The 206691-nt window shown below is 51.0% G+C and overlaps 5 protein-coding genes across 10 annotated transcripts; 2 read left to right on the forward strand and 3 right to left on the reverse strand.

The window, feature by feature from the left end:
* Positions 1–16731: 16731 nt before the first annotated feature.
* IRAG2 (inositol 1,4,5-triphosphate receptor associated 2) lies at positions 16732–110440 on the forward strand. Its single transcript, XM_069762828.1, has 38 exons — positions 16732–17299; positions 17417–17527; positions 17604–17784; positions 17877–17938; positions 22293–22374; positions 23942–24100; positions 24632–24749; positions 24830–24880; positions 25516–25593; positions 25704–25760; positions 25965–26024; positions 26579–26643; positions 26717–26819; positions 40340–40480; positions 40872–40973; positions 41462–41625; positions 50302–50416; positions 51338–51485; positions 52306–52361; positions 53450–53558; positions 83884–84013; positions 85293–85371; positions 90992–91035; positions 91108–91172; positions 102275–102391; positions 102505–102554; positions 102726–102783; positions 106077–106128; positions 106214–106241; positions 106522–106662; positions 106778–106912; positions 107397–107541; positions 107617–107654; positions 107728–107787; positions 108391–108449; positions 108590–108691; positions 109867–109965; positions 110197–110440. Exons 1-38 carry the CDS (start codon positions 16732–16734, stop codon positions 110438–110440), a joined length of 4176 nt encoding a protein of 1391 aa, XP_069618929.1.
* Positions 110441–110607: 167 nt separating this feature from the next.
* Positions 110608–172837, reverse strand: DNAI7 (dynein axonemal intermediate chain 7). 2 transcript variants are annotated; one of them, XM_069762821.1, is made up of 15 exons: positions 172747–172837; positions 156723–156828; positions 156249–156340; positions 151044–151148; positions 124521–124658; positions 124147–124293; positions 123836–123939; positions 123469–123739; positions 123205–123292; positions 122765–122931; positions 118958–119144; positions 117887–118101; positions 113186–113350; positions 112896–113009; positions 110608–110877 (listed from the first exon to the last, which is right to left on the reverse strand). In XM_069762821.1, exons 1-15 carry the CDS (start codon positions 172747–172749, stop codon positions 110608–110610), a joined length of 2172 nt encoding a protein of 723 aa, XP_069618922.1. In that variant the 5' UTR covers positions 172750–172837. The 2 variants fall into 2 exon arrangements, with proteins under 2 accessions (XP_069618922.1, XP_069618923.1); XM_069762822.1 differs by lacking the exons at positions 151044–151148; positions 156249–156340; positions 156723–156828; positions 172747–172837 and adding an exon at positions 135553–135784.
* ETFRF1 (electron transfer flavoprotein regulatory factor 1) lies at positions 172816–177617 on the forward strand. 2 transcript variants are annotated; one of them, XM_069762826.1, is made up of 3 exons: positions 172816–172872; positions 176612–176707; positions 177005–177617. In XM_069762826.1, exons 2-3 carry the CDS (start codon positions 176663–176665, stop codon positions 177221–177223), a joined length of 264 nt encoding a protein of 87 aa, XP_069618927.1. In that variant the 5' UTR covers positions 172816–172872; positions 176612–176662; the 3' UTR covers positions 177224–177617. The 2 variants fall into 2 exon arrangements, with proteins under 2 accessions (XP_069618927.1, XP_069618928.1); XM_069762827.1 differs by having other exon boundaries at positions 172859–173152.
* LOC138673828 (pneumococcal serine-rich repeat protein-like) lies at positions 173169–175997 on the reverse strand. Its single transcript, XM_069761865.1, has 2 exons — positions 174678–175997; positions 173169–174344 (listed from the first exon to the last, which is right to left on the reverse strand). The coding sequence occupies exons 1-2, from the start codon at positions 175995–175997 to the stop codon at positions 173169–173171; spliced, it is 2496 nt and encodes an 831-aa protein (XP_069617966.1).
* Positions 177618–181974: 4357 nt separating the features above from the next.
* Positions 181975–201781, reverse strand: KRAS (KRAS proto-oncogene, GTPase). Of its 4 annotated transcripts, XR_011320621.1 has the most exons (7): positions 201626–201781; positions 193250–193371; positions 192941–193119; positions 192125–192284; positions 187162–187285; positions 185419–186748; positions 181975–184624 (listed from the first exon to the last, which is right to left on the reverse strand). XR_011320621.1 is itself a non-coding variant. In XM_069762824.1 (6 exons), the coding sequence occupies exons 2-5, from the start codon at positions 193358–193360 to the stop codon at positions 187166–187168; spliced, it is 570 nt and encodes a 189-aa protein (XP_069618925.1). In that variant the 5' UTR covers positions 193361–193371; positions 194733–194998; the 3' UTR covers positions 186690–186748; positions 187162–187165. The 4 variants fall into 4 exon arrangements, 2 of the variants coding, with proteins under 2 accessions (XP_069618926.1, XP_069618925.1); XR_011320622.1 differs by lacking the exon at positions 187162–187285; XM_069762824.1 differs by lacking the exons at positions 181975–184624; positions 201626–201781 and adding an exon at positions 194733–194998 and having other exon boundaries at positions 186690–186748.
* Between the last annotated feature and the right edge of the window lie 4910 nt (positions 201782–206691).

The following is a 206691-nucleotide window of genomic DNA, read 5'->3' on the forward strand; positions in this document are numbered from 1 at the left end:
CTGCACTGACTGACCACCACTGACAATACCACCCTGCACTGACTGACCGACACTGACTATACCACCCTGCACTGACTGACCACCACTGACAATACCACCCTGCACTCACTGACCACTGACTATACCACCCTGCACTGACTGACCGACACTGACTATACCACCCTGCACTGACTGACCACCACTGACTATACCACCCTGCACTCACTGACCACTGACTATACCACCCTGCACTGACTGACCACCACTGACTATACCACCCTGCACTGACTGACCAACACAGACTATACCACCCCGCACTGACTGACCGACGCTGACTATACCACCCTGCACTGACTGACCGACACAGACTATACCACCCCACACTGACTGACCGACACTAACTATACCACCCTGCACTGACTGACCAACACAGACTATACCACCCTGCACTGACTGACCACCACTGACAATACCACCCTGCACTCACTGACCACTGACTATACCACCCTGCACTGACTGACCACCACTGACTATACCACCCTGCACTGACTGACCACCACTGACTATACCACCCTGCACTGACTGACCACCACTGACAATACCACCCTGCACTCACTGACCACTGACTATACCACCCTGCACTAACTGACTGACCAACACTGACTATACCACCCTGCACTGGCTGACCGGCACTAATGATACCACCCTGCACTAACTGACCCGCACTGACTATACCACCCTGCACTAACTGACCCGCACTGACTATACCACCCTGCACTAACTGACCCGCACTGACTATACCACCCTGCACTGACTGACCCGCACTGACTATACCACCCTGCACTAACTGACCCGCACTGACTATACCACCCTGCACTAACTGACCCGCACTGACTATACCACCCTGCACTAACTGACCCGCACTGACTATACCACCCTGCACTGACTAACCGGCACTAACGATACCACCACTCACTGACTGACCTGAGATCTGATTGGTTACCGAGTGCTGTGATTGACACTTTGTATCATCTGCAGTGTCAGATATGAGACACTGTAGCAAAATAAAGTCCACACACGAGTGGCAGCCATTGCTCCCGGTACACGTTATCCTGAAGAACCAAAGGGTCAATAAAATTCAAATTCATCTCCAACATCATCTACCGGGGAGGCAGGAGCCCCCATAAGTCTGATGACCCAAAAAATGTACCCACTCATGGTAAAAAGCCACTAAAGTGGCTCTGGCTGGGTGTAGTAGTCAGTATACCCCCCATGTGCGTCTCTGGCTGGGTGTAGTAGTCAGTATCCCCCCTTGTGCGTCTCTGGCTGGGTGTAGTAGTCAGTGTTCCCCCATGTGCATCTCTGGCTGGGTGTAGTAGTCAGTATCCCCCCATGAGCGTCTCTGGCTGGGTGTAGTAGTCAGTATTCCCCCCATGTGCGTCTCTGGCTGGGTGTAGTAGTCAGTATTCCCCCATGTGCGTCTCTGGCTGGGTGTAGTAGTCAGTATTCCCCCCATGTGCGTCTCTGGCTGGGTGTAGTAGTCAGTATCCCCCCATGTGCGGCTCTGGCTGGGTGTAGTAGTCAGTATTCCCCCCCATGTGCGTCTCTGGCTGGGTGTAGTAGTCCGTATTCCCCCCATGTGCGTCTCTGCCTGGGTGTAGTAGTCAGTATCCCCCCCATGAGCGTCTCTGGCTGGGTGTAGTAGTCAGTATTCCCCCCATGTGCGTCTCTGGCTGGGTGTAGTAGTCAGTATCCCCCCTTGTGCGTCTCTGGCTGGGTGTAGTAGTCAGTATTCCCCCATGTGCGTCTCTGGCTGGGTGTAGTAGTCAGTATTCCCCCATGTGCGTCTCTGGCTGGGTGTAGTAGTCAGTATTCCCCCATGTGCGTCTCTGGCTGGGTGTAGTAGTCAGTATTCCCCCCATGTGCGTCTCTGGCTGGGTGTAGTAGTCAGTATTCCCCCATGTGCGTCTCTGGCTGGGTGTAGTAGTCAGTATCCCCCCCATGAGCGTCTCTGGCTGGGTGTAGTAGTCAGTATCCCCCCCATGAGCGTCTCTGGCTGGGTGTAGTAGTCAGTATTCCCCCCATGTGCGTCTCTGGCTGGGTGTAGTAGTCAGTATCCCCCCATGTGCGGCTCTGGCTGGGTGTAGTAGTCAGTATTCCCCCCCATGTGCGTCTCTGGCTGGGTGTAGTAGTCCGTATTCCCCCCATGTGCGTCTCTGCCTGGGTGTAGTAGTCAGTATCCCCCCATGTGGGGCTCTGGCTGGGTGTAGTAGTCAGTATCCCCCCCATGAGCGTCTCTGGCTGGGTGTAGTAGTCAGTATTCCCCCCATGTGCGTCTCTGGCTGGGTGTAGTAGTCAGTATCCCCCCTTGTGCGTCTCTGGCTGGGTGTAGTAGTCAGTATTCCCCCATGTGCGTCTCTGGCTGGGTGTAGTAGTCAGTATTCCCCCATGTGCGTCTCTGGCTGGGTGTAGTAGTCAGTATTCCCCCCATGTGCGTCTCTGGCTGGGTGTAGTAGTCAGTATTCCCCCATGTGCATCTCTGGCTGGGTGTAGTAGTCAGTATCCCCCCCATGAGCGTCTCTGGCTGGGTGTAGTAGTCAGTATCCCCCCCATGAGCGTCTCTGGCTGGGTGTAGTAGTCAGTATTCCCCCCATGTGCGTCTCTGGCTGGGTGTAGTAGTCAGTATTCCCCCATGTGCGTCTCTGGCTGGGTGTAGTAGTCCGTATTCCCCCCATGTGCGTCTCTGGCTGGGTGTAGTAGTCAGTATCCCCCCCATGAGCGTCTCTGGCTGGGTGTAGTAGTCAGTATCCCCCCCATGAGCGTCTCTGGCTGGGTGTAGTAGTCAGTATTCCCCCCATGTGCGTCTCTGGCTGGGTGTAGTAGTCAGTATCCCCCCCATGTGCGGCTCTGGCTGGGTGTAGTAGTCAGTATTCCCCCCCATGTGCGTCTCTGGCTGGGTGTAGTAGTCCGTATTCCCCCCATGTGCGTCTCTGGCTGGGTGTAGTAGTCCGTATTCCCCCCATGTGCGGCTCTGGCTGGGTGTAGTAGTCCGTATTCCCCCCATGTGCGGCTCTGGCTGGGTGTAGTAGTCCGTATTCCCCCCATGTGCGTCTCTGCCTGGGTGTAGTAGTCAGTATCCCCCCCATGTGCGCCTCTGCCTGGGTGTAGTAGTCAGTATCCCCCCCATGTGCGGCTCTGGCTGGGTGTAGTAGTCAGTATTCCCCCATGTGCGCCTCTGGCTGGGTGTAGTAGTCAGTATTCCCCCATGTGCGCCTCTGGCTGGGTGTAGTAGTCAGTATTCCCCCATGTGCGCCTCTGGCTGGGTGTAGTAGTCAGTATTCCCCCATGTGCGCCTCTGGCTGGGTGTAGTAGTCAGTATTCCCCCCATGTGCGTCTCTGCCTGGGTGTAGTAGTCCGTATTCCCCCCATGTGCGTCTCTGCCTGGGTGTAGTAGTCCGTATTCCCCCCATGTGCGCCTCTGGCTGGGTGTAGTAGTCTCTCCTCCCTACCCCTGGCTGCTGTGGCTGGGTGTAGTAGTCAGTATCCCCCCCATGTGCGCCTCTGGCTGGGTGTAGTAGTCTCTCCTCCCTACCCCTGGCTGCTGTGGCTGGGTGTAGTAGTCCTGCAGTGATTTCTCGGCTACATTGCGCCACACTCAGCATCTGCCTTACATAATCGCTATGGCCGCACCCTCCATTCTCAGGAAGCGCCTTGTGCCAGAAATGCCTGGCGTTCCACCGTCCTCCGCTGCCCTCAGATTCATAATCAAGAGGCAGAGCCAAGATAGTCAGTAATTATAGGACTCCATCACCGCAATTTGTGTCACCTGTGCATCCCCCAGGGCTGTATCACTGTCTGGCATGGATCCCAGGGAGGATACCTTTATCATCCCCACCGCTCACACTAATATGTCATGAACCGGGGTGGTTTGATTGCCCAGTCCTTCTCTATAGGGGATTTATCTATATCCCACTTCCGGTTTTGAACTTGCAGCTCTCTGGCGTCCCCCTTACCCTCAGGTCAGGCAGTGTACTGCACCTAGGATAATTAGTCACCAGAAAGGCTGCCTTACTTTGTACTGGCTAATGGGCACGCTGCAGCGAGGGCGCTATAACTACTCCCACTCAGGCGGGAACAATAATTATCAACGCCGCCGTCGCTACAAGGTCTCCCAAACACACAGGACAAATCCGCTGCCACCAGCTCAGATTTCTTAATAATGGGTCCGGAGCCAACCTAAATTAGTAGCGGAATTCACTTCAGAGGATGTGACAGTACATTATAGAGTAAAGAGAGACAAAGCTAGTAATTTTATATATTTTACTCCAAAAAATATAGGCAGTGTTTACAAAAGGATAAAAAGATATTATAAAAGGAGACAAGTATCGTATGTACAGTACAATTACAAATAAAAAGGGATTAACAGTGAAAATCGACTTACGGTTCTTTCATATCATTCAATGGTACGCCATGCGGGGGAGGGGACCTTCCCCACTTATCTTCAGGTCAGATTGCACAGCCTGTCCTAGCTTAATCCCCTGGCAAAAGACCCCCCCCCTTGTCTGGGCCTCTGAGTTTTTTGTACCTTTGCCTAAAACGAAGGATCTCCCAAACTCCCACCCTGGATGACCTCATGGGGTGGGCAGAGCTATGGAATGCACTCTTCTTTCTTCAGTATATGAAAAATCATCATCTCGCATCTCTCGGCGTAGGAGCCTTGTAGAAAGACAACACCAGTGTCGTTACGCTCAGCGTGACCTAGGGATTCGTTTAAGTATAGACATGGGGTAGCTGGGTGACCCAGTGACGTAGTAATGCGTTTCTTAACTGTGCTGGTTCTGGAACCTAGAAAACTCACTGGCTGATAGTTCTACCGAGGCACATGCCAAAAATGTATTTGTCCCACTTCTATGCTATGCTTCTATGCTATGATATTTACATTTGCAAAGACAAAGGAACCTTGTTTTTCTCCATGTGCTTCTACTTGTACTTTCACTTTAAGGCCATAAAACTCCCAGTGAAGGTTGCTGGCATGCTGGTCTCACATTACAGCTGTATAGCGGGGGGAGGGGGAAAGGCGAGATCGCACTCAGGCACATGCAGACAGAGGAAACTGCAGCTGAGAGCTCTGTATGTGTAACTGAAGTAATAAGAAATTCTTCCTATTTCCTGACTCCGTCCTAGAAGGCGCTACTGTGCAATATACCCAGAGTGGGCGGTCAATCTGTTTTACCCAGAACGCCCCTTTAATAACATTTAAAAGACTTCGCATTTCCCTTCCTCGCCGTGGTCAAAACTTCTGCTTACTGACAATGAATGAGAACAGTCTGAAAACCTAAACAGACCTAGTATTTCTTACAGCTGAGGAATTGTCACAATGTATCCAGTCCGACAGCCAACTGCAGGAATCTAAATATCCTGGACACCAGACTGATACATTGTAACAAACCACCAGGACAGGAGAGATCTGCGCTGATACATTGTAACAAACCCCCAGGACAGGGGAGATCTGCGCTGATACATTGTAGCAAACCCTCAGGACAGGAGAGATCTGTGCTGATACATTGTAACAAACCACCAGGACAGGAGAGATCTGCGCTGATACATTGTAACAAACCCCCAGGACAGGAGAGAACTGCGCTGATACATTGTAACAAACCCCCAGGACAGGGGAGATCTGCGCTGATACATTGTAACAAACCACCAGGACAGGAGAGATCTGCACTGATCACTGGTGATTGTCTGCGCTGATACATTGTAACAAACCCCCAGGACAGGAGAGAACTGCGCTGATACATTGTAACAAACCCCCAGGACAGGAGAGAACTGCGCTGATACATTGTAACAAACCCCCAGGACAGGGGAGATCTGCGCTGATACATTGTAACAAACCACCAGGACAGGAGAGATCTGCACTGATCACTGGTGATTGTCTGCGCTGATACATTGTAACAAACCCCCAGGACAGGAGAGAACTGCGCTGATACATTGTAACAAACCCCCAGGACAGGGGAGATCTGCGCTGATACATTGTAACAAACCACCAGGACAGGAGAGATCTGCGCTGATCACAGGTGATTGTCTGCGCTGATACATTGTAACAAACCACCAGGACAGGAGAGATCTGCACTGATCACAGGTGATTGTCTGCGCTGATACATTGTAACAAACCACCAGGACAAGAGAGATCTGCACTGATCACAGGTGATTGTCTGCGCTGATACATTGTAACAAACCACCAGGACAGGAGAGATCTGCGCTGATCACAGGTGATTGTCTGCGCTGATACATTGTAACAAACCACCAGGACAGGAGAGATCTGCACTGATCACAGGTGATTGTCTGCGCTGATACATTGTAACAAACCACCAGGACAAGAGAGATCTGCACTGATCACAGGTAATTGTCTGCGCTGATACATTGTAACAAACCACCAGGACAGGAGAGATCTGCGCTGATCACAGGTGATTGTCTGCGCTGATACATTGTAACAAACCACCAGGACAGGAGAGATCTGCACTGATCACAGGTGATTGTCTGCGCTGATACATTGTAACAAACCACCAGGACAAGTGAGATCTGCACTGATCACAGGTGATTGTCTGCGCTGATACATTGTAACAAACCACCAGGACAGGAGAGATCTGCGCTGATCACAGGTGATTGTCTGCGCTGATACATTGTAACAAACCACCAGGACAGGAGAGATCTGCCCTGATCACAGGTGATTATCGGAACTGATACATTGTAACAAACCACCAGGACAGGAGAGATCTGCGCTGATCACAGGTGATTGTCTGCACTGATACATTGTAACAAACCCCCAGGACAGGAGAGATCTGCGCTGATCACAGGTGATTGTCTGCACTGATACATTGTAACAAACCCCCGGGACAGGAGAGATCTGCGCTGATCACAGGTGATTGTCTGCGCTGATACATTGTAACAAACCCCCAGGACAGGAGAGATCTGCGCTGATACTTTGTAACAAACCACCAGGACAGGAGAGATCTGTGCTGATACATTGTAACAAACCCCCAGGAGAGATCTGCGCTGATCACAGGTGATTGTCTGCGCTGATACATTGTAACAAACCACCAGGACAGGAGAGATCTGCACTGATCACAGGTGATTGTCTGCACTGATACATTGTAACAAACCACCAGGACAGGAGAGATCTGCGCTGATCACAGGTGATTGTCTGCGCTGATACATTGTAACAAACCCCCAGGACAGGAGAGATCTGCGCTGATACATTGTAACAAACCCCCAGGACAGGAGAGATCTGCGCTGATACATTGTAACAAACCACCAGGACAGGAGAGATCTGCGCTGATACATTGTAACAAACCCCCAGGACAGGAGAGATCTGCGCTGATACATTGTAACAAACCCCCAGGACAGGAGAGATCTGCGCTGATACATTGTAACAAACCCCCAGGACAGGAGAGATCTGCGCTGATACATTGTAACAAACCACCAGGACAGGAGAGATCTGCGCTGATACATTGTAACAAACCCCCAGGACAGGAGAGATCTGCGCTGATACATTGTAACAAACCCCCAGGACAGGAGAGATCTGCGCTGATACATTGTAACAAACCACCAGGACAGGAGAGATCTGCGCTGATACATTGTAACAAACCCCCAGGACAGGAGAGATCTGCGCTGATACATTGTAACAAACCCCCAGGACAGGAGAGATCTGCGCTGATACATTGTAACAAACCCCCAGGACAGGAGAGATCTGCGCTGATACATTGTAACAAACCCCCAGGACAGGAGAGATCTGCGCTGATACATTGTAACAAACCACCAGGACAGGAGAGATCTGCGCTGATACATTGTAACAAACCCCCAGGACAGGAGAGATCTGCGCTGATACATTGTAACAAACCCCCAGGACAGGAAAGATCTGCGCTGATACATTGTAACAAACCCCCAGGACAGGAGAGATCTGCGCTGATACATTGTAACAAACCCCCAGGACAGGAGAGATCTGCGCTGATACATTGTAACAAACCCCCAGGACAGGAGAGATCTGCGCTGATACATTGTAACAAACCACCAGGACAGGAGAGATCTGCGCTGATACATTGTAACAAACCCCCAGGACAGGAGAGATCTGCGCTGATACATTGTAACAAACCCCCAGGACAGGAGAGATCTGCGCTGATACATTGTAACAAACCACCAGGACAGGAGAGATCTGCGCTGATACATTGTAACAAACCCCCAGGACAGGAGAGATCTGCGCTGATACATTGTAACAAACCCCCAGGACAGGAGAGATCTGCGCTGATACATTGTAACAAACCCCCAGGACAGGAGAGATCTGCGCTGATACATTGTAACAAACCCCCAGGACAGGAGAGATCTGCGCTGATACATTGTAACAAACCACCAGGACAGGAGAGATCTGCGCTGATACATTGTAACAAACCCCCAGGACAGGAGAGATCTGCGCTGATACATTGTAACAAACCCCCAGGACAGGAAAGATCTGCGCTGATACATTGTAACAAACCCCCAGGACAGGAGAGATCTGCGCTGATACATTGTAACAAACCCCCAGGACAGGAGAGATCTGCGCTGATACATTGTAACAAACCCCCAGGACACGAGAGATCTGCGCTGATACATTGTAACAAACCCCCAGGACAGGAGAGATCTGCGCTGATACATTGTAACAAACCACCAGGACAGGAGAGATCTGCGCTGATACATTGTAACAAACCCCCAGGACAGGAGAGATCTGCGCTGATACATTGTAACAAACCCCCAGGACAGGAGAGATCTGCGCTGATACATTGTAACAAATCACCAGGACAGGAGAGATCTGCGCTGATACATTGTAACAAACCCCCAGGACAGGAGAGATCTGCGCTGATACATTGTAACAAACCCCCAGGACAGGAGAGATCTGTGCTGATACATTGTAACAAACCCCCAGGACAGGAGAGATCTGCGCTGATACATTGTAACAAACCCCCAGGACAGGAGAGATCTGCGCTGATACATTGTAACAAACCCCCAGGACAGGAGAGATCTGCGCTGATACATTGTAACAAACCCCCAGGACAGGAGAGATCTGCGCTGATACATTGTAATATGATGAGTTGTCAGCCGCTCTCATATCCGGTGTCAGATCCGCTTAAAGTGACGGCGTCTCCGTTATTAGCGCAGTGCTGCCCCCTACTGCCATTATTCCTGGACGGGCGCCATCAATGAATGTAGGGATGATAAGATAAAGTGGGAAGATCATTAAACGCATGTGAAAACATAATGTATCCTGAAAACTAGAGAGAGGCGCCGGCATAAAGCATAGGGGCACCACAGGATTTACAGAATACAAAAGTTTTCTATTTCCAAACCAAAATCACCGCACAAAATGTAAAAACATCTAAAACTTTCCAAACGGAACACGTCCGATCCAATAATAAATAATAATCTTTATTTTTATATAGCGCTAACATATTCCACAGCGCTTTACAGTTTGCACACATTATCATCACTGTCCCCGATTGGGCTCACAATCTAAATTCCCTGTCAGTATGTCTTTGGAATGTGGGAGGAAACCGGAGTGCCCGGAGGAAACCCACGCAAACACGGAGAGAACATACAAACTCTTTGCAGATGTTGTCCTGGGTGGGATTAGAACCCAGGACCCCAGCGCTGCAAGGCTGCTGTGCTAATCACTGCGCCACCGTGCTGAATCCAGTATTCACAGGAGATATCCAGTATATAGCGGTATTACTCGTGTAGCCGGGGGGTACGGATGTTCCGTTTGGAAAGTTTTAGATGTTTTTACATTTTGTGCGGTGATTTTGGTTTGGAAATATAAACTTTTGTATTCTGTTAAATCCTGTGGCGCCCCTATGTTTTATGTAGGCGCCTCTCTCTAGTTTGGACGGTATTTTTCCGTGGCAGGACGGGTTCACGGTCAGCGCCAGGACGCCCACCCTGCGCCACCCGTCCGCCCTCCGCCGCCTCCTGTCTTTATGGGACTTGTTATTGTGGCGGTGCGATAACGTCAAGGTCCCGAGTGAAAACATTGGCAGCTGTCGGGGGGAGAGGCGGCACACAGCGCACCCACCCCACAGAGTCAACATGGAGGCCGGTCACTGCCATCATTATCTCCAGGAGGCAAAACATCGGAGAAATACGACCCACGGAGCAACAGAGCAGCGCCACCAGGGGGTGAGAGTGCGAAACGCGAGGCTGCGAAACACGAGGCTGCAAAACGCGAGGCTGCGAAACGCGAGGCTGCAAAACGCGAGGCTGCAAAACGCGAGGCTGCAAAACGCAAGGCTGCGAAACGCGAGGCTCCAAGAAACCCCAATACAAATCGCAAAAAGCGGAGTCTGCAAATAAGTAATAAATGAGGACGATGGCGGCTGCGTCATGTGATGAGGGAGAGCGGTGCAGAAATGGTTAACGCGCTCCCGCTGGGGGGCTGCCCCCCAGCACAGCTGTCTCCATTCACTGGAGATTTCAGAGTATAAATGTCAGATGACACCAAGGTTCAGGATATTATCAGCGGCAGCATGTGCTGCGTACCGGAAACGGTGCCAGCGGCTGTGGCAATCAGCACAATGAAGACCCCACAGAAAATAATAATAATCTCTATTTATATAGCGCCAACATATTCCGCAGCACTTTACAGTTTAACAGTATCAAACACAACAGACATAAGTAGCAATGTTAACAATACAATAATTAAAGCAAAATAAGAAAAGAAAAAAATAATATACGGTGAAGTCACAGAAGCGCCTATCCCACAACTATGGCTCCCTCACAAAGTAATGTTACCCCCACTCAGCGTCCCCACGCATTGTCACCCCTTTCATGGCCCCCAAAAAGTACGATACCAACAAAAGTGCCCCCCAAAAACAGTATAATACCTTCACGGTGAATTCCTAACCAGCACTCTCCAAACGCAGTGCGATAACCCGACATACCCTCACAAACAGCCTAATGGCCCCCACATAGCCCTGCATATAGTATAATGACCCCCATAGTCTAATGGCCCCTGCAAACAGTCTAATGAACCCCACATAGCCCTCCATATAGTATAATGACCCCCACATAGCCCAGCATATAGTATAATGACCCCCCTAAAGTCTAATGGCCCCCACATACCCCCGCAATCAGTCTATTGGCCCCCGCAAACAGTCTAATTGCCCCCACATAGCCCTGCATATAGTATAATGACCCCCACAGAGCCCTCCAGTCTAATGGCCCCCACAGTCTAATGGCCCCCACGTAGCCCCACAAACAGTCTAATGGCCCCCACATAGCCCTACATACAGTCTAATGGCCCCCACATAGCCCTGCATATAGTATAATGACCCCCACACAGCCCTACATACAGTCTAATGGTCCCCACATAGTCCCGCATATAGTATAATGACCCCCACATAGCCCTGCATAGTCTAATGGCCCCCACAGTCTAATTGCCCCCACATAACCCTGCTTATAGTATAATGACCCCCACATAGCCCTACATACAGTATAATGACCCCCACATAGCCCTGCATACAGTCTAATGGCCCCCACATAGCCCTGCATATAGTATAATGACCCCCACACAGCCCTACATACAGTATAATGGCCCCCACATAGCCCTACATACAGTATAATGGCCCCCACATAGCCCTACATACAGTCTAATGACCCCCACATAGCCTTACATACAGTCTAATGGCCCTCACACAGTCCTACATACAGTATAATGGCCCCCACATAGCCCTACATACAGTATAATGACCCACACATAGCCCTGCATGCAGTCTAATGGCCCCCACATAGCCCTGCATATAGTATAATGACCCCCACATAGCCCTACATACAGTATAATGACCCACACATAGCCCTGCATGCAGTCTAATGACTCCCACATAGCCCTGCATATAGTATAACTAGATTGTGGCCCGATTCTAACGCATCGGGTATTCTAGAATATGCATGTCCCCGTAGTATATGGACAATGATGATTCCAGAATTCGCGGCAGACTGTGCCCATCGCTGATTGGTTGAGGTAACCTTTATGACATCATCGTCACCATGGCAACCATTATGACATCTACGTCGATACTGTGCCTGTCGCTGATTGGTCGAGGCGAATTCGCGGCAGACTGTGCCCGTCGCTGATTGGTCGAGGCAACCTTTATGACATCATCGTCGCCATGCTGTGCCTGTCGCTGATTGGTCGAGGCCTGGCAGCCTCGACCAATCAGAGACGCGGGATTTCCAGGACAGACAGACAGAAAAACCCTTAGACAATTATATATATAGATGACCCCCACACAGCCCTACATACAGTCTAATAGTCCCCACATAGTCCTGCATATAGTATAATAGCCCCCACATAGCCCTGCATACAGTCTAATGGCCCCCACAGTCGAATTGCCCCCACATAGCCCTGCATATAGTATAATGACCCCCACACAGCCCTACATACAGTATAATGACCCCCACATAGCCCTGCATATAGTATAATGACCCCCACACAGCCCTACATACAGTATAATGACCCCCACATAGCCCTGCATATAGTATAATGACCCCACAACACCTTCCAATAGTACAATGGCCCCACATAGATCCACAGTCTCATTATTATTATATATTTTTATAGCGCCATTTATTCCATGAAGCTTTACACGTGAAAGGGGAAAATATAGACAAGTGCAATAAGCATGAGTAAAACAAGGCACTAAGGCCATGTGCACACGTTGCGGATTTCCTGCGGAAGCGTTTTTTTCCGCGAAGAAACGCTGCAGATCCGCAATTGATTTACAGTACAATGTAAATCAATGAGAAAAAAAAAAGCTGTGCTAAAAAACTCCGTGCGGAAACGCTGCGGATTAAAAGAAGTAGCATGTCACTTCTTTTTTTGTGAATCTGCAGCGTTTGTGTACCTATTCCATTATAGAAAACCGCAGGGGTAAAAACCGCAGCAAATCCGCAAGAAAACCGCTGCAAAAAAACGCTGCGGAACCGCACAAAAAACTCAACAAATCCACAGGTGCAGGTTCTGCCAAGACATGCAGAATTCGCACCAGAAATTCCTAAGGCTAATCCGCAACGTGTGCACAGAGCCTAACAGGTACAGGAGGAGAGAGGACCCTGCCCGCGAGGACTCCCAGTCATTGCCCCCACATAGCCCTCCAATCTGTCTAATGACCCCCACAATGGGCTCCAAACACTATACTGCCCCGTTATCAGCCACTCCTGGCTGAGAATGAAGACGTTATTCTGTAACCATGAGATGGATCCAGGTTGGGATGTATCAGCTGTTGATGATGGAGCCTCTGTTCTCTCTGGCGCTGCAGTACCTCATGGTGTCCACATGGTGGCAGCCTCTGAGCAGTGCTTTCATGGGGGGAGGGGATATCAGGAGTATTTTATGGTGCTGAGTGCAGACACCTGGTTTCTATCCTGCAGATGATGGGAGTCTGAATCCCCGCACATCAGAAGAGAATCTACAGCTCTGGTAAAAGTCCCAGTAACAAAAGAAATGACCTGTATAATCCTTCCAGCCGCCCCCATTATAAGTGTATAACGTCACAGTGCTGTTATCCCAGAATGTGTCCTGTGGGGGGCGCTGGTCTATAAGGGGGTGTAGTATGTGATGGTGTGGCCTTGTTGATGGGTGTAATCCCACTGCCCCGTGTATTATGGTGTAAGCCCCCATAATGTCTGACGTTCCCCCATAGTTTGTGGCTATTGTCGCTGTATGTGATATATCGGGGTCCGTCGGTTCCTCACATTCTTGTCAGTCTCATTGTTACCCCTGATACTGTGATCTGGAAAGAACTAAAGGAAGACATGGGGCTGAGGCCGTGCGGGTGGGTGATGGCGCCCCCTGTGCGGGTGGGTGATGGCGCCCCCTGTGCGGGTGGGTGATGGCACCCCCTGTGTGGGTGGGTGATGGCGTCCCCTGTGCGGGTGGGTGATGGCGTCCCCTGTGTGGGTGGGTGAGGGTGCTCCTGTGCGTTGGCCGAGGTGGCGCCCCTGTGCGTGTGGGTGAGGGCGCTGCTGTGCATCTGCCAGAGGGTGCTTCCTGTGTGGGTGGGTGATGGCACCCCCTGTGTGGGTGGGTGAGGGTGCTCGTGTTGGCCAAGGTGGCACCCCCTGTGCGGGTGGGTGATGGTGTCCCCTGTGCGGGTGGGTGATGGTGTCCCTTGTGCGGGTGGGTGATGGCGTCCCTTGTGCGGGTGGGTGATGGCGTCCCCTGTGTGGGTGGGTGAGGGTGCTCCTGTGCGTTGGCCGAGGTGGCGCCCCCTGTGCGTGTGGGTGAGGGTGCTGCTGTGCATCTGCCAGAGGGTGCCCCCTGTGCGGGTGGGTGAGGGTGCTCCTGTGAGTTGGCCGAGGTGGCACCTCCTGTGCGGGTGGGTGAGGGAACCCTTGTGAGGGTGCTCGTGGGTGGGTGAGGGTGCTCCTGTTTGTTTTGGACGAGGTGGCGCCCCTGTGCGGGTGGGTGAGGGAACCCTTGTGAGGGTGCTCGTGGGTGGGTGAGGGTGCTCCTGTTTGTTTTGGACGAGGTGGCGCCCCTGTGCGGGTGGGTGAGGGTGCTCCTGTGCGGGTGGGTGGGGATGCTCCTGTGTGTTGGCTGAGGTGGCGCCCCTTGTGCGGGCGGGTGAGGGTGCCCCTGTGCAGGTGGGTGACGGTGCTCCTGTGCATTGGCCGAGGTGGCGCCCCTGTGCGGGTGGGTGAGGGCGCTGCTGTGCATCTGCCAGAGGGTGCTTCCTGTGTGGGTGGGTGATGGCACCCACCTGTGTGGGTGGGTGAGGGCGCCCCTGTGTGGGTGGTCGAGGGTGCTTGTGTTGGCCAAGGTGGCACCCCCTGTGTGGGTGGGTGAGGGTGCTCCTGTGCATTGGCCGAGGTGGCGCCCCCTGTGCGTGTGGGTGAGGGCGCTGCTATGCATCTGCCAGAGGGTGCCCACTGTGCTGGTTGGTGATGGCACTCCCTGTGCGGGTGGGTGAGGGTGCTCCTGTGAGTTGGCTGAGGTGGCGCCCCCTGTGCGGGTGGGTGAGGGTGCTCCTGTGAGTTGGCTGAGGTGGCGCCCCCTGTGCGGGTGGGTGAGGGTGCTCCTGTGAGTTGGCCGAGGTGGCACCTCCTGTGTGGGTGGGTGAGGGCGCCCTTGTGAGGGTGCTCCTGTGTGGGTGGGTGAGGTTGCTCCTGTGCGTTGGCTGAGGTGGTGCCCCCTGTGCAGGTGGGTGAGGGTGCTCCTGTGCATTGGCCGAGGTGGCGCCCCCTGTGCAGGTGGGTGAGGGTGCTCCTGTGCATTGGCCGAGGTGGTGCCCCCTGTGCAGGTGGGTGAGGGTGCTCCTGTGCATTGGCCGAGGTGGCGCCCCCTGTGCAGGTGGGTGAGGGTGCTCCTGTGCGTTGGCCGAGGTGGCACCCCCTGTGTGGGTGGGTGAGGTTGCTCCTGTGCGTTGGCTGAGGTGGTGCCCCCTGTGCAGGTGGGTGAGGGTGCTCCTGTGCAGGTGGGTGAGGGTGCTCCTGTGCATTGGCCGAGGTGGCGCCCCCTGTGCAGGTGGGTGAGGGTGCTCCTGTGCATTGGCCGAGGTGGCGCCCCCTGTGTGTGTGGGTGAGGGTGCTCCTGTGCATTGGCCGAGGTGGTGCCCCCTGTGCAGGTGGGTGAGGGTGCTCCTGTGCATTGGCCGAGGTGGCGCCCCCTGTGCAGGTGGGTGAGGGTGCTCCTGTGCGTTGGCCGAGGTGGCACCCCCTGTGTGGGTGGGTGAGGGTGCTCCTGTGCAGGTGGGTGAGGGTGCTCCTGTGCGTTGGCCGAGGTGGCGCCCCCTGTGCGTGTGGGTGAGGGTGCTCCTGTGCATTGGCCGAGGTGGCGCCCCCTGTGTGTGTGGGTGAGGGTGCTCCTGTGCAGGTGGGTGAGGGTGCTCCTGTGCATTGGCCGAGGTGGCGCCCCCTGTGCAGGTGGGTGAGGGTGCTCCTGTGCGTTGGCCGAGGTGGCGCCCCCTGTGCGTGTGGGTGAGGGTGCTCCTGTGCGTTGGCCGAGGTGGCGCCCCCTGTGCGTGTGGGTGAGGGTGCTCCTGTGCATTGGCCGAGGTGGCGCCCCCTGTGCAGGTGGGTGAGGGTGCTCCTGTGCATTGGCCGAGGTGGCGCCCCCTGTGCGTGTGGGTGAGGGCGCCCTGCTGCCTCTGATCCTGGGGGACAACAAGCTTCTCATGCATTCCTGCACAATCTGTGGCTACTGGGATTTTCTGCACTTGTGGCTCCTCCCCCTTCCCCTCCATAGAATCTTACAAGCACCAACTGTCGTCTCCTCTCAGTAATGTCACAATCTGTCTTTACTGAATACAGGGAATTTTGGGAATTAACGATCCTCTTCCTGGAGGAGAAGCGAGTGACTTTCTGGAGTTATGAAATGACTAAACTGGCGGTCGCTCTGTAAGAGTGGACAAGTCCTTGAATTGCTGCTCACATCGGGGGTGGGGGTGACTTTATTCACTGCTCTCACATGAGAATTGATTTAGGGGATGCTTCCACCAGGTGATGTTAATGATCTGTATAAGCCGCACTATATGGGGCAATTGTCTTATAGGGCTCCCTGGATGCCTCATCCAGGGGCAGAAAGCTCTTAGCCCCGCCCCTAGGACTCTTCACACCAGACTTTTGATGGCGGAGATGATGCTAGGGGAGGAGCTTATGTAACAACTTATTATGGGCGCCCCTAGTGTCTTCATGGTTTGTCCTAACTTCATCTGTAGGTAATTAGGAGTAAAGATGACTGAGTCCGGCTCGGCCTCGAAGCGTCACAACCCGGTGGATAGTATCCGCCGCAAAATCAAAACCATCGAGATGCGAAATCAGGAGTCCAAGCAGTATCTGCAGATCCCCAAGTTCCAGTCCCGGAATTTCGACAGCCCTCAGTCCAGCACCAAGAAGAACCTGGAGGAGGTTCTGAAGAACCAGACCATGAAGAACACCAGCAAGAACCTGATCAGTTTCTCCAGCCCGGGGAACGGCACCACATTTTCACCCACGGTGCAGCAAGTGACGAGCTGCGACTCCCCGTTCAGCACCAAGCTCTACTCCACCTGCACGGCGGCCACGGAGCAGAACAAAAAGTTGTGGCCCACCTGCGGCTCACAGAGCTGCTCCACCCCCCTGGTCGGACCCCGCGATCCGCTCTTCAAGTTCCAGTCCATCCTCCCTGGTTCCGAGCACAAAAACGTCATCCTGGAAGACCGAGTCCTGCACCCCGAGCCCAACTTCTACTGCGGCCGGAGGTCCGATCCGTTCATGCTGAGATCTCCGGTGGTGAAGAGGCTGTCGATGAGCGAGAGCACAGGTAACCACCCGTGGTGTCGCCGCCAGGCTTGGCGCTGACCACTTCTCACCGAGTGTACAGGTAAGTTGTCAGCAGTGATACCTGCATGTGCTATAACATCCCACCGCTGTCCTCTAGGTCTCAGGCGGAGGACGGAGCAGAAGTCGGAGGCGGCCTTGGAGGTCAGCCTGATCTGCGAGGAGGACTTGTTGAATAGCATCTTCCATGCGTGTGACACAGAGCGCCGAGGTGGGGAATGGGTCACATGACTGAGCCGCCATATTGTCCTGGGAGTCGCACCAACCTTGCCCTTTCTCGGTGACAGGTAAAGTGGCAGTGTCCAAGATTGTGGATTACCTGAGACACACGACTAGTCGCGGCTCTGAAGATAGCGGCCTCAGCGAGCTGTGCCACATGCTGGACCCCGAGAGGAGGGACATATCCATGGACCTGGACACCTATCATGCCATCATGAAGGAGTGGGTGGAGGACTGCAGGAACAACGGGTGAGCGAACGATGCCATTGTCTGCCCATCGTCAGACCCGTGGCTGCTGGGGGCAGAACTTGCGTCTTCACCATTGTAGCTACTTTTTACAGAGCAGAAAACAAAACCAAGGAATCTGTGCTGGCGGAAGACTCCATGATGAAACTCCTGGCCGGTGAGACGGTGTCTTCATGGCGGTCATTTTATTATGTTCTGTACAACTCCCCATCGCTGCACCTGGTTGGCTCCTGGTAGTGCGCCACTCCCCATCACTGTGCCTAGTTGGCTCCTGGTAGTGTAGCACTCCCCATCACTTCACCTGGTTGGCTCCTGGTAGTGCACCGCTCCCCATCACTGCACCTGGTTGGCTCCTGGTAGTGCGCCGCTCCCCATCACTGCACCTGGTTGGCTCCTGGTAGTGCACCGCTCCCCATCACTGCACCTGGTTGGCTCCTGGTAGTGCACCGCTCCCCATCACTGCACCTGGTTGGCTCCTGGTAGTGCGCTGCTCCCCATCACTGCATCTGGTTGAGCCCTGGTAGTGCACCGCTCCAAATCACTGCACCTGGTTGGCTCCTGGTAGTGCACTGCTCCCCATTGCTGCTCCTGGTAGTGCACCGCTCCCCATCACTGCACCTGGTTGGCTCCTGGTAGTGCACCGCTCCCCATCGCTGCACCTGGTTGGCTCCTGGTAGTGCACCGCTCCCCATCACTGCATCTGGTTGACCCCTGGTAGTGCACCGCTCCCCATAACTGCACCTGGTTGGCTCCTGGTAGTGCGCTGCTCCCCATCACTGCATCTGGTTGACCCCTGGTAGTGCACCGCTCCCCATCACTGCACCTGGTTGGCTCCTGGTAGTGCACCGCTCCCCATCGCTGCACCTGGTTGGCTCCTGGTAGTGCACCGCTCCCCATCACTGCACCTGGTTGTCCCCTGGTAGTGCACCGCTCCCCATCACTGCACCTGGTTGGCTCCTGGTAGTGCACTGCTCCCCATCGCTGCACCTGGTTGGCCCCTGGTAGTGCATCGCTCCCCATCGCTGCACCTGGTTGGCTCCTGGTAGTGCACCGCTCCCCATCACTGCACCTGGTTGTCCCCTGGTAGTGCACCGCTCCCCATCACTGCACCTGGTTGGCTCCTGGTAGTGCACTGCTCCCCGTCGCTGCACCTGGTTGGCTCCTGGTAGTGCGCCGCTCCCCATCACTGCACCTGGTTGGCTCCTGGTAGTGCACAACTTTCCATCACTGCACCTGGTTGGCTCCTGGTAGTGCACCGCTCCCCATCACTGCACCTTGTTGTCCCCTGGTAGTGTGCTGCTCCCCATCACGCAAAGGAAGAGGGAAAGCTAGGGAGCACTACCAATGGGCGAGGGGCCAATTGCAACCTATAAGGTAAGTATAAGAGGTGCAGCTCAATGCATAGCAGCAGCATCACTGCACCTGGTTGACCCCTGGTAGTGCACCGCTCCCCATCACTGCACCTGGTTGGCGCCTGATAGTGCACCGCTCCCCATCACTGCACCTCGTTGGCTCCTGGTAGTGGATCGCTCCCAATAACTGCACCTGGTTGGCTCCTGGTAGTGTACCGCTCCCCATCACAGCACCTGGTTGTCCCCTGGTAGTGTACCGCTCCCCATCACTGCACCTCGTTGACTCCTGGTAGTGCACCACTCCCCATCACCTGGTTGGCGCCTGGTAGTGTACTGCTCCCCATCACTGCACCTGGTTGGCCCCTGGTAGTGTACCACTCCCCATCACTGCACCTGGCTGACTCCTGGTAGTGTACCACTCCCCATCACTGCACCTGGTTGGCTCCTGGTAGTGCATCGCTCCCCATCACTGCACCTGGTTGGCGCCTGATAGTGCACCGCTCCCCATCACTGCACCTGGTTGGCTCCTGGTAGTGTACCGCTCCCCGTCACAGCACCTGGTTGTCCCCTGGTAGTGTACCGCTTCCCATCACTGCACCTCGTTGACTCCTGGTAGTGCACCACTCCCCATCACCTGGTTGGCGCCTGGTAGTGTACTGCTCCCCATCACTGCACCTGGTTGGCCCCTGGTAGTGTACCACTCCCCATCACTGCACCTGGCTGACTCCTGGTAGTGTACCACTCCCCATCACTGCACCTGGTTGGCTCCTGGTAGTGCATCGCTCCCCATCACTGCACCTGTTGGCTCCTGGTAGTGCACCGCTCCCCATCACTGCACCTGTTGGCTCCTGGTAGTGCACCGCTCCCCATCACTGCACCTTGTTGGCCCCTCCAATACTGTGCATCCAGTCAGCTCACAGTACTACTCTGCACCCACACGGCCCCAATACTATGCCACTGCCCATCTGTCACTACGTCCATTCGGTCCCTGGTCCTGCTCTGCCCACTCTCCATCAATCTGTCTGCCCGAACCCTGGTGCTCCTCCACTGCCACACTCCATCACTGTCTGGTTGTCCCGTGGTGCTGCTCCACTGTCGCTCTCACTGCATGGCCCTTGAAGTTGCAATACTCCCACTCTGTCCTCTCTGCTTTTGGTGGTGCTCTAATTATGCTGCTCCGCTCTGCATCACTATCCACTCGTCTGTGTTCTGATCCCCTCTGTTACTGCGCCTGCTCAATGCTTGGTACTACTCCGAACCTGCTCCCAGTCACTCCATCCGCTTGGACTCCGGTGCAGCTCCACTCCTGCTTTCAGTTATCCTGTCTGGCTTGGCACTCGGGGCTGCTTTGCTCCCGCTCTGTCGCTGCACCCACTCTGCCCCCGGAGCGGTCCCATTCCCTGTGACTGTGCCCACTCTGCCCCCGAAGTGGTCCCGCTCTCTGTGACTGTGCCCACTCTGCCCCCGGAGTGGTCCCGCTCTCTGTGACTGCGCCCACTCTGCCCACGGAGCGGTCCCGCTCTCTGTGACTGCGCCCACTCTGCCCACGGAGCGGTCCCGCTGTCTGTGACTGCGCCCACTCTGCCCCCGGAGCGGTCCCATTGCCTGTGACTGCGCCCACTCTGCCCCCGGAGCGGTCCCATTGCCTGTGACTGCGCCCACTCTGCCCCCGGAGCGGTCCCGCTGCCTGTGACTGCGCCCACTCTGCCCCCGGAGCGGTCCCGCTGCCTGTGACTGCGCCCACTCTGCCCCCGGAGCGGTCCCGCTGCCTGTGACTGCGCCCACTCTGCCCCCGGAGCGGTCCCATTGCCTGTGACTGCGCCCACTCTGCCCCCGGAGCGGTCCCATTGCCTGTGACTGCGCCCACTCTGCCCCCGGAGCGGTCCCGCTGCCTGTGACTGCGCCCACTCTGCCCCCGGAGCGGTCCCGCTGCCTGTGACTGCGCCCACTCTGCCCCCGGAGCGGTCCCGCTGCCTGTGACTGCGCCCACTCTGCCCCCGGAGCGGTCCCGCTGCCTGTGACTGCGCCCACTCTGCCCCCGGAGCGGTCCCGCTGCCTGTGACTGCGCCCACTCTGCCCCCGGAGCGGTCCCGCTGCCTGTGACTGCGCCCACTCTGCCCCCGGAGCGGTCCCGCTGCCTGTGACTGCGCCCACTCTGCCCCCGGAGCGGTCCCGCTGCCTGTGACTGCGCCCACTCTGCCCCCGGAGCGGTCCCGCTGCCTGTGACTGCGCCCACTCTGCCCCCGGAGCGGTCCCGCTGCCTGTGACTGCGCCCACTCTGCCCCCGGAGCGGTCCCGCTGCCTGTGACTGCGCCCACTCTGCCCCCGGAGCGGTCCCGCTGCCTGTGACTGCGCCCACTCTGCCCCCGGAGCGGTCCCGCTGCCTGTGACTGCGCCCACTCTGCCCCCGGAGCGGTCCCGCTGCCTGTGACTGCGCCCACTCTGCCCCCGGAGCGGTCCCGCTGCCTGTGACTGCGCCCACTCTGCCCCCGGAGCGGTCCCGCTGCCTGTGACTGCGCCCACTCTGCCCCCGGAGCGGTCCCGCTGCCTGTGACTGCGCCCACTCTGCCCCCGGAGCGGTCCCGCTGCCTGTGACTGCGCCCACTCTGCCCCCGGAGCGGTCCCGCTGCCTGTGACTGCGCCCACTCTGCCCCCGGAGCGGTCCCGCTGCCTGTGACTGCGCCCACTCTGCCCCCGGAGCGGTCCCGCTGCCTGTGACTGCGCCCACTCTGCCCCCGGAGCGGTCCCGCTGCCTGTGACTGCGCCCACTCTGCCCCCGGAGCGGTCCCGCTGCCTGTGACTGCGCCCACTCTGCCCCCGGAGCGGTCCCGCTGCCTGTGACTGCGCCCACTCTGCCCCCGGAGCGGTCCCGCTGCCTGTGACTGCGCCCACTCTGCCCCCGGAGCGGTCCCGCTGCCTGTGACTGCGCCCACTCTGCCCCCGGAGCGGTCCCGCTGCCTGTGACTGCGCCCACTCTGCCCCCGGAGCGGTCCCGCTGCCTGTGACTGCGCCCACTCTGCCCCCGGAGCGGTCCCGCTGCCTGTGACTGCGCCCACTCTGCCCCCGGAGCGGTCCCGCTGGCTGTGACTGCGCCCACTCGGTGCTTTGCGATATTTCTACAATGAATGTTCAGATAAATGATTGATTTTCTGTGTTCAGGGCGCAGAGTCTCCAGCAGCACCATGAACGTGACGTATGGGAGTTTGGAGGCTTTCGGTGGCGACGTGTCCAGAGGTGACCTGTGAGTGGCCGCGTCACCTGTGCACAATGTTACGTGCGGTTCTCTTCCATGCAAACACAAAATATTCAGGAAAGGGCCCGTCACTTCTCACTGCACAATCCTGGCCCCCGCCCTGAAGAAATGTGGAGCAATCGCAGGGGTCTCAGCCCAGCATGTCCCCATTACTTCCAGCAGGACCCCGACTGTCAGATATCGCTGGGGTCTGGCTCCAGAGTGCAGCTCTGGAGTATAATACAGGATGTAACTCCGGATCAGTAATGTAATGTATGTACACAGTGACTGCACCAGCAGAATAGTGAGTGCAGCTCTGGAGTATAATACAGGATGTAACTCAGGATCAGTAATGTAATGTATGTACACAGTGACTGCACCAGCAGAATAGTGAGTGCAGCTCTGGAGTATAATACAGGATGTAACTCAGGATCAGTAATGTAATGTATGTACACAGTGACTGCACCAGCAGAATAGTGAGTGCAGCTCTGGAGTATAATACAGGATGTAACTCCGGATCAGTAATGTAATGTATGTACACAGTGACTGCACCAGCAGAATAGTGAGTGCAGCTCTGGAGTATAATACAGGATGTAACTCAGGATCAGTAATGTAATGTATGTACACAGTGACTGCACCAGCAGAATAGTGAGTGCAGCTCTGGAGGATAATACAGGATGTAACTCCGGATCAGTAATGTATGTACACAGTGACTGCACCAGCAGAATAGTGAGTGCAGCTCTGGAGTATAATACAGGATGTAACTCAGGATCAGTAATGTAATGTATGTACACAGTGACTGCACCAGCAGAATAGTGAGTGCAGCTCTGGGGTATAATACAGGATGTAACTCAGGATCAGTAATGTACTGTATGTACACAGTGACTGCACCAGCAGAACAGTGAGTGCAGCTCTGGAGTATAATACTGGATGTAACTCAGGATATGTATTGTAATGTATGTACACAGTGACTGCACCAGCACAATAGTGAGTGCAGCTCTGGAGTATAATACAGGATGTAACTCAGGATCAGTAATGTATGTACACAGTGACTGCACCAGCAGAATAGTGAGTGCAGCTCTGGGGCATAATACAGGAGGTAACTCAGGATCAGTAATGTAATGTATGTGCACAGTGACTGCACCAGCAGAATAGTGAGTGCAGCTCTGGAGTATAATACAGGAGGTAACTCAGGATCAGTAATGTAATGTATGTACACAGTGACTACACCAGCAGAATAGTGAGTGTAGCTCTGGAGTATAATACAGGAGGTAACTCAGGATCAGTAATGTAATGTATGTACACAGTGACTGCACCAGCAGAATAGTGAGTGCAGCTCTGGGGTATAATACAGGAAGTAACTCAGTAATGTAATGTATGTACACAGCGATTGCACCAGCGGAATAGTGAGTGCAGCTCTGGGGTATAATACAGGGTGTAACTCAGGATCAGTAATGTATGTACACAGTGAGTGCACCAGCAGAATAGTGAATGCACCAGCAGAATAGTGAGTGCAGCTCTGGAATATAAATGTCCAGTTTTGGGTGATCTCTCTTCCCGCGCCCTCTTTTCGCAGTGACACTTCGGACCTCATCACTTGCATTGCTGACCTCCAGTACAATAACCAGAAGCTGCAGGAGCTGCAGACTCAGCTGAAAGCTTCCAATGAAGCTCAGGAGGAGTCTAATCATCGGCTCCTGGAGGAGAACGCGGAGCTGCGGAGTCAGTTGCAGAGGTAATTTTCTGGCCACGTTAATGACGTTTCTGGTACCTGCAGGTGAAGGCGCTGACGAGGCTCCGCTGAGGTTTCCAGTCGCTCTACATTATTTCCAAATGATGTAAATCTAAACATTTGTCAGTGTTCTGGCTTCACAGCGGAAATCAAACTTCCTCCTGTTGCATTATCGCTGCTTCACTTTCTACTTAATTCCTTTATAACTTGATTTCTTGGTGATTATAATTCCAGTGCTTATATCTACTATGCTGCAACTTCTGTCTGCTGTACAGTAGACTGCCTCTCTGAGCTGTGCAGGCTTGTATTTGCTACTGTACAGTAGACTGCCTCTCCATGCTGCGGTGGCTTTTATTTGCTGCTGTACAGTAGACTACCTCTCCGTGCTGCGCAGGCTTGTATTTGCTACTGTACAGTAGACTGCCTCTCCATGCTGCGGTGGCTTTTATTTGCTGCTGTACAGTAGACTGCCTCTCTGTGCTGCGCAGGCTTGTTAAAGGGTTTAATGCTCTTCGCTTCCTCCCCGCCTTGCAGCGCTCAGCAGTCCATCACTGTAGTGCGGACCATGAAGGTTGAAATCGAGGAGTTAAAGTTGAACATGGCGGCCCTGGAGGAGTCGAAGTCCGCGCTGGTCGCCCACAACAAGCAGATGGTAATCGGTTCACAACTTTATATTGTGAATCGTCGCCAGCAAATTAGTTTTTGATTTATTTTTTTTCTTGTGTTTTGTAGGGAAAAGAGAATCTGTCACTAATTCAAAAGATCAGCTCCCTGCAGGACGAGGTGCGTGAGACGGGAGTGTGGCGCGCAGGTGTCGGGGGGACCAGAGAGCGTCGCGCAGGTGTAGGGGGAACCGGAGAGAGTCGCGCAGGTGTAGGGGGGACCTGAGAGAGTCGCGCAGGTGTCGGGGGGACCAGAGAGCGTCGCGCAGGTGTCGGGGGGGGGGAGGGGTTTGACCAGAGAGCGTTGCGCAGGTGTCCGGGGGACCGGAGAGCGTTGCGCAGGTGTTGGGGGGGACCAGAGAGCGTCGCGCAGGTGTCGGGGGGGGGGGGGGGGGCTTGGGAGTTGACCAGAGAGCGTGGCGCAGGTGTCGGGGGGGACCAGAGAGCGTCGCGCAGGTATCGCGGGGGGGTGGGGGTAGGGGAGTTGACCAGAGAGCGTCGCGCAGGTGTCGGGGGGGACCAGAGAGCGTGGCGCAGGTGTCGGGGGGGATCAGAGAGCGTCGCGCAGGTGTCGGGGGGGACTAGAGAGCGTCGCGCAGGTGTCGGGGGGGACAAGAGAGCGTTGCGCAGCTGTCAGGGGGGTTGGGGGGGTGTCCGGGAGAGCGTCGCGCAGGTGTCCGGGATCGGAGACCATTTTTAGCCCTATTATTTTTTTTTTACCTGCTTCTCTAATTTTTTTTCACACTTCGTTCACAGAATCAGCACTGCATCCTGGAGGTTGAAGAGGTCAGAAAAGCCTTGTCACAAGTCACAGATAAAGCTGCGGCGCTCCAGGTAACGTCCGGCTCTGCCGGCTGGGGGTCTCCTCGCACCCCTTATTTTGGGGGGGGGGGATCATAATTTGCAGACTTTTCTCATTCTTCTCTGCGATCCTTTCCCTCCAGTTACAGGTGACGGATTTTGAGAGCGCGCTGCAGAAGAAGGACGCTGAGCTGTTGGTGGTCAGTGAGCGGACTGTGGGGTCTTTATATGGGGGTGGGGGGCTCGCCAACATTCTGCAATGTCTTACGTACTTTGTATCCATTCCTTTTGCTTATCTTTCATTAAAAAGAAATATTCTAGTTTTTATCTAATGCTCAGCACAGCTGAGGGCCTGTTACAGTGTATCAGTCATAGTTTTCACCAGTGACGTCTCTTTATTACAGAAAGACCATTATAATGAGGAGATGAAGTCGACTCTGATGGAGTACAGCTCAGTCATTGAGGTATAAAGACGGGAAAGGGTTCTTAAAGGCAACCTCTACCTTCTCATGCTACGCTAGGGAGGGGACCGTTACTGCTGACCTACTTATTGGGGCAATAGTGGGGCTCCATTACCTCGTTATAGCAGCAATGGAGCAATTCTAACTAATGTTTCTAAGAAGGAAGAACTGCGGGGGTGTGCTCTGTGTGTGCACTTCTGATTGGTTCACAGATGGGATGGATTTGTAGGACACGCCCCCGCAGAGCGCTCAGTATGGATATTTAGGGGTACAGTTGCAGCAATCAGGCTGAAATAGACTCTGAATTTGAATGTTGCAAAACTTTAAGCCTCTTTTTGGTTCCTTTTAAATCCGATTCTTCTATCTTGGGGAGAATGAGCGCCATTTTGGTTTGTGGCGACTTCTGACTCACGGCTGGAACCAGAACTCGGGCTGGTGTCAGGAGCCGGAATAAACTGTTCTGCCGCCTCTGGAAGCTCCAGACGACCGTCAGGTCCTGGTTCTGCAGGTTATGATGGTAGGTGAAATTAATTCACTTTTCTCAATTTTATCCCCAGACTTTGCGAATTGAGAAGAATAAACTGGAGAGAGATCTGCAACAAATGGAGCAGGAGCTTCTGTCGTGAGTCCACAGCAAAGACCCCGGATCTGAGACCACGATCCCCCAACCTGCAATAATTCTGTATCTATTCCAGGAACGGGATCAACTCTCCGATCACCTACAAGCTGAGCCGCGTCATCGGTGGCGGCCTGAACTCGCTGCACACGGAGCTGGAGTACGCGCAACATTCCCTGGAGGTGATCGCCGCATATATGGAAGGGGACCGTGGGCACAGAATGACTGAGCAAACAAAGCACAGGCGCAGCCAACCAGTCCAGTGCCCCCTCCCATCCCTTCTCTGGTTCTATGAAGTCAGAACTGTCAATCAAAATAGAGGAGGTCACAGATGGTGGGAAAATAAGTAGGTGGCAAGGGGCACTGAGCTTCCTGGCTGCCATGAGGCACCGAGCGCCTGTACTTAGTTTCAACATTCATTCTGTGCTGACAGTCCTTTAAAATTAACTCTTTATCTTTTAACATGGCTTCTATTAGTTCTCAAAGTTCAGCGTTACAGACACGGCCTCAAATACCCTGCAGAGACATTGCCGCACTGTATAAAATTCTACTGTCCGCAGCACTAGGGGGAGCTCCCTGTATACAGAGATACATGATAAGATCCTGTCTGCAGCCACCACTAGGGGGAGCTCCCTGTATACAGAGATACGTGATAAAATCCTGTCTGCAGCCACCACTAGGGGGAGCTCCCTGTATACAGAGATACATGATAAGATCCTGTCTGCAGTCACCACTAGGGGGAGCTCCCTGTATACAGAGATACATGATAAGATCCTGTCTGCAGTCACCACTAGGGGGAGCTCCCTGTGTACAGAGATACATGATAAGATCCTGTCTGCAGCCACCACTAGGGGGAGCTCCCTGTATACAGAGATACATGATAAGATCCTGTCTGCAGCCACCACTAGGGGGAGCTCCCTGTATACAGAGATACGTGATAAGATCCTGTCTGCAGCCACCACTAGGGGGAGCTCCCTGTATACAGAGATACGTGATAAAATCCTGTCTGCAGCCACCACTAGGGGGAGCTCCCTGTATACAGAGATACATGATAAGATCCTGTCTGCAGCCACCACTAGGGGGAGCTCCCTGTATACAGAGATACATGATAAGATCCTGTCTGCAGTCACCACTAGGGGGAGCTCCCTGTACACAGAGATACATGATAAGATCCTGTCTGTAGTCACCACTAGGGGGAGCTCCCTGTATACAGAGATACATGATAAGATCCTGTCTGCAGCCACCACTAGGGGGAGCTCCCTGTATACAGAGATACATGATAAGATCCAGTCTGCAGCCACCACTAGGAGGAGCTCCCTGCATACAGAGATACATGATAAGATCCTGCCTGCAGTCACCACTAGGGGGAGCTCCCTGTATACAGAGATACATGATAATATCCTGTCTGCAGCCACCACTAGGGGGAGCTCCCTGTATACAGAGATACATGATAAGATCCTGTCTGCAGCCACCACTAGGGGGAGCTCCCTGTATACAGAGATACATGATAAGATCCTGTCTGCAGTCACCACTAGGGGGAGCTCCCTGTATACAGAGATACATGATAAGATCCTGTCTGCAGCCACCACTAGGGGGAGCTCCCTGTATACAGAGATACATGATAAGATCCTGACTGCAGCCACCACTAGGGGGAGCTCCCTGTATACAGAGATACATAAGATCCAGTCTGCAGCCACCACTAGGAGGAGCTCCCTGCATACAGAGATACATGATAAGATCCTGTCTGTAGTCACCACTAGGGGGAGCTCCCTGTATACAGAGATACATGATAAGATCCTGTCTGCAGCCACCACTAGGGGGAGCTCCCTGTATACAGAGATACATGATGAGATCCTGTCTGCAGTCACCACTAGGGGGAGCTCCCTGTATACAGAGATACATAAGATCCAGTCTGCAGCCACCACTAGGAGGAGCTCCCTGCATACAGAGATACATGATAAGATCCTGCCTGCAGTCACCACTAGGGGGAGCTCCCTGTATACAGAGATACATGATAATATCCTGTCTGCAGCCACCACTAGGGGGAGCTCCCTGTATACAGAGATACATGATAAGATCCTGTCTGCAGCCACCACTAGGGGGAGCTCCCTGTATACAGAGATACATGATAAGATCCTGTCTGTAGTCACCACTAGGGGGAGCTTCCTGTATACAGAGATACATGATAAGATCCTGTCTGCAGCCACCACTAGGGGGAGCTCCCTGTATACAGAGATACATGATAAGATCCTGTCTGTAGTCACCACTAGGGGGAGCTTCCTGTATACAGAGATACATGATAAGATCCTGTCTGCAGTCACCACTAGGGGGAGCTCCCTGTATACAGAGATACATGATAAGATCCTGTCTGTAGTCACCACTAGGGGGAGCTCCCTGTATACAGAGATACATAAGATCCAGTCTGCAGCCACCACTAGGAGGAGCTCCCTGCATACAGAGATACATGATAAGATCCTGTCTGTAGTCACCACTAGGGGGAGCTCCCTGTATACAGAGATACATAAGATCCAGTCTGCAGCCACCACTAGGAGGAGCTCCCTGCATACAGAGATACATGATAAGATCCTGTCTGTAGTCACCACTAGGGGGAGCTTCCTGTATACAGAGATACATGATAAGATCCTGTCTGCAGCCACCACTAGGGGGAGCTCCCTGTATACAGAGATACATGATAAGATCCTGTCTGCAGCCACCACTAGGGGGAGCTCCCTGTATACAGAGATACATGATAAGATTCTGTCTGCAGCCACCACTAGGGGGAGCTCCCTGTATACAGAGATACATGATAAGATCCTGTCTGCAGCCACCACTAGGGGGAGCTCCCTGTATACAGAGATACATGATAAGATCCTGTCTGCAGCCACCACTAGGGGGAGCTCCCTGTATACAGAGATACATGATAAGATCCTGTCTGCAGTCACCACTAGGAGGAGCTCCCTGTATACAGAGATACATGATAAGATCCTGTCTGCAGCCACCACTAGGGGGAGCTCCCTGTATACAGAGATACATGATAAGATCCTGTCTGCAGCCACCACTAGGGGGAGCTCCCTGTATACAGAGATACATGATAAGATTCTGTCTGCAGTCACCACTAGGGGGAGCTCCCTGTATACAGAGATACATGATAAGATCCTGTCTGCAGCCACCACTAGGGAGAGCTCCCTGTATATAGAGATACATGATAAGATCCTGTCTGTAGCCACCACTAGGGGGAGCTCCCTGTATACAGAGATACATGAGACGATCCTGTCTGGAGCCACCACTAGGGGGAGCTCCCTGTATACAGAGATACATGATAAGATCCAGTCTGCAGCAACCACTAGGGGGAGCTCCCTGTATACAGAGATACATGATAAGATCCTGTCTGCAGCCACCACTAGGGGGAGCTCCCTGTATACAGAGATACATAAGATCCTGTCTGCAGCCACCACTAGGGAGAGCTCCCTGTATATAGAGATACATGATAAGATCCTGTCTGTAGCCACCACTAGGGGGAGCTCCCTGTATACAGAGATACATGAGACGATCCTGTCTGCAGCCACCACTAGGGGGAGCTCCCTGTATACAGAGATACATGAGACGATCCTGTCTGGAGCCACCACTAGGGGGAGCTCCCTGTATACAGAGATACATGATAAGATCCAGTCTGCAGCAACCACTAGGGGGAGCTCCCTGTATACAGAGATACATGATAAGATCCTGTCTGCAGCCACCACTAGGGGGAGCTCCCTGTATACAGAGATACATAAGATCCTGTCTGCAGCCACCACTAGGGGGAGCTCCCTGTATACAGAGATACATGATAAGATCCTGTCTGCAGTCACCACTAGGGGGAGCTCCCTGTATACAGATACATAAGATCCTGTCTGCAGTCTCCACTAGGGGAGCTCCCTGTATACAGAGATACATGATAAGATCCTGTCTGCAGCCACCACTAGGGGGAGCTCCCTGTATACAGAGATACATGATAATATCCTGTCTGCAGCCACCACTAGGGGGAGCTCCCTGTATACAGAGATACATGATAAGATCCTGTCTGCAGCCACCACTAGGGGGAGCTCCCTGTATACAGAGATACATGATAAGATCCTGTCTGCAGCCACCACTAGGGGGAGCTCCCTGTATACAGAGATACATAAGATCCTGTCTGCAGCCACCACTAGGGAGAGCTCCCTGTATATAGAGATACATGATAAGATCCTGTCTGTAGCCACCACTAGGGGGAGCTCCCTGTATACAGAGATACATGAGACGATCCTGTCTGCAGCCACCACTAGGGGGAGCTCCCTGTATACAGAGATACATGAGACGATCCTGTCTGCAGTCACCACTAGGGGGAGCTCCCTGTATACAGAGATACATGATAAGATCCAGTCTGCAGCAACCACTAGGGGGAGCTCCCTGTATACAGAGATACATGATAAGATCCTGTCTGCAGCCACCACTAGGGGGAGCTCCCTGTATACAGAGATACATAAGATCCTGTCTGCAGCCACCACTAGGGGGAGCTCCCTGTATACAGAGATACATGATAAGATCCTGTCTGCAGTCACCACTAGGGGGAGCTCCCTGTATACAGATACATAAGATCCTGTCTGCAGTCTCCACTAGGGGAGCTCCCTGTATACAGAGATACATGATAAGATCCTGTCTGCAGCCACCACTAGGGGGAGCTCCCTGTATACAGAGATACATGATAATATCCTGTCTGCAGCCACCACTAGGGGGAGCTCCCTGTATACAGAGATACATAAGATCCTGTCTGCAGCCACCACTAGGGGGAGCTCCCTGTATACAGAGATACATGATAAGATCCTGTCTGCAGCCACCACTAGGGGGAGCTCCCTGTATACAGATACATGATAAGATCCTGTCTGCAGCCACCACTAGGGGGAGCTCCCTGTATACAGATACATGATAATATCCTGTCTGCAGCCACCACTAGGGGGAGCTCCCTGTATAGAGATACATAAGAACCTGTCTGCAGCCACCACTAGGGGGAGCTCCCTGTATACAGAGATACATAAGACCCTGTCTGCAGCCACCACTAGGGGGAGCTCCCTGTATACAGAGATACATGATAAGATCCTGTCTGCAGCCACCACTAGGGGGAGCTCCCTGTATACAGAGATACATGATAAGATCCTGTCTGCAGCCACCACTAGGGGGAGCTCCCTGTATATAGAAATACATAAGATCCTGTCTGCAGCCACCACTAGGGGGAGCTCCCTGTATACAGATACATGATAAGATCCTGTCTGCAGTCACCACTAGGGGGAGCTCCCTGTATACAGAGATACATGATAAGATCCTGTCTGCAGCCACCACTAGGGGGAGCTCCCTGTATATAGAAATACATAAGATCCTGTCTGCAGCCACCACTAGGGGGAGCTCCCTGTATACAGATACATGATAAGATCCTGTCTGCAGTCACCACTAGGGGGAGCTCCCTGTATACAGAGATACATGATAAGATCCTGTCTGCAGCCACCACTAGGGGGAGCTCCCTGTATACAGAGATACATGATAAGATCCTGTCTGCAGCCACCACTAGAGGGAGCTCCCTGTATACAGAGATACATAAGATTCTGTCTGCAGTCACCACTAGGGGGAGCTCCCTGTATACAGAGATACATGATAAGATCCTCTCTGCAGCCACCACTAGAGGGAGCTCCCTGTATACAGAGATAGATAAGATCCTGTCTGCAGCCACCACTAGGGGGCGCTCCCTGTATACAGAGATACATAAGATCCTGTCTGCAGCCACCACTAGGGGGAGCTCCCTGTATACAGAGATATATGATAAGATCCTGTCTGCAGCCACCACTAGGGGGAGCTCCCTGTATACAGAGATACATGATAAGATCCTGTCTGCAGCCACCACTAGGGGGAGCTCCCTGTATACAGAGATACATAAGAACCTGTCTGCAGCCACCACTAGGGGGAGCTCCCTGTATACAAAGTAATATAACTCTATAAGCTCCCCCTAAATTATACTAGCCATTCCTTTCATATTACACCATTCCTAATCCCATTGAAAACCATTTCTAAAAGCAAATTTTAAACTTCTTCCATGTATCTTTACTTTACTGACTCCCAACCCTCTTATTTGTCCCAATAATCCACTTTTCCAGGTCCTGAATCCTAACGGCACCATGGAGGACGCCCTTCTTATCCTTACTGGGACAGGAAACAATGAGAGGTTAAAAGGACCCTCCCATCTCCACCCCTCAGTGTTTTTCCTGTCCTAGTGAGGATAGGAATGACTGGAGAAGAGCTCCAGCGTATCCCTGGCTGTACCTGGCAGACCCTGCATGGATCGGAGGGTCCAGCCTCTCCCTTCCCGCTGTCAAGCGGTCTGTGGCCAACACCCCCCTGATGGGGGTCCCTCAGCCTACCTGGTGGGCCCTGCTTCTGAGTCTCCCTACCAGGGCAGCGGGGTACTCAGCACCAGGTCCGGTCGCTATTAAAGGGGATGTCACAGTGGCTGCGACCTGTTCCATGGCCCTGGGCGCCAAATTAAAGGGGAAAGGTCTTTTAAAGGGGTATTGTGAATAAAGTCTATTGTTCGTGACTCCACCTGTGGTTCTCTCAGTAGGGACTGACGTCGCTTAAAGGGATCCTCTGGGGTGATGGTATGGTGGCTGGATGGTGACGCGGCGTCCCCAGGGCTCCCAAGGTGTGTGGCAAGGATGTTATATGCCGACGAATAAGTGGAGGACACAAGGTGTAAATTCTTTACCTGGTTTACTGATGGTAGTAGTGCATCTCAGTCCAGAGTACCAGGTACAGGTGGTGATGTTGTTCGGCTGGCTTGGAGGCAATAGATGATCCCTTTTCCAGTAGAGGTCCGTGAGCCTTTCCTACTTGCGTTAAGATGGCGAGGTCCCTGCTGCTTGTAGCTTGCTGGCAAGGAATCCTCTCTCTCCTGTCCTGGGAAAGTTACTTGCATGACGGGCAGCTTGAGCCATTTTACAGGGACTCTATCATGCCCCAGGCTCTTCGGGTGCTGCTGCGTCTCGGGTGTGGTGTGGACCAATCACATAAAGATCTTAGCCCTCTGGTTCTGCTAAGTGTCCTAGAGTCCCACTAAAGCCTCGGGCTCCCGATGCCTGGTTACTGCGCTCTGGCTCTGAGTGTGTCCTGTCACAGTTCCCCTCTGAGCCCTTTTTCCACTCCTGTGCTCCTTTCCTCTGTAGCTCCACCACATACAACCGTTCAAGTTGTCTCTCTTCCCAGAGGCTGCAGCTCCTATGTGGCTGCTAGGCCTCTGTCTGTTCCAGACGTCCTTCCTCTATCTCTCACTCCTGGAAACTAACTAGCTCCTCCTCCAGGCCAGGATACATTAAAGTCTAAGGAAGCTCCCCTGAATCTGGGTCCTGAGCTTCCCCTCCATGCCTAGATTCAGATGTGTGGAATGTGAGTGCCTTACCTGATAGAATCTCCCTTGCCCCCAAGCGTGACATCACCCTCCTGGAGAGGAAGGCAACATCACTGCAACAGCCGGTTACCTGGGTGTTGTGAATTCCGCTCTTGGGCTCCCTCCGGTGGTTGTAGGTGGCATTTTTGTGAGTTCTGCTCTTGGGCTCCCTCCTGTGGTTTGTGTGGTATGGCTGCTTCTTGGATTTGGCTTCAGCAGCTGTTTTCTCTGATCGTCTTTCTGGCTCGGCTATATTAGTCTGGCCTTATTCCTCATTCAATACCAGTTGTCAATTGTTCCTGCCTGGAGTCATTTCTCTTAGGATTTTCCTGACACTCTGACCAGTTCAGCAAAAGCTAAGTCCTTGCTTGTCCTTTTGCAGTTCACTTGTTGTGGACTTTGTTGTTCAGCACTTTCTATGTTTTGTTCATTTGTCCAGCTTATCAGTATGGATCTATTCAGCTAGGCTGGAAGCTCTGGGCAGCAGAGTTTGCCCTCCACACCTTTAGTCAGGTGTGGAGATTTTTGCATTCCTCTGCGGTGGACTTTTTCAAGTTTTTATTACTGACCGCACAGCGTTCTGTCCTGTACTATTTCTATCTAGCTAGAAGTGGCCTCCTGTGCTTAGTCTTGTTTCATACTACGTATGTCATTTCCTTCTCCTCTCACAGTCATTACTTGTGGGGGGCTAATCTATCCTTTGGGGATTTTCTCTGAGGCAAGATAGTTTTCCTGCTCCTTTCTTTAGGGGTAGTTAGCTCTTAGGCTGTGACGAGATGCCTAGGCAGGGTTAGGAGCATTCCACGGCTACTTCTAGTGTTGTGTCGAGCTTAGGGACTGCGGTCAGTATAGTTACCACCTGCTCAGAACTAGTCGCATGTCGCTCCTTAATCACCAGACCATAACACCTGGGGTGTTGCACTTCGGGGCAGTGAGCCACTTCCTCCTGCCGGGAGGCTGTCAGCTCCGGCACACTGAATCTCCTGCGGTCATGCATCCCGGCAACATCCTCTCTGCAGGCCGGGCAGAGCACATCTGGGTTGTGGCCAGTGTGCGTTCCATGGTGGAACGCAGGAAGAAACACAGATATGGGTATCAAATAATGTCCTAGATGTCTGTAGGCTGTGCTACTGTATGCTTGGACATGGAGGAATCTGCTAAAGCTGAGGCTAGCTCTGAACAGAGCCACGGGCACGTGAGTAGATTAGTGAGAGATCCACTTAAACCCCTTACCCCACACAAACACATGACATGTACTCTGTATTCTAGGGGGAACACCTGCCTCAGCAACACCCAAAAGGATGGCAAGAAAGCAGGGAAGGGTAGAAGATGTGCTATCTGTAGCATCAAGCTACCGGATGCCTAGCAGAAGAATCTATGCGAACTCTGCACCTCAAAAGTCATCAGAGAGAAGTCATCTCTACTGTCGGATATAAGGTCCATAATTAGAGAGGAGGCCCACACCTCGATCTCAGGGCTAGTCCAAATGCATTCTTCGCAGCCCGAGTTCGAGTGGTCCCCGTGCCATGAGGCCAAAGGAGATAGTTGTCCTCTGAGGAAGACCAATTTTCAGGAGACTCTGACCAGGAAGAAGGGGAGATATCTGCTGAGCTGACCCGCCAGAGGGAGGGAAGAGATACCTTTTCTCCTGTGATGACACAGACTAACTCCTCCGAGCAGTAAGAAGCACTATGCAGGTGGAGGAAACCCAGAAGCCTCTCTCCGTACAGGATGAGATGTGTGGTGGTTTGAGGTCCCAGAGGAATAGTCTTCCCGGTCAACAGCCACATCCGTTCAATGATCAAGGAGTAGTGGGAAGACGACGAAAAAAGCTAGCTATTCCTAGAGACTTCAAGCTCCACCTGTCCTTTGAGCCGGAGGACATCAAAGCGTGGAAATACATCCCCAAGATCGATGTTTCCGTAGCCAAGGTGGCAAAGAGGACCTCGATCCCCTTCCATGAATCTACTAACCTAAAAGAGCTGATGGATCGGTAGGCGGATGGTCTCCTGAAGAGAACTTGAGAGACGTCGGCGGCCATAATTCGTGGCAACCTCGGTGGCTTGATCCATGCATCTACCTGGAAGAACACTTGGGGTCCAAAACCCCCGAGGCACACTATCCTGAAATCCCTTCCCCTCCTAAAACTAGCAACCGGATTCATGACTGACACATCCGCAGACTCTGTTAGATTCTCAGGCAGGAATGGGTCCTTATCTACACGTAATGCTGCCCGGAGAGCTATATGGCTAAAAATATGGATGATGGATGCACAGTCCGAAAACAAGCGGTGTTCCATTCCCTTCTCGGGCAATAGAGTGCTTGTAAAACCTACAAGCGATCAGCCAAACATATGATCACAAAGTGATCCCTTAAACTTTACAACACATCGGCTGATATATAGAGGCACCAAGGTAAAATACCTGCCACGTAATTACCCCATGAAAAAGTCACAAGGCCTAATAGGAGCTCATAATATACCTGTAGTCATGGTGTAAACCTGGATGGTGGACCCCAGCGCTGGTGCCTCTATATCAGCTGCAGTATGCACGCTTTAGTGTTTATAGACTATATCAAGCTAGTACTTTGCTGTGTGAATATTTGGGCGTGTATTTACACCCGCTATTTGGATGTGCATTTATGATTGGTAATCTATGATCCATATTTTGGATCTGGCCATCTGTGACATTTTTGTGATTAATTTCCATCAACCCTTCACAGCATATGCAAGCAATACCATATATATTTTTGTGGGATCATGGTGATTCTAGTGGTAATTTTCCCTATTTCTAGACACGGTGGTGTAGATCTGGATGGTTTTTGACCCGATCGGTCTTTCCTGGTACATGGTCAACCTTATTCCCCCCTTACTTTATAGGGTTACGCTACTGCTATATACTATTTGTCAATGGTGTATATTTATGTGATTGTTGTTATTTGAGACTTAAATTTATACTTTTTTAACATATTTGACCTTCGTTGTTCTCAATGGGCTATATAATAGAGTGCTTGTGTCTGTACTAGATTATATCCTAGAAAAGGCATCAGACAAAAAGAAAGGGTTCTCCGAGGAGAAAGTGTCAGTCCTTTCGTAGATCCCCAACCCAACCAGAGGTCAGGCAGATGGAGCTACCCCTATGGAGGTAGGGGTAAGGACTCTATCTCCGTTTCAGGAATAAAGTGATGCTGTGAGTTTGGGGACGGCTAAGGCAGTTCCTGGGAAGTTGGTAGGAGGTCTCAGAAAATCAGTGGGTGTTGGAGATAATCTCTTCGGGCTATAGAATAGTTGACCCAGACCCCGCATTCGAGGTTCATAATAAACTCCCGCCTCCAGTCGGCCGCTTCCCCATGTGGTCAGATGTCCAAGATCTCCTAAAGATCAGGGCAATAGTCCCGATGCCTGAGCAAGAAAAATGCGAGGGCCACTACTCCAGCCTCTTTTCGGTGAAGAAACCTTCGGGAGAAAGCAGGACAATAATAAACCTGAAACCCCTAAACTGCTGGATAAATTACAAAAGATTAAAGATGGAGTCAATCAGGTCTACAATCCCCCTGATAGACAAAAACGCGGTGGTGTGTACCCTAGACTTAAAAAATGTGGTCTCCTACCTAAGGAAACAGGATATCCTCATAGTACCTTACCTAGACTACTTCCTGATTATAGCCACCTCCAAGGAACAACTCATGGAGCACTTCTGGACCTCGGTCTCCATGGTACAGAAACTAGGATGGGTGATAAACTGGAAGAAGTCAGATCTCTCTCCAGAATCCAGGAAGAGGTTCCTGGGGGCTCTCCTAGACTTCCTCCTAAGAACATCTTTTTTGCCAGTAGAGAAGCAGACCGCTATAAAGGGACAGGATCCGCTAATTCACAGGAAGCCATTCCATCAGTAAGGCAATGAGGCTCCAGGGGGGTCATTCTATCTGCCTGGGACAAATGCCAAATGTCCCTAGATACCGTGATGCCCCTATCCATCTCGGTGAGGAAATCTCTACCTTGGTAGACCATTATGGAAAACCTCCAGGCGGGAGTTCCCTGGGTTCTCTCCCCCTGCACAGTAATCGCCACCGACGCAAGTTGGCTAGTCTGGGGTGGCGATACAGAAGGAAGATGCTTCCAGGGAATGTGGAACCCAGAAATCCGAGCCAGGTCCTCAAACGTCAGAGAACTGTATGCAGTATGGAAGGTACTACTCCAGGTCCAGTCGGTAGTCAGGGGCAGGCATGTAATACAGTCGGACAACACAACTGTGGCATTCTTATGCTATCAAGGGGGTCCAAGACATCCTGCCCTACAACATTTGGCAGGGAAGTTCTTTCGATGGGCAGAAAGGATGGTGCTATCCATTTCAGCAGTTCACCTAGATGGTTCCAGGAACCAGGTGACGGACTTCTTGAGCAGGCAAAAGTTATCTCTGACAGAGTGGGAGCTGAACGAAGATGTGTTCAGCATGTGGTGTCAGCGCTGGGGAGTTCCACAGGTAGATCTCTCCGCATCCGGAGAAAACGCAAAGGTCATGAAATTTTTTTTTCCTCTAAACCCCCTAGACAATCTGGCGGATGTTGATGTAATATCCCAATCATGGTGAGAGAAACTGTCCCATGCATTTCCCCCTCTTCCTTGGATTCCAAGAGTACTGAGGAAAGTACAGGAAGAGAGGGCAAAGATAATGTTGGTGGTGCCCTTCTGGCCGAGAAGGAGTTGGTTTCCTCTGCTGAGGAAGATGTCAGTGGAAGATCCCATCCTGCTTCCAAGGAGAAAAAAAATCCTTCCCTGCCACGGCTCAGTGCTCCACCACAATCCGGATAGTCTACAACTTTCGGCATGGATCCGGAGAGGCAGGTCCTGAGATTAAGGGGGTTGTCTGATGTGATCTCTACCCTTCAAGCAAGCAGGAAACGCGTAACCTCAGCAATATATAGCAAGATCTGGAAGAGTTTCTGCATGGACTGTGGGGAGTCGTCGGTGGATACAAGTCGCCCGGATATTATTTATTTATATAGCACCATTGATTCCATGGTGCTGTACATATTCCCAAGATCCTTGATTTCCTGCAGACGGGTTTCAATAAAGGCCTTAGACCAAGTACCCTTGGAGTACAAATTTCAGCGCCAAGTCTACTCTTTGACTCTCCCCTATCAGCCCACCCTTGGATAGCAAGGTTCTCCAAAGGCTGAGTACAAAGGCTGAGACCTTCGGTGAGGAGATCTCCCACCTTTGGGATCTGAACCTGGTGCTCAATGCACTATGTAAGCATCCATAAGGACCAGTGAACAATATGGACATTAGCAGACTCTCATTTAAAAGGCTATCCTAGTAGCGATTACATCAGCCAAAAGGGTAGGAGAATTTACAGGCCCTGTTCATCAAGGACCATTATCTTCAGATATGAGGACCAATTAGTCTTGAGGCTTGGCCTGGCTTTTCTCCGCAAAGTGGTGTCAACCCCGAATATGAACCTGGAAGTCGTACTTCCCTCCTTCTGCCAGCACCCTAGAAACCCCAAGGAACAGTCCTTTCACTCTCTAGACGTTAGGTAGACAGTTCTACACTACCTGGAAGCAGCCAGGGACTGGAGACAGGACGTAAACTTATTTGTGCAGTATGGAGGAACAAATAGGGGTAAATAGGCGGCAAAATCCACACTAGCAAGGTGGATCAGATCCACGATTGGTCTGGCATACGAGGCTGACGGAAAACCTCCTCCCAAGACCCTAAGATCCCATTCAACTAGATACATAGCCACCTCATGTACAGGAAGAGGGGGGCATCAGTAGATCAGATCTGTAGGGCCACAACATGGTCCAGTCTGAGTACCTTCTTGAGACATTACAAAGTAGACTTAGTCTCAGGGTAAGTGGCCTTCGGCAGGAAGGTTCTTCACGCAGTGGTCCCACCCTAGATCACCATACTTTGGTATTCTCCATGGTGCTGTCAGGATTGATGACCTGGAAAACGGTTATTGGACCTACCGGTAATTGTGTTCCAGGAATCCGTCCTGACATCACGGCAAGTTCCCTCCCTTCTGAGAAATTCCATACTTGTGACGTAATGTTTGTATAAAGAATCATCAATAAATTCTGTTGCATCCATCCTGGTGTGGTACTTAGAAAAGACACTGAGGGGTGGAGATGGGAGTATCCTTTTAACCTCTCGTTTCCTGTCCCAGTAAGAAGGACGTCCTCCATTGTGCTGTCAGGATGGATTCCTGTAAACACAATCACCGGTTGGTCTAATTACTGTTTTCTTATGCACAGATCTCTACGCCTGACTGGATGAACTCAACTGGACGAACCTCTTCTCTTGACATCACTTTGGATCGTGAGGTTTTGTTGTTGCCTCAAGAACCCAGTCATGAACAAATGTCCTCAGAGTTCAAGACCATCCTCCTTGGGCTGGTGAGTGGTGGGATGAGATGGGGCGAGTGGTGGCGGCTGGTGGATCTAGCATAGTGGTGGTGGCTGGTGGGATGGGTTGGAGAGGATGGTGGCGGCTTGTGGGAGAGGGTGGTGGCGGCTGGTGGGTTGGGTTGAAAAAGGTGGCGGCGACAGGTTGAGTCCCTTCTAAAAGTGCCCAGATAAAACACTCTCATGGAGTAACTCGACTTTCTTTTATCTTCAGCTGCTATCTTGGGATTTTTGTCAGTGTCCGTGGTCCTTGATCTCGCATGCATTACCGGTGTATGACTAAAGATTCTTCATATATAGCTTCTCCCTTTAATCTGACACCCCCAACCTCACACTCCATCACCCAATCTTTTTTTTTTTTTTTTTTTTATTTCCGTTCCAGCAAAAAGATGCCAATGTGATGGCTGACCAAGTGCTGTTCCCCCTGCAAAACCTGATTGAGTCAGATATTAACGTGGAGGATCTCTCTGGGAAGATGATGATGGTAAAGTATGTCTCCTGGTAGAACTTGAGATATTTGGCATTGGTGATCTGGAAAATGAAATGTACTAAGGAATGTCCCTGATACACAAAATACAAAAGAGAAGTTTCACTCGGACATCTTAGAAAGCGGCGACTACTGGAGGCCATGATGATCTGTTGTGTAATACTACATTTCGCCTGTAGTGGCCACTGCAGAGAACTTTCCGCTGATAATCACTGATCAGGGTGATCGACTGATCACAAGGGCAGCTGCTTCTCGATAAGGGCTCTCCTTAGAGGATGTTTATATGTAGTTTTTTCCCTATATAAAAATTGATACAAACTGAAAACTGGCAGGAGATTTGTTTTTTCCTAATCCAATTTAATCTCAAATGGTGGGGAACTGCAGATAAGAAATACTTAAAGAATTGACGTGTCTGCAGATGGCAGTGCCAGGACTCGACCCTTTACCTCTCGGGACATCCCCTTTACCATTCTGCTTCTCCTCAGATAATACAAGAAGATTTGAGGGAAAGGAGGAAAAACTGGGAAGAAAAACTCCAGCAGCTGCAGCAGCACCAGGAATCTCTGGACAAGGAGTTCGCAAAGTTGTCAGGAAATCTGCGGAGATTGAAGACTGAGCAACTGCACCTGAGGAAGGAGCTGAGCGCCAGGTGAGACGGGACTGATCATCTGCCCCTGTGCTATGACCCGACACCTCAAAGAGCAAAACATGGACCCGATAATCTACACGCGTCCTAGTATTATTACTGTACATAGGGGGCGGTATTATAGCAGCTAAAGTCTCAAACATTGTTTTAACGGCCTTCAGCTCTTTCGAGCCATGACGATGTAATAGATGAACGCTCTGTAGGAAGATCGATGTTGTGGAAGCCTTAGGTCACCAGGGTCTTCTCCGTATCAAGACATCGGGTTGCTGGTCTTCCTCCTCGCCTTTGTTCTTTCTATTCTTCCGCCCATGATGTCCTTCTCCAGTGATTGCTCTCTTCGTAGGATGTGTAGGCAAGTCGTAGCTTGGTGATCCTTGCTTCACGTGACATGTCTGGCTTGATTTGTTCTAAGATTGATTTGGTTGCTCTCCTTCCCATCCATGGTATTGAGAACATTCTTCTCCATCGAAGGCGTTAATTCTTCTTCTGTCTTGTTTCTTTATCGTCCAGGTTTGGCTTCCATATGTTGCCACAGAAAAGACCAGATGTGTCTTCACCGCCAGTGACATGTTTCTGGGTTTGGAGACCTTGTCCCGTGACTTCATTGTTGATTTTCCCATAGTTATTTTCCTGTTGACTTCTGGTGTCGTCACTGCGATTTATACTGATCTGAGTAGGCTGAAGTCCTTCACAACTTGCATTTCATCGCCGTCCATCTCAGATGTGTCCCGGTTGTACCTGGCAGCAGTCAATATCTTTGTCTTCCTTGTATTGAGTAGTAGGTCCCATCTTGTCACTCCTAAAAAAAAAAAGTCCTTCATTCCATCTAAGCTTGCTGCTATCAATGTTGTATCGTCATCGTATTTAAGGTTGTTGATGATTTGTCCAGCAATTTTGATTGCTTTCTATTTTGGCAAGTCCAGCCTTCCTGAACATATCTTCTGTGTATAAACTGAGGAGAGATGCTGACAGGTGTCACGATTCACACCGTGACCGTCACCCCTACGTCACGGATCGGGGTGACTTTAGGCCAACAGACAGCTATCACATGTGCAGGGGGCTTATCTTAGTTATCCCTCCACTGCTAACAATGTGGTGAAAACAAACACACACAAGGCTATTGACCTCTTAGTTTACAGCAGGGGCTTATTCTAGTTATCCCACTGCTTTCAATATACCACAAACTGCAGGGATTTATGTATATTCCGCTTACAGTACCACTTGCAAACTTGCATCTCTGGTGCCCCCCTTACCATCAGGTCAGATTAGGTACTGCACCCTGGGTAATTAGTCGCCAGAAAGGCTGCCTGCTATGTACTGGCTATTGGGCACGCTGCAGCGAGGCAAGATAACTACTCCCACTCAGGCAGGAACGATAATTATCAATGCCACAGTCGCTACCACGACTCCCAAAGGCACAGAACAAGGTATCCTGCCATCAGCTTCGATTAAACGGGTCCGAAGCTAACCCAAAACAGTAGCGTAATTCCCTTCAGAAGACTTAGGATACGTTTTAGAGCAGGAAGAACGAAACTAGTAATTTAGATATTTTACTCCGAAGAGAAGGCAGTGTTAATAAAAAAATATTACAAGGATGTTACAAAATGAGACAATTGAAAATATGTACAAGCAATTATAAAAATAACATGGATTAAAGAAGGGTAAAACTCACATGTTCTCAGATCATGTCAGGCAAAACCATGCTGGCAGGCAGAACCCAGATGTCCCAGTGCATAGAACAGCTCCTCAGGCAAAAAACTGAGACTAAAGGCTGGGCTAAGTGTAAAGACTTATAAACTCCAGCCTCGTGACATCACTAAAGGGCTGGTTAATGATATTCACTGAGGTCAGAGATATTTAAGTTCTCAGACCCTGGAGACAAAAGAAATTCCTGACTGAGAAGGGAGGGACCACAGGTGGCTTTGCAGGATTGGTCACCTGCAGTTTAAAGCCACACCCTGCTCACACACTACCTTCAAATTACCCAGTGTTTGGCATAGGGCTGGTTTGTTGTATTCAGGGGTGAGAGAGGGGTTTTTAGCTGCCATGTGCCTTCAGGACCACGGTCAGATGTGCAAAAATCCCTCAGCTCTGTTTTTTGCATTATCGTGACAACATGGTGCCTCCTTGTCTGATGCCTCACTCTACTTTGAACCATACAGTGTCCTGTTCAGACAGTTACTTTGTGGTTGATTGTAAAGATTCCCAGTGAGGCTGATCAGATGGTTCGGCACACCCATATCCTTCATGATATTCCAAAGTTTCCGGTGATCAACAGTGGAAGACTTTGCCGTAGTCGATGAAGCAGAAATCTTTCCCTGAATTCTTTGGTCTTTTCCATTATCCATCTGTTGACGATCACATCTCTTGTTCCTCGGCCTTCTCTAAATCCTGCTCCTTCCTCTGGCAGCTCTTTATCACTAAGGCTGTAGCCGTCTTTGTAGGATCTTCTGTAGTATTTGGCATGAGGTATGAGTTTCCACAGTGGGGAGCATCTCCCTTCTCCAGAATAAACACCGATCTTCTCCAATCCTTGGGCCATTTACCAGTTGACCATATCTGGTGACACCGGCGTGTGATGACGTTAACTGCAGCTTCAGAAGACAGAGCGCTATTGGAATATTGTCATCTCCCGGTGCTTTGTTGTTTGACAGAAGCTTTATCGCAGCCACGACTTTGTCTTTCAGCATGTTCGGCTCTCTATAATTTCTAGTCTCCGGTTCTACCCGTATCGGAGTCTTTCTTGTAGAGAAGCTCCGTGTCCTCTCTCCACCTTTCCTTGATCTGCTCTGGCTCAGTTTCTTCCCATCAGCTTCTTACAACATTCCCACTCTTGGCGGCAACTTTCCTGGTCTCTCTTTGATCTTTTGCGTTGCCTTCCTGGCCTTGCCCTAGAGATGTTTGCTTTCTGACTCTGTACACATCTTTTGGTAATAAAGTTCTTTGTCTCCTCGAATGGCTCTTTAGTCTTTTACTGATGTGGTCTGCATCCTGCTCGTTACCCATTTGTTTTTCTTTGATCTTTAGGGTCTCTTCTGTTAGCCATGGTCGCACCGGTATCTTCTGCCTCTTGTTTGTCCATCTGGCTTCTTCAGTAATCATAGTCTTTGTGTCCGTAAGTCCTCTGACTTTCATCCGTGTCCAGTGATCGAAATCTGTTGTGAAGACCGTTCCAAACATTTCCAGTATGTTGGTCAAAGTTGGAAACTGACTGTCTAGTCTGTGTGCACAGCTTGACTCTAATCTGATGTCAATAGTTCTTGGTCGGTTCCACAGTTTTCACTGGAATAATCGACATCTTACTTTGGTCTTTGGTGAACACATATGAAGTCAATCTGATTCTTAAATGCCCCATTCAGTGATGTCCATGGGTAGAGTCTCCATATGTGATTTTGGAAGGAGTTCATGATGGACAGCTGATTGGTCATCCAAAGTCAATGAATCTTCCTCCAGACTCTTTATATTAACCAAGTCCAAAGTTTTCAACAACGGTTCCATGTTTGCCATGGACCACTCTGGCAGTCAAGTTTCCCATGATGATGAGCAAGTCTTGTTTTGGCATCTTGTTGTTTTCTTCTTGATCGTAGAAAAGTTCAAGGTCCTCCTGATCGGCATGTGGTGTTGGTGAATAGACTTGTATAACTGTGACATGGATTGGCGCTCTTTATTGTATCGAGATCACGATCACTGACAGCCAGTAGCATAGCTACCAGGGGGCAGAGGGTGCGAGCGCCCCGTGCCCGGAGCTCTGAGGGGGTCACCTGGAGCTACGCTACTGCTTTCATTCTGCGGCACAGCAGGGAGAATCACTCTGCCGCTATGGGGCAGTATTATAGCAGTTATATTCTTGTACATAGGGACAGTATTATAGTAGTTATATTCTTATACATAGGGGCAGTATTATAGTAGTTAAATTCTTATACATAGGAGCAGTATTATAGTAGTTCTATTCTTGTACATAGGGACAGTATTATAGTAGTTATATTCTTGTACATAGGGGGCAGTATTATAGTAGTTATATTCTTGTACATAGGGGCAGTATTATAGTAGTTATATTCTTGTACATAGGAGCAGTATTATAGTAGTTCTATTCTTGTACATAGGGGCAGTATTATAGTAGTTCTATTCTTGTACATAGGGACAGTATTATAGTAGTTATATTCTTGTACATAGGGGCAGTATTATAGTAGTTATATTCTTGTACATAGGGGGCAGTATTATAGTAGTTATATTCTTGTACATAGGGGGCAGTATTATAGTAGTTATATTCTTGTACATAGGGGGCAGTATTATAGTAGTTATATTCTTGTACATAGGGGCAGTATTATAGTAGTTATATTCTTGTACATAGGGGCAGTATTATAGTAGTTATGTTCTTGTACATAGGGGCAGTATTATAGTAGTTATATTCTTGTACATAGGGGGCAGTATTATAGTAGTTATATTCTTGTACATAGGGGCAGTATTATAGTAGTTATATTCTTGTACATAGGGGCAGTATTATAGTAGTTATGTTCTTGTACATAGGGGCAGTATTATAGTAGTTATGTTCTTGTACATAGGGGCAGTATTATAGTAGTTGTATTCTTGTACATAGGGGCAGTATTATAATAGTTATATTCTTGTACATAGGGGGCAGTATTATAGTAGTTATATTCTTGTATATAGAGGGCAGTATTATAGTAGTTATATTCTTGTACATAGGAGCAGTATTATAGTAGTTGTATTCTTGTACATAGGGGGCAGTATTATAGTAGTTATATTCTTGTACATAGGAGCAGTATTATAGTAGTTATATTCTTGTACATAGCAGTATTATAGTAGTTATATTCTTGTATATAGAGGGCAGTATTATAGTAGTTATATTCTTGTACATAGGAGCAGTATTATAGTAGTTATATTCTTGTATATAGGGAGCAGTATTATAGTAGTTATATTCCTGTACATAGGGGCAGTATTATAGTAGTTATATTCTTGTACATAGGGGGCAGTATTATAGTAGTTATATTCTTGTACATAGGAGCAGTATTATAGTAGGTATATTCTTGTATATAGGGGCAGTATTATAGCAGTTATATTCTTGTACATAGGGGCAGTATTATAGTAGGTATATTCTTGTATATAGGGGCAGTATTATAGCAGTTATATTCTTGTACATAGGAGCAGTATTATAGTAGTTATATTCTTGTACATAGGAGCAGTATTATAGTAGGTATATTCTTGTATATAGGGGCAGTATTATAGCAGTTATATTCTTGTACATAGGGGCAGCTTTCCTCCTGTGTGATGTAGATAATACGGGCATATTTGGCAGTGAGACGTCGGCTGACTAATATTTCGCTGCCACCATGAGAGGCTTAGTGAGCGGCAGTCACTTTGGGATCTGGAGATCTGGCAGGTGTTGCGGCGCTCGGCCTTGTGGCGCCTGTGTACTGTATTCATGATGTGGATGTAAACACCATGTAATCGCTCTGAGGCTTCACACGGGGAGACGGATCCATCTCTCGTTGCGGTCTTGGACTTTCGTGACACCGGCGTTCTGTCCTGCGCCTCGTCTGACCTTTGCTCGGTTTACTGCGCGCTCTTCGGATTTTGCCAGGGATTTAGGCCTAGGCTTAAGTTGTCAGGATGATGTGAGTGCTGGTCTGTGGATGATGAAGTTGTTCTCTAAGTGCTGTATCCCAGGAGGAGGCGGAGTGGAGCGGCCTCACGGCTCTGGCGCCTCCGTCACTACAGTCTCCCGCTGACTGTTTCCTTACCGCATTTCTCCGGCCGTTCCATCTTTGTTTTTTTTCTCTATATTTTTTTCCTTACCGTCAAACTTCTCAAGCAGATTACAGCCGAGCTGCAGACTAACCACAGAGCCCTCGTCTCGACTTCCCACCTTTGTCCGAAAAGTCAGGTATGACATTGGAGATCCGGGCGAAGATGCTGCAGAAACGCTGCAACTTGTGCGTTTTTTTTTTTCCCAGAAGTCGGCACCAACTTTGCTCAACAGTATAAGAGCAGCGGCTTATCGGACATCTAAGCAGAGACGACCCCTGAGGAAGCCCCCTGCTGCGAAACGCTAATGAGCACAAATCGCAGTAACAGAAGCTGCGTGAGCACTGCAACCTCGTGTGTGCCGCAGACTGCTGTGCAGAGCTGAACTTCGTCACAGTCTCACCTTTTTCTATAAACCCTACTCTGATTTATATCAAACGTCTGCGCTCCGATCTTTGTAGTCAGATCCAGAGGCGTTCTGTACAATCTCCTCCGCATCTATAAAAGATGGATGAGAGAAAACCGCCAATCCCTGAACTGCAGCCCCGAAAGGAAACCAGCAAGATGAAACTATAAATGGTCACCTCCACAAGGGGGCAGTATTATAGTAGTTATATTCTTGTTCATAGGGGCAGTATTATAGTAGTTATATTCTTGTATATAGGAGCAGTATTATAGTAGTTATATTCTTGTACATAGGGGCAGTATTATAGTAGTTATATTCTTGTTCATAGGGGCAGTATTATAGTAGTTATATTCTTGTACATAGGGGCAGTATTATAGTAGTTATATTCTTGTACATAGGAGCAGTATTATAGTAGTTATATTCTTGTACATAGGGGCAGTATTTTAGTAGTTATATTCTTGTACATAGGGGCAGTATTATAGTAGTTATATTCTTGTACATAGGGGCAGTATTATAGTAGTTATATTCTTGTACATAGGGGCAGTATTATAGTAGTTATATTCTTGTACATAGGAGCAGTATTATAGTAGTTATATTCTTGTACATAGGAGCAGTATTATAGTAGTTATATTCTTGTTCATAGGGGCAGTATTATAGTAGTTATATTCTTGTACATAGGAGCAGTATTATAGTAGTTATATTCTTGTTCATAGGGGCAGTATTATAGTAGTTATATTCTTGTACATAGGGGGCAGTATTATAGTAGTTATATTCTTGTTCATAGGGGCAGTATTATAGTAGTTATATTCTTGTACATAGGAGCAGTATTATAGTAGTTATATTCTTGTTCATAGGGGCAGTATTATAGTAGTTATATTCTTGTACATAGGAGCAGTATTATAGTAGTTATATTCTTGTTCATAGGGGCAGTATTATAGTAGTTATATTCTGGTACATAGGAGCAGTATTATAGTAGTTATATTCTTGTACATAGGAGAAGTATTATAGTAGTTATATTCCTGTACATAGGGGGCAGTATTATAGTAGTTACCGTATATTCTTGTACATAGGAGCAGTATTATAGTAGTTATATTCTTGTACATAGGGGCAGTATTATAGTAGTTATATTCTTGTATATAGGGGGCAGTATTATAGTAGTTATATTCTTGTACATAGGAGAAGTATTATAGTAGTTATATTCCTGTACATAGGGGGCAGTATTATAGTAGTTACCGTATATTCTTGTACATAGGAGCAGTATTATAGTAGTTATATTCTTGTACATAGGGGCAGTATTATAGTAGTTATATTCTTGTATATAGGGGGCAGTATTATAGTAGTTATATTCTTGTACATAGGAGCAGTATTATAGTAGTTATATTCTTGTACATAGGGGCAGTATTATAGTAGTTATATTCCTGTACATAGGGGGCAGTATTATAGTAGTTATATTCTTGTATATAGGGGGCAGTATTATAGTAGTTATATTCTTGTACATAGGGGCAGTATTATAGTAGTTATATTCTTGTACATAGGGGCAGTATTATAGTAGTTATATTCTTGTACATAGGAGCAGTATTATAATAGTTATATTCTTGTACATAGGAGCAGTATTATAGTAGTTATATTCTTCTACATAGGAGCAGTATTATAATAGTTATATTCTTGTACATAGGGGCAGTATTATAGTAGTTATATTCGTGTACATAGGAGCAGTATTATAGTAGTTATATTCTTGTACATAGGAGCAGTATTATAGTAGTTATATTCCTGTACATATGGGCAGTATTATAGTAGTTATATTCTTGTACATAGGAGCAGTATTATAGTAGTTATATTCTTGTACATAGAGGCAGTATTATAGTAGTTATATTCCTGTACATAGGAGCAGTATTATAGTAGTTATATTCCTGTACATAGGAGCAGTATTATAGTAGTTATATTCTTGTACATAGGGGGCAGTATTATAGTAGTTATATTCTTGTACATAGAGGCAGTATTATAGCATTCATATTTTTGTGCATAGGAACAGTGTTATAGTAGTTATATTCCTGTATATCAGGGGCAGTATTATATTATAGTTGGGGGTGTTATTCCTTATGATAACTTTATTTTCTGTTGTGATCTGATGACATTTGTGATGTGGATTTCTGCACCCCGGATGATTTGATCCCTGGTGTTTGGGGCAGTTTTCTGTTGCCCCTGTCGGTGCGGATCCCGCTTTCTCTCCCTGGATTGTTTTTGGTGCTCGGTGCGATGCTCTGCAGTCATTTCAGGGACGTGTTTGTTTTGTTCAGTTTTTGCATGTGACATCATTTCGTGGTTTGAGGAACAAAGAACCGTGTAGACAGGTGCTCCCTCTTTCTCGCTCCCTCTTTCTCTCTCCCTCTTTCTCGCTCCCTCTTTCTCTCTCCCTCTTTCTCGCTCCTCTTCGCCGCCTCTTGTCATATATTATATATATATTGTTTTTGCGCTTTTTCATTGACTTGTGGTTTCCACTCCTTGAACAGAGCACAAGATCTGGAGGCCGCCAGGCGTCTGCAGGAGGAAGCCGAGGGGAGGGAGGCCGCTGTCCTCACCCAGCTCCATGATTCGGCTTACAAACAAGACGACTTGACCAGCCAGGTACTGCGTCTCCCCGTGTGCCGCCGGCACTGCCTCACTGGGTGGAATGGATGTTGCCGGGTGGAATGGATGTTGCGTTTTTTTGTGGTTGTGAAGTTTTGGGCGATTGGAGTTGGGACGGGAAGTTTTATGCGGAAGTCGTCATTGCCCAACTCGCTGCTCTTCCTGTAGAATTGTTCTGGCGCTTGTTGTGCTATAATCTGGTATCTGCCAAACCTGTGAGATCCACAATGAACCGACCACAATGCCGCCAGTTGTACGGATGCTGCCATTGATTGTGGTTAACGAGGGTGGATGAAAACAATATCTGGTGCAGTCCCCTGTATGGGGGATTTAAGTTGGAGGGCACCGTGCTCTGGTCCCCCCTCCTGGGCCGTAGGAGGGCACCATGCTCTGGTCCAACCTTCTTGGGCCGTAGGAGGTCACCGTACTCTGGTCCCCCCTCCTGGGCCGTAGGAGGGCACTGTTCTCTGGTTCCCCCTCTTGGGCCGTAGGAGGGCACCGTGCTCTGGTCCCCCTTCCTGGGCTGTAGGAGGTCACTCTGCTCTGGTCCCCCTTCCTGGGCCGTAGGAGGGCACCGTGCTCTGGTCCCCCTTCCTGGGCCGTAGGAGGGCACCGTGCTTTGGTCCCCCTTCCTGGGCCGTAGGAGGGCACCGTGCTCTGGTCCCCCTTCCTGGGCCGTAGGAGGGCACCGTGCTCTGGTCCCCCTTCCTGGGCCGTAGGAGGGCACCGTGCTCTGGCTTTCTTGGCCCTTAGAGGGGCGCCATGCTCTGGCCCTTTTCTCACTGGTGTATTGCAATCTTCTGTTCTGCATTTCTGTGCAGCCCTCTGCCCCTGATTAGCAGCAGACCAGGCACCGGCCCCGGCTTGTGGCTGCACACTTGCTTCCTCTTTGTTATTGCTGTCTCCTGTCGCCCACAGATCGATGATTTGGAAATCTCTCTCCGCGCCGTGCGGTCAGAGTCAGAGGAGCTGCAGAGAGAGTTAGAAGAAACCCGGAGGGAGCAGCAGGAGCTGCAGGCAGCAGTGCAGGGGTTAACCAGCGACCGCCGGAGCCGAGAGCTGGCGGGTGAGTGCGGGGCATCGGGGGGGTGTCGGGCGGGTGAGTGCGTGGGGTGGGTGAGTGCGGGGCGTGGGGTGGGTGAGTGCAGGGGGCGTCAGGCGGGTGAGTGCGAGGGGCTGGTGAGTGGGGGTGGCGGGGGGCGGGGCGCTGGGCGGGTGAGTGCGGGGCGTTGGGCTGGTGAGTGGGGGTGGCGGGGGGCGTTGGGCGGGTGAGTGCGGGGCGTTGGGCGGGTGAGTGCGGGGCGTTGGGCGGGTGAGTGCGAGGGGCTGGTGAGTGGGGGTGGCGGGGGGCTGGGCGGGTGAGTGCGGGGCGTTGGGCTGGTGAGTGGGGGTGGCGGGGGGCGTTGGGCGGGTGAGTGCGGGGCGTTGGGCGGGTGAGTGCGGGGCGTTGGGCGGGTGAGTGCGAGGGGCTGGTGAGTGGGGGGGGGGCGTTGGGCGGGTGAGTGCGAGGGGCTGGTGAGTGGGGGTGGCGGGGGGCGTTGGGCGGGTGAGTGCGGGGCGTTGGGCGGGTGAGTGCGGGGCGTCGGGGGGGGGGGCTTCGGGTGAGTGCGGGGGGTGTGGGGCGGGTGAGTGCGGGGCGTCGGGCGGGTGAGTGCGGGGGGCCCGGAGGAATGAGCCCGGAGAGCAGTTTACTTCTAGTCACCGACTGTCGTCTCCTCGGACGGCGAATCACAAATTGAAGCTCAAATTGTTGAACTTGTGCAGAATTTCCATCTAGAGACGTTTCTTGGTTCTTTCCCTCCGGTTCATCATTTATTTTTTCTGTCATTTTACTTTTCTCTATTTTCGGATCTGATTCCTTATTCTTCTCTTCTTGCTTCCTTCAGGTTCTGCTCGCTGTGAGACGATAAATCTGCTGCCGGGCCGGATACTGGATCATCAGGTAGATCTCGATCTGATCGCATTAATCTGCAGAATTTTTTAAAAATTACTTTTTTTTTTTTTTTGCATTTTTCTTTTCTACAAATTTGATTAAAGGATTTTAAAGTAGTGTTGTGAATGTGCGGTGGTCTCCGGTGTGGTCCGTGGTGGGCTGGCGTGCCTCCCGTGGTGATTTATGGTGGGCTGCGGTGGCTCCTGTGGTGGGCTGGCATGCCTCTTGCGGTGGGCTGGCTTGGCTCCTGTGGTGGTTTGTGGTGGGCTGCGGTGGCTCCCGTGGTGGGCTGCGGTGGCTCCTGTGGTGGGCTGTGGTGGCTCCTGTGCTAGGCTGGTGTGCCTCCCGTGGTGGTTTGTGGTGGGCTGCAGTGGCTCCTGTGGTGGGCTGGCATGCCTCTTGTGGTGGGCTGTGGTGCCTCTTGTGGTGGGCTGCGGTGGCTCCTGTGGTGGGCTGGCATGCCTCTTGTGGTGGGCTGTGGTGCCTCTTGTGGTGGGCTGCGGTGGCTCCTGTGGTGGGCTGCGGTGCCTCCCGTGGTGGTTTGTGGTGGGCTGCGGTGGCTTCTGTGGTGGGCTGCGGTGGCTCCTGTGAGGGGCTGTGGTGGCTCCCGTGGTGGGCTGCGGTGGCTTCTGTGGTGGTTTCTGGTGGGCTGCGGTGCCTCCCGTGGTGGGCTGCGGTGGCTCCTGTGGTGGGCTGCGGTGGCTTCTGTGGTGGTTTCTGGTGGGCTGCGGTGGCTCCTGTGGTGGGCTGCGGTGGCTCCTGTGAGGGGCTGTGGTTGGTTGCCACCCTGGTTTTCTCACACTTTGTACCAGTACCCTAGATGTCCTGATTCTTCACACTGGAGTCGGACCCCCGTGCGTGGCGTAGCGGTGGGTGTGGAGTTACGGGGTCTCACTATAAACAGTCGTCTCTCCCAGTAAACCAGTCTGTGCAGGATCCACCCCAATAAGGCTTCTCTGCACAGACTGGTGACTTGCACAGGCTGGAACAGCTGCGATAGGATCCTGGGGGCGCGGGGGTCCTCCCGCCCAGACCTGAGATTATGGGGGAGTCCGCAGAATAAATATTTGTGGATTATACAAACTCTTCTCCTCCAGACAAGTTCCATCCGAGAGGAGGTCGGTGGCCGAGGATCCAGCTGCATCTGCAGACGTCTCCAGACGGCACCCGGGGAGGAGGCGCAGCTCGGATACGCACCGTCATCAGGTAACCGGAGGCTGAGATGCATCTGGGTCACTATAAAAGCTTGTCCCCTTCTACCACCTCTGCCGGGTCCCCTCTCCTGGGATCTACTACTCCTTTAGCAGATGTGCGATTATTTAACAATGGACCGGATGATGGAGGGAGTAATCTTGTCTGCTGATCCCCCATCGGGGCAACAAATCCATGTCTGCCTGTGATTGGCTGTCAGGGAGGAGAGGAGCCTCTGGTGACGCCCCCCAAGGGCAAATAAGGCCGAGTGCAGCTACTTTCCCTCTAAAGACCCCAGACCGTGGCCCCCATAGCTGCATCTCCTAGACAATATATACTTTATATATCTATAGACCCCCTGTAGACCCCAGTCTGTGGCCCCTGTATCTACATCCCCCAGAGGGTATATACTTTATATATCTATATACGCCCTGTAGACCCCAGTCTGTGGCCCCTGTATCTACGTCCCCCTGAGGATATATACTTTATATATCTATATACGCCCTGTAGACCCCAGTCTGTGGCCCCTGTATCTACGTCCCCCAGAGGGTATATACTTTATATATCTATATACCCCCTGTAGACCCCAGTCTGGGCCCCTGTATCTACATCCCCCAGAGGATATATACTTTATATATCTATAGACCCCCTGTAGACCCCAGTCTGTGGCCCCTGTATCTACGTCCCCCAGAGGATATATACTTTATATATCTATATACGCCCTGTAGACCCCAGTCTGTGGCCCCTGTATCTACGTCCCCCAGAGGGTATATACTTTATATATCTATATACCCCCTGTAGACCCCAGTCTGGGCCCCTGTATCTACATCCCCCAGAGGATATATACTTTATATATCTATATACGCCCTGTAGACCCCAGTCTGTGGCCCCTGTATCTACGTCCCCCTGAGGGTATATACTTTATATATCTATATACGCCCTGTAGACCCCAGTCTGGGCCCCTGTATCTACGTCCCCCTGAGGGTATATACTTTATATATCTATATACGCCCTGTAGACCCCAGTCTGTGGCCCCTGTATCTACATCCCCCTGAGGGTATATACTTTATATATCTATATACGCCCTGTAGACCCCAGTCTGTGGCCCCTGTATCTACGTCCCCCAGAGAATATATACTTTACATATCTATATACGCCCTGTAGACCCCAGTCTGGGCCCCTGTATCTACGTCCCCCTGAGGATATATACTTTATATATCTATATACGCCCTGTAGACCCCAGTCTGGGCCCTGTATCTACGTCCCCCTGAGGGTATATACTTTATATATCTATATACGCCCTGTAGACCCCAGTCTGGGCCCTGTATCTACATCCCCCTGAGGGTATATACTTTATATATCTATATACGCCCTGTAGACCCCAGTCTGGGCCCCTGTATCTACGTCCCCCTGAGGGTATATACTTTATATATCTATATACGCCCTGTAGACCCCAGTCTGGGCCCCTGTATCTACGTCCCCCAGAGGGTATATACTTTATATATCTATATACGCCCTGTAGACCCCAGTCTGTGGCCCCTGTATCTACGTCCCCCAGAGGGTATATACTTTATATATCTATATACCCCCTGTAGACCCCAGTCTGGGCCCCTGTATCTACATCCCCCAGAGGATATATACTTTATATATCTATAGACCCCCTGTAGACCCCAGTCTGTGGCCCCTGTATCTACGTCCCCCAGAGGATATATACTTTATATATCTATATACGCCCTGTAGACCCCAGTCTGTGGCCCCTGTATCTACGTCCCCCAGAGGGTATATACTTTATATATCTATATACGCCCTGTAGACCCCAGTCTGTGGCCCCTGTATCTACGTCCCCCAGAGGGTATATACTTTATATATCTATATACGCCCTGTAGACCCCAGTCTGGGCCCCTGTATCTACGTCCCCCTGAGGATATATACTTTATATATCTATATACGCCCTGTAGACCCCAGTCTGTGGCCCCTGTATCTACGTCCCCCTGAGGGTATATACTTTATATATCTATATACGCCCTGTAGACCCCAGTCTGTGGCCCCTGTATCTACATCCCCCAGAGGATATATACTTTATATATCTATATACCCCCTGTAGACCCCAGTCTGGGCCCCTGTATCTACGTCCCCCTGAGGGTATATACTTTATATATCTATATACGCCCTGTAGACCCCAGTCTGTGGCCCCTGTATCTACATCCCCCTGAGGGTATATACTTTATATATCTATATACGCCCTATAGACCCCAGTCTGTGGCCCCTGTATCTACGTCCCCCAGAGGGTATATACTTTATATATCTATATACGCCCTGTAGACCCCAGTCTGTGGCCCCTGTATCTACGTCCCCCTGAGGGTATATACTTTATATATCTATAGACCCCCTGTAGACCCCAGTCTGTGGCCCCTGTATCTACGTCCCCCTGAGGGTATATACTTTATATATCTATATACGCCCTGTAGACCCCAGTCTGGGCCCCTGTATCTACGTCCCCCAGAGGGTATATACTTTATATATCTATATACCCCTGTAGACCCCAGTCTGTGGCCCCTGTATCTACGTCCCCCAGAGGGTATATACTTTATATATCTATATACGCCCTGTAGACCCCAGTCTGTGGCCCCTGTATCTACGTCCCCCAGAGGATATATACTTTATATATCTATATACGCCCTGTAGACCCCAGTCTGTGACCCCTGTATCTACGTCCCCCTGAGGATATATACTTTATATATCTATAGACCCCCTGTAGACCCCAGTCTGGGCCCCTGTATCTACGTCCCCCAGAGGGTATATACTTTATATATCTATATACGCCCTGTAGACCCCAGTCTGGGCCCCTGTATCTACGTCCCCCTGAGGATATATACTTTATATATCTATATACGCCCTGTAGACCCCAGTCTGTGGCCCCTGTATCTACGTCCCCCTGAGGATATATACTTTATATATCTATATACGCCCTGTAGACCCCAGTCTGTGGCCCCTGTATCTACGTCCCCCTGAGGATATATACTTTATATATCTATATACGCCCTGTAGACCCCAGTCTGGGCCCCTGTATCTACGTCCCCCAGAGGGTATATACTTTATATATCTATATACCCCTGTAGACCCCAGTCTGTGGCCCCTGTATCTACGTCCCCCTGAGGGTATATACTTTATATATCTATATACGCCCTGTAGACCCCAGTCTGGGCCCCTGTATCTACATCCCCCTGAGGGTATATACTTTATATATCTATATACGCCCTGTAGACCCCAGTCTGGGCCCCTGTATCTACGTCCCCCTGAGGATATATACTTTATATATCTATATACGCCCTGTAGACCCCAGTCTGTGGCCCCTGTATCTACGTCCCCCTGAGGATATATACTTTATATATCTATATACGCCCTGTAGACCCCAGTCTGTGGCCCCTGTATCTACGTCCCCCTGAGGGTATATACTTTATATATCTATATACGCCCTGTAGACCCCAGTCTGTGGCCCCTGTATCTACGTCCCCCTGAGGGTATATACTTTATATATCTATATACGCCCTGTAGACCCCAGTCTAGGCCCCTGTATCTACGTCCCCCTGAGGATATATACTTTATATTTCTATATACGCCCTGTAGACCCCAGTCTGGGCCCCTGTATCTACGTCCCCCTGAGGATATATACTTTATATATCTATATACGCCCTGTAGACCCCAGTCTGGGCCCCTGTATCTACGTCCCCCAGAGGATATATACTTTATATATCTATATACGCCCTGTAGACCCCAGTCTGGCCCCTGTATCTACGTCCCCCAGAGGGTATATACTTTATATATCTATATACGCCCTGTAAACCCCAGTCTGTGGCCCCTGTATCTACGTCCCCCTGAGGGTATATACTTTATATTTCTATATACGCCCTGTAGACCCCAGTCTGGGCCCCTGTATCTACGTCCCCCTGAGGATATATACTTTATATATCTATATACGCCCTGTAGACCCCAGTCTGGGCCCCTGTATCTACGTCCCCCAGAGGATATATACTTTATATATCTATATACGCCCTGTAGACCCCAGTCTGGCCCCTGTATCTACGTCCCCCTGAGGGTATATACTTTATATATCTATATACGCCCTGTAGACCCCAGTCTGTGGCCCCTGTATCTACGTCCCCCAGAGGATATATACTTTATATATCTATATACGCCCTGTAGACCCCAGTCTGTGGCCCCTGTATCTACGTCCCCCTGAGGATATATACTTTATATATCTATATACGCCCTGTAGACCCCAGTCTGGCCCCTGTAGCTGCATCCCACTGAGGGTATATACTTTATATATCTATATACGTCCTGTAGACCCCAGTCTGTGGTCCCTGTATCTACGTCCCCCTGAGGGTATATACTTTATATATCTATATACGCCCTGTAGACCCCAGTCTGTGGCCCCTGTATCTACATCCCCCTGAGGGTATATACTTTATATATCTATAGACCCCCTGTAGACCCCAGTCTGGGCCCCTGTATCTACGTCCCCCAAAGGATATATACTTTATATATCTATAGACCCCCTGTAGACCCCAGTCTGGGCCCCTGTATCTACGTCCCCCAAAGGATATATACTTTATATATCTATAGACCCCCTGTAGACCCCAGTCTGGGCCCCTGTATCTACGTCCCCCTGAGGGTATATACTTTATATATCTATATACGCCCTGTAGACCCCAGTCTGTGGCCCCTGTATCTACGTCCCCCAGAGGATATATACTTTATATATCTATAGACGCCCTGTAGACCCCAGTCTGGGCCCCTGTATCTACGTCCCCCTGAGGATATATACTTTATATATCTATATACGCCCTGTAGACCCCAGTCTGTGGCCCCTGTATCTACATCCCCCTGAGGGTATATACTTTATATATCTATAGACCCGCTGTAGACCCCAGTCTGTGGCCCCTGTATCTACGTCCCCCTGAGGGTATATACTTTATATATCTATATACGCCCTGTAGACCCCAGTCTGGGCCCCTGTATCTACGTCCCCCTGAGGGTATAAACTTTATATATCTATATACGCCCTGTAGACCCCAGTCTGTGGCCCCTGTATCTACGTCCCCCTGAGGATATATACTTTATATATCTATATACGCCCTGTAGACCCCAGTCTGTGGCCCCTGTATCTACGTCCCCCTGAGGGTATATACTTTATATATCTATATACGCCCTGTAGACCCCAGTCTGGGCCCCTGTATCTACATCCCCCAGAGGGTATATACTTTATATATCTATATACGCCCTGTAGACCCCAGTCTGGGCCCCTGTATCTACGTCCCCCTGAGGGTATATACTTTATATATCTATATACGCCCTGTAGACCCCAGTCTGGGCCCCTGTATCTACATCCCCCAGAGGGTATATACTTTATATATCTATATACGCCCTGTAGACCCCAGTCTGGGCCCCTGTATCTACGTCCCCCTGAGGGTATATACTTTATATATCTATATACGCCCTGTAGACCCCAGTCTGGGCCCCTGTATCTACATCCCCCAGAGGGTATATACTTTATATATCTATATACGCCCTGTAGACCCCAGTCTGGGCCCCTGTATCTACGTCCCCCAGAGGGTATATACTTTATATATCTATATACGCCCTGTAGACCCCAGTCTGGGCCCCTGTATCTACGTCCCCCAGAGGGTATATACTTTATATATCTATATACGCCCTGTAGACCCCAGTCTGGGCCCCTGTATCTACGTCCCCCTGAGGGTATATACTTTATATATCTATATACGCCCTGTAGACCCCAGTCTGTGGCCCCTGTATCTACGTCCCCCTGAGGATATATACTTTATATATCTATATACGCCCTGTAGACCCCAGTCTGTGGCCCCTGTATCTACGTCCCCCTGAGGATATATATTTTATATATCTATATACCCCCTGTAGACCCCAGTCTGGGCCCCTGTATCTACGTCCCCCTGAGGATATATACTTTATATATCTATATACGCCCTGTAGACCCCAGTCTGGGCCCCTGTATCTACATCCCCCTGAGGGTATATACTTTATATATCTATATACGCCCTGTAGACCCCAGTCTGTGGCCCCTGTATCTACGTCCCCCTGAGGATATATACTTTATATATCTATATACGCCCTGTAGACCCCAGTCTGGGCCCCTGTATCTACGTCCCCCAGAGGATATATACTTTATATATCTATATACGCCCTGTAGACCCCAGTCTGTGGCCCCTGTATCTACGTCCCCCAGAGGATATATACTTTATATATCTATATACGCCCTGTAGACCCCAGTCTGGGCCCCTGTATCTACGTCCCCCAGAGGATATATACTTTATATATCTATATACCCCCTGTAGACCCCAGTCTGTGGCCCCTGTATCTACATCCCCCTGAGGATATATACTTTATATATCTATATACCCCCTGTAGACCCCAGTCTGTGGCCCCTGTATCTACGTCCCCCAGAGGATATATGCTTTATATATCTATATACGCCCTGTAGACCCCAGTCTGTGGCCCCTGTATCTACGTCCCCCTGAGGGTATATACTTTATATATCTATATACGCCCTGTAAACCCCAGTCTGTGGCCCCTGTATCTACGTCCCCCTGAGGGTATATACTTTATATATCTATATACGCCCTGTAGACCCCAGTCTGTGGCCCCTGTATCTACGTCCCCCAGAGGGTATATACTTTATATTTCTATATACGCCCTGTAGACCCCAGTCTGTGGCCCCTGTATCTACGTCCCCCTGAGGATATATACTTTATATATCTATATACGCCCTGTAGACCCCAGTCTGGCCCCTGTATCTACGTCCGCCAGAGGATATATACTTTATATATCTATATACGCCCTGTAGACCCCAGTCTGTGGCCCCTGTATCTACGTCCCCCAGAGGGTATATACTTTATATTTCTATATACGCCCTGTAGACCCCAGTCTGTGGCCCCTGTATCTACGTCCCCCTGAGGGTATATACTTTATATATCTATATACGCCCTGTAGACCCCAGTCTGTGGCCCCTGTATCTACGTCCCCCAGAGGGTATATACTTTATATATCTATATACGCCCTGTAGACCCCAGTCTGTGGCCCCTGTATCTACGTCCCCCTGAGGGTATATACTTTATATATCTATAGACCCCCTGTAGACCCCAGTCTGTGGCCCCTGTATCTACGTCCCCCAGAGGGTATATACTTTATATATCTATATACGCCCTGTAGACCCCAGTCTGTGGCCCCTGTATCTACGTCCCCCTGAGGGTATATACTTTATATATCTATATACGCCCTGTAGACCCCAGTCTGGGCCCCTGTATCTACGTCCCCCTGAGGGTATATACTTTATATATCTATATACGCCCTGTAGACCCCAGTCTGTGGCCCCTGTATCTACGTCCCCCTGAGGGTATATACTTTATATATCTATAGACGCCCTGTAGACCCCAGTCTGTGGCCCCTGTATCTACGTCCCCCAGAGGATATATACTTTATATATCTATATACGCCCTGTAGACCCCAGTCTGTGGCCCCTGTATCTACATCCCCCAGAGGGTATATACTTTATATATCTATATACGCCCTGTAGACCCCAGTCTGGGCCCCTGTATCTACATCCCCCAGAGGATATATACTTTATATATCTATATACGCCCTGTAGACCCCAGTCTGTGGCCCCTGTATCTACGTCCCCCAGAGGGTATATACTTTATATATCTATATACGCCCTGTAGACCCCAGTCTGTGGCCCCTGTATCTACGTCCCCCAGAGGGTATATACTTTATATATCTATATACGCCCTGTAGACCCCAGTCTGTGGCCCCTGTATCTACGTCCCCCTGAGGATATATACTTTATATATCTATATACGCCCTGTAGACCCCAGTCTGTGGCCCCTGTATCTACGTCCCCCTGAGGGTATATACTTTATATATCTATATACCCCCTGTAGACCCCAGTCTGGGCCCCTGTATCTACGTCCCCCTGAGGGTATATACTTTATATATCTATATACGCCCTGTAGACCCCAGTCTGTGGCCCCTGTATCTACGTCCCCCAGAGGGTATATACTTTATATATCTATATACGCCCTGTAGACCCCAGTCTGTGGCCCCTGTATCTACGTCCCCCTGAGGGTATATACTTTATATATCTATAGACCCCCTGTAGACCCCAGTCTGGGCCCCTGTATCTATGTCCCCCTGAGGGTATATACTTTATATATCTATATACGCCCTGTAGACCCCAGTCTGTGGCCCCTGTATCTACGTCCCCCTGAGGGTATATACTTTATATATCTATATACGCCCTGTAGACCCCAGTCTGTGGCCCCTGTATCTACGTCCCCCAGAGGGTATATACTTTATATATCTATATACGCCCTGTAGACCCCAGTCTGTGGCCCCTGTATCTACGTCCCCCTGAGGGTATATACTTTATATATCTATATACGCCCTGTAGACCCCAGTCTGTGGCCCCTGTATCTACGTCCCCCAGAGGGTATATACTTTATATATCTATATACGCCCTGTAGACCCCAGTCTGTGGCCCCTGTATCTACGTCTCCCTGAGGGTATATACTTTATATATCTATATACGCCCTGTAGACCCCAGTCTGGGCCCCTGTATCTACGTCCCCCTGAGGGTATATACTTTATATATCTATAGACCCCCTGTAGACCCCAGTCTGGGCCCCTGTATCTACATCCCCCAGAGGGTATATACTTTATATATCTATATACGCCCTGTAGACCCCAGTCTGGGCCCCTGTATCTACGTCCCCCAGAGGGTATATACTTTATATATCTATATACGCCCTGTAGACCCCAGTCTGGGCCCTGTATCTACATCCCCCTGAGGGTATATACTTTATATATCTATATACGCCCTGTAGACCCCAGTCTGTGGCCCCTGTATCTACGTCCCCCAGAGGATATATACTTTATATATCTATATACGCCCTGTAGACCCCAGTCTGGGCCCCTGTATCTACATCCCCCAGAGGGTATATACTTTATATATCTATATACGCCCTGTAGACCCCAGTCTGTGGCCTTTGTATCTACGTCCCCCTGAGGGTATATACTTTATATATCTATATACGCCCTGTAGACCCCAGTCTGGGCCCCTGTATCTACGTCCCCCTGAGGGTATATACTTTATATATCTATATACGCCCTGTAGACCCCAGTCTGGGCCCCTGTATCTACGTCCCCCTGAGGATATATACTTTATATATCTATATACGCCCTGTAGACCCCAGTCTGGACCCCTGTATCTACATCCCCCAGAGGGTATATACTTTATATATCTATATACGCCCTGTAGACCCCAGTCTGTGGCCCCTGTATCTACGTCCCCCTGAGGGTATATACTTTATATATCTATATACGCCCTGTAGACCCCAGTCTGGGCCCCTGTATCTACGTCCCCCAGAGGGTATATACTTTATATATCTATATACGCCCTGTAGACCCCAGTCTGGGCCCCTGTATCTACATCCCCCAGAGGGTATATACTTTATATATCTATATACGCCCTGTAGACCCCAGTCTGTGGCCTTTGTATCTACGTCCCCCTGAGGGTATATACTTTATATATCTATATACGCCCTGTAGACCCCAGTCTGGGCCCCTGTATCTACATCCCCCAGAGGGTATATACTTTATATATCTATATACGCCCTGTAGACCCCAGTCTGTGGCCTTTGTATCTACGTCCCCCTGAGGGTATATACTTTATATATCTATATACGCCCTGTAGACCCCAGTCTGGGCCCCTGTATCTACGTCCCCCTGAGGGTATATACTTTATATATCTATATACGCCCTGTAGACCCCAGTCTGTGGCCCCTGTATCTACGTCCCCCAGAGGATATATACTTTATATATCTATATACGCCCTGTAGACCCCAGTCTGGACCCCTGTATCTACGTCCCCCAGAGGGTATATACTTTATATATCTATATACGCCCTGTAGACCCCAGTCTGGGCCCCTGTATCTACATCCCCCAGAGGGTATATACTTTATATATCTATATACGCCCTGTAGACCCCAGTCTGTGGCCCCTGTATCTACGTCCCCCTGAGGGTATATACTTTATATATCTATATACGCCCTGTAGACCCCAGTCTGTGGCCCCTGTATCTACGTCCCCCAGAGGGTATATACTTTATATATCTATATACGCCCTGTAGACCCCAGTCTGTGGCCCCTGTATCTACGTCCCCCTGAGGGTATATGCTTTATATATCTATATACGCCCTGTAGACCCCAGTCTGTGGCCCCTGTATCTACGTCCCCCAGAGGGTATATACTTTATATATCTATATACGCCCTGTAGACCCCAGTCTGTGGCCCCTGTATCTACGTCTCCCTGAGGGTATATACTTTATATATCTATATACGCCCTGTAGACCCCAGTCTGGGCCCCTGTATCTACGTCCCCCTGAGGGTATATACTTTATATATCTATAGACCCCCTGTAGACCCCAGTCTGGGCCCCTGTATCTACATCCCCCAGAGGGTATATACTTTATATATCTATATACGCCCTGTAGACCCCAGTCTGGGCCCCTGTATCTACGTCCCCCAGAGGGTATATACTTTATATATCTATATACGCCCTGTAGACCCCAGTCTGTGGCCCCTGTATCTACGTCCCCCAGAGGGTATATACTTTATATATCTATATACGCCCTGTAGACCCCAGTCTGTGGCCCCTGTATCTACGTCCCCCAGAGGGTATATACTTTATATATCTATATACGCCCTGTAGACCCCAGTCTGGGCCCCTGTATCTACGTCCCCCTGAGGATATATACTTTATATATCTATATACGCCCTGTAGACCCCAGTCTGGACCCCTGTATCTACGTCCCCCAGAGGGTATATACTTTATATATCTATATACGCCCTGTAGACCCCAGTCTGGGCCCCTGTATCTACATCCCCCAGAGGGTATATACTTTATATATCTATATACGCCCTGTAGACCCCAGTCTGTGGCCCCTGTATCTACGTCCCCCAGAGGATATATACTTTATATATCTATATACCCCCTGTAGACCCCAGTCTGTGGCCCCTGTATCTACGTCCCCCAGAGGGTATATACTTTATATATCTATATACGCCCTGTAGACCCCAGTCTGGGCCCCTGTATCTACATCCCCCAGAGGGTATATACTTTATATATCTATATACGCCCTGTAGACCCCAGTCTGTGGCCTTTGTATCTACGTCCCCCTGAGGGTATATACTTTATATATCTATATACGCCCTGTAGACCCCAGTCTGGGCCCCTGTATCTACGTCCCCCTGAGGGTATATACTTTATATATCTATAGACCCCCTGTAGACCCCAGTCTGGGCCCCTGTATCTACGTCCCCCTGAGGGTATATACTTTATATATCTATATACGCCCTGTAGACCCCAGTCTGGGCCCCTGTATCTACATCCCCCAGAGGATATATACTTTATATATCTATATACGCCCTGTAGACCCCAGTCTGGGCCCCTGTATCTACGTCCCCCTGAGGGTATATACTTTATATATCTATATACGCCCTGTAGACCCCAGTCTGTGGCCCCTGTATCTACGTCCCCCTGAGGATATATACTTTATATATCTATATACGCCCTGTAGACCCCAGTCTGGACCCCTGTATCTACGTCCCCCAGAGGGTATATACTTTATATATCTATATACGCCCTGTAGACCCCAGTCTGGGCCCCTGTATCTACATCCCCCAGAGGGTATATACTTTATATATCTATATACGCCCTGTAGACCCCAGTCTGGGCCCCTGTATCTACATCCCCCAGAGGGTATATACTTTATATATCTATATACGCCCTGTAGACCCCAGTCTGGGCCCCTGTATCTACATCCCCCAGAGGGTATATACTTTATATATCTATAGACCCCCTGTAGACCCCAGTCTGGGCCCCTGTATCTACATCCCCCAGAGGGTATATACTTTATATATCTATATACGCCCTGTAGACCCCAGTCTGTGGCCCCTGTATCTACGTCCCCCTGAGGGTATATACTTTATATATCTATATACGCCCTGTAGACCCCAGTCTGGGCCCCTGTATCTACATCCCCCAGAGGGTATATACTTTATATATCTATATACGCCCTGTAGACCCCAGTCTGGGCCCTGTATCTACATCCCCCTGAGGGTATATACTTTATATATCTATATACCCCCTGTAGACCCCAGTCTGGGCCCCTGTATCTACATCCCCCAGAGGGTATATACTTTATATATCTATATACGCCCTGTAGACCCCAGTCTAGGCCCCTGTATCTACGTCCCCCAGAGGATATATACTTTATATATCTATATACGCCCTGTAGACCCCAGTCTGGGCCCCTGTATCTACGTCCCCCTGAGGATATATACTTTATATATCTATATACGCCCTGTAGACCCCAGTCTGTGGCCCCTGTATCTACGTCCCCCAGAGGGTATATACTTTATATATCTATCTACGCCCTGTAGACCCCAGTCTGTGGCCCCTGTATCTACGTCCCCCTGAGGGTATATACTTTATATATCTATATACGCCCTGTAGACCCCAGTCTGTGGCCCCTGTATCTACATCCCCCTGAGGGTATATACTTTATATATCTATATACGCCCTATAGACCCCAGTCTGTGGCCCCTGTATCTACGTCCCCCTGAGGGTATATACTTTATATATCTATCTACGCCCTGTAGACCCCAGTCTGTGGCCCCTGTATCTACGTCCCCCTGAGGGTATATACTTTATATATCTATATACGCCCTGTAGACCCCAGTCTGTGGCCCCTGTATCTACATCCCCCTGAGGGTATATACTTTATATATCTATATACGCCCTGTAGACCCCAGTCTGTGGCCCCTGTATCTACGTCCCCCTGAGGGTATATACTTTATATATCTATATACGCCCTGTAGACCCCAGTCTGTGGCCCCTGTATCTACGTCCCCCTGAGGATATATACTTTATATATCTATAGACCCCCTGTAGACCCCAGTCTGTGGCCCCTGTATCTACGTCCCCCTGAGGGTATATACTTTATATATCTATATACGCCCTGTAGACCCCAGTCTGGGCCCCTGTATCTACATCCCCCTGAGGGTATATACTTTATATATCTATATACGCCCTGTAGACCCCAGTCTGGGCCCCTGTATCTACGTCCCCCAGAGGATATATACTTTATATATCTATATACGCCCTGTAGACCCCAGTCTGTGGCCCCTGTATCTACATCCACCAGAGGGTATATACTTTATATATCTATATACCCCCTGTAGACCCCAGTCTGGCCCCTGTATCTACGTCCCCCTGAGGGTATATACTTTATATATCTATATACGCCCTGTAGACCCCAGTCTGTGGCCCCTGTATCTACGTCCCCCAGAGGGTATATACTTTATATATCTATATACGCCCTGTAGACCCCAGTCTGTGGCCCCTGTATCTGCATCCCCCTGAGGATATATACTTTATATATCTATATACGCCCTGTAGACCCCAGTCTGGGCCCCTGTATCTACATCCACCAGAGGGTATATACTTTATATATCTATATACGCCCTGTAGACCCCAGTCTGTGGCCCCTGTATCTACGTCCCCCTGAGGGTATATACTTTATATATCTATATACGCCCTGTAGACCCCAGTCTGTGGCCCCTGTATCTACATCCCCCTGAGGATATATACTTTATATATCTATATACGCCCTGTAGACCCCAGTCTGTGGCCCCTGTATCTACGTCCCCCTGAGGATATATACTTTATATATCTATATACGCCCTGTAGACCCCAGTCTGTGGCCCCTGTATCTACGTCTCCCTGAGGATATATACTTTATATATCTATATACGCCCTGTAGACCCCAGTCTGGGCCCCTGTATCTACATCCACCAGAGGGTATATACTTTATATATCTATATACGCCCTGTAGACCCCAGTCTGTGGCCCCTGTATCTACGTCCCCCTGAGGGTATATACTTTATATATCTATATACGCCCTGTAGACCCCAGTCTGTGGCCCCTGTATCTACGTCCCCCTGAGGGTATATACTTTATATATCTATATACCCCCTGTAGACCCCAGTCTGTGGCCCCTGTATCTACATCCCCCTGAGGATATATACTTTATATTTCTATATACGGCCTGTAGACCCCAGTCTGTGGCCCCTGTATCTACGTCCCCCTGAGGATATATACTTTATATATCTATATACCCCCTGTAGACCCCAGTCTGGGCCCCTGTATCTACGTCCCCCTGAGGATATATACTTTATATATCTATAGACCCCCTGTAGACCCCAGTCTGTGGCCCCTGTATCTACGTCCCCCTGAGGGTATATACTTTATATATCTATATACGCCCTGTAGACCCCAGTCTGGGCCCCTGTATCTACGTCCCCCAGAGGGTATATACTTTATATATCTATATACCCCCTGTAGACCCCAGTCTGTGGCCCCTGTATCTACGTCCCCCTGAGGGTATATACTTTATATATCTATAGACCCCCTGTAGACCCCAGTCTGGGCCCCTGTATCTACGTCCCCCTGAGGGTATATACTTTATATATCTATATACGCCCTGTAGACCCCAGTCTGGGCCCCTGTATCTACGTCCCCCTGAGGGTATATACTTTATATATCTATATACGCCCTGTAGACCCCAGTCTGGGCCCCTGTATCTACGTCCCCCAGAGGATATATACTTTATATATCTATATACGCCCTGTAGACCCCAGTCTGTGGCCCCTGTATCTACGTCCCCCAGAGGATATATACTTTATATATCTATATACGCCCTGTAGACCCCAGTCTGTGGCCCCTGTATCTACATCCCCCAGAGGGTATATACTTTATATATCTATATACGCCCTGTAGACCCCAGTCTGGTCCCTGTATCTACGTCCCCCAGAGGATATATACTTTATATATCTATATACGCCCTGTAGACCCCAGTCTGTGGCCCCTGTATCTACGTCCCCCTGAGGATATATACTTTATATATCTATAGACCCCCTGTAGACCCCAGTCTGTGGCCCCTGTATCTACGTCCCCCTGAGGGTATATACTTTATATATCTATATACGCCCTGTAGACCCCAGTCTGGGCCCCTGTATCTACATCCCCCTGAGGGTATATACTTTATATATCTATATACGCCCTGTAGACCCCAGTCTGGGCCCCTGTATCTACGTCCCCCAGAGGATATATACTTTATATATCTATATACGCCCTGTAGACCCCAGTCTGGGCCCCTGTATCTACGTCCCCCTGAGGATATATGCTTTATATATCTATATACGCCCTGTAGACCCCAGTCTGTGGCCCCTGTATCTACGTCCCCCTGAGGATATATACTTTATATATCTATATACGCCCTGTAGACCCCAGTCTGTGGCCCCTGTATCTACATCCCCCTGAGGGTATATACTTTATATATCTATATACGCCCTGTAGACCCCAGTCTGGGCCCCTGTATCTACGTCCCCCAGAGGATATATACTTTATATATCTATATACGCCCTGTAGACCCCAGTCTGGGCCCCTGTATCTACATCCACCAGAGGGTATATACTTTATATATCTATATACGCCCTGTAGACCCCAGTCTGTGGCCCCTGTATCTACGTCCCCCAGAGGGTATATACTTTATATATCTATATACGCCCTGTAGACCCCAGTCTGTGGCCCCTGTATCTACGTCCCCCTGAGGGTATATACTTTATATATCTATATACGCCCTGTAGACCCCAGTCTGTGGCCCCTGTATCTACGTCCCCCTGAGGGTATATACTTTATATATCTATATACGCCCTGTAGACCCCAGTCTGTGGCCCCTGTATCTACATCCCCCTGAGGATATATACTTTATATATCTATATACGCCCTGTAGACCCCAGTCTGTGGCCCCTGTATCTACGTCCCCCTGAGGATATATACTTTATATATCTATATACGCCCTGTAGACCCCAGTCTGTGGCCCCTGTATCTACGTCCCCCTGAGGATATATACTTTATATATCTATATACCCCCTGTAGACCCCAGTCTGTGGCCCCTGTATCTACATCCCCCTGAGGATATATACTTTATATATCTATATACGCCCTGTAGACCCCAGTCTGTGGCCCCTGTATCTACGTCCCCCTGAGGATATATACTTTATATATCTATAGACCCCCTGTAGACCCCAGTCTGTGGCCCCTGTATCTACATCCCCCTGAGGATATATACTTTATATATCTATATACGCCCTGTAGACCCCAGTCTGTGGCCCCTGTATCTACGTCCCCCTGAGGGTATATACTTTATATATCTATATACGCCCTGTAGACCCCAGTCTGGGCCCCTGTATCTACGTCCCCCAGAGGGTATATACTTTATATATCTATATACGCCCTGTAGACCCCAGTCTGGGCCCCTGTATCTACATCCCCCAGAGGATATATACTTTATATATCTATATACGCCCTGTAGACCCCAGTCTGTGGCCCCTGTATCTACGTCCCCCTGAGGGTATATACTTTATATATCTATCTACGCCCTGTAGACCCCAGTCTGTGGCCCCTGTATCTACGTCCCCCTGAGGGTATATACTTTATATATCTATATACGCCCTGTAGACCCCAGTCTGTGGCCCCTGTATCTACGTCCCCCTGAGGGTATATACTTTATATATCTATATACGCCCTGTAGACCCCAGTCTGTGGCCCCTGTATCTACGTCCCCCAGAGGGTATATACTTTATATTTCTATATACGCCCTGTAGACCCCAGTCTGGGCCCTGTATCTACGTCCCCCAGAGGATATATACTTTATATATCTATAGACCCCCTGTAGACCCCAGTCTGTGGCCCCTGTATCTACGTCCCCCAGAGGGTATATACTTTATATATCTATAGACCCCCTGTAGACCCCAGTCTGGGCCCCTGTATCTACGTCCCCCAGAGGGTATATACTTTATATATCTATATACGCCCTGTAGACCCCAGTCTGTGGCCCCTGTATCTACGTCCCCCAGAGGATATATACTTTATATATCTATAGACCCCCTGTAGACCCCAGTCTGGTCCCTGTATCTACGTCCCCCTGAGGGTATATACTTTATATATCTATAGACCCCCTGTAGACCCCAGTCTGGGCCCCTGTATCTATGTCCCCCTGAGGGTATATACTTTATATATCTATATACGCCCTGTAGACCCCAGTCTGGGCCCCTGTATCTACGTCCCCCAGAGGATATATACTTTATATATCTATATACCCCCTGTAGACCCCAGTCTGTGGCCCCTGTATCTACATCCCCCTGAGGATATATACTTTATATATCTATATACGCCCTGTAGACCCCAGTCTGTGGCCCCTGTATCTACGTCCCCCAGAGGATATATACTTTATATATCTATATACGCCCTGTAGACCCCAGTCTGGGCCCCTGTATCTACGTCCCCCTGAGGGTATATACTTTATATATCTATATACGCCCTGTAAACCCCAGTCTGTGGCCCCTGTATCTACGTCCCCCAGAGGGTATATACTTTATATATCTATATACGCCCTGTAGACCCCAGTCTGTGGCCCCTGTATCTACATCCCCCTGAGGATATATACTTTATATATCTATATACGCCCTGTAGACCCCAGTCTGTGGCCCCTGTATCTACGTCCCCCTGAGGGTATATACTTTATATATCTATATACGCCCTGTAGACCCCAGTCTGTGGCCCCTGTATCTACGTCCCCCTGAGGGTATATACTTTATATATCTATATACGCCCTGTAGACCCCAGTCTGTGGCCCCTGTATCTACGTCCCCCTGAGGATATATACTTTATATATCTATATACGCCCTGTAGACCCCAGTCTGTGGCCCCTGTATCTACGTCCCCCTGAGGGTATATACTTTATATATCTATAGACCCCCTGTAGACCCCAGTCTGGGCCCCTGTATCTATGTCCCCCTGAGGGTATATACTTTATATATCTATATACGCCCTGTAGACCCCAGTCTGTGGCCCCTGTATCTACGTCCCCCAGAGGGTATATACTTTATATATCTATATACGCCCTGTAGACCCCAGTCTGTGGCCCCTGTATCTACATCCCCCTGAGGATATATACTTTATATATCTATATACGCCCTGTAGACCCCAGTCTGTGGCCCCTGTATCTACGTCCCCCTGAGGGTATATACTTTATATATCTATATACGCCCTGTAGACCCCAGTCTGTGGCCCCTGTATCTACGTCCCCCAGAGGATATATACTTTATATATCTATATACGCCCTGTAGACCCCAGTCTGGGCCCCTGTATCTACGTCCCCCTGAGGGTATATACTTTATATATCTATATACGCCCTGTAGACCCCAGTCTGGGCCCCTGTATCTACGTCCCCCAGAGGGTATATACTTTATATTTCTATATACGCCCTGTAGACCCCAGTCTGGGCCCCTGTATCTACATCCCCCAGAGGGTATATACTTTATATATCTATATACGCCCTGTAGACCCCAGTCTGGGCCCCTGTATCTACATCCCCCAGAGGGTATATACTTTATATATCTATATACGCCCTGTAGACCCCAGTCTGGGCCCCTGTATCTACGTCCCCCTGAGGGTATATACTTTATATATCTATATACGCCCTGTAGACCCCAGTCTGGGCCCCTGTATCTACATCCCCCTGAGGGTATATACTTTATATATCTATATACGCCCTGTAGACCCCAGTCTGTGGCCCCTGTATCTACGTCCCCCAGAGGGTATATACTTTATATATCTATCTACGCCCTGTAGACCCCAGTCTGTGGCCCCTGTATCTACATCCCCCTGAGGGTATATACTTTATATATCTATAGACCCCCTGTAGACCCCAGTCTGGGCCCCTGTATCTACGTCCCCCAGAGGGTATATACTTTATATATCTATATACGCCCTGTAGACCCCAGTCTGTGGCCCCTGTATCTACGTCCCCCTGAGGATATATACTTTATATATCTATATACGCCCTGTAGACCCCAGTCTGGGCCCCTGTATCTACGTCCCCCTGAGGGTATATACTTTATATATCTATATACGCCCTGTAGACCCCAGTCTGGGCCCCTGTATCTACGTCCCCCAGAGGGTATATACTTTATATATCTATATACGCCCTGTAGACCCCAGTCTGGGCCCCTGTATCTACGTCCCCCTGAGGGTATATACTTTATATATCTATATACGCCCTGTAGACCCCAGTCTGGGCCCCTGTATCTACGTCCCCCAGAGGGTATATACTTTATATATCTATATACCCCCTGTAGACCCCAGTCTGTGGCCCCTGTATCTACGTCCCCCTGAGGGTATATACTTTATATATCTATAGACCCCCTGTAGACCCCAGTCTGTGGCCCCTGTATCTACGTCCCCCAGAGGGTATATACTTTATATATCTATATACGCCCTGTAGACCCCAGTCTGGGCCCCTGTATCTACGTCCCCCTGAGGGTATATACTTTATATATCTATATACGCCCTGTAGACCCCAGTCTGTGGCCCCTGTATCTACATCCCCCAGAGGGTATATACTTTATATATCTATATACCCCCTGTAGACCCCAGTCTGGGCCCCTGTATCTACGTCCCCCTGAGGGTATATACTTTATATATCTATATACGCCCTGTAGACCCCAGTCTGGGCCCCTGTATCTACATCCCCCAGAGGATATATACTTTATATATCTATATACCCCCTGTAGACCCCAGTCTGGGCCCTGTATCTACGTCCCCCTGAGGGTATATACTTTATATATCTATAGACCCCCTGTAGACCCCAGTCTGTGGCCCCTGTATCTACGTCCCCCTGAGGGTATATACTTTATATATCTATATACGCCCTGTAGACCCCAGTCTGTGGCCCCTGTATCTACGTCCCCCAGAGGGTATATACTTTATATTTCTATATACGCCCTGTAGACCCCAGTCTGTGGCCCCTGTATCTACGTCCCCCTGAGGGTATATACTTTATATATCTATATACGCCCTGTAGACCCCAGTCTGTGGCCCCTGTATCTACGTCCCCCAGAGGGTATATACTTTATATTTCTATATACGCCCTGTAGACCCCAGTCTGTGGCCCCTGTATCTACGTCCCCCTGAGGGTATATACTTTATATATCTATATACGCCCTGTAGACCCCAGTCTGTGGTCCCTGTATCTACGTCCCCCAGAGGATATATACTTTATATATCTATATACGCCCTGTAGACCCCAGTCTGTGGCCCCTGTATCTACGTCCCCCTGAGGATATATACTTTATATATCTATAGACCCCCTGTAGACCCCAGTCTGTGGCCCCTGTATCTACGTCCCCCAGAGGGTATATACTTTATATATCTATATACGCCCTGTAGACCCCAGTCTGTGGCCCCTGTATCTACGTCCCCCTGAGGGTATATACTTTATATATCTATATACGCCCTGTAGACCCCAGTCTGTGGCCCCTGTATCTACGTCCCCCTGAGGGTATATACTTTATATATCTATATACGCCCTGTAGACCCCAGTCTGTGGCCCCTGTATCTACGTCCCCCAGAGGGTATATACTTTATATATCTATATACGCCCTGTAGACCCCAGTCTGTGGCCCCTGTATCTACATCCCCCTGAGGGTATATACTTTATATATCTATAGACCCCCTGTAGACCCCAGTCTGTGGCCCCTGTATCTACGTCCCCCTGAGGGTATATACTTTATATATCTATATACGCCCTGTAGACCCCAGTCTGTGGCCCCTGTATCTACGTCCCCCTGAGGGTATATACTTTATATATCTATATACGCCCTGTAAACCCCAGTCTGGGCCCCTGTATCTACATCCCCCAGAGGGTATATACTTTATATATCTATATACCCCCTGTAGACCCCAGTCTGTGGCCCCTGTATCTACGTCCCCCAGAGGGTATATACTTTATATATCTATATACGCCCTGTAGACCCCAGTCTGTGGCCCCTGTATCTACGTCCCCCTGAGGGTATATACTTTATATATCTATATACGCCCTGTAGACCCCAGTCTGTGGTCCCTGTATCTACGTCCCCCAGAGGGTATATACTTTATATATCTATATACGCCCTGTAGACCCCAGTCTGTGGCCCCTGTATCTACGTCCCCCTGAGGGTATATACTTTATATATCTATATACGCCCTGTAGACCCCAGTCTGTGGCCCCTGTATCTACGTCCCCCTGAGGGTATATACTTTATATATCTATATACGCCCTGTAAACCCCAGTCTGGGCCCCTGTATCTACATCCCCCAGAGGGTATATACTTTATATATCTATATACCCCCTGTAGACCCCAGTCTGTGGCCCCTGTATCTACGTCCCCCAGAGGGTATATACTTTATATATCTATATACGCCCTGTAGACCCCAGTCTGTGGCCCCTGTATCTACGTCCCCCTGAGGGTATATACTTTATATATCTATATACGCCCTGTAGACCCCAGTCTGTGGTCCCTGTATCTACGTCCCCCAGAGGGTATATACTTTATATATCTATATACGCCCTGTAGACCCCAGTCTGTGGCCCCTGTATCTACGTCCCCCAGAGGGTATATACTTTATATATCTATATACGCCCTGTAGACCCCAGTCTGGTCCCTGTATCTACGTCCCCCTGAGGGTATATACTTTATATATCTATATACGCCCTGTAGACCCCAGTCTGGGCCCCTGTATCTACGTCCCCCAGAGGGTATATACTTTATATATCTATATACGCCCTGTAGACCCCAGTCTGTGGCCCCTGTATCTACATCCCCCTGAGGATATATACTTTATATATCTATATACGCCCTGTAGACCCCAGTCTGTGGCCCCTGTATCTACGTCCCCCTGAGGATATATACTTTATATATCTATATACGCCCTGTAGACCCCAGTCTGGTCCCTGTATCTACGTCCCCCTGAGGGTATATACTTTATATATCTATATACGCCCTGTAGACCCCAGTCTGGGCCCCTGTATCTACGTCCCCCAGAGGGTATATACTTTATATATCTATATACGCCCTGTAGACCCCAGTCTGTGGCCCCTGTATCTACATCCCCCTGAGGATATATACTTTATATATCTATATACGCCCTGTAGACCCCAGTCTGTGGCCCCTGTATCTACATCCCCCTGAGGATATATACTTTATATATCTATATACGCCCTGTAGACCCCAGTCTGTGGCCCCTGTATCTACGTCCCCCAGAGGATATATACTTTATATATCTATATACGCCCTGTAGACCCCAGTCTGTGGCCCCTGTATCTACGTCCCCCAGAGGATATATACTTTATATATCTATATACCCCCTGTAGACCCCAGTCTGGTCCCTGTATCTACGTCCCCCAGAGGGTATATACTTTATATATCTATATACGCCCTGTAGACCCCAGTCTGTGGCCCCTGTATCTACGTCCCCCAGAGGGTATATACTTTATATATCTATAGACCCCCTGTAGACCCCAGTCTGGTCCCTGTATCTACGTCCCCCTGAGGGTATATACTTTATATATCTATATACGCCCTGTAGACCCCAGTCTGGGCCCCTGTATCTACGTCCCCCAGAGGGTATATACTTTATATATCTATATACGCCCTGTAGACCCCAGTCTGTGGCCCCTGTATCTACATCCCCCTGAGGATATATACTTTATATATCTATATACGCCCTGTAGACCCCAGTCTGTGGCCCCTGTATCTACGTCCCCCAGAGGATATATACTTTATATATCTATATACGCCCTGTAGACCCCAGTCTGTGGCCCCTGTATCTACGTCCCCCTGAGGATATATACTTTATATATCTATATACGCCCTGTAGACCCCAGTCTGGCCCCTATATCTACGTCCCCCTGAGGGTATATACTTTATATATCTATATACGCCCTGTAGATGTAGACCCCAGTCTGGGCCCCTGTATCTACATCCCCCAGAGGGTATATACTTTATATATCTATATACGCCCTGTAGACCCCAGTCTGTGGCCCCTGTATCTACATCCCCCTGAGGGTATATACTTTATATATCTATATACGCCCTGTAGACCCCAGTCTGGGCCCCTGTATCTACGTCCCCCTGAGGGTATATACTTTATATATCTATATACGCCCTGTAGACCCCAGTCTGTGGCCCCTGTATCTACGTCCCCCAGAGGGTATATACTTTATATATCTATATACGCCCTGTAGACCCCAGTCTGTGGCCCCTGTATCTACGTCCCCCTGAGGATATATACTTTATATATCTATAGACCCCCTGTAGACCCCAGTCTGTGGCCCCTGTATCTACGTCCCCCTGAGGGTATATACTTTATATATCTATATACGCCCTGTAGACCCCAGTCTGTGGCCCCTGTATCTACGTCCCCCTGAGGATATATACTTTATATATCTATAGACCCCCTGTAGACCCCAGTCTGTGGCCCCTGTATCTACGTCCCCCTGAGGGTATATACTTTATATATCTATATACGCCCTGTAGACCCCAGTCTGTGGTCCCTGTATCTACGTCCCCCTGAGGGTATATACTTTATATATCTATATACGCCCTGTAGACCCCAGTCTGGGCCCCTGTATCTACGTCCCCCTGAGGATATATACTTTATATATCTATATACGCCCTGTAGACCCCAGTCTGTGGCCCCTGCATCTACGTCCCCCTGAGGGTATATACTTTATATATCTATATACGCCCTGTAGACCCCAGTCTGTGGCCCCTGTATCTACGTCCCCCTGAGGATATATACTTTATATATCTATATACGCCCTGTAGACCCCAGTCTGTGGCCCCTGTATCTACGTCCCCCAGAGGGTATATACTTTATATATCTATATACGCCCTGTAGACCCCAGTCTGTGGCCCCTGTATCTACGTCCCCCAGAGGGTATATACTTTATATATCTATAGACCCCCTGTAGACCCCAGTCTGGGCCCCTGTATCTACGTCCCCCTGAGGGTATATACTTTATATATCTATATACGCCCTGTAGACCCCAGTCTGTGGCCCCTGTATCTACATCCCCCTGAGGGTATATACTTTATATATCTATATACGCCCTGTAGACCCCAGTCTGTGGCCCCTGTATCTACGTCCCCCTGAGGGTATATACTTTATATATCTATATACGCCCTGTAGACCCCAGTCTGGGCCCCTGTATCTACGTCCCCCTGAGGGTATATACTTTATATATCTATATACGCCCTGTAGACCCCAGTCTGGGCCCCTGTATCTACGTCCCCCTGAGGGTATATACTTTATATATCTATATACGCCCTGTAGACCCCAGTCTGTGGCCCCTGTATCTACGTCCCCCTGAGGGTATATACTTTATATATCTATATACGCCCTGTAGACCCCAGTCTGTGGCCCCTGTATCTACGTCTCCCTGAGGGTATATACTTTATATATCTATATACGCCCTGTAGACCCCAGTCTGTGGCCCCTGTATCTACGTCCCCCTGAGGGTATATACTTTATATATCTATATACGCCCTGTAGACCCCAGTCTGTGGCCCCTGTATCTACGTCCCCCTGAGGGTATATACTTTATATATCTATAGACCCCCTGTAGACCCCAGTCTGTGGCCCCTGTATCTACGTCCCCCTGAGGATATATACTTTATATATCTATATACGCCCTGTAGACCCCAGTCTGTGGCCCCTGTATCTACGTCCCCCTGAGGGTATATACTTTATATATCTATATACGCCCTGTAGACCCCAGTCTGGGCCCCTGTATCTACGTCCCCCTGAGGGTATATACTTTATATATCTATATACGCCCTGTAGACCCCAGTCTGTGGCCCCTGTATCTACGTCCCCCTGAGGGTATATACTTTATATATCTATAGACCCCCTGTAGACCCCAGTCTGTGGCCCCTGTATCTACGTCCCCCTGAGGGTATATACTTTATATATCTATATACGCCCTGTAGACCCCAGTCTGTGGCCCCTGTATCTACGTCCCCCAGAGGATATATACTTTATATATCTATATACGCCCTGTAGACCCCAGTCTGTGGCCCCTGTATCTACATCCCCCTGAGGGTATATACTTTATATATCTATATACGCCCTGTAGACCCCAGTCTGTGGCCCCTGTATCTACATCCCCCTGAGGGTATATACTTTATATATCTATATACGCCCTGTAGACCCCAGTCTGGGCCCCTGTATCTACGTCCCCCTGAGGGTATATACTTTATATATCTATATACGCCCTGTAGACCCCAGTCTGGGCCCCTGTATCTACATCCCCCTGAGGGTATATACTTTATATATCTATATACGCCCTGTAGACCCCAGTCTGGGCCCCTGTATCTACATCCCCCAGAGGATATATACTTTATATATCTATATACGCCCTGTAGACCCCAGTCTGTGGCCCCTGTATCTACGTCCCCCTGAGGGTATATACTTTATATATCTATATACGCCCTGTAGACCCCAGTCTGGGCCCCTGTATCTACGTCCCCCAGAGGATATATACTTTATATATCTATATACGCCCTGTAGACCCCAGTCTGGGCCCCTGTATCTACATCCCCCTGAGGGTATATACTTTATATATCTATATACGCCCTGTAGACCCCAGTCTGGGCCCCTGTATCTACGTCCCCCTGAGGGTATATACTTTATATATCTATATACGCCCTGTAGACCCCAGTCTGGGCCCCTGTATCTACGTCCCCCAGAGGATATATACTTTATATATCTATATACGCCCTGTAGACCCCAGTCTGGGCCCCTGTATCTACGTCCCCCTGAGGGTATATACTTTATATATCTATATACGCCCTGTAGACCCCAGTCTGGGCCCCTGTATCTACATCCCCCAGAGGATATATACTTTATATATCTATATACCCCCTGTAGACCCCAGTCTGGGCCCCTGTATCTACATCCCCCAGAGGATATATACTTTATATATCTATATACGCCCTGTAGACCCCAGTCTGGGCCCCTGTATCTACATCCCCCAGAGGATATATACTTTATATATCTATATACGCCCTGTAGACCCCAGTCTGGCCCCTGTAGCTGCATCCCACTGAGGGTATATACTTTATATATCTATATACGCCCTGTAGACCCCAGTCTGTGGCCCCTGTATCTACGTCCCCCTGAGGGTATATACTTTATATATCTATATACGCCCTGTAGACCCCAGTCTGGGCCCCTGTATCTACATCCCCCAGAGGATATATACTTTATATATCTATATACGCCCTGTAGACCCCAGTCTGGGCCCCTGTATCTACATCCCCCAGAGGGTATATACTTTATATATCTATATACGCCCTGTAGACCCCAGTCTGTGGTCCCTGTATCTACGTCCCCCTGAGGATATATACTTTATATATCTATATACGCCCTGTAGACCCCAGTCTGTGGCCCCTGTATCTACGTCCCCCAGAGGGTATATACTTTATATATCTATATACCCCCTGTAGACCCCAGTCTGGGCCCCTGTATCTACATCCCCCAGAGGATATATACTTTATATATCTATATACGCCCTGTAGACCCCAGTCTGGGCCCCTGTATCTACATCCCCCAGAGGGTATATACTTTATATATCTATATACGCCCTGTAGACCCCAGTCTGGGCCCCTGTATCTACATCCCCCTGAGGGTATATACTTTATATATCTATATACCCCCTGTAGACCCCAGTCTGTGGCCCCTGTATCTACGTCCCCCAGAGGGTATATACTTTATATATCTATATACGCCCTGTAGACCCCAGTCTGTGGCCCCTGTATCTACGTCCCCCTGAGGATATATACTTTATATATCTATATACGCCCTGTAGACCCCAGTCTGTGGCCCCTGTATCTACGTCCCCCTGAGGGTATATACTTTATATATCTATATACGCCCTGTAGACCCCAGTCTGTGGCCCCTGTATCTACGTCCCCCTGAGGGTATATACTTTATATATCTATATACGCCCTGTAGACCCCAGTCTGGGCCCCTGTATCTACGTCCCCCTGAGGGTATATACTTTATATATCTATATACGCCCTGTAGACCCCAGTCTGTGGCCCCTGTATCTACGTCCCCCTGAGGGTATATACTTTATATATCTATATACGCCCTGTAGACCCCAGTCTGGGCCCTGTATCTACATCCCCCTGAGGGTATATACTTTATATATCTATATACCCCCTGTAGACCCCAGTCTGTGGCCCCTGTATCTACGTCCCCCTGAGGGTATATACTTTATATATCTATATACGCCCTGTAGACCCCAGTCTGGGCCCCTGTATCTACGTCCCCCTGAGGGTATATACTTTATATATCTATAGACCCCCTGTAGACCCCAGTCTGTGGCCCCTGTATCTACGTCCCCCTGAGGGTATATACTTTATATATCTATATACGCCCTGTAGACCCCAGTCTGTGGCCCCTGTATCTACGTCCCCCTGAGGGTATATACTTTATATATCTATATACGCCCTGTAGACCCCAGTCTGGCCCCTGTATCTACGTCCCCCAGAGGGTATATACTTTATATATCTATATACGCCCTGTAGACCCCAGTCTGTGGCCCCTGTATCTACATCCCCCTGAGGGTATATACTTTATATATCTATATACGCCCTGTAGACCCCAGTCTGTGGCCCCTGTATCTACGTCCCCCTGAGGGTATATACTTTATATATCTATATACGCCCTGTAGACCCCAGTCTGTGGCCCCTGTATCTACGTCCCCCTGAGGGTATATACTTTATATATCTATATACGCCCTGTAGACCCCAGTCTGTGGCCCCTGTATCTACGTCCCCCTGAGGATATATACTTTATATATCTATATACGCCCTGTAGACCCCAGTCTGTGGCCCCTGTATCTACGTCCCCCTGAGGGTATATACTTTATATATCTATATACGCCCTGTAGACCCCAGTCTGTGGCCCCTGTATCTACGTCCCCCTGAGGGTATATACTTTATATATCTATATACGCCCTGTAGACCCCAGTCTGTGGCCCCTGTATCTACGTCCCCCTGAGGATATATACTTTATATATCTATATACGCCCTGTAGACCCCAGTCTGTGGCCCCTGTATCTACGTCCCCCTGAGGGTATATACTTTATATATCTATATACGCCCTGTAGACCCCAGTCTGTGGCCCCTGTATCTACGTCCCCCTGAGGGTATATACTTTATATATCTATATACGCCCTGTAGACCCCAGTCTGTGGCCCCTGTATCTACGTCCCCCTGAGGGTATATACTTTATATATCTATATACGCCCTGTAGACCCCAGTCTGTGGCCCCTGTATCTACGTCCCCCTGAGGATATATACTTTATATATCTATATACGCCCTGTAGACCCCAGTCTGTGGCCCCTGTATCTACGTCCCCCTGAGGGTATATACTTTATATATCTATAGACCCCCTGTAGACCCCAGTCTGTGGCCCCTGTATCTACGTCCCCCAGAGGGTATATACTTTATATATCTATATACGCCCTGTAGACCCCAGTCTGGGCCCCTGTATCTACGTCCCCCTGAGGATATATACTTTATATATCTATATACGCCCTGTAGACCCCAGTCTGTGGCCCCTGTATCTACGTCCCCCTGAGGGTATATACTTTATATATCTATATACGCCCTGTAGACCCCAGTCTGTGGCCCCTGTATCTACGTCCCCCTGAGGGTATATACTTTATATATCTATATACGCCCTGTAGACCCCAGTCTGTGGCCCCTGTATCTACGTCCCCCAGAGAATATATACTTTATATATCTATATACGCCCTGTAGACCCCAGTCTGTGGCCCCTGTATCTACGTCCCCCTGAGGGTATATACTTTATATATCTATATACGCCCTGTAGACCCCAGTCTGGGCCCTGTATCTACATCCCCCTGAGGGTATATACTTTATATATCTATATACCCCCTGTAGACCCCAGTCTGTGGCCCCTGTATCTACGTCCCCCTGAGGGTATATACTTTATATATCTATATACGCCCTGTAGACCCCAGTCTGGGCCCCTGTATCTACGTCCCCCTGAGGGTATATACTTTATATATCTATAGACCCCCTGTAGACCCCAGTCTGTGGCCCCTGTATCTACGTCCCCCTGAGGGTATATACTTTATATATCTATATACGCCCTGTAGACCCCAGTCTGTGGCCCCTGTATCTACGTCCCCCTGAGGGTATATACTTTATATATCTATATACGCCCTGTAGACCCCAGTCTGGCCCCTGTATCTACGTCCCCCAGAGGGTATATACTTTATATATCTATATACGCCCTGTAGACCCCAGTCTGTGGCCCCTGTATCTACATCCCCCTGAGGGTATATACTTTATATATCTATATACGCCCTGTAGACCCCAGTCTGTGGCCCCTGTATCTACGTCCCCCTGAGGGTATATACTTTATATATCTATATACGCCCTGTAGACCCCAGTCTGTGGCCCCTGTATCTACGTCCCCCTGAGGATATATACTTTATATATCTATAGACCCCCTGTAGACCCCAGTCTGGTCCCTGTATCTACGTCCCCCAGAGGGTATATACTTTATATATCTATATACGCCCTGTAGACCCCAGTCTGTGGCCCCTGTATCTACGTCCCCCAGAGGGTATATACTTTATATATCTATATACGCCCTGTAGACCCCAGTCTGTGGCCCCTGTATCTACGTCCCCCTGAGGATATATACTTTATATATCTATATACGCCCTGTAGACCCCAGTCTGTGGCCCCTGTATCTACGTCCCCCTGAGGGTATATACTTTATATATCTATATACGCCCTGTAGACCCCAGTCTGGCCCCTGTATCTACGTCCCCCAGAGGGTATATACTTTATATATCTATATACGCCCTGTAGACCCCAGTCTGTGGCCCCTGTATCTACGTCCCCCAGAGGGTATATACTTTATATATCTATATACGCCCTGTAGACCCCAGTCTGTGGCTCCTGTATCTACGTCCCCCTGAGGGTATATACTTTATATATCTATATACGCCCTGTAGACCCCAGTCTGGGCCCCTGTATCTACGTCCCCCTGAGGATATATACTTTATATATCTATATACGCCCTGCAGAGATTTTGGGGGCTTTGGGGGGCTGCAGGGAGATCCGTCGTCCTATACAGGGTCACTGCTTACTAGCAATTCCCTGGGAACGGTGCGGTGGATTTAGATCTTATTTTTGAGCCTTTTTAACCCTTCAGTCTCAGATTTATAGTTGTTAATCCGCTTTTCAGATGCGCCGGAGCGGGGGCCGCAAGCGCCAAATTACCTGGCAACCGCAGATCGTCAGAAACCCGACCCCGGAGCCGAGGACAAAGAGCCGAGCGACTCTGCAGCGTCAGAAGCGTCACTGATCCCTCGGCGGTGAGCGCGGCCTTGTCCCGGGGCGGGACGGTGGGGAGCGGCGGCCCCTGGTACACGTTGGCACTGGATGTTGTAAGACGTTACTGACCCCCGGCAGCGGCGCAGAAATGGGCGACGGCGTCTAAAATTCTGCAACGTCCGTTCCTGTCTGCCCGACTTGCTTTACCGCGGACCATTGGCCCCTGGGGGCCGCCATTATGTGCCATTAATACCAGCGGGTACAGAAGTGGCGCCAGTGATGATCTCGTCCCTTGCATGAATATTTGGGGGAAGAGCTGGAATCGGCGGTGTAAACAATGGCGCACCCTGTGGTTAATACCCCGCCGGACCCTGCAGTGACGGCCGAGGGGGGATTTGAATATCTCCGGTGCTGGACACATGCAAAGCTCGGCAGACGATCCCGCCGTGTGGAAAGAATGAGGAGATAAACAAATCGCGTGGAAACGTTCCCGGGACGGACGCGTGTGATGGCCGATGTGACCATATAGAGCGGAGCGCCGGGGGGTCGGCACGGAGGACACCGCAGAGGGGCAACAGCCGGGCACAAACTCCGCACAAGGGTCCCGAGCTTTAACCCCTTACTTAACCCGTCTCACTCTTTATTTTCACTTTTTACCGTTCTTAAAAATCTCCGCTTGCTGTCAGTGAACGGATTACTCCCAGATCTCACAGCGGATCGGTTGTCACAAATGTATCTAATCTAATAATGATACATTTCACCTGCACTGATACATTGTAGCAAACCCTCAGCTGTGAGACGGACAGCAAGCAGAGCTCTTAAAGATCCGGAATTAGATCTTCATCTTTGGAACGGTTACACAACTTTCCGCTATACAGAGAAGACGCTTCATGTGCTCCCGGGACCCCTGTACAAGCTTCTCTGGGGTCCGCTGGACGCGCTGGGGCTACACTTATATCTCGGAGCCGCTTTATTGCGTCCTCTTCAGCCGCAGTTTTATCTTCAGCTTCGCGGTCGCGTGATTGGAAAAAAACAAATATAAAGCCGAATCCGCGAGAGACGAAAAAGTGAGGAGCAAATAAGAGTTATAACGGAGTCGGAGCGTAATAAGACGAGCGGCTGAAGGTCACAAGGCGGCAAAATCAGGACTAAAGACGGGAAAAGTGTAAAAACCTCTAATTACTGCACGGTCACAGCGACAAACTGTGCAGCTACCAGTAATGGCTGATAACAGAGAGTAATAGATTGTAGGGCTGGTGACTGGGAGGATAAAACCCAATAAAATAATGTTATAACTTGTATATTTCTGTACGTGTTTAGGCCGATATTAACATCTACTGGAGTCCAGACGGATGAAGAGATTGTTAAAGGATCAGAGATGGAAAAAGCATTCTCAAAGGTAAGAAACGGATATTAACTACTATAACACCGCCCCTATGTACAAGAATATAACTACTATAATACTGCCCCTATGTACAAGAATATAACTACTATAATACTGCTCCTATGTACAAGAATATAACTACTATAATACTGCCCCTATGTACAAGAATATAACTACTATAATACTGCCCCTATGTACAAGAATATAACTACTATAATACTACCCCTATGTACAAGAATATAACTACTATAATACTGCCCCTATGTACAGGAATATAACTACTATAATACTGCCCCCTATGTACAAGAATATAACTACTATAATACTGCCCCCTATGTACAAGAATATAACTACTATAATACTGCTCCTATGTACAAGACTATAACTACTATAATACTGCCCCCTATGTACAAGAATATAACTACTATAATACTGCCCCCTATGTACAAGACTATAACTACTATAATACTGCTCCTATGTACAAGAATATAACTACTATAATACTGCTCCTATATACAAGAATATAACTACTATAATACTGCTCCTATGTACAAGAATATAACTACTATAATACTGCCCCTATGTACAAGAATATAACTACTATAATACTGCTCCTATGTACAAGAATATAACTACTATAATACTGCTCCTATATACAAGAATATAACTACTATAATACTGCTGCTATGTACAAGAATATAACTGCTATAATACTGCCCCTATGTACATGAATATAACTACTATAATACTGCTCCTATATACAAGAATATAACTACTATAATACTGCCCCTATGTACAAGAATATAACTACTATAATACTGCTCCTATGTACAAGAATATAACTACTATAATACTGCTCCTATGTACAAGAATATAACTAATATAATACTGCTCCTATGTACAAGAATATAACTACTATAATACTGCCCCCTATGTACAGGAATATAACTAATATAATACTGCCCCCTATGTACAGGAATATAACCAATATAATACTGCCCCTATGTACAAGAATATAACTACTATAATACTGCTCCTATGTACAAGAATATAACTACTATAATACTGCCCCTATGTACAAGAATATAACTACTATAATACTGCTCCTATGTACAAGAATATAACTAATATAATACTGCTCCTATGTACAAGAATATAACTACTATAATACTGCCCCCTATATACAAGAATATAACTACTATAATACTGCCCCTATGTACAAGAATATAACTACTATAATACTGCCCCTATATACAAGAATATAACTACTATAATACTGCTCCCTATATACAAGAATATAACTACTACAATACTGCCCCTATGTACAAGAATATAACTACTATAATACTGCTCCTATATACAAGAATATAACTACTATAATACTGCTTCTATGTACAAGAATATAACTACTATAATACTGCTCCCTATATACAAGAATATAACTACTATAATACTGCTCCTATGTACAAGAATATAACTACTATAATACTGCCCCCTATATACAAGAATATAACTACTATAACACTGCTCCTATGTACAGGAATATAACTACTACAATACTGCCCCTATGTACAAGAATATAACTACTATAATACTGCTCCTATGTACAAGAATATAACTACTATAATACTGCCCCTATGTACAAGAATATAACTACTATAATACTGCCCCTATGTACAAGAATATAACTACTATAATACTGCCCCTATGTACAAGAATATAACTACTATAATACTGCCCCTATGTACAAGAATATAACTACTATAATACTGCTCCCTATATACAAGAATATAACTACTACAATACTGCCCCTATGTACAAGAATATAACTACTATAATACTGCTCCTATATACAAGAATATAACTACTATAATACTGCTTCTATGTACAAGAATATAACTACTATAATACTGCCCCTATATACAAGAATATAACTACTATAATACTGCTCCCTATATACAAGAATATAACTACTACAATACTGCCCCTATGTACAAGAATATAACTACTATAATACTGCTCCTATATACAAGAATATAACTACTATAATACTGCTTCTATGTACAAGAATATAACTACTATAATACTGCTCCCTATATACAAGAATATAACTACTATAATACTGCTCCTATGTACAAGAATATAACTACTATAATACTGCCCCCTATATACAAGAATATAACTACTATAACACTGCTCCTATGTACAGGAATATAACTACTACAATACTGCCCCTATGTACAAGAATATAACTACTATAATACTGCTCCTATGTACAAGAATATAACTACTATAATACTGCCCCTATGTACAAGAATATAACTACTATAATACTGCCCCTATGTACAAGAATATAACTACTATAATACTGCCCCTATGTACAAGAATATAACTACTATAATACTGCCCCTATGTACAAGAATATAACTACTACAATACTGCCCCTATGTACAAGAATATAACTACTATAATACTGCCCCTATGTACAAGAATATAACTACTATAATACTGCCCCCTATGTACAAGAATATAACTACTATAATACTGCCCCTATGTACAAGAATATAACTACTATAACACTGCTCCTATATACAAGAATATAACTACTATAATACTGCCTCCTATGTACAAGAATATAACTACTATAATACTGTGATTTTAATGCACTTTAAGCCTGTGACTGTCACTGGTATGAATCACCCGTTTTTGTGTCTATGGATATGAAGATGGACTTTGGATTTATGTGCTTTTAACGAATATGGAATAAAAGGTATTTTTTATGGACATCACCCGCGCTGGACTTCTGCTTTTTCTTACTATAATACTGCTCCTATGTACAAGAATATAACTACTATAATACTGCCCCTATGTACAAGAATATAACTACTATAATACTGCTCCTATGTACAAGAATATAACTACTATAATACTGCTCCTATGTACAAGACTATAACTACTATAATACTGCCTCTATGTACAAGAATATAACTACTATAATACTGCTCCTATGTACAAGAATATAACTACTATAATACTGCTCCTATGTACAAGAATATAACTACTATAATACTGCTCCTATGTACAAGAATATAACTACTATAATACTGCCCCATATGTACAAGAATATAACTACTATAATACTGCTCCTATGTACAAGAATATAACTACTATAATACTGCCCCCTATGTACAAGAATATAACTACTATAATACTGCCCCTATGTACAAGAATATAACTACTATAATACTGCTCCTATGTACAAGAATATAACTACTATAACACTGCTCCTATGTACAAGAATATAACTACTATAATACTGCCCTCCATGTATAGTAACGGGTCACTGATCCCTGTGATATGTGATGACTTGTTGGCATTGATGTGTTTTGGCCGTTGATTCCCCCGTTCCCGTTTACAGTCCCAGAAGCCTCAGTGTATAGCGGTTTTATTTCCCAAACTGTATAATAAAGCCCCCCAGTACGCCATCTACTTCTCATGGAGACGGCTTTGTGGCAGGGGTTTTCTTCAGTGACCTCTAACGCTATGGGGTCGGAGGCGCTGGAGGAGGATCGGGCGGTCACCTCAGGCTCCACTGTCACCCATTCCTTGCGGTGCCCCTGGCAGCAGAGGGGTTAACGTGTCCGGGGCGATGATCACTGTTTAGTGTAATAATCTGAAGTGTTTCTCTAAGATTCGTCTCTTAAGAGCCGCGACTTCAGCTACTTGTGTCAGGAGCGTAAATCTTCCCGTCCTCGGCTGTGACGAGTCAGAAAGAGATGGAAATACACAAATTCCTCCAGCGCCGGGGAAGGAGCGCCGCGGCGAAACGCCATTAACGCTTTGTGGGAAAGGTGCAGAAAAAGTGACCGGATGAAGAGGTCTTGGAAATGATTCTTATAGAGCCTAAAATCCGACCTTCCCCAAATACTTCTCGCTCCTGAAGTTCGGGCCATCCTCAGCGAGCAGCTCGGGCGCTGACGTGTTTTTTTTGCGCTGACGCGTTTTTTTGCGCTGCCATATTTCTCTGCTCCTCGGAGCTCTGGCTACACGCAGCCGGTGATTCACCTTCTTACAATTGGTCATTTCCATGTTGGGCAGTTAAAGGGGCAGATGAGCTCCTCGCCTCCTGTTCTGCCGCTTTCCCCCCGGTGACGGACCCTGCACAATATTCTCGCCTGTGACTGCAGACATTCAAATCAAACGGCAAAAATAGCCAGAATTTGCATGAAGTGAATGATGAGCGCTGAACTCCGTCCTCGCATCATTACTGCTTCCTCTTTTTTTTTTTTTTTTTGAAGCTTCATTTACTAAATACAAACCACAAAGTGTCATTATTAAAGGGCCGGTAACCCTGAGGTCTGACCCTTCTAGTGCTCCGGCACGGATAAATCGCAGAAAGTACTTTACTACAGACTCTGATGTTAGAAGTCGGTGGATGTTGCTCTTTAGTCTCTCTGCTACTGAGCTTGTTCTAATACCCAACATCCAGTGTGAACAAGCGCAGCTGCAGTGTAAGGCTTGTCCCACACGTCCAGATAATTCTGGTACCGGAATTATCAGTGTCCGTGTGCTTACATTGAACATCAGTGTGACACATGTGCGGCAGCCGTGTGCCGACTGAGGACATCACGGACCGTGCAGGAGACAGCGCTACAGTTAAGCACTGTCCCCCCCGCATGCGGTGCTGAAGCCGGAATTCATCCCTTCTTCCCAGCAGCGTTCGCTGGTAAGAACGAATGAAAAATCTTTTTTTATTTATTTTTTAAAATAAAGTTGCCGGTAATCTGCCCCCTCCCACCCCCCGTGCACCCGCCCTCTGGCCTTAAAATACTTACCCAGCTCCCTCGGCGCTTCCAACCTCTCAGCGTCGCATCTCTTCCTGTATGAGCGGTCACGTGGTGCCGCTTATTACAGTAATGAATATGCGGCTACACCCCTATGGGAGGTGGAGCCGCATATTCATTACTGTAATAAGCGGCACCACATGACCGCTCATACAGGACAAGCAGCGACGCTGAGAGGATGGAGGCGCCGAGGGAGCTGGGTAAGTATTTTAATGCCAGCGGGCGGGTGCACGGGGGGTGGGAGGGGGCAGATTACCGGCAACTTTATTTTAAAAAATAAATAAATAAAAAAAGATTTTTCATTCGTTCTTACCAGCGAACGCTGCTGGGAAGAAGGGATGAATTCCGGCTTCAGCACCGCATGCGGGGGGGACAGTGCTTACAGTAGCGCTGTCTCCTGCACGGCACATGGACTGCACACGGACAACATCCGTGTGTGGAACGTGTTTTACACGGACCCATTGACTTTAATGGGTCCGTGTAATCCGTGCGCTCCCACAAACACTGACATGTCTCCGTGTTTTCCAAACGGACACACGGTCCGTGAAAAAGGTGGTGGGATCAACAGAGCACGAGTTCTGCAGCTGCCCCCTCCCCCCAATAAACCAGGAGCTCCAGCTTCAAAGTAAAGGCCAAGAAGTACCCAGCTTTCCCCAGTAGGGATGCATTCTCCAAGTATTGAATGGGGTCTGGGTAAGCAGAGTGACTTCTCCCAGGAACAGAACAGATACAGCTGTGACTGAGAAATATCATGGCGGAGATTAACCCTTCATTATGTTCTGATGTTGCAGGAGATATACAGGCCCGATCATCCGGAGTCTGCGGACACAGCCAGGTCAGAAAACTCAAATTTGGAACATATTCGTTTCTTTATTCTTTCTTCTAATTATTTCTTGTTCTCTTGCAGCATTTCTGTAATTTCTCAAATATCAACCATTGGGGCGGCCATTGATAACACCTTCGAGTCATCGGGTAGGTAGTGGATCCTTAGAGAGGAATATGCATTGTGGTCTGTCTGTTTTAGAAGGGTGTACATCTGTTTTTAGTGAGCTCCCTCTAGTGGTAGTTGTATAAATCTGTATGTAGTGGTGGCTGTATAAATCTGTATGTAGTGAGCTCCCCCTAGTGGTGGCTGTATAAATCTGTATGCAGTGAGCTCCCCCTAGTGGTGGCTGTATAAATCTGTATGTAGTGAGCTCCCTCTAGTGGTAGTTGTATAAATCTGTATGTAGTGAGCTCCCTCTAGTGGTGACTGTATAAATCTGTATGTAGTGAGCTCCCCCTAGTGGTGACTATAAATCTGTATGTAGTGAGCTCCCCCTAGTGGTGACTATAAATCTGTATGTAGTGAGCTCCCCCTAGTGGTGGCTGTATAAATCTGTATGTAGTGAGCTCCCCCTAGTGGTGACTATAAATCTGTATGTAGTGAGCTCCCCCTAGTGGTGACTATAAATCTGTATGTAGTGAGCTCCCTCTAGTGGTGACTGTATATAGCTGTATGTACTGGGCTCCTCCTAGTGGTGACTGTATAAATCTGTATGTAGTGAGCTCCCTCTAGTGGTGACTGTATATATCTGTATGTAGTGAGCTCCCTCTAGTGGTGACTGTATATAGCTGTATGTAGTGAGCTCCCTCTAGTGGTGACTGTATATAGCTGTATGTACTGGGCTCCTCCTAGTGGTGACTGTATAAATCTGTATGTAGTGAGCTCCCTCTAGTGGTGACTGTATATATCTGTATGTAGTGAGCTCCCTCTAGTGGTGACTGTATATATCTGTATGTAGTGAGCTCCCTCTAGTGGTGACTGTATAAATCTGTATGTAGTGAGCTCCCTCTAGTGGTGACTGTATATATCTGTATGTAGTGAGCTCCCTCTAGTGGTGACTGTATATATCTGTATGTAGTGAGCTCCCTCTAGTGGTGACTGTATATATCTGTATGTAGTGAGCTCCCTCTAGTGGTGACTGTATATAGCTGTATGTACTGGGCTCCTCCTAGTGGTGACTGTATAAATCTGTATGTAGTGAGCTCCTTCTAGTGGTGACTGTATAAATCTGTATGTAGTGAGCTCCCCCTAGTGGTGGCTGTATAAATCTGTATGTAGTGAGCTCCCCCTAGTGGTGGCTGTATAAATCTGTATGTAGTGAACTCTTTTATTATAAAAATACAAAACTTACAATAAACAGCAAAAATCAAAACCCCAGCAAAAGCAACTGTCCGAGTCCAACATTATCTGTATGTAGTGAACTCTTTTATTATAAAAATACAAAACTTACAATAAACAGCAAAAATCAAAACCCCAGCAAAAGCAAAGTCCGAGTCCAGCATAACTGCCCCCAGTCAAAGCAACCCCGCAAAAGAAAACAAACTGCCTTCTTCTTTCTCAGAGAAGCTTCCTCCATCTTTCTTTCTTGTTGTTTTCGGTCCTTTACTTGTCTTTTCACTTTGATTCTCCAGATCTCCTCCTTCCCAGGTTACATCACCCAAGGAGAGAAGAAACATTTTATTAATACCCATACACACTTCATAGCAAACCTAACAAAGAAAACTCTGGTCCATCGCCCAAAAAGAAACACTATAGCCACCTGGCTTAAACACATCTATCTAAAACACACAATTTTTTTTTTTTTTTTTTAATTTTATAATTTTTTTTTTTTTTTTTGTATTTTTTCCTTTTTTTTTTTTTTTCCCCCCTTTTTTTCCTTTTTACACAGCAAATACAACCATAAACAACCTACCACCAAACCCCTCCCTCCCACCACAAAAAAACACCCACACAATACAAAAATAACCTCACCAAGGAACTCATAACCTCTTGCTTACAAGACAGGTGCTTTAACCCTGAAAGCCACAGGATCATCACCTTACATTACAATACTACATAACTCTCTATATACAACACTTACCCAGAGCCAGGATTGGTGCCTGTAAGCCCTATATCAGTAATTCACTTCTGCAAAACAAAAATCTGATCGTGAAAAGCCCCAGCCCGCCACCGGGAAACCGGAGATGACAGGCTTCTACCCTAGCAATCCTTACTCTACCAGCCGACCCTACCTGTCTAGACATCTGCCCCTATTTATCTACCTACCTTTCCCTGTCTCTCCCTGCCTGACCCTACCTAACTCACTGCGTGCCTACCTAACTGTCCCTGGGCTGTCCCTGTCCTGTCCCTAACTATCTACCTGTCCCTACTGAGGCTATCTACCTGTCCCTATCACTTACCTGCTTATCTAAGCCCTAGGTACATTAAATGAGAACCCTCTCCAGAGAAGAGAGGCCCTCGCTGCACCTAGCCGGTCATACTCCAGAGAGCGCACCTTCACCAGGGCACCCAGAATGTTCCTAAGAACCTCGTCCCGGGGGAGGATTTTCTGCTGAGTTGACACTAAGCACCGTGCGTTCCACGTGTAAAACCTGACGACTAAACTGACTAGAAATAAAGTGCCCCGATCTCGGCCACCCAGGGATCCGAATGCCCCATACGCCCACTCCGCATAGGAAAGGTGTGCCAGCCGAGGCCAGCCTATGGAAGCACCTACCCTGTTGTAGACCCCTGTATTAAAAGGACACTGAAGGAGGAAGTGCTCCATGCTTTCCAGCGTGTCGCAACACCCCTCACGGGGACAACCCCGATCATCGGAGTTCCTACACTTCAGGTTGTCCCTTACGTACAGTTTCCCATGGAAGCAGCGCCAAGCCAAGTCCCAAAACTTCAAGGGAACCCGTGTAGAATTCAATAACCTCAGCCCACCCTCCAGATCCCGACTTGGGCAATCTTTGAGCACCAGAGGCTTCTGGAAATGGGTCAACAGAACCCTCCTGTCAAGGAATTTCCTCGACATGGTCCTGATCTCCCACATTCCCAGACCCCACCGGCGGATCACCTTCAGAACCGGGGTAGTGTAAGCCGGGAGATGCTAGTGCGGTGTGCGCAGGTCCTTCACTTGCCCTCCTGTCTCCCATTCCTGGAAGAAGGGCCGAAGCCATCCCCTGCAGGAGAATACCCACGGAGGAGCCCTCTCTGACCAGAGGTTGGCGATGTTAGTTTTGACAAAAGTGTTTATTAGAAACATCACTGGGTTGACAATACCCAACCCTCCTAGTCTCCTTGTGCGATATGTGACCTCCCGCTTGACTAGGTTCAGCCTATTTCCCCATAACATCTGGAAAAACAGGCTGTAGACCCGTGTCCAGAGCGGCTCTGGCAACATGCAGACGCTGCCCAGGTATATTAACAAGGGGAGCAAAAAACCCTTAACCAGGCTAACCCTTTCCCTCAGGGTCAAAGACCAACCCTTCCATTGGTCCACCTTCTGGGCGGCGATCTTAAGTCTGCCCTCCCAATTTTGCTGGGGGTAGTCCCCAGGGCCAAATTCGATGCCTAGGATTTTTGCCGATGCCTGGGGCTCTGGAAGAGTGTCCGGGAGACCAAAACTAGGGTCTCCCCCTCCCAGCCAGAGACTCTCACACTTTTCCTGATTAATTCTGGACCCAGAAGCCTCAGAGTAGCGATCAACCTCAGACATGACCCACTCCGCCTCCTCACCCGAGGACACGAAAAGGGAGACGTCATCGGCATACGCTACCACCCTCAGAGTGGCTTCCGGGGCCACCTGGTCCATCCTGACTCCCGCCAACAGCCCACGCTCAATCCTCCTTAAAAGGGGATCTATCTCGAACACGTATAACAGCGGGCTCAATGGACAGCCCTGGCGGACCCCAGACCCAACCTCAAAAGGGCGGCCAGACCAACCATTCACGAGCGGGAAAGTCTCTGCCCCCGCGTACAAGATCTTTAGCCAATTTACAAACCCCCCAGGCAGACCGTACCTCAGAAGGACGGACCAGAGGTACTCATGGTTAACCCGATCAAAAGCCTTCGCCTGGTCTAAGGACAGCAAGTACCCCTTCCAGTGACCTGCCCTGCCCTGCTCCACTGCCTCTCGGACACCGAGCACAGCACTAAACGTACTGCGGCCTGGAACAGAGCAGTGCTGGGCCCCCGAAAGGAGCCGGGGTGCAAACTTCACCAGCCGTTTGAACAGCACCTTTGCCAGAACCTTCCGGTCCGTATTGAGAAGCGCTATGGGACGCCAATTCTCAATACGGGACGGGTCCTTACCCTTTGACAGGATAATCAGGGCAGACTGCCTCATCGACTGGGAAAGAGCGCCCGAGGAGAGACACTCGTTAAACACCTCAGTCAAGAGAGGGACCAAGGAGTCCCTAAAGGTCTTATAAAACTCGGATGTTAAGCCATCCGGACCTGGCGATTTCTTAGGCCGAAGCCCATCAATGGCCAGTCGCACTTCCTCTTCCCTGATTGGTTCTGTCAAAACGTGAAGCGAGGGGTCATCCCCTGGCTCAGGGACGGCCTCGGCCAGGAAAGCCGACATCACGTTCCGATCCAGATCCCTCTTCCCCAAGAGGTGTGAGTAGAAAGATCTGATCACCTCCAGGATCCCTGATTTGGATCTTTTCAGGGAACCCGTATCGTCGACCAAACCTGTCACCACCTTACAACTCACTGACATCTTAGTTTCTGTAGGGGTCAGGCGAGCGGTACCTCCCGAAATCCCTCTCAAAAACCAAAGATGTGTGCCTATCGTACTGACACCTCTTGAGTAAAGACTTCACTCTGGAGATCTCCTCACGGTCACCTCCAGCCGAGACGAGATGTTCGAGTTTCCTCCTCAGTTCCTGACACAGGCGGTACCTGCACAGGCTCCTGAGGCTCGAGAGCTGGCGGAAGAAACTCGCAACCCGATCTTTGAACATCTCCCACCACTCTGACTTATCGCTACAGAGATCCAAAAGCGGTACCTGGCTCTGAAGAAAGTCCTCAAAGGATTGTCTTATCTCTGCTTCTTCCAAGAGGGACGAATTCAGCTTCCATAGTCCCCTTCCCATCCGAGGGGTTTCTGAAACATTCAGAGAAAAAGAAATCAGACAGTGATCGGAGAACTCCACCTCAACAACGGACACTGCTGAAGAAATGGCTTCCTCCTTTAAAAAAAACCTGTCTATCCTAGACCTACAATTACCTCTATGAAAGGTGAAACCACAGTGACCTGGGGTGTGCCGGATGTGGACATCCACCAGGCGAGCGTCACTAGCTATGCTATTAAGAGTATTACTATCATAAGCCAGCCGGTCAATGGAGCCTCCCCTATCACGAAGCCTTGTGACAGTGTTAGTCACCTCCAAAGACCACCTGCCGACTGGTAAAAAGATAGGGCTTAATCTTCAGGAAGAGACATTTACGGTCCCACTTTGACTGCGGACCATAGATGTTAATGAGCCGAAGCTCCTGTCCCCTCATGAAGACGTCTAAGACCAGGCACCTCCCCATTTCTACCTCGATAACCCTCCGGCATTCAACCGATGCAGTCTTAAAAAGGACTGCCACCCCGCTACACGGCTCGGCCGCAAGAGACCAGTACGAAGACCCGCACCTCCACTCGCTCTTCGCCTTGCGTATGGCCCCCATATCCGTAAGCCTGGTCTCCTGCAAAAACAAAATTTCAGCCTCAAATCGGGTGAGAAAATCAAAGGCCGCAAATCTAGCCGCATCAGACTTTATACTAGCGACATTAATGGTCGCTAGAGTCAACGGGGTGGGTGCCGCCATCATGAGTGATCGAGTTAGATGGCCTTTTTCTTCACCCCACCCTTTTTCTTAGCCCGCTCGTCTTCGGACGATGAAGCCCCCCCTCTTCTTTTCAGAGAGACAGAGGTATCCATCCCTCCCACCTCTTTCTCATCTCCGGACCCAGGGTCGTCCCCACCTCGCGAGGAAGACACACCCCCCCGGAGAAGGGACTCCCCCGCCTCCCAAAGGCCCTCCCGATGTTACCTCCGGAACCTCACCCCCGACTCCCGTCTCAGCAGGATCGTCAAGGGCTTGGAACCGGTTGGAGAGAGGGATCAGAGGGGAGTTGGTGGGACCTTCCTTAGGCACCTTGGTCAGGGAAGAAGATTTTCCACCTTTTTTCTTCTTTTTTTTACTTTTGGCACTCTTGGCACTCCTTTTGGTACCCTGGTCACCCATTTCTTTTGGCTGTTCCCCTCCATCCTCATCAAAACTTTCATATTGAGAGGCATCTGAGAGATCAGCCACTTCCTCATTGTCCATCCGTCTGATCTCCTCATTCACCGCTTCCTCCCCCGGGGCCTCAGTGACATGGGCCGTCGCCTTGGAGGAGGGGGCAGCCATTACCCCAGTTTCCCGAGGCTCCTCCTGCCCCCTGCCCTCCTGACGCCTTGCCTGCCTCCGCTGGTAAGAGGGGCCCCTAGCCCTGCCATTCCTCATCGGCCCCTCAGCTCCTCCCCCGCTACCACCTCCAACCTCTGCAGAAGTTGCACCGCCAGGAACTTCCTCACGGCTCCCCTCCGCCCGGCTGGCCATGGCATTAGAGAAGGAACGAGGGCAGCGGCTGAACGGGTGGCCTAGATCACCACACAGGTGACATCGAATGACACCACAGGATGCGGCGAGGTGACCCACCTCGCCACACAAGGCACATTTCTGCACCTTGCAGCCCGCGCTGAAGTGGCGAGGATCACCGCACCTGTGGCATACCTTCGGCTGCCCCTGGTAGAAGACCAGAATCCGATCCCTTCCCAGAAAAGCCGAGGAAGGGATGTGGGTGACAGTGCCCCTGAACGCTTCAACTTTACCATGAAGGTCCAGCCCCCTGACCAGATACCAAAATCGTCCCGGTTCTTCTTCGGGACCTCCACAACCTCGCCGTACCGACTCAACCAGGTCATTATGTCAACGCCAGAAAGAGACTCATTACATGTTAAAACGGTCACTTTCTTCGGCCCACTTTGGCGAGAAATTGCTTCCACAGCGAAACCTCGCCAGCCGGGCTCCTCTTTTACCAGCTCATAATTCGACCAAAAGAGCTCCAAGCCCTCCGGCCGAACAAAGCTGATATCAAAGGTGGAGGTCCCAAAAGGATGTATCAGAGCAAAGATGTCAATAGCCCTGAAGTCCATCTTCATGAGGAGCTTCACCACATTTGTCCTGGATGGACACGCTTCATCGCCCCTCCAGCGAAGACGAACCACATTTCTCCTGGAGACCCCCTGCCCGGCTGTCGGGAGGGACCACACGGTCTCCCCCCCCCCCTTTTCTCTTGGAAGGCAGCTAGACCAAACTTATCTAGCCAGTAGGACAACGCCACCTCTCTTCCCTCTACATTGATCGTCTGCTCCCCTTTTTTGAGGGCCTCCAGGAAACGGCGGTGAAAAGCTTCATTCCCTGGGTCCGGAGATGAGGAAGACCCCTGTGGAACCCCAGCGGCAGCAGCCGCATAACTAATGGCTGCTGCAGGTGATGGGGACGATGGACCAGCCCCTATATTCCCTGAACCCTCAACCTCACAGTCAACCATCTCCACCTCACTTACCTCAGCCTCACCATTTCCACTAGTAGAAATCACCGCACTGGCACCATTCACACCAACCATACCTCCAGCAGAAACTGCCCCTGACCCTTCACCATTATCACCATCACACACACTATTCACACCACTTGCACCACTTCCATTATTATTTACATTTTTTTTCCTGCTCTCTGCTGGGGTTGTTGCTGTTTGCAGTGCAGCTGCCCCTTTAAGATCGATACTGCAGGGTTTGATTACCACACCCTGCTTTTCAGCAGAGCATGTGCTGGCAGCTGCAGACTGTTGCTCCAGCCTCTCCTGCAGACCATCTCCACGCTCCTGTGTGCACTTCACCGCCGGGTCCCCCACAGATACAGGTGACACACATGCAGAGGACCCCGGCGGTGCGACTTTCTTCGGCGAGGATGCCGTCCGGACCTGCATTACTGCAGCCATTACAGCTGCACCCGAGATGATAACCGGTGCCGGGGTCCCGGATTTTGACCCAGCATCGGATCTGCATGTGGGGGACCCCGACACCACAGCACACACCGCCGATGATGCGGCCCCGGCTGACAGCGCACCGCCAACACTGCGGGGAGCGGTGACCACCGGCAAGGTACCCACAGCCCCTACCCCCCGAGCGTCAGCGGGTGCAGCAGGCGCCAGGCCGTCCCCCGTTTCCACAGAGGATCGGGCCTGGACACCTCCACAGGTTTTATTACTGCCCGCCTCAGGGCCACTCTCCAGACCATGCACACTGTCCGGCTTTGCAGCCGCATGCCCACTCTCGCCCCCTCTGCTACCGCCAGCAGAGACGGTGACCTGCGCCATATGACTTGTACTCTCCCCGCTCCCTCGCACCGGACCCACTGCAGGTCCCGGGCCGGGGTGGGTAGTGGGCTCCACACAGCGGGACTGGGGGGTCCCAGGAAGGGGGACAAACACCAACCTCTCCTCTGATGTTTTCTTCCTTTTTTTCCTTTTCTTTTTCCCCCTCCCGGTTGCCTCGTCCCCGCAGACCTCATCCCCAAACTTCAGGTGGGCATAATTTACTGGGGGCTCTAGCTGACAGATCTGCTGCAAGACGAGGCAACCCCCACTACTGCTGTTCTCGCTGCTGCTATCATCCGCATCACCCCCATCATCCTCTGAAATACTATGGTCTGATGGGAGTGGGACCTGCACTGGATCTATCCCGCTGTGTGTGGCCCGGAGATCACTTACCAAGCCCCCAGGTGGGTACGGTGCCTCCTCCATCTCCTCATGGTCCACCTCCTCCACCTGGGTCGGACGCCGAGACCCCTCTGGCTCCTTTGCAGCAGCCATGTTGTGGAATCGGTCGTCATTCTCCAGCTTTTCCCGGAAGGGCCCGCTGTTGTCCAATATCGCCGCTCTCCGGGCTTCCATGCCCTCAATGCAGATCCCCAGGCTGGATATCCTGGCTGTTAGGGCAGACTTCTCTGTGCGGGAGGCTCTGCTTGCAGCTTGCCTCACCTCCTTCATCTCCTCCCGGAGTCTCCTGAGGGTCTTCCCAGCCTCCTCATGCTCGCTGAGGTACGCATGGACGCGGGAGGCATAGCTGTCAACCGGCTCCCGTGCGGCCCTAGTGCCCCAATCCTTCGGCACCGCTGCACCTCTGCGAGTACTCCGCTCACCTCCGGGAGGAGACACCGCAGTGGCCCTCGCCTCAGCCTTAGGGGCTTTGCAGCCCTCCTGGGTCTTCCTGGGCTCCACCATGTTCTGGGCCTTGCCGGATCTGGTGACCCTCTTTGCCAGTAGCGATGAGCTCCCACCCCTCGCCGGCTTAGACCGAGGGGTGGGAGACGGGGACTCAGCCCCACAGTCCATCCAATACACCCCTCTCTTTCCTGGGTCAGAGAGGGGGGGGATTCCTGGGTGAAAAACTGGTGACTCTCCTGGAGCAAACAGAACAGCACCTTCCTCCACAGACTACAAGCTCCTAGTGGTGGCTGTGTAAATCTGTATGTAGTGAGCTCCTCCTAGTGGTGTCTGTATTAATCTGTATGTAGTGCGCTCCCCCTAGTGGTGACTGTATAAATCTGTATGTAGTGTGCTCCCCCTAGTGGTGACATCTGTATGTAGTGAGCTCCCCCTAGTGGTGACTTTATGAATCTGTATGTAGTGAGCTCTCCCTAGTTGTGACTGTATAAATCTGTATGTAGTGCGCTCCCCCTAGTGGTGACTGTATAGCTCTGTATGTAGTGTGCTCCCCCTAGTGGTGACATCTGTATGTAGTGAGCTCCCTCTAGTGGTGACTTTATGAATCTGTATGTAGTGAGCTCTCCCTAGTTGTGACTGTATAAATCTGTATGTAGTGAGCTCCCTCTAGTGGTGACTGTATAAATCTGTATGTAGTGAGCTCCCTCTAGTGGTGGCTGTATATATCTGTAGTGTGCTCCGGCTAGTGGTGACTGTATGAATCTGTATGTAGTGAGCTCCCTCTAGTGGTGGCTCTGCTGTGTGGTGGGATGATGTTCTGCAGGCATCACGTGGATGCACGGTCTCTGCTGTACGGATCCCCTAATAGCAGCCCCCTTTAGCAGGACACTGGTGGGTCACATTGGTCTGGGGATGGAGATCTCCGGATTCCTGGATCTCCATCTCTTGGAGAAACCAGTGGATCCTGGGGCTGCCCGGAGCTCAGGATCTCTACATATCGGGCAGAGACTTTCTTTGGGAGAGGCCTGACCTAGAATTGTGCGCGGCTCCTTTACAAGGTTCTTCCGGCTCTTAAATCTCTAAACCCGTCAATATTATTAGTGACAACACAAAGCTGATAATTAGCCGGCGATTATCCCGCGATTTGTTCTGTAAACAGGAGCGCTGCCCCGGGGCGTCAGGACACTTCCCCAACGCACGTCCTAATCCCCTGCGCGATGCCGCGGAGCCGCGCGTCCTAATCCCCGGCGCGATGCCGCGGAGCCGCGCGTCCTAATCCCCGGCGCAATGCCGCGGAGCCGCGCGTCCTAATCCCCGGCGCGATGCCGCGGAGCCGCGCGTCCTAATCCCCGGCGCGATGCCGCGGAGCCGCGCGTCCTAATCCCCGGCGCGATGCCGCGGAGCCGCGCGTCCTAATCCCCGGCGCGATGCCGCGGAGCCGCGCGTCCTAATCCCCGGCGCAATGCCGCGGAGCCGCGCGTCCTAATCCCCGGCGCGATGCCGCGGAGCCGCGCGTCCTAATCCCCGGCGCGATGCCGCGGAGCCGCGCGTCCTAATCCCCGGCGCGATGCCGCGGAGCCGCGCGTCCTAATCCCCGGCGCGATGCCGCGGAGCCGCGCGTCCTAATCCCCGGCGCGATGCCGCGGAGCCGCGCGTCCTAATCCCCGGCGCGATGCCGCGGAGCCGCGCGTCCTAATCCCCGGCGCGATGCCGCGGAGCCGCGCGTCCTAATCCCCGGCGCGATGCCGCGGAGCCGCGCGTCCTAATCCCCGGCGTGATGCCGCACAGTCTGTTCCCGGGGCAGCTCCTGCAGATATTTTTACTCCATTAGTCTCCTGCTTATGTCGCTCTGTATGGACTCTGTCATGGCGACCGATCTGCTGCCACCCAGCTTTCCCAGGAACAGAACGGGCTAAGCTCCCGGGCGACGTCTCGTGTCTCCGCGGCGGCAGCAGATTCTCCTCGACACATTGATCCTTCACATTCTCCTTGCAGCCGCCGCTGATTTGGTGCCGATTCTACAACGCGACTCTGATGCAGAAAGTAAAGACGGAGCCGAGAAGGAAAACGCGGCAGAACGGTCACAGGATTCCGGCTTCACGGAGAATGAAGGTAAATATCTGCGGAAGACCCCCGAATCTGCAGGGTGCACAATGGGGGGACGTCGGGATGTCACCAATGATGGCGGATTGTTGTGATTGACGCTGAATATTTCCGCCTCGCAGCCTCATCCGTGCGACACCGTGCCGAAGACTGGTCCAAAGATGGCGGCGCTGTGAGTACACCAATGCTGATCAACTTATGAACTGTGGCTAACACGTAGGACTACAACTCCCAGCAGAGCTGGAGGGAACATTGCCCCTTAGGATATGATTTAGGGGGGTCCCTTATATTTGGTTCCAGACGTTTCCACTTTACATCTTGGCGAATGTGATCTTCTCTTTAGGAATCGAACATTAATCCGGAGAGCGAGAAGGAGCGGCCGCCCCCAGCAGAAGGTGAGGGTGAGTATTGGCTCCTGGGATGGAGACCCCTGGAGAGAGGGATGAAGGGGTGCAGTCTAGGCACCGGCCCCTCGCCCCAAAAATCCGCAATGATTTTACTGTAGGCTGTAAACTGCCATCCTGGTCTGGACTGTAGTGCTGACCTCTGGTGGCCAATGAGCAGATTACACGAGAGTCACTACTGTGAGAAATTCTACCACAGCACTTCTGACAAGTAACGCCTCAAAGGTCTGATCAGCTAAGGGCGCTAGTCCGGCCTCCTCCTCCGGGCGGCGCATTTCGAGTTCTGGCAGCAGTGGGGGTGCGTTTTTGGGTTCCGGTAGCGGCGAAGCATGTTTTGTATTTCGGCAGCCGCGGTGGCGTTTCGGGTTCCAGCAGTCCCGGCGGCATGTTTTGAGGTCTGGCAGCCTCGGCATCGCAATTCAAGGTCCGGCAGTGCTTTTCGAGGTTCTGCAGCCCTGGTGGTGCGTTTCAGGTTCCGGCACCCCGCATTGTCGTGTTCTGGTTTTCGGCAGCCCCGGCAAACGTGTTTCGGGTTCTGGCAGCCACAGGGGCATATTTCAAGGTCCGGCAGCTCTAGCTTTTGGAGGTCTGACAAACTACTGATCTATTCCACCACGTGGCCCCCAGACTCCTCCAGACACTACTGATCTATTCCGCCACGTGGCCCCCAGACTCCTCCTCCAGACACTACTGATCTATTCCGCCACGTGGCCCCCAGACTCCTCCTCCAGACACTACTGATCTATTCCGCCACGTGGCCCCCAGACTCCTCCTCCAGACACTACTGATGTATTCCGCCACGTGGCCCCCAGACTCCTCCTCCAGACACTACTGATCTATTCTGCCACGTGGCCCCCAGACTCCTCCTCCAGACACTACTGATGTATTCCGCCACGTGGCCCCCCAGACTCCTCCTCCAGACACTACTGATCTATTCCGCCACGTGGCCCCCAGACTCCTCCTCCAGACACTACTGATCTATTCCGCCACGTGGCCCCCAGACTCCTCCTCCAGACACTACTGATCTATTCCGCCACGTGGCCCCCAGACTCCTCCTCCAGACACTACTGCTCTATTCCGCCACGTGGCCCCCAGACTCCTCCTCCAGACACTACTGATCTATTCTGCCACGTGGCCCCCAGACTCCTCCTCCAGACACTACTGATGTATTCCGCCACGTGGCCCCCAGACTCCTCCTCCAGACACTACTGATCTATTCCGCCACGTGGCCCCCCAGACTCCTCCTCCAGACACTACTGATCTATTCCGCCACGTGGCCCCCAGACTCCTCCTCCAGACACTACTGATCTATTCCGCCACGTGGCCCCCAGACTCCTCCTCCAGACACTACTGATCTATTCCGCCACGTGGCCCCCAGACTCCTCCTCCAGACACTTCTGCTCTATTCCGCCACGTGGCCCCCAGACTCCTCCTCCAGACACTACTGATCTATTCTGCCACGTGGCCCCCAGACTCCTCCTCCAGACACTACTGATGTATTCCGCCACGTGGCCCCCAGACTCCTCCTCCAGACACTACTGATCTATTCCGCCACGTGGCCCCCAGACTCCTCCTCCAGACACTACTGATCTATTCTGCCACGTGGCCCCCAGACTCCTCCTCCAGACACTACTGATCTATTCCGCCATGTGGCCCCTAGACTCCTCCTCCAGACACTACTGATGTATTCCGCCACGTGGCCCCCAGACTCCTCCTCCAGACACTACTGATCTATTCCGCCATGTGGCCCCCAGACTCCTCCTCCAGACACTACTGATCTATTCCGCCACGTGGCCCCCAGACTCCTCCTCCAGACACTACTGATCTATTCCGCCATGTGGCCCCCAGACTCCTCCTCCAGACACTACTGCTCTATTCCGCCATGTGGCCCCCAGACTCCTCCTCCAGACACTACTGATGTATTCCGCCACGTGGCCCCCAGACTCCTCCTCCAGACACTACTGATCTATTCCGCCACGTGGCCCCCAGACTCCTCCAGACACTACTGCTCTATTCCGCCACGTGGCCCCCAGACTCCTCTTCCAGACACTACTGATCTATTCCGCCATGTGGCCCCCAGACTCCTCCTCCAGACACTACTGATCTATTCCGCCACGTGGCCCCCAGACACTACGGATCTATTCCGCCATGTGGCCCCCAGACTCCTCCTCCAGACACTACTGATCTATTCCGCCATGTGGCCCCCAGACTCCTCCTCCAGACACTACTGATCTATTCTGCCACGTGGCCCCCAGACTCCTCCTCCAGACACTACTGATCTATTCCGCCATGTGGCCCCCAGACTCCTCCAGACACTACTGATCTATTCCGCCACGTGGCCCCCAGACTCCTCCTCCAGACACTACTGATCTATTCCACGTGGCCCCCAGACTCCTCCTCCAGACACTACTGATCTATTCCACGTGGCCCCCAGACTCCTCCTCCAGACACTACTGATCTATTCTGCCACGTGGCCCCCAGACTCCTCCTCCAGACACTACTGATCTGTTCCACGTGGCCCCCAGACTCCTCCTCCAGACACTACTGATCTATTCCATGTGGCCCCCAGACTCCTCCTCCAGACACTACTGATCTATTCTGCCACGTGGCCCCCAGACTCCTCCTCCAGACACTACTGATCTATTCCACGTGGCCCCCAGATTCCTCCTCCAGACACTACTGATCTATTCCACGTGGCCCCCAGATTCCTCCTCCAGACACTACTGATCTATTCCACGTGGCCCCCAGACTCCTCCTCCAGACACTACTGATCTATTCTGCCACGTGGCCCCCAGACTCCTCCTCCAGACACTACTGATCTGTTCCACGTGGCCCCCAGACTCCTCCTCCAGACACTACTGATCTATTCCACGTGGCCCCCAGACTCCTCCTCCAGACACTACTGATCTATTCTGCCACGTGGCCCCCAGACTCCTCCTCCAGACACTACTGATCTATTCCACGTGGCCCCCAGACTCCTCCTCCAGACACTACTGATCTATTCCATGTGGCCCCCAGACTCCTCCTCCAGACACTACTGATCTATTCTGCCACGTGGCCCCCAGACTCCTCCTCCAGACACTACTGATCTATTCCACGTGGCCCCCAGACTCCTCCTCCAGACACTACTGATCTATTCCACGTGGCCCCCAGACTCCTCCTCCAGACACTACTGATCTATTCCGCCATGTGGCCCCCAGACTCCTCCTCCAGACACTACTGATCTATTCCGCCATGTGGCCCCCAGACTCTGGGCCCCGTGTTCATCTATCCTTTCTCTTGCACATTAGGGCTTCCCGCTGGGTCTCCAGGGAGGAATCTCCAGTCGGCGGAGGAGAACCAGTAAGTGTCGCTGACTCCTCAGTTTTGCTCCTGAACATTCGTCTTTTTTTCCTAAATGTGAGATCTTCTTCTTCTTTTCTTGCAGTCTCTCAAATAACGAGAAGGAAATGGAGGTGAGTTGTGCGCGGCATCCGGAGACTGCATCGGTGCACGGTCTGAACAGTTTCCTCAGGCTCCAGTCGCACCGAGAGCTGCATCCACATAGTGCGGGTTGGCCGGGATCTTCAGCCGTTCAGGGTCTGTGTAGGTCGCTGTTCCCTGCACTGTAGAGCGGTTTGCTGCAGACACTGAATCAGCAGGAGGTGGTGGGGACATGTCTGGGGGAAGCCCAAACCCCAGAGCTGCACTCCTACTTCTGCTGAGCTCGTCGTACCCATTGTCTCTTCTTTTTAGACCGAGTTCTTGCGTCTTTCCCTCGGGTTCAAGTGCGACATCTTCACGTTGGATAAGAGGCTGCGACTTGAGGAAAGATCCCGAGATCTGGCGGAAGAGAATCTGAAGAAGGAACTGGCGAGCTGCAAGAAGCTGCTGGAGGTTTGTGCGTTAGTGACCGGTCTGGTGGTCCCAAGGCTCGGGGTGGGGGGTCGGTGGAACGTATTCTGGCTCTTTGCCTCCGAGCAGCTTAGATTTACTGATCTCTGGGTCGCAGGCGCTGACGCCGCTCTGCGAGGACGATAATCAGACACATGACATCGTGAAGAGGCTGGAGAAAAGCCTGGAGTTCCTCACCCAGCACACGACGCGCGTCGCCAGCCGATCGGAGATGTTGGGCGCCATTCACCAGGTGAGCGCAGGACGTCGTCTGACGGGAAACGATGAACTGTCATATTCCGAGACTGGACACAAAGTAACAAACAGTCAGCTGTGAGAAGTCTTTTGTCAGGACACGTTTTCAGTCATCTACAGATTGTATCAATGTAACGAACCCTTGATGAGTATTTCTTACACTGTATCAATCTGAGCTCCAGGATGCTTTCTCACAGCTGAGGGTTTGTTGCATCGTATCCAGTCTACTCAGTCCTCTGAGCTCGTCATAGATACAATGTCACGAACCCTCAGCTCAGGTTAGGTTTTCGGATGGTTTGTTACATAGTATCCATTCTCCTCGATCAGCTGCACAATGTTCTGATCGTTGGATACAATGTATCGGTGCAGCCTGGAGGTAAGACTGGATACACTGTAACAAACCCTCAGCTCTCTGGGTGTTTTGGTGTCACTGAGGGCAAGCAGAGGGTGCTTCCATGGAAGTGGCGGTGTCTGTTTTGCAGGAGAGCAGGGTCAGTAAGGCGGTGGAGGTGATGATCCAGCACGTGGAGAACCTGAAGCGCATGTACGCCAAGGAGCACGCGGAGCTGGAGGAGCTGCGGGAGGCGGTGCAGCAGAACGATCGCGCCAGCTGCCCCCCGGAGAGAGGTGACGTGCGGCGGTGGTGTAGGGTCACTGCGCCCCCTGATGGCAGGAGGTAACGTGCAATGTCTGCTCTTACAGAGGATGCCCTGAAGCTGGCGTCCGCCATAGCCAGTAAGGTGAGTGATGGGGCAGAGCGCTGCCGGGGTTCGGGGTGGTCGCGGTCTCCTCACCTCTCCTTCTCTGTGCCAGGTGTCGCCAGCCAGGAGGGTCAGCATGCCGGCGTACCCCAGAGGCACCGGATCACCCATGGTATCTATACCTTCTATACCGCAACTAATGCTGCTTCACCTCCGCACTGTTCTCAAGATCTTTGCTTGCTGTCAGTGAAGGAGGAGTCCAGAGTTTACATTCAGGGTCTAAGAAAACAACCATTCTGGTCTGAGGGTCTGTTACAATGTACCCAGATGCAGAGTGGGACTGTAGGCCCCCCAGTAACAGTGATTCTTGGGGCCGCTGTTCAGCTACGTGATACAATGTCCTGACCCCAGTGAACACATTCACTTCTATGTAATGGGACTCAGCGCTTCTTCACAGCGGCCTACCAGAGGATTCTGCGGTTCCCCGGTCGGCCAGTCCAAGCCTGCCCAGATGTGTTACCTGCGCTGACTCATTGTAACAAACAATCAGTTCAGGAGAGCGACGAGGCGCAATGTTACCTTCACTGACGGGAAGCCAAAATCAGCAGACACCATTGTCTGGACTCTGCCTGGCGGTTATGGGGTCAGCGTGGGGTGGTAGTTGGTCTGCGGATCCCATACAGGGGGCACACAGGGTATGGGGAACCTCCGCGTTATCCTGTGAGGGTCTCGATCAGTCATTGCTCACCTTCATTCTATACTTTTACCATCACAGGACTTATTTGGAGGAGACAGAATCGATGGAAAACTACAACATCGGAGGTCAAACAGCTGGTAAGGGGGTCTCTGATGGGGGGGATCACTGGGTAATGATGTGGGTCTGCCTCTGCGAGACTGCATGGACAGGAGTCTCTCCTGACGGGTCCCCTTTAAATGATCCCTTTAAGGAAACCATATTATTTGTGCCCCCTCAGGAAGCTGGTGGGTTCCAGGCCGAACGATAACCGCCCGACGCTGCAGCGCTTCATGGACACATACGCCCGGCCGGAGGCGAGCGAAGAGACCGCCATAAAGGAGTAAGTGACCGCTGCGGCCCATCATGTTCTGTCGGATTGCCACGTATATCATTGTGCGCCGCTCCCCCGATCACCGCTGTGCCCCATCATGTTGTCGGATTGCTGCGTGTATGATTGTGCGCCGCTCCCCCGATCGCCGCTGTGACCGCTGCGCCCCATCATGTTGTCGGAGTCGGATTGCTGCGTGTATGATTGTGCGCCGCTCCCCCGATCACCGCTGTGACCGCTGCGCCCCATCATGTTGTCGGAGTCGGATTGCTGCGTGTATGATTGTGCGCCGCTCCCCCGATCGCCGCTGTGACCGCTGCGCCCCATCGTGTTGTCGGAGTCGGATTGCTGCGTGTATGATTGTGCGCCGCTCCCCCGATCGCCTCTGTGACCGCTGCGCCCCATCATGTTGTCGGAGTCGGATTGCTGCGTGTTGTTGTCTGATTGCTGCGTGTAGAATTGTGCGCCGCTCCCCCGATCGCTGCTGTGACCGCTGCACCCCATCATGTTGTCGGAGTCGGATTGCTGCGTGTATGATTGTGCGCCGCTCCCCCGATCGCCGCTGTGACCGCTGCGCCCCATCATGTTGTCGGAGTCGGATTGCTGCGTGTTGTTGTCTGATTGCTGCGTGTAGAATTGTGCGCCGCTCCCCCGATCGCCGCTGTGACCGCTGCGCCCCATCATGTTGTCGGAGTCGGATTGCTGCGTGTATGATTGTGCGCCGCTCCCCCGATCGCCGCTGTGACCGCTGCGCCCCATCATGTTGTCGGAGTCGGATTGCTGCGTGTTGTTGTCTGATTGCTGCGTGTAGAATTGTGCGCCGCTCCCCCGATCGCTGCTGTGACCGCTGCACCCCATCATGTTGTCGGAGTCGGATTGCTGCATGTATGATTGTGCGCCGCTCCCCCGATCGCCGCTGTGACCGCTGCGCCCCATCATGTTGTCGGAGTCGGATTGCTGCGTGTTGTTGTCTGATTGCTGCGTGTATGATTGTGCGCCGCTCCCCCGATCGCCGCTGTGACCGCTGCGCCCCATCTTGTTGTCTGATTGCTGCGTGTATGATTGTGCGTCGCCCCCCCGATCGCCGCTGTGACCGCTGCGCCCCATCATGTTGTTGGATTGCTGCGTGTATGATTGTGCGCCGCTCCCCTGATCGCCGCTGTGACCGCGCTGTTTTACCTGCACAGGGACGAGCCGAATGCGGAGCTAATAGAAGAGGCCAAAGAGCGAGTCCGGAAACCCAGCTACGTCCAGAGAGCGCTGCCGCCCGCAGTCACAGAGACCACGTAAGTGGAGCGCCGCTTCAGATATGAGAAGCTTCGGATGTGACCGGAGTAGGAAATGGGGTCGGTAAAATAACCGGCTGTAACTTCTGCCATCTCTATGGATTAGTTTTCTTTTAAGTTTACATTTTTTTTTAAAGTTTTATAAACCTTTTGAGATTTTTTTCATATTTTTCCCTGTTTTATTTTTGTGTCCGTTTCTTTTTATATTACGTATTTGTGTTTTTTCTGCAGTTCCAGCAGAGTCCTGTCCTGTGTGAAGGGCCTGAGACGATCCATGGTGAACATCAATAAGCCCCTGGTGGTCCTGGTGGCGGCCGCCGTCCTCCTGATCACACTGCTCAGCTTCCTCACGGGCCTCTCCTTCCATAAACCAGTGGATGGCGCTCCGGTGGGCACCGGGGTGTCGTGGACTTCTGTCCAGCAGCTGCTGTGGCCGTATCTGGGCCTCCGGCACAACGCGCCCCCGCCGGTGTGAAGCACAAGGAACTTTCTCCAGCGCTGAGGTTTTGTACATTTGTATCAGGATAGAATCTAATTTAAGCCTATGTATATAGTATTTTATTGGGTGCGGGGGAGGGGAGGCCGCCGGGTTCTTTCCTGACTGGTTGGTTGTGGTATTTATTGAATAAAGTTGGCTTTATCTTAGGAGAAGCTCAGCAGTCTGGTGGTGCTCAGCAGCTCGTACACGCAGGCTATGAAGAGGGGGTGGGAGGGCGGCAGCTGCGCCGTGGTCTCGGGGCTGCAGTAGTCTCTGACCATGTGATACAGGGAGCTGTGGAACTCGCTGCCCTCGTACAGCTCCGCCGAGAAGCTCTCACTGGACTCGGACACCTTCAGGCGCTGCGTCCTCTGGGGGCTCAGCATGTACAGCGACCAGTCATCCTCACTGCGCGAGCCGGAGCCTTCCCTCACCTGGAATGGAACAGACCTCAGACAAAGCACATTCTTCTTCTTTTTTTTTTTCCCCTCTCACTTCTCTTCCTTCGGCACCTTGGCCTCTTGCCCCTCGCTTTTTCCCCTGGCACCTTGGCCTCTTCCCCAGCCCCTCGGAATCTTCCCCTTCCTTCCTGCTTCTCATCCTTTCCCCTCGCTCCTATTTCCTCTGGCCCCTCGCTCCTTCTCCAGTCCTTCACGCCTTCTCCTCTTGCCCCTCGGAATCTTCCCCTTCCTTCCTGCTTCTCATCCTTTCCCCTCGCTCCTATTTCCTCTGGCCCCTCGCTCCTTCTCCAGTCCTTCACGCCTTCTCCTCTTGCCCCTCGGGATCTTCCCCTTCCCTCCGGTCCCTCACTCTTGCCCCTCACTCCTGCTGCTTTTGTCCTCTTGCCCCCTGCTCCTTTTGTCCTCTTGCCTCTCGCTCCTGCTGCTTTTGTCCTCTTTCCCCTCGCTCCTGCTCTTTTTGTCCTCTTGCCCCTCGCTCGCTCCTCTTGTCCTCTGGCCCCTCGCTCCTTCTCCAGTCCTTCACGCCTTCTCCTCTTGCCCCTCGGAATCTTCCCCTTCCTTCCTGCTTCTCATCCTTTCCCCTCGCTCCTATTTCCTCTGGCCCCTCGCTCCTTCTCCAGTCCTTCACGCCTTCTCCTCTTGCCCCTCGGAATCTTCCCCTTCCTTCCTGCTTCTCATCCTTTCCCCTCGCTCCTATTTCCTCTGGCCCCTCGCTCCTTCTCCAGTCCTTCACGCCTTCTCCTCTTGCCCCTCAGGATCTTCCCCTTCCCTCTGGTCCCTCACTCTTGCCCCTCACTCCTGCTGCTTTTGTCCTCTTGCCCCCTGCTCCTGCTCCTTTTGTCCTCTTGCCTCTCGCTCCTGCTGCTTTTGTCCTCTTTCCCCTCGCTCCTGCTCTTTTTGTCCTCTTGCCCCTCGCTCGCTCCTCTTGTCCTCTTGCCCCTCGCTCCTGCTGCTTTTGTCCTCTTGCCCCTCGCTCCTGCTGCTTTTGTCCTCTTGCCCCTCGCTCCTGCTGCTTTTGTCCTCTTGCCCCTCGCTCCTGCTGCTTTTGTCCTCTTGCCCCTCGTTCCTGCTGCTTTTGTCCTCTTGCCCCCTGCTCCTGCTCCTTTTGTCCTCTTGCCCCTCGCTCCTCTTGTCCTCTTGCCCCTCGCTACTGCTGCTTTTGTCCTCTTGCCCCTCGCTCCTGCTGCTTTTGTCCTCTTGCCCCTCGCTCCTGCTGCTTTTGTCCTCTTGCCCCTCGCTCCTGCTGCTTTTGTCCTCTTGCCCCTCGCTCCTGCTGCTTTTGTCCTCTTGCCCCTCGCTCCTGCTGCTTTTGTCCTCTTGCCCCTCGCTCCTGCTGCTTTTGTCCTCTTGCCCCTCGCTCCTGCTGCTTTTGTCCTCTTGCCCCTCGCTCTTGCTCCTTTTGTCCTCTTGCCCCTCGCTCCTGCTGCTTTTGTCCTCTTGCCCCCTGCTCGTGCTGCTTTTGTCCTCTTGCCCCTCGCTCCTGCTGCTTTTGTCCTCTTGCCCCTCGCTCCTGCTGCTTTTGTCCTCTTGCCCCTCGCTCTTGCTCCTTTTGTCCTCTTGCCCCTCGCTCCTGCTCCTTTTGTCCTCTTGCCCCTCGCTCCTGCTGCTTTGGTCCTCTTGCCCCTCGCTCCTGCTGCTTTGGTCCTCTTGCCCCTCGCTCCTGCTGCTTTGGTCCTCTTGCCCCTCGCTCCTGCTGCTTTGGTCCTCTTGCCCCTCGCTCCTGCTGCTTTGGTCCTCTTGCCCCTCGCTCCTGCTCCTTGATCCATCAGTGTGTTTCCTATCTGCACTGACTCCTGCAGCATCTTGTCTTTGAATCCTTTCTTAGACCTTTTGCTATTCCTCCATTATTACACCTGGAATCTAGTAACTGGAGCGCTGGGTGACCCCACTACTTATAGGGGTGCTTCCCCAGTCTGACGCATGGATTACTGGGCAGGTCACAACCCCACGGGGCGCGTTCTCGCCCCCTTCACCCCGTGCTCGCCCCGAACCTTCACAACGATCTGCTCGTGCCCGCAGCTGTGGTTCCATTTGCTCCAGGCGAAGGTGAATGACGGCGACAGCAGCGCCATCTCCTTGTACGCCATTGTCTCCACCTGTTCACTCTGTCAGGGGAAAAAAACACATTTAGTTAAATCGTAAAATGCCACAACGCAGCGAGCGCCGGCGGCAAATATATCGATATTTGGCTGTAATGACAAGGGTGTGTTGTCAGGTGATGTCATCAAACATGGCGGCCCCTGATGTCACCACAGCCAGGTACAATGCGCTTGGCATTTACCTTTTTATTGACGCTGACGTATTTCCCAGAATCCTCTGCAGGGAAGACGTTCAGGCCGACTCTCCTCATCTCGGCCTTGAGGTGCAGCAGGGTCGTCCACCTCCCGGTGACGTGCGTCAGGTCCGCGTCCACGCCGGAGACGGCAGCCAACCGGCACTGCTCATCCTGCGCCGGACACACAGTATTAATAGGGGCCGGCTCACGAGTGTTTGGGGGTCTCAAGTTATGTTTTAAATTTCTCTTAATTAAAAAAATATATATATAATTTGTGTTTCCGCAACAAAAATTATATAACTCACATTTCTGCCTTTTTTTTTTTCCTGATCACATTATAGATTTTAATAGATTAAACTCTGACAGGAAGAAACCAAATTGTTTTTAATATTCGTGTTTTTATGGCGATGACTTCAAAATTCTATGTTTTTTCATAATTCATTGAATGGAGAAAGTCACGATCACTAAGTGTTAACGCCAGGCTGGTCCTCACAGAAGCACGGTCATGACCGACACGGGGGTCTTCAGCAGACCCCATGGAATCATGATGATAGACAGCAGCATCCAACTGGTTAATGGCAGCAAGCGATGTACAACTCCACTCACAGCTGTAAGTGTAGTTGTACATCGCCTGCTGCAGTTAACCAGTTGAGAACCGTGATGATGGCTGTACAATGTGGTGCCCAACCATCATCTGTCTGTTATCTCTTGTGCTCGGCTGCGTTATACAGCCATCACCTGCCTGTTATCTCCTGTGCTCAGCTGTGGTGCACAGCCATCATCTACCTGCTATCGCTTGTGCTCAGCGGTGTTATACAGCCATCATCTGCCTGTTATCGCTTGTACTCAGCTGCGTTATACAGCCATCACCTGCCTGTTATCGCTTGTACTCAGCTGCGTTATACAGCCATCACCTGCCTGTTATCTCCTGTGCTCAGCGGTGTTATACAGCCATCATCTGCCTGTTATCGCTTGTACTCAGCTGTGTTATACAGCCATCATCTGCCTGTTATCTCCAGTGCCTGCTCAATGTATGACACATCATTAAGGGTTAAACATCATTGATATTGGACATTGCTTTTTATTCTATTTTTTGCGTTTTCACTGGACAAACAAAATGTGGTATTAACCCCAAAATGGTGTAAATAAAAGTCAGATCGCCAAGCAAAAAACCAGCCCTCACACAGCTCCATGCACTCAGTTAAAATGTAACGGGATTCGGAAAATACTGTATTTTTTATATTGATGAAAAAAAAGCAATTTGTGACCTGTATGAAAATGCGGCAGGTTATTTTTGCCAAACCACCTTTTGCCGGTCTTCTAATGTCACATAATAAAATAGATGAGGTCAATCAAAAGTGATTTCCTCCCACAGAAAGCAGAACCTCGTTCGGCTCCGCTCCTTGAATGGCAGCACAAGGCTCATACTGATCCGCGAGGAGAACGGACAAGTGCAAACACACAAAATATCCCACCGCGCTCTGACCAATCTTATTCAGATCGGGCTGTGATTGGTCTCTTATATCGGAGGAGGGTCAGCAATGTAAGTCAATGGGTGCGACAAAAAAAAAAAAAAAATTGGGCAGCATTCTGACCATGTGAGTGAGAGACTGAGAGAGATATACATTATTATTTTTTTTTTTTTTTTTTTTACTACAAACCCATCTCAGGAAACCTGACATGTCATCTGCCCCGTACAGTAAAATCACAGCGTGACCCGACGGGATAGAATAGATATGTGACTGACACCTTACTATATGTGTATATATCTATTCTATCAATTAGTACAGTGCTTGTGCAGCTTACTGTACATGTATTTTAATACTAAATAAATTTCTAAAAAAAAACCTGGAGTGGGATCCCTGAAATTGTATTAACCAGCAGAGGGAACGCGGCCATCTGGGGGCAGATGTTTATAGTCTGCGAAGGGGGTAATACCCATGGAGCTTCCCAGGCTATTAATATCGGCTCACAGCTGTATAATTAGCCTTTACCTGTTATTAAAATGGGGGACTCAAAGAAAAAAAAAAAAAACACCACACAGGGCTCCCCTACAATTAATACCAAGACAGGGCGGGCTGATATTAATAGCCTAGGAAGGGGCTGTGGATATTGGCCCCCTCGCAGACTAAAAACATAGACTAGTTGCTAAAAAGAGAAGGGGGACCCTGTTATTTTTTTATTTTGGTGTGGTCCCCCATTTTAATAATCACTAAAGACTAAGTATACAGCTGTGAGCTGATATTAATGGCCTGGGAGGCTCCATGGGTTTTACCCCCTTCCCAGGCTATAAACATTGGCCCCCAGCTCTCTGCTTTCCCTCTGCTGGATAATAAAATGTTAGGGAACCCCAAGCCATTTGATTTTCCTAAAGGAATTTATTAACTAAAAAAAAATAAATAAAAATGTCCAATAAGCTATACAATCACTGCACTAATTTGATTTGTGTGAGGTTTTTTTTTTTGGATCTATCTAATCTCTCTCTAATCTTGAAAAATAATTCCTTGGAAAACTGTAAATTGCATAGAGCAATTCTCTAGATAAAAGTTCATGCTAAAATTGGATCGCAGATGCCAGGTGTTAAACAGATTATACTTGCAGAAAAATCGCACTTGTCCCACTTTTCTGGCCCACAATCGGACCGTTTACCGTATATACTCGAGTATAAGCCGACCCGAGTATAAGCCGACCCCCCTAATTTTGCCACAAAAAACTGGGAAAACTTATTGACTCGAGTATAAGCCTAGGGTGGAAATGCAGCATTTACCGGTGAATTTCAAAAATAAAAATAGATCATTATTTCCCCATAGCTGTGCCATATAGTGCTCTGCACCGTTCATATTTCCCCATAGGTGTGAACCATATAGTGCTCTGCACCGTTCATTGTGCCCCCTAGCTGTGCCATATACGGTGCTCTGCACCGTTCACTGTGCCCCATTGCTGTGCCATATACGGTGCTCTGCACCGTTCATTGTGCCCCATTGCTGTGCCATATACGGTGCTCTGCACCGTTCACTGTGCCCCATAGCTGTGCCATATACGGTGCTCTGCACCGTTCACTGTGCCCCATAGCTGTGCTGTGCCATCTACGGTGCTCTGCACCGTTCACTGTGCCCCATAGCTGTGCTGTGCCATATACGGTGCTCTGCACCGTTCACTGTGCCCCATAGCTGTGCTGTGCCATATACGGTGCTCTGCACCGTTCACTGTGCCCCATAGCTGTGCTGTGCCATCTACGGTGCTCTGCACCGTTCACTGTGCCCCATAGCTGTGCTGTGCCATCTACGGTGCTCTGCACCGTTCACTGTGCCCCATAGCTGTGCTGTGCCATATACGGTGCTCTGCACCGTTCATACTGCCCCATAGATGCTCCACATAAATTTGTGCCGCCGCTGCCGCAATAAAGAAAAAAAAACACATACTCACCTCCCTTGATTGCAGCTCCCGGCGTCTCGTTCCGGCGCCTCCATCTTCCCGGCGTCTCTGCTCTGACTGATCAGGCAGAGGGCGCCGCGCACACTGTATGCGTCATCGCGCCCTCTGCCTGAACAGTCAGAGAGCAGAGACGCCGGGAAGATGGAGGCGCCGGCCGGGAAGATGGATCGACGCCCGGCGGCTGGAACGAGGACAGGTGAATATGCTATACTTACCTAGTCCTGGCGATCCTCGCGCTGTCCCCTCCTGTCTTCGGTGCCGCAGCTTCTTTCTCTATCAGCGGTCACCGGCACCGCTGATAGAGAAATGAATAAGCGGCTCCGCCCCTATGGGAGGTGGAGCCGCTTATTCATTTCTGTAATGAGCGGTCCCACGTGACCGCTGAAGAGAGGAAGAAACTGCAGCGCCGAAGCCCGTGGGACGGCAGGGACAGCGCGAGGATCGCTGGGACTAGGTAAGTATACCCCAGCGCCCTCAGCCCCTCACCCGCCGACCCCACCGCTACCGTGACTCGAGTATAAGCCGAGGGGGGCACTTTCAGCCCAAAAATTTGGGCTGAAAATCTCGGCTTATACTCGAGTATATACGGGTAATTTCACAGTGATGGACATGAGCCTACAACATAATTCTATTAAAAGAAAAATCGGCCAGCCCTTCAGGGGTTAATGGAGACTTCAGGCTGCCCAATATTGTGGATATTTCTCACGGTTTTATAAACGCTGTATTTTGGGGTTTTTTTTTTGTCTGTGCAGTTTTTCCTAGGGGAGAAGCAAAGTTTAATCTCGGCAAAGTGACTGGGATTTCTGAGATCTCCGGCTGACGCTGATAAGTTTTTCCTTGCAGAATTTAATCATCAGTTTTTCTTTCCATATCACCAGTTTTCAGTTTAGTTTTTTTTTTTACCAATTCAAATTATGGGGGGGGAAAACTTTGTTAAAAAAACCTTTACTTTTTTTAATTTTCTCTATTTGATTATTTTTTTTTCATGGATACAATGTTACTAATTTTTAATTTTCCTTTTCTCTATCCAAAAAGAAATTAAGAAATTACAATTCTACAGGAAAAAAAAAAAAGTTTTAAAATAAAGTTTTTGGTTGAGAGTGGAGAATGTGCCCATCACATCACTTGTGAGATGAGCAGATAACCGTCATGGAGCGAAACGGCGTTCCATAAAGATGGATCGAATGTTACCATTCAGTGACGGGGAGCAGAGGTGGACACAACGTAAGGTAACATGCGCCGTCCATCAGAAAGATGCAGAATGGGACTGGCCTTGACTTCGATGCGGATGTCGGTGCAGGCGGAGGCGATGGTCAGCGAGGCCTCGTTGCGGCCGCGGGGGCTCAGCTCCCAGGACTCGTACGGCATGTGCAGGTGCGACTCCTGGACCAGGGTGAAGGTGGAGAAGGCGTCCATGCTGAACGTCAGCTCCCGCGCCTCCGCCTTGTATCTCACATTCATGACGCCGTCCGTCTTCCAGTTCAGGCCTGGAAAATATACAGATCGCGGTGTGATCAGGAGGAGCGCAACGGCCGGCGATATGGACACTGCTCGCAAGAAGAGGGAGATTTGGCTTTCAAGTGAAATTGATGAAAAACGTAAGACGTTCTCGCTCCAGTGATATTTTTGCGTGAAAGTCAGGGTGATGCACAGCGCTGTCCTTGACGCCATCATTCCTGCTCAGCCTGAGTCGCCTTTCATCAGTGGACAACGCTGAGGCCGCTGCTCCCTCATCTAGAGAGATGGAGTCTGGTGGTGATGGGGTCAGGAACCTTGCAGGGGGTCCCACACGCAGACGTGAAGAGTTTCCAATGGTCGGCTATGACTCTTCAGGCCTCTCGCCTCCCTTGTGCCCGGAGCTGTGTGACATTGATCACCCGATCCTGAAGGGCATCGATCACAATGAAGCGACTCTTCTCTGTGACTCTTCCAGTCTCTGTAGTCACCGGCTGATGACGCTCAGAGGCCTCTTCCACCTGAGAACTTCCTGCCTGAGGCCTCGAGATGGCGACGGACCGGGGATCATTGGTTAGTTGTCTTCATCGTCTCATACCGAGGAGGACGGTTAATCCGAATTCTATTTGACCCCCACATGTATCGGCCGCTCCATGGACCAAACACCATTCAGCTCCTTGTTAGAGAACAGCAAGTTCTGCAGAACGTCCGAGACATCGACCAGTTGGACGTGTAATCAGCGCTATGGACGGTCACATTAAGGTCTCCTGGAGAGGTCAGAGGGCATCATGGGGTCATCCTGACATTTTACCTAAAACCAAATATCTTGATCTTTTTGGGAGCAGTGTATGTAAGAGACAACGACACAGAGAATCGTCACTACGTTACTTTCTGGGTCCCATCGAGCCACCTGAGGGTCCTCAAAGAAGATGACGTTATGGGGAACTTTAATAGAAACGCAAACTGGGGGGGAGCGGAGACCCTCCATGTCCTTCTCCTGGAGCGACACCCCCAAACTGGAGGAAAGGAGCGACTCCTGAGGGTACGGGAATTTCTGCAACCCTCCGGCCAGAAGCTGCAGAGAACAGAGGAAATAAATCAGGGATCTGGGAAAAAAACATTACAAAGACTCCACCATATAATCATGTACATCAGGTTCATCCTGTATTATACTCCAGAGCTGCACTCACTATTCTGCTGGTGCAGTCACTATGTACATACATTACATTACTGATCCTGAGTTACCTCCTGTATTATACCCCAGAGCTGCACTCACTATTCTGCTGGTGCAGTCACTGTGTACATACATTACTGATCCTGAGTTACATCCTGTATTATACTCCAGAGCTGCACTCACTATTCTGCTGGTGCAGTCACTGTGTACATACATTACATTACTGATCCTGAGTTACATCCTGTATTATACTCCAGAGCTGCACTCACTATTCTGCTGGTGCAGTCACTGTATACATACATTACATTACTGATCCTGAGTTACATCCTGTATTATACCCCAGAGCTGCGCTCACTATTCTGCTGGTGCAGTCGCTGTGTACATACATTACTGATCCTGAGTTACATCCTGTATTATACTCCAGAACTGCACTCACTATTCTGCTGGTGCAGTCACTGTGTACATACATTACATTACTGATCCTGAGTTACATCCTGTATTATACTCCAGAGCTGCACTCACTATTCTGCTGGTGCAGTCACTGTGTACATACATTACTGATCCTGAGTTACATCCTGTATTATACCTCAGAGCTGCACTCACTATTCTGCTGGTGCAGTCACTGTGTACATACATTACATTACTGATCCTGAGTTACATCCTGTATTATACTCCAGAGCTGCACTCACTATTCTGCTGGTGCAGTCACTGTATACATACATTACATTACTGATCCTGAGTTACATCCTGTATTATACCCCAGAGCTGCACTCACTATTCAGCTGCTGAAGTCACTGTATACATACATTACATTACTGATCCTGAGTTACATCCTGTATTATACCCCAGAGCTGCGCTCACTATTCTGCTGGTGCAGTCGCTGTGTACATACATTACTGATCCTGAGTTACATCCTGTATTATACTCCAGAGCTGCACTCACTATTCTGCTGGTGCAGTCACTGTGTACATACATTACATTACTGATCCTGAGTTACATCCTGTATTATACCCCAGAGCTGCAATCACTATTCTACTGGTACAGTCACTGTGTACATACATTACATTACTGATCCTGAGTTACATCCTGTATTATACTCCAGAGCTGCACTCACTATTCTGCTGGTGCAGTCACTGTGTACATGCATTACATTACTGATCCTGAGTTACCTCCTGTATTATACCCCAGAGCTGCACTCACTATTCTGCTGGTGTAGTCACTGTGTACATACATTACATTACTGATCCTGAGTTACATCCTGTATTATACTCCAGAGCTGCACTCACTATTCTGCTGGTGCAGTCACTGTGTACATACATTACTGATCCTGAGTTACATCCTGTATTATACCCCAGAGCTGCACTCACTATTCTGCTGGTGCAGTCACTGTGTACATACATTACTGATCCTGAGTTACATCCTGTATTATACTCCAGAGCTGCACTCACTATTCTGCTGGTGCAGTCACTGTGTACATACATTACTGATCCTGAGTTACATCCTGTATTATACCCCAGAGCTGTACTCACTATTCTGCTGGTGCAGTCACTGTGTACATACATTACATTACTGATCCTGAGTTACATCCTGTATTATACCCCAGAGCTGCACTCACTATTCTGTTGGTGCAGTTACTGTGTACATACATTACATTACTGATCCTGAGTTACATCCTGTATTATACTCCAGAGCTGCACTCACTATTCTGCTGGTGCAGTCACTGTGTACATACATTACATTACTGATCCTGAGTTACATCCTGTATTATACTCCAGAGCTGCGCTCACTATTCTGCTGGTGCAGTCACTGTGTACATACAGGTCCTTCTCAAAAAATTAGCATATAGTGTTAAATTTCATTATTTACCATAATGTAATGATTACAATTAAACTTTCATATATTATAGATTCATTATCCACCAACTGAAATTTGTCAGGTCTTTTATTGTTTTAATACTGATGATTTTGGCATACAACTCCTGATAACCCAAAAAACCTGTCTCAATAAATTAGCATATTTCACCCATCCAATCAAATAAAAGTGTTTTTTAATAACAAACAAAAAAACCATCAAATAATAATGTTCAGTTATGCACTCAATACTTGGTCGGGAATCCTTTGGCAGAAATGACTGCTTCAATGCGGCGTGGCATGGAGGCAATCAGCCTGTGACACTGCTGAGATGTTATGGAGGCCCAGGATGCTTCAATAGCGGCCTTAAGCTCATCCAGAGTGTTGGGTCTTGCGTCTCTCAACTTTCTCTTCACAATATCCCACAGATTCTCTATGGGGTTCAGGTCAGGAGAGTTGGCAGGCCAATTGAGCACAGTAATACCATGGTCAGTAAACCATTTACCAGTGGTTTTGGCACTGTGAGCAGGTGCCAGGTCGTGCTGAAAAATGAAATCTTTATCTCCATAAAGCATTTCAGCCGATGGAAGCATGAAGTGCTCCAAAATCTCCTGATAGCTAGCTGCATTGACCCTGCCCTTGATGAAACACAGTGGACCAACACCAGCAGCTGACATGGCACCCCACACCATCACTGACTGTGGGTACTTGACACTGGACTTCAGGCATTTTGGCATTTCCTTCTCCCCAGTCTTCCTCCAGACTCTGGCACCTTGATTTCCGAATGACATGCAAAATTTGCTTTCATCAGAAAAAAGTACTTGGGACCACTTAGCAACAGTCCAGTGCTGCTTCTCTGTAGCCCAGGTCAGGCGCCTCTGCCGCTGTTTATGGTTCAAAAGTGGCTTTACCTGGGGAATGCGGCACCTGTAGCCCATTTCCTGCACACGCCTGTGCACGGTGGCTCTGGATGTTTCCACACCAGACTCAGTCCACTGCTTCCTCAGGTTCCCCAAGGTCTGGAATCGGTCCTTCTCCACAATCTTCCTCAGGGTCCGGTCTCCTCTTCTCGTTGTACAGCGTTTTCTGCCACATTGTTTCCTTCCAACAGACTTACCATTGAGGTGCCTTGATACAGCACTCTGGGAACAGCCTATTTGTTGAGAAATTTCTTTCTGGGTCTTACCCTCTTGCTTGAGGGTGTCAATGATGGCCTTCTTGACATCTGTCAGGTCGCTAGTCTTACCCATGATGGGGGTTTTGAGTAATGAACCAGGCAGGGAGTTTATAAAAGCCTCAGGTATCTTTTGCATGTGTTTAGAGTTAATTAGTTGATTCAGAAGATTAGGGTAATAGGTCGTTTAGAGAACCTTTTCTTGATATGCTAATTTATTGAGACAGGTTTTTTGGGTTATCAGGAGTTGTATGCCAAAATCATCAGTATTAAAACAATAAAAGACCTGACAAATTTCAGTTGGTGGATAATGAATCTATAATATATAAAAGTTTAATTGTAATCATTACATTATGGTAAATAATGACATTTAACACTATATGCTAATTTTTTGAGAAGGACCTGTATATTACATTACTGATCCTGACTTTCTCCTGTGTTACTCTCCAGAGCAGCGCTCAGTGTGAGGCGGTGTTTCGGGGGTACGTTCCTTTTACCTGCACCATGCTCCAGCCGTTCACTTGCTTGCGCTGCGGTGGGAGAACAAGGACATCGAAATAATAAACTCCCCCCAGACTTGAGAACTGGCGCAGATCCAGCACGCCGGCCTCCAGCGTCTCCTCCTCGTCTTCGGCCTCGTTCAGTGTCGGTGTCGGGGAGCGTCCTGAAGAATACACGGACATTCCTCATAATATCTCGGGGGTCGGATATCAATGTTGGATCTGTGCGAGCGCCTGGTCCTAGGACGTCATCCCAATAGGCCCTTCCAGAGCTGCGTTCACTATTCTGCAGTTTACCTGACCTCATATATCACCGATGCTGTACAGAAGGCAGAACTGTGAATGCAGCTCTGTAAAGGACTGGAGTGGTCTGATAAAGACCTGCTCTACTACAGGGGGCTGGGGAAACCGTCAGCAGGTTGGAGGGGTACACACACCTTCACTGGGGTCTCCCACAGGACTCTCCCTCTCCACCTCCTCTGGCTCGTTTCCGTCTTCTCTGCCCGTCGCTGCGCTCAGGACGCTCTGCGGGACAGAAAGCATTGCAGGGTTGTGTCACCTCCTCTGTGCTGCTGTGAGTGCAGGCGGAGAATCTGCAGCCAGTGCCTAAATCAGGTCTGTGTGCCGGATGCACCAGCAGGCTCAGGCTGAGCCCCGTCATAGGTCAGTTCCAGCATTGTCAGTGGTCTCGTCCTCCTCACCTTCCTCTCCTCGGACGTCACCTCCTCCATCGGCGCTGGGTCACTTTCTGCCGCAGGTTTCCCGTCGTCCTCCTCCTCCGCTGCCGGCCTCCGGTCTCCGGCCTCGCCTTCCGGGACCTCGGGCTCCTTCGCTGGCGGCAGGAACGTCGGGCTCAGACAGGACAGGTGGTCGTAGTCCGTGTGCAGGATGCGGACGGCGATGTTACTCAGCGCCAGAGGTTTGGGCAAATCGAACGCCATCGCCTCCTCCTGGAAGTGGTGACCCCGGAACCTGCGGGAGGGGAGCACGGTGGTAAGGGCTCCTGACACCACAGTCCCTGCGGGGGCCGCACCGCTCCGGGGGGCCGCACCGCTCCGGGGGTCTTACCTGGGGTTCTTGTTCAGATTCGCCCAGATGCAGAGGGAGACGGTTTCATTTCTGACAACTTTCTGCATGTTCCCCGTATCGATGTCTGACAATGCGGCCGCGCTCTGCGGGGCGGAGAGACGGACGGACATCAGCACAGTCTGCATATAGCTGACGCTCCAGTCACATCCAGAGCTGCGCTCACACATCTCCCTGTAGGCGACGTGTTTTGCTGCCATGTCTGTGTCTGCCAGCAGCGTCGCCTGCAGCTCTGGGGGTGACTAGAGTCGGAGCCAGACATGGACGACGGTAACACGTCAGTACAACGGTACCTTCAGGAGAAGCTCGGTGGCGTCATCGAATTTGCGCTGGAGAAGCGCCTGCAGCTGCCGTGTCGTCTGCGTGTACTCGGCGGCTCCGGCTTCTCCCAGCTCATCGTGGGGGGTGTCAGCGAGGAGGAACTCCAGCTCCGCAATCAGCTGCAAAGACACAAGACGTCAGATTACTGCGCAGACACCGCCGGGATCAGAGACCCCTCTCCAACCCTCTGGGCGAGACCCCCACATGCACAAGCAACAGCACCATCAGGTCCGTTCTGGCCGTGAGCTCTGATGAGTGACCCTGGCATCTGAAGGCCAAACCAAGGTCCTGAGATTGACCACCTCCTCGGAGGCGCCATTCACACCAGCCGCGGCTGTGGACTCACACTCAGCACCAGGCAGCTCCTCCTCAGCGTGGACTCCACATCCACCTCCGTCTCATCGCTCCACAGACTCATGAAGGTGTTGATCTCCTGGGGGACGGTGGGATCGGGGCTCCCATCGCACAGCATGTAACGATCCCACTGTGAACGTGACAGGCAGATCATTAGAGCCGGGAATGGAGACGAAGGCGAGCGCAAGCATGCAGATTATAGAGCACAAGCGTGCCGAGTGCTCCCAGTGTAGACAGCAGGGGGCAGAGAAGTAAGAATGCCGAGTGCTGACAGCGTAACATAAGCGTGCAGAGTGCTGAGAAGGTAAGCGTGCAGAGTGCTGAGAAGGTAAGCGTGCAGAGTGCTGAGAAGGTAAGCGTGCAGAGTGCTGAGAGCATAGAGAGCAGGGGCAGAGAAGTAAGAATGCAGAGTGCTGACAGCGTAAGTGTGCAGACTGCTGAGAAGGTAAGCGTGCAGAGTGCTGAGAGCATAGAGAGCAGGGGCAGAGAAGTAAGAATGCAGAATGCTGAGAACATAAGCGTGCAGAGTGCTGAGAGCGTAGAGAGCAGGGGCAGAGAAGTAAGAATGCAGAGTGCTGACAGCATAACGTAAGCGTGCAGACTGCTGAGAGCGTAGAGAGCAGGGGCAGAGAAGTAAGAATGCAGAGTGCTGACAGCGTAAGCGTGCAGAGTGCTGAGAACGTAGAGAGCAGGGGGCAGAGAAGTAAGAATGCAGAGTGCTGACAGCATAACGTAAGCGTGCAGAGTGCTGAGAGCGTAGAGAGCAGGGGCAGAGAAATAAGAATGCAGAGTGCTGACAGCATAACGTAAGCGTGCAGACTGCTGAGAACGTAGAGAGCAGGGGCAGAGAAGTAAGAATGCAGAGTGCTGACAGCGTAAGCGTGCAGAGTGCTGAGAACGTAGAGAGCAGGGGGCAGAGAAGTAAGAATGCAGAGTGCTGACAGCATAACGTAAGCGTGCAGACTGCTGAGAGCGTAGAGAGCAGGGGCAGAGAAGTAAGAATGCAGAGTGCTGACAGCGTAAGCGTGCAGACTGCTGAGAGCGTAGAGAGCAGGGGCAGAGAAGTAAGAATGCAGAGTGCTGACAGCGTAAGCGTGCAGAGTGCTGAGAACGTAGAGAGCAGGGGGCAGAGAAGTAAGAATGCAGAGTGCTGACAGCATAAGCGTGCAGAGTGCTGAGAGCGTAAACGTGCCGAGTGCTCAGAGTGAAGACAGCAGGGGGCAGAGAAGTAAGAATGCAGAGTGCTGACAGCGTAAGTGTGCAGACTGCTGAGAGCGTAGAGAGCAGGGGGCAGAGAAGTAAGAATGCAGAGTGCTGACAGCGTAAGCATGCAGAGTGCTGAGAACGTAGAGAGCAGGGGGCAGAGAAGTAAGAATGCAGAGTGCTGACAGCGTAAGCGTGCTGAGAGCGTAGAGAGCAGGGGGCAGAGAAGTAAGAATGCAGAGTGCTGACAGCGTAAGCGTGCAGAGTGCTGAGAACGTAGAGAGCAGGGGCAGAGAAGTAAGAATGCAGAGTGCTGACAGCGTAAGCGTGCAGAGTGCTGAGAACGTAGAGAGCAGGGGGCAGAGAAGTAAGAATGCAGAGTGCTGACAGCATAACGTAAGCGTGCATACTGCCGAGAGCGTAGAGAGCAGGGGCAGAGAAGTAAGAATGCAGAGTGCTGACAGCATCAGCGTGCAGAGTGCTGAGAGCGTAGAGAGCAGGGGCAGAGAAGTAAGAATGCAGAGTGCTGACAGCGTAAGCGTGCAGAGTGCTGAGAACGTAAGCGTGCAGAGTGCTGAGAGCGTAGAGAGCAGGGAACAGAGAATGTAAGAATGCAGAGTGCTGACAGTGTAAGCGTGCAGAGTGCTGAGAGCGTAGAGAGCAGGGAACAGTGAATGTAAGAATGCAGAGTGCTGACAGTGTAAGCGTGCAGAGTGCTGAGAGCGTAGAGAGCAGGGGGCAGAGAAGTAAGAATGCAGAGTGCTGACAGCATAAGCGTGCAGAGTGCTGAGAACGTAAGCGTGCAGAGTGCTGAGAGCGTAGACTGCATTCTTACTTCTCTGCCCCCTGCTGTCTACGCTCTCAGCACTCTGCACGCTTACGTTCTCAGCACTCTGCACGCATATGCTGTCAGCACTCTGCATTCTTACTTCTCTGCCCCCTGCTGAGTGCTGACAGCATCAGTGTGCTGAGAACGTAAGCGTGCAGAGTGCTGACAGTGTAAGCGTGCAGAGTGCTGAGAGTGTAGAGAGCAGGGGCAGAGAAATAAGAATGCAGAGTGCTGACAGCATAAGCTTGAAGAGTGCTGAGAGCGTAGAGAGCAGGGGCAGAGAAGTAAGAATGCAGAGTGCTGACAGCATCAGCGTGCAGAGTGCTGAGAGCGTAGAGAGCAGGGGCAGAGAAGTAAGAATGCAGAGTGCTGACAGCGTAAGCGTGCAGAGTGCTGAGAACGTAAGCGTGCAGAGTGCTGAGAGCGTAGAGAGCAGGGAACAGAGAATGTAAGAATGCAGAGTGCTGACAGTGTAAGCGTGCAGAGTTCTGAGAGCGTAGAGAGCAGGGAACAGAGAATGTAAGAATGCAGAGTGCTGACAGTGTAAGCGTGCAGAGTGCTGAGAGCGTAGAGAGCAGGGGGCAGAGAAGTAAGAATGCAGAGTGCTGACAGCATAAGCGTGCAGAGTGCTGAGAACGTAAGCGTGCAGAGTGCTGAGAGCGTAGACTGCATTCTTACTTCTCTGCCCCCTGCTGTCTACGCTCTCAGCACTCTGCACGCTTACGTTCTCAGCACTCTGCACGCTTATGCTGTCAGTACTCTGCATTCTTACTTCTCTGCCCCCTGCTGAGTGCTGACAGCATCAGTGTGCTGAGAACGTAAGCGTGCAGAGTGCTGACAGTGTAAGCGTGCAGAGTGCTGAGAGTGTAGAGAGCAGGGGCAGAGAAATAAGAATGCAGAGTGCTGACAGCATAAGCTTGAAGAGTGCTGAGAGCGTAGAGAGCAGGGGCAGAGAAGTAAGAATGCAGAGTGCTGACAGCGTAAGCGTGCAGAGTGCTGATAGCGTAAGCGTGCAGAGTGCTGAGAACGTAGAGAGCAGGGGGCAGAGAAGTAAGAATGCAGAGTGCTGACAGCATAAGCGTGCAGAGTGCTGAGAGCGTAAACGTGCCGAGTGCTCAGAGTGAAGACAGCAGGGGGCAGAGAAGTAAGAATGCAGAGTGCTGACAGCGTAAGTGTGCAGACTGCTGAGAAGGTAAGCGTGCAGAGTGCTGAGAGCGTAGAGACCAGGGGGCAGAGAAGTAAGAATGCAGAGTGCTGACAGCATAAGCGTGCAGAGTGCTGAGAACGTAAGCGTGCAGAGTGCTGAGAGCGTAGACAGCAGGGGGCAGAGAAGTAAGAATGCAGAGTGCTGACAGCGTAAGCATGCAGAGTGCTGAGAACGTAGAGAGCAGGGGGCAGAGAAGTAAGAATGCAGAGTGCTGACAGCGTAAGCGTGCAGAGTGCTGAGAGCGTAGAGAGCAGGGGGCAGAGAAGTAAGAATGCAGAGTGCTGACAGCGTAAGCGTGCAGAGTGCTGAGAACGTAGAGAGCAGGGGCAGAGAAGTAAGAATGCAGAGTGCTGACAGCGTAAGCGTGCAGAGTGCTGAGAACGTAGAGAGCAGGGGGCAGAGAAGTAAGAATGCAGAGTGCTGACAGCATAACGTAAGCGTGCATACTGCCGAGAGCGTAGAGAGCAGGGGCAGAGAAGTAAGAATGCAGAGTGCTGACAGCATCAGCGTGCAGAGTGCTGAGAGCGTAGAGAGCAGGGGCAGAGAAGTAAGAATGCAGAGTGCTGACAGTGTAAGCGTGCAGAGTGCTGAGAACGTAAGCGTGCAGAGTGCTGAGAGCGTAGAGAGCAGGGAACAGAGAATGTAAGAATGCAGAGTGCTGACAGTGTAAGCGTGCAGAGTGCTGAGAGCGTAGAGAGCAGGGGCAGAGAAGTAAGAATGCAGAGTGCTGACAGCATAAGCGTGCAGAGTGCTGAGAACGTAAGCGTGCAGAGTGCTGAGAGCGTAGACTGCATTCTTACTTCTCTGCCCCCTGCTGTCTACGCTCTCAGCACTCTGCACGCTTACGTTCTCAGCACTCTGCACGCTTATGCTGTCAGCACTCTGCATTCTTACTTCTCTGCCCCCTGCTGAGTGCTGACAGCATCAGTGTGCTGAGAACGTAAGCGTGCAGAGTGCTGACAGTGTAAGCGTGCAGAGTGCTGAGAGTGTAGAGAGCAGGGGCAGAGAAATAAGTATGCAGAGTGCTGACAGCATAAGCTTGAAGAGTGCTGAGAGCGTAGAGAGCAGGGGCAGAGAAGTAAGAATGCAGAGTGCTGACAGTGTAAGCGTGCAGAGTGCTGAGAGCGTAGAGAGCAGGGGGCAGAGAAGTAGGAATGCAGAGTGCTGACAGCGTAAGCATGCAGAGTGCTGAGAGCGTAGAGAGCAGGGGCAGAGAAGTAAGAATGCAGAGTGCTGACAGTGTAAGCGTGCAGAGTGCTGAGAGCGTAGAGAGCAGGGGGCAGAGAAGTAAGAATGCAGAGTGCTGACAGTGTAAGCGTGCAGAGTGCTGAGAGTGTAGAGAGCAGGGGACAGAAGAATGCAGGGTGCAGAGAGTGTAGAGAGCAGGGGACAGAGAAGAATGCAGGGTGCAGAGAGCAGGGGACAGAAGAATGCAGGGTGCAGAGAGCAGGGGACAGAAGAATGCAGGGTGTAGAGAGCAGGGGACAGAGAAGAATGCAGGGTGCAGAGGGTGCAGAGAGCAGGGGACAGAAGAATGCAGGGTGCAGAGAGTGTAGAGAGCAGGGGACAGAGAAGAATGCAGGGTGCAGAGGGTGTAGAGAGCAGGGGACAGAGAAGAATGCAGGGTGTAGAGAGCAGGGGACAGAAGAATGCAGGGTGCAGAGAGTGTAGAGAGCAGGGGACAGAGAAGAATGCAGGGTGCAGAGGGTGTAGAGAGCAGGGGACAGAGAAGAATGCAGGGTGCAGAGAGTGTAGAGAGCAGGGGACAGAGAAGAATGCAGGGTGCAGAGAGTGTAGAGAGCAGGGGACAGAGAAGAATGCAGGGTGCAGAGAGCAGGGGACAGAAGAATGCAGGGTGTAGAGAGCAGGGGACAGAAGAATGCAGGGTGCAGAGAGTGTAGAGAGCAGGGGACAGAGAAGAATGCAGGGTGCAGAGAGTGTAGAGAGCAGGGGACAGAGAAGAATGCAGGGTGCAGAGAGTGTAGAGAGCAGGGGACAGAGAAGAATGCAGGGTGCAGAGAGTGTAGAGAGCAGGGGACAGAGAAGAATGCAGGGTGCAGAGAGTGTAGAGAGCAGGGGACAGAAGAATGCAGGGTGCAGAGAGTGTAGAGAGCAGGGGACAGAGAAGAATGCAGGGTGCAGAGAGTGTAGAGAGCAGGGGACAGAGAAGAATGCAGGGTGCAGAGAGTGTAGAGAGCAGGGGACAGAGAAGAATGCAGGGTGCAGAGAGTGTAGAGAGCAGGGGACAGAGAAGAATGCAGGGTGCAGAGAGTGTAGAGAGCAGGGGACAGAGAAGAATGCAGGGTGCAGAGAGTGTAGAGAGCAGGGGACAGAGAAGAATGCAGGGTGCAGAGAGTGTAGAGAGCAGGGGACAGAGAAGAATGCAGGGTGCAGAGAGCAGGGGACAGAAGAATGCAGGGTGTAGAGAGCAGGGGACAGAAGAATGCAGGGTGCAGAGAGTGTAGAGAGCAGGGGACAGAGAAGAATGCAGGGTGCAGAGAGTGTAGAGAGCAGGGGACAGAGAAGAATGCAGGGTGCAGAGAGTGTAGAGAGCAGGGGACAGAAGAATGCAGGGTGCAGAGAGTGTAGAGAGCAGGGGACAGAGAAGAATGCAGGGTGCAGAGTGTAGAGAGCAGGGGACAGAGAAGAATGCAGGGTGCAGAGAGTGTAGAGAGCAGGGGACAGAGAAGAATGCAGGGTGCAGAGAGTGTAGAGAGCAGGGGACAGAGAAGAATGCAGGGTGTAGAGAGCAGGGGACAGAAGAATGCAGGGTGCAGAGAGTGTAGAGAGCAGGGGACAGAGAAGAATGCAGGGTGCAGAGGGTGTAGAGAGCAGGGGACAGAGAAGAATGCAGGGTGCAGAGAGTGTAGAGAGCAGGGGACAGAGAAGAATGCAGGGTGCAGAGAGCAGGGGACAGAAGAATGCAGGGTGCAGAGAGCAGGGGACAGAAGAATGCAGGGTGCAGAGAGTGTAGAGAGCAGGGGACAGAGAAGAATGCAGGGTGCAGAGGGTGTAGAGAGCAGGGGACAGAGAAGAATGCAGGGTGTAGAGAGCAGGGGACAGAAGAATGCAGGGTGCAGAGCGTGTAGAGAGCAGGGGACAGAGAAGAATGCAGGGTGCAGAGAGTGTAGAGAGCAGGGGACAGAGAAGAATGCAGGGTGCAGAGAGTGTAGAGAGCAGGGGACAGAGAAGAATGCAGGGTGCAGAGGGTGCAGAGAGCAGGGGACAGAGAAGAATGCAGGGTGCAGAGAGCAGGGGACAGAAGAATGCAGGGTGCAGAGAGTGTAGAGAGCAGGGGACAGAGAAGAATGCAGGGTGCAGAGAGCAGGGGACAGAGAAGAATGCAGGGTGCAGAGAGTGTAGAGAGCAGGGGACAGAGAAGAATGCAGGGTGCAGAGAGCAGGGGACAGAGAAGAATGCAGGGTGCAGAGAGCAGGGGACAGAGAAGAATGCAGGGTGCAGAGAGCAGGGGACAGAAGAATGCAGGGTGCAGAGAGTGTAGAGAGCAGGGGACAGAAGAATGCAGGGTGCAGAGGGTGTAGAGAGCAGGGGACAGAGAAGAATGCAGGGTGTAGAGAGCAGGGGACAGAAGAATGCAGGGTGCAGAGAGTGTAGAGAGCAGGGGACAGAGAAGAATGCAGGGTGCAGAGAGCAGGGGACAGAAGAATGCAGGGTGCAGAGAGCAGGGGACAGAAGAATGCAGGGTGTAGAGAGCAGGGGACAGAAGAATGCAGGGTGCAGAGAGTGTAGAGAGCAGGGGACAGAGAAGAATGCAGGGTGCAGAGAGTGTAGAGAGCAGGGGACAGAGAAGAATGCAGGGTGCAGAGAGTGTAGAGAGCAGGGGACAGAAGAATGCAGGGTGCAGAGAGTGTAGAGAGCAGGGGACAGAGAAGAATGCAGGGTGCAGAGAGTGTAGAGAGCAGGGGACAGAGAAGAATGCAGGGTGCAGAGAGTGTAGAGAGCAGGGGACAGAGAAGAATGCAGGGTGCAGAGAGTGTAGAGAGCAGGGGACAGAGAAGAATGCAGGGTGTAGAGAGCAGGGGACAGAAGAATGCAGGGTGCAGAGAGTGTAGAGAGCAGGGGACAGAGAAGAATGCAGGGTGCAGAGGGTGTAGAGAGCAGGGGACAGAGAAGAATGCAGGGTGCAGAGAGTGTAGAGAGCAGGGGACAGAGAAGAATGCAGGGTGCAGAGAGCAGGGGACAGAAGAATGCAGGGTGCAGAGAGCAGGGGACAGAAGAATGCAGGGTGCAGAGAGTGTAGAGAGCAGGGGACAGAGAAGAATGCAGGGTGCAGAGGGTGTAGAGAGCAGGGGACAGAGAAGAATGCAGGGTGTAGAGAGCAGGGGACAGAAGAATGCAGGGTGCAGAGAGTGTAGAGAGCAGGGGACAGAGAAGAATGCAGGGTGCAGAGAGTGTAGAGAGCAGGGGACAGAGAAGAATGCAGGGTGCAGAGAGTGTAGAGAGCAGGGGACAGAGAAGAATGCAGGGTGCAGAGGGTGCAGAGAGCAGGGGACAGAGAAGAATGCAGGGTGCAGAGAGTGTAGAGAGCAGGGGACAGAGAAGAATGCAGGGTGCAGAGAGTGTAGAGAGCAGGGGACAGAGAAGAATGCAGGGTGCAGAGGGTGCAGAGAGCAGGGGACAGAGAAGAATGCAGGGTGCAGAGAGTGTAGAGAGCAGGGGACAGAGAAGAATGCAGGGTGCAGAGAGCAGGGGACAGAGAAGAATGCAGGGTGCAGAGAGCAGGGGACAGAGAAGAATGCAGGGTGCAGAGAGCAGGGGACAGAAGAATGCAGGGTGCAGAGAGTGTAGAGAGCAGGGGACAGAAGAATGCAGGGTGCAGAGGGTGTAGAGAGCAGGGGACAGAGAAGAATGCAGGGTGTAGAGAGCAGGGGACAGAAGAATGCAGGGTGCAGAGAGTGTAGAGAGCAGGGGACAGAGAAGAATGCAGGGTGCAGAGAGTGTAGAGAGCAGGGGACAGAGAAGAATGCAGGGTGCAGAGAGTGTAGAGAGCAGGGGACAGAGAAGAATGCAGGGTGCAGAGAGTGTAGAGAGCAGGGGACAGAGAAGAATGCAGGGTGCAGAGAGTGTAGAGAGCAGGGGACAGAGAAGAATGCAGGGTGCAGAGAGTGTAGAGAGCAGGGGACAGAGAAGAATGCAGGGTGCAGAGGGTGCAGAGAGCAGGGGACAGAGAAGAATGCAGGGTGCAGAGAGCAGGGGACAGAAGAATGCAGGGTGCAGAGAGTGTAGAGAGCAGGGGACAGAGAAGAATGCAGGGTGTAGAGAGCAGGGGACAGAAGAATGCAGGGTGCAGAGAGTGTAGAGAGCAGGGGACAGAAGAATGCAGGGTGCAGAGAGTGTAGAGAGCAGGGGACAGAGAAGAATGCAGGGTGCAGAGAGTGTAGAGAGCAGGGGACAGAGAAGAATGCAGGGTGCAGAGAGTGTAGAGAGCAGGGGACAGAGAAGAATGCAGGGTGCAGAGGGTGTAGAGAGCAGGGGACAGAGAAGAATGCAGGGTGCAGAGGGTGTAGAGAGCAGGGGACAGAGAAGAATGCAGGGTGTAGAGAGCAGGGGACAGAAGAATGCAGGGTGCAGAGAGTGTAGAGAGCAGGGGACAGAAGAATGCAGGGTGCAGAGAGTGTAGAGAGCAGGGGACAGAGAAGAATGCAGGGTGCAGAGAGTGTAGAGAGCAGGGGACAGAGAAGAATGCAGGGTGCAGAGGGTGTAGAGAGCAGGGGACAGAGAAGAATGCAGGGTGCAGAGGGTGTAGAGAGCAGGGGACAGAGAAGAATGCAGGGTGTAGAGAGCAGGGGACAGAAGAATGCAGGGTGCAGAGAGTGTAGAGAGCAGGGGACAGAAGAATGCAGGGTGCAGAGAGTGTAGAGAGCAGGGGACAGAGAAGAATGCAGGGTGCAGAGAGTGTAGAGAGCAGGGGACAGTGAAGAATGCAGGGTGCAGAGGGTGTAGAGAGCAGGGGACAGAGAAGAATGCAGGGTGCAGAGGGTGTAGAGAGCAGGGGACAGAGAAGAATGCAGGGTGTAGAGAGCAGGGGACAGAAGAATGCAGGGTGCAGAGAGTGTAGAGAGCAGGGGACAGAGAAGAATGCAGGGTGCAGAGAGTGTAGAGAGCAGGGGACAGAGAAGAATGCAGGGTGCAGAGAGTGTAGAGAGCAGGGGACAGAGAAGAATGCAGGGTGCAGAGGGTGCAGAGAGCAGGGGACAGAAGAATGCAGGGTGCAGAGAGTGTAGAGAGCAGGGGACAGAGAAGAATGCAGGGTGCAGAGAGTGTAGAGAGCAGGGGACAGTGAAGAATGCAGGGTGCAGAGGGTGTAGAGAGCAGGGGACAGAGAAGAATGCAGGGTGTAGAGAGCAGGGGACAGAAGAATGCAGGGTGCAGAGAGTGTAGAGAGCAGGGGACAGAGAAGAATGCAGGGTGCAGAGTGTGGAGAGAGCAGGGGACAGAGAAGAATGCAGGGTGCAGAGAGTGTAGAGAGCAGGGGACAGTGAAGAATGCAGGGTGCAGAGAGTGTAGAGAGCAGGGGACAGTGAAGAATGCAGGGTGTAGAGAGCAGGGGACAGAAGAATGCAGGGAGCAGAGCGTGTAGAGAGCAGGGGACAGAGAAGAATGCAGGGTGCAGAGAGTGTAGAGAGCAGGGGACAGTGAAGAATGCAGGGTGCAGAGGGTGTAGAGAGCAGGGGACAGAGAAGAATGCAGGGTGCAGAGGGTGTAGAGAGCAGGGGACAGAGAAGAATGCAGGGTGCAGAGGGTGTAGAGAGCAGGGGACAGAGAAGAATGCAGGGTGCAGAGGGTGTAGAGAGCAGGGGACAGAGAAGAATGCAGGGTGCAGAGAGTGTAGAGAGCAGGGGACAGTGAAGAATGCAGGGTGCAGAGGGTGTAGAGAGCAGGGGACAGAGAAGAATGCAGGGTGCAGAGAGTGTAGAGAGCAGGGGACAGAAGAATGCAGGGTGCAGAGAGTGTAGAGAGCAGGGGACAGAAGAATGCAGGGTGCAGAGAGTGTAGAGAGCAGGGGACAGTGAAGAATGCAGGGTGTACAGAGCAGGGGACAGAGAAGAATGCAGGGTGCAGAGAGTGTAGAGAGCAGGGGACAGTGAAGAATGCAGGGTGTAGAGAGCAGGGGACAGAGAAGAATGCAGGGTGCAGAGAGTGTAGAGAGCAGGGGACAGTGAAGAATGCAGGGTGCAGAGGGTGTAGAGAGCAGGGGACAGAGAAGAATGCAGGGTGCAGAGAGTGTAGAGAGCAGGGGACAGAAAAGAATGCAGGGTGCAGAGGGTGTAGAGAGCAGGGGACAGAGAAGAATGCAGGGTGCAGAGGGTGTAGAGAGCAGGGGACAGAGAAGAATGCAGGGTGTAGAGAGCAGGGGACAGAGAAGAATGCAGGGTGCAGAGGGTGTAGAGAGCAGGGGACAGTGAAGAATGCAGGGTGCAGAGGGTGTAGAGAGCAGGGGACAGAGAAGAATGCAGGGTGCAGAGGGTGTAGAGAGCAGGGGACAGAGAAGAATGCAGGGTGCAGAGGGTGTAGAGAGCAGGGGACAGAGAAGAATGCAGGGTGCAGAGGGTGTAGAGAGCAGGGGACAGAGAAGAATGCAGGGTGCAGAGGGTGTAGAGAGCAGGGGACAGAGAAGAATGCAGGGTGCAGAGGGTGTAGAGAGCAGGGGACAGAGAAGAATGCAGGGTGCACTCCTCCCATTTGGCACAGGTATATTTAGTTAGCAGGTGAGTGCACAGTAAGGGGTCCAGCCCATTTCTGCTCTCACTGATTGCTCCTTACATTTTGGTGTTGGTGCTGTGTGGCGGCCATTCTTGCTGTGGTTTTGTACTGGTGGGGCGGCGCGGTCTGGAGTCTTGCAGCATGGGCGCTGTGGGGCACCAGGCCCTCTGCCCTGCCTGTGCATTGCCGCTGTGGCGGTGGTCGGCTCCGCTCCGTGGGGGCAATGGGGACTCCTTTTATTTGGTGTTTGCGCTGTGTGGCGGCCATCGTTGCTGTGGTTTTGTGCTGGTGGGGCGGCGCGGTCTGAAGACATGGGCCGTCTGCCCTGCCTGTGCATTGCCGCTGCGGCGGTGGTTATCGCGCGGCTCCGCTCTGTTAGGGCGGTAGGACCCACTACGAGGTTTGCCGTGACGTGGCAGTGGCCTTCATACAGACTGTTCAGAATGTTAAACTAAGAACTTCATGTTCAGTTATATATGTAGATTGTGAGCCCTCGCGGGCAGGGTCCTCTCTCCTCCTGTACCAGTTGTGACTTGTATTTTTCAAGATTATTGTACTTGTTTTATTATGTATACCCCTCCTCACATGTAAAGCGCCATGGAATAAATGGCGCTATAATAATAAATAATAATAATAATAATAATATATAATTTTTGCCTGGCGGCATTAGAGCAGCGACTGTGTTTCGGGGGTGCGGGTCATGCGCTTTTTCGGGTCATGTGCTCTTTTTGGTATATAAATAAGGATGATTATTATTATGGTGCTGATGACAGACTTGTGCTGTTATGTCTCCCCCTGGTGGTGAATACATAACACTACAAGCTGAAGAACTAGGGCACATGTACCATCTATATTACATACATTGTGTGCTGCTGCACTCAGGACACAGAGAGCATCTATATAACATACAGTGTGTGCTGCTGCACTCAGGACACATGTACCATCTATATTACATACAGTGTGTGCTACTGCACTCAGGACACATGTACCGTCTATATTACATACATTGTGTGCTGCTGCACTCAGGACACAGAGAGCATCTATATAACATACAGTGTGTGCTGCACTCAGGACACATGTACCATCTATATTACATACAGTGTGTGCTGCTGCACTCAGGACACATGTACCATCTATATAACATACAGTGTGTGCTGCTGCACTCAGGACACAGAGAGCATCTATATAACATACAGTGTGTGCTGCACTCAGGACACATGTACCATCTATATTACATACAGTGTGTGCTGCACTCAGGACACATGTACCGTCTATATAACATACAGTGTGTGCTACACTCAGGACACATGTACCATCTATATTACATACAGTGTGTGCTGCACTCAGGACACATGTACCATCTATATTACATACAGTGTGTGCTGCTGCACTCAGGACACATGTGCCATCTATATTACATACAGTGTGTGCTACTGCACTCAGGACACATGTACCGTCTATAACATACAGTGTGTGCTGCTGCACTCAGGACACATGTGCCATCTATATTACATACAGTGTGTGCTACTGCACTCAGGACACATGTACCGTCTATAACATACAGTGTGTGCTGCTGCACTCAGGACACATGTACCGTCTATATAACATACAGTGTGTGCTGCACTCAGGACACATGTACCATCTATATTACATACAGTGTGTGCTGCTGCACTCAGGACACATGTACCATCTATATTACATACAGTGTGTGCTACTGCACTCAGGACACATGTGCCATCTATATTACATACAGTGTGTGCTACTGCACTCAGGACACATGTACCGTCTATAACATACAGTGTGTGCTGCTGCACTCAGGACATATGTACCGTCTATAACATACAGTGTGTGCTGCTGCACTCAGGACACATGTACCGTCTATATAACACAGTGTGTGCTGCTGCACTCAGGACACATGTACCGTCTATATAACATACAGTGTGTGCTGCACTCAGGACACATGTACCATCTATATTACATACAGTGTGTGCTGCTGCACTCAGGACACATGTACCGTCTATATAACATACAGTGTGTGCTGCTGCACTCAGGACACATGTACCGTCTATATAACATACAGTGTGTGCTGCTGCACTCAGGACACATGTACCGTCTATAACATACAGTGTGTGCTGCTGCACTCAGGACACATGTACCGTCTATATTACATACAGTGTGTGCTGCTGCACTCAGGACACATGTACCATCAATATTACATACAGTGTGTGCTGCTGCACTCAGGACACATGTACCATCTATATAACATACAGTGTGTGCTGCTGCACTCAGGACACATGTACCGTCTATATAACATACAGTGTGTGCTGCTGCACTCAGGACACAGAGAGCATCTATATAACATACAGTGTGTGCTGCTGCACTCAGGACACATGTACCGTCTATATAACATATAGTGTGTGCTGCACTCAGGACACATGTACCATCTATATAACATACAGTGTGTGCTGCTGCACTCAGGACACATGTACCGTCTATAACATACAGTGTGTGCTGCTGCACTCAGGACACATGTACCGTCTATATTACATACAGTGTGTGCTGCTGCACTCAGGACACATGTACCATCAATATTACATACAGTGTGTGCTATTGCACTCAGGACACATGTACCGTCTATAACATACAGTGTGTGCTGCTGCACTCAGGACACATGTACCGTCTATAACATACAGTGTGTGCTGCTGCACTCAGGACACATGTACCATCTATATAACATACAGTGTGTGCTGCTGCACTCAGGACACACGTACCGTCTATATAACATACAGTGTGTGCTGCTGCACTCAGGACACATGTACCGTCTATATAACATACAGTGTGTGCTGCACTCAGGACACATGTACCATCTATATAACATACAGTGTGTGCTGCTGCACTCAGGACACATGTACCGTCTATAACATACAGTGTGTGCTGCACTCAGGACACATGTACCATCTATAACATACAGTGTGTGCTGCTGCACTCAGGACACATGTACCGTCTATATAACATACAGTGTGTGCTGCACTCAGGACACATGTACCGTCTATAACATACAGTGTGTGCTGCACTCAGGACACATGTACCATCTATATAACATACAGTGTGTGCTGCTGCACTCAGGACACATGTACCGTCTATAACATACAGTGTGTGCTGCACTCAGGACACATGTACCATCTATAACATACAGTGTGTGCTGCTGCACTCAGGACACATGTACCGTCTATATAACATACAGTGTGTGCTGCTGCACTCAGGACACATGTACCATCTATATAACATACAGTGTGTGCTGCTGCACTCAGGACACATGTACCGTCTATATTACATACAGTGTGTGCTGCTGCACTCAGGACACATGTACCATCAATATTACATACAGTGTGTGCTATTGCACTCAGGACACATGTACCGTCTATAACATACAGTGTGTGCTGCTGCACTCAGGACACATGTACCATCTATATAATATACAGTGTGTGCTGCTGCACTCAGGACACACGTACCGTCTATATAACATACAGTGTGTGCTACTGCACTCAGGACACATGTACCATCTATATTACATACAGTGTGTGCTGCTGCACTCAGGACACATGTACCATCTATATAACATACAGTGTGTGCTGCTGCACTCAGGACACATGTACCGTCTATATAACATACAGTGTGTGCTGCTGCACTCAGGACACATGTACCATCTATATAACATACAGTGTGTGCTGCTGCACTCAGGACACATGTACCATCTATATAACATACAGTGTGTGCTGCTGCACTCAGGACACATGTACCATCTATATAACATACAGTGTGTGCTGCTGCACTCAGGACACATGTACCATCCATATAACATACAGTGTGTGCTGCTGCACTCAGGACACATGTACCGTCTGTATAACATACAGTGTGTGCTGCTGCACTCAGGACACATGTACCGTCTATAACATACAGTGTGTGCTGCTGCACTCAGGACACATGTACCGTCTATATTACATACAGTGTGTGCTGCTGCACTCAGGACACATGTACCGTCTATAACATACAGTGTGTGCTGCTGCATTCAGGACACATGTACAGTCTGTATAACATACAGTGTGTGCTGCTGCACTCAGGACACATGTACCGTCTATAACATACAGTGTGTGCTGCTGCACTCAGGACACATGTACCGTCTATATTACATACAGTGTGTGCTGCTGCACTCAGGACACATGTACCGTCTATATAACATACAGTGTGTGCTGCACTCAGGACACATGTACCGTCTATATAACATACAGTGTGTGCTGCTGCACTCAGGACACATGTACCGTCTATAACATACAGTGTGTGCTGCACTCAGGACACATGTACCGTCTATAGCATACAGTGTGTGCTGCTGCACTCAGGACACATGTACCGTCTATATAACATACAGTGTGTGCTGCACTCAGGACACATGTACCGTCTATAGCATACAGTGTGTGCTGCTGCACTCAGGACACATGTACCATCTATATTACATACAGTGTGTGCTGCTGCACTCAGGACACATGTACCGTCTATAACATACAGTGTGTGCTGCTGCACTCAGGACACATGTACCGTCTATAATATACAGCGTGTGCTGCTGCACTCAGGACACATGTACCATCTATATAACATACAGTGTGTGCTGCTACACTCAGGACGCATGTACCATCTATATAACATACAGTGTGTGCTGCTGCACTCAGGACACATGTACCGTCTGTATAACATACAGTGTGTGCTGCTGCACTCAGGACACATGTACCGTCTATAACATACAGTGTGTGCTGCTGCACTCAGGACACATGTACCATCTATATAACATACAGTGTGTGCTGCTGCACTCAGGACACATGTACCGTCTATATAACATACAGTGTGTGCTGCTGCACTCAGGACACATGTACCGTCTATATAACATACAGTGTGTGCTGCTGCACTCAGGACACATGTACCGTCTATAACATACAGTGTGTGCTGCTGCACTAAGGACATATGTACCATCTATATAACATACAGTGTGTGCTGCACTCAGGACACATGTACCGTCTATATTACATACAGTGTGTGCTGCTGCACTCAGGACACATGTACCATCAATATTACATACAGTGTGTGCTGCTGCACTCAGGACACATGTACCGTCTATAACATACAGTGTGTGCTGCTGCACTAAGGACACATGTACCATCTATATAACATACAGTGTGTGCTGCTGCACTCAGGACACATGTACCGTCTATAACATTCAGTGTGTGCTGCTGCCCTCAGGACACATGTACCGTCTATAACATACAGTGTGTGCTGCTGCACTAAGGACACATGTACCATCTATATAACATACAGTGTGTGCTGCTGCACTCAGGACACATGTACCGTCTAACATACAGTGTGTGCTGCTGCACTCAGGACACATGTACCGTCTATATAACATACAGTGTGTGCTGCACTCAGGACACATGTACCGTCTATATAACATACAGTGTGTGCTGCTGCACTCAGGACACATGTACCATCTATATTACATACAGTGTGTGCTACTGCACTCAGGACACATGTACCGTCTATAACATACAGTGTGTGCTGCTGCACTCAGGACACATGTACCATCTATATAACATACAGTGTGTGCTGCTGCACTCAGGACACATGTACCATCTATATAACATACAGTGTGTGCTGCTGCACTCAGGACACATGTACCGTCTATATAACATACAGTGTGTGCTGCTGCACTCAGGACACATGTACCGTCTATATAACATACAGTGTGTGCTGCTGCACTCAGGACACAGAGAGCATCTATATAACATACAGTGTGTGCTGCTGCACTCAGGACACATGTACCGTCTATATAACATACAGTGTGTGCTGCTGCACTCAGGACACATGTACCATCTATATAACATACAGTGTGTGCTGCACTCAGGACACATGTACCATCTATATTACATACAGTGTGTGCTGCTGCACTCAGGACACATGTACCATCTATATAACATACAGTGTGTGCTGCACTCAGGACACATGTACCATCTATATAACATACAGTGTGTGCTGCACTCAGGACACATGTACCATCTATATTACATACAGTGTGTGCTGCTGCACTCAGGACACATGTACCGTCTATATAACATACAGTGTGTGCTGCTGCACTCAGGACACATGTACCATCTATATTACATACAGTGTGTGCTGCTGCACTCAGGACACATGTACCATCTATATAACATACAGTGTGTGCTGCTGCACTCAGGACACATGTACCATCTATATAACATACAGTGTGTGCTGCTGCACTCAGGACACATGTACCGTCTATATAACATACAGTGTGTGCTGCTGCACTCAGGACACATGTACCATCTATATTACATACAGTGTGTGCTGCTGCACTCAGGACACATGTACCGTCTATATAACATACAGTGTGTGCTGCTGCACTCAGGACACATGTACCATCTATATAACATACAGTGTGTGCTGCTGCACTCAGGACACATGTACCATCATATATAACATACAGTGTGTGCTGCTGCACTCAGGACACATGTACCGTCTATATAACATACAGTGTGTGCTGCTGCACTCAGGACACATGTACCGTCTATATAACATACAGTGTGTGCTGCTGCACTCAGGACACATGTACCGTCTATATAACATACAGTGTGTGCTGCTGCACTCAGGACACATGTACCGTCGATATAACATACAGTGTGTGCTGCTGCACTCAGGACACATGTACCGTCTATAACATACAGTGTGTGCTGCTGCACTAAGGACACATGTACCATCTATATAACATACAGTGTGTGCTGCTGCACTCAGGACACATGTACCGTCTATATAACATACAGTGTGTGCTGCTGCACTCAGGACACATGTACCGTCTATATAACATACAGTGTGTGCTGCACTCAGGACACATGTACCGTCGATATAACATACAGTGTGTGCTGCTGCACTCAGGACACATGTAACGTCTATAACATACAGTGTGTGCTGCTGCACTAAGGACACATGTACCATCTATATAACATACAGTGTGTGCTGCTGCACTCAGGACACATGTACCGTCTATATAACATACAGTGTGTGCTGCACTCAGGACACATGTACCGTCTATATAACATACAGTGTGTGCTGCTGCACTCAGGACACATGTACCATCTATATTACATACAGTGTGTGCTGCTGCACTCAGGACACATGTACCGTCTATAACATACAGTGTGTGCTGCTGCACTCAGGACACATGTACCGTCTATATAACATACAGTGTGTGCTGCACTCAGGACACATGTACCGTCTATAGTATACAGTGTGTGCTGCTGCACTCAGGACACATGTACCATCTATATAACATACAGTGTGTGCTGCTGCACTCAGGACACATGTACCGTCTATATAACATACAGTGTGTGCTGCACTCAGGACACATGTACCGTCTATAGCATACAGTGTGTGCTGCTGCACTCAGGACACATGTACCGTCTATAACATACAGTGTGTGCTGCTGCACTCAGGACACATGTACCGTCTTTAACATACAGTGTGTGCTGCTGCACTCAGGACACATGTATCGTCTATAACATACAGTGTGTGCTGCTGCACTCAGGACATATAACATACAGTGTGTGCTGCTGCACTCAGGACACATGTACCATCTATATTACATACAGTGTGTGCTACTGCACTCAGGACTCATGTACCGTCTATAACATACAGTGTGTGCTGCTGCACTCAGGACACATGTACCGTCTATAACATACAGTGTGTGCTGCTGCACTCAGGACACATGTACCGTCTATAACATACAGTGTGTGCTGCTGCACTCAGGACACATGTACCGTCTATAACATACAGAGTGTGCTGCTGCACTCAGGACACATGTACCGTCTATAACATACAGTGTGTGCTGCTGCACTCAGGACACATGTACCGTCTATAACATACAGTGTGTGCTGCTGCACTCAGGACACATGTACCGTCTATAACATACAGTGTGTGCTGCTGCACTCAGGACACATGTACCGTCTATAACATACAGAGTGTGCTGCTGCACTCAGGACACATGTACCGTCTATAACATACAGTGTGTGCTGCTGCACTAAGGACACATGTACCGTCTATATAACATACAGTGTGTGCTGCACTCAGGACACATGTACCGTCTATAGCATACAGTGTGTGCTGCTGCACTCAGGACACATGTACCATCTATATTACATACAGTGTGTGCTGCTGCACTCAGGACACATGTACCATCTATATAACATACAGTGTGTGCTGCTGCACTCAGGACACATGTACCGTCTATAACATACAGTGTGTGCTGCTGCACTCAGGACACATGTACCGTCTATAACATACAGTGTGTGCTGCACTCAGGACACATGTACCATCTATATTACATACAGTGTGTGCTACTGCACTCAGGACACATGTACCGTCTATAACAAACAGTGTGTGCTGCTGCACTCAGGACACATGTACCGTCTATAACAAACAGTGTGTGCTGCTGCACTCAGGACACATGTACCATCTATATAACATACAGTGTGTGCTGCACTCAGGACACATGTACCATCTATATTACATACAGTGTGTGCTGCTGCACTCAGGACACATGTACCGTCTATATAACATACAGTGTGTGCTGCTGCACTCAGGACACATGTACCGTCTAACATACAGTGTGTGCTGCTGCACTCAGGACACATGTACCGTCTATAACATACAGTGTGTGCTGCTGCACTCAGGACACATGTACAGTCTATAACATACAGTGTGTGCTGCTGCACTCAGGACACATGTACCATCTATATAACATACAGTGTGTGCTGCACTCAGGACACATGTACCATCTATATTACATACAGTGTGTGCTGCTGCACTCAGGACACATGTACCATCTATATTACATACAGTGTGTGCTGCTGCACTCAGGACACATGTACCGTCTATATAACATACAGTGTGTGCTGCAGCACTCAGGACACATGTACCGTCTAACATACAGTGTGTGCTGCTGCACTCAGGACACATGTACCGTCTATAACATACAGTGTGTGCTGCTGCACTCAGGACACATGTACCGTCTATAACATACAGTGTGTGCTGCTGCACTCAGGACACATGTACCGTCTATATAACATACAGTGTGTGCTGCACTCAGGACACATGTACCGTCTATAGCATACAGTGTGTGCTGCTGCACTCAGGACACATGTACCGTCTATAACATACAGTGTGTGCTGCACTCAGGACACATGTACCGTCTATAGTATACAGTGTATGCTGCTGCACTCAGGACACATGTACCGTCTATATAACATACAGTGTGTGCTGCACTCAGGACACATGTACCGTCTATAGCATACAGTGTGTGCTGCTGCACTCAGGACACATGTACCATCTATATTACATACAGTGTGTGCTGCTGCACTCAGGACACATGTACCGTCTATAACATACAGTGTGTGCTGCTGCACTCAGGACACATGTACCGTCTATAACATACAGTGTGTGCTGCTGCACTCAGGACACATGTACCATCTATATAACATACAGTGTGTGCTGCTGCACTCAGGACACATGTACCATCTATATTACATACAGTGTGTGCTACTGCACTCAGGACACATGTACCGTCTATAACATACAGTGTGTGCTGCTGCACTCAGGACACATGTACCGTCTATAACATACAGTGTGTGCTGCTGCACTCAGGACACATGTACCATCTATATTACATACAGTGTGTGCTACTGCACTCAGGACACATGTACCGTCTATAACATACAGTGTGTGCTGCTGCACTCAGGACACATGTACCATCTATATAACATACAGTGTGTGCTGCTGCACTCAGGACACATGTACCGTCTGTATAACATACAGTGTGTGCTGCTGCACTCAGGACACATGTACCGTCTATAACATACAGTGTGTGCTGCTGCACTCAGGACACATGTACCGTCTATAACATACAGTGTGTGCTGCTGCACTCAGGACACATGTACCGTCTATAACATACAGTGTGTGCTGCTGCACTCAGGACACATGTACCGTCTATATAACATACAGTGTGTGCTGCTGCACTCAGGACACATGTACCGTCTAACATACAGTGTGTGCTGCTGCACTCAGGACACAAGTACCGTCTATAACATACAGTGTGTGCTGCTGCACTCAGGACACATGTACCGTCTATAGCATACAGTGTGTGCTGCTGCACTCAGGACACATGTACCGTCTATATAACATACAGTGTGTGCTGCACTCAGGACACATGTACCGTCTATAGCATACAGTGTGTGCTGCTGCACTCAGGACACATGTACCGTCTATAACATACAGTGTGTGCTGCTGCACTCAGGACACATGTACCGTCTATAACATACAGTGTGTGCTGCTGCACTCAGGACACATGTACCGTCTATAACATACAGTGTGTGCTGCTGCACTCAGGACACATGTACCGTCTATATAACATACAGTGTGTGCAGCTGCACTCAGGACACATGTACCATCTATATTACATACAGTGTGTGCTGCTGCACTCAGGACACATGTACCGTCTATAACATACAGTGTGTGCTGCTGCACTCAGGACACATGTACCGTCTATAACATACAGTGTGTGCTGCTGCACTCAGGACACATGTACCGTCTATAACATACAGTGTGTGCTGCTGCACTCAGGACACATGTACCGTCTATATAACATACAGTGTGTGCAGCTGCACTCAGGACACATGTACCATCTATATAACATACAGTGTGTGCTGCTGCACTCAGGACACATGTACCGTCTATAACATACAGTGTGTGCTGCACTCAGGACACATGTACCATCTATATTACATACAGTGTGTGCTACTGCACTCAGGACACATGTACCGTCTATAACAAACAGTGTGTGCTGCACTCAGGACACATGTACCATCTATATAACATACAGTGTGTGCTGCTGCACTCAGGACACATGTACCATCTATATAACATACAGTGTGTGCTGCTGCACTCAGGACACATGTACCATCTATATAACATACAGTGTGTGCTGCACTCAGGACACATGTACCATCTATATTACATACAGTGTGTGCTACTGCACTCAGGACACATGTACCGTCTATATAACATACAGTGTGTGCTGCTGCACTCAGGACACATGTACCGTCTAACATACAGTGTGTGCTGCTGCACTCAGGACACATGTACCGTCTATATTACATACAGTGTGTGCTACTGCACTCAGGACACATGTACCGTCTATAACATACAGTGTGTGCTGCTGCACTCAGGACACATGTACCGTCTATAACATACAGTGTGTGCTGCTGCCCTCAGGACACATGTACCGTCTATATAACATACAGTGTGTGCTGCTGCACTCAGGACACATGTACCATCTATATAACATACAGTGTGTGCTGCTGCACTCAGGACACATGTACCGTCTAACATACAGTGTGTGCTGCTGCACTCAGGACACATGTACCGTCTAACATACAGTGTGTGCTGCTGCACTCAGGACACATGTACCGTCTATATTACATACAGTGTGTGCTACTGCACTCAGGACACATGTACCGTCTGTATAACATACAGTGTGTGCTGCTGCACTCAGGACACATGTACCGTCTATAACATACAGTGTGTGCTTCTGCACTCAGGACACATGTACCGTCTATATAACATACAGTGTGTGCTGCTGCACTCAGGACACATGTACCATCTATATAACATACAGTGTGTGCTGCTGCACTCAGGACACATGTACCGTCTATAACATACAGTGTGTGCTGCTGCACTCAGGACACATGTACCATCTATATAACATACAGTGTGTGCTGCTGCACTCAGGACACATGTACCGTCTATATAACATACAGTGTGTGCTGCTGCACTCAGGACACATGTACCGTCTAACATACAGTGTGTGCTGCTGCACTCAGGACACATGTACCGTCTATATTACATACAGTGTGTGCTACTGCACTCAGGACACATGTACCGTCTATAACATACAGTGTGTGCTGCTGCACTCAGGACACATGTACCGTCTGTATAACATACAGTGTGTGCTGCTGCACTCAGGACACATGTACCGTCTATAACATACAGTGTGTGCTGCTGCACTCAGGACACATGTACCGTCTATAACATACAGTGTGTGCTGCTGCACTCAGGACACATGTACCGTCTATAACATACAGTGTGTGCTGCACTCAGGACACATGTACCATCTATATTACATACAGTGTGTGCTGCTGCACTCAGGACACATGTACCATCTATATAACATACAGTGTGTGCTGCTGCACTCAGGACACATGTACCATCTATATAACATACAGTGTGTGCTGCACTCAGGACACATGTACCATCTATATAACATACAGTGTGTGCTGCACTCAGGACACATGTACCGTCTATAGCATACAGTGTGTGCTGCTGCACTCAGGACACATGTACCATCTATATAACATACAGTGTGTGCTGCTGCACTCAGGACACATGTACCGTCTGTATAACATACAGTGTGTGCTGCTGCACTCAGGACACATGTACCGTCTATAACATACAGTGTGTGCTGCTGCACTCAGGACACATGTACCGTCTATAACATACAGTGTGTGCTGCTGCACTCAGGACACATGTACCGTCTATAACATACAGTGTGTGCTGCTGCACTCAGGACACATGTACCGTCTATATAACATACAGTGTGTGCTGCTGCACTCAGGACACATGTACCGTCTAACATACAGTGTGTGCTGCTGCACTCAGGACACATGTACCGTCTATAACATACAGTGTGTGCTGCTGCACTCAGGACACATGTACCGTCTATAGCATACAGTGTGTGCTGCTGCACTCAGGACACATGTACCGTCTATATAACATACAGTGTGTGCTGCACTCAGGACACATGTACCGTCTATAGCATACAGTGTGTGCTGCTGCACTCAGGACACATGTACCATCTATATTACATACAGTGTGTGCTGCTGCACTCAGGACACATGTACCGTCTATAACATACAGTGTGTGCTGCTGCACTCAGGACACATGTACCGTCTATAACATACAGTGTGTGCTGCTGCACTCAGGACACATGTACCGTCTATAACATACAGTGTGTGCTGCTGCACTCAGGACACATGTACCGTCTATATAACATACAGTGTGTGCAGCTGCACTCAGGACACATGTACCATCTATATAACATACAGTGTGTGCTGCTGCACTCAGGACACATGTACCGTCTATAACATACAGTGTGTGCTGCACTCAGGACACATGTACCATCTATATTACATACAGTGTGTGCTACTGCACTCAGGACACATGTACCGTCTATAACAAACAGTGTGTGCTGCTGCACTCAGGACACATGTACCATCTATATAACATACAGTGTGTGCTGCACTCAGGACACATGTACCATCTATATTACATACAGTGTGTGCTACTGCACTCAGGACACATGTACCGTCTATATAACATACAGTGTGTGCTGCTGCACTCAGGACACATGTACCGTCTAACATACAGTGTGTGCTGCTGCACTCAGGACACATGTACCGTCTATATTACATACAGTGTGTGCTACTGCACTCAGGACACATGTACCGTCTATAACATACAGTGTGTGCTGCTGCACTCAGGACACATGTACCGTCTATAACATACAGTGTGTGCTGCTGCCCTCAGGACACATGTACCGTCTATATAACATACAGTGTGTGCTGCTGCACTCAGGACACATGTACCATCTATATAACATACAGTGTGTGCTGCTGCACTCAGGACACATGTACCGTCTAACATACAGTGTGTGCTGCTGCACTCAGGACACATGTACCGTCTAACATACAGTGTGTGCTGCTGCACTCAGGACACATGTACCGTCTATATTACATACAGTGTGTGCTACTGCACTCAGGACACATGTACCGTCTGTATAACATACAGTGTGTGCTGCTGCACTCAGGACACATGTACCGTCTATAACATACAGTGTGTGCTGCTGCACTCAGGACACATGTACCGTCTATATAACATACAGTGTGTGCTGCTGCACTCAGGACACATGTACCATCTATATAACATACAGTGTGTGCTGCTGCACTCAGGACACATGTACCGTCTATAACATACAGTGTGTGCTGCTGCACTTAGGACACATGTACCATCTATATAACATACAGTGTGTGCTGCTGCACTCAGGACACATGTACCGTCTATATAACATACAGTGTGTGCTGCTGCACTCAGGACACATGTACCGTCTAACATACAGTGTGTGCTGCTGCACTCAGGACACATGTACCGTCTATATTACATACAGTGTGTGCTACTGCACTCAGGACACATGTACCGTCTATAACATACAGTGTGTGCTGCTGCACTCAGGACACATGTACCGTCTGTATAACATACAGTGTGTGCTGCTGCACTCAGGACACATGTACCGTCTATAACATACAGTGTGTGCTGCTGCACTCAGGACACATGTACCGTCTATAACATACAGTGTGTGCTGCTGCACTCAGGACACATGTACCGTCTATAACATACAGTGTGTGCTGCACTCAGGACACATGTACCATCTATATTACATACAGTGTGTGCTGCTGCACTCAGGACACATGTACCATCTATATTACATACAGTGTGTGCTGCTGCACTCAGGACACATGCACCGTCTATAAGAAACAGTGTGTGCTGCTGCACTCAGGACACATGTACCATCTATATTACATACAGTGTGTGCTGCTGCACTCAGGACACATGTACCGTCTATAACATACAGTGTGTGCTGCACTCAGGACACATGTACCATCTATATTACATACAGTGTGTGCTGCTGCACTCAGGACACATGTACCATCTATATAACATACAGTGTGTGCTGCTGCACTCAGGACACATGTACCATCTATATTACATACAGTGTGTGCTGCTGCACTCAGGACACATGCACCGTCTATAAGAAACAGTGTGTGCTGCTGCACTCAGGACACATGTACCGTCTATATAACATACAATGTGTGCTGCTGCACTCAGGACACATGTACCGTCTATAACATACAGTGTGTGCTGCTGCACTCAGGACACATGTACCATCTATATAACATACAGTGTGTGCTGCTGCACTCAGGACACATGTACCATCTATATAACATACAGTGTGTGCTGCACTCAGGACACATGTACCATCTATATAACATACAGTGTGTGCTGCACTCAGGACACATGTACCGTCTATAGCATACAGTGTGTGCTGCTGCACTCAGGACACATGTACCATCTATAACATACAGTGTGTGCTGCTGCACTCAGGACACATGTACCATCTATAACATACAGTGTGTGCTGCTGCACTCAGGACACATGTACCATCTATATAACATACAGTGTGTGCTGCTGCACTCAGGACAAAATGGCGGCGGTGTCTATGAGCGCTGCACTCTGTACTGACTGCAGCAATGCAGGGGTATTTCTTGCACCTTGGATCGATTCCGTTGATTTTTCTTCCACCGAGCCGCAGCTTCCAGCTTCTCTTCCAGCAGCACTCGGTGTTCTCCCAGCTCCTCCTCACGGTGCTCTCGCTGCTGTAATACGATGGGAGCAGAGATGTGAGCGATAATGACCAAATAATTATCTCTCCCTCTTATCTCCCCACCTGACCTCATCTGCAGACCTGCTCCTCAACCTCCGACCTCCACTACTAACACATAAAGCAGGCCGGCCTCTCTCCTTCTCCCACCTGACCTCATCTGCAGACCTGCTCCTCAACCTCCGACCTCTATTACTAACACATAAAGCAGGCCGGCCTCTCTCCTTCTCCCACCTGACCTCATCTGCAGACCTGCTCCTCAACCTCCGACCTCTATTACTAACACATAAAGCAGGCCGGCCTCTCTCCTTCTCCCACCTGACCTCATCTGCAGACCTGCTCCTCAACCTCCGACCTCCACTACTAACACATAAAGCAGGCCGGCCTCTCTCCTTCTCCCCACCTGACCTCATCTGCAGACCTGCTCCTCAACCTCCGACCTCCACTACTAACACATAAAGCAGGCCGGCCTCTCTCCTTCTCCCACCTGACCTCATCTGCAGACCTGCTCCTCAACCTCCGACCTCTATTACTAACACATAAAGCAGGCCGGCCTCTCTCCTTCTCCCACCTGACCTCATCTGCAGACCTGCTCCTCAACCTCCGACCTCCACTACTAACACATAAAGCAGGCCGGCCTCTCTCCTTCTCCCACCTGACCTCATCTGCAGACCTGCTCCTCAACCTCCGACCTCTACTACTAACACATAAAGCAGGCCGGCCTCTCTCCTTCTCCCAACTGACCTCATCTGCAGACCTGCTCCTCAACCTCCGATCTCTACTACTAACACATAAAGCAGGCCGGCCTCTCTCCTTCTACCCACCTGACCTGATCTGCAGACCTGCTCCTCAACCTCCGATCTCTCCTACTAACACATAAAGCAGGCCGGCCTCTCTCCTTCTCCCACCTGACCTCATCTGCAGACCTGCTCCTCAACCTCCGATCTCCACTACTAACACATAAAGCAGGCCGGCCTCTCTCCTTCTCCCACCTGACCTCATCTGTAGACCTGCTCCTCAACCTCCGACCTCCACTACTAACACATAAAGCAGGCCAGCCTCTCTCCTTCTCCCACCTGACCTCATCTGCAGACCTGCTCCTCAACCTCCGACCTCCACTACTAACACAAAAAGCAGGCCGGCCTCTCTCCTTCTCCCACCTGACCTCATCTGCAGACCTGCTCCTCAACCTCCGATCTCCACTACTAACACATAAAGCAGGCCGGCCTCTCTCCTTCTCCCACCTGACCTCATCTGCAGACCTGCTCCTCAACCTCCGACCTCCACTACTAACACATAAAGCAGGCCGGCCTCTCTCCTTCTCCCACCTGACCTCATCTGTAGACCTGCTCCTCAACCTCCGACCTCCACTACTAACACATAAAGCAGGCCGGCCTCTCTCCTTCTCCCACCTGACCTCATCTGCAGACCTGCTCCTCAACCTCCGACCTCTACTACTAACACATAAAGCAGGCCGGCCTCTCTCCTTCTCCCCACCTGACCTCATCTGCAGACCTGCTCCTCAACCTCCGACCTCCACTACTAACACATAAAGCAGGCCGGTCTCTCTCCTTCTCCCACCTGACCTCATCTGTAGACCTGCTCCTCAACCTCCGACCTCTACTACTAACACATAAAGCAGGCCGGCCTCTCTCCTTCTCCCACCTGACCTCATCTGCAGACCTGCTCCTCAACCTCCGACCTCCACTACTAACACATAAAGCAGGCCGGTCTCTCTCCTTCTCCCACCTGACCTCATCTGTAGACCTGCTCCTCCACCTCCGACCTCCACTACTAACACATAAAGCAGGCCGGCCTCTCTCCTTCTCCCACCTGACCTCATCTGCAGACCTGCTCCTCAACCTCCGACCTCTACTACTAACACATAAAGCAGGCCGGCCTCTCTCCTTCTCCCACCTGACCTCATCTGCAGACCTGCTCCTCAACCTCCGACCTCCACTACTAACACATGGAGAGAGGCCGGCCTGCTTTTTCTCCCACCTGACCTCATCTGTAGACCTGCTCCTCAACCTCCGACCTCTACTACTAACACATAAAGCAGGCCGGCCACTCTCCTTCTCCCACCTGACCTCATCTGCAGACCTGCTCCTCAACCTCCGACCTCCACTACTAACACATAAAGCAGGCCGGCCTCTCTCCTTCTCCCACCTGACCTCATCTGCAGACCTGCTCCTCAACCTCCGACCTCTACTACTAACACATAAAGCAGGCCGGCCACTCTCCTTCTCCCACCTGACCTCATCTGCAGACCTGCTCCTCAACCTCCGACCTCTACTACTAACACATAAAGCAGGCCGGCCACTCTCCTTCTCCCACCTGACCTCATCTGCAGACCTGCTCCTCAACCTCCGACCTCTACTACTAACACATAAAGCAGGCCGGCCTCTCTCCTTCTCCCACCTGACCTCATCTGCAGACCCGCTCCTCAACCTCCGACCTCCACTACTAACACATAAAGCAGGCCGGCCTCTCTCCTTCTCCCACCTGACCTCATCTGCAGACCTGCTCCTCAACCTCCGACCTCCACTACTAACACATGGAGAGAGGCCGGCCTGCTTTTTCTCCCACCTGACCTCATCTGCAGACCTGCTCCTCAACCTCCGACCTCCACTACTAACACATAAAGCAGGCCGGCCACTCTCCTTCTCCCACCTGACCTCATCTGCAGACCTGCTCCTCAACCTCCGACCTCTACTACTAACACATAAAGCAGGCCGGCCTCTCTCCTTCTCCCACCTGACCTCATCTGCAGACCTGCTCCTCAACCTCCGACCTCTACTAACACATAAAGCAGGCCGGCCTCTCTCCTTCTCCCACCTGACCTCATCTGCAGACCTGCTCCTCAACCTCCGATCTCTACTACTAACACATAAAGCAGGCCGGCCTCTCTCCTTCTCCCACCTGACCTCATCTGCAGACCTGCTCCTCAACCTCCGACCTCTACTACTAACACATAAAGCAGGCCGGCCTCTCTCCTTCTCCCACCTGACCTCATCTGCAGACCTGCTCCCCAACCTCTACTACTAACACATAAAGCAGGCCGGCCTCTCTCCTTCTCCCACCTGACCTCATCTGCAGACCTGCTCCTCAACCTCCGATCTCCACTACTAACACATAAAGCAGGCCGGCCACTCTCCTCCCACCTGACCTCATCTGCAGACCTGCTCCTCAACCTCCGACCTCCACTACTAACACATAAAGCAGGCCGGCCACTCTCCTCCCACCTGACCTCATCTGCAGACCTGCTCCTCAACCTCCGACCTCCACTACTAACACATAAAGCAGGCCGGCCACTCTCCTCCCACCTGACCTCATCTGCAGACCCGCTCCTCAACCTCCGACCTCTATTACTAACACATAAAGCAGGCCGGCCTCTCTCCTTCTCCCACCTGACCTCATCTGCAGACCTGCTCCTCAACCTCCGACCTCCACTACTAACACATAAAGCAGGCCGGCCTCTCTCCTTCTCCCACCTGACCTCATCTGCAGACCCGCTCCTCAACCTCCGATCTCCACTACTAACACATAAAGCAGGCCGGCCACTCTCCTTCCACCTGACCTCATCTGCAGACCTGCTCCTCAACCTCCGACCTCCACTACTAACACATAAAGCAGGCCGGCCACTCTCCTCCCACCTGACCTCATCTGCAGACCCGCTCCTCAACCTCCGACCTCCACTACTAACACATAAAGCAGGCCGGCCTCTCTCCTTCTCCCACCTGACCTCATCTGCAGACCTGCTCCTCAACCTCCGACCTCCACTACTAACACATAAAGCAGGCCGGCCTCTCTCCTTCTCCCACCTGACCTCATCTGCAGACCTGCTCCTCAACCTCCGACCTCCACTACTAACACATAAAGCAGGCCGGCCTCTCTCCTTCTCCCACCTGACCTCATCTGCAGACCTGCTCCTCAACCTCCGACCTCCACTACTAACACATAAAGCAGGCCGGCCTCTCTCCTTCTCCCACCTGACCTCATCTGCAGACCTGCTCCTCAACCTCCGACCACTAATACTAACACATAAAGCAGGCCGGCCACTCTCCTTCTCCCACCTGACCTCATCTGCAGACCTGCTCCTCAACCTCCGACCTCCACTACTAACACATAAAGCAGGCCGGCCACTCTCCTTCCACCTGACCTCATCTGTAGACCTGCTCCTCAACCTCCGACCTCCACTACTAACACATAAAGCAGGCCGGCCACTCTCCTTCCCCCACCTGACCTCATCTGTAGACCTGCTCCTCAACCTACGACCTCCACTACTAACACATAAAGCAGGCCGGCCACTCTCCTTCTCCCACCTGACCTCATCTGCAGACCTGCTCCTCAACCTCCGACCTCCACTACTAACACATAAAGCAGGCCGGCCACTCTCCTTCCACCTGACCTCATCTGTAGACCTGCTCCTCAACCTCCGACCTCTAATACTAACACATAAAGCAGGCCGGCCACTCTCCTTCTCCCACCTGACCTCATCTGCAGACCTGCTCCTCAACCTCCGACCTCCACTACTAACACATAAAGCAGGCCGGCCTCTCTCCTTCTCCCACCTGACCTCATCTGCAGACCTGCTCCTCAACCTCCGACCTCTACTACTAACACATAAAGCAGGCCGGCCTCTCTCCTTCTCCCACCTGACCTCATCTGTAGACCTGCTCCTCAACCTCCGACCTCTACTACTAACACATAAAGCAGGCCGGCCTCTCTCCTTCTCCCACCTGACCTCATCTGCAGACCTGCTCCTCAACCTCCGACCTCCACTACTAACACATAAAGCAGGCCGGCCTCTCTCCTTCTCCCACCTGACCTCATCTGTAGACCTGCTCCTCAACCTCCGACCTCTACTACTAACACATAAAGCAGGCCGGCCTCTCTCCTTCTCCCACCTGACCTCATCTGCAGACCTGCTCCTCAACCTCCGACCTCCACTACTAACACATAAAGCAGGCCGGCCTGCTCCTCAACCTCCGACCTCTCCTCCGTCACTATCAGGCCGTTGGTGAAACAAACAAGAGATGGACATCCCCCTGTAAGTATGACCGGGTCCTCCCCTTTGACGTTCGCACCTCACCTTGGCCTCCAGGCGCTCGAGCTCTTCTCTTTCAAGTCGCTCTTTCTCCAGACGAGCAGCTTCAATCTGCTCAGCGAGAAACCGAGCTTCCTCTGGGGATCAGAGACAAAGGTGAGGAAAGGGTTAAATCCAATGAGGCATCACCGGTGATGAAACCTACAACTTTCTGGAAATTCTTGACCGTTTTCACATCCTCTGCTTGCTGTCAGTGAATAGAAACCTTCTCGACACTCAGATCCTAATTTCCTTTTCACAGCTGCAGGTTTGCTGCAATGCATGAGCCACAGGGATGTGTGGAGGGTGCAATGCATCATGGTCCAGTGACTGCGCTGTGATCACATGATCAATGCGGTGTGATGAGGTCACGTGACGCCTCGACAGCTCAAAGTGGGAAACCCCTTTAAGAGTGAAATCTCATAATCTGATAGGGAGCAGCCCCCTGGACAGCCCCCCGACACTCATGCGGATGCTGACCTTCCTCCCGTTGCCTTCGCTCCTCCTCCTCTTTCTGCAGCCGCTGTTTCTCCACTTTGCTGGGTTTTCCTTTCTTCCGGGAAGAGGCCGACGTCCCTTTCGATGACTAGTAGGAAACGTGGGATATCACAATGTTATTCTGCTGTCTGATAAGCCGGAAAATCGGACACAAAACTGAGAAATCATACGGAAAGCAGAAAACGGAAAAAGCGTTCCAACAGAGGCCGGAGCGGAGGACGGGAGGAGGCAAGAAGCACGGAGCTGAGGCTATGGGGGCACCGATATATGGATCTGCGTAGGGTCATTGTCCTAATGTGGAGAAATCAGGAATGGGCCCTCCGTAAAGAGGGCACTGCCTCCAGGAGCATCTGTGACTGGCACAAGTATAGGGGCATAGTCGCTGGTGCTATGGCGAGCTCTGGTGTGGGGGCGCAGCGGGCACTGCTGTGACGGTCCTGCAGCAGTTATGGGGCGGCATGGCTGGCACTGGTAAGGGGGCACTGTTATAATGACACTAGGGCACTTATGGGGCACTATGGCAGGCTCTATAATAGGGGCTGTAGTGGGCACTGTTATAATGACACTATGGCAGTTATGGGGCACTATTGCTGGCTTTATTATGGGGGCTGTAGAGGGCACTGTTATAATGACACTATGGCAGTTATGGGGCACTATTGCTGGCTTTATTATGGGGGCTGTAGAGGGCACTGTTATAATGACACTGGCAGTTATGGGGCACTATGGCAGGCTTTATTATGGGGGCTGTAGAGGGCACTGTTATAATGACACTATGGCAGTTATGGGGCACTATTGCTGGCTTTATTATGGGGGCTGTAGAGGGCACTGTTATAATGACACTATGGCAGTTATGGGGCACTATGGCAGGCTCTATTATGGGGGGTTGCAGCGGGCACTGTTATAATGACACTATGGCACTTATGGGGCACTATGGCTGGCTCTATAATGGGGGCTGTAGTGGGCACTGTTATAATGACACTAGGGCAGTTATGGGGCACTATTGCTGGCTCTATAATAGGGGCTGTAGTGGGCACTGTTATAATGACACTATGGCAGTTATGGGGCACTATGGCAGGCTCTATTATAGGGGATGCAGCGGTGACTGTTATAATGACACTATGGCAGTTATGGGGCACTATTGCTGGCTTTATTATGGGGGCTGTAGAGGGCACTGTTATAATGACACTGGCAGTTATGGGGCACTATGGCAGGCTTTATTATGGGGGCTGTAGAGGGCACTGTTATAATGACACTATGGCAGTTATCGGGCACTATTGCTGGCTTTATTATGGGGGCTGTAGAGGGCACTGTTATAATGACACTGGCAGTTATGGGGCACTATGGCAGGCTTTATTATGGGGGCTGTAGAGGGCACTGTTATAATGACACTATGGCAGTTATGGGGCACTATTGCTGGCTCTATTATGGGGGCTGTAGTGGGCACTGTTATAATGACACTATGGCAGTTATGGGGCACTATTGCTGGCTCTATTATGGGGGGTTGCAGTGGGCACTGTTATAATGACACTATGGCTGGCTCTATAATGGGGGCTGTAGAGGACACTGTTATAATGACACTATGGCAGTTATGGGGCACTATTGCTGGCTTTATTATGGGGGCTGTAGTGGGCACTATTGCTGGCTTTATTATGGGGGCTGTAGTGGGCACTGTTATAATGACAATATGGCAGTTATGGGGCACTATGGCAGGCTCTATTATGGGGGGTGTAGTGGGCACTGTTATAATGACACTATGGCAGTAATGGGGCACTATAGCAGGCTCTATTATAGGGGGCTACAGCGGGCACTGTTATAATGACATTATGACAGTTTGGGGTACCTTGGCTGGTTCTGGTATGGAGGAGGCAGTGGTTGACACTGTAATGGTGCACTATGACTGTTAGGCAGTATGGCTGGTTCTGGTATGGGGGCAGTGGTTCTCACTGTAATGGTGCACTATGACTGTTAGGCACTATGGCTGGTTCTGGTATGGGGCAATGGTTCTCACTGTAATGGTGCACTATGACTGTTAGGCACTATGGCTGGTTCTGGTATGGGGCAATGGTTCTCACTGTAATGGTGCACTATGACCGTTAGGCACTATGGCTGGTTCTGGTATGGGGCAATGGTTCTCACTGTAATGGTGCACTATGATTGTTAGGCACTATGGCTGGCTCTGGTATGGGGGCAGTGGTTGGCACTGTAATGGTGCACTATGACTGTTAGGCACTATGGCTGGTTCTGGTATGGGGGCAGTGGTTGGCACTGTAATGGTGCATTATGACTGTTAGGCACTATGGCTGGTTCTGGTATGGGGCAATGGTTCTCAGTGTAATGGTGCACTATGACTGTTAGGCACTATGGCTGGCTCTGGTATGGGGGCAATGGTTCTCACTGTAATGGTGCACTATGAATGTTAGGCACTATGGCTGGTTCTGGTATGGGAAACAGTGGTTCTCACTGTAATGGTGCACTATGACTGTTAGGCACTATGGCTGGCTCTGGTATGGGGGCAGTGGTTGGCACTGTAATGGTGCACTATGACTGTTAGGCACTATGGCTGGCTCTGGTATGGGGGACAGTGGTTCTCACTGTAATGGTGCACTATGACTGTTAGGCACTATGGCTGGTTCTGGTATGGGGCAGTGGTTCTCACTGTAATGGTACACTATGACTGTTAGGCACTATGGCTGGTTCTGGTATGGGGGACAGTGGTTCTCACTGTAATGGTGCACTATGACTGTTAGGCACTATGGCTGGTTCTGGTATGGGGGCAGTGGTTCTCACTGTAATGGTGCACTATGACTGATAGGCACTATGGCTGGCTCTGGTATGGGGGCAGTGGTTGGCACTGTAATGGTGCACTATGACTGTTAGGCACTATGGCTGGCTCTGGTATGGGGGCAGTGGTTGGCACTGTAATGGTGCACTATGACTGTTAGGCAGTATGGCAGGCTCTGGTATGGGGGCAGTGGTTCTCACTGTAATGGTGCACTATGACTGTTAGGCACTATGGCTGGCTCTGGTATGGGGGCAGTGGTTGGCACTGTAATGGTGCACTATGACTGTTAGGCAGTATGGCAGGCTCTGGTATGGGGGCAGTGGTTCTCACTGTAATGGTGCACTATGACTGATAGGCACTATGGCTGGCTCTGGTATGGGGGCAGTGGTTCTCACTGTAATGGTGCACTATGACTGTTAGGCACTATGGCTGGCTCTGGTATGGGGGCAGTGGTTCTCACTGTAATGGTGCACTATGACAGTCATAGTGCACCATTACAGTGCCAACCACTGCCCCCCATACCAGAACCAGCCATAGTGCCTAACAGTCATAGTGCACCATTACAGTGAGAACCACTGCCCCCATACCAGAACCAGCAATACTGCCTAACAGTCATAGTGCACCATTACAGTGCCAACCACTGCCCCCCATACCAGAACCAGCCATAGTGCCTAACAGTCATAGTGCACCATTACAGTGAGAACCACTGCCCCCATACCAGAACCAGCAATACTGCCTAACAGTCATAGTGCACCATTACAGTGCCAACCACTGCCCCCCATAACAGAACCAGCCATAGTGCCTAACAGTTAGGCAGTATTGCTGGTTCTGGTATGGGGGCAGTGGTTCTCACTGTAATGGTGCACTATGACTGTTAGGCACTATGGCAGGCTCTAGTATGGGGGCAGTGGTTGGCACTGTAATGGTGCACTATGACTGTTAGGCAGTATGGCTAGTTCTGGTATGGGGGCAGTGGTTCTCACTGTAATGGTGCACTATGACTGTTAGGCACTATGGCTGGCTCTGGTATGGGGGCAGTGGTTGGCACTGTAATGGTGCACTATGACTGTTAGGCACTATGGTTGGCTCTGGTATGGGGGCAGTGGTTCTCACTGTAATGGTGCACTATGACTGTTAGGCAGTATGGCTGGCTCTGGTATGGGGGCAGTGGTTGGCACTGTAATGGTGCACTATGACTGTTAGGCACTATGGCTGGCTCTGGTATGGGGGCAGTGGTTGGCACTGTAATGGTGCACTATGACTGTTAGGCACTATGGCTGGCTCTGGTATGGGGGCAGTGGTTCTCACTGTAATGGTGCACTATGACTGTTAGGCACTATGGCAGGCTCTGGTATGGGGGCAGTGGTTCTCACTGTAATGGTGCACTATGACTGATAGGCACTATGGCTGGCTCTGGTATGGGGGCAGTGGTTCTCACTGTAATGGTGCACTATGACTGTTAGGCAGTATGGCTGGTTCTGGTATGGGGGCAGTGGTTGGCACTGTAATGGTGCACTATGACTGTTAGGCACTATGGCAGGCTCTGGTATGGGGGCAGTGGTTGGCACTGTAATGGTGCACTATGACTGTTAGGCAGTATGGCTGGCTCTGGTATGGGGGCTGTAGTGGGCATCACTGTAATGGTGCACTATGACTGTTAGGCACTATGGCAGGCTCTGGTATGGGGGCAGTGGTTGGCACTGTAATGGTGCACTATGACTGTTAGGCAGTATGGCTGGTTCTGGTATGGGGGCAGTGGTTCTCACTGTAATGGTGCACTATGACTGTTAGGCACTATGGCTGGCTCTGGTATGGGGGCAGTGGTTGGCACTGTAATGGTGCACTATGACTGTTAGGCAGTATGGCTGGCTCTGGTATGGGGGAAGTGGTTGGCACTGTAATGGTGCACTATGACTGTTAGGCACTATGGCTGGCTCTGGTATGGGGGCAGTGGTTCTCACTGTAATGGTGCACTATGACTGTTAGGCAGTATGGCTGGTTCTGGTATGGGGGCAGTGGTTCTCACTGTAATGGTGCACTATGACTGTTAGGCAGTATGGCTGGTTCTGGTATGGGGGCAGTGGTTGGCACTGTAATGGTGCACTATGACTGTTAGGCAGTATGGCTGGCTCTGGTATGGGGGCAGTGGTTCTCACTGTAATGGTGCACTATGACTGTTAGGCACTATGGCAGGCTCTGGTATGGGGGCAGTGGTTCTCACTGTAATGGTGCACTATGACTGATAGGCACTATGGCTGGCTCTGGTATGGGGGCAGTGGTTCTCACTGTAATGGTGCACTATGACTGTTAGGCAGTATGGCTGGCTCTGGTATGGGGGAAGTGGTTGGCACTGTAATGGTGCACTATGACTGTTAGGCACTATGGCAGGCTCTGGTATGGGGCAGTGGTTGGCACTGTAATGGTGCACTATGACTGTTAGGCACTATGGCTGGCTCTGGTATGGGGGCAGTGGTTCTCACTGTAATGGTGCACTATGACTGTTAGGCACTATGGCTGGCTCTGGTATGGGGCAGTGGTTCTCACTGTAATGGTGCACTATGACTGTTAGGCAGTATGGCTGGTTCTGGTATGGGGGCAGTGGTTCTCACTGTAATGGTGCACTATGACTGTTAGGCAGTATGGCTGGCTCTGGTATGGGGGAAGTGGTTGGCACTGTAATGGTGCACTATGACTGTTAGGCACTATGGCTGGCTCTGGTATGGGGGCAGTGGTTCTCACTGTAATGGTGCACTATGACTGTTAGGCAGTATGGCTGGTTCTGGTATGGGGGCAGTGGTTCTCACTGTAATGGTGCACTATGACTGTTAGGCAGTATGGCTGGTTCTGGTATGGGGGCAGTGGTTGGCACTGTAATGGTGCACTATGACTGTTAGGCAGTATGGCTGGCTCTGGTATGGGGGCAGTGGTTCTCACTGTAATGGTGCACTATGACTGTTAGGCACTATGGCTGGCTCTGGTATGGGGCAGTGGTTCTCACTGTAATGGTGCACTATGACTGTTAGGCAGTATGGCTGGTTCTGGTATGGGGGCAGTGGTTCTCACTGTAATGGTGCACTATGACTGTTAGGCACTATGGCTGGCTCTGGTATGGGGCAGTGGTTCTCACTGTAATGGTGCACTATGACTGTTAGGCAGTATGGCTGGTTCTGGTATGGGGGCAGTGGTTGGCACTGTAATGGTGCACTATGACTGTTAGGCAGTATGGCTGGCTCTGGTATGGGGGCAGTGGTTCTCACTGTAATGGTGCACTATGACTGTTAGGCAGTATGGCTGGTTCTGGTATGGGGCAGTGGTTCTCACTGTAATGGTGCACTATGACTGTTAGGCAGTATGGCTGGTTCTGGTATGGGGGCAGTGGTTCTCACTGTAATGGTGCACTATGACTGTTAGGCAGTATGGCTGGTTCTGGTATGGGGGCAGTGGTTCTCACTGTAATGGTGCACTATGACTGTTAGGCAGTATGGCTGGTTCTGGTATGGGGGCAGTGGTTCTCACTGTAATGGTGCACTATGACTGTTAGGCAGTATGGCTGGTTCTGGTATGGGGGCAGTGGTTCTCACTGTAATGGTGCACTATGACTGTTAGGCAGTATGGCTGGTTCTGGTATGGGGGCAGTGGTTGGCACTGTAATGGTGCACTATGACTGTTAGGCAGTATGGCTGGCTCTGGTATGGGGGCAGTGGTTCTCACTGTAATGGTGCACTATGACTGTTAGGCACTATGGCTGGCTCTGGTATGGGGGCAGTGGTTGGCACTGTAATGGTGCACTATGACTGTTAGGCAGTATGGCTGGCTCTGGTATGGGGGCAGTGGTTCTCACTGTAATGGTGCACTATGACTGTTAGGCAGTATGGCTGGTTCTGGTATGGGGGCAGTGGTTCTCACTGTAATGGTGCACTATGACTGTTAGGCACTATGGCAGGCTCTGGTATGGGGCAGTGGTTGGCACTGTAATGGTGCACTATGACTGTTAGGCAGTATGGCTGGTTCTGGTATGGGGGCAGTGGTTCTCACTGTAATGGTGCACTATGACTGTTAGGCAGTATGGCTGGCTCTGGTATGGGGGCAGTGGTTGGCACTGTAATGGTGCACTATGACTGTTAGGCAGTATGGCTGGTTCTGGTATGGGGGCAGTGGTTCTCACTGTAATGGTGCACTATGACTGTTAGGCAGTATGGCTGGTTCTGGTATGGGGGCAGTGGTTGGCACTGTAATGGTGCACTATGACTGTTAGGCAGTATGGCTGGCTCTGGTATGGGGGCAGTGGTTCTCACTGTAATGGTGCACTATGACTGTTAGGCACTATGGCTGGCTCTGGTATGGGGGCAGTGGTTCTCACTGTAATGGTGCACTATGACTGTTAGGCACTATGGCTGGCTCTGGTATGGGGGCAGTGGTTGGCACTGTAATGGTGCACTATGACTGTTAGGCAGTATGGCTGGTTCTGGTATGGGGGCAGTGGTTCTCACTGTAATGGTGCACTATGACTGTTAGGCAGTATGGCTGGTTCTGGTATGGGGGCAGTGGTTGGCACTGTAATGGTGCACTATGACTGTTAGGCACTATGGCTGGCTCTATCAGGACATATGGAGTTACAAGGCCATGTTCACATACAGCAGTTTTGCAGGGTTTATTTTATGCAATTAAAAGCTGATTTTTACAGGACCGGCAGAACGTACGAGAGCTCAGAAATATCCACAACGCGTCTGGATTTTATTTTTCCTGACTCAAATTGAAATCTGCAGCTTCAATTCTTTCAGCGTTTTTGCAGTTTTTCCACTCATAGGAAGCAATGAGAAAGTGAAAAAACAGTTTTTTTGCGGCGTTTCCAGTGGGGTTTTTTTGGCAAATAAAACTAACTTTATTAAACATGTACTGGAGATAAAACACAGATGTAAACAAAAAACACTGCAAAAAAACAGGACAAAAACGCTGCACAAGGGGCATCCTGAATGCAGGTTATGGCTTAAAAAAAAAATTGCTGCGTGTGAACACGGCCTGACACAGATATGACGTCTCTCTATCATCACTATTCCTATCTGGCTCTACGTCTACGGCGTCAGGGGACCTCGCTCTCCGATCCCTCGTTACTCGCCTTTCTTGCCTTCATTTTCTTTCTCTAAATATCAGGAAATAAAGTAAGAAGAAAAGATGAATGAGAACAAAGAAACAAAGTATCAGTGGCGGCCAAAGTAACAGCCGGCGACCGCCACTGATCACTAAGGATTCTCCATCTGTCGCCAAGATGAACGTGGCCGGACATCAACAGAGGATAAAAGCCCCAACTGTAACTGCTCTGCTTATTAATACCCCTGATACCTGCCCCAGATTACTACTGCTAATACCCGGGAGACCCCCGGACTGTGCCTGACCCCCTCCTTATTAATACCCCTGATACCTGCCCCAGATTACTACTGCTAATACCGGAGAGACCCCCGGACTGTGCCTGACCCCCTCCTTATTAATACCCCTCATACCTGCCCAAGATTACTACTGCTAATACCGGAGAGACCCCCGGACTGTGCCTGACCCCCTCCTTATTAATACCCCTGATACCTGCCCCAGATTACTACTGCTAATACCCGGGAGACCCCCGGACTGTGCCTGACCCCCTCCTTATTAATACCCCTCATACCTGCCCAAGATTACTCCTGCTAATACCGGAGAGACCCCCGGACTGTGCCTGACCCCCTCCTTATTAATACCCCTGATACCTGCCCCAGATTACTACTGCTAATACCCGGGAGACCCCCGGACTGTGCCTGACCCCCTCCTTATTAATACCCCTCATGCCTGCCCCAGATTACTCCTGCTAATACCGGAGAGACCCCCGGACTGTGCCTGACCCCCTCCTTATTAATACCCCTCATACCTGCCCAAGATTACTACTGCTAATACCCGGGAGACCCCCGGACTGTGCCTGACCCCCTCCTTATTAATACCCCTCATACCTGCCCAAGATTACTACTGCTAATACCGGAGAGACCCCCGGACTGTGCCTGACCCCCTCCTTATTAATACCCCTCATACCTGCCCAAGATTACTACTGCTAATACCCGGGAGACCCCCGGACTGTGCCTGACCCCCTCCTTATTAATACCCCTCATACCTGCCCAAGATTACTACTGCTAATACCGGAGAGACCCCCGGACTGTGCCTGACCCCCTCCTTATTAATACCCCTCATACCTGCCCAAGATTACTACTGCTAATACCCGGGAGACCCCCGGACTGTGCCTGACCCCCTCCTTATTAATACCCCTCATACCTGCCCAAGATTACTACTGCTAATACCGGAGAGACCCCCGGACTGTGCCTGACCCCCTCCTTATTAATACCCCTGATACCTGCCCCAGATTACTACTGCTAATACCGGAGAGACCCCCGGACTGTGCCTGACCCCCTCCTTATTAATACCCCTCATACCTGCCCAAGATTACTACTGCTAATACCGGAGAGACCCCCGGACTGTGCCTGACCCCCTCCTTATTAATACCCCTGATACCTGCCCCAGATTACTACTGCTAATACCGGAGAGACCCCCGGACTGTGCCTGACCCCCTCCTTATTAATACCCCTCATACCTGCCCCAGATTACTACTGCTAATTCCCGGGAGACCCCCGGACTGTGCCTGACCCCCTCCTTATTAATACCCCTCATACCTGCCCCAGATTACTACTGCTAATACCGGAGAGACCCCCGGACTGTGCCTGACCCCCTCCTTATTAATACCCCTCATACCTGCCCCAGATTACTACTGCTAATTCCCGGGAGACCCCCGTACTGTGCCTGACCCCCTCCTTATTAATACCCCTCATACCTGCCCCAGATTACTACTGCTAATACCCGAGAGACCCCCGGACTGTGCCTGACCCCCTCCTTATTAATACCCCTCATACCTGCCCAAGATTACTACTGCTAATACCGGAGAGACCCCCGGACTGTGCCTGACCCCCTCCTTATTAATACCCCTCATACCTGCCCAAGATTACTACTGCTAATACCCGGGAGACCCCCGGACTGTGCCTGACCCCCTCCTTATTAATACCCCTCATACCTGCCCAAGATTACTACTGCTAATACCGGAGAGACCCCCGGACTGTGCCTGACCCCCTCCTTATTAATACCCCTGATACCTGCCCCAGATTACTACTGCTAATACCGGAGAGACCCCCGGACTGTGCCTGACCCCCTCCTTATTAATACCCCTCATACCTGCCCCAGATTACTACTGCTAATTCCCGGGAGACCCCCGGACTGTGCCTGACCCCCTCCTTATTAATACCCCTCATACCTGCCCCAGATTACTACTGCTAATACCGGAGAGACCCCCGGACTGTGCCTGACCCCCTCCTTATTAATACCCCTCATACCTGCCCCAGATTACTACTGCTAATACCCGAGAGACCCCCGGACTGTGCCTGACCCCCTCCTTATTAATACCCCTCATACCTGCCCCAGATTACTACTGCTAATTCCCGGGAGACCCCCGTACTGTGCCTGACCCCCTCCTTATTAATAACCCTCATACAGTGGGGCAAAAAAGTATTTAGTCAGTCAGCAATAGTGCAAGTTCCACCACTTAAAAAGATGAGAGGCGTCTGTAATTTACATCATAGGTAGACCTCAACTATGGGAGACAAACTGAGAAAAAAAAATCCAGAAAATCACATTGTCTGTTTTTTTATCATTTTATTTGCATATTATGGTGGAAAATAAGTATTTGGTCAGAAACAAACAATCCAGACTTCTGGCTCTCACAGACCTGTAACTTCTTCTTTAAGAGTCTCCTCTTTCCTCCACTCATTACCTGTAGTAATGGCACCTGTTTAAACTTGTTATCAGTATAAAAAGACACCTGTGCACACCCTCAAACAGTCTGACTCCAAACTCCACTATGGTGAAGACCAAAGAGCTGTCAAAGGACACCAGAAACAAAATTGTAGCCCTGCACCAGGCTGGGAAGACTGAATCTGCAATAGCCAACCAGCTTGCAGTGAAGAAATCAACAGTGGGAGCAATAATTAGAAAATGGAAGACATACAAGACCACTGATAATCTCCCTCGATCTGGGGCTCCACGCAAAATCCCACCCCGTGGGGTCAGAATGATCACAAGAACGGTGAGCAAAAATCCCAGAACCACGCGGGGGGACCTAGTGAATGAACTGCAGAGAGCTGGGACCAATGTAACAAGGCCTACCATAAGTAACACACTACGCCACCATGGACTCAGATCCTGCAGTGCCAGACGTGTCCCACTGCTTAAGCCAGTACATGTCCGGGCCCATCTGAAGTTTGCTAGAGAGCATTTGGATGATCCAGAGGAGTTTTGGGAGAATGTCCTATGGTCTGATGAAACCAAACTGGAACTGTTTGGTAGAAACACAACTTGTCATGTTTGGAGGAAAAAGAATACTGAGTTGCATCCATCAAACACCATACCTACTGTAAAGCATGGTGGTGGAAACATCATGCTTTGGGGCTGTTTCTCTGCAAAGGGGCCAGGACGACTGATCCGGGTACATGAAAGAATGAATGGGGCCATGCATCGTGAGATTTTGAGTGCAAACCTCCTTCCATCAGCAAGGGCATTGAAGATGAAACGTGGCTGGGTCTTTCAACATGACAATGATCCAAAGCACACCGCCAGGGCAACGAAGGAGTGGCTTCGTAAGAAGCATTTCAAGGTCCTGGAGTGGCCTAGCCAGTCTCCAGATCTCAACCCTGTAGAAAACCTTTGGAGGGAGTTGAAAGTCCGTGTTGCCAAGCGAAAAGCCAAAAACATCACTGCTCTAGAGGAGATCTGCATGGAGGAATGGGCCAACATACCAACAACAGTGTGTGGCTACCTTGTGAAGACTTACAGAAAACGTTTGACCTCTGTCATTGCCAACAAAGGATATATTACAAAGTATTGAGATGAAATTTTGTTTCTGACCAAATACTTATTTTCCACCATAATATGCAAATAAAATGTTAAAAAAACAGACAATGTGATTTTCTGGATTTTTTTTTCTCAGTTTGTCTCCCATAGTTGAGGTCTACCTATGATGTAAATGACAGACGCCTCTCATCTTTTTAAGTGGTGGAACTTGCACTATTGCTGACTGACTAAATACTTTTTTGCCCCACTGTACCTGCCCCAGATTACTCCTGCTAATACCGGAGAGACCCCCGGACTGTGCCTGACCCCCTCCTTATTAATACCCCTCATGCCTGCCCCAGATTACTACTGCTAATACCCGAGAGACCCCCGGACTGTGCCTGACTCCCTCCTTATTAATACCCCTCATACCTGCCCCAGATTACTACTGCTAATACCCGAGAGACCCCCAGACTGTGCCTGACCCCCTCCTTATTAATACCCCTCATTCCTGCCCCAGATTACTCCTGCTAATACCAGAGAGACTCCTGGACTGTGCCTGACCCCCTCCTTATTAACATTCATCATACCTCTCCTATATTACTACTGCTAGTAACTGACTGACCCCCGGACTATGCCTACTTTGCTTTCCCCCTCTCAGTCCCCGTTTCTGGCAGCTTTCTCCTCTCAGTCTCCCAGTTTCTGGCCGCCGTCCCCCCTCTCAGTCCCCCGGTTTCTGGCCGCCGTCCTCCCTCTCAGTCCCCCGGTTTCTGGCCGCCGTACCCCCTCTCAGTCCCCCGGTTTCTGGCCGCCGTCCTCCCTCTCAGTCCCCCGGTTTCTGGCCGCCGTCCCCCCTCTCAGTCCCCCGGTTTCTGGCCGCCGTCCCCCCTCTCAGTCCCCAGGTTTCTGGCCGCCGTCCCCCCTCTCAGTCCCCCGGTTTCTGGCCGCCGCCCCCCCTCTCAGTCCCCCGGTTTCTGGCCGCCGTCCTCCCTCTCAGTCCCCCGGTTTCTGGCCGCCGTCCCCCCTCTCAGTCCCCCGGTTTCTGGCCGCCGTCCTCCCTCTCAGTCCCCCGGTTTCTGGCCGCCTTCCTCCCTCTCAGTCCCCAGGTTTCTGGCCGCCGTCCCCCCTCTCAGTCCCCAGGTTTCTGGCCGCCGTCCCCCCTCTCAGTCCCCCAGTTTCTGGCTGCCGTCCTCCCTCTCAGTCCCCCGGTTTCTGGCCGCCGTCCTCCCTCTCAGTCCCCCGGTTTCTGGCTGCCGTCCCCCCTCTCAGTCAATTGTTTTGGCCGCCATCCCCCCTCTCAGTCCCCCGGTTTCTGGCCGCCGTCCTCCCTCTCAGTCCCCCGGTTTCTGGCCGCCGTCCCCCCTCTCAGTCCCCCGGTTTCTGGCCGCCGTCCTCCCTCTCAGTCCCCCGGTTTCTGGCCGCCTTCCTCCCTCTCAGTCCCCAGGTTTCTGGCCGCCGTCCCCCCTCTCAGTCCCCCGGTTTCTGGCCGCCGTCCCCCCTCTCAGTCCCCCAGTTTCTGGCTGCCGTCCTCCCTCTCAGTCCCCCGGTTTCTGGCCGCCGTCCTCCCTCTCAGTCCCCCGGTTTCTGGCTGCCGTCCCCCCTCTCAGTCAATTGTTTTGGCCGCCATCCCCCCTCTCAGTCCCCCGGTTTCTGGCCGCCGTCCTCCCTCTCAGTCCCCCGGCTTCTGGCCGCCGTCCCCCCTCTCAGTCCCCCGGTTTCTGGCCGCCGTCCTCCCTCTCAGTCCCCCGGTTTCTGGCCGCCGTCCCCCCTCTCAGTCCCCCGGTTTCTGGCCGCCGTCCCCCCTCTCAGTCCCCCGGTTTCTGGCCGCCGTCCCCCCTCGCAGTCCCCCGGTTTCTGGCCGCCGTCCCCCCTCGCAGTCCCCCGGTTTCTGGCCGCCGTCCCCCCTCGCAGTCCCCCGGTTTCTGGCCGCCGTCCTCCCTCTCAATCCCCCGGTTTCTGGCCGCCGTCCTCCCTCTCAGTCCCCCGGTTTCTGGCCGCCGTCCTCCCTCTCAGTCCCCCGGTTTCTGGCCGCCGTCCTCCCTCTCAGTCCCCCGGTTTCTGGCCGCCGTCCCCCCTCTCAGTCCCCCGGTTTCTGGCCGCCGTCCTCCCTCTCAGTCCCCCGGTTTCTGGCCGCCGTCCTCCCTCTCAGTCCCCCGGTTTCTGGCCGCCGTCCTCCCTCTCAGTCCCCCGGTTTCTCGCCGCCGTCCTCTCTCTCAGTCCCCCGGTTTCTCGCCGCCGTCCCCCCTCTCAGTCCCCCGGTTTCTGGCCGCCGTCCTCCCTCTCAGTCCCCCGGTTTCTGGCCGCCGTCCCCCCTCACAGTCCCCCGGTTTCTGGCCGCCGTCCTCCCTCTCAGTCCCCCGGTTTCTGGCCGCCGTCCCCCCTCTCAGTCCCCCGGTTTCTGGCCGCCGTCCCACCTCGCAGTCCCCCGGTTTCTGGCCGCCGTCCCACCTCGCAGTCCCCCGGTTTCTGGCCGCCGTCCTCTCTCTCAGTCCCTCGGTTTCTGGCCGCCGTTCCCCCTCAGTCCCCCGGTTTCTGGCCGCCGTCCTCCCTCTCAGTCCCCCGGTTTCTGGCCGCCGTCCTCCCTCTCAGTCCCCCGGTTGCTCGCCGCCGTCCCCCCTCTCAGTCCCCCGGTTTCTGGCCGCCGTCCTCCCTCTCAGTCCCCCGGTTTCTGGCCGCCGTCCTCCCTCTCAGTCCCCCGGTTTCTGGCCGCCGTCCCCCCTCTCAGTCCCCCGGTTTCTGGCCGCCGTCCTCCCTCTCAGTCCCCCGGTTTCTGGCCGCCGTCCTCCCTCTCAGTCCCCCGGTTTCTGGCCGCCGTCCTCCCTCTCAGTCCCCCGGTTTCTCGCCGCCGTCCTCTCTCTCAGTCCCCCGGTTTCTCGCCGCCGTCCCCCCTCTCAGTCCCCCGGTTTCTGGCCGCCGTCCTCCCTCTCAGTCCCCCGGTTTCTGGCCGCCGTCCCCCCTCACAGTCCCCCGGTTTCTGGCCGCCGTCCTCCCTCTCAGTCCCCCGGTTTCTGGCCGCCGTCCCCCCTCTCAGTCCCCCGGTTTCTGGCCGCCGTCCCCCCTCTCAGTCCCCCGGTTTCTGGCCGCCGTCCTCCCTCTCAGTCCCCCGGTTTCTGGCCGCCGTCCTCCCTCTCAGTCCCCCGGTTTCTGGCCGCCGTCCCCCCTCTCAGTCCCCCGGTTTCTGGCCGCCGTCCCCCCTCTCAGTCCCCCGGTTTCTGGCCGCCGTCCTCCCTCTCAGTCCCCCGGTTTCTGGCCGCCGTCCTCCCTCTCAGTCCCCCGGTTTCTGGCCGCCGTCCCCCCTCTCAGTCCCCCGGTTTCTGGCCGCCGTCCTCCCTCTCAGTCCCCCGGTTTCTGGCCGCCGTCCTCCCTCTCAGTCCCCCGGTTTCTGGCCGCCGTCCCCCCTCTCAGTCCCCCGGTTTCTGGCCGCCGTCCTCCCTCTCAGTCCCCCGGTTTCTGGCCGCCGTCCCCCCTCTCAGTCCCCCGGTTTCTGGCCGCCGTCCCCCCTCTCAGTCCCCCGGTTTCTGGCCGCCGTCCTCCCTCTCAGTCCCCCGGTTTCTGGCCGCCGTCCTCCCTCTCAGTCCCCCGGTTTCTGGCCGCCGTCCTCCCTCTCAGTCCCCCGGTTTCTGGCCGCCGTCCCCCCTCTCAGTCCCCCGGTTTCTGGCCGCCGTCCTCCCTCTCAGTCCCCCGGTTTCTGGCCGCCGTCCCCTCTCTCAGTCCCCCGGTTTCTGGCCGCCGTCCCCTCTCTCAGTCCCCCGGTTTCTGGCCGCCGTCCCCCCTCAGTCCCCCGGTTTCTGGCCGCCGTCCTCCCTCTCAGTCCCCCGGTTTCTGGCCGCCGTCCCCTCTCTCAGTCCCCCGGTTTCTGGCCGCCGTCCTCCCTCTCAGTCCCCCGGTTTCTGGCCGCCGTCCTCCCTCTCAGTCCCCCGGTTTCTGGCCGCCGTCCCCCCTCTCAGTCCCCCGGTTTCTGGCCGCCGTCCTCCCTCTCAGTCCCCCGGTTTCTGGCCGCCGTCCTCCCTCTCAGTCCCCCGGTTTCTGGCCGCCGTCCTCCCTCTCAGTCCCCCGGTTTCTGGCCGCCGTCCTCCCTCTCAGTCCCCCGGTTTCTGGCCGCCGTCCCCCCTCTCAGTCCCCCGGTTTCTGGCCGCCGTCCTCCCTCTCAGTCCCCCGGTTTCTGGCCGCCGTCCCCTCTCTCAGTCCCCCGGTTTCTGGCCGCCGTCCCCTCTCTCAGTCCCCCGGTTTCTGGCCGCCGTCCCCCCTCAGTCCCCCGGTTTCTGGCCGCCGTCCCCTCTCTCAGTCCCCCGGTTTCTGGCCGCCGTCCCACCATTCCTCCTCTCCCCTCGTTCTCACCATGTTGCTGCTTTACTCTCGGTGGAGCGTCCTAGTTGCCATAGAGACCGCGGGGCCTTCTGGGAGCTCGGCGCAGCCGGTGACGTCATCGGTAGGCTCCGCAGTGTTGCCGGAAGTCGGTTGGAGGTCAGTGCGCGGAGACAGCAGCGGCCCCCAATCTGCCTGTCCGCCCCCCGGTCACACCGCCCCCGGGGCATGCTGGGAGTTGTAGTCTCAGCACTGATTTGTCAGATTCCACAATAAAGTGGAATTTTCTCAGTTATTGTTTTCATTTATTCAGCATTGATTGGCTGCAGCCTTCTTATGTGGTGTAACCTGAGAATCTGAGCGCTGCAGCCAATCACTGGTCACCAGGAGGGCACAGAGTATGGAGGATGGGTGCTGAACGGGCGCAGGACCAAATGCGGTTAGTTTTGGTCTCGTTAAGAGTAAAAAGTCGTAAAACTATGGATAAGGGAGCAGCCAGCTGTACAGACAGATCGGAGCGAGTTCAGCCGCGGTGCTCGGACTGTGGTGTTCGGACTGCGGTGTTCGGACTGGCCGCGGTGCTCGGACTGTGGTGTTCGGACTGCGGTGCTCGGACTGCGGTGCTCGGACTGCCCACAGTGTTCGGACTGCGGTGCTCGGACTGCGGTGTTCGGACTGGCCGCGGTGCTCGGACTGTGGTGTTCGGACTGCCCACAGTGTTCGGACTGCGGTGCTCGGACTGTGGTGTTCGGACTGCGGTGTTCGGACTGGCCGCGGTGCTCGGACTGCGGTGCTCGGACTGCGGTGCTCGGACTGGCCGCGGTGCTCGGACTGTGGTGTTCGGACTGTGATGTTCGGACTGCGGTGCTCGGACTGGCCGCGGTGCTCGGACTGCGGTGCTCGGACTGCGGTGTTCGGACTGGCCGCGGTGCTCGGACTGTGGTGTTCGGACTGCCCACAGTGTTCGGACTGCGGTGCTCGGACTGCGGTGTTCGGACTGGCCGCGGTGCTCGGACTGCGGTGCTCGGACTGCCCACAGTGTTCGGACTGGCCGCGGTGCTCGGACTGTGGTGTTCGGACTGGCCGCGGTGCTCGGACTGCGGTGATCGGACTGTGATGTTCGGACTGCGGTGCTCGGACTGGCCGCGGTGCTCGGACTGCGGTGCTCGGACTGGCCGCGGTGCTCGGACTGTGGTGCTCGGACTGGCCGCGGTGCTCGGACTGCGGTGCTCGGACTGGCCGCGGTGCTCGGACTGTGGTGTTCGGACTGGCCGCGGTGCTCGGACTGTGGTGTTCGGACTGGCCGCGGTGCTCGGACTGTGGTGTTCGGACTGGCCGCGGTGCTCGGACTGTGGTGTTCGGACTGCCCACAGTGCTCGGACTGTGGTGTTCGGACTGGCCGCAGTGCTCGGACTGTGGTGCTCGGACTGGCCGCGGTGCTCAGACTGTGGTTTTCGGACTGCCCACAGTGCTTGGACTGGCCGCAGTGCTCGGACTGTGGTGTTCGGACTGCCCACAGTGCTCGGACTGGCCACAGTGCTCGGACTGCCCACAGTGCTCGGACTGGCCGCGGTGCTCAGACTGTGGTTTTCGGACTGCCCACAGTGCTCGGACTGGCCGAAGTGCTCGGACTGTGGTGTTCGGACTGGCCGCGGTGTTAGGACTGCCCACAGTGCTCGGACTGCCCACGGTGCTCGGACTGGCTGCGGTGCTCAATTGTGGTGATCGGACTGCCTACGGTGATCGGACTGGCCGCAGTACTCAGACTGGCCGCGGTGCTCGGACTGCCCACTGTGCTCGGACTGTGGTGTTCAGACTGGCCGCGGTGCTCGGACTGTTCGCGGTGCTCGGACTGGCCGCGGTGCTCGGACTGCCCGCGGTGTTCGGACTGCCCACGGTGCTCGGACTGGCCGCAGTGCTCAGACTGCCCACGGTGCTCGGACTGTGGTGTTCGGACTGCCTACAGTGATCGGACTGTGGTGTTTGGACTGGCCGTGGTGCTCGGACTGTGTTCGGACTGGCCGCGGTGCTCGGACTGTGGTGATCGGACTGGCTGCGGTGCTTGGACTGTGATCGGACTGGCCGCAGTGCTCGGACTGTGGTGTTCGGACTGGCCGCTGTGCTTGGTCTGGCCGGGGTTCTCTGGCCGCGGTGCTCGGACTCTGGTGCTCGGAGTGGTCGCTGTGCTTGGTCTCGCCGCGGTGCTCGGACTCTGGTGCTCGGAGTGGTTGCTGTGCTTGGTCTGGCCGGGGTTCTCTGGCCGCGGTGCTCGGACTCTGGTGCTCGGAGTGGTCACTGTGCTTGGTCTGGCCGGGGTTCTCTGGCTGCGGTGCTCGGACTCTGGTGCTCGGAGTGGTCGCTGTGCTTGGTCTGGCCGAGGTTCTCTGGCCGCGGTGCTCGGACTCTGGTGCTCGGAGTGGTTGCTGTGCTTGATCTGGCCGGGGTTCTCTGGCCGTAGTGCTCTGACTGGTCACTGTGCTTGGTCTGGCCGGGGTTCTCTGGCCGCGGTGCTCGGACTGGTTGCTGTGCTTGGTCTGGCCGGGGTTCTCTGGCCGCGGTGCTCGGACTCTGGTGCTCGGAGTGGTCACTGTGCTTGGTCTGGCCGGGGTTCTCTGGCTGCGGTGCTCGGAGTGGTCGCTGTGCTTGGTCTCGCCGCGGTGCTCGGACTCTGGTGCTCGGAGTGGTTGCTGTGCTTGGTCTGGCCGGGGTTCTCTGGCCGCGGTGCTCGGACTCTGGTGCTCGGAGTGGTCGCTGTGCTTGGTCTGGCCGGGGTTCTCTGGCCGTGGTGCTCGGACTCTGGTGCTTGGAGTGGTTGCTGTGCTTGGTCTGGCCGGGGTTCTCTGGCCGCGGTGCTCGGACTGTGGTGCTCGGAGTGGTTGCTGTGCTTGGTCTGGCCGGGGTTCTCTGGCCGCGGTGCTCGGACTCTGGTGCTCGGAGTGGTTGCTGTGCTTGGTCTGGCCGGGGTTCTCTGGCCGCGGTGCTCGGACTCTGGTGCTCGGAGTGGTTGCTGTGCTTGGTCTGGCCGGGGTTCTCTGGCCGCGGTGCTCGGAGTGGTCGCTGTGCTTGGTCTGGCCGAGGTTCTCTGGCCGCGGTGCTCGGACTCTGGTGCTCGGAGTGGTTGCTGTGCTTGGTCTGGCCGGGGTTCTCTGGCCGCGGTGCTCGGACTCTGGTGCTCTGACTGGTCGCTGTGCTTGGTCTGGCCGGGGTTCTCTGGCCGCGGTGCTCGGACTGGCCGGGGTATTGGACTGGCCGTGGCTCTCCTGACCCAAGTGCGACCGATTCATGTATTTCACCCGGCCAGTCCGAACACTGCAGCTGATCTCCGCCGTCTGACTGCGCCCTGACCATTAGAAACGTCACACAACAGGATTTTATTTTACTGCAAACAATTAGTGTCTTTTAGTGACGTATGGTGAATGAGGCTAAAGCATTCCGGATTCCCCAAATCACCCCGTAATGCCGAACCAAATGAATAAAAGATATAAACAAGTCACATAAAAAAGTCGCCAAGTAAATAAGGAACGAGGCGTAAATAATTATTGGGTACAATTATTTTATTCCAGGAAAAAGGCGCAAAAGTAACGATGAATCGACTCCTGTGACTCCCAAAAGAAAAAGTTAATAAAAGTTGATTAATAAGTTCTAATTACCCAGAAATCATTGTATCGAGAAATGCAACTTATCCTCCAAAAGACGAGAAAAAATGCCAAAGTTCTGTCTTCAGTATGCAATGATGGGAGAGCGGGTGGCAGGGAGCGTCCCCACCGGTCCTTACAGTTTGCAGTTTACGCTGTGGATTTTTGTGATCCGCTGCGCAGATTTCCTGCAGTCGGTTTCTCCGCGTATTCGCCGGTGGTCTCGCCTTCCTCCTCCTCACACCCATCTGCTTCTCTTTCAGCTGCGCCCTCCATGATGTGCTGACCGCAGAGCTCGTCCCTCGGGTGTGGACATGGCGAATCCTTTGCGAGGAGAGGTTGTGAAGCTGTACAAGAACGTAAGCCCCCAGAAATGACCACTGCCTTAGCTTGCTCATCCAGAGCCTGCTGACTCATGAATAGCATGCCAGTTTCTACTGCTACAGACAGACCTGACCTGTGGTTTGTCCTGAGCACGTCTTTACGTGAATAGGATTCTAGGCCTGCAGTGAAGACTGACACAGCACAGGTTGGGCGCCGCCGTAGCTGTACAAAATGTAGATTTATACACCAGCTGGGTGCTGCCCCCTGCAGGCACTGATTAGTCCGACAGCTTTCCTTCCCTGTATAAGACCATCCATCTTTCTCATCCGCAGCTTCTCTTCTTGGGACGAGAATACCCGAAAGGTGAAGTCTTCTTCAAGGAGCGACTGAAGAAAGCCTTCATGAAGAACAAGGATGTCAGCGACCCGGAGAAGATCCGGGAACTCATCTCTCGGGGGGAGTTCGTCATTAAAGAGCTGGAAGCGTTATATTTCCTGCGCAAATACCGTGCGATGAAGCAGCGATACTACGAGGACGGCCCCGGATCCTAGAAAATGATGATGTGAACTGAGGCCAAAGCACAGAAGTGGTCGGTCGGCCAGAGGGAAAGTCCATGATGTGCCGTTCATCCCCCGGCCGAGGATACGCGCAACTGTGGCCGAGATGCAGATCGCAGTTTGCTGCTGCAACATTGCAGAACAGTGCAAGGAGCGGAGTCACAATGTAACGAGCGACATCCAGCGAGAGGTGAGGGATCCGTGGGGTCCTGACTCTTCATCACTTACTGCGCTGTGATGTCGCAGCGGCAAACAGAAACCTGCTTCTTGGTCAAAGTCACCGCGTAGCCCCGGCCCAAGTGCATTATGGTAAATTGGTAAAAGACAAAAATGGCCCGCTGATCGTCTGCAGGGAAGAGAGATGGGTAATAAAGCTCAATCACTGCGGCCCGAGGTCTCGGCTCCCTCTATTCCTCTGCTTGCTGTCAGTGACTACAATTGTTTACATTCAGAGGCCTGAGCACATTCTGACCTAAAACTGAACATGCAAATGGCCCCTTCAGAGAGGAACAGGACTAGAACAATAGCGCCACCTATTGGAAGCAGCAATCCTACAAGTCCAAATCGACCCGAAAGTATGAGAGCTTATTTCGCTAGGAGAGACCTAATACTGCCAACTTGTTACACTGTATCAGCGGTGGACATCTCTGTGTGCAGCTTGTTACACTGTATCTGCGGTGGACATCCCTCCCGTGTGCAGCTTGTTACACTGTATCGGCGGTGGACATCTCTCCTGTGTGCAGCTTGTTACACTGTATCAGCGGTGGACATCTCTCCTGTGTGAAGCTTGTTACACTGTATCGGCGGTGGACATCCCTCCTGTGTGCAGCTTGTTGCACTGTATCGGCGGTGGTCATATCTCCTGTGTGCAGCTTGTTACACTGTATCGGAGGTGGCCATCTCTCCTCTGTGCAGCTTGTTACACTGTATCGGCGGTGGACATCTCTCCTGTGTGCAGCTTGTTACACTGTATATAACACTGTTATACCAAGGAAGGTGACGGGCACAAGGGGGCATTCTTTGCGTCTGGAGGAGAGAAGGTTTTTCCACCAACATAGAAGAGGATTCTTTACTGTTAGGGCAGTGAGAATCTGGAATTGCTTGCCTGAGGAGGTGGTGATGGCGAACTCAGTCGAGGGGTTCAAGAGAGGCCTGGATGTCTTCCTGGAGCAGAACAATATTGTATCATACAATTAGGTTCTGTAGAAGGACGTAGATCTGGGGATTTATTATGATGGAATATAGGCTGAACTGGATGGACAAATGTCTTTTTTCGGCCTTACTAACTATGTTACTATGTTACACTGTATCGGCGGCGGACATCTCTCATGTGTGCAGCTTGTTACACTGTATCGGCGGTGGACATCTCCCCTGTGTGCAGCTTGTTACACTGTATCGGCGGTGGACATCTCTCCTGTGTGCAGCTTGTTACACTGTATCGGCGGTGGACATTTCTCCTGTGTGCAGCTTGTTACACTGTATCGGCGGTGGACATCTCTCCTGTGTGCAGCTTGTTACACTGTATCGGCGGTGGACATCTCTCCTGTGTGCAGCTTGTTACACTGTATCGGCGGTGGACATCTCTCCTGTGTGCAGCTTGTTACACTGTATCGGCGGCGGACATCTCTCATGTGTGCAGCTTGTTACACTGTATCGGCGGTGGACATCTCTCCTGTGTGCAGCTTGTTACACTGTATCAGCGGTTGTCATATCTCCTGTGTGCAGCTTGTTACACTGGATCGGCGGTGGACATCTCTCCTGTGTGCAGCTCGGCGGTTGTCATATCTCCTGTGTGCAGCTTGTTACACTGTATCGACGGTGGACATCTCCTGTGTGCAGCTTGTTACACTGTATCGGCGGTGGACATCTCTCCTGTGTGCAGCTTGTTACACTGTATCAGCGGTTGTCATATCTCCTGTGTGCAGCTTGTTACACTGGATCGGCGGTGGACATCTCTCCTGTGTGCAGCTTGTTACACTGTATCGGCGGTGGACATCTCTCCTTTGTGCAGCTTGTTACACTGTATCGGCGGTGGACATTTCTCCTGTGTGCAGCTTGTTACACTGTATCGGCGGTGGACATCTCTCCTGTGTGCAGCTTGTTACACTGTATCGGCGGTGGACATCTCTCCTGTGTGCAGCTTGTTACACTATATCGGCGGTGGACATCTCTCCTGTGTGCAGCTTGTTACACTGTATCGGCGGTTGTCATATCTCCTGTGTGCAGCTTGTTACACTGTATCGGCGGTGGACATCTCTCCTGTGTGCAGCTTGTTACACTGTATCGGAGGTGGACATCTCTCCTGTGTGCAGCTTGTTACACTGTATCGGAGGTGGCCATCTCTCCTGTGTGCAGCTTGTTACACTGGATCGGCGGTGGCCATCTCTCCTGTGTGCAGCTTGTTACACTGTATCGGCGGTGGCCATCTCTCCTGTGTGCAGCTTGTTACACTGTATCGGCGGTGGACATCTCTCCTGTGTGCAGCTTGTTACACTGTATCGGCGGTGGACATCTCTCCTGTGTGCAGCTTGTTACACTGTATCGGCGGTGGACATCTCTCCTGTGTGCAGCTTGTTACACTGTATCGGCGGTGGCCATCTCTCCTGTGTGCAGCTTGTTACACTGTATCGGCGGTGGACATCTCTCCTGTGTGCAGCTTGTTACACTGTATCGGCGGTGGACATCTCTCCTGTGTGCAGCTTGTTACACTATCGGCGGTGGACATGTCTCCTGTGTGCAGCTTGTTACACTGGATCGGCGGTGGACATCTCTCCTGTGTGCAGCTTGTTACACTATCGGCGGTGGACATGTCTCCTGTGTGCAGCTTGTTACACTGTATCGGCGGTGGACATCTCTCCTGTGTGCAGCTTGTTACACTGTATCGGCGGTGGACATCTCTCCTGTGTGCAGCTTGTTACACTGTATCGGCGGTGGACATCTCTCCTGTGTGCAGCTTGTTACACTGTATCGGCGGTGGACATCTCTCCTGTGTGCAGCTTGTTACACTATCGGCGGTGGACATGTCTCCTGTGTGCAGCTTGTTACACTGGATCGGCGGTGGACATCTCTCCTGTGTGCAGCTTGTTACACTATCGGCGGTGGACATGTCTCCTGTGTGCAGCTTGTTACACTGGATCGGCGGTGGACATCTCTCCTGTGTGCAGCTTGTTACACTGTATCGGCGGCGGACATCTCTCCTGTGTGCAGCTTGTTACACTGTATCGGCGGCGGACATCTCTCCTGTGTGCAGCTTGTTACACTGTATCGGCGGTGGACATCTCTCCTGTGTGCAGCTTGTTACACTGTATCGGCGGTGGACATCTCTCCTGTGTGCAGCTTGTTACACTATCGGCGGTGGACATGTCTCCTGTGTGCAGCTTGTTACACTGTATCGGCGGTGGACATCTCTCCTGTGTGCAGCTTGTTACACTATCGGCGGTGGACATGTCTCCTGTGTGCAGCTTGTTACACTGGATCGGCGGTGGACATCTCTCCTGTGTGCAGCTTGTTACACTGTATCGGCGGTGGACATCTCTCCTGTGTGCAGCTTGTTACACTGTATCGACGGTGGACATCTCCTGTGTGCAGCTTGTTACACTGTATCAGCGGTTGTCATATCTCCTGTGTGCAGCTTGTTACACTGTATCAGCGGTTGTCATATCTCCTGTGTGCAGCTTGTTACACTGTATCGACGGTGGACATCTCTCCTGTGTGCAGCTTGTTACACTGTATCGGCGGTGGACATTTCTCCTGTGTGCAGCTTGTTACACTGTATCGGCGGTGGACATCTCTCCTGTGTGCAGCTTGTTACACTGTATCGGCGGTGGACATCTCTCCTGTGTGCAGCTTGTTACACTGTATCGGCGGTGGACATCTCTCCTTTGTGCAGCTTGTTACACTGTATCGGCGGTGGACATCTCTCCTGTGTGCAGCTTGTTACACTGTATCGGCGGTGGACATCTCTCCTGTGTGCAGCTTGTTACACTGTATCGGCGGTGGACATCTCTCCTGTGTGCAGCTTGTTACACTGTATCGGCGGTGGACATCTCTCCTGTGTGCAGCTTGTTACACTGTATCGGAGGTGGACATCTCTCCTGTGTGCAGCTTGTTACACTGTATCGGCGGTGGACATCTCTCCTGTGTGCAGCTTGTTACACTGTATCGGCGGTGGACATCTCTCCTGTGTGCAGCTTGTTACACTGTATCGGCGGTGGACATCTCTCCTGTGTGCAGCTTGTTACACTGTATCGGCGGTGGACATCTCTCCTCTGTGCAGCTTGTTACACTGTATCGGCGGTGGACATCTCTCCTGTGTGCAGCTTGTTACACTGTATCGGCGGTGGACATCTCTCCTGTGTGCAGCTTGTTACACTGTATCGGCGGTGGACATCTCTCCTGTGTGCAGCTTGTTACACTGTATCGGCGGTGGACATCTCTCCTGTGTGCAGCTTGTTACACTGTATCGGCGGTGGACATCTCTCCTGTGTGCAGCTTGTTACACTGTATCGGCGGTGGACATCTCTCCTGTGTGCAGCTTGTTACACTGTATCGGCGGTGGACATCTCTCCTGTGTGCAGCTTGTTACACTGTATCGGCGGTGGACATCTCTCCTGTGTGCAGCTTGTTACACTGTATCGGCGGTGGACATCTCTCCTGTGTGCAGCTTGTTACACTGGATCAGTGGAGTGCATTGTACACTTTGCGGTGAAGGCCGGATGGGGCAGATCCATCACAATGGGGCAGAGTCACCATCACCAGAAATCATTTATTACTTTACAATAAATAGGAGCGTTACAGTTAATGACAAAATAAAACGACGACGTCCACGGAACAAACTCCTATAAAACCCTACAGTGGTCATTGTCCGGCTGTAGTCCCGACGCGCGGCCGCCACAACGTACGAAAACACACACAGATAATAAAAAGCACAAATGTACAAAATGTGCACGTTCTATACAAAAATAGTTCAATACATTCCAAGAAAACGGAGTTCGGGATCTGCAGAGGGGGATGAGACACGGCGAGGTATTATTCCCTACAACGTATCACCCGGCGGCTCCGTCCTCGCGTGCAGAATTTACCGTAATCTGTGGTGACAAACACATGGGCTATGGGTAGATTAGTGCCGCCATTAGTTGCTGCCGCCGACTCGTTAAGTTATTGGATTAACAGGCTAATAAAGAAAATGTGAAAAAAAAAATTAAAGTTTACTGTGCCTTTAACTCAAGTCCCTGCCTTCCAGAGACTCCACCAACTATATGATCGGTGATCGTCGCTCAGGTCTGTCACCTCCTTCCTTTCGCTTTATGATCTTTCTGTACCTGCTGTAATGTGATCAGCTCTAGATGCACTGGTGAGACTTCCTGTATAAAGAAGGGCTGCAGTGTAAAGCATGGAGGTGTGTAGGAGCTCAGCGCCCGCTGGCCGGAGGCTCCGCTGGCACAACGCTGGTGAGCCGCCATCATGAAGATTAGCTAGAGCTGGTGAGCTTGGCCCCGAGCTGGGCCGCATGTGCTGATGACTTTCCCTTTAAGAGGATGCGCTCAGTCGTACTTACAGTGAGGTAGATGCAGACCCCCGGCTACAGTTCAGGAGCCTGCGGAAGTCAGGACATGCTGGGAGTTGTAGTTTTGCACCCTGGATGTGACAGTGTATACAGGGCAGACAATCCCACAGCGAGTCGGCCCCCGGCAGAGCGCAGGACACGCAGCCCCCGCTGATATAACGAGAGGGGTCATCATCCCCGGCTCCAGCCTCCTCTACAGCGGATGGTGGGGAGGAAAGAGGCGCAACATCAGCAGCCGACCGTGGAAGACGTGATGGACCGGACTCCCCCAAAGAAAGAAATCTCAAGACACTCAGCGACCGATCTACCACTACAGCCGGAAATAACGAAACGCTGCCGCTGGTCACCCGACTGCACGGATGTGACCGATCTACCTCTACAGCCGGGCATAACAAAGCGTTGCCGCCGGTCACCCGACTGCACGGATGTGACCGATCTACCACAAACAGCCGGGCATAACGAAGCGCTGCCGCCGGTCACCCGACTGCACGGATGTGGCCGATCTACCACTACAGCCGGAAATAACGAAACGCTGCCGCTGGTCACCCGACTGCACGGATGTGACCGATCTACCTCTACAGCCGGGCATAACGAAGCGCTGCCGCCGGTCACCCGACTGCACGGATGTGACCGATCTACCTCTACAGCCGGGCATAACGAAGCGCTGCCGCCGGTCACCCGACTGCACGGATGTGACCGATCTACCACTACAGCCGGGCATAACGAAGCGCTGCCGCCGGTCACCCGACTGCACGGATGTGACCGATCTACCACTACAGCCGGGCATAACGAAGCGCTGCCGCCGGTCACCCGACTGCACGGATGTGACCGATCTACCACTACAGAAGGGCATAACGAAGCGCTGCCGCCGGTCACCCGACTGCACGGATGTGACCGATCTACCACTACAGCCGGGCATAACGAAGCGCTGCCGCCAGTCACCCGACTGCACGGATGTGACCGATCTACCTCTACAGCCGGGCATAACGAAGCGCTGCCGCCGGTCACCCGACTGCACGGATGTGACCGATCTACCGCTACAGCCGGGCATAACGAAGCGCTGCCGCCGGTCACCCGACTGCACGGATGTGACCGATCTACCGCTACAGCCGGGCATAACGAAGCGCTGCCGCCGGTCACCCGACTGCACGGATGTGACCGATCTACCGCTACAGCCGGGCATAACGAAGCGCTGCCGCCGGTCACCCGACTGCACGGATGTGACCGATCTACCGCTACAGCCGGGCATAACGAAGCGCTGCCGCCGGTCACCCGACTGCACGGATGTGACCGATCTACCACTACAGAAGGGCATAACGAAGCGCTGCCGCCGGTCACCCGACTGCACGGATGTGACCGATCTACCACTACAGCCGGGCATAACGAAGCGCTGCCGCCAGTCACCCGACTGCACGGATGTGACCGATCTACCTCTACAGCCGGGCATAACGAAGCGCTGCCGCCGGTCACCCGACTGCACGGATGTGACCGATCTACCGCTACAGCCGGGCATAACGAAGCGCTGCCGCCGGTCACCCGACTGCACGGATGTGACCGATCTACCACTACAGAAGGGCATAACGAAGCGCTGCCGCCGGTCACCCGACTGCACGGATGTGACCGATCTACCTCTACAGCCGGGCATAACGAAGCGCTGCCGCCGGTCACCCGACTGCACGGATGTGACCGATCTACCGCTACAGCCGGGCATAACGAAGCGCTGCCGCCGGTCACCCGACTGCACGGATGTGACCGATCTACCACTACAGAAGGGCATAACGAAGCGCTGCCGCCGGTCACCCGACTGCACGGATGTGACCGATCTACCGCTACAGCCGGGCATAACGAAGCGCTGCCGCCGGTCACCCGACTGCACGGATGTGACCGATCTACCACTACAGAAGGGCATAACGAAGCGCTGCCGCCGGTCACCCGACTGCACGGATGTGACCGATCTACCACAAACAGCCGGGCATAACGAAGCGTTGCCGCCGGTCACCCGACTGCACGGATGTGACCGATCTACCCCTACAGCCGGGCATAACGAAGCGCTGCCGCCGGTCACCCGACTGCACGGATGTGACCGATCTACCACTACAGAAGGGCATAACGAAGCGCTGCCGCCGGTCACCCGACTGCACGGATGTGACCGATCTACCTCTACAGCCGGGCATAACGAAGCGCTGCCGCCAGTCACCCGACTGCACGGATGTGACCGATCTACCACTACAGCCGGGCATAACGAAGCGCTGCCGCCGGTCACCCGACTGCACGGATGTGACCGATCTACCGCTACAGCCGGGCATAACGAAGCGCTGCCGCCGGTCACCCGACTGCACGGATGTGACCGATCTACCGCTACAGCCGGGCATAACGAAGCGCTGCCGCCGGTCACCCGACTGCACGGATGTGACCGATCTACCGCTACAGCCGGGCATAACGAAGCGCTGCCGCCAGTCACCCGACTGCACGGATGTGACCGATCTACCACTACAGCCGGGCATAACGAAGCGCTGCCGCCGGTCACCCGACTGCACGGATGTGGCCGATCTACCACTACAGCCGGAAATAACGAAACGCTGCCGCCAGTCACCCGACTGCACGGATGTGACCGATCTACCACAAACAGCCGGGCATAACGAAGCGCTGCCGCCAGTCACCCGACTGCATGGATATAAGATTATATCACAGACTCATCAAGATGCTCGGGATAATACATAATCAAGAGCGAAACTCTCTCCTACACCGCTGTATATGTGTAATTGTATTATGCTCCAGAGCTGCGCTCCCTATTCTCCTGGTGAAGTCGCCGTATACATAGTTTATTTTGTATTAAAACACCAGAGCTGCACTCATTCTTCTGTTGATGGAGTCTCTGTACATACATTACTGACCCTGCATTATACTCCAAAGCTGCGCTCACTATTCTGCTGGTGAAGTCGCCGTATACATACATTATTTATCCTGTATTAAACACCAGAGCTGCACTCATTCTTCTGTTGATGGGAGTCTCTGTGTACATATATTACTGATCCTGTATTATATTCCTGAGCTGCGCTCCCTATTCTGCTGGTGAAGTCGCTGTATAGATACATTATTTATCCTGTATTAAACACCAGAGCTGCGCTCATTCTTCTGTGGATGGAGTCTCTGTACATACATTACTGACCCTGCATTATACTCCAGAGCTGCGCTCACTATACTGGAGGTGAAGTCACCGTGTACATATATTACCGATTCTGTATTTTACTGCAGAGCTGCGCTCAGTCTTCTGCTGGTGAAGTCACTGTGAACAGAATAATGTATGTACACAGTGACACCAGCAGAACAGGGAGTGCAGCTCTGGAGCATGTAATAGGCTACCCGACCGCCAAACCAAAGCCGCCACGTTTGTAGGAGTGAAGTGTCGCCGTCCTGCATCAATCCCGAGGCTTCCATCATCGCCATTAGCACCGCGGTGTCACATTGTGGGTACAGGGAGGGGATGGGGGGGCACATTTAGTAAAGTTATAAAGGTCACCAATGCAGCTGTAGTGGTGGCGTGCAGGGAACTGATGGAGCACTACAAGTCCCAGACGTCTCGAGCAATGAGCCCCCAAGCAGAGAAGGCGTCTACATCAGGTGATATAAAGTCTCGGTTCAGTCCATCCCGGAGTGAAGGTGGAGGGCGAGCAGAGCGCCACCTGGTGCATGCACAGAGGTCTGCTGGTGCCCCCGCCGCCGGACACCACGGTGCTGGCACAGGGGGCAGCGCCAGACGCGGGGGGGCGACCAGATGCTAATAATTTAGTGTGTAATGTACAAGGTGGGCACGGAGGGGACGCGGCGGCCCCCGATCACAGGATCAGACACTTGGACTTGGACTTTTTCTTCTTCTTTTTGCCTTCTTTGCTCATCTTCTCCTTGTGCTTTCGGATTTCTCGTACTAACGTGTAGAAAGCATCGTCCACCCCCTGAAAAAAGGCAGAAAAAGGGGCGTCAGCAAAGGGCAAAAAGCAGAGACCCCCGAACCTGGTGTATGGCTGAAGACAGAGCAGACGGAAAGCAGCTCTTAAAGGGGCTGTGCCACGGCGGGTTGTCCAAAGCCCACCGTCCTATCACAAAAGTATCCAGTCATTAAAGGGATAGTCCAGGATTGGGAGAAACATGGCTGCCTGCTTCCAGGAACAGCGCCACCCCCCGTCCTGTCTGGTATTGCAGCTAAGAGTACAGAGCTGTAATACCACATACACCCTGAGGACAGGGGTGGCGCCACTACACGCAGAAGGCAGCCCCCGAAATCTACATGTGATGTTACCGGGTATCACAGGACCGGCCGCCGCAGCCCCCCAACAGCCTCCCCGCACCCCCAGATATACACACTTACCGGCTCACATTACAAGGCATTTTTTTATTTTCACGCAGCCGGGCGTCTTTTCTTCTTTGCTGATCTTTTTCAATCTGTATTGTCGGATTTCTCGCACCAAAGTATAAAAAGCATCCTCCACTCTCTGCATTGTAAAACACAACTCTTGTCACTCACATGGGGGGCACCGGTCCCTCCCTGGGGGGCGGCCGTACCGGACGGCACCCCGCTGCACTAGCACATAAAGGGCCACTCTTCTGAGGGGGTGCAAATACGATCCTGCGATCGGGGGGAGTCAGGCCGCGTCTGAGCGGCAGCGCCCTCTGTGGACAGTCTGTGTAACAAGCGCCGATCCAAAAGGGCGGCCGATCCAGTCCACAGCGTGTAAAAGCTTCATCACTGCAAAATGAAAACTTCTGCAACTTTCTCCGGTGTGTCAGTGCAGCCGCAGAGATTCATCTTGGCCCCTGTGGCCCCGGCTGTGTCTGACAACCAGGGCCCCGGACCGGCTATATAGTGCAGGAGCTTTAAATCCACAGCACTTGGTCATCCCCTGTTAACATTTCATTACATAAAGCAATGCGCTATCGTCCTCAGAAGGATCTCACACCCGCTAGGTTACTGCAAAGATGATGTACAGTGGCATGGAAAAAAGTATTTGCACCCTTGGTCAAAAGTAATGTTATTGTGAAAAGTAATGAAAGTTGAAAGTGAAATGATCTAAAAGGCCTACAGTTACAGATGACAAATTAAAAATGACAAAAATAAGAATGGGCCACTGCAAAAGTTTGTTAGTACTCAGCCGCACCTCCTTCTGCATGTATCACAGCTTTTAAACACTTTTTGTAGCCAGACAAGAATCTTTCTATTCTTGTTTGCGGGATTTTCCTCCGATCTTCCTTACAGAATTCCTCCAGTTTTGTGAGATTCCTGGCCGTTCTTGCTTCCTCTGCTATTCTGAGGTCTCACCACAAATTTTCAATGATGCTCAGATCAGGGGACTGTGAGGGCCATTGTAAAACCTTCATCTTGCGCCTTTTCAGGTCGTGTATTGTTGATTGTGACATGTGTTTCGGGTCATTTTCCATGTGTAGCAGCCATCCTCTTCCTCTTTTCACCTTCAGTTTTTTTACAGATGGTGTTATGTTTGTATCAAGAATTTGGTGAAATTTCATTGAATCCATTCTTCCCTCTACCCATAAAATGTTCCTCGTACCATTGGCTGCAGCACAGCCCTAAAGTTTCATTGATCCACCCCCATGCTTAATAGTTGACGTGATGTTCTTTCCTGAAATCCTGTGCCCTTTTTTCTCTCCACACATACCTCTGATCATTGTGGCCACAGGATTTTATCTATTTTACCCTCATCGCTCCACAGGACTTTTCCACAATGCATCAGACTTATTTTGATGTTCTCTTGCATACTTTTGACACTGAATTTTACAGTGAGGACGCAGGAGAGGTTTTTCTTCTAATGACTCTTCCATGAAGGCCAAATTTGTGCAGGTGACTCTGAACAGTAGGACAGTGTACCACAACTTCAGAATCTGATAAATCTTTATGGAGGTCTTTTGCAGTCAAGCAGGGATTCTGATTTGTCTCTCTATCAATTCTACGAGCAGCGCTCACTGAAATTTTGCTTGGTCTTCCAGACCTCATCTTAACCTTCACAGTTCCTCATAAGAAAACGTCATTATCTACATTTTGAACTGAGGAAAGGGCAACTTGTAAACGCTTTGTGGGTCTCCGCCATTCTCAGAGTGCTCGGCCGCAGCTTAAAAGACCCCATGGCTGATGCTTTTTGGCGCAAGGTTAGAGGAGGCTGGGTTTTTATAAAACCAGAGAAATTTGCATTACCTGGCCTTTGCTAACGATGATAGGGAACATGTCATAACCCTAACAGGCCAATTAAGGTCTGAACCCTTGGTCAAAGATATCAGAGTACACAAATCTCCAAGGCTGCCCATACTTTTGCATCAGTCGATTTTGTAATTTTTAAAATGTAAATATATGTGTGTGTATATATATATATATATATATAGATATATATATATATATTTTCCCTAAAATACAAAGATGTGATTTCATCTTTAACTTGCTTAACTGTTCACAATAGTTTTGACCAGTGGTGCCCAAATTTTGATGTGCCACCGTAGATGACAGATGACGTTGGAAGTTCCAGAAGTTTTCCTTGTGCAGTGATGAAGCTCCGATGCAGCAGTCACCCCTGTGCATGGCCGCTTGTGCCGGGAGGGTCCAGTGGTAATCACGAGGTTGCTGGTGATTCGATGCCTTGGGATCATTGAGAAGCAGAGTGTTTTATCAATGCAGAGAGAAGAGCAGAAGAAGAGACCAAACACCAAGAGCCGCGATCAGATCACCCCAGCACATTATGGGAGGTGCAGCCAAAGCAAATCATCAGTATAGAAGAGTGCAGAGCCCACGTTGTGTCACCTCCGAGGCTCCACAAGGGAAGAGGCCCCTGGATTAAGCCCCACATGTAGGTGCCCACCGGTGAGGGGCAGAGACCGGGCTGGGCACCCCGAATTATGATTACACAGTCATGCAATCAGTAGCCAGGATCACTGTATCCCCCGATTATTCCCACCAGTGGTCACAATGATGAAGAAACAGATCAGTTATGATCTTCGTAAAGGGGGAATCCACCTGAGCCGCTCCTGCCCCGGTTATGGCCGCTCAGCTGCTTGATAAGAGAGGTATCAAGGGGTCTGGCTGCCTGCTTACTTCAATAGCTGAGCCTCCTCCTGCGGCACGGCTGATGTGAAGAGAAGGAGGCTGGCTTAGCTAGTGAAGTCAGCCACCCGTCAGCAGGAGAGAAATGGTCTGTATGTAGATATTTTTCAAAGAGGGAGTGCAGACCCTCAGTAGTATGTGTGGAGCTCTTGCGTCCCCCTTTACATCTGACCCATGCGTCTACTTTCTGAGACCCCAACAGCTTCCCCAGGTGGGTGGTGGATTTCCCCTTTAAAACTGAGCCACAAACACACGGAGAATAGAATTGAATGAGAGAGAAGACGCCCCCGGAGCAGAAATCACAATACAGAAATGGAGGGCGGGTGCATCTGCACAGAAGTGGTCCGACCCCAACCCCCATTACATATTAGGAGACCATATCACACAGAGAAGCCAAAGTGATCTGTCAGGGTCACAGCAAAAAGGAGATTTCAGCTCTGATCAAACCTGAATGTTAAAGAACCTGATAGTAAGTGAGCAAGGCCCCAATACTGCATGGACATGGCAGGTCTCTGCTCCGGATAAGAGGCTGGACTGAAGACCACCCCCCTCCTGCATAGTGCCAATCCAGAGCAAGCAGAGATGTTGAAACACAAGCCGTTACATAAGGCTGGACTATATAGGGGAGACCTGTAAACCCCCCATATACTCAGTTTCTGATGGTGCCGTTGCAGTTCCCCGAACCCGTTCCCAGCTACGTTGGCCGGACCCCTTTAGCTCCTGTGGCAGGTACAATATCTGATCGTCCACCAGTAGCCTGCACAGGGTCAGTACGGGTAAGAGATCATCGCCCAGTGACTATCCTGCCTCGGCCAGCGGCCGCCCCTTGCGCGGTTATCAGTTCCCTCCAATCATTAATGAGGACGCCGGGTTATCAGTCACACATTAACAGAGATGTCAGGACACCGAGGAGACGTGCGAGGACAACAGCTGGGAAAGCTTCAGATTCTCTGGGGACAATCACAAGGAGAGCCACCTATTAGCCGGAGCAGAGACCCACCCTCATCTTTTGAAGACCCCACACTGCAATGAATGGATGTCTCCCCCACTATACATGGAGACTACGGGGGAACGTAGCAACAGGATCCCCCACAGTCTGCCAAATATAGGGAGACAACATCCAGTAATGGCCCCAGCAGAGCACGAGACCCTACCGCTAAGATGGCAGGTCAGAAGCCCCCAGCAGAGTACGAGACCCCCTATCGCTAAGATGGCAGGTCAGAAGCCCCCAGCAGAGTACGAGACCCCCTATCGCTAAGATGGCAGGTCAGAAGCCCCCAGCAGAGTACGAGACCCCCTACCGCTAAGATGGCAGGTCAGAACCCCCAGCAGAGCACGAGACCCCCTAACACTAAGATGGCAGGTCAGAACCCTCAGCAGAGCACGAGACCCTACCGCTAAGATGGCAGGTCAGAACCCCCAGCAGAGCACGAGACCCTACCGCTAAGATGGCAGGTCAGAACCCCCAGCAGAGCACGAGACCCTACCGCTAAGATGGCAGGTCAGAACCCCCAGCAGAGCACGAGACCCTACCGCTAAGATGGCAGGTCAGAACCCCCAGCAGAGCACGAGACCCTACCGCTAAGATGGCAGGTCAGAACCCTCAGCAGAGCACGAGACCCTACCGCTAAGATGGCAGGTCAGAACCCCCAGCAGAGCACGAGACCCTACCGCTAAGATGGCAGGTCAGAACCCCCAGCAGAGCACGAGACCCCCTAACACTAAGATGGCAGGTCAGAACCCTCAGCAGAGCATGAGACCCCCTACCGCTAAGATGGCAGGACAGAACCCCCAGCAGAGCATGAGACCCCCTACCGCTAAGATGGCAGGACAGAACCCCCAGCAGAGCTCTGTTCTCCGCAGAGACTGAAGACTGGTTTGATAAAACGTCTGTCGAATCAGTCTGCAGCTTGTTCCCCTCTGTAGGTCTGGTGGGGATCTCCGCACCTCCACTGATCAAACCACAAGCAGAGAAGGAAATAATGAGGAGCTAAAACGAGGTCCAATGGAAAGTACTTCCAATGCATCGTATAACTAATCCCACCCTCACTGATCAGGTTCCCACCGTTTTGTGTACACAGCTCCCACGCAGACTGATGTCTCCCAGGATCTACATCTACAGATGTGCTGAGGGTCAGATGCCTCGCACACATTGCGAGTGTCATTCGCCTTTATTAGGGTTCGCCCCACACCCTGTACCTGGAAGCCGCCCATCAGCGCCGCTTATTACCTGTCTGGTTTTCGCAGAGGTCTCAATAAAGGGAATGCCATAACTCCTCGCGAGGTCCTGAGCTTGTTTGGTGTCTACTGTCCTCGAAGGAAGGTCACATTTATTGCCGACTAAGACCATGGGGACGTCCTCTGAGTCCTTCACCCGCTTTATCTGCTCTCTGCAGGGAAAGAGAATACAGGTGATGGACAACATGTTTAGGATCCGCCACAGCAGGACAGACCCCCGCAAGGTCCAGGACCCGCCACAGCAGGACAGACCCCCGCAAGGTCCAGGACCCGCTGCCCATGACAGACCCGCTCAGGGTCCAGGACCCGCCGCCCACGACAGACCCGCTCAGGGTCCAGGACCCGCCGCCCACGACAGACCCGCTCAGGGTCCAGGACCCGCCGCCCACGACAGACCCCCGCAAGGTCCAGGACCCGCCGCCCATGACAGACCCGCAAAAGGGCCAGGGCCCGCCACCCACAACAGATACGCGCAGGGCCCATGGCCCGCCGCCCACAACAGACCCGCGCAGGGCCCAGGACCCGCCGCCCACAACAGACCCGCACAGGGCCCAGGACCCGCCGCCCACAACAGACCCAAGGGGCCAAGCCAGGACCAGCCACACAGGACAGACCCCAGCAGGGTCGAGGAGCCGCCACAGCAGGGTCCAGGAGCTGCCGCCCACGACAGACCCCCCTCCCCCACAGGGTCCAGGACCCGACACCCACTACAGACCCCCTGCAGGGTCCAGGACCATTCATACATATCTGCTTTCTGCAGACCACCGTGTTATAGGAGAGGCCTTCCCTCATGTTCTTCCATCCTTACCTATAATGGTGAATGTCCTCGAAGGATTTAGTGTTATTAATGGCGAAGACGCAGAGGAAGCCCTCCCCCGTCCTCATGTACTGGTCTCTCATGGCGCTGTACTCCTCTTGACCTGCAGTGTCCAGTATGTCCAGGAGACACGTCTCCCCATCGATGACTACCTGCTTCCGGTACGAGTCCTGCCGAGAGAACGACAAGACTAAGGATGAAGTCAACAACAAGAACCCGTCCTGCTGCCAGCAGAATAGAGAGTGCAGCTCTGGAGGAAAAGACAAGATACAGAGTCCTTCTATAGGCAGCGCCTCTCACCTCTATAGTGGGATCATACTCGTCAACAAAATGGTTCTGAATGAGTTGTATAGTCAGGGCGCTCTTCCCGACACCTCCAGCCCCGACCACCACCAGTTTATATTCTGTCATTTTTGATCAATCTGGGGAAAAAAAAAAAAAAGTTATTAATAATCCGTTATAAATTTAGGACTAGAAAACAGGAAGACGCGTTCTATTAATACAGCCCCGGCCCATGGTGCGGTGTACGGGGCCGTCACTGCCAACAGAGGTGGAAGTGTGGAGCGGCTGCAATTATGGTCTGTGAATCCAGAAAACGGACAACGTGCACCCGGCAATCAGCGGCGGCCGAGTACACAGGACAGCGGGGAGGGGCGAGAAGCCATCAATGGGCCCAGTGTGAGGCGACGGCTGCAGACGGTCCTATAGTGACCATAGAGACATAGTAACGGCCTAGGCTTGTTCGGGCCTCTGATCGAGAAAACAGTCCGTGCTAAGCTTAGTAAAAGTAGCCTTACAGCACAGCGCCACATTCTGCCGCTCTCCAGTACTGCAACTCCCTTCACATAACTGCATTAGGAGTGCAGCCACTGGATGCTGGAGGTGGTGTTTGACACCGGCCGTGATATCCTTACGTTATCAATATCGCAAGTCCTGGACAACCCCTTTAATAGCGCGTCATATCAACACAATAGTGCAACACTATCACCCCACGACGTTGCGTGCCTCCAAGCCGGACCCTACCAATAGCCCCAACCCAATTCACTAAATAACTAGTCATTCCAAATATCCTGGAGTCTGAGAGCGCGGCCGGGCCTAGGTCAGGAGGGAAGATGGTGGAGACGAGTGATCACCCTCGTTGTAGATTAACCCGAGCACCTGAGGCTTCTTATCCACCCGCAGCCGGTCCGTAGGGGACTCCAAAGTCTCTGCCGTGTGCACGTGATCCCAGACACAAAAGGTCACACGTGAGCGGTGGAGGCGCAGATTATAGGGCCATCACCAGGACAGGCAGGAGCCAAGGGGGGATAGCCATAATGCTGTACAAAAAGCAACTAATGCTCCTCATGCACGCTCCGCTTGCTGTCAGTAATTCCTGTGCCCCATGTCCAGGGATCCTAGCCATCCTGATCACTGGGGATGTTGCGTTATCGGCAATAATTAGCTGCGATGGTCATACAAGAAGCTAAAGACTGTATTCAGACAGAGCAGACAGGTTGTGCAGTTTTCAATCCTGATAGTAAGTGTACCAAATCTAACCCACACTCCAGAAAAAAATAAAAATCTGCAGGCAAAACTTTTCCCCAGGTACAGATTTGTTGGGGATCGGAGAAGGAAGCTTTGTATGTTCAAAACAAACCTTTTCTGAAAGCTTAACATGTCAGAAGTTGGAATTGGTTGGAGGCTCATATTTCAGGACGCCTACGAATAGTCCAGGTAGATGCTCTGGACCCTAAAATTAATATGGACCACCATCAAGTAAAACTTCTGACAAGTCACTCACCCGAGTGCTGCTCTTTTCCAGAAGACCGACCACTGCCGAGCGCATAATGTCAGAACCCTCGGATCAGAACTTATCACGTCACTTGGACACGTCGGAAACTTTCTGAAAGTGCAGTTACAAAGTCCACAGCTGAAGTGGAATGTGCAACGATCGGTTCCCGGAGTTCATGGTGACCGGATTCTGGAGGCTTTCTGGTTACTCCACCTGTCGGCGACATTTACTGAAGATTCTCCAGGGGGTAAACGTACCATGATGTATAGACCTGCGACTCCAGGCTCGACCAGGAAGAGCGGCAGACAGGTGCAGGCCGGGCGTGGTAACCTGTTCAGCAGGCTCTGGCACACACTGAAGACTATGCGGTTTATGTACACTGGCAACACGAGCCGCGGCCGAAGCCAGAAACCTCCATATACACACAGGGCAGTATACCCATGGCAGTGCCATAGCTGTGGCTGCAAGCAGAAGCCAGGGTCAGAGCTCCGCAGCGCACCGCCGAGCCCCGCAGCGCACCGCCGAGCCCCGCAGCGCACCGCCGAGCCCCGCAGCGCACCGCCGAGCCCCACGTACTACACAGCGGGCTTCCAATCTCACGTCTCTGCTGCAGTCCGTGAATGAGAACAAGGGTTTACATCCAGAAATCCTGTGCTGACACAGTACTTCCCACAGCTGAGGGGTTGTTACATTTGTACGCAGCCTAGATAATTCTCCGAGCTAAACAGGACTCTGAAATGACACTGTAACCAACCATCACATCTCTGCATCCTACAGATCACTAGTGCTATATGTTCATAACTGACCACGAGTGAACCGCTCACCTGCACAGACATATGATGCACACACCAAAGAGCTGGCCAGCAGCACATCTAGCCTCCCAGCCCCCTGTCTGGCAGAGTCAGATTTGCAGGATCAGTTCTTGGGGGTCCCGCAGAGTAGAAAAAAAGTCACAAGGAGGGACAGGTGTATGGACACCAGGTTCCTGCAATATTGGCTCCTTTAGAAAGCCGTCTCTCTTGTCTTAAGGTCCCCATTGAGGATGCATTCATGCTCGGCCGGACCCAATGTGTTTGGGGAGGCTAGTCTGAAAAGCTGATCAGAATAACCCCCGACCAGGTCTTACCTGCAGCGATTCTACTAACCAAACACCCGATACAGAAATTCTGCTAATACAACACGCAAGACAGTCAGTCTCTGAAGTTTACTGCCCAACAATCCAGCATTGGCTGGAGGAGGACAACCTCGGGTCTCGTCTATGCCAAGCATAAAGATATTACACGTCTACGAGTCCCTCTATACAAAGGCATCTAATAGTTCAGCATCTCTGATGGCTCTCTGGATTCCCGAGGATGCCGCCCCGTCTAAAAAGTCTTGTTCCCGCATAACAAAAGCTGCATTTTTCTTTCCAGTGCAAAAAATAATAATAAAGGCAGATTATCACTCTGTATTTTTGGGAGGACACTTGCAGGGAAAGTCCACCAGAGAAGTGGAGACGGACCACAGGTCAAATTGCACGGGTTTACTACGCGTTCACCCACTTGCCGCTACTATATTCCACCTGCATAAATACAAAGTGTTTCCGTCTCCAGTGGATCTAAATGTAGTCACACTTTCAGCATGTTACAGAAAAGCTCTTGGCACCGACATCGGACACATCCATAGGGTCCCGTTCACCCGATGGAGGGCATATGTTACTCAGCTTTATGGCAGAATATATACAGCCCAACAATGACATCGGTCAGCATCTGTCACTGTGTTCCCGCACGTCGGCATCTGTCGGAGGAACACGTCGGGGAATCCTCCTGACGCATACAGCGCCATATGCTCCAAACACACGAATGAACCATCATCCCCTCTTATCGAGGAATACTCAGATACTCCAGTTTATGATCCGGGAGGATCTGACCAACGCGTCCACATTGAGTCTGAGAATGACATATCAGCATGGTGTCCCCAGGTCATCCGCAGCACATCGGTGGCATTCACTGCGATGCTCGGCACAAGCCTGGAGGCCATGAGATCTCACCACTGGGACGTCCACTTTATAAGATCAGGCCAATAAGGCAACAGACTAGAGATTGCGCATTTTACATGGTTTTCTCTATGCCAACACATTGTCCCCTTTAATGATCCACAATATGAGGGAATAGATATGAAGCCAAAACCGCAGGAGACAGCACCATGCGCCATCAGTCCCCATCGGTATCAAGGTTTCGCCAACTTAATCTACCTCAACGACAGCAAATCCAAGTCGGAGGAAGCTCGTCAGATTACTACTAGTTACATAAGAAAAGTCTGTACTGTAGAGTCCCGACACAGATTTACCAATCACAAATGTTGCACTTTGAACACTGATGTGTAAACCAGTCCTTACGTAGGCCTTGAGGCACAGACTACCCATAGGCCCTGCTGTAGATCTTATGGCAGGAGATCTGGGGCCATCATGGATAGGACCTGGGACCTCACAACACAGACGTGATAAACGGTCCACAATTTTGGACATTACCGCTTGTCAAATCCCAGAAGGTGTGTAATATATGCACAGTTAGGATTCGGAACAGATTGCCAGTTCCAGTTGTCAGGACGCGATTGCAAGTAAAGAACCAACACAGAAGCGGATAAGAATGTAGTTGGTATTTGTCAGCAGTTACGCAAGTCGCAGTCATGTAAGCAGGGCGGAATAGGGAGTACATTACACATGGTTATACATATGGTTAGGGTATGTGCCCACGATCCGGAGCTGCTGGGGGTTTGAAATGCGTACTTCTGGGGCGTCAAAGCCGCAGCCGCTAGCTGTTACAGCATAGTGCAGTGTTCCCCAAGTCCGGTCCTCAAGAGCCACCAACAGGTCATGTTTTCAGTACTTCCTTAGTATTGCACAGGTGATAATTGCATCACCTGCACAGGCAATAATCCATCACCTGTGCAATACTAAGGAAATCCTGAAAACATGACCTGTTGGTGGCTCTTGAGGACCGGAGTTGGGGGAACACTGGCATAGTGGATGGGATTTCAAGAAATCCCTCATCGACAGAAGCCCACTGATAACCGACCGAGACTGACATGCGGCACTTCTTTCTAGACTGCAGCATGTCAATTTCATCCATAGAATGCATTGAATTCGCACGGTTCAGTGGCTTAATCCGGATTCACCTGCGCTCAATAGAGGGCAGCGCTTTGTATGCAGTGAACATACACTGTGTCCAAGGTGCTGCTAGTCCCGGACCGTGGGCCTCCGGCCTTAGGACTCAGCAAGCTGCACCACTTATCGAAAATCCACCAAAACAATCTCTAGGGCCACCTAATCGTCAGGTGCACGGAGTGCTATTATTCCAACGTTGTAGGATCACACACACGTCCAGTCCGGTCCCCCTTGGCAGTCTTAATTTTTGAAGCCAGCATTGTTGAAGCCTGTGACAACTTCATGGGGCCTAGTGAATGCCAGAGATTGTCACACACGCACCCTTCTGCTTACACCACTTCACAGCAATGTGAACCTGGCCTCCGTCGATGACCTGACCACTGCGGCCTCGGACTGGCATCGCTGGAAGACCGGACTTTTCTGCTGCTCCACCACAGATAATCCACAGCAAGGGCTGTGATCACAGGGATGGGGGGGTTCTTGTGGATTGTGTCCACCTCAGAGAAAGTCAAGAGACGGACACGCTGCAGGCGACATTCTGCAAGAAATCACCCACAAAGCGTGGAGGAGATCAGCGTCCCTCAGCCCATAAGAGACCATCGCAAACAAAAGATCCGCAGCGATGACGGGACATGCAGACGTCCTCCAGCATAACATGCACTCATGTACCTGGCCAGGACGGGGCTGGACTGCAGTCAATTAGTACTCAGGTCCAATAATTGTAATTTGTTTTGCAGCCTGCGGGTCACAACGTGGCCACAGTCATTCACATTGTGCTGCGGTCCATCGCGATCTCTGGCCACGTCGTGGAGTATCCCCTACATGTATGACGCGGTTAGTTCTTACCATACTACTCACAGTGGAGGGCCCGCAGTCACCTCACCCTCAGCGGGGGGCCCGCAGTCACCTCACCCTCAGCAGGGGGGGGGGCCATGCAGTCACCTTTCCTATGGCGGAGGGCCCGCAGTCACCTTACCCTCAGCGGGGGGCCCGCAGTCACCTTACCCTCAGCGGGGGGCCCGCAGTCACCTCACCCTCAGCGGGGGGCCCGCAGTCACCTCACCCTCAGCGGGGGGCCCGCAGTCACCTCACCCTCAGCAGGGGGGGGGGCCATGCAGTCACCTTTCCTATGGCGGAGGGCCCGCAGTCACCTTACCCTCAGCGGGGGGCCCGCAGTCACCTCACCCTCGGCAGGGGGGGGGAGGGGGCCGCAGTCACCGTGTCAGATTTTCTACCTGGATTTTTGGCTAGAGAACCCACAGCTGAATACAGATCAGACCCCAGAGATCGGGGATCATCATTTATCTCCCAGTCAGACCCCAGAGATCAGGGATCATCATTTATCTCCCAGTCTGACCCCAGAGATCGGGGATCATCATTTATCTCCCAGTCAGACCCCAGAGATCATCATTTATCTCCCAGTCAGACCCCAGAGATCGGGGATCATCATTCATCTCCCAGTCAGACCCCAGAGATCATCATTTATCTCCCAGTCAGACCCCAGAGATCGGGGATCATCATTTATCTCCCAGTCAGACCCCAGAGATCATCATTTATCTCCCAGTCAGACCCCAGAGATCATCATTTATCTCCCAGTCAGACCCCAGAGATCATCACTTATCTCCCAGTCAGACCCCAGAGATCGGGGATCATCATTTATCTCCCAGTCAGACCCCAGAGATCATCATTTATCTCCCAGACGCCAGAGATCGGGGATCATCATTTATCTCCCAGTCAGACCCCAGAGATCATCACTTATCTCCCAGTCAGACCCCAGAGATCGGGGATCATCATTTATCTCCCAGTCAGACCCCAGAGATCATCATTTATCTCCCAGTCAGACCCCAGAGATCATCACTTATCTCCCAGTCAGACCCCAGAGATCATCACTTATCTCCCAGTCAGACCCCAGAGATCGGGGATCATCATTCATCTCCCAGTCAGACCCCAGAGATCATCACTTATCTCCCAGTCAGACCCCAGAGATCGGGGATCATCATTCATCTCCCAGTCAGACCCCAGAGATCATCATTTATCTCCCAGTCAGACCCCAGAGATCGGGGATCATCATTTATCTCCCAGTCAGACCCCAGAGATCATCATTCATCTCCCAGTCAGACCCCAGAGATCATCATTTATCTCCCAGTCAGACCCCAGAGATCATCATTTATCTCCCAGTCAGACCCCAGAGATCATCACTTATCTCCCAGTCAGACCCCAGAGATCGGGGATCATCATTTATCTCCCAGTCAGACCCCAGAGATCATCATTTATCTCCCAGACGCCAGAGATCATCATTCATCTCCCAGTCAGACCCCAGAGATCATCATTTATCTCCCAGTCAGACCCCAGAGATCATCATTTATCTCCCAGTCAGACCCCAGAGATCATCACTTATCTCCCAGTCAGACCCCAGAGATCGGGGATCATCATTTATCTCCCAGTCAGACCCCAGAGATCATCATTTATCTCCCAGACGCCAGAGATCGGGGATCATCATTTATCTCCCAGTCAGACCCCAGAGATCAGAGATCATCATTTATCTCCCAGTCAGACCCCAGAGATCGGGGGATCATCATTCATCTCCCAGTCAGACGACAGAGATCGGGGATCATCATTTATCTCCCAGTCAGACCCCAGAGATCAGAGATCATCATTTATCTCCCAGTCAGACCCCAGAGATCGGGGATCATCATTTATCTCCCAGACGCCAGAGATCGGGGATCATCATTTATCTCCCAGTCAGACGCCAGAGATCATCATTTATCTCCCAGTCAGACGCCAGAGATCGGGGATCATCATTTATCTCCCAGTCAGACGCCAGAGATCGGGGATCATCATTTATCTCAGGATAATGACCGGCCGATCAGACAGAGGCCAGAGATCATCACTTATCTCCCAGTCAGACCCCAGAGATCATCACTTATCTCCCAGTCAGACCCCAGAGATCATCACTTATCTCCCAGTCAGACCCCAGAGATCATCATTTATCTCCCAGTCAGACCCCAGAGATCATCACTTATCTCCCAGTCAGACCCCAGAGATCGGGGGATCATCACTTACCTCCCAGTGAGACCCCAGAGATCGGGGGATCATCACTTATCTCCCAGTCAGACCCCAGAGATCATCACTTATCTCCCAGTCAGACCCAAGAGATCATCACTTATCTCCCAGTGAGACCCCAGAGATCGGGGGATCATCACTTACCTCCCAGTGAGACCCCAGAGATCGGGGGATCATCACTTATCTCCCAGTCAGACCCCAGAGATCATCACTTATCTCCCAGTCAGACCCCAGAGATCATCATTTATCTCCCAGTCAGACCCCAGAGATCATCACTTATCTCCCAGTCAGACCCCAGAGATCGGGGGATCATCACTTACCTCCCAGTGAGACCCCAGAGATCGGGGGATCATCACTTATCTCCCAGTCAGACCCCAGAGATCGGAGATCATCATTCATCTCCCAGTCAGACCCCAGAGATCGGGGATCATCATTTATCTCCCAGACCCCAGAGATCGGGGATCATCATTTATCTCCCAGACCCCAGAGATCGGGGATCATCATTTATCTCAGGATAATGATCGGCCGATCAGACAGAGGCCAGAGCCGCCCACCCTGCAGTCAGCGGCCCCTGCGCTCCGGCCTGCCCCGACCATACGAGGAGGGAGACTGCCGCAGAGCCCCTGCGCCCTCATCTGCGCCCACACACTGCAGCACGGCGCTCCCCGCACTGACCCGCCCTCCGCACACTCACCGCTCTCCAGCTACACGTCCATACTCCTCCCGCTGACAGAGCCGACTACTCCCGGCGAGCGCAGCCCCGGGCCGAGGTACAGCGAGGCCGCGTCCGGACGCCCAGTCACCAGGCCGCGCAGCCGGAGACTCCCAGGGGCTCTTTAAATACGATCTATAAATACTACAGCCGCTCCGCGTGACGTCACGGAGACATACCGCCAGCGATTGGTCAGAGGGAGGGGTCTCTCGGCGTGAAAACACGCCCTCTGTAGGGAAAACCACGCCTTCTAATGCGCCCCCTGCTGTTAGACATCTGCAATGACGGCAAAAAAGCGTGAGCGCGCGAAACAGGACTGTCAGAAAATGATGAATCACTGTGCAGGGAGCAGTGAGGTAAATAATGGGGGAAAGTGATGGTACAGTGGAGCAGTGAGGTAAATAATGGAGGAAAGAGATGGTACAGTGGAGCAGTGACGTAAATAATGGGGGATAGAGATGGTACAGTGGAGCAGTGAGGTAAATAATGGAGGAAAGAGATGGTACAGTGGAGCAGTGACGTAAATAATGGGGGATAGAGATGGTACAGTGGAGCAGTGACGTAAATAATGGGGGATAGAGATGGTACAGTGGAGCAGTGAGGTAAATAATGGGGGATAGAGATGGTACAGTGGAGCAGTGACGTAAATAATGGGGGATAGAGATGGTACAGTGGAGCAGTGAGGTAAATAATGGGGGATAGAGATGGTACAGTGGAGCAGTGACGTAAATAATGGAGGAAAGAGATGGTACAGTGGAGCAGTGAGGTAAATAATGGGGGAAAGAGATGGTACAGTGGAGCAGTGACGTAAATAATGGGGGATAGAGATGGTACAGTGGAGCAGTGACGTAAATAATGGGGGATAGAGATGGTACAGTGGAGCAGTGAGGTAAATAATGGAGGAAAGAGATGGTACAGTGGAGCAGTGAGGTAAATAATGGGGGAAAGTGATGGTACAGTGGAGCAGTGAGGTAAATAATGGAGGAAAGAGATGGTACAGTGGAGCAGTGAGGTAAATAATGGAGGAAAGAGATGGTACAGTGGAGCAGTGAGGTAAATAATGGGGGAAAGTGATGGTACAGTGGAGCAGTGAGGTAAATAATGGAGGAAAGAGATGGTACAGTGGAGCAGTGAGGTAAATAATGGAGGAAAGAGATGGTACAGTGGAGCAGTGAGGTAAATAATGGAGGAAAGAGATGGTACAGTGGAGCAGTGAGGTAAATAATGGAGGAAAGAGATGGTACAGTGGAGCAGTGAGGTAAATAATGGGGGAAAGTGATGGTACAGTGGAGCAGTGAGGTAAATAATGGGGGAAAGTGATGGTACAGTGGAGCAGTGAGGTAAATAATGGAGGAAAGAGATGGTACAGTGGAGCAGTGAGGTAAATAATGGAGGAAAGAGATGGTACAGTGGAGCAGTGAGGTAAATAATGGGGGAAAGTGATGGTACAGTGGAGCAGTGAGGTAAATAATGGAGGAAAGAGATGGTACAGTGGAGCAGTGAGGTAAATAATGGAGGAAAGAGATGGTACAGTGGAGCAGTGAGGTAAATAATGGAGGAAAGAGATGGTACAGTGGAGCAGTGAGGTAAATAATGGAGGAAAGAGATGGTACAGTGGAGCAGTGAGGTAAATAATGGGGGAAAGTGATGGTACAGTGGAGCAGTGAGGTAAATAATGGGGGAAAGAGATGGTACAGTGGAGCAGTGAGGTAAATAATGGAGGAAAGAGATGGTACAGTGGAGCAGTGAGGTAAATAATGGGGGAAAGAGATGGTACAGTGGAGCAGTGACGTAAATAATGGGGGATAGAGATGGTACAGTGGAGCAGTGACGTAAATAATGGGGGATAGAGATGGTACAGTGGAGCAGTGACGTAAATAATGGGGGATAGAGATGGTACAGTGGAGCAGTGAGGTAAATAATGGAGGAAAGAGATGGTACAGTGGAGCAGTGAGGTAAATAATGGGGGATAGAGATGGTACAGTGGAGCAGTGACGTAAATAATGGGGGATAGAGATGGTACAGTGGAGCAGTGACGTAAATAATGGGGGATAGAGATGGTACAGTGGAGCAGTGAGGTAAATAATGGAGGAAAGAGATGGTACAGTGGAGCAGTGAGGTAAATAATGGGGGAAAGTGATGGTACAGTGGAGCAGTGAGGTAAATAATGGAGGAAAGAGATGGTACAGTGGAGCAGTGAGGTAAATAATGGGGGATAGAGATGGTACAGTGGAGCAGTGACGTAAATAATGGGGGATAGAGATGGTACAGTGGAGCAGTGACGTAAATAATGGGGGATAGAGATGGTACAGTGGAGCAGTGACGTAAATAATGGGGGATAGAGATGGTACAGTGGAGCAGTGAGGTAAATAATGGAGGAAAGAGATGGTACAGTGGAGCAGTGAGGTAAATAATGGGGGATAGAGATGGTACAGTGGAGCAGTGACGTAAATAATGGGGGATAGAGATGGTACAGTGGAGCAGTGACGTAAATAATGGGGGATAGAGATGGTACAGTGGAGCAGTGAGGTAAATAATGGAGGAAAGAGATGGTACAGTGGAGCAGTGAGGTAAATAATGGGGAAAAGTGATGGTACAGTGGAGCAGTGAGGTAAATAATGGAGGAAAGAGATGGTACAGTGGAGCAGTGAGGTAAATAATGGGGGATAGAGATGGTACAGTGGAGCAGTGACGTAAATAATGGAGGAAAGAGATGGTACAGTGGAGCAGTGAGGTAAATAATGGGGGATAGAGATGGTACAGTGGAGCAGTGACGTAAATAATGGAGGAAAGAGATGGTACAGTGGAGCAGTGAGGTAAATAATGGGGGATAGAGATGGTACAGTGGAGCAGTGACGTAAATAATGGGGGAAAGAGATGGTACAGTGGAGCAGTGAGGTAAATAATGGGGGAAAGTGATGGTACAGTGGAGCAGTGAGGTAAATAATGGAGGAAAGAGATGGTACAGTGGAGCAGTGAGGTAAATAATGGGGGATAGAGATGGTACAGTGGAGCAGTGAGGTAAATAATGGGGGAAAGAGATGGTACAGTGGAGCAGTGAGGTAAATAATGGGGGAAAGTGATGGTACAGTGGAGCAGTGACGTAAATAATGGGGGATAGAGATGGTACAGTGGAGCAGTGAGGTAAATAATGGGGGAAAGAGATGGTATAGTGGAGCAGTGAGGTAAATAATGGGGGAAAGTGATGGTACAGTGGAGCAGTGAGGTAAATAATGGGGGATAGAGATGGTACAGTGGAGCAGTGAGGTAAATAATGGAGGAAAGAGATGGTACAGTGGAGCAGTGAGGTAAATAATGGGGGAAAGTGATGGTACAGTGGAGCAGTGACGTAAATAATGGAGGAAAGAGATGGTACAGTGGAGCAGTGACGTAAATAATGGGGGATAGAGATGGTACAGTGGAGCAGTGAGGTAAATAATGGGGGAAAGAGATGGTACAGTGGAGCAGTGAGGTAAATAATGGAGGAAAGAGATGGTACAGTGGAGCAGTGACGTAAATAATGGAGGAAAGAGATGGTACAGTGGAGCAGTGACGTAAATAATGGGGGAAAGAGATGGTACAGTGGAGCAGTGAGGTAAATAATGGAGGAAAGAGATGGTACAGTGGAGCAGTGAGGTAAATAATGGGGGAAAGATGGTACAGTGGAGCAGTGAGGTAAATAATGGGGGAAAGAGATGGTACAGTGGAGCAGTGAGGTAAATAATGGAGGAAAGAGATGGTACAGTGGAGCAGTGACGTAAATAATGGGGGAAAGTGATGGTACAGTGGAGCAGTGAGGTAAATAATGGAGGAAAGAGATGGTACAGTGGAGCAGTGACGTAAATAATGGGGGATAGAGATGGTACAGTGGAGCAGTGAGGTAAATAATGGGGGAAAGAGATGGTACAGTGGAGCAGTGAGGTAAATAATGGGGGAAAGAGATGGTACAGTGGAGCAGTGACGTAAATAATGGAGGAAAGAGATGGTACAGTGGAGCAGTGACGTAAATAATGGAGGAAAGAGATGGTACAGTGGAGCAGTGACGTAAATAATGGGGGATAGAGATGGTACAGTGGAGCAGTGAGGTAAATAATGGAGGAAAGAGATGGTACAGTGGAGCAGTGAGGTAAATAATGGGGGATAGAGATGGTACAGTGGAGCAGTGAGGTAAATAATGGAGGAAAGAGATGGTACAGTGGAGCAGTGAGGTAAATAATGGAGGAAAGAGATGGTACAGTGGAGCAGTGAGGTAAATAATGGGGGAAAGTGATGGTACAGTGGAGCAGTGACGTAAATAATGGGGGAAAGTGATGGTACAGTGGAGCAGTGACGTAAATAATGGGGGATAGAGATGGTACAGTGGAGCAGTGAGGTAAATAATGGGGGAAAGAGATGGTACAGTGGAGCAGTGAGGTAAATAATGGAGGAAAGAGATGGTACAGTGGAGCAGTGACGTAAATAATGGAGGAAAGAGATGGTACAGTGGAGCAGTGACGTAAATAATGGGGGAAAGAGATGGTACAGTGGAGCAGTGAGGTAAATAATGGAGGAAAGAGATGGTACAGTGGAGCAGTGAGGTAAATAATGGGGGAAAGATGGTACAGTGGAGCAGTGAGGTAAATAATGGGGGAAAGAGATGGTACAGTGGAGCAGTGAGGTAAATAATGGAGGAAAGAGATGGTACAGTGGAGCAGTGACGTAAATAATGGGGGATAGAGATGGTACAGTGGAGCAGTGAGGTAAATAATGGAGGAAAGAGATGGTACAGTGGAGCAGTGAGGTAAATAATGGGGGAAAGATGGTACAGTGGAGCAGTGAGGTAAATAATGGGGGAAAGAGATGGTACAGTGGAGCAGTGAGGTAAATAATGGGGGAAAGAGATGGTACAGTGGAGCAGTGAGGTAAATAATGGGGGAAAGTGATGGTACAGTGGAGCAGTGAGGTAAATAATGGGGGAAAGTGATGGTACGGTGGAGAAGTGGGCGTGGACAAGCTGAAGAGCGCGAACAACAATGGCCGCCCAGTCTAAATATTTCTGTGCTTTGAGG

Source organism: Ranitomeya imitator, chromosome 4 (genome assembly GCF_032444005.1).
Source record: "Ranitomeya imitator isolate aRanImi1 chromosome 4, aRanImi1.pri, whole genome shotgun sequence".
Taxonomy (NCBI): Eukaryota; Metazoa; Chordata; class Amphibia; order Anura; family Dendrobatidae; genus Ranitomeya; species Ranitomeya imitator.

Coding starts and splice junctions, on each gene's coding strand:
- IRAG2 (XM_069762828.1), top strand. CDS start 16,732: ATGACTGAGTCCGGCTCGGCCTCGAAGCGTCACAACCCGGTGGATAGT. Junction 25,594..25,703: donor ATAAAGCTGCGGCGCTCCAG/GTAACGTCCGGC, acceptor CTTTCCCTCCAG/TTACAGGTGACGGATTTTGA. Junction 107,655..107,727: donor CGTCCGCCATAGCCAGTAAG/GTGAGTGATGGG, acceptor TCTCTGTGCCAG/GTGTCGCCAGCCAGGAGGGT.
- DNAI7 (XM_069762821.1), bottom strand. Junction 122,932..123,204: donor TGTGGGAGACCCCAGTGAAG/GTGTGTGTACCC, acceptor TGTATTCTTCAG/GACGCTCCCCGACACCGACA. Junction 110,878..112,895: donor ACGAGCAGATCGTTGTGAAG/GTTCGGGGCGAG, acceptor GTTCCATTCCAG/GTGAGGGAAGGCTCCGGCTC.
- LOC138673828 (XM_069761865.1), bottom strand. CDS start 175,997: ATGAATCGGTCGCACTTGGGTCAGGAGAGCCACGGCCAGTCCAATACC. Junction 174,345..174,677: donor AACACCACAGTCCGATCACT/GTAGGCAGTCCG, acceptor CGAACACCACAG/TCCGAGCACTTCGGCCAGTC.
- ETFRF1 (XM_069762826.1), top strand. CDS start 176,663: ATGGCGAATCCTTTGCGAGGAGAGGTTGTGAAGCTGTACAAGAAC. Junction 176,708..177,004: donor TTGTGAAGCTGTACAAGAAC/GTAAGCCCCCAG, acceptor TCTCATCCGCAG/CTTCTCTTCTTGGGACGAGA.
- KRAS (XM_069762824.1), bottom strand. CDS start 193,360: ATGACAGAATATAAACTGGTGGTGGTCGGGGCTGGAGGTGTCGGGAAG. Junction 192,285..192,940: donor GAGGACATTCACCATTATAG/GTAAGGATGGAA, acceptor CTTTCCCTGCAG/AGAGCAGATAAAGCGGGTGA. Junction 187,286..192,124: donor CCTCTGCGAAAACCAGACAG/GTAATAAGCGGC, acceptor TTTACAATGCAG/AGAGTGGAGGATGCTTTTTA.